This window comes from Podarcis muralis, chromosome 3 (genome assembly GCF_964188315.1).
Source record: "Podarcis muralis chromosome 3, rPodMur119.hap1.1, whole genome shotgun sequence".
In the NCBI taxonomy this organism is placed as follows: domain Eukaryota; kingdom Metazoa; phylum Chordata; class Lepidosauria; order Squamata; family Lacertidae; genus Podarcis; species Podarcis muralis.
This window is the reverse complement of record NC_135657.1, coordinates 36,057,240-36,345,597: the sequence shown is the minus strand read 5'-3', so window position 1 is coordinate 36,345,597 and position 288,358 is coordinate 36,057,240. Positions and strand designations below refer to the sequence as shown.

Here is a 288,358-nt window from a genome sequence, read left to right as displayed (position 1 = left end):
CCTGTCGCAGGGATTTGAACCGCCAACCTTCTGATCGGCATGCCCTAGGCTCTGTGGTTTAGACCACAGTGCCACCTGTGTACCATAATCTTACAGTTAATTGTAACTAAATTTATGATGTATGCTGCATTTCTATTGCACCCTGCTTAGAAACCATGGTATTAAGCAGTATATACATTATTTAAATGAATGACTGAATGAACGAACACACAAAATGTATTGTAACATTTAGTGCAATAATAAACTGTTAAAGACTGGAAGGTATACAGGTGTCAATCTTAGTGATGAGGCTGAACATCCTATTTTCAGTCAACGACCAACAGATGCTGTTCATCTTTTCTTTAACATGTCCAAGAAAAATGATTTCATATAGTGTACAAAGGATACAATTTCCATTCGAAGAAAACCTTCTGTGGAAGCACACAAAGAAGCTAGGTTCAAAAGCTGGGGTTATATATATAGATATATATGAATGAAAAATGGTTCCACTATTTCATTACACATAGTATTTTTCAGCTCATTTGAGTTGTGGTAATATATATTAGCGGCAAGATTTGATACCAAATACTCTCCTGCCATGAATCAGAAAATTAATTTCTTATGTTATCCTGTAACTGAAAATATAGTTTATTTCAATGTTTATTTATAGTACATATTTACTTAGCTATAAAAATATTTATATTACACTATTCTATCGTTAAAAAGATCCCCAAGGTGGTCAACAAATCTCAATAAAGCAGTAAAAGCAGGTCAGAATATACCTATACAATGAGCAAGTAACAAAGAACAGAGCCAGATAAAACTATCTGTGTTTTAATTGGTCATTATTCTGCAAGCCTTCTGCTGAACATTCTACAAAAGAGATAGACCTTTGTAATGTGGCAGAAGCCAAGCAGATCTTTCTTGGAAAGGTGTGTTCAACAAGTGTGGTGCCATAACTGATGAGACCATGAGTGCTGAAGTATTCTTTTCCTGCAATTAGTTGGAGGTGGAATTAAAATGAAGGTTCCATTAAAACATAGCGCTATATTAAGTATCACTCCCTTTCCCCTTCCTATCCTTTCAGAATTTCTATTTTCAGTGAAAGTTCCATTCAGCAAAGATCTCTGGCACTTCAAATAAATGTTACTGTATGCAAGTTCAGTTGTTTTATTGCTTCCTACTGATTCCAGCTGTGGAATTAGTGAATAATTTCTCCTTAAATAGACACTCTTGGAATTGCCGCATGTCAGCTATTTTCCCTATGTGGCGGGTGGAAGAATCATTCATTCATCTTTTAATTATTACGATCTAGAGTAGCAAACAGTATTATAAATCACTATAATCATTATAAAAATAAAAGGAAAAAAACAAGAGGAAAGCAGTAAGTAAACACTATCTCCCTATTACAGGGGGAAAAATGACACAGGGTGTTTTCCAGAAAGGCCTTTCAAGGGAAAACTATTCAGTCACATCCCAGCTGCTATCAACATGAAGCAATAAAACTGGCTGAACCTGCAAAGAGGAAGTGTTCCATTCAAAGGTATAAGGGGGAGGGGTGCAGAAAAGCTTGGGATTGACAGTTTAGAAAGAACTGCATAGAATTATAGAAGTGTAGAGCTGGAAGGGATCATGAGGATCATCTAGTCCAAACCCCTGCAAAGCAGGAATCCGGATGATCTCTAGAAAATGAGTACTCAAAAGATGTCAATTCCATAGAAAAAGCAATGTGTGGGAAATGTAGAGAAGGGCCTATAATTTGTATCCCTACTGTGGCCCTGGGATGGGTGGAGAGGCTTAACCCATAGGATAGCGATCAAAGAATTCATATAGGTATAAACAGGTTGTGAGAGTCCTTGAAATATCCAAATTGTAGACTATTTAGGACCTTATTGGTCAAAAAGCAAGCCATGAATTGGGGTAGAAATGAACTGGTAAGAAGTGAATCATAGAACTATAGAGCTGGAAGGTACCCTGAGGGTCATCTAGTCTAACTCCCTGCAATAATCTAGCATTGTGGTTAGAGTGCTAGACCAGATCCAGGTTCAAATCACCATTCAGGCATAAATCTCACTGGGTGACTTGCTGCCAGTCATTCTCTCTCAGTCTCATCTCTCTCAGGGTAAAATCTAGAAGGGGAAAAATCCTATATGCTGTCTTGAGCTCCTTGCAGGAAAAAAGGGTAAGATGTAAATTTGATATATAAAAGAAAGATAATGTTTAAATCAGTCTGCTATGTACCCTCCTAATCATATTTTCAGATACCATATTACCTACTAGGTTTACAGTCCAATGCTTGAAGCAGATGCATTGCTGTATGAATTTGTAGGACTATTTCTATTCTGTTTGACAATATAAAAGTAGTAAGGTAAAGATATTAATAAACTAAAGTCCTAAGCCAGCACTTGTAATCTGTGCCTTAAAGTGTTCCAACTGGCATGGATTCTGGAAGCGTGGGTGCTATGGAACACAGCAGTTTTGATTTGAAATCCTGACTTTCTGGGCAAAGTTAAGTTGCTAGTGAGCTCATCTGGCGGAAGAACTTATACCAACATTGTCCAAACAAAAAAAGGCCTCTCCCTTTACTTCTGGCATGCTCCTCATAAAATATAAAAAGGAGAAAGATTCCATTTAAATCCAGCGTTAAAAACCCTATAATACAGAAGCCTCTAAGTATACAGTACTATCTCCTTTAGAGAGAATGCATGTTGCTATTTAATCTACTTTTTTTTTTCAAATGTGCGCAGATGCTGGCAACTATTACTAAACAAGAAACACCAGTTTAAATGAACATTTATAGATCAGTTTCATATTAAGAAAGCCTGACAACAGCATCCAATGGCAGTAATTCAAAATCTGAAAGTTGTTGTTTAAACTCAATACAATAGATTTTCAAAATAAACAGCAGAAAAAATGCAATAAAAAATTTCTGGAAAAAATGCAATAAAAAATTTTCAAAAAACAACAACAAAACACAAAATAAACAGCAGTATTTTTGAAGTACACAAACTATATACCCAAGGTTGTAAGTATCTATATTTTCTTTAAACTTACTTTAAAGTAAATCCCATTGAAAAGTGGAACTTATTTACTAGGAAATATGCACAAGACTTAGCTGCAAAACTGAATACACTTAGCAGTCTATGCTACTTAATTCAGCACGGTGCACATAATATAATAATCAAAGCAGAAACTGAAGGTTAGATTTTTCCAAAGAAGTTGCAACTTTATTTACAAGACTGCTTATTTATGTTTTGTGCGTGAATCAATTCACTTAAAACAATCTGAACATTTGGTTTTCATTTCATTGCAAATGTCATGAAAGAAAAAAATAAACAGCTGGACTTAGTTGAATGGACATTGTCAGGGATAGGCGGGGTCTGAAGGGTGGGCAGAGGAGGTGGGGGTATGGGAGGATAATCTGGGGAAGGGGTCATTGATTTGTGGGGATCTGTACCACCCATGATGCAGGGAGAAGAGGAAGAGGCTGGGCAGTCAGAGACGGGAGAAGAGGAGGCAGGGGAAGAGTTGCAGGAAGGCGCAAAGGTGGAAAAAACAGTCCCAGATACAGTCTCTACCATCCCCTCCTCCAGGGACAAGGAAGGACTTAAAGCAACAGGAGCAGCTGGAGATGCTGTGCAAGACAAGTCATTGGTTGCTTGCACACACTATATCAGAAGAGGGGGTTAAAATGTGCTGAAGAAAGCATGATGTGCTGTTGCTCCAAATGTCTACCCAAGAAAGCTCATTGGTGCCAACATTATATAACTTTAGGTACCAAGCAAAAGCTTTCCTCTATAACCAGACTAAGCATTCAGCCTGCTAGGCAGAATGAACCCCACTCTCCTCCTGCTGCGTATTGTTCTGTGTTTTCTTCCAACTCCCCAGTCACTTGCAGGGGGGTATAGGAGGAGGAGGGGAGTCCCACTGCAGAAGTGGAAGTCCTTGCACACGGCTTTCGCTGATAGGACTCATTAGATTAAGGTTACCAGATTTTTTTCAATGAATCCGGGGACACTTTTCAACTTCAATGGATTTTGTATGGGGACTGGTTTGTAAATCCAGGGACTGTTCCCGGGAAACTGGGACGTCTGGTAACCTTACATTAGATGAACCCTGCCCTTTGTATCTCATTCTTTCTCAGGATGATATACACTGTGCTTATTCTATTCTATCTAGTCTTGTGCTGAGGGTTAGGCTTTGCAGTAGTGGCTGGCTTCATGTATGGCCACCTAGCAACTTTCACTGTTGACAAGGAAATGAACAGAGACCTCTTCAGTCTGACTATTCATCTGGGCCACTTACTATTCAAAACAAATTGTTCCCCTGGAAGCAATTATTGCTAGGTCCATTATTGTTTGAAATATATGCCTCTGATGTTTTGTGTGCACATCTGAAGCGTGAATCCAGCAATGTTTGCACACACAAGTACACTGGCTAATGTGGAAAACTGACTGACTGAGTGCACATTCATGGATTTGTTTCTCTGTAAGATGTGATGTGATCCCTAGGTATCCTTAATAAATAGGAACCATGCAAATTGCTATTACCCTGTATACAATGTGTCAGTTCTACATTATGCAATAAACATTTCCTTTTCTTGTAAAATTATATAGTCATCTGAATCAATTCAACATTAAAAAGACGAAAATCTGTTGTATGTCATTTTGCTGTCACCAATTATAAGTAAGTAGTTGAACAAAGCAAAACTATAGCTCTGTGGCTTTTCTGTGGGTTCCAGGTAAGTGCTTCTGATTCAGCTTCTCCTATCTGCTTGATTTGTTCCTATTTTTATTGGCTGTCTTCCACAGAGACTACCTGACCTCAACTCCTGCCTCATTCTTGCTGGTTTTCCAGATCAGCTTGTGCTTCCTTATTCAGCACTAAATTCCCAGCAACAGACTCAACTTGGCTCCTTGACCAGTAGACTGTTTGTACATGTCAGCCCCTAACAAGTTCCTGTTCTCCTGGATCATGTTCTGAGTATATTTAAATCTAAATTTAATTTAGCTCCTCAGTCTGAGACAAAAATGTGATACAGTTGCAATTTAGGCAAATGACGTTTGCATGAATAACACCAGTGTATGCAGCACCAAGGAAATAATTCTGCTGCTCTATTTACCACAGGTTACACCTGCTAACATACCATGTCCAGCTTAGATCACCACATAATAAACAGGATAACAGTAAGTTAGAATAATTCAGAGGAGACCAAGAATATAAAACTGGCATAGAAACTATGAACAATTGAGAAAGATAAGGGGCTTTCTCATACATCAGATCTGGATTGCCTTTGAACCTCTCTCACTCAGTTTATGATAACATCTGTTGTTTGTATATCAGAGGAGAACCACTGCCGGTCAATGCCAAAAAAGTGAATCATTTGAACCCATGGTTCAAGGTAGCTTCCTATGTTCCTAGGAGGAATGAAAGAGGCATTCGTAATGCAAATAAGCATTCTTGCCAATGTAGGCTTTATAGTCACATCACAAACTCAACTGAAACAACAGTTCCTTTATGACTCCTACATGATAATGCCCTAAGGGTACAAATACAGAGCTACAAATACCTAAAGGGATGACGAAAAGGTATGAAGCATTAAGAATTTTTTCCTAACTGCTGCTCAATGGAAGAGATTGTCCAGAAACATTATGAAATCTTATTTCCTGGAGGTTTTAATAAAAGACAGGGTAGTGTTCATCAGCCCTGTGCAGATATAATGCTCTGAATTCCTTAACCATGATTCAGCAGTTAGGAGCAGGTTGTGGGATCACACACAGACAATGGGTTTTATCCTGATATTTCTTCAGAGGGATCTGGAATCTGATATAAGTATATCAAGGCCAACCATGTTTCCCTCAGTCCCAACTGGGTAATGTATACCATGGTCTCTTTGAATCCAGTTGTGTGGTGGCTGGTATCTGAAGTGCTGGAACACCTACTGAATGATCCAGATGTCTTGCCTATGTCACAAGCGCATGAAACAAATTTGCCTGAAACTTTTATACTCCTATTTTTATATATAGATGCAAATTTAGACTGCCTTTCAGAGGGGAGAAAACAAAGAATGGCTCTTGCGTGTATGGCATGCTAACAGGATTTTCTGGACCCAGTGCACTGTAAGTGGATTGAGTCCTCCACCCCCAGTCAGTTGGCAAGAACTGCATCATATGTATGGATTGCAACTGAAGCAAGTCCTGTACAACATGACACTCCTCCTCTCCCCCCACCTCTTTCACCACCACCCCTTTGCCACCCTATCCAGCTGTTCTAGCTTAGGCAGTGGTTCAGGCCAGCGTCAAGGTTCTAGTGGTGTATGTGTGCTAAGCACAGAGTCCAGAGACACCCTATGACCTTATGCTAGTATCAATGAAGAATCCAGGAAGCAAAGTCAGATCAAGAAAAGTTAAGTGCCATCAAGGCATGGTCAGACAAAGCAGAGAGTAGGTTCCAATAAGTGAGATCAAGCAAAGCAGAGGTTATGATCTAAAGGAAAACAAGCAAGGTGGGTAGCACTCTGGATAGCTCCAAAGAGTGCCTAGGCTGGAAGTCATACAAAGTAGACTTGAATACTGCTCCAACAACCAGCAAACCCACACTGAGTCTCAAATAGGACTACAGCTTCCTCTAAGTAGCTAACCCCACCCATTATTAGTGAAGTGCCTTATTCTTAAATGGCCCAGCCTGTTGTAGAAGCTACTGACTCCAACAGTTTGGTGGAGGCTGGGCTTCCACCATGATTTCTGAGCTGGAGTCCTCAGAGTCTGAAGAAGGCAATATGACCTCTTCAGGCTGGAGAGACATTGGTATCAAGGGGCCTTTTGGTGCTGAGACCTCTGAGGAAGCAATGATATCAAAGGCTGGTTCAGAGGGCAAATCTTCCTCCTGGTCCAAGTTGTCCTCTGAATCCCCAGCAACTTCCCTCATCGATAGGGACTCAGAGCCCTGGGTTATGATACCAGCAATTATCTGGGCAAATTAAGATGGGGGGGGGTATCTGTTGTGGGTCTCATCGACACTATGCTTTGCAATGTGCTCAGCCACCCTTTAAGCACAGAGTTGTTTTAAAAAGAGGGGAGAGACAGGAGATCCAGGAACTGGTTTGCCACCCCCTAACAGCAGCCCTGCTGATTCCCCTGTAAGGACTAAGCCAGCTGTTCGCTTAAGAAAACCTTTGCAGCCTGCTATCATGGATCTACAGTTTTAGGTTTACTAATTCACGTGTTTCACAAACACAGCCAAGCACATTCTGCTTATATAAAGTAGAACCACAATACTAAACATCTGGGCATAGCATAATTTATACATTCAAGCTGACTTTGGGCCACAAGAAATTAGCTCTGTAGCACTTCTCAACACAAAGAGCATTTCTTGAACAATTGTTAAGATTTGAGCATTACAATACTCAATTACTCCTAAACCCCAACAGGAATCTCACGCCACCACCCACAGAAGAACTAAATTGCAGGAATTCACAGTTACAATTATTCACCCCTTTCCTTCCTCCTCGCAGAGAAAGGAGTACAGCTGTGTACCTTGCAAGATCATCCTTATCTCATCCCCTTTGCTTGCTCCTCTTCCCACCAGTCCAGGAGATGTGTATGCTGGGCATCCACTAGTTCTCCTTCCCCTGGCAACTAGATATCAAACCTGCAACCACCCAGAATTCCAGATGTGTGCCATGGAGGCTCTCAGGTGAGTTTACTTTAGGGTTCCCCCTAACGATTCGCCATAAGCAGCACAACATCCCCAATCTTCACATTCCCATAACTGCTTTCCATGACAAGCAATCTAATCTGACACTTTCTGTTGTTTATAACCCTAATTTGAAATATATTACTTGAAAATTAGGTCTATGGAAATCTGTGGCATATATTAGCATTTAAAATCAATGTGCTAAGAATTGAACTGATTCTTATTATTCCACTTACTAAAACATTTCAAAGTAAGAGGAGAAAAAAGAAGCAAGACCAAAATATTACTGTTGTAGCTCTTCCTCTGTCAATTCTTCTTGCCTTTGTTCCCCAGTCACCATGGCCAGTTCATTTCTTAGGTCCTGAACTTCCTTCTTTAGTCGTGCTATTATCTGCAACAATGAAACAGGTGCCACTTATTGGCTGAATTTAAAGTTATGATTAAGAACTTTGTTGGGAATCCTCTCTCATCTTGTATAATTTTTCATGATTTTATTTTGTCAAACATGAAGTGGATGACAGACTGAACCTTTCAAAACTGCACTGATTTCTTAAATTAATTTGAATTCCTGAAAAATGCTAGGTATAAATAACAACCAAAATTCCTTACCAGTCTGGGGTCAATTTCTTCATTTAGAATGGCTTCATTCTTAATAAGGGCAACTCGCTGAGCAAATCTACAAGTCGATATTGATTCCTAAATGTAAAAAAAATCTTCTTAACATGCAATTATGGACAAGTAAGTGTGCTATATAATTAATAAACTAAATCAGCAATCTTTAAAACCAGGCTTCCTCAAACTCGGCCCTCCAGATGTTTTTGGCCTTCAATTCCCTTGATCCCTAGCTAGCAGGACCAGTCATCAGGGATGATGGGAATTGTAGTCTCAAAACATCTGGAGAGCTGAGTTTGAGGACGCCTGTTTAAAATAGACAACAGTCTTCAAATTCAATGTTCACAGAATAGCAGCAAAATAAACACTTGAAGTTCTCCAGTCTCTGAAATCCAAACTGAAGATGGAAGTAAATAGTGTCAAACAGATTTGGCAAAATGCAGCAGAAGAAACCAATACAAGTGATTTCCAGCATCTGCATCTGCAAAGACGCGATTTCCGGTGCCGCGGAAGTGAGTAACCGCGCCACACTTCGCCAGTTTAGCGCAGTGCGTGGGGACTCGCCAAGCAGGCAGCTTGGTTCGGGGGTGGCTTGTGGGCCGGTTAAATGACCCCCGTGGGCTGCTTGTGGCCCATGGGCCTTAGGTTGCCTACCCCTGCCCTAAGCCATTGTATGGCTTAGTGTTGCATGAGAACCAGCTTAATATAGGGTTCAAAATATAGCGTTTACCAACTACTCTGGCAGTGTTGCATCACTTCGCAAACTAGGGTTTAGGGTAGAATTAAATCCATCAGCTTATAAAACATATCTGAATGAAATTAAATGGATAAATTTAAAATACTAACTCTTGGACAGCAAATTATAATAAAAACTGAGAGGACATACATCTATGTTCCTTTTGTCTATTGAGAGTGTCGCAATCATTGTGGTCATACAGTTCCCTCCTAGGCTGTCTCTTAGCACCGAGGTCATCATAGAATTCCTGTAGGGAATATGAGACCTATTCTTCTCCGACAGAGCAATGATTACCTGCAATAAGAACAGAAATGGAAACTCTTAGAACTCTGGTTTTGCTCTTGAATATTTGGACAAGTCACTCTAATACTGGAAACGCTTACTTTAAAACTGAGAATTTTACCGACTATAACAGTGGCATACATTAGCAAATGTCAGACACTTTGGCTCATGAAGACTCACTCTGGTAGTGGGTCAGCATAGACACTATTGCAGTGGTACCAACTGTGACACTATTAATTTATTAGTTTTTTTACCCTTCATTTTGGCACCAAAGGAGCAGCCCAGGCCTACAGATTAAACAATAGCATTAGTATACCAGCCAAAGAAAAACCCTGAACTTTCCTGCAGTGACTTTTTGTAAAGTCACAGAAATGGCACAGGATAGACCAGGAGCTGCCAGTGTGGTGCCTTCCATATGTTGCTGGCTTTCTATTCCAATAATTCCTGGTCATTGGTCACACTTGTTGGGGCTAATTGAAGATGAAGTCCAACAATATCTGGGGGGCATCATACTGGCTATCCCTTGGCTAGATCACGGAACTGCTAGAGCTTTGAAGCATTGCCCATTTCTTCCTTGCTTCGGCCAACATTTTTTGTTTCAATTGCCTCAGTGAATGAGCGGGATGAGTTCCCTCTGAATGGTGCATGAACCGATTTCTGATTTTATTTTTTTTCCTTTGTAGCCTCTGTGTAGTCCTACAGAAAGGACATGGTGCTGTTACCCAACAGTAGACTCTCCAGGACTGGGAAATATTTTGCACTACTGCCTTGCTCATATCAGATCCTTTCCCCACAACATGCACTGTATAATGTTTGACAAAGGTTAGTAGAGAGGACTACATAGAAACTGGTGGACATCTGGCATTAAGACCCTTTTATTTAATGCTACTGAAGATGCTTGAGCACATGGAATTGTAGAAAACACTTGGATTTGCAAATGACATTGTCACCTCATGGCTGGATAACAGAAACAGGCTGTAGTTATGATCCACCAAGAAACTGTCCAAGAAGAAGCAGGGAGTCCCTTGTTTTCCACTGCAAAGCAGTATTTAAGTAAGAGGTGTATTGTAAATCAAAATTAAGAGCACTTTTAATATTCAATAAGCACAAAATCCCCTTCATGGATCACTGCCTTGCCGTGGCGAAGTGGCTTGAAGAACTCAGAGAAGCTATGAACTACGCCGAGCAGGGCACCCAAGATGAACAGGTCATAGTGGAGAGTTTTGACCAAACGTGATCCACCTGGAGTAGGAACCGGCAAGCCACTCCAGTATCCTTGCCAAGAAAACTCCATGGACAGAGACAACAGGCATATAAAAGTTATGACGCTGGAAGATGAGCCCCTCAGGTCGGAAGGCGTCCAACATGCTACTGGGGAAGAGCGGAGGGCAAGTACAAGTAGATCCAGAGCTGATGAAGCGGCTGGGCCAAAGCCGAAAGGACGCTCAGTTGCGGATATGCCTGGAAGCGAAAGGAAAGTCCAATGCTGTAAAGAAAAATATTGCATAGGAACCTGGAATGTAAGAACCATGAACCTGGGTAAGTTGGAGGTGGTCAAAAATGAGATGGCAAGAATAAATATTGACATCCTGGGCATCAGTGAACTAAAATGGACGGGAATGGGCGAATTCAGTTCGGATGACCATCACATCTACTACTGTGGGCAAGAAACCCGTAAAAGAAATGGAGTGGCCCTCATAGTCAACAAAAGAGTGGCGAAAGCTGTACTGGGATGCAATTTCAAAAATGACAGAATGATCTCGATACGAATCCAAGGCAGACCTTTTAACATCACAGTAATCCAAGTTTATGCACCAACTACTGGTGCTGAAGAAACTGAAATTGATGAATTCTATGAAGACTTACAACACCTTATAGAAGTGACACCAAAGAAGGATGTTCTTCTCATTATAGGGGATTGGAATGCTAAAGTAGGGAGGCAAGAGATAAAAGGAACAACTGGCAAGTTTGGCCTTGGAGATCAAAATGAAGCAGGGCAAAGGCTAATAGAGTTCTGTCAAGAGAACAAGCTGGTCATCACAAACACGCTTTTCCAACAACACAAGAGACGACTCTACACATGGACATCACCAGATGGGCAGCATCGAAATCAGATTGATTATATTCTCTGCAGCCAAAGATGGAGAAGCTCTATACAGTCAGCAAAAACAAGACCCGGAGCTGACTGTGGCTCAGATCATCAGCTTCTTATAGCAAAATTCAAGCTTAAACTGAAGAAAGTAGGAAAAACCACTGGGCCGGTAAGATACAATCTAAGTCAAATCCCTTATGAATACACAGTGGAAGTGAGGAACAGGTTTAAGGATTTAGATTTGGTGGACAGAGTGCCTGAAGAACTATGGACGGAGGCTCGTAACATTGTACAGGAGGCAGCAACGAAAACCATCCCAATGAAAAGGAAATGCAAGAAAGCAAAGTGGCTGTCCAACGAGGCCTTACAAATAGCGGAGGAGAGAAGGCAAGCAAAATGCGAGGGAGATAGTGAAAGAAACAGGAAATTGAATGCAGATTTCCAAAGAATAGCAAGGAGAGACAAGAAGGCCTTCTTAAACGAGCAATGCAAACAAATAGAGGAAAACAACAGAATGGGAAGAACCAGAGATCTGTTCAAGAAAATTGGAGATATGAAAGGAACATTTCGTACAAAGATTACCATAATAAAGGACAAAAGTGGTAAGGACCTAACAGAAGCAGAAGACATCAAGAAGAGGTGGCAAGAATACACAGAGGAATTATACCAGAAGGATATAGATGTCTCGTACACCCCAGGTAGTGTGGTTGCTGACCTTGAGCCAGACATCCTGGAGAGTGAAGTCAAATGGGCCTTAGAAAGCACTGCAAATAACAAGGCCAGTGGAAGTGATGGTATTCCAGCTGAACTATTTAAAATTTTAAAAGATGATGCTGTTAAGGTGCTACACTCAATATGCCAGCAAATTTGGAAAACTCAGCAGTGGCCAGAAGATTGGAGAAGATCAGTCTACATCCCAATCCCAAAGAAGGGCAGTGCCAAAGAATGCTCCAACTACCGCACAATTGCACTCATTTCACACGCTAGCAAGGTTATGCTTAAAATTCTACAAGGAAGGCTCAAGCAGTATGTGGATCAAGAACTCCCAGAAGTGCAAGCTGGATTTAGAAGAGGCAGAGGAACTAGAGACCAAATTGCAAACATGCGCTGGATTATGGAGAAAGCTAGAGAGTTCCAGAAAGACCACAGCAAACTATGGCAAGTTCTTAAAGAAATGGGAGTGCCTGATCACCTCATCTGTCTCCTGAGAAATCTCTATGTGGGACAAGAAGCTACAGTTTGAACTGGATATGGAACAACTGATTGGTTCAAAATTGGGAAAGGAGTACGACAAGGCTGTATTTTGTCTGCCTGCTTATTTAATTTATATGCAGAATACATCATGCGAAAGGCTGGGCTGGATGAATCCCAAGCTGGAATTAAGATTGCCGGAAGAAATATCAACAACCTCAGATATGCAGATGACACAACCTTGATGGCAGAAAGTGGGGAGGAATTAAAGAACCTTTTAATGAGGGTGAAAGAGGAGAGCGCAAAATATGGTCTGAAGCTCAACATCAAAAAAACGAAATCATGGCCACTGGTCCCATCACCTCCTGGCAAATAGAAGGGGAAGAAATGGAGGCAGTGAGAGATTTTACTTTCTTGGGCTCCATGATCACTGCAGATGGTGACAGCAGCCACGAAATTAAAAGACGCCTGCTTCTTTTGAGAAGGGCAATGACAGGCCTAGACAGCATCTTGAGAAGTAGAGACGTCACCTTGCCAACAAAGGTCCGCATAGTTAAAGCCATGGTTTTCCCAGTAGTGATGTATGGAAGTGAGAGCTGGACCATAAAGAAGGCTGATCGCCAAAGAATTGATGCTTTTGAATTATGGTGCTGGAGAAGACTCTTGAGAGTCCCATGGACTGCAAGAAGATCAAACGCATCCATTCTTAAGGAAATCAGCCCTGAGTGCTCACTGGAAGGACAGATCGTGAAGCTGAGGCTCCAGTACTTTGGCCACCTCATGAGAAGAGAAGACTCCCTGGAGAAGACACTAATGTTGGGAAAGATGGAGGGCACAAGGAGAAGGGGGCGACAGAGAATGAGATGGTTGGATAGTGTTTTCGAGGTTACCAGCATGAGTTTGATCAAACTGCGGGAGGTAGTGGAGGACAGAGGTGCCTGGCATGCTCTGGTCCATGGGGTCACGAAGAGTCGGACAGGACTAAACGACTAAACAACAACAACAACAACAACAAGCACAAAATATGCTGTTTCAAGTTTACACTTAGTGATTTCAAAGTTCAGTTTTAAGCAGGTTATAGCATTTATTTTCAAGTCACTGTTAAGTGCCAAATCTTAACTCATCAATCAAAGGAGGTACTTAAAATGCGCTATAAACTGCAACCATCAACATCAGTTTTTTATCTGGTTTGATCTTCAGTTTCTTTGCCTTCACCTTGGTCCATCACACACTCCAGACACTACACTTATGTTGCAGCTGTCTAAAAATGAGATATGCTGGTAGAATCATTAGGCTTGGGGATGTTTATTCAACATGTGGTTAGTCCAAAAGCAACAATTTGGCTACAGAAGGCAAAGTAAACTTTTTGCAAAGATTTCTCAGTTATAGTTATAGTAAATCTAAATGTTCTACTTTAAATTCCCATATGCCGAAGGGGGGAAAGGTGTTAGGCACACAGTTAAACAAAGCACATTGTCCAATTCTTTCAGTTCTGACAACTTTTCTCCTTGAATGTCTGACATATACTCAGTTTCTGTGGCTTACAAATATGTTAAAGAAACTTTCAGGGAGAGAACACTGTGTTTATGAGCACTCCAAAATCAACAATAGCCTTCCATTGCTATTAGTATTCACAGGGCTATGAAACAATACTCCATAGTGAAATCTGTAAAAAAACAAAAAACTGTAGTCTGGCAGGTGTGATGCTTTTCTCTTTTAGCAGAACACTAGGGCTAATGGATAATGTTTTTGAAATTATTTTAATACAGTAGCAATAAAGTCACAGTAGTAATAATTTATCCACAGGTTATTAATACAACACTCATGTGCTTCTAGGTAGAGATCCTAGAGTTGAAGACCAAAGAAAAAGTGTAAAGAGTATCATAATGGGGAAGGATTAGTACAGTGGTACCTTGGTTTACAAACTTAATCCGTTCTGGAAGTCTGTTCTTAAACCAAGGTGTTCTTAAACCAAGGCATGCTTTCCCATAGCAGTGGGAGACTCAATTTACAAATGGAACACACTCAACATGTTCTGCTTCCAAGGCAAAGTTCACAAACCAAAACACCTACTTCCGGGTTTGCAGTGTTCTTAATCCAAGTTGTTCATAAACTAAGCTGTTCTTAAACCAAGGTACCACTGTAGTAAACACGTGAAAAGCTAAGGCAGAAAAGTGTATATATTGGTTGTATAATTCAATAGCTGGGATAAAATCCACAATGGCTTTGTTAGGCTTTCCATGAAATACACCTGCCTTTCTTTGGTCACGGAACACAAAACATTACTACATACTGCATTTCAACAGCTGCCATTGAAATTGTGTTTAAGAAGGAAGTTCTATTAAAAGGTACAGTGCAGTAAAATGGCATAAGGAAAATTATGTTCTCCATGCTATTACCTCAAATAAACTACACTGGGAGACATTATACTCCTTCTCTGAATCAAATGATTAGCCATAATGCCAAGTGAAATGGAACATGAACATTCTAAAAGCAAACTACTACAACAAACTAATAGCAAAATGAAGAACTGACGTCAACCATACCTGTTCCAAGTAATGTAATGACAGATTGATATATTTGGCTTCTGTCAGCAACTGGCCTCCAACTCCAGTCTTTGCAACACGCTCTGAACCAGCCAGATCCACTAAATGTAGTTTGGAGCGTCGAATGGTTGCAGAACCTGGCTCTTTGCTTGAGATGTGAATGGTGAAAATACAATGTGAACGAGTGGAGGCTTGATTCATTGGAGTCTGTGAGACAAAGAATTTAATAAAACTCAGCTGCAGCCAACTGAAATGCTTACAAAGTAAGGGGGAGAGATATCTCCTGATCATATATAAAATATAAATGTGACTAAGTTAAAAACACAGGTCAAGAAGACGCATTCAAACACATTATGAACACAGAAATCTGTTGGATCAGACCCAAGTTCCATCAAGTCTAGCTTTCCCACAGTGACTAGCTAGAGGTTCCCAAGAGACAAGATGGGCATGAATGCAATAACTCCCCCCAATGCTCTCATCCCCAGCACCTAGAATTCAGTCCATACTGTCTTTGTATATGGTGGTGAGGAGTCTGTTTATCTATCATGTTTAATACCTCTCTCTTGATAAAACCTGTCTTTCATGAATTTGCCTAATTCCCTTCTAAAACTGTATATGCTAGCAGCCATAGATCCAGTCTAAGTCCCACTCCCTTCTGTTAATGCTTACTTTAGCCCACAAAAAAATGTCTCTGCAGCACTTCTCAGAACTCCCTTCTGTTCTGCTCTCCCCTCCATAATGCCCCTTCTTCAGGACTTAGAGCAGTTTTAAATGCCCAGGGTTAGCTCAGCCAGCTGGGTCACACCGAGACAGAATGGGGAAGATGTGACAGCATAGCCTGACTGAACCAGGAACCAAGAGTGGAGGAAGGGGGATGTGGTGGGGGCGGTCCACCCCGGGTGTCACCACTGGGGGGGGTGTGACAAAATGCCTGGCAGCACTCACCGCGGGCCCTGCAGCGCGCCTGAGCCATGCGTCTCTCCTGGGAGTCATGTGGTGGCTTGGGCACCTGCAGGCTCCATGCTGCCCCAAACAGTCCGTCCGCCACCTCCCCCTCAGCTGTAGGGCGGCTGAGTGGGAGGAGGCAGGCAGACTCCTCGGAGGACCCACGGAGTGTCTTGCCCCGGCTCGCCCTGCCCTGTGGGAGGCTGGCTCCGTCCCTGGGAGCAGGGCATGCGCACCGCCCCAGGCACCCAATCTGCTTCCTCCACCACTGCCAGGAACTTCTTGACTCAGGCAGAGATCCACTGGATCCTTACCCCACTCATCCCAGCAGATCTTGCTATGTGGGAAATTTGCTTGTCTTCAGCCTTGCACAGTTTTGACACAATCTCATTGTTGGTGCATGAAATGTGCAAATAAATGCAAGCATGCAGATATTATTTATTTATTTATTTATTTATTTATTTATTTAATTTATATGCCACCCTTCTTCCGAAGATCACAAGGTGGTTTACGGTATTAAAAAATGAAGACTCAAAATACATACCAAGAACAAGAAAACCAATAACCCTCTCCCACAAACACCTTTAAAAGGCCAGAGATAGTTTAATCAGCCAAAGGCCTGGTTATAAATGGACATTTTTGCCTGGCGCCTGGTAAGCTATGGTGTTATAGATGTCTCAAACTTATACTGGCCAGTGGTAAATGAGTACTGCACACATTTCATGAGTGAAGTATTCTGGCTTACAGAATTTTTATTCCTAGTAGAATTACTTATGTCAGAAAGACTAGAACTCAGCTTCCTAAAATGCCTAGGCCACAAGTAGTTTTTTCCATCACCACACCCTTTCTACTATATGCCATAGAAATCACTGTAAGAAAGCAAGTTGGTTTTTAAAAAATTAACAATCCTTAAATTATATTAACAAGATTTAACTTGATGCTTTGCCTTATCATTTACTGTCTATTCCATGAGGCAGTTCCAGTAGACAGATTTCATCAAAAGAGAAAATTCCAAAATCGTATGTAAGCCAATAACATCATAAACTATTAATCAGATGCAATGATGGAACATTAACGTAACTGTAATGTACTGGTAGTTCTACACCTTTGGCTTTTTTTGCTAAAGCACACACATAGATAACTTGGCACAAAGTAACAGAAAGAGAAAATCATTTATCAAAATCGCCACTCAAGCAAGATTACTGTCCCATTTGTGCACCTTTGTTATGAAGCTCCACTGCATATCCACTAGGCAACTATTCAGACAACTTGAAATTAAAAAGAAAGACAATATTTAATAAGGAGTTAAGAGTCCACTACAAAGATTTTGCTGGTGATTTCAGAACTCTTTTGGTCTTGTTAAAAACATCCCAGACATATGTGTCTGAAGTCATGAAGATGAAAGGGGATTACAGAATGGGTCAATTTCAGAACAGATGGTTTCTATTGCAAATCTATATCTAGAAAAAATATATGGATTCCAGTGACTTGCAAATAACTTTTTCTATAACGGGATTCCATGACATCATAAGCTACAATGCTCCAATAGTTCTTGGCATCATGAGAGGAGCACAAAGGGCACATTTTTTTCAATTCAAACAGTTCCTGTGACAAACCCAGAGATTATGATGGCTGTTTTAAGTTTCTGCTTGGCTACAATTGTACTGTACTCCCTTCCCCCAAGTTGAGAGAGCAGCAGCAACTGCATAGCTCTCAGCTATTACATGGCAAAATAGGCTCATCTCTATCACATGCCATCTCAAAATACCCAATGCAGTTCATGCTAGGTCAACCCTTGTTGTTCACTAGTGGTATTTTAATGTCTGGATATAATAAGGTGCATCGGTTTGAACAATATTCAGTACGTCAGATTTTGGTTAGAAAACTGCTGAACAGCTATTTCACATTTTTATTCCCTTATATTTCTAGTATTGTGGTATTGTGAAATTGTGCAGCTTTGCCAAAATTAAAACAAAGATAGATACCAAATTCAAACATTTATGACGGCAGCTAATAAATTTCAGTAATGACACATTTACCACTGTGGTCACATGAAAGATTACCATCCACAGCTTTGTGAATCACCAGCAACGTAAAATCTTGAGGAATTGGTTGGCTTACTGCTCATGTTATTAAAACCATTTGGAGAAACATGGGTCACGTGAACTGAAGAGGCAAATTATTTGCAACATAGCAGATTTCTGCTAATGCAATGGAACTTTCCCCTCCTCTCCTCCTTTCCTGCAGCTCCCCAAAATCTGCTTTGGAGTGTTCTCCAGAAAAGATTCCAGGGTGAGAACAGTAAGACAAAGTCCCACTTTGCATGGAAGTCTGCTTGTACACTGAAATAATCAGATATCACTCACCATCAAATTTAATACACAAAGTTCAAATTATCCCTGCACATCTTAGAAAATACTTGCAAGGGCATTTTAATTTTTTTTTTTTAGATGAATGGGTGCACTGATTCCATCCTTTCCTTATCAACATACCACAGCATGTTCCAAACTCAATCTACTCTAGCTCCATATTCCTGGGATTACACAAACATTTTGGTTTTCTGTGGTCTAGCCCCAGCAACGCCACTTAGTATGATGCCTTCTTTATATATGAACCAAGTAGGATATACTGTACATGTAAAAATCATTCAAAAAATTCAAGCCGATTCTGACTTTTTCTGGCAGCAACAATAAACTGTCAGCATTTTACTAGTGAAAAATAGCAATTAATGAGATTTTTGAGAAGAAAAAGTCTCTTGACAATTTGGAATGGATGCAGAAAATGGATTATAAACCATCCTCCCCACCCCCCAAACAAAATTCCAGTTTGTCTCTAAGGAAGTCTCTTCTTTATTTTCAACTCAAAATGCTTCAAAACTCAAGAATGGTCCTTTAAAATGTGCAAGATTTAGAAGAATAAACTAGCAGATAATGATAATAATAGGAACTAAAAGAGAGGTAACGCCAATATGAAGGTCAGGAATAAGTGTCCATGGTCATCTTCAGATATTTAAAATCCTTACTTTTGATTGAAACATATGTGAACGCTGCCAAAACTCTTTGCTCTAGGCACTCCCAAACACAACTGATAGACAAAATACGGCACGTGCACTGCATCCCAAATTGATGCAATAGTAGAGCAGAGCAATAAATCGTACAGCAATAAAATCCTGTACTGAAACATTTCCATTCTCATTAAAATAGGCTACATTTGTATTAAGGAAAACTGAATACCAAGCTGGAGACTGAATTGCATGCCTTATTTGATCTAGCTTCTTAACAAAACAAGATTTGAGATTTCTGAAGCATCTGCATGCTATGAGTCATTATTTCAACCTTTTCTGTTGAATGATAAATAAAATCCTGCAAAGAACTACTCACACCGTAAAGCCTTTTTCAACTTGAAAGGCCTACGTTATTTTGAAAGTTCTGTAAATAGAAACTGCACTCTTTAGTTTAGATCTATTTCATTTGTGTTGGCTGAATGGCATAAAGAAAGTGAAATCCACTTGGAAATCCACCATTGGTCATTTCCCGGTCTCAAGAGATTGCCAAGTCTGAAGCAATAGCAGGAAGACATGCTACAGTCCTTCAAGGCAGCCTCAATTCTGTGAGCCAGAAGAATTAGCACAACTCCTTTCCTGATTATACTTCTTAGCAAAGAAAGTTGCAGCTTCATTATGTCTTGCTACTGTGGTAGCTTTGTTGAAATAGAATCATAGATTTGGAAGGTACACCAGAGGTCATCTATAATCAACCTTCTGACAATGCAGGAAATCATAGCTGTCATCTTACAGATTTGAAAATAAGGGGCCAGCAGCCGTGAAAATAAGGGACCAGCAGCCAAAATAAGGGACCTGCAGCCTCACCTGTTCCAGGCACTCCAGTCTTCCTGTCCTCCTGCAGTCTGGTCAAATTCATGCTGGTAGCTTCGAGAACACTTTGTAACCAGAGTTTCAACTGAATAGAATCTGAATCACATGCACCACAAGGCCTATGCAGCCTCAACTTAAGATGGCTCCCTGGCCTAGCTGTGCACTGCAAAGTTTGCAGCAGCACATGCAACAAAATGGCGTCCAGCATTTAAAAAACCCCTCAGCTTGCATTAACTAGCCACACACAAGGCATGCAAGCTCCACCCCCCAGTCGTTCTTAGACTTCTTATTGGGTGAGAAACACAGCCAAGCAACACAGTTGGAGCCTCCCTCCTCCCTGGCCGGCAGGGAGGGAGGGAGAGGAGCTGCTTCCATTGAAATTTAATGGACATCATTTAAGGGACATTTAAGGGACATCCATCAATAAGGGACAGCAGCGGGACATGGCGCTGGAATAAGGGACTGTCCCTTCAAATAAGGGACACTTGACAGCTATGCAGGAAATCCACTGCTGTAGCATCCCTGATAGGTGACCATCCAGCCATCTATTTAAAAAAAACCAAACCAATGCAACCTCTGTTTTGTTTAAAAAGAAAAAGAAACCAATTCAAGGGAGCCCATCACCTACCAAGGCAATCCATGCCATTGTCATTCCATTTTCCCAATGTGAAACTGTTAGTTTGCATTCTATGATCTGGAGCAAGAGAAAACTAATTTCTTCTGCCATTTATGTAGCAGACAGCCTTTCAAATATTTGACTATGGCTATTATCTCTTCTCCAAGCTAAACACACCCAACTCCTTCAACTGTTCTTCATAGGGCATGATCTTCAGACCCCTCACCATCTTTGTCACCCTTCTTGCGACATGTTCCAGTTTGTGTCTTTTTTTAACTGCAGTGCTCAGATCTTGATACAGTACTCCAGGAGAGGTCTGACCAAACCAGAATAGACTGGTACCATTATTTATTATGATCTGGATGTTATTTCTTGTGATTCTGTTGAACTGCATTCACGTTTCACTTGTGGTCATCCTGTACTGTTGTCAAGTTTTGTGCCACCCATTCTATGTTTGTGCATCTTATTTTGCCTAACTAGGTGCAAAACTTTACATTAAACTCTGGTTAGAGTGTGGTGCTGATAATACCAAGGTCGTAAGTTTGATCCCTGTATGGAAAGCTGCATATTCCTGCATTGCAGTGGGTTGGACTAGATGATCCTCAGGGTCCATTCCAACTCTATAATTCTATTATTCTAATATCATTTTTCAAATCTCTACAAATTAATTTGGGTCCGCCTGACCCACTCTAGTGATTTCTAGCTGCCTCATTTCAATCTGTGTTTGGCACAAATAGTTACAAATCGGCCTAATCCAGTTCATGATTTGGACAAATGTGTTGCACAGTACCATAAAACATGCATTTCCATGAAAAAAGATTTAGTAAAGGGTCATTTTACACATATACTCAAAAACCAAACATTACGAACAAATCTGGTTCTTTTACCTAGAATTTCAAGCTCAGAAGAATTAACTAATGTGCAATTCTTATTTAATAACTTTAAGAAACCTCTAAAGCTGGCTGAAGTTTTGAGATTGCTTCTAGTGTTCCGATTTTAAAAGCATGTAACTTTCTTAATAACTTTTCCTGCAAATGTTGGCTTTGCTGTAAGGACATGAAAATGAGCCATAAGAACTTGACTATGTACTTCAGGCCTAGAGACTATGTTTTGCAGATGTTTTCTGGTTGCCATAGTAGCTTCTGAATTTGTCTCTTTCAATATGAAGTTGGTAACCTCGTTTTAAAAAAATGACAGGAGTCAATCTTGTAGTATGCTGCTTCCTCAGAAAAAATACTGACCAGTTAAAAATAAAAAAGCTATTTTTATTTCTCTTTCGGATGATAACATAACCAGATATCCAGTGTTAGCATTAACATATACATAATCTTAAAAAGCCAGACCATGACATTTTACACAAGCCAAAATGAGTGCTTCAAATGTGCCAAAAATTCTTGCTTTCCAGGTGCCAGAAATCAAAAGCCTTTTTGCCTTGTGTTTGAAAATTTCCCACTGAAATTTTTTTTGCTGCTCTGAAGTTGTCTTATAGATTTAAGCAAAAGAGCTCTTTTCACTAGTGAACTGAAAGGTTTCATACCCTTGTTAATAATGCCCATTGTTGCCTTTAGAAGTCTTTTTCAGCTTTGTGGATATATACATCATGCCATGAAGATCTATCACAGTCATACTCATATACCATATGTGTAAACTTGATGTGGACGTGTTATCTCATTCCTTTTTCCTCACTTCCTGGCTTCACTCACAGCTCTTCTCATAACACAATGTAGTCTACTATCACCATATGGTAATGACCGTATCAAAATGGATTGAATGAAGAAGTCTAGTGTCTGCTCAAATCTCCTCAAGCCTCAAAATCATACTTGCCCAATTCACATTGGTCTATGATCCAAGCATGCACTCAATTTTCCATACAACACAGTTTGCATGGATCTCATGCAATATACCATCAATTCAGATTTATTATCATGTTGAGCTGGCTTCAGGCACCAGGCCCGTTGGCAGACCAACTCTGTGTTACAAAGATGTCTGATCAACCCCACTGTGTGAGAATCCTTTGCAGATAACCACAGTGCCTAGAGACAGACAGACATGTAATGTATCCATAGCAGTAACCAGAAGAGGAATGACCACTAGGAGGATCACAGAGAGAAGAAATGCCATGCTGCATCTGCAGCAGCATAATCAGACACCTACATCTGCCCCAGCTGCAACGAAACATGTCTCTCCCATATCGGTCTCTACAGCCACAGCAGGCACAGAAACTTTCCAGCAGTTTGGTTTCACCCCCAAAGGCACACTTCTCCATTGTTGACCATATAACACTAGTAATAACACAATTACACTGTCTGCCGATACATTTCGAGGCCCAATATAAGCTGCAGGTTTTAACATATAAACCCTTAAGCGGCTTGGAGCCACCAAAAATGACTGACTGCCTTTCCCAACAAGAATACATCCAGACTATGTTCATCCAGACCTTACAAATGTCTTCTGGGGCCCTTCCCCTGGAAGCCCTACCCCTGAGAGATGCTCAAGAGAAAGTGCCTTTTTGGTTGTGGCTGTCTGCCTATGAAATGCTTTCCCAAGTTAGGCTCACCTGGTGCCAACACTGACATCTTATCGGCACCAGGTGGAGATTTTCTTCTTCACCTGGGCATTTGATGGAATTTGAAAAGTTTCTAAAGTTGATTGTAAATTACTTGAAGTCTTGTGTTAAATGACTTACAAAAGAGAAGAAATAAAGATACTAAGTCTTTTGAGTTCAACAAGAGGATAATTGAACTGTTTACAGCCAAAGATTCTCACCTCTGCAATCATCCTGTTAGTGTCTCCTAAGAAAAGAAGGTTCAGTGCTTCCTCCTCATTGGTTGCTTGCTGCAAAGAGAGATGTTTCAGATGAATGTTCTGATCAGGATCTTCCATTATTGTCACCTTTCTAGAAGATGAAGAAGAAGAAGAAGAAGAGGAGGAGGAGTTTGGATTTGATATCCCGCTTTATCATTACCCTAAGGAGCCTCAAAGCGGCTGACAATCTCTTTTTCCTTCCTCCCCCACAACAAACACTCTGTGAGGAGAGTGAGGCGGAGAGACTCCACTGCTCTTAACCACTACACCACACTGGCTCTACAATACAATAAAATAAAAAAACCAAGATTTAAGTAAAGCTTAATGTCGGCATTTGGGGCACAAAATATATTGCAGCCCTTTTAAAGAATCCATAGTGTATTTTGTGAATAAATAAATGCACAGATATCCTGTATTTATGTTTTCCCCCCTGAACATAGAATCTTAGAGCTGGAAGGGACACAAGGGTCATCGAGTCCAACCCCCCGCAATGAAGGACTCTCAGTTAAAGCAACCCTCAGGTTGTGTCTCTCAGCGAAAAGAAATTTCCCAGGCGCTCATATCAGAACTACCAAAAAAACCCCAGTGCAACCCTGCAGTTAATATTTGCACCTTGAGACAGGCCCATGAAACATTTCATAGGCAATGTGGTGATGGTTTTCCCCACCCTCAGAATACATCCTTTCATTTCCCCCTTTATCTTTGATTTTATTTCCTTTCTTCCACTTAAAGACTGGCCCTAATTCAAGAATGACAGGCTACAGCATAAAACATGAACTAATAAGGAACGTGGCACAATTATAATGTACAAGCTAAAAAATTCTTGGGACAGTTCTAATAATAGAGCAGGCAATATCCTATTAGTAACTGGCCTCGCTACATCACTGCCCCCTGCAAAAAAAATAAAAAATGCTGATCAAAGAGGCATGCCTTCAGCTGACACCTAAAGCTAAACATGTACCTCAGTTGTCTGTACCTCAGAAGTGAGTTTGTACCTGAGTCAGAAGAGAGGGCAGTCCATTAATGGGATGCCACCATTGAGAAGGCTCTATCCCATTTTACATGACCAGGGGGAAAAGAAGGGCCTGCACCACACAGATGTTCCTTTCAGCATTTGGGCCCCAAGATGCTTAGGGTTTTATGTCAACTTAACAAAGAGAAAACTTGATGGTTGTGGAACTTGTAGACCTCATCTAGACCTGAGATTGCGCATGACTGTGTGTGTGCCTTACCAAAACAAGTCCTCATATGTTAGGTTTTCTTACTAGCTTGGCTGATGCAACCAAAGAATTTGTATAGTACAACTTGGCTAATTCTGTTTTATGCATATTCCACCCAGCTTTAAAGAAGTCTACAAATTCCATCTACTTAGCCAAATGAAAACATTCTTTGTTTATAGAAAAAACAAAAATCCTGCTTCTGCCTCCTCTCCATCATTATGGATAAGTTAGCAGTACTTTTCCATATCAAGGTCCAAGTTAGGACTAATTCTTATGGATTTTAAACATTTCTACCTGTATTGGAGGAATGGAGACAACTTTATATAGATATAAAGCTAGCAGCAGCAACTTGAATTATGAGAAACAATATACTGAACAGTATTAATAGTTTCCTCTATCACTTCTTTTCTTTTCTTTTTTCTTTTTTGAGAGGGACAGTTTGACACTGGAAACCATTGACATAACACTATCTAATCAAACTCATATATTTTTCTGCCACTATGGAAAAAGTTGTACCGGTACCTATTGGTTTAAAAAAAAAAAAAAGCCAGAATGAGACAGGGTGCAAAAATCCAAGTGTCCAGTAGGAATATTTGTCAGGTCTAATTTTCTTAACTGCCAATGGTGATCAGAAATCTCTATTTTTGCAGCCCTTTTCAAATCACAGATATTCTTTGTTTTAGATGTGTCTGTGAAAAAATGACATCTCTGTAAATTCAGAACTCTTTTCAGAATCCACAGCAACCCCTATTAAATACACATTTTAACTCAATTGTTCCCACTAAATGAATGCGATCCAACATGATGCTAAACTGACACATTTACTTTCTAAAAGGTATGGGAAAGGAAATACATTAAGAATAACCACACCTAAATCTGAAAGCACTTGTGGGTTTTAAAAAAGAAAAATGTAATTGTGCATCTAATGAAGGCTGATTTTTTGGGGGGAGGGGGGCGGGGATGAAAAGATTTGTGATTTTTAAAAATGTTTCACTCACGGCAAATCTTCTAGTTTGGAGGCTTCATGTCGCGGGTCCAGCAGATCATAACCACACTCATTATAAATTTCTAAGTAGGAAATATGTGTTGTGTATACTTTGCTGCTATCCTGAATTGGAAGAAAAATAAAAAGATGGGATCAATAGTTATCTAAAAACCTAGGATACACTGACAGTACATATTTGGTGTTATTTACATTCTTACAGTATGTCCTTCTTTGAAAGGTTTACACACATTATTAGAAGGTGGTTTTTCCCCATTTTTAATTATAATGTTCTATTATAAGCATTTTGGCATACTGAGAAAGACAGTAATAAAATTAAGAATAAAACATGGTAAGACTATAATAAAAGAGCAACAGCAGTACAATTGGTTACTTATTAACCTTCCTCAAAATATGTTATCACATTTATTTAATGGTTCCATACTTGTACAAATATACATGTTCCATGTTTCTGTGACCAGATCTGTCTGCATTCTCCTCTTTAATTGCTTTGTTGGCTCAGACAATCTGAAAACTGATGGGGAGCAGAAAATAATAGTCTGCTGAGAACCTACAATCTTTCATTTGGGAGAGAACCCAAGAAAGGAATCTTCCCCTTTGGACACCCGTGGGGAACAGCATCACTTCTCACTGCTTGAGGTAGGTATTGGTATCGGTGTGACATCAACGACCAGCCCCCCAATCTCCATATGCATCTCTGAACCTTCAGACTAAAGAAATGGCACAGAATTGCCATTGCTAATAGGTCTGAAAGCAAAGGGTCAAGAATTAATGTGAGCTTACAGAGATCAGCAACAAGCAGCACAGCATTACCAATGATGGACAAGGATCAATGAAAGACAGCTTGCTGTCCATTACCAATGCTTCTTTGCAATGTGCAGCCTCAAGCGAATACCGGTTGTGCTCTAAGTTGTGCCCATCAGTTCATGTAGGACAGTGGAGAGCCCAATAGGCCTGGCAGTGCCTCACAGACACTAATATACATCCTAGATTGCACCATACTTATTTGCAACTTGTAGAGGTTCCCTGGCAGAATGTCAATGTGGAAAGGGTTCTGTGAATGTACAAAGCCTGAAAACAACACATTTTGCCCCTTTCTTTGGGTATGGAATATGCTCCTATCAACCAAGGATGACTTACTGAGGTGGTGAGTTATTTTCTATTTTACTAGGCTGCCCATTGTAGGAAGACATGGAAGGCTATGGATATTACAAATATTTGGGCAGGACAACTCACTGTTACTGTTTCCCCCTTCCCCAAGGCCCACCATGGATTACGAATTACAAGGGGCAGCACCTCTCCAAAGCTACACATTTTCCACTCCCACCATGCCACCAAAATGCCATAGTTGGTGTTTCCACAAACATACACAAAAAACTGGGCTCGGAGGTGTAAGAGAGAAATGTGTATCAATCTCAGTGATTCCTTGAGTGTCTTTAGACTGAGCTTTGCATTCTGAGTACCTTGGATTTAACATAGTTCCTTCAAGATAATCCACATTTCAGTAAATTTACAGTAATAAGCTTTCCACTAGCTGTTTCTAACACAGCAAGGTAAAAGGGGGGAGCGGATGACGCTGTGATCTAAACCACTGAGGCTCTTGGGCTTGCCGATCAGAAGGTCGGCGGTTCGAATCCCCGCAATGCGGTGAACTCCCATTGCTCTGTCCCAGCTCCTGCCAACCTAGCAGTTTGAAAGCACACCAGTGCACATAGGTAGTGCTGTGGTGGGAACGTAAACGGCATTTCTGTGCACTCTGGTTTCCGTCACGGTGTTCCATTGTGCCAGTAGCGGTTTAGTCATGCTGGCCACATGACCCAGAAAGCTGTCTGCGGACAAATGCCGGCTCCCTCGGCCTGAAAGTGAGATGAGCGCCACAACCCCAGAGTCACCTTTGACTGGAATTAACCATTCAGGGGTCCTTTACCTTTTACCTTTACCTAACACAGCAGTTAGAAGAAAACTGAGCTGGAAGTTGCATGCAGCTCTAAAGGTATGCACATATGCTAGGACCTCCAACCAGGAAGAGATGGGAAAGTGCCAGCTCCCTGCCTAATGTGCAAGAATATACTGAATCTAGCTTTGCCTAGCTAGAGATCCCATATGTGGCACCACAGACCACGAAGACCCATTCCAGTACTAAACTGAGGCAATCCAGTAAGTGAATTTTTTCCTTTTTAAAAATTCTAACCTTTTAAACCCACTTATGTATATATTCAGACTAGTTCTATGCCACCTTTCTGCCAAACAGAGATACTGATCAAGGCTTATAAACCAAAAACTCTTAACTCAATTGCAACTTGGATGAACAAGCAGTAATAGTAAATAATATCCAAGAGTTGCAACTCAGAAGGACATAAATGTTCCACTTTGGCTTTGCCTCTATTGGTTAATGAGGTGATACAACTGATATTTCAACATATAAACAGAATTTCATTTTCTCTTTTGTGGAATATGGCAAAATACCAAGGTCCTTTCATTTCCTGTTGCAGAAGAATTATTCTCAGACTGTCACATCCTATTTGACAAGAATACTAACCTCTTCATTAACTTATCAGTTCTCAATCAGTTTAATAAAGTTTCCACAGTGCTTTGTTCCCTAGATCCGATTAACAAAATCCTTTACTTCAAGTTTCATCTTGTTTGAGGGAGTATAACACTAAGCTCAAACCTGTATTCCAACTATTACTAAGAAAAAATACTAAATGCAAAGCAGATTGCTACTCCGAATGATAGGGCCACTGCAGACGTACTCTCAGCCATGGTTAAGAGAGCATGAGGAAGCCACATAATTACATGCTCCTTTTAGCCATTTTAGGAAAAAAAACGGCAACTGAATTAGTCGAAGGATGCAGAAATATCTAAAATATACAAGGAATCCAAAGGAACAGGTGCAATAAACTAAAGTAAAATTGGGCATTTCACAGTAACTAACCTCTAATCCTAAATATATTCATATGGAAGTAAGGTCGCATTAATAATAACAGGATTTACTTCCATTTTAGAGGATTTAGGAACACAGAACACTGTATCTCATAATTCAGCCATGTCTGTAACCAGCATAGCAATGAACATTCACCAGCAGCGCCACCTGTGGAGCAGCTGTAAGCTGTGTCCTATGAATGGCATTCACCCTTCAAGGTCTTTGATGGGATCTTGTTAACTAGTCCTTTTGGTCCAGATAGCATTTTTAACAGATCTAAAAATGTTAAATTCAAAACAGATGGGAAAGAGTCTCTTGAGAAAAATACATTTCTGCACAAAATATTTTAATTGCATTTTTACTGTTCACAGACTTACCTGGTTCATGTGGTCTGCAGGTGCAGTTACACAAAGAAAGTTGCCTAATATTTATCCTTTCTTTGCTCAGACAGAATAAATGAAAAAACCTCTTGCATATCATTCATAAGTATTTCAAATCTTTATTGAACAATAAAAAAGGCCCACAAAAATCAGGGAGAATTTTGGACATTTCTGTCTCCAAATACTTACACTTCAGCAATAATGTTTTAATACATTTTTAAGACAGACTGCGTATCTGGTTCTGAACCAGTCTTCTACAGAATCTAAATCAGTTTATCGTGAATGGTTTGAAAATATATCTCCAAGGACTGATATCTCAGCCTTATTGAGGATTTAATGACTAAATGAACCCTGGCAGAAAAACCAAGAAGTTAAAAATGAAATAAAAACATATTTAACATCTTAAAACTAATTAAAAGTATCTAAAAATTAAGAACATTTAAAAACTTTTAATAACAATTGCATAACATCCCCACACAGATAATAATTTCAAGGCAACCAGATTTCATGATAAAATCAGTATTTCTTTCCTCAGCTATATCATTATATTTAGTTAATGAATCGTTTTAAAGAAAAATGATCAGAGAGAATGACCTGTACCTTCTGCAACTGCTGAAATATGTAAGATAGTGTCCGTGGAATTATGCCCCTATCACTGTAACGTTCTGCTCCTCCTGTTATGGTAAAGGTCTTGCCGCTGCCCGTCTGTCCGTAAGCAAATATGGTGCCATTATAGCCAGCTAGAGCACTGAAAGTGGAGGAATAAATATGTTATCTATGGAATATAAACATTGGTTTATAAATCTTCACTCTCTGATTAGTGTAGCCATGGAAATCTTTGCTGGCATGACTGGATATTCCTTACATCTTTTAAGATGAAAAATAATGTCAACCTTTTTCAAGCAATTTCCCTTAATTTAACACATTTTTGAATGCTTTCGTGAATATATGCATTTTTATACACACTTACCCCAATGTATGCAATTTTGTACGCGTTACTTGGCTGGAGAACTGCACAGCAAAATTCAATGAAGTGCAAATTTTGAAGGCGGGTTATGCTTTGATTCTCACATTGTCCTGCAAAGTGTGAATTTGGTAGCTTCACCTTTAAATGTGAACTGAAGCAAACCCCCCTCAAACCCCATACAGTGTCATTTTTAGCAGTAGCAAACTGTATGGGGGAAAAGATGGCTGCCCCCATCTTCTTGAAGCCATTTTTACATTTAAACAGGTTTTTAAAAGAAGAATGGAATAAGAAACTCTTTAGAGAACCTTGCAATTGATTCCTCCCTCCTAGGTAAAAAAACCCAAAAACCTTATTGCTACCTGGCAAACATCACTGATTAACCCCCTTCCAACTGTCAGTGGGGAAATTTCCAAAGAAGGAGAGGGATCCCTTTCCACAGTCCGTATTTTATACTAGCTTTTGAGTACACTGTTTTAGAAGAAACCAATCACCATTTCCAATTTCACAAAAATAAAGTTCTAAATGCAGAAGACTGAGATCAGTGCAAAATGTAGCCAGAGGTTGCAAAAAGGTATCCTACATACCTTCTCCAATAATTCACATATATAAAGATTTTTCTTGGGTAGCAATGCACATACAGAGTCACATTCAAAGTGAGACATTACTGTTGTAAGCAATATGTGGCTGGGGGAAAGAGAAGTGGGAAGTGGGAAGAGAGAGGGAAGATAGTAAAGTTTCATTATTTTACATAGTACAGTGGTACCTCGGGTTAAGTACTTAATTCGTTCTGGAGGTCCGTTCTTAACCTGAAACTGTTCTTAACCTGAAGCACCACTTTAGCTAATGGGGTCTCCCACTGCTGCCGCGCCGCTGCTGCGCGATTTCTGTTCTCACCCTGAAGCAAAGTTCTTAACCCGAGGTACTATTTCTGGGTTAGCGGAGTCTGGAGTCTGAAGCGTATGTAACCTGAGGTACCACTATATATGAAGGAAGCTTTTATCCCAGCATCAATTGAATCGCTACTTTTTGTTGGCAATGTGAGAGACCAGAGGGCCCAGGGAGTGGTTTGCAGAGTGTGTTGCTGGATGAGATAAACCAGGCATCCCCAACCTGCAGCCCTCCAGATGTTTTGGCCTACAACTCCCATGATCCCTAGCTAACAGGACCAGTGGTCAGGCATGATGGGAATTGTAGTCCAAAACATCTGGAAGGCCGAAGGTTGGGGGTGCCTGAGATAAACCATATCAACTGTATGCTGTCTCGGGGGTGGGGGGGTTTGATCCCTGTCTTGTTGACTTGCATATGTAATGATGAATTATGGCTTCTCCCATAATTATATCATATTCCTGACATCATATCAATGGAAACATTTCAGCTTGATGAAGTAATCATTCTCTTGATAAGACTTACTAGTTTTCAAAAGAAGATTGTATTTGGTTTGTTCAGCTCAAATACTCAACATATGTTATGTAAAAGAAGAGGGGGAAAGTATTTTTGTGCACTCTGTTTATGAGTAAAGTTATAAATAAGCCATGCTAAAAAAGAGAGAGCAAAACCTTCCTTTTCTTCCCTAGGAGGATGGGGCCATGTGTAGGTCAACAGTGAGTCTGGTGCCATAAGAGAGGCAAAAGGCCTCCAACTCATTTATCTGGAAGCCTAAGCATTTGCCAGATGGCTCAGCGTAATCTACAATAGCAAAATGTCAAAGAAAAGAACACAATAAGATGCCAAAGAAAGCCAGTATCTGCTGAAAACAAAAATACCAGAATTCTCATAAGTATTTGTTTTCTGCCTCTTTATTAGGCATATATCCCACCTTTGTTTCAAAAAGAAGTTATGGGGGGGGGTGTTCTATGTTATATCATGTTGTCAGAGTGAAACAGTTGTTTGTCCACTTTAGGATTAGCAGAATATTTTCGAACTTTGTAGCATTGCACTGAAACTGGGCAATTCTTGAGTGATCAGTTTTTTGGGCTTGGTCCTCACATTCTCACAACTTCTTACTCTGTCTTGCTGTAATTCAACGCTTCCACAGTTTACTAAACCAGATTTTCGTTTGTTTGTTTGTTACATCTAAAGTGCAAAACGATAATTTAATCTCAGTTTACAAAATGTGATATGAAAGCTGGCTCCGCTTAAACTAGGATACGACTCTGTAGCCACATTTTGAACTGTCAAAGTTTCTGGACTATCTTTGATATTTGCTCCAAGATGAACTACAATCATTCAAGATGGAACTGAGATTGAGGATAGGTACATATTCTCCAGGGAAGAGCATATGTGGCATACTAGTTGAAGCTAGTAAAGGGTTCTTGTGGGCACTACCACTACCTGAGTATCCAAGAGCAGGGATAGTTCCAGGAATACTCCCAAATTGTACATCAGCTGAGTCAATGAAAGTGTAACCCTGCACAGAACAGGTTGCACATCTATTCCAATGTCAGGTTTAAACTTGCCTGGATGGAGCTTCAGTTTATTCACCCTCATCATGTCCAAATTGCCCCAAATGAAAGTCATTCCCGCATGGTATGGAACAATACCAAGAAGCTGTTCTGAGACTGGAGGGTGAAGAGTTTCTGTTTTGTAAAAAATGATATTTGTCTAGTTAAGCTGGGCGGGGAATAATGGTGATGATGGTGGTGGTGATGATGATGATGCCAGCAAAACTTAAAAATCCAGCCAATTGCCATCACAAGAAGATATGGATTAGGACAGTGATGGCCAAACTTGGCCCTCCAGCTGTTTTGGGACTACAACTCCCATCATCCCTAGCTAAAAGGACCAGTGGTCAGGGATGATGGGAACTGTAGTCCCAATATAGCTGGAGGGCCATCACTGGATTAAGAGAAGAAAGAGTTGAGGAACTAGCAAAAGGAGAGCTAGGTAGTGAAAGAATGCTAGGCAACCACCTGCAGAATACTACTTGTTCTGCAGACGCCCTTTTTGGAAGTTACAATGTGACTAGAGACTGGAATGCTTTTCTCTTAGGTAGTTGAACTTTAAAATGGTTACAGAATTGCTTTATTTAGTTAATTATATCTGTATCTCAAACAGAAACACATCTAAGACATAATCTAAAAAAAGTAACCATGCTAAAATGGACTGTAGCAAGTTTTTGTCATGTGCTACAAAGTTTCATAGTAAGGCATTCATGAATTTGTGACAGGGTAGCATGTTGTACAGATATATAAAAGATTGTTACATTTCTCTCCCTAGATTCAGGAGAGGCATGTTACTTTGGCAATATAAAGCTAACTGAGTAATCCTTCATGGACCAAATCTGATTTCAACAGACTTAAAAGAAATGAGGGAATTCTGATTGGGGAACACAAAGACTTTGAAGTACTGAGTTAAAATAATCAAGTTAAAAATACAGTGGTACCTCGGGTTACATACGCTTCAGGTTATATACGGTTCAGGTTACAGACTCCGCTAACCCAGAAATAGTGCTTCAGGTTAAGAACTTTGCTTCAGGATGAGAACAGAAATCGGGCTCCAGCAGCACGGCAGCACGAGGAGGCCCCAATGGCTAAAGTGCTGCTTCAGGTTAAGAACAGTTTCAGGTTAAGTACGGACCTCTGGAACGAATTAAGTACTTAACCCGAGGTACCACTGTAAATGGTAAAAATTGCCACTTTATAAGAGAGGCCTTGAATGGGTAAATAGGGCCTTTGGACCAAAAGAATCTTAACTGCTCCTACATTATATACAGTCCTGCATTAGCCATTAAATGAGGTGGTCCTTCAATAACTATGGAACGAGATGAAACAGAGGAAAAGCACAAAGGTAGATACTGTGGAACCTTGGTTCTCGAACTTAATGAGTTCCGGGAGTTCATTTGACTCCCGAAATGGTTCGCAAACCAAGGCACAGCTTCCAATTGGCTGCAGGAGCTTCCTGCAGTCAAGTGGAAGCCTCACCGGACGTTCGGCTTCTGAAAAATTTTCACAAACCAGAACACTAACTTCTGGGTTTGCAGCATTCAGGAGCCAAACGTGCAAGTACCAAGGCGTTCGAGAACCAAGGTACAACTGTACATACAAACTTTATTTTTCACTCAAGAACTAATCAAGTCTTGAAGTGTTTCAAGCTTTTATTCAGGGAGCTTTTTTATTTTTGGCTAAAAATAAACTGGAGATCAAAGTATGTAAAATACATGCTGATGAAAGTTGTCAACTATTAATATTTCAGTCACACCCCTTCTCTAAACTATTTTTCTGGCATCTTTGTACTTCCATTCTATCCATCATAGACACCCTTTAGAACCAGAGTGAAATATGGCATAGTACTGACTAATTCAACCTTCAAGTAGTAATGCTTATGAGAAACATAAAGTTTACCGTCATTTTAAAGTTTTGAGACAGATGTTTTCAAGGAGATACATTTAAATATCCTTCCTCATTTGGAGATAAAAGTTATTTTCATTAAAATAAACAAAATATCTCATTATTACATCTTTTGTCTCCCTGCCAAATCTGTAGTATAAACCCTGTTTGGCAATGCTATTCATTTCATGGATATGTGCAATTCTTTATATATACACTTAGCAGCATGGATTTTTTTCAGTGCAAATACATACTGCATACATTTTTTCCACAAAAGCTGACAGAAATTGGCCTGAAAAAGATGTGCAGTGTTTATAATTTAAGCAGTTTACATTAATTTGAATGCTTGGGCAATCTGGATTTTGTGTCAAAATAAATCTTAAAAGATACTATGCCTTATAATAGCAGTTTGAGGGAAAACATAGTAATCCTTGATACAATTTCAGATCTGTGGCTCCATAGTTGAGTGTCTTTTTTAAAAAAAACACCACTTTAATCTTTATAGTTCTGACACTTCATTTTTCAGTGAGATTTAAAAAGGAGGAAAGAAAACAAACCCAAAACATGCTAAATAAAAACCCTATAATCATGTCAAAGTGGTATTCAAAAAGGGCATTATTTTCTTCCCCCACCATGCTGCAAATAGACTCTACCGACCTCGATGTCAAGCCACCTACACGAATAAGAAGAAGGATGTGATGCATGTTTGTCTATTGTATGGCTTCACCACTGCTTACTAAGGGATAGCAAAAAGATGGTAATGTCTTCCAGTATATCTTTGGTTCTCAACTGCTAAGCCATTGGCTAGAACTAACTATAGACCATCCTGCTAGTTCCAAAGAGGGTGGATTTTATACTTATTTACCAGTCCTAAGTACCTATTCCAGTTCTTCTTTCTCTGATATTTCATAGAAATAGAGACTGTGTACAATGAAATTAACCGAGCCTCCCTCCCCCCCTCAAGCACTCAATCCCATTGCACTCTGTGTGCTTGTCGCACAACACACCAACCCCGAAACTCAGTTGCACTATATTATTTTCCGTTCAGCAGCCTAACAGCCCACGGATAGAAACTGTATTGTAGCCTGTTGGTACGACTGATTATACTTCTATATCTCCTGCCCGAGGGTAGAAGATTAAAGAGGTGCTGGCCGGGGTGTGAATCGTCCCTGAGAATTTTTCTCGCTCTCCTAAGGCAACGATCCCTTGCGATGTCATCTAGCGGGCTCAGGGGACAGCCCATGATATCATGTGCTGTGTTCACCACCCTCTGTAAAGACTTTCTGTCCGTGGCTGTCAAGCCAACGTACCACACTGTGATACAATATGAGCGGACACTTTCTGTTGTGGACTGGTAGAAGGAGGTCATCAATTGTTGTTTAACATTGTTCTTTCACAAGACCCTGAGGAAATGGAGTCTCTGTTGGCACTGGCGGAGGAAGAGGGGGGCGGGGGGGAGCATGATCCCGGTGGGGTTCCATCGCGGCTGCCCCCCGCCAGTGCTGGGCACCCCCGCAGGTGGTGTGCCCCACCCCAGAACATGCGCCCCGCCCCCAGGATGCGTGCCAGCCCCGCCCCGCCTGTTCTCCGCCCCCGGTGCCAGAGCATGAAGCTCTGCCACTGTCTGTTGGGCCTGAGCTATTTGGCTGAGCTGTGGTTGTTGATGTGAAATGAAGTCCTTCAGAATATGACTGCACACACCCGCACCCTGAAAGAGGTGGGGTTCTTTTCACTAGTGAATAGCAAAGCAACCAGTTTGAAGACACCCCCTGCTCCCCTTTCTGTTTAGCCAGCCATTGAATCATGGAGCTGTTAGACAAGCAAGAGAGGGAAGTGTCAATGGCAATAACTGGGAAATGTAACAGTGGCATTGCAGAATCTGTCAGCACAAATATCAGAGCGCTACGATTCATCTCAGAGTATTTCCTCTGTGTGCAGTACTGTTATCAGAAGCTTTATTTCCTCTGACTACAGGCATTTTATAGTGAACTATTATTTGTTAATGTTTAATATTTCAGATTTCATGCTGCTGTATTCAGAGTCCAATGAAAATGACATCTTAAAATTAGAATATTTAGATAAGAGTTTTAGTCTGAAATCCTCAACATTTTGGAGAACAAACAAGGAAAGAAAAAGCTTCTAGCCAAAAAATCAGGGCCAATTCTGTGGTCAAATGCCAGTTGGCAAGAAAAGTGCAGAAGCAACTGGAGGCTGTGGCACCAGGACTTGCTGACTTGCCCACCAATCTCCACCCTCTCCTCAAAGTGGTTCTCCCATAAAATTAGTTGTTCTCCAGGATTCTAGGCAAACTTGTGTAATGCTTTTAAGGTACTGATCCCAGGACTCAAGTTAAGCAATATATCACTTAGATCTACATACACAAAAAAGATGTTTGGCACTTGCAGTTTAAGTTGCAATTTCAAAAGAAGACAAACTTGTGTTACAACAAGTTACTGTGGTTATGCATTCTTTAAAGTAAGCTACAATAACACAAAACTCTGCAAACTCCAGTAATAAATATTCTGGTCAGAATATACGAGACAGAGTGCACTTAGCCAGGTTAGGAACGTGCTGTTCCAGATGCTGTGTAAATATAAAACTAAATGACAACTCTTGTTCCAAAGAATTTATAGTCAAAAATACCAGAAGCAATAAATGATCTATAACTGGAAAACTGACAATATCTTTCTTTTCAGTATTTGGGTAGCATAAGTAAGTTTTAAAAACCTTTTATTCATGTAGCCACTGTGTTGGAAACTATTCTGTCTGCCAGTTAAATCGCCCAGCAACCTACTGTACCAGCAAAAATCACCTACATGTCCAGAATCAACATGCTACAGCTGCATTCAATCGAGCCACAAAACAAGTTCAAGAGGACGGAAAATGTGATATGCTACACCACAGCTGAATGGCTGGGACAATGAACAAAGAATAATGGGCAATAGCTGTTCTTTGTGGGAGAAGGCAACGAAGAGTGACACATACTCTCCTACACTACATGCAAAATAAAAGCCACCCTCTCCTTCATAGTTTGTTTTATGTGTGAATTAGCATTAGGCATGGTAAACCAGGGCTGCTATCATAAAACCAATAAGTGGGTTTTCATCCCTCATTGTCCTAGTTAGTGCTAATGCACATGTAAAACCTGATTGGCATTAAAGAAAGCCATGGAAGGGAGGGTAGAATTCACATGCAGAGAAGAGGATGGTGCACACACAAGCCCACAGCACACTCCCAGTCTCCTAACTGTATTTAGGAAACTGTGAACTTCTGCTGCATTCAGTCATAAAAGAGCCTTTCTTAACTTTGAGTTCTTTCCATTTTAATACAACATCCATTTAACATAATAGCTATAATATAATATAATATAATATAAAATATACAGTGGTACCTCGCAAGACGAATGCCTCGCAAGACGAAAAACTCGCAAGACGAAAGGGTTTTTGGTTTTTTGAGTTGCTTCGCAAGACGATTTTCCCTATGGGCTTGCTTCGCAAGACAAAAACGTCTTGCAAGTTTGTTTCCTTTTTCTTAAAACCGTTAATACAGTTGCGACTTGACTTCGAGGAGCAACTCATAGCACGCGGTGTGGTAGCCTTTTTTGAGGTTTTTGAAGACTTTGGTGATTTTTGAAGCTTTTCCAAAACTTTTCCGAAACCGTGCTTCGCAAGACGAAAAATTCGCAAGACGAAAAAACTCGCAGAACGAATTAATTTCATCTTGCGAGGCACCACTGTAATAGCTCTAACATAGCTGAGAGAACAGGCTGACTAGCCAACAATACCTGTGTAATAAATTCAAGACTGGGTCCTCATCCCCACAACTGGGTGTGCTGGTTATATTCCATGACCCTCCAACTTCCTGGTAATTCTATGGTCACCAGTCCTAATCACCATATGGGCATCTGACCATATGAGACAGACAATTTTGCCATTTGAATCTCACAGTATAGTCTCGTCTGAGCAGTCTCCAAGGTCCAGTAACTTACTAGCTAGTTAGCGCACATGGCTTCTGCTGTTGTGCATCTTGTTCTTGTAAGTGGTATCCCTTGATGGAATGCTGGAGCTCTCTAGGGGATTTTTTTTTACATATTTAAAGTAAGTCAAATAAGTTAAAGAACCATTAAATGGTTAAATTTATTCCATCATTGCACGACTTAAGCGTCACGAGATCAGTTGTTCTATATTCATAACGAGTTCAAAGTGCTAGAAACCAACACTGGAAACCATCATTTTTGTTCTGATTTGCACACAAGGACTTTTAAGTTGCACTCCTACTTTGGATGTCATGGGAAACTGATTCACCAAACCAGGTAGTCTATCTCAAGTAAAGAGTGCAGGAGGAGAAGAGAAAGGAAAAAGGAAATGCTCAAACTGGTAGCTTGTTCCTGCTCCATTAAACCATTGTTTGTTGGAGCAATAATGTTACCTATGAACCTGGTCAGAAAGCAATATTATATGTTAGGGGAAATGCTTAGAACAATGGTGGACAATGGGTAGGTTATCAGACACGTTCACTTCCTGAGGCAATTTAATCTGGCCCCTAACAGAGCTATTAAACGTTACTCAAGGCAACAAAATTGTCTACAGTTTCACTTATAAAAGAAAAAAAAATGTTTTAAAGTTGTAAATAAATTTTCAGGATCCTGGCAAGTCATGAGAAGTTCAGTTAATATGAGTAAATACAGTTCTGACCCTCTGACTACTATCTGGGGAATACAGGGATGTCAGAGAATACAGAAACTGCTTAAGGTAAAGGTAAAGGGACCCCTGACCATTAGGTCCAGTCATGACCGACTCTGGGGTTGTGGCACTCATCTCGCTTTATTGGCTGAGGGAGCCGGCGTACAGCTTCCGGGTCATGTGGCCAGCATGACTAAGCCGCTTCTGGCAAACCAGAGCAGCACACGGAAACGCCGTTTACCTTCCCGCCGGAGCGGTACCTATTTATCTACTTGCACTTTGACATGCTTTCGAACTGCTAGGTTGGCAGGAGCAGGGACCGAGCAACAGGAGCTCACCCCGTCATGGGGATTCGAACCGCCAACCTTCTGATCAGGCTCTGTGGTTTAACCCACAGTGTTTAAAATGTCTACTCTAGCAAAAGACTAGAGAACCAAGAAATGTATCAGTCACATCACTGAAACAAGAAAAACAATACAGTGTCTTAACATTACCCAACCTGGTGCCTTTCAGACGTTTTGAGCTATAACTTCCATCAGACCCAAGCTGAAAGGAGTTGTAGCCTAAAATATCAGGAGGACAACTAGTTGGGACAGGCTGCCTTAAGTAAAATAGCATTTCAAATGAACCTAAAGAAGTCCATGTAATCCAGAGCTTTCCAAACTATGTGTCGTGACACATTAGTGTGTCGGCTGCAATGTGTAGGTGTGTCACACAAACGCTCCCTACGCTCCTCCCAGGGCTGAAAGGGGGTTAGTTTAACCTCTGGTTTGCTAGTAAAACTGAATCATTATGTCATGAAAAGATGCATGTCTAAGAAGTGTATCACCAACATGAAAAGTCTGGAAAGCTCTGATGTAATCTAAGCAAATCAGAAGATTAAAAATCCAACCTCACAATGGGGCTTGTTGTCAAGTAACCATGAATGGAAGTGCAGTCTGAAACAGTTAAACAAATAGAATACTGCAAACAAGGGGGGAAGTTCAAAGAAAGACAAAAATAGGGAAAAAATGATTCAACTCTTCATCCTGCCAACAAGACACTGAAAACCTCTAATTAGCACCATGCATGTTCTCTCCTTTTATCATATTTTGACATTGTTCTGGATTTATCTGTTGTAATACTGAATTTAGCCTCCCTGTGATCATATGACAAACAGCCTTGGAATGCTACTGAAGAACTTCATTGATATTTCTGTTGTGTTACTTTCCTAGAAACACATCAGCAAAGCTGTTCCCTGACTTACTGGTATACTTTTATCTTCATAAACATGTTGGTCTGAGCCTCTAGAAAATGGATCTGACAAGCTGGCATACCAACCTTGTCTGCATATGTTTTTTAAAGATAATAAAACCAACGTTCATTATGAAGAACCACACAATAGCAAAATAGCAACAATTAATCTAATTGTAACAACCTGTAAGGAAATTTTGGCATACTCAATTATAGAATGAACAGCAACACCACGCAGTGAAGAACACCATAGAATATGAACACATCTGTAAATACATACTTCAAAAATAACATTGTGCATAACAGAATGTTTTTTTAACTGTGTTTAGAAAGCCCAGTTCAAATAATGAGCTATGTTGCAATAAAACTGCAATTACCAGCAAGTGATAACATCCTGCACTTTTATAAACCAAAACAGAACAAGTGTTACTCAACTATGGAAACAAACAGTTTAACAATGGGCTAAATTACAACATAGTTTAAAAAGAACACAAACATTGCAAGAAAATATTTTTCTGTCTGTTGACTGACAGTTTTAATTCACATATTTGTTATTTCTCCAAAAAGTATTTGAAGCCATATTTGGGGGGGGGAAACAGATGATAAATAATCCTTCAATTCCAAAATAAGAACACAGATTTAAAAAAAAAAAAAACTAAACAAAAACATGTGAAGGAGTGTCAGTTAAAAATTAAGGCGGGTTCAGCTTTTAATTATTACATGAGACTTTACCCATTCATAGGGCTCATTTGCATACAATGCTAAACTATGGTTTAACACCGTAAAGACAAGGCACACAGAGCTGGTGCTCTGCCACCTCTCCTTCTCCCATGTGGTCGGTAATTCAACCAAGTTTACATTCCATTTCAAAGGATCTTCGCTTAGCGTTATATGCAACCAGGACTCATAGCTTACAACAAGCAACAGGCATTTGCTAAACAAGCCACCTTCAAAACATGGATAAACCATGATGAAACATAGCTCCATAGTCATTGCAGGAAGTGATGGACTGGGAGGCAGGAGGCAGCCTGCCTGGTGCAAGTTCTCCTACACCTACTTAGTATGGGAGCAGCCTCTTTGTTTCCTCTCACACAAATTAAAATGTAGCTTCTAATAATGGTGACAGTAACCCACTTGCTCAAGTTAAGAGAAGGACTGAAGGATTGTGCAGCTGGACACTTTCATCAAAATGCCCATTTACAACTTTTAGCTCCCTAGGCTGTCCTTGATGGATATAAGATCTAACTACTTATGAGCCTATTAGTAATTGTTAAAGCAATTATTCCAATTCTTATAAAAAGTAACCAACTTTTATGTTGATTATTTTGCCCATTATGAATTTAAGTAAGAAAGGCTAGCTTAGAAATAGCAGCCAAGCAGTGAAAGAAGTTAGCTTTTAACAGCTACCTTGGAAATGTGGACTCCAGTGTAACCTGGCATAATATCATATGCCAGCAAACACGAGGTTAAAGAGGAGTAAAATTCAGATATAAGTCACTTGACTAAGGCCACATAATTAGACCTAGTCCACACAGAAAGCAAACAAGGTGACAGAATTCTGTGATAATAAAATGGAGTGTTTCACTTCCAGGTATAGGTGACAATGTACCATTTTGGATGCCTCTCCAAATAAATAAGTGCATTACTTTGCACTGACGCCCCTTGATGAACCACATTGGCCTATTGTTTTCAAATTACTTTTGGGAACAGCTAAAAACCATTCACAGAAGGCATAACCTCTAGGTGATTATTAGATGCTGATTTAATTAATTAAAGAAATTACACAGATTTTTTTTAAATAATCAAACTTACCACTCTGCAACCGGCTTGGCAATGGCTTCAAAAATTTCATCCTGTTTTGATTCCTGATCAAAAACTTTCTGAAATCTGCAAATTATGAACAATTGGTCATGCAAATCTTAAACACTACTTCTTTTTTTATTTTAAAAAATATGTTTGTAACTAAGTCAATGTTTACATCACTGAACTTACATAACCCAGTACAATGTTTTCCCTGTAGTCTTTACTACACTATGCTGTTGTGCTATTGTATCCACAAAAGACTGTAAACACTGCTGCTTTGACAAACACTCTACAATAAAATCCTCTGATAAAATTATACTGCTTAGAAAAAAGCAAACTGTATTTTACTACTGTCAAGGGGATCAGTGCTTCCAAATGGCCTCACACTGGACTTGTATAATTAACCCAAGAATCAAACAGATCATATAAACAGTACAAATTATTTTCAGTTTTCTTCTACAGAAGAAGAAAGGGAAGTCATTAAGGAAGTTATTTTAGTCGAAGATCCAATCCTTCAAAAGAATTGTGCCCAATTTGCAACACTTAATACAAATCTTTTAGCATCTTAATGTAGCATCATATTTACAGCAGGTTTTTTTTTAAAAAACGTGACAGCAGCAGCCTCTGCATAAGAATAGGAGAACCCTGCTCTGTGGAACATTTCTGTCAAATATGTGTTCCACCTACTTCTTTAATAGAAACTATTCTGAACTACTCCATTTTTTTCTACTACAAATGTTTTGGAAGCCTTCAGGTTTCTGGTTCTCATGTCCATTCACTTCAGTATAAAGCAGAGAGAAGTTAATGTTATGTAATGGCTTTGAAATCTAAAACAAAACAAAAGCTACTACTTCATCACTAAGCCTTAATACTTAATTTCAAAATAGTTAGCAAATTCATTCTTCATAGTTCTAGGCTGTTTTAGACTGCTTTCAGCATAATTATAGCATCCTTCAACAATATCAATAACCGTCATTCATTCCCAAGCAAGGAAATTGAAACATACAGAAATGGTACTTTACATTGCAATCTCAAACTCATTTACCCAGAAATAATTTCAACTGAATTCAATGGGATTTAGGTTTGGTGGGCCTTATCAGGCCCATGGGATGGAGGTTCCTCACCACTACCCTAGAACAGCAGTCCTTTTAATTCCATGCACATTTATTTGGGTGTAATCCCATTATTTCCAAATGAAGATGCATGCAATCAGGCAGTAAAGGTATCACTTCTAACTCTTTTCTCTCCCTACAGTACACAACAGAGTTGCCTTATGATCACATGGTATAATAGCACTACTACAAAACAACAAGCAAGGATAACCTATGAAAGCGCCACCCTATAACATTCTCTGTGAACACCCGCCCCTCCCTGCCTTTTAGCACAGGGTTCAGTGGGCGGGGGAAAGGATTACAAACTATAAAACAACATGATGGAACATTATCAGATGGCATTTTTGTGTTTTGCCATTGTGCCATTCACAATGTTCAAACACACAACATTCCTAAAATTAACTATGTACCAAGGGGACAAATTAACTTACTTAAATTTGTAGCTTTCTCGTTTGTTATTGACAAATCCATCTGCCAAATCACGTGGCACAATAATCTCCAAACTGAATGCTGATGCCTCATCTTCTTCAACTGAATATATCTACAAAATAAATATGGAGTCTTTTAATATGTTATTTGTATTGGTGAAATTCCAATTTATTTATTTTTTTCAGAATACAGCATAAATTACCCTTAGACCTAAAACTGTAGACTCTATGGACAACTTCCAATAGGCTTTTTAAAAAAGAGAATATATCTAATAGTAATACCAATAATGAAACCAGTAATATCAAGAAGGGTTTATATTCACATCAGTTACCAAATTATACACAAATAAGGAAAATGTATTTGTATGGAAAACATTGAAATCTTACACATGCAATGTATAGAGGAATATGGCAGGATAATAAGCCAGATCTTCACCACCTATTAAATACAGAACTGTGTGTGTCATATCAAATGTAAGTTCCAGTGCTATTTTTCTAGAAAAAGAGTTGTCGGAACTCATCATGAACACCTCCCTTGTTCTCTTAGAATGGCAGTGGTGCCCACCCGAGAGGTGCTGAAACAGCTCTGGTGAGCTCCAGCTGAAAAAAGACCTGTTAAGCCCTCCTCCAACTTCCAAACAAGTCTTGCAGGTAATTACCAGGGACTATGATTGCCATAGTGAGCCAATTAGGGCAGGGGCTTCATGGTGCAGATAGATACCATAGGTTGTTATTTTTTCTGGCAAGTTCTTTGCATTTTAAAAAAACTTGCATAATAGCAGGTAAACCATTTCCTATTAATCATAGTTGGCAGGGGGAATCGAGGAAAGAGTTTCAGTTGCAGAGTTATCTGCCATTCAACAGTTAAAGATACGCAAATACATAATTTAATTGATTCTACAGAACGTAATGTCATTTATTTATTTACTGTTCTGTACAGTCATACCTCGGGTTGAATGTGCTTCAGGTTGAGTGCTTTCAGGTTGCGCTCCGCGGCAACCCGGAAGTAACGGAGCGCGTTATTTCCGGGTTTCGCCACTCGCACATGCGCAGACGTTCAAAATGACATCACACGCATGTGCAGAAGTGGCAAAACAAGGCTGACGCGCTGACGCGTCTTACGTTCTATTCAGGATGCGAACAGGGCTCCAGAACAGATCCCATTTGCATCCCGAGGTACCACTGTATTTACAATTGATATATGGGGGAATGATCATTAAGAGATGTCCAACAGTGGAATGGACTTTGTCTGAAGGTGGTGGACTCTCCTACGTGGAAGGTTTTTAAGCTAAGGTTGACAAGCCATCTGTGATGTATGATCTGGTTGAGATTCCAGAATTGTAGGGGGTTGGACGAGATGACCCTCGGGATCCCTTCCAATTTTACAGTTCTAGGATTCTATCATCATCATTATCATCATTATAACTTTGCCAAAGCATTCAGAGTGTCACAATCAAAATCCCAACTCCCAGGTATCCAACAACCCATTCTAATGGTGATAGTATATATTGTTACACATCAATTTATATTCCGTTTAGGGCCAAAACAAGCTGCTATGACGAATATGGGTTAAATTCCCATGAAAACTTACAACCACAGGAGCCAAATCCTAGAGGCCAAGGGGCCAACCCTCAACAAATTGTTTGATTGGGCCAGCCCCCCCCCCCAAAAAAAGATGATGGGCGTTGCTGTTCAGTTTGCATGCACCATATCATTTGGTCAATTATGTGGGGCGGGGCTCACCTGCCCCCCCAAAAAAATTATTTTATTGAAGTTGGCACCCCTGTTTACAACTTCTACTTGTGTAGGATACAGAAAAAGAAAGGGGGGGGGGGAACCCAGCTGGAAATGAGTTCTTTGATGAGTGATTCAACAGACCATAACTTTATGGTGATTCTACTAATCACGTGAACAGAAAGATCGTCTGGATTCGCTCTCGATGCTCCTGCGACTGCCTAAGGCGGCGCATTCGCTTCTCCGGCATCAGCCACACCAAGCCACAACTTGCTCAGCGGGCCGCCCTCCTTGCCTTCCTCTTCCAGCTCGTCTCCACAGCAGGGTCCCCTCCATCCCTTCCCTACCAAAGGGCGCCCCTCACACGCAGCAGCAGCCACTCCCCCCCCCCGTGACGTCCTGTATATATTTATTTATTTATTCGTTCGTTCCGTCCCTCGGACGCAGCTGGTTCGTCCCCGCGCCACCTACCCCCGGCGGCTGCCTCCTGCCGAGGGGCTTGACCCGGGCATAGATCTGGATCGTTTGCTTCACCATCTTCGCAAATCAAAGCTTTGTCGGGGCGAGAGAGCGGCGAGGGGGCGCTAGGCCCTCCATAGCAACGGTAACCGGGCAACGCTACCCAGCGTGCCTTGCGCCGCAAGCGCGCGAGGTGTGGGGGGGGAGAAGCCTCGCATCGCACCGCGCATGCGGAAAATGAGAGCGCGTTGTTTGCTCTGTTATTGCCATAAGCTGCATTATACTGTATATGTATTATTTGTTGACTGACACTGATAGATCATGTGCGCTGCTTCAAACACAGGGAAAACAATGGGTTAACAATGGGTTGCTTCCAACGTTAGAACAGACTTAACTGCAATGACTTGGCAGGGCTGACTTAGGTCCATTGTTTTCAATGGGTCTGTTCTGGTTAAAATGTTTCTGGATATACAACAGCCCAATAATAGCGGCATTTGTCACACGCGCACACTGCCTCCTTTGTGCTTCGTCACTCTCGGGTGGGGATTTGCTCTTCCTGACAAGCAGGCAAAGTTTCCCAGGCGCCTGCTCCTTTCTGAAATTAAATCACAGCCGCCATGACGCAGCGTGCACGGAGCATGTGAGTTATGAATGTGCCGCTTGTGATGCAATCGTCGTGCTTTAAATAATAAATAAATAATAACTATTCTGCCTGCTACACCGGTGTCGGTGCCAGACTATGTTGCGCCCTAGGCTATTGCAACGCGCACCCCCCGCACCCCCACAAAATTGCCAACTTCAGTTTTCAAAAACAGATGTCTTGTAGCAAAAGTGAAAAGCATAAAAACTTGAAGCTGCTAATTTTATTTTAAATGGCAGGAATAAGTAACACAACAACCTTTGATTGTCTTTCTCAAATGCAAAAGAAAATGTTTTAGCACACAAATCATTTTGAATAAACTTGTGAATTGAGTCTCTTAAACGTTTCGATTTCAGGCACATCAAAATATCACCTTAGGTGCCTTTTCCTTTGCCCACTTTGTCACCGATTCCTTTAGTTTAAGTCAAGTGCTGATGCTCGGAAATCTCCAAAGTGATATATACTTGCCAAGCCAGCTATTCCCTTTTGCAACATTGTTGAGCGTAGGTACATTTTATAAGTCTGAGCTTTGAGAAACTGCATTCAAAATATAAAATAAAAGTAAAATATTATCAGAAATTTATAAGATGTAACAAAAACTACTCTGTATCAAACCATGTCCCTGAAACGTCAGTACTCTGATGTCTAACCCAATGATAGCACTGGCCCTGACCCCACCCACTTCCTAGGTGATATATTGAAAGGATAGGAGAGATCATAAATAGAGAAAATTAGTGGCAATACTGTATGGGACAGGCAGGAAACTGATATACTGTATAGAACTGCTTTAGCTGTGGTTGTGATTGACATTATTGCTCAAAATCAGGCACACCAGTAGTTTGTATGCGATGATTACACACAGGTGTGGTGTGATAATGCAGCTGATAATTGCTGAGAAATGCTACATAAGGGATTTAGCAAGCCTCAACCATAGTTGGTTTGTAAAGATTAAAGCCATCATCAGGGATCAGACATACGGTATATGTATTTGTAGCTGTGTTCAGAAATTAAAAATAAAGGGCAGATGGTATGAGAAATATTCCTCAGGTAAAGGGGGGAAATATTTTTTACATTCTCTTTACATTCCTACAGCTGTTTTGTTAGAGCAGGGCTCACCGAATTTATGCAAATTGTAGAAAGTGCTTCAACATTTAAATACAGCGGCAAATAGAATGTATGATTAAAATAATGACACATTCATGGGTATGAATAAAGTGTTATTACCTGCTGTTCGAGCTGTCATAAGGGTTATAAGGCTTATTTCGAACCAGAATTTGCTTCAAAGTGGTTCTTTTTTCTTGGTGTTATGAGTGGATTGGACATGTGTGGTTTATTACTGAAGCAGGCAGCATCTTTCTTGGCCCATAAAAATAATGCTTACCATACATCCACAGGAGACCTAGAGCACAGGTTGGCAAACTAAGGCCCAGGGGCTGGATCCGGCCCAATTGCCTTCTGGATCCGGCCCACAGATGGTCCAGGAATCATTGCGTGGATCAGTGTGAATCTGATTCTGATCGTCCAAGCTGTGCCATCCGCCCCCCCCCCAACACACACACTGTGGCGGCACCTCCTCCCTCCCACCTCCTGGCTTCTCCTTGCCCTGTGGAGGAAGGGAGCTGGGATTTGATTGGTACCAGCAACAGCATCGTGATCACGTGAGCGGCTGCATTTAAAGCAACCCCTCTCTAGAGCTCTTTTGCACACTGCTCATAATCCCTCTGCTGCCGCCATCTGGCCCCCCACAAGGTCTGAGGGATAGTGGACTGGCCCCCTGCTGAAAATTTTTGTTGACCCCTGACCTAGAGGAGTATTGGCACCATAGACACAAGAAGGTTAAGAATTGCTCTTGAAAACTGCTTAACAATGAAAAGTTTTTTAAAAAAATAATAATGAAAAGCGGTTTAAGTAACATCACACAGCTTGATGTGTCAAGTAAATTACGTTTTTTTAAAAGCAACAACTCTTTCCAACAACTCCCCATCCCAATGACTGGACATCAAGCTTTGTTACATAGCAGCTTCTGATTTCTTTTTTTTTGCTTAGAATCAAAAAAGACATTGAGATGCCAGGGTTGCTTATCCTGCACAAATACACAGGCATAACAGCTTTCATTGGGCATTCAAAACTGAGGTTTCTCTGGTTGAATCCAGACTATTGGGAGCTATGCAGGAGATGCTTATCTCATAAGGTGTGGTGCTCTGAAGCTCGGGGGGGGGGGGGCGGCAGTTTCACCTCCAGATTTCTAGATGGGCAGAGGTAGCCACTTGGAACCCCATCTAAAAATCTACCCACAAATTATCCTCTTCTAAAATTAATCCCACTGTTGCATGTTTGAATATAAGGATCCCATTCATATTTTTTTTACTATAACTTAGCAGCCACCAATAGATTTATGTACTATAAATTTGTCTGTCTCGACCCTTTTTTAAAGGGACCTTTTGACAGAAGCTATACCTTGTACCTGTTTGCTACTCCATGTGACAAGTCTGATGGTGTTGAGGGAAATTAATGTCTCTTGTTTCAGTCTCAGTTTTCAGTTTCCACAATTCCTTTTTTAAATGCTTTTATTTTCTGACTAAAAGCTTATTTCAAAACGGAAATGATCCAGCCTCTGATCATTTTAGCTGCCCTTTTATATATGTTCCCCTGTATCTCAGTATCATTTTTGAGATGGGGACCAGAACTGTAAAGAGTAATCTGAATGTGGTCACACCATAGATTTATGTGACTTTATATAATACTCCTGTTAACATCCATAAGTCTCCACGTGGCATATATTACACCATAATTCTTTCTCCAATGGATATAAAACTACTTAATGAAGACTGGCTTGAAGGCTTATTGTCTTTGTGTCCAATTCCCAATCCTACTTAACTTGCCTTTTCCTGGGCTTCTTGCCATATCCCCCTTTCCCTATCCTGATGTTATATGGAGTTGAAACATCTACAGTTCATAAATGAATCAAATAAACTGTTGTGTTCACTTGTTATTAATGGGCAGTAAATGCAAGAATGAGCGAGTTAAGCGGCAAAGGAATAAACACATCCAAGCCAGAAAAAAATTCCCAGGGAAATAATTTAGAGTTTTGTCAAACAACCTTTTCTTTGCAAAAGAATGATGATTTCCTAAAGCGGCATTGTATATTCTGGCACAGCAAGCTTTTTATATAATAGTTTTAAGTTTTAGTAACTTGTATCTAATGATCTGAAAGTGATATGGCAAAGATAATAAAATCAAGCTTAGAGCACCCCTATGAGGTCAAGAAACTGGATGAAACAATCTGTTTCCATTAGTGGGTCCTAGATTTGTTTCTCCCACTCATCCTAGTAGCATCCAACAACACTTTTGTAAGCACCAAGAAGTAACAAGTCTGGTAGAACAAGCCCCCTGCAAACGAGGACAAATTGAGACAGCTCAAGTTACGTTTTCTTCCTTCCTAACCTGCCTGTGTGGAGCAGCAGGATTATTGGATCACCTGGAAAGAAGCAAAACACATTTACTTCTAGTCTCCAATACTTGGAGCATTCAATCTTTTCCTATTTGTTGGCAAAGGTTTATGAACTATTGATAGCACGTAATCAATTATTTGATAGACTTCCCTACCAGTATAAAACAAAAGCTGGTACAATATTTCTATTAATGGGTTGGGTAACCTCATACTTACAAAAGGATTACTTCCTTGCAGGTAAAATTAGGGTTCTTATAGTTCTTCCTTTTATCAGGAAAAAAAATCTCATTGAGAATGGGATGTTGAACAAAACTGTGTCGTCTTCAGAAGTCACGCTGACCATAATTTTGCATGACATAAAAAATCTGCAGGGAGCTTTGGACTTCTGCCACTCGCCTCTGCTTCTCTAGGGCAGCTTGATTTAAAACAAAACATACTTAACATTAACCACAGCCCATCATTTCAAACAACACAGCAAACTGTAGTAAAGAAAAAAGAAAAAGCTGATGAACTCTTTGCAGCCATGCTGGGAGAGGAGTTCTCAAGCTCACCAATAATCTTGTTCACAAGTTGCTGTTTCTGGTTCTAAGAAAGTTTATTGCATTTGTACTTTGATGTAACTGATTGTTCACCATCCCAAAATCCCCCGAAGAGCCGCACACATGCTCCATTTAAAGGGCACACACGCTCTTTAAAGGGAGCGCTGAGCAGAGCCTCCCGCCTGCATTCACTCCATAAGACGCACACACATTTCCCCTTACTTTTTAGGAGGGGGAAAGTGCGTCTTATAGAGCGAAAAATACGGTAAACAAAGGAACAAAATAGAGTTGACAGTTCTGTTGACACATAGTGACACGCTAGATAAGCACTAAAATCTATTTCACCCCAAAAATATAGTTCCACTGTCATTATTGACACTGCAATAGTTCTTAATTCTGATTTACAGATCTGTGTACATCACCCAACAGCCTCATAATTTGGTTACTTGATATGCAGTAGCTTCCAACTGAGTTTGTACACTGGATCCACTGAGAAACATTGTAAGCTAGGTAATGTCCTATGATATAAAGTCTGTATCTGAGCCGATGTTTTGCACATTCAAGCCCACACTAGATGTTGTGGTCAAGTGATGGATAATCATGTGTGAACGTGCCTCTTGATGTTTCAGAGATGTCTAATACATCAACTGGGTATAAGCAATTCATCCATGAGTAGGTTGGCAGATTACATACATCCAAACTTTTATGGAAAACATACCGAATGTTACTAGTGAGTGACCTCTCCATGTGCCTTGGTCAGGTGGAATCCATCATCTTAGAAGGGCTAAATATTCTTTTAGTGCCTTCCATGCTGGGCTCTGTAGCACTGTTGAGGCATTATGTAAAGAGGTTCCACAGAGCACTTACATAGTACTGCATTATCCATCAATGTCCTTCTGGCTGATCAGCATCCTTCAATTATCTTTATCCAGAAGCAAATCCTAGTCAGCAGTGGTCTTCCCTTCTGACATTGATCAAAAGCTTCCTGTTGCAAGTTCTGTCCCTTTCATCCCCGCTTTTAAGTGTGCCCTGAGAATTACTGATGTACAACTTGTTAATTGTCCCTTGAACAGCCTCTGTTGATTTCTACTTAGTGTCAGTTCCTATTTGAATTAATTACATGTTCCCATTTAATTTAGTTACAGGCTTTAATTACATGTTTCCCTTCATTTTCTGCTTTTAAAATGTATTCAATAGAATTGTTTTCTTTTGTTATATAAAAACGAGAGGAAATAAGTAATTAACCCCTTACCCCATGAACTGTGCAAACATTGATGGACAGTTAAGAAAAGTGTTTCTGCTAACAATTAATATATTATTCCTCTGTTATCTCACTGCCGTGCTCAACAGGAAGCAATAAAAGGGGTAGAACCAGTGAACAGGAAGCTTTTAATTAAAGACACATGCACCCTGAAGTTTCAATAGTGTTGTCCATATTGAACTTCCTCACTAGCTTCCTTTCACATTCCACATCTGCTTCAAGCTTCAGATCCTCAATTTCTACTGTTCCACTCATTATCCAGCAGCAAACTCAGATTTGCCACTCACTGTGGTTTCATTTAGGGAGCTGCAGTCAGTCCCAACATCTAGACAGGTTTAGTACATAAAGAAGAGAGCACTTTAAAGCTATCCATTCCATTGACTTTCTGCTAGTCCTCCCTTTTAACACTTCTACATTTTTCTCTCCCTTTGCCCTTCAAAAGCTCATCTACTACTTCATTTTCTCATTCCTATTTCTTTGACATTACACCCTCCATACAGAAGGTATCTAGCCTCCCACTTTCCTCCAACTGTTTCACTCTCCTCCATAAGATCCAGTGTTTTAGGAAATAATTCTCCAAACCACCATGCATGCTTCTTCACAGCTATCTTGTTCTTTTCCACCTTAGTCCAAGAAATAATTTATCAGTCCCTGATTACTCTTCCTCCTATTCATCTGTCCAGCATACATTGTGGCCCTCCCTGCAAGGGAGTCTTTAATAAATGCTAAATAACGGTAGTATCCTCAGTACCCAAGCACAAAATGAAATGCTATTATAGGCTCCATAAACCTCCTGTTTGGTTTTTCAGATATTTGGGCTTTGAGTCAGTTTCTGAATTAGATTATGTACATCAGTAATTTATGCAGGTATTCTAGACAGACCAAGAATTCCAGCATTTGAGGCTTTACATTTAGGGTAGAAATTGACTAGCCAAGTGGATGAAGAAGGCGTTTTTCCCTACCCACCATCACACTCCATTTGTGAATGTTCCATCAAAAACTTGCCAGGTGCTTCATGTTTTCTGTTCTGTTTGCTTTGAATCACTGAGTATTTAACTACTGCTGGAGGCAGCATACCAGACAAGGGATATCTACAATGGTATGACTGTAGATTTTGTGGTTTCATTTCCTTTTTAGGAAGCGAAGGTAAGACAATAGATTCTTATGGTAGTTCCATCAGGACACACTTTCAACCTGTAAAACTCCCCACTTACAAAGTCTGTAAGACTCCTGGTTTACATAGCCAGCTCCAACAGTTTCAAGGCATTTTTTAATCTTAGTAGAAAGGGTGGTTTCTCCCCAATTAATGTATTGTTTTAAATGTTAATGTACATGGGAGTTACCTTGCTTATTTAGTGGACAGATTCTTCAATATTTACATGTGGAACAAGGAACTTGTAAGTCAAACTGTCATAGTTCTTTGGTTATTGGATTCAGACTTTAAAGAAAGCTGTGTTTTGGGTGTCATGCAATGAAGTATAAACTTGAGTCTAATTCAGAAGCTTTTTGTAGCATGTTTGCCTTCTCAGTGGCAGAGAGTTTTGGTGCAAAGGCCATGTGTGAAGCAGCACCAGTGTGATTTAGCTAATTTGAACTATGCCACTGAAATAACCTTTAAATGCATGTTCCCTAGTGAAGACAGACTTGACCCCAGTTACATGGGGTGGTTGGGTGTTTCTACAAAGTGATACTCAGCATTTTCAGCACCAAAACTATCTTCCTCCTCTGTAGCACCAAACTTGTGGATCAAGTCTTAATAGCCACACAGCTAGCCAAATAATGTTAGTTTCACACACAGCCTAGTAGTCTGTGCACCTTCAGGCAATTATATAGCTTTTAATGGAGTACTAACTAAGGAGCTTCTCAGACTGCAGTTCCTCTGGTAGTCAAAGTTTGCCCTAAAACAGCACAATGGCTGTGTGGATTTGTTGACTCTTATTGCGGGGGAAAAATAGATACCCCAGCAGGCAGCAATTGGTTCTGTCAAAATAACTTCGAAATAAGGAAGCAAAGTTTGTAAGCAAGGCCTGTGCAAAAATTGGCCACACGGATTAGTGCGTTCATTCCTTGTGATTCGACAGTTTCACCCCTCCTCCAGCTCCTAGGGACTGGGAACGGCATGTTTTACAAATTAATCTGAGGGAATTATGCATGAGTCATTGTGGACATTTCTCTTGTTTCCAGCTTTAAACAATGCTCTTTATTGTTTGTGTACTTATATTGAATATATGAGGAGCTGGTTCAAAAGGTAATATAAATAATTGCTCTGTTACCTAGCCATGCATGGATGTTCTCCTGAAGACAACATCTGAGATTTGTAGTCAAATCCATAGTTCTTTACATATAATCTGTGCATACCCTGTTGGATTATCAACAGACAACCTTTGGTGTGTCATACAAGCGTTTTGAAGCAGTGATCAACTTCTGATCTCCAAAGACAAAACTAGAGATGACAAATTGGGGTACAAAATAGAGCTGAAGCCCCAAGGAATTCACTCATATGGTAAAACTGCAAAATGTATAGTTATTTATAGCAAGCAGCTCTCTTAGCTGGAATTTGTAAGATAGTGCTTGTTTGTTTCCTTGAATATCTCTAAGGGGAACGGCTTTGGCAAAAGTTCCTTGTTGTAGAACCAGCTTGTAGATTCCATGTGCTCACTTGGCTTAACAACGTTTGAGAATTTTTCCATTCAGTGCTGCTGTCTTGAATGAAGAAAAGCCTCATTCAGAATATCAGTCTTTTGGGTACCACTGCAATGTTTTACTTTTATTATATTTATATCCTGCCTATATTACATGATGGAACTCAGGGTTCTCACATGATCCACCATACACTGACAACTCAGACCCAGTTATCCTTAGATTCCACAAAGTTTCTGTATGATGAATCACAGTTGCTTCTCTCAGACTATGCATACCCTTACTCACAATAAAGTTTTTTTACAGCCATTCCAGGAGACTTGTCCAGGACACAACAAGATGAATATAACCTCCATTGTTTTGGTGTCTGGTTCATATGTCAACAGGGTTGTGTAAGGTATTTTCACAAGGTCTGCTTTGCACTGATAATTTCTGTCAAGAGGAACCAGGCAGGTAGTGCAAATTAGGTGGGTCCTTCCTTCATCACTGTCACCAGGTGCCAAGAGCTCTGAGAAACACCCATACAATTTGTCCAATCTATGTGTGGCACAGGGTCAAATCATGCAAAATTATCTCCATTGGAACTGTTCTATATGAGTCAGGCTTGATAAATGTGTTGGAAGTTGAAACAACAGTTTTTCTAAGATATGCTAATTGACTTCTACAGTTCCATCCCTAATGGAACTCTGATAAAAGTGTATAAAAACATAGTCAAAGTATTTGTGGCCTCAAGATAGTGGCTAAAGAAAGGTTTTCCTCCCTCTCATATAAAACTTAGAACTTGTGGACATCCAGTTAAGCTGAATGTTGAAGGTTTCAGAGTATTTTTCCACACAGACATAGTTAAACTATGGAATTTGCTCCCCAATGAGGCAGTGATGGCCACCAGCTTCGATGGCTTGAAAAGAGAATTAGGCAAATTCATGGAGGGTGTGGCTGTCATGGACTACTAGCCTCAAAGGATATGCTCTGGCACCACAGTCAGGCAGCATGCTTCTGAATACCAGTTGCTGGAAACCAAAGGAGGGGAGAGTGTGCTTCTGCTTAGGGGCTTCCCATAGGCATCTGGTTGGCCACTGTGAGAACAGGATGACGGACTAGATGGGCAATTGGCTGCCCAGCAGGGTTCTTCTTGCGTTCCTAACCTTCAAGGCAATAAGCAACAATAATAAATAAGGTACCAGTGAACCATACAAACAATAAAGGCATAGACCAAATGAACAAGAGCAGCAATACTAAAGAGTCATCAAATCCCCAGAGAGTACTCTGTTGAAATGTTGGTCTGAACAATATTGTTTTTGTTTGGGCTCCCTCAGACGGTGGTGGACTCTCCTTCCTTGGAGGCTTGTAAATAGAGGTTGGATGGCCATCTGTTATGGATGCTTTGGTTGAAATTCCTGCATTTCAGGGGGTTGGACTAGATGACTCTTGGTGTCCTTTCCAACTCTACAATTCTGTGATTCAATATACTTTTTTAAGGTGAAGTATGGCGCTGCTAGGAGGTAAGGGTTTAGGGTCACATTACACTTGACATTTTTCTTACCTTCCTCCAGTACAAAAGTTCTTTTTAAAAACATGAAACTTTTGAGACATGGTAGGAATATTCCAAATGTGTAATCTGGCAACACATTAACACACAAATGCAGACTTTCAGGCCAGGGATAGTTGTTGTTCCATCTCGCAAATGCCAGAGTTCTGCTTTGTATCCAAAGACAGGTTTGCAACCAGCCAGCCAAAAATAAGTATTTACATTTATAACTATATTTTAAGTGTACAGTTTAGTACTGTTTGCTTTTTATAGGATTCCCCCCCCCCCCCCGGTACCGAAAGCAGCAAAAAACCTGGAGACCTTCCTGTTATTAAGCAGAGACAATTTATTGAGTTACCGAAACTCAGGAAGCATCCAGTTCAAAACTATATAACTTGTGCAGTGATGGCTATTTGGAAATATAGATTAGCTTAAGTTACAAATTGGTGCTATCAGGGGGCTGATCCTAATCCAAGGAATAGAAAGCATGGAGGAAGCAGAAGCCTGGCTGTGCATGATGAGTTCAAGACGAGGGGCCAATACATTCATTCTTACTTAAGCCTTATCAGATGTTTGGAGCAGTTCTGGGGTGTTCTAGCAGCACAGGGTATGGTGCGTGCTAAAGAGGCCCTCTTTTGTCAAAACCAGCAGACCCAACAGGAACACTGGTTGCATGTGGCGGAGGCACTTTACATGCACCCTCTGGAAGAAGTGGCTTTTGTTGCAGTCTGAAACACCTATGCTTACTGCGTTGCCCCAACCTCACTCCCTGTACAAAGACAGCAATCTCCCAGGGAAGGGGCGTGGCTCAGTGGCAGAGCATCTGCTCTGCATGCAGAAGGTCCCAGGTTCAATCCCTGGTTCCTCCAGTTGGTCTGGAAACAGCTCCTGGAGAACAGCTGCCAGTCAGTGTGGAAAATACTAAGCTAGATAGTCCAAGGCACTGACTGCACAAGGCAGCTTTCTGTATTGCTATATTGCATTTGGAAAAAGCTTCTCACATGAAAGCACAAAAGACGAAGATTCCCAAGGAGCTGCAATCCAAGCTTTTACCTAGTGAAACTTTAGCCCTTTTAAGCCATAAATATCTTGTAGAGGCTTCCTGACGTCACAGGCTCTTGCAGAGGGAGGCTGGTCTGAAAGTGAAAACGGCAGCAGTTCCACTCGGAGGACAGCATAGGCAGTGAAAGGAAATCAGGGCGAGCAGTGCTCAGTGTGTGGACTTACAGGACTGCAGGAAAAGGAGGAATGACACAGAGACAAGGGGGTTGCATCTTAAGAGTGGCTGGTGCAGCAGCTCTTCTGGTCCCTGGCTGGGAGGAAAAAGAGAGAGGGTAAGCTCTGTTTTCTTTTCTGAAGCAATCAAAGAGCAGTCAGAGGATTTAGGTTTGGAACGTAGGTTCTTAGTTTCTCTGAAATGCTACACACACACAAGCCGACAGCTAGTGGGAGCATGTTTGGGAGATTTGTGTGTGTATAAAACTAAAGCACAGATGCATAGATTGTATGCTTATCTTGAGTCCTCATCCAGTCTTGGGTGCAAGAGGGGGAAAAGATTATGGCAGTGTTGCTTGTTCTTTCTCTACAGCATGTGAACCATTACAAAATCCCTAAAGATTTGATTTGGCAAGTGCAGCCACATTCCTGAGCGCACAACTAGTAGCCCAACTGGATCCAAATTCTACAGATTTCTGAGCTATGTGTGGTTTATTTTTAAATCCCTTCATCTGACACCTCCTCTAAGTGAAACTGTGGTGGCATAGCAGTGCAGTTAGAAAGTTTCTTTTTGTCCTATCATGTGCATTAGGCTCAAAAGGGAGAGGGCTGTGCTAAAGGGCTCGTTGGAGAAAAGGGTTCACAACTCTCACTGTCATTCTCAACCCTTGTCGTGTTGCTGGTTCTCTGGAAGGACTGAGAATTACACAAGAGGAAGACACTCAGAACTGCTTTTGGGTTTTAAGAGTTGGGTGCTTAGCAGGACTTGTGGAAGGGAGGCAAGCCAGTAAGAATAGTCAGGATGTTTGTTTGCTTTGTTGTTGGGGTTGGTGTTTTTTTTTTTAAAGTGTGCACATCATTTGCAATAATGTAGAAGGGGACTAAGGATTTTCAACTCAGAAGGGCAAGATCAGCCCAATGAAGAAACATTATTTTCTGCTTCTGCAAATAAAATAATATAGTCTTTAACACCAAGGGCAGCCTTTGTCAACCTGATCCTCCCCAGCCCAGATGTTTTGAACTATGGCTCTCATCATCCTTGACTGCTGGCCATGTTGGCTGGGGCTGAAGAGTGTTGGGAGTCCCAACAACATCTGGAGGGCACCAGGTTGGTGGGAACTCATCTTGGGCTTCACAGATGAATTACTTCAGTTCAACCTCGTTTCCATCTTGGTCACGAGCCAGAACTGGAATGCAGTAATAACAGAACCTGTCTCCTTGCAGATGGCTACAATGGACAAGAAGCAGGTCATCCAAAATTAGTTGTCTCGCAACAAGCAAAGCAGCAGAGCACAGTTTAATTACGAGAGATGCAATAGCAGCACATGATTAAAAGGACTTTCAGTGTCAGAAATAATAAAATGGCATTAAAGATGGTTAAGAATGGAAGCAGGATCCTGCTGTTTGTCACGTCTCCCTCGCGCAGCAGGGGCCACTTAGTTCCGTCATAACCCTTTAAATTGGATTAATCTTGTCATTCATGTTACAAATCAGATTAAAAGGAAAACAATAGTGGAGGCACCGTTGTTAATTCCTTGGGAAAGGAAAAAAACAATTTGGCCATTAATTTTTTGCCGTAGCATGACTGAGAAACAACAAGAAGACGTGCACATTTCACATGGGAGGCTATGAATAACTCTTCCGAAGAGCAGGTCTGAAGTAGCTCTGTTTTATTATCTCCTTTCTTTTGGTTTACAGGCAGGGCTTCTGATCTCCTGCTCCCTCCGCCCTCCCCTCCCTCCTTCCCTTTTTCTCTCTGCATCTGAAAGCAATGCTTTTCTCTTTTCTTTTTTTGGCATGCTTCATGATCTTGGATTGCCTTAGCTGGCTAGGTCTTTTTTTATTTATTTGAAAAGCCTGTGTAAAATCGAAGGCAGTTTGGACACTACATCTGCTCCAGAAAAGCCAACACAACTTAATGAGTGGGCATAAAGGATAACTGAGCTGGAACAGGGGTGAAGAGCAGGGGTGAGCTGCTGGTCATAGTGCTTCATGCACTAGCAACCCCAAAAGAGGTATTTTCAAGGCTGTGTTTCTGCTTTTCTAATTCTACAAGGCTGCAGATATCATGTGTGTATGTATATAAGCTGTTGACAAGGGAGGAAAGAATTGGATGGAAGCGGAGTGATGTTATATTGAAATAACTGATTACAGAACTTAATCAAGTAGGCGAATGTAAGTTATTTATAGCTCTTGGAATCTCCTTCTGTATTGATGTGTGTAGTGTAATGTCCTCGCTGGCTGATGAAGCTGGCTAATGCTTTAATGGACAGATGTTCAATGGCTAATCTAAGACGACTTGCAATGCAAGCTTACATTGCTGAAGGAAAATAAGTTGCTGAAAAGGAGTGTGTGTGTGTGTGTGTGCACGCATGTGTGATTACCCTTGTGCACTTTGGTCCAAAAGTTTTGCCTGGCACTGCTATAATTGCATCTGGATTTGCAAAAGAGTAACACAGCAGTTATTATTCAGGGCTTCTTTCTCAGTGGGGTTTATTTCCAGTAAGTAGGCAGCAGCTTTTCCTAGAAGCACTGCTTCATAATAGACTAATTGAACAGGGCTGGCTAGTACCTCAAAGAGAAATATATTGTTAGGTACCAACCATATTTTCCATAATAAGAGGCTGAAATGCTAGATGATGTTTATTTACTGCATTTTTTTTTTGCCCCACTTTTCAGTGCCCTCAAGGTGTTTGGCATCATTACAGGAGCTCGGTAGGAGAATTTCAATTGAGCCATGGTGTGGGAGGAAGCAGCCTGGCACCATATTGGTCTTAGATCCCATTCACACCATGCTTTTAAAGCAGTATCCCACCACTTTAAACAGTCATGGTTTCCCCCCAAGAATCCCGGGAACGGTTGTTTGTTAAGGATGCTGAGAGTTTTTAGGAAGAAGAAGAAGAGGAGTTTGGATTTGATATCCCGCTTTATCACTACCCTAAGGAGTCTCAAAGCGGCTAACAATCTCACTTCCCTTCCTCCCCCACAACAAACGCTCTGTGAGGTGAGTGGGGCTAAGAGACTTCAGAGAAGTGTGACTAGCCCAAGGTCACGCAGCAGCTGCATGTGGAAGAGCAGGGAATCAAACCCAGTTCACCAGATTACGAGTCCACCGCTCTTAACCACTACACCACACTGGCTCCATTCGCCGTTCAGAGCTACTATTCCCAGAGTTCCTTGGGAAATGAGATTGACTCTCTGGGAAGCTCCTTATGAATTTTTAAAATCAATAAGGCAATTCCATATGATGTGCAAAGGGAGCATGATGTGAGTGAGCATGCATTTGAAGGCTCAATCCTGAAACCTCTGGCCTGAGCCTTGGGAATAAGCCAGGATCCAGAGGTGGAGCTGGCTTCAAATTAATGCATGAAGGATGACAGGTGCAAGGATAATATTTTTTCAGTTGAATTTCAGCACTCTCATAACTTCACCAGATCTGTTGGCTACTGCTATTTGCCAAATTTCTAAAATGAGCCCATTGAAAGGAGAAAGGAGCTGACAGCAAATACAATGCACAGAGACATTGTTTTGGCTCTTGCTAACTTCACTGACTTCACTTTGTTCATTATAAAATGAAAAATGGGCCACAGTTGGCAAAGTGGCTGTGCTGGCTGCAGTAGAAAGGTGTGCTGCTCCTGCTAGAAGCTTTCAGTACACAGTACATACACAGTCACTCCAACCCTGGTTTTGTAGGTTGGGGTGTGTGTTGCTTTTTAAAGGTGCTAGGCATTGTAGCTCTGTGCAGAGTAAACTACAGTTCCCAGGGTTCTTTGGAGGAAGTCATCTGTTTTAAATGTATGGGGTGTGCACAGGCACAGTGGGGAACTGCAAGCTGGCTGGTAACACACCTATGGCAATGTGACAGCTGTAATCATGATGCAAGTCCCATTGTTACTGTGCCCCCATGTTTTAGTTGTTTATGTGTGGGGTGGTAGTGCTAACTGTGTTCAACAGTAGAAGTTTCTTTTATCAGGAATCTTTCAATTTGGGGCTTTAAACCTACCCCTTTACCCCACCCCATTGTTAAAAAGGGGGTGGTAGGAATGATCATGAGAATTTGGATATGTTCCTGGTGAAAAAAGAGAGATTTGTGAATCTGATATTTACCTGCCCAGAATGGGTATGTGCTTTGGTTATAATCTCATGATCCCCTCCTGGATCAAAACTCTGCCAACAAGTAGCCAACCAGTGCTTATTTTCCTTTCGACATTGATCTTAAAGTGGAGAGAGAAAAGTTGGGTTGTATTATTTGCTGACAGTGTGGCATTGGTTGGTTTGGAGGGACAGTCTGTCCTTAAAGATGTGGTGTCAGTCTTGGAGTTTTAAAATAGCACCCTTGTATCTCACTTGTGAGCCAGTGTGGTAAAGTGTTGGGCTAGAACATGGGAGGCCAGAGTTCAAATCCCCACTCAAGCAAGTTCACTGGGTGACCTTGGGTCAGATACTGTATCTCACGGGGTTCTTGTAAAGATAAAGGTAAAGGCACTGTGTTCTAAACCACTGAGCCTCTTGGGCTTCCCAAGCAGAAGGTCAGCAGCTTGAATCCCTGCAGCGGGGTGAGCTCCCATTGCTCTCTCCCAGCTCCTGCCAACCTAGCAGTTTGAAAGCACACCAGTGCAAGTAGATAAATAGGTACTGCTGTGGTAAGAAGGTAAATGGCATTACCATGCACTCTGGTTTCCATCACGGTGCTCCATTGCACCAGAAGCAGTTTAGTCATGCTGGCCACATGACCCAGAAAGCTGTCTGTGGACAAACACTGGCTCCCTCGGCCTGAAAGCGAAATGAGTGCTGCACACCATAGTCACCTTTGACTGTACTTAACTGTCTAGGGGTCCTTTACTTTTACCTTTTCACCTGTAAGGATAAAATGGGAAGGGGAAGAACCATGTCCACCACCTTGAGCAGCTTGAAGGAAAAGTAGAGTGTAAAGATAATAAGAAATAAATAATAAAGCCAGTTAAATCACTGAATACATTTGTATGGCTTATGCTTACTGCTTATGCTTATCACAACCACAGGACCTTTTGACTTAATCATCTCTAAATCATGAGTAAATATACCCGCTTGGAATTAGGGGTCAAATATCCACCCCCCATCTCAGCTGATCAATACCAGAGGACAATAATTGCATTTGTAGTAGATTTCTCTTTACTCTACTTTTTATTGTTTAAGACAGCGAGATACCACTAGATTTGCACAGTCACACATAGACATCTTCCAGATGTGTCATGACTCTGCTGCTCTGCTGACCAGGATTGCTGGATAACTTCCAGAGGCTCCCAGGGAGTTCCAGAAGAATATAAAGTCATTTCAGGGCAATTTCGGATTGTTGAGAAATCGGAGGTTGCCATTTCCTGACACAAGGAACGAGAGGTTGAGTTGGAACTGTGGTTCCCAAACCTTACATAAATGCGAGTTCTCAAACCCTGGGTCAGAAGTATTAGGACATGACCCATCTGGACTAGAACAAAATGTCCCCAATCCCAGTAAATAAAAAACCATGAAGCCTCTCTATCAAATGAAATACTTTGCATGAACGCAAGAACATAAGAAGAGCCTGCTAGATCAGGACAACAACCTATCTAGTTGAGCATCCTGCTCACACTATGGCCAACCAGATGCAATAGGGAAACCCACTAACAGGACCTGCACCCAAGAGCTCGCTCTCCTCTTGTGGTTTCCATCAACTGGTATTCAGCTTGAGAGGGGAGGTTACTCTTGGATTTGAAATGGGCACCAGAAGCCCAGGCGGCTTCAGTGGTTTGGAATGCCTTTCCCAGCTGCAGCTAGTTAGCTGGCTGTTTCTGCTCCTTTGACTGAGATAGCTTGGCCATTCCCATTCATATCCTGGTAACCTCAGGTGTGGACTATTGCAATGCAATCTATGTAGGGTAAACCCTGAAGACTGTCCAGAAGCTGCATCCAGTGCAGACTATGGAAGTCAGATTGCTGTACAGGGAAATAATATGACTCCTGCACAGGCTGCCTATATGCAACTGGGCCCAATTTTAAGGTTTCAACATTAGAATATCAAGCCTTAAACAGCTCGGGACACAGATACTTGTTGGTGGTCCTGCCTATGATGAAGATACATAATAATAATAATAATAATAATAATAATAATAATAATAATAATAATAATTTATTATTTGTACCCCGCCCATCTGGCTGGGTTTCCCCAGCCACTCTGGGCGGCTTCCATAAAAACCAAAGATACAGTAAAATATTTGGGATAAGGCCCTTTTCCAGTTTGATGGGCTGTTCAATCATCCCCCTCACTGGTGACCTTTTGACATTAGTTGAAAACATTTTAATTTATTCATACTTTGGGGGACTTAATAAGGTGAACCATACTGGGCATCGGAATGCTATGGGGTTAGGATTTTGCTTGCTGTTTATATTGTGTTAATTTTAGATTTTGTTGTTGTTGACTAAAGTAGTATTTTATGAAAAGCTGTATTTGATTGATTTGTATTGTAATCTTCCCTGTGATCTGTTCTACAAAAGGCAGGGTAGAAACAAAAATAGACAAAGTATGTGAGGTTATCTTCTTTTCATCCTCACAACAACTTTGTTTGGTATGTTTGGGTGAGGGAGTATGACTGGCCTAATGTCACACAGAAACATTTATGGCTGTGCAGACCTTTGAAATTAGGTCTTCCAGGTCCACAGTGTATACCCAATTAATTATGGCACACTACTTACCTCCATTGTGACACCGCTGACTGATGCTGGGTTACATCTGGTTTTCAGTTTCTTTAACTTTGGAATGCTAAAATGAACTGCATGCTTCAAATATTATTGTGCCATGTTCTTAAGAACATAGGGAAAGTCTTGCTGGGTCAGACCAAAGGCCTATTTAGTCCAGAATCTGTTTTCCACAGTGGCTAGCCAAATATCTCTGGGAAGCCCAAAAGCAAGATATGAGGGCAATAGCCCTCGCCTGTTTTTGTTCTCCAGCTACTGGTACTCACTGACATAGTGCCTCTGAACCCAGAAATAAGGTACAGCCATCATAAGCAGTAGCCAGCGATAACTTTGTTTTCCATTTGTTTGTCTAATTTCCTTATAAAGGCCTCTAAATTAGTAGCTTTCACTAAGTCTTGTGGCAGCAAATTCCCAAAAAAATCTTGTGACAGGAAATTTCATAAATTTACTATGCATGTACTGTTAATTTCCTTGCAGTCCACCAGCTGAGTTGTCACTCTGTCATCTCCAGTTTTGAAAAATGGCACAAGAAACAGGGGCTCATAAAAACCTAACCACCTATAGGGTTCCTCTCCCAACATACCTGGAACTTACTGTAGGTTTACAGAAGCAGAATTTCCTCTGTCCCAGAATTTAAGGTCGGTTTTTTAACAGTGTCCTGCAGCTTACGTAGTTTTCCAAGTTGGGAAAACACATAATGGCTGCTGTACCAGTGTGGTATCATGACTGTACTGTAAGCCGGCACTGCATGGCATTATGAACTGCCCAGGATATCTTGACGATGCCTCACTGTGAGTCAGCATACATCAATAGCTGGCTTCCTTGCCAGATGTAGCATAGTGGTACTAACAGACAATGAAGAATGGAGCAGAGAAAGGGTGAGACAGGGCAGTGATTCACTTACAAAACTTCTTAACAGATCATCCAGGTGCCCCCCAGCCAGCCATTTAAGTGTTCACGCACTAATACCCAGCACAAAAGCTCTTACAATGCGAGTTCTACCAACAGGCAGCATAGAAGGCTGCACATGCCCATTGGCCAGGTCCTGGATGGAAGGCAAACTGCATTCTTAAAGTTACTCATATCTGCAGCCTTTGGGTATAAGGCAAATATGTAAGGTATGTTTGTGTGATACTTCTTTGGTATTTACTATGATGTGTTGTCATTAAAATGTATATGTGTAAGATCAGTGTTGTGTGATCTCCACAATCAGGACATAGCTGACTTCCTATTTCAAGCATAAGGTTGTTTCTCTATATTTTGTTTTATGCCATGTTCTCCATGATAGCCATTTTGTAGTATGCCCCATGACAGCCATATTGTGACTGGCACCCCTAGCCTTCTCCCCAAATTTGAAATGTGCCCTCTGGTCCCAAAAGGTAATGTCTGACATAGAGGAATGTGTCACCACCAGTGCTTTTTTTCAGGGGGTATTATATAATAATAATAATTTATTATTTATACCCCACCCATTTGACTGAGCTTCCCCAGCCACTGGGCGGCTCCCAATCAAGTGTTAAAAACAGTACAGCGTTACATATTAAAAACTTCCCTGAACAGGGCTGCCTTAAGATGTCTTCTGAATGTCAGGTAATTGTTTATCTCTTTGACATCTGTTCAAGGGTACACAGCACTGGCACCTCTTTTCGTTGTTGTTAAAATGTGTTACTGTAACAACTTCATGGTGATTACTGGCACCTATTTTTCTAGAAAAAAAGGACTGGTCACCAACAAATCGATAGGTCCCTGTAATTCTTCTGGATTCACTTGTTCTGATAAATTTACTTCCATATCATGAAATGGAGTTATAACCATGTCAAATCCTTCCTCTGCATATTAAAAGTGCTGCATCCATGGTGATATAATGAGAGTGACTATTTATAAATACAGGCAAAAGATACATGACTATATGACTTTCTAATCCCATTGTGGCACTTATTAAGACTACTTTCCATCCACTCATTCCCTACAGAATCATAACATGCCTAGTGCTACACCACCTCAGCAGCTGATAAAGAAACAATTGGCACACGCACCCTCACATAGTGAAGTCTAGTGCTCATAAATCAGAGCAAACTGTTGAAAACTAACTTTTTGCCCCATGTTGATAAATGCCATCTCTCCTTACTTGCATGCATACAAACAAAATATTCACTGTGCAAAACTGGCATGAGAAAATGGACCACAGTAGTGGAGGACTTTGGGCTCTCACATATCAGTGGCACCCTGTGTGACACTAAAATCGGTACCCTCTGCCTCCCATGCTCTGTTCTACATCGTTATTGTGATGTCCTCTGTGGCGCCAGCACCCAGTGTGGCTAAACCAGTTGCACTACCCTAAAGCTGCCTCTCACCACAGAGTAGTTTTGCCACAATGAAAAGTCACACAAGAATAAGGCCTTAATGCTGGAGGTCCCTATTGACTCCTTCAACTTAATAGTTAAAGAGACAAGGCACTCAGTGAACTTCCAATTCTGTGTTGGATAGTGGGGGTTTCCTAAAAGCACTTACCGGTAGAGGCCCAGTAGTCCCCCCCCCAAAAAAAACCCTCTGAAGCTTTTTAGGGATAAAAAGAAGGACCTAAAGGGACTTTCCCCCAGATGCCAGGAATGATCAAAGAGAGGGCATGACAGGGTTGCAAAGGAGGAGGGAAGTGGGTGTAAACACCGAATCAGTATCTGGGGGTCTCTCACATAGTAGCATCAAAGAAGGAATCTTTGCTTACTTCCCAAATTTGGAAACCTTAAAGCAATAACCCTGCCTCTAAGCCAACATTTCTGTTCATAGACTTTGAAGCTGACATTTGTTTTTGTTCAAGTTCTTTTTTCTTTTTTCTTCACTGTGTCCCAAGATGACTCAAAGGCAGACGACATATTCCTTAGTCACTGAAGCCTTTCCAAGACCATTTGAATCAGGTGCTGGTCACATTTTGAGCCCCACTGTTTCCAATATTATTTAACAGCCTTTTGTGGATTTTCTTTTCTTTCAATAGTAAACTCTTTCCCCTCAGTTATCATGCCTGTATCTCCTATTCCAACCCCCCCCCCCTTTTTCATTTTGCTTGGAAAGAAGGGAAAAAATGCTTTTAGTCGTGTGATGACTGCTTTTATAGCCCTCAAGCTCCTGACAGGGTAAAATTTACACAAAACCTAATGAGGGAAGCTATTAGCCTCTTTGAGGCCCATCGTCAGATACAATTTCTTTTTTAAGACTTGGGTTGAGGGCACATCCCCAACACATGTAATCAATTAAACAGATACACACACTTGCTGTTCACTTCACAGGCAATCTGCAGAAACAGAAGTGGGGCAGCAACCAAAGGTCTATATGAAGTATAAACAAAGAGGCAAGACTTAAATATTTAAGTTACAGAGCAGCAGGCAGAGGCCTGAGGCCCAAATTCATACCTCCTAAGAAAAACCGACGGTAATGCTCCAACGGTTGCCCTCATGGGCAAGGTTCCCAGGAGGCATAAGCTTCTCACTAAAGGACTCGCCAGGCTTGCTGGTGCAGTGCAATCCAAACAAGCCAAGCTCAAGCACAGGGAATCAGTCTAGGGCTAAATACGATCCAGACGCAATATGAGGAAACAGTCCGAGGTCGGCATCATAGGGAGTTCAGCAAACTACAGCACAGCCAGGAAGAGAAACCAAACAAGCAGGCAGAAACTTGTGATGTTGCCAGCAACCAGGAGGCTCATGAGGGAGATTTTATATAGGCCGGCCTCCTGGACCACACACTGACCATAGATCTTGGTTGTAAAGGGGATTCAGGAATTGTTTACTTGCAAGTAGACTCTCTGCTCCCAAACGGACTTTGGCACAACAACCCTGGATCTGTACACACAGGCTATGCAGCCACTCTGCAGGTCTCCTTCACTGGAGGTTTTGAAGTCCAAAGAGGTTTTTAAGCAGAAGTTGGATAGACACCTGTCACGGCTGCTGTAGCTGAGATACCTGCATTTCAGGGGCTTGGAGTAGATGACCCTTGCGATCCCTCCCAACTCTATGATTCTATCATTCTATGTGAGGTGGGGAGTTCTGCCTGCTTTGTTTGGTTGAAAGTTGCTTTCCGGTGGAGCGCGTCTCCGGAGCGAGAAGGGATTCGGCTGAGAGCACGAACCCAGTCCGACAAACAGGGGGGAAAAGGGGGTGCCATAGGGCGAGAGCACCCCAGAAACACGTCCGGAGGGTGTCCGGAGGTACAGGGAGCCAGCAGAGACCGGACGCAGTTCGCTACGTTGTCAGGTAGCCTTTTTAAGGTGAGGAGAACAGCGGCGCGGAACAGCAGGTCCTGGGCAGCCATTTCCTCCCCCGAAAGCGGACAGCCCAACCCTCGTCGGAGATTAGCGCTCCGCTTCCAAAAAATAGAAACCCGGGTACGAACTTAAAGGGAAGGCTTAACAACTCCAAAAATTCTGGAAACTCTGAAAACCAAAAACCTGGGGAAAGAAAGAGTGAACAATAAGGGGTTCAGCCGTTACCAGGGATCGGCGAACACGCAAGGTAACTACAGGGCGGATTTGAGTGTACGAAGTGTACGAAGCTGCCACCAGTGACTACTTTGTTTCCCTGAAAGATATTTATACCAAAATATTTGAACCTCGATAAAAAGAGGTGCCTAAACAGGGAACAGAACAAGAAGTTATTAACTTAAAACCATCTGTAAAGCGAAAGGGACGCCGGTAAATGCCATACTCAGGGCGCCACGCCCAGTGGAGAACGGGAGAGAAACACCAGCGACGCCATTAAGGGGACTAAGATCAAACCGCAATTCCGGTAATACGGACTAACCTGATCCGAGAGCTCAGCGGGCGCGTGCTTGTCTGTTTCCAGAAATTATAGGGACGTGCAGTCGTCTCTGCTTACTTTGATTTTTCAACCACTGTAAAGTGTTTGGGGAATAATCTGCTACTCTGTACTATCGGACCCTTCAGCTTTGTGAGTGGCGAGCTTCTCCCCAGAACCAAATAGTGACAGAGAGAGCCATCTAGTGGACAGAGGGTTTGCTGTGACTATTATATTTGGAACTTTTTACTACCAGCGTAATTTTCTTTGTATACCATTCCATATTTAAAGTTTGGCACCCTTCGGCCCCCCCTCTCCCTCCCTCCTCTGTTCCTCTCCCCTTCAAGGTAGAGTGGAGTGGGGCCTCTCAGACGGTGAGACCCTTTATCCACTACCGGTGGAACCAACTCTCCTGCTGCATCCTTTCCAACTTCTTTAAGAACTTATTGTGTCGACCCACTGCGTCCACGGCGTCGGAAACGTGGATATAAAACATCCAAACTATTCAACCTCTGATTTTGAGACTTTAGGATATCTACCTAAGACTGCAGGATATCCATGGGTACCTTCAAGGAAGTAACAAGGGGATAAGAAACAAGTTGGCTCTGTCATAATTTAGAGACCTCCAAAAGTAAGCCGACTTTGGCGCAGCTGAAAGACTGCAAAAATCTTGAAGGCCAGGATTAAGTAAGGCAAACAGGAACAGACTAAGAAGCGCGGCAACTGTATTGAGAACTATATTGATTGTTGTACTCAGTATTGCAGACTGTTTAAAATTAAGAATGTCAAACACGGGAAAAGACCCGAAGGGGGAACACCAGTGGATAGAAAAGGGTCAAAGCAAGAAGGTGAATTTAGAGCTGAGATATTGAGAATGTTTGCGGAGATAAAAGAGAGTGAGAAAAATGTTGAGCGCAAGCTAGAACAAGTAGACCATAGAATTGGGGAGGTAGATAAGAAGCTAGACGAAACAGTTAACGAATTGAAGATCCAAATGAAAGAGGTTTTTAGAAGGACACAGACAGTGGAGGAAGGTCTGAAAAAGACAAAAACAGAATTAAAGGATGTAAGACGTGAGGAAGAAAGAATCAAAGCTGATATTTTAGACTTGAGTAAAAGCCAAGAGGATATGAAAGACTGGATTGCTTTAAATGAACTAAGACAGAGGGAGGCTAACCTTAGATTTAGAGGCATACCTGAAGATCAGGGAGAAAATATAAAGGAAAAATTAATAATAGAATTAGCTCTCTGGCTGGAGATACCAACAGAAGAGGTAGATAAGGCAATACAATCGGCCTTCAGGCTAAAAGCCAAGCCTCCAAGAAACAAAAAATTTACAGAAGATTGCCTAATTATATTTAAAAACAGGGAAATAAGGAATAGGATTCTCTATAAGAATAGAGAGAAAAGGTTGAACGTTGGAGGAAACAACATAATTATTTTTAAAGATATACCAGTCAGGCTGCTAAAACGTAGGGACTCCTACAAAGAATTGGTACAGACACTTAGAAGAAATAATATTGAGTTCAAGTGGGAGTTTCCGGAAGGTGTCTCCTTCACATACAGGTGCAAGAGACAAAAAGTGACAAATCCAGGTGAAATAGAAAAATTTCTTAGGAAATATAAAGAACTAAGACCGCAAAAAGAAAGGGACAGGGGAGAGGAGGTGGGACCTGGGGGAGTTTTGGGGGGGGGAGCGGGGAGTGGGAGAGGGGAGGAGGGGGAGGAAGGAGGGACCGAGGAGGAAGTTTAAAAAGTCCAAAAGGTGACAACAGGTGTTATTTATCTTCTGTTTTCTTTTGTTTTTCTTGTTTTTTCTCTTCTACCGATGTAAATTATAATGACGTTAAAGGTGTACAGTTGGAATGTCAATGGGATGAACGATAAGGGAAAAAGGAACCGAATTGAGCATATTTTGAAGAAGGAAAGTTTGGACGTCATTTGTCTCCAAGAGACACATATAGCGAGGAAGCATAAAAGAATTCTGATCAATCAAAGACTAGGGAATGAATTCACATCCTCAGATCGGAGTAAAAAAAGGGGGGTGGTCATTTATATAAACAAACAAATTGAAGCGAAACATCTTTTTAAGGATGAAGAAGGAAGGATCTCAGCAGTACAAATAAAATGGCAGGGAGAAAAGATAATAATAGTGGGTATATACGCGCCAAATGAGAATAAGTCAGAATTCTACGGGAGGTTGGAAACAAAACTATTGGAGTACGCTGACCAGAAAATTATACTATTAGGAGATATGAATGGCGTGGTGTCGTTAGAAGCGGACAGATTGAGGGATTCAAAAGGTAAAGAAGGGAAGTTACCCAGAACCTTTTTCTCCCTGGTTCAAAACTGTAATTTAGTAGATATTTGGAGATTCAAACATCCCTTAGAAAAGCAATACACTTTCCATTCAGAACCTAACGATTCATCATCGAGACTAGATCAGATGTGGATTTCAAAAGAACTTGTCCCAAGATCTGCACGGGTGGAGATCCAGGTTAGAACAATCTCAGATCATAATTCAATTAAAATGGAATTGAAAGGGCAGGAGAGCAGATTAAATAGATGGAAACTGAAGGATTACCTGCTGGATGACCAAGAGATAATAGAAAAAGCCCAAAATAGATTAAAAGAGTACTTCGAAGATAATCTAGGCAGCAATATAAAACCAAGGGTTGTGTGGGACGCAGGTAAGGCGGTGATGCGGGGATTCTTCATTCAACAGAGCGCAATTAAAAACAAAAAAAGAGAAAAAGGGAAAAAAGAAATTATACAACAACTAGCAGAGAACGAACAGAAATTAACTCAAAACCCAAAAAACAAGAAAGTAAAAGAGAACATAAAAGTTCTACAATCCCAATATACAATGCTGATAAATAGAGAGATAGAATGGAAAATCAAAAGACTGAGACAGAGAAATTTTGAATACGCTAATAAAACTGGGAAACTATTAGCTTGGCAACTGAAGAAGAGAAAAGAACAGAATACTATAAATAGGATAGTGGTGGAAGGAGAAGAGATAAACAAACCTAAAGAAATAAGAAGAGCCTTCTTGGACTTTTATGGAGGCCTCTTCAGGAATACGGAAAAGAGTAAGACAAGGAAAATAGAGAGATATTTAACATCTAAGAACATCAATAAGATCCCCACAGCGGACAAAGAAAATTTAAACGCCCCAATTAAGACGGAGGAAATAAAAGCAATCATATCAGATCTAAAAAATGGGAAAGCCCCAGGCCCAGATGGGTTCACCAGCAGATACTATAAAGAGATGGAATCGGTCTTGTTGAACCCACTACAGGAAGTAATGAATAAAATTCTAAAGGAAAGAGAAACACCAGAGACGTGGAAGGAGGCACTGATCACATTAATCCCAAAGCAAGATTCAGACTTAGAACAAATTAAAAATTACAGGCCGATCTCCTTACTAAATGTAGATTACAAGATCTTTACGGGAGTCCTGGCAAGAAGACTTAAAACTATTTTGGTAAAAAACATACATAGAGACCAAGCTGGCTTCTTGCCGGGCAGGCAGATTAAAGACAATATAAGGAATATTATAAACATTATAGAATATCTAACAGAAAGATGCGACAAACAAGGTGCACTGTTATTCGTAGACGCTGAGAAAGCGTTTGATAACGTAAATTGGGAATTCCTGTTGAAGCACATGGATCACATGGAAGTAGGCACTGAATTTCTTAATGGGATAAAAGCTATTTATACGGAACAAAAAGCAAGACTGATAATAAACGGGGTGGAAACGGAAGAAATAACAGTATCCAAAGGAACAAGACAGGGATGCCCACTGTCCCCACTGGTATTTATAATGATACTAGAGGTTTTGCTAAATTCCATCAGAGATAATAAAGAAATTAAAGGAATCAGGGTTGGTCAGCATGAACACAAAATTAAAGCTTTCGCAGACGATCTGGTGGTAACAATGGAAGACCCACTGGGCTCAATAAAAGAGGTACTCAGAGAATTTGAACAATTTGGGGAAGTTGCGGGCTTTAAGTTAAACAAAAGGAAAACAAAAATACTAGCTAAGAATATGCAGGCAGATAAGATTGAGGAATTACAGAAAGAAACAGGAATAGATACGGCAAAGAAGGTGAAATATTTAGGGGTATGGGTAACGCCAAAAAACATAGACCTTTACAAAAACAACTACGAACCAGTATGGAAAGGAGTTAAAAAAGATATAGAAGTGTGGGGTCGGCTCAGATTATCTTTTTGGGGAAGGATAGACACAATCAAAATGTCGGTGCTACCAAGAATTTTATTTCTCTTCCAAAACATTCCAATTATAAAAGGCACAAAGATATTTAGAACCTGGCATAGAGAGATATCTAAATTCATCTGGCAGGGGAGGAAGCCGAGAGTTAAGTTTAAACTATTGACAGACACGAAAGAAAGGGGAGGCTTCGCCCTTCCCGATCTGAAACTTTACTATGAGGCATCGTGCCTATGCTGGGTCAAAACATGGATTAAATTGGAAGACAGGGAAGTGTTAGACTTGGAGGGGCACGACAACCGTTTTGGATGGCACGCCTATCTATGGCATGGACGAAAGAAGGGCCATAAGGGATTTGAAAATCATATATTTAGGGGTCCCCTGATGGAGGTATGGGAAAGATACAAGGACATGCTAGAACCTAAAACACCCCAATGGTTATCTCCATTAGAGGTTATGGCTGTTAAAAAGACTAATATGAGGGACAAATGGGCAACTTATGAACATCTGTTGATGAAGGAGGAAGGAAAGTGGAAAATGAGGCCATATGACCAGGTCAAATCCCAAGTATACGATTGGCTACACTACCACCAGATAAACGACATGTTTAGAAAAGACGTTAAAGACAAAGGATATGCCGACAAAAACTCCAGATTCCAAACTGAGATTCTGGGGGATAACACAAAAATCTTATCTAAAATGTATAAGCAATTACTGGATTGGAACTTAGTTGACGAGGAGGTCAAGGCGGTAATGACACACTGGGCCAGAGACATTGGCCGTAATATTTATTTTGAAGAGTGGGAAAAACTCTGGAAGCAACATCTTAAATTTACAGCTTGTGTGTTACTTAAAGAGAATCTAATGAAAATGTTTTACCGTTGGTATTTGACCCCGGTCAAATTAGCTAAAATGTACGGATCCTGCAACAAATGTTGGAAATGCAAGGACAGGGAGGGGACTTTTTACCACATGTGGTGGGAATGCCAAAAGATCAAAGGGTTCTGGGAGAGTGTATACAATGAAATGAAGAAAATGTTAAGATACACCTTTGTTAAAAAACCCGAGGCGTTCCTACTAGGTTTGGTAGGAACAGAGATAAAGAAAAAGGACTACAAACTATTTCAATATGCTACAACGGCAGCAAGGGTCCTGATAGCTAAGAATTGGAAACAAGAGAGTTTACCAACAATGGAGGAATGGAGATCAAAACTATTAGAATATGTGGAGATGGACAGGTTGACAGGTAAAATCAGATATATAAAAGATCAGAGGTTTGTTAAAAGTTGGGAAAACTTTACGAAATATCTGGAAAATCTAACGGACGAACAGATAACACTGGCGGGTTATAAAGGTGCTCTGTAAAAAGTAAGGGTAATGCCAAAGGAAAATAGAGGAACGAGAACAGCTTGTGGCATTACAAACAAGGAAATGCGGATGTATAGTTTAATATTACTTTGGAAGATTCGTGGAACGTCAGAAGGAAGTCTTATTTTTTGCTTTTTGTGAACAATATGAATACTGACTCATCTGTTTTGTGTTTTGTATTTTGAAATTCAATAAAAATTATGCAGAAAAAAAAAAGAAAGTTGCTTTGGGTTGCCCTGGGCAAGATAAAGCGACTAACAAATTTAATTAATAATAATGACACCCAACTGCGATGATAGGGTTTGCTGGCAGTTCACTTTGGGCAGAGAAAGTTGACGGGGCAGCCCTGCTATGAGGCAAAATGAGGCATCTGCCTTAGGTGGCAAACCCTGGGAGACAAGGAGTGGCAGCAGGGATTGATCTGTGTGTGCCACATGGCCCTGCCTTGCATGCCCTAGGCCACCCTACTAACCTGAGATGTAGTAAAGGGTGTTGTCCCACCACGGGTGTTGGGGGTAGAATTAAGCTCCAATCCAATCTCCAATCCAAGCTGCGGTCCAGGAATCAGCGTGTTTTTACATGAGTAGAATGTGTCCTTTTATTTAAAATGCATCTCTGGGTTATTTGTGGGGCCTGCCTGGTGTTTTTACATGAGTAGAATGTGTGCTTTTATTTAAAATGCATCTCTAGGTTATTTGTGGGGCATAGGAATTCGTTCAAACCCCCCCCCCCCCAAAATAGTCTGGCCCACTACATAGTCTGAGGGATAGTGGACCGGCCCACAGCTGAAAAAGGTTGCTGACCCCTGGCTGGGTTAAGGACATAAGAATAGCCCAAGGATCATTTAGTCTGGTGTTCTTTCTGCACCGTGGTCAGCCCGAGGCCTATGGGAAGCTCAGAAGGCTTGAGTGCAGTAACACAGCCCACTGAAACCAACAAAGTCAATATGTTGTCCCTTTAAACTCCTAAAGAAGTATAAAGCTTTTGGACATCCAGGGAAAGGCTTGGAAGGTGTTTCAGTTTTTTGTTTGTTTTGTCCACCCTGAACTTCTTCTGTAGAAATGAAACCAATAAGAAAACGTTATTACCTGACCCTCCCAAAGGCATTTGGTTCCACTTCAGGCTGAATTTTGCACTGTGCCTCTCATCTGTTTTTAGTTTATTCAAGCACCTTCCTCCATCTCAAAAAAGTTGTCCGTAACCGTTTGTGTCAACTTCTCTGTGGCCAAACACAGAGTGTGCAGGCCCTATCCTTTAAAATCCTTGGAATTTACATAACCCTCAATTGTAGCAATGTGAAATGTGGCTCTGGTTACAATAACAAGGGTTTAGGGAATGCGGAGAGAGATTTTTTAACTGCAAAAGCACAAAAGCAAAACAAAACAAAACCCCGCATACTGTTTTCATTTTCAATAGCCACGTGAGGACCGTCCTCTGGTCTTCAGCTATAAATAAACCACTGCTGTCATAGGAAGATGGAAAACAATTCACGTTACTCTTTATCCCATTTTTCTTAAAGGTTACCTTCGCCCCCTGCTTTCCTTCTTAAAATAAAAGTGAGAGCTCATAAAGCAAATGGTGCCCATGCAGAAAAGGGTAAGGAAATAATTGTGACATTGGTTATTCCTTCTCCAGACAAATGCTGTTAAGTGCAGCGTTTGCTGTGGTGTACAAACAATGCACTTCTAGAGTTTGTGTTAGAACAAGGAAGGAAAGCAGCTTCTAAAGTTTGGCTAATAAAGCAAATATTTGCAGTACTTTGCTGTAATTCTCTGCCCCTCCCCAGTTTAAAGTTGATCCAGACTAGCATTAGAGCCACTTTCTCCAACCTAGTGCCTCGCAGAGGTTTTAGAGTGCAATTGCCTTTAGCCCCAGGCACCTAGGCCAATGATGATGGGAATTTGAGTCCTAGACACCTGGAGGGCACCAGGTTGAGGAAGGCTGCACTGGAGCATCTAATCCAGGAGCAGGCAGATGTCAGGCTTGCAGGATCTACTTTCTGTTTAACTAAAACCCTGATCCGCTGGCCACAGACTGATGCAAAAGATATCCATTTAGGATTAAAGAATTCTAAGCCCATGGACTGCAAGAAGATTAAACCTATCCATTCTTAAGGAAATCAACCCTGAGTGCTCACTGGAAGGACAGATCCTGAAGCTGAGGCTCCAATACTTTGGCCACCTCATGAGAAGAGAAGACTCCCTGGAAAAGACCCTGATGTTGGGAAAGATGGAGGGCACAAGGAAAAGGGGACGACAAAGGACGAAATGGTTGGACAGTGTTCTCGAAGCTACTAACATGAGTTTGACCAAACTGGGAGAGGCAGTGGAAGACAGGAGTGCCTGGCATGCTCTGGTCCATGGGGTCATGAAGAGTCGGACACGACTAAACAACAACAACAAGCCCATCAATACCACTACTGAATGGAGTTTGTTGTCCTTCCACATAAAAATCCACTCCTGGTTATCCCAAAATTTTCTTCACTTCAGCGGTATAATTTGGGGAGGACAGACCTCACTGTGCTGTTTCTGCTGTTGAACAATTGGGAGTCATAAATCCTTGCCCATCAATGGCAAAACACTCTGGCCTCTGTCATAAGGGTTTATGCATCCCCTTTTTTTAGGCCCAGTACAAAGTTTCAATATGGCCTCCTTTCCTTATAGACACCGCAGTTGCATCCCATACATAGAATCTCATGAGTCACAAAAAAAAAGGTATCCATTTAAATTCTGAAATTACATTTTCTGCATGTCTGAAAAGAGATTGTGGCCAACATCCTTCTCCCTTTTGCTATTTTTGTTTAATATATCACCCAGCCTGAAGAACAACCCCATAAACCTAGCTAACTGTTTTGTAACTTTTCAGCTGGTTCTAATAAAGGTTTTATCCTGTCAGTATTTTGACAAGATAATAAAAAATGGGGCTATTTTAAAAACTCAAAATTATTGGTTCTTGTTTGTTATGTTTCATACAAGCAAATTGCTCTCATAATCTTTTTTAAAATCTGTCCCCCATGACCATAAAGAAAACAATAACAATCTTTATATATATAAAATCTTTTGATTGTTGTTGTTGTTCTTGTTCTAATGGATCAACATGACTTCAAACATTTTATAAATAGACCAGTTCACTTTAAAGCTTTGCATTTTTATGGTGTTTCTCATTGCAAATTCACAAATTGTTTCCCCGAAGCCAGTTTTTCTTTCAGGGTCACAATCAGCAAAATAGCTAGATAGTATAAGCATTCTTTGCTCTCTAGCAAAATGCATGCAGTTTTTGATGACTGTAGGCTGTAAATCCTACTAGCAGCACTACTGGCTCCCACTGTCCCTGAGATCAATGACCCTGATTGTTATGGTAACTTTGCCCCTCCTCCCAGCTGGCCTTCTTTTCTGTCCATGCATTTGGAACACTGGGACTGATAGGTCTTGGGAGAACCTGTCACATAAGGATGCTGGATTAGATGGGCCATTGACCTGATCCAGCAGACACTTATTATATACTTATCTCTGTCCTCTGCCATTCCCCCCGCTCCACTCCACATTTTCATTTTTTAAGTTTTCATAGAATCAGAGAAGTTTGGAAGTTTTTTTGTAAGCCCAATGGCAACCTCCCCGCCCCCCTCTCTATTGATGTGAGCCACTTTGGGAGAAAATCATTGTCTCAAGAGCGAGCTAAGATATGGTAAGCAAGTCTATACTGGCTACCTGGAGCTGCAGGGTAGAACATTTGCAATGCATGCAGAAGGTCCCAGATTCAGTCTCTGACAGACCATGGGAGACTGGAAAATCACTGCCAATCAGTGTGGACAGTACAGAGCTTGATGTCCAATGGTCTGACTCAATATAAGGCAGCTTTACTGTGATGTTACCCCTTCATTCTGTACCCTCCTTCTGTTGAAAGGCTCTAGACTAACTCAAAAGACGGTTGTTCTTAAAGTGTAATGTGAAGCCAATTGTTTTAAAAGGAATTACTCAGTCTATTTGAGTCTGAAAAGAAAAAAAGGAGGAGGACGAATGTGTAGGATGCAGTTCAGTTTTATTTAAAAGTATAAAAACCTTTTACAACAGTGTGAGGGTTAACAGCAAGTGTATTAAGGGCTATCCCATCTGACATTATGTTTGAGATGACCACAATGCTTGTAAGTGGACAAACTTGTCTGAGTTATGCAGATCATCACGGCTACACGTCAAAGTTCTTCCAGAGAACAATGCCTTGTCTTAGATGCTATTTAGTTTTGTTTGTCTTTTCATTCTGCTCACTTTACAAAGCTAACTGCTATGGGGGGGAAATACCACTAGAAAGAGTTACCACACATGTGCAGAGGGGATGATAAAGAGACTAATGCTGTTTTACACCCGTGGTTAAAAAGAGAAGAAAGCAGAGGGTTAGATTACTCAGATGTTCAAGTGCTGCTATCATCAGATGGCATAAAGGAACAGTGTTGGATTCTGATATCGCAACGTACACCAAGGAGGATCTGTAGAAATCAGTAGCTTTCCTTGAGAACCTAACGACATTGTATTATATTACATGTATATCCCACCTTTCTCCAAGGAGCTGAAGGTGGATGCATGGTTTTCTTGCCTCTCCCCATTTGTCCTCTGGGGTATTTTGTGCTAAGAGGCAGAGACTGGCCTCAAGGACACCCATTGAGCTTCAGGGCTCCATGGTGATAATGAACCCTGTTCTCCCAGCTCCTAGTCCAACATTCTAAATAGTATTCACACACTCAGGTCATTTTCCAAATTCAGGTATGCCTATGTAGGATTTCATATAGCCACTAGCAAGACTTCTCCCAAGCAATGATAGAAGACATGTCGCTCATTTTATAAAGCAGAAGAGAGAAGAATCAAATTCTATTGAGCAAAATTTTAAACAGAGCCCATGTATGAACAATTCTAGATATACGGAAAAACGGTGTTCACTAGATGATTTGGTAAATGCTTTTGCAAACATGATGCTTATTTTAGTACTTAAAGGGAAGTTGAACTATTGCGAAACACCAGCCTTTTGTTTTATGATAGCTTCATGAACATTTGATTAATTATGGAATATGTGAAGAAATGCACATGGGAACGGATTCCTATTGACTTTTCCCATGGTGAACTGAAAAGCCCTGGACCCAAGGAGGAGGTCACCGTGGGGAGTTTATTTCATGACAGCAATCCAGTTGGGGAATGTCTCCCAGGAGAGTTGTTTGGGTTTCTTTTCAAAATAGAAATAGTTCGTTAGAAGTAAATGATTTGTAGCAGTGATTCTGGAGGAACAGACGTTACACAATCTGTCCAAAATTTTACTGTGGTTAATTGCAAGGACAGAACCATAAAGCAAAAGAGCATTGCCAGTGGGTGTTTGGGAAGTGGTCAACAAGAGTATTTGCAGATCCGGATCTGAAGAAGTACCTAGATAAGACTTGGACAAGGAAGATGGCGGCTGGATTTTACTTTAAGCCAAGCAGTGGGATTGTGTCCTCCAACAGACCTATAGCATAGTTATAGTGGGTGGGCAGGCAAGGCCATGCGGCATACACAACTCTAACCTCCAACAGAAAGGTGTGGCAAGGAGGCTCAGGAGAAATTCCTTTGGTGAGGGCTGCCATCATTGCCACTCCAGCAACTGCTGTCAGAGACAATTGCCTCACTCTGCCTAATAATAGAGGAGGTAACCACTAACCATGATGTCCATGCTTTGTCTCTGCTGTCAGAGGAAGTATGTGGTGGGTCAAGAGCCAGTGTGGTGTAGTGGTTAAGAGCAGTAGTCTCGTAATCTGGGGAACCAGGTTCACATCTCTGCTCCTCCACATGCAGCTGCTGGGTGACCTTGGGCCAGTCACACTTCTTTGAAGTCTCTCAGCCCCACTCACCTCACAGAGTGTTTGTTGTGGGGGAGGAAGGGAAAGGAGAATGTTAGCCGCTTTGAGACTCCTTAAAGGGAGTGAAAGGCGGGATATCAAATCCAAACTCTTCTTCTTTTTCTTCTGTGTCTCTGAATACAAATTGCTGGGAATCACAGGTGGGTAGAATTCTGCTGCGCTCTGGTCCTGCTTTCAGGATTCCCACAGGCATCTGATTGGTCACTTTGAGATGAGGATGCTGCATTAGATGGGACATTAACCTGACCCAGCAGGCTTATCTCATATTCTTAAGTTCTTGTAAGTCACAAAACATATCAAACGCCAAACAGTTGTCTTAATTTGGGGCCTCATTTGAGCTTGAGGCTGAGGACAAATGACCCTTGATTGGCCTTCTTCATATCCACAAGCACACTGCATGAAAATGTACGAACAACCTTTGCACTGTTGTATACCATGTGTGTCAATTTCTCCAACAGATCATCTCAAGTGTCATAAAAGCTTCGGTCACTCGCTGATGGGCATTGCCCACCATCACACCTTCGATATCTGAATGCATAAGGACCTAACCAGAGGGAGAGAAGAGAAGGAAACAAGGTCTCTTCCCATCACACAGGTTAGTACTGAGAAGGATCCTGCAGACCTGAGTTGGGGAGCCTGTGGCCCTCCAGATATTGTTGGACTTTGTCTCTACCAATGGCACTACTGGCTGAGACTCATGGGAGTGGGAGGGCCTCACAGATTTCCCATCCTTGTTGAAGGCATTAATGGTGATGACAAGTTGTGTGAATACTTTTTAAAGTATTTATTTTCTTAAAACTGTTGTGTTTTTATCTGGGCTGGAGACCTGACTCACCACATAAGGAAAAATCATTACTGGTAGGCTTGACTCTGGATTTACAACATTTAAAAAAAACAAAAAAAGCAACCATACAGGATAAAGACAAGGTGTCAGAAATATGAGTCAATGTTATTTCCTTACCTCTTTGCACACTGCTGGGGATATGGGCTAAAAATAGATGGATATATAGTAATATCATAATTTCTTGCAAAAGGGGAAGGGACGACACCCAATCTGAGATGAATACAGAAATAAGCTGTGTCCAGGGAAGCAATCTGTTACATGTTCACATTCAGCGAACGTTTCAATCTGGGGAAAAGATTAGGAATACGAGATATGGAGGAAATTATCGGTTTATGAGAATTTCCACATATCATATGATGTGTTAATGACTATACATAACAGATGGAGAAGCTGCAGCCCTCCAGGTGCTATTGGACTACACCTCCCATCATCCCTGGTCATGCTGGCTGGGGCTGATGGGAGTTGGAGCCCAACACCATTGGGAACACTGCAGTGTCCTCACAGGACCACAGGAAGCTGCCTTGCACTCAGACCATTGGTCCATCTAACTTGGTATGGTCTACACTGACTGGCACCCCAGGGTTTCAGGCAAGAGTCTCTCCCAGCCCTACCTGGAGATGCCAGAGATTGAACCTGGGACCTTCTGCATGCAAGGCAGATGCTCCTGAGTTACAGCCCTTTCCTCATCCCTGTTATATATATTCCAAGAAAGAAATGTATAAAGAGAGTAGCTCCCTTTACACAAATGCTGTGTACTTTCATACAATGGCCATTCATTTCAGTGGAGAGTTTTCTGGATGGGTGAGCTCATGTTTAAGATCACCACCAGCCTCTTGCTCAGATCTGTGCTGCGTATATACCGTACTATTAAATGTTTGGGGGAGGGCAGGGGGAAGCAACCACTACCCCTCCTTCTTTGTCTTCCCACCTGTCCTGATACACATTATCCTGCTTGGGAAGAGTCCAGTGGAGGAAGGGGAAAGGACTTGTAGGTGCTGCCTTCTGTCTCAGTGCCTCAGATGCTGTTAAGTTAAAGGCAGTCCTTCTTAGCATAATAATAATAATAATAATAATAATAATAATAATAATAATAATAATAATATAATTTATTATTTATACCCCGCCCATCTGGCTGGGTTTCCCCAACCACTCTGGGTGGCTACCAATTCTTCTTTTTTCATCTATTATTCTGTGCAGGACAGGGTCTTGAACGATGGGGACAGCAAGAAGGGGAGAATGTTCCCACAGTACTTTGGATGTTATAGTCTACAAGTGGGACCCACAACAACAACAATTTTATTATTTATATGATGCCCCAGCCACTCTGAGCAGCTCCCAACAGAATATTAAAAACACGATAAAACATCAAACATTAAAAACTTCCCTAAACAGGGCTGCCTTCAGATGTTTTCTAAAAGTCAGATAGTTGTTTATTTCCTTGACATCTGATGGGAGGGCGTTCCACAGGGTGGGTGCCACCACCGAGAAGGGCCTCTGCCTGGTTCCCTGTAACCTCACTTCTCACAGTGAGAGAACCACCAGAAGGTCCCTGGCACTGGACCTCAGTGTCTGAGCTGAATGATGAGGGTGGAGATGCTTCTTTAGGTATACTGGGCCAAGGCCGTTCAACTATCACAATTTTGGAGGGGGTGCGCACGCAATTCAATAACATATCAGTAAATTTAGGTTGTGCAATTATAGTTGACCGGGGGACTACTAGTAACCTAAAGATCAGACCTTTTGCTATAAGGAAATTGATGGGAACATGCACAGGAAAGTGTTGGATCACACTTCTTTTGACATAGTGCCATCTAACTTTCCAACAAAGAAATCATAAAAATACTCATGGAGTTTTAGCTTTTTCTCTGTTGATGCTGGTTTTACTCTCTGTGTTATTTATTGCTGGTTGTAAGTTGTGAGTAATAAGTTTGATAAATAAAAAAAATTAATCAGGATGTGTGCTCATTAAATAGCCAGCATCATCTAATCTCCCTGCAAATAAATCAGGATGAATACAGGTCATCTGGCACTGCCCTAAGTTTATTTCATATGAGTTTAGGAAGCATATATGGTAAAGGGTCTAGAAACCAAGCCTTATGAGGAGCGCTTGAAGGAGTTGGGTATGCTTAGCCTGGAAAAGAGGTGAGTGAGAGGAGATATGATAGCCATCTTCATATATCCAAAGGGCTGTCATGTGGAAGATGGAGCAAGCTTGTTTCTGCTGCTCCAGAGAGTAGAACCCAAACCAATGGATTCAAACAAATTCAGATGACAATAGAGGAAATTCCAGCTCGATGTTAAGAATAACTTTCTGACAGTAAGAGCTTTTTCAGCAATGGAATGGATTCAGAAGGTGGTGGACTCTCCTTCAATGGAGGTTTTCGCAGAGGTTGGATGGGCATCTGTCAGGGATTCTTTAGCTGTGATTCCCGATTTGCAGGGTTTGCACTAGATGACTCACTCAACCCTACAATTCTGAAATTTTGATTCTATGAAAGGCAGGACTATATATTATCTCAGCTGCCCACATATATATATATGTGTGTGTGTGTGTGTGTGTGTGTGTGTGTGTGTGTGTGAATTATAACTAACTAATAAACAAGTAAGGGACGCGGGTGGCGCTGTGGGTAAAAGCCTCAGCGCCTAGGGCTTGCCGATCGAAAGGTCAGCGGTTCGAATCCCCGCGGTGGGGTGTGCTCCCGTTGCTCGGTCCCAGCGCCTGCCAACCTAGCAGTTCAAAAGCACCCCCAGGTGCAAGTAGATAAATAGGGACCGCTTACTGGCGGGAAGGTAAACAGCGTTTCCGTGTGCTGCACTGGCTCTCCAGATGCAGCTTTGTCACGCTGGCCATGTGACCTGGAAGTGTCTCCGGACAGCGCTGGCCCCTGGCCTCTTAAGTGAGATGGGTGCACAACCCCAGAGTCTGTCAAGACTGGCCCGTACGGGCAGGGGTACCTTTACCTTTACCTTAATAAACAAGTAATAGACATATTTCCTAAACATGTCTGCAGTTAACATTAACCACGCAGGGACTGTTTGTAGGGGAAACTGACAAGTATGTGTTTGGGGTATTAGTCCTTCCGGTGCTAGCTAATTGTTCCCTGAAAATGTTTCCCTGAACTGTTTTTCCTAACACCAGCTTCTTCTAAAGGAGAAAAATTGTTTTAAAAAAGAAAAAGAAAAACAGAATGAAGGAAGGCAAATAAGTGGGAGAAGCCCCCTCTACTAGCCTGCCTATTTCCCCTTTGAAATGTTCTCAGTACTTTCAGAGGGGAGCCACAGGAACTCACATTTCCCTACTAACAGGTAGTTCTGCTCTCTCTCTCCCCCCCCCCCCCAGCATTCCTTGTTTTAAAAGCAGGCCAACGTGTTTTCTTTAGACCTCTGTCAACTCCCTGGGAATCTTAACTGTAGAGGAATTCCTGTCAGTAAAGCCACATTGTGTGCCACACGCTAGCTAGGACCGTTTTCTCCACAATGGGAAGGCAGGTATTTTCCGGGAAAACCGGAGTGGGATACAAATGGTTTTGTAGCCAAAACAAAACAATGGGCTGTGAAGAACAAGGCATGAATCAGGGTTAGCAGCCCACAATCTGCTATATAAAGACTTTGGGTAACAAGATAATTTATAAGTAAAGGTAGCAGTGTTGGCCTATAGGGGGTGGGAAATGTTTCTTTTCCCATTCATGCCTTGTTGCATTTTGGAACTTTCATGGCACCTATCCAAAGCACATTTGAATGTCTGATACCTTCTCCCTCTCTTTGTCTCAAAAGTCAGTGTGGGAGATAGAGAGAGAGCCAGTGTGGTGCAGTGATTTTAGTATTGGATTAAGACCAGAGTGTTGGTATTGGATACCAGGCCACGTTACAGGGAACCAGGCAGAGGGCCTTCTCGGTAGTGGCACCCTCCCTGTGGAACGCCCTCCCACCAGATGTCAAACAGAACAACAACTACCAGACTTTTAGAAGACATCTGAAGGCAGCCCTGTTTAGGGAAGCTTTTAATGTTTGATGTATTACAGTATTTTAATATTTTTTTGGAAGCTGCCCAGAGTGACTGGGGAAGCCCAGCCAGATGGGCGGGGTATATTGTTGTTGTTGTTGTTCTTCAAATCACCACTCAGCCATGAAGCTCACTGGGTGACCCTGGGCCAGTCCCTGCTTCTTAGCCTAACCTACCTCACAGGGTTGTTGCGAGGATTAAATTGGGGCGGGGGGAGAAGCGTGCATGCCGCCTCAAGCTTCTTGCAGGGTCTTTGCTCCCGCCCTCTTTTCTACGGCTTTGTTTGCCACCTAGCCTGATGAAGAGTTCTGCAGAACATGAAAGCTTGCACACTATGAGAAGACCCTTGTTGGATCAGGTCAATGGCCCACTTAGCCGAACATCCTGTTCTCACAGTGGTCACTCAGACGCTTATGGGAAACCTGCAAGAGGGACCTGACGGCGGTCGCAATCTCCCCATTTGTGATTTCCGGCAATTGGCAATCACAGGATACCTGCCTTTGAGAGCTGAGGTGTAGAACACTGTTATTGACCTAATAATGGTATTATTTGGAGGGAAAATTAAATCTCCCTCCCTCCTGGTTTCCACATTTAGGGTTTCACTCTCCTCCACACCTCCTCTTCCATTGGGCCTGTATAAATGCTTTTTATAGTGGGAAAAAATAATTTAAAAAAGAATCACGTTACGAACGTGTAATTTATTTGCCTACATTACTGGGTACCCAAGATGACACACAAAGCGTATTTATGGCCCCAAAGGACAACGGTTCCTCCATCCTCATCAGCTTTTACTTTTGAGGTGGTTCCTTAGTCTTCCACTTTGGTTTCCACTGTCAACTTCAGAAATGTGGAGAGTTGAGAGAAGAAACTCGCTAAATGAAAACAGATCTACTGGAAATGAGCACAAACTGATTGGGAAAGAAGAAGTAGGACTGAGCCAGGATTGGAAGTGGAATTGCTCGCTGAATCCAGATTCCAGCAACATTGTGCAGTGATATTTTTTCTTCTTCTGCAATGTTCTGTGGTGTTGGGGGGAATTCTAGAATATGGAACATCCTTTGAAACAAAATGGGGGGGGGGGAGGCGGATGTCTGGTGTTTCTAAGTGGAGAACAAAGAAAGCAAAGAAACTGATCAGGTGTGATCAAGAGGGGGGAGCAAGCTAAGCACTTTAGAAAAGGGACATGATGTGCCTCCACAGAGGATTTACACCTCCCCCCCCCCCCATTTGTAGTGGTAGGGTTGGGTTTGAATGTGATTCAGATCCCTGCTCAGCCATGAAGCTCGCTGGGTGGCCCTGGCAAATTGCAATCCTGCAGCACTATTATGAGGATAAGATGTGAGTTACTGTAAGCTGCTTTGAGCACTTGCTGGTAACACTGGCTATCAGCTGATGGATCCCAGAAATCTGAGCACAAAGGTTGGCTCCAGATTCTCTAAGTGCCTAACATCCCATACAGTCAGTTCAAGTCCACCATCTTTGAAACAGTTTGTTCTTTGGATTGAAATTTGCAACTGCAGCTCATAACTGGGCATTGTAATGGAACTTTCTCTCAGGAAAAAAAAACACATTTTATTTTGAAACGGATTGCTCTAATTAATTATGCCTACTTTGGTGCTATCCTGTCTGATTTTTTAAACAGAGATTTTAAAAGACATAATAGTGTATTTTCAGCTCTTGATGAAGCATTTCTTAGTCATCCTGCCAGCACCTCCCGGACAATAGGGGATTATTGTCCCCATTTTGCAGATGAGGAAACTGAGACGAACAATAGTGACTCAACAGATTCACCAGGTGAACCAATGGCTGTTGTGGGACGTGATCCCAGGTCCACAGTGAACATGTTGTGTACCAGCTGACAGTGTTTGCCAGGCGTAGCTCTCAAGTCAAATTTCTTTGACATCAGAAGTCACCCCATCACTTCAGAGCAGGGATGCAGCCGCAGTGTGTCAGATGTAAGAGACACTTATGCCTTGTAATAACAATGTGTTGGCTATTGCTCACAGTTCAGTCCCCCCATCCACACAACATGGTGCTTAAGCCCTTTGTCAGAGGGAGCAGGCAGCCTGCCACAGAAACTCCATCTACAATAGTTACCTTTGTCCTCAGTTTAACAATACTCAGATTCCTTTGTTTTGACAACTGATCTAACAAACGATTTAGACCAAAGGCTGATACAGAAGCTTTTGCAGAAGACTTGGTGCAGAAAACAATTCCCTTTTATGGCATAATCTCGCTTTTGGAAATGTCCTGCTCTTGGGTTTTTGCACCCCTATTCTTCAAGCCAGATACATTTATATCCATCAGGTTCTTTGTGTGACCATTGCACTTCAAGGCATGCATGAGGGGATCGTTTCACTTCAAAGCATGAGTGAATATTTCTCTTTCTGAATCATGGAACCTGGCTTCCAAAGGAATCTTTGTAATGTTTTAAAAACTTGGTATTCTTTTGGACTGCAAAGGAACAGAACTATCACTAAATTATCTAAGAGACTATCATAGACTGCACATTTTCTTATCTTCAAGCTACACGTACAGTACAATGTAGGAAGTACATTGTGGGTTGTTGTTATTTTTAAATAAAAGATCATTCCTTAATTCTCTTAATTCGCCCAGTGCTTTAGATATACGTAAGTGCTTATTTCCACATACTGTCCTGAAACACAGAGTACAGTTAAGTATTTCCAAATCTGGACTTTGATAGCTGTGGTTTTTTTCTCTGTAGCTAAGGTCACAGCCACACCACACATTTAAGACATCCCTCAAAGAATCCTGGGAGCTGTAGTTTAGCCCTCAGAGAACTATACTTCCCAGAACCGTGAACAAACTTCCCTGATTCTTTGCTGGGGAAGCCATGTGCTTTAAATGTATGGCATGGATGTGATCTAAGTTTCTACATGTACCCAATATTGTCCTGATCAGCATTGTCCTGAGTGTCCTGAGTGTCAAAGTCCTACTCTTCCCATTCCAAATGGCAGCTGACAAGCTCTATTGCCACAGAAGCCTTTCTCTCCATCTCTCTTCTGCCTCTAACACTAACAAATGTTGTGTCAAATGTTTTATTTATTAATTTTTGTAAACTGCTTAGAGGGTCTATTTACAAGCAAGGGGCACATCCACTTTATATAAATAGACACGTCCTGGCAGCACCAGAATCAACGCCAAGTTACCATGGATGTTCAGAAGACTAGTAGAGTAGAGAAAACAGTGTTATATTGTGATTGGCCAGCATTGCCACTTATTTGGCCAATATGTACCTTTTCTGTGGTTAGTTGGGCATCTATTCTAGACCAGTGCCAGTCTGCCATCTGTTTCCTTTTGGTCTAGGGAGGCAATTTCTGCTGTTGGATGGGAAACTCTCTTTTTTTGTGCAAGAGTCAACAGAATATTGCCTGGTGGGTAGCAAGATTATATTTTCTCCTGTTTCTTCTGGGTGAGAGAGACTCTGAGAATGGCATCTTCCCCACAGCAGGAAGAGCAGGATTCCCACCCTTGCAGCTATTTGCCTATTGGTGTTGCAGAAAGTGAGAAGGAAATTATTTGGTCTCCTCTAGACTGTCAGTGGGGACGCGGGTGGCGCTGTGGGTAAAAGCCTCAGCGCCTAGGGCTTGCCGATCGAAAGGTCGGCGGTTCGAATCCCCGTGGCGGGGTGCGCTCCCGTTGCTCGGTCCCAGCGCCTGCCAACCTAGCAGTTTGAAAGCACCCCCGGGTGCAAGTAGATAAATAGGGACCGCTTACTGGCGGAAAGGTAAACGGCGTTTCCGTGTGCTGCGCTGGCTCGCCAGATGCAGCTTTGTCACGCTGGCCACATGACCCGGAAGTGTCTCCGGACAGCGCTGGCCCTCGGCCTCTTAAGTGAGATGGGCGCACAACCCTAGAGTTTGTCAAGACTGGCCCGTACGGGCAGGGGTACCTTTACCTTTACCTTTTTAGACTGTCGGTATTTTGCAAGAAGGATTCAATTACTTGCCGGAAATTAAATCACTCTGTAGAAACAAATCCACTTAAAAACAAAGCAAGGTTGTCAGTTGTTTTTCATTTTTTCATTTTTTATTTTTGCAACTAGGAAAGTGATGGGGAAATGCACTAAAAAGTGGAGAATAGATGATTGATTGATGGGGAGATGTGTAAACTCTGTGCAAGCAAATTGGGATGAATGCTCGTTGTCATATTACCTCCCTACAAGCAAAACTGGATGCACCCTATACCTTAAAAGCACATTCACAACTCTTTCTTTTTCTCAAGGAATTGTGGGCACTGTAGTTTGCTCCTCACAGAGTTACAATTCCTAGCAACCCTCAGCAAACTATAGTGCCCAGAATTCTTTGAGGGAAACAATGTGCTTCAAATGTGCTTTAAAGGTACAGGGTGTACACAGCCATATTCGAACCCCTGTGTAAGCATTGTGCAAGGAAATCAGGATGAATGCTCAGCAAACAGGAGGCTTTCAATCTTTAACTGGGCTCAGCTGGAGGCATGCATCCATGTGCTATTGAGTGCTTGTGGAGAATGAGCATTGAGGCCTTTCCCCTCCTGCAATGGCACAGTTGTGTCTCACAGTTGTGAGCTGAAGAACAGGGAAGTATGGAATCTTCCAGTGGCCCTCTTTGGGCTTCTGGTTGTGCGAGAACCTTCTGGGATGAATTGTTTCCATAGGATGGGAGAAGAAGAATCACAGCATCATAGAGTTGGAAGGGCTTCCATTTAGTCCAACCCCCTGCAATGCAGGAATCACAGCTATAGAATCCCTGACCATCCAACCTCTGTTTTGAAAACCTCCAGTGAAGGAGAGTCCACCACCTTCTGTTCCACTGTCAAACAGCTCTGTCAGAAAGTTCTTCCTAATGTTTAAGCCGAATCTCCTTTCTTGCAATTTGATTAAAATTATTATTCATCAGTCACTTTTTTCCAAAAATGAAACTCAAAGCAACTTACAAAAATGAACATCAGAAACAAATATAAAAAGAGGCTAGAACATCCTAAAATGCACAAATAATAGAAAAACAGATCTACACCACTAAAATTAAGATCCAAAGACGTGGGTGAATAAGAATGTTCTTGCCTAAAAATGCGACTGATGGTGCCAGGCAAGTCTCCCTGGGGAGAGCTTATCACAAAGTTGAGGAAGCTGTCTTACACTAATTCAGACTTCTGGTCCATCTGTGCTGGGGGTGGCTAATCTGTGGCTCTCCAGATGTGGGACTCCAGCTCCTACCAGCCTCAGTCAGGAGGGCCAATAGCCAGGAATGATGGATGTTGTTGTTGAGCAACATCCAGACAATTTCCCCATCCCTGATCTACAGAGTGGCTTTCCAGAGTTTCTGGCAGGAAGCTTTCCCAGCACTACCTGGAAATACTGGGGATTGAGCCTGGGAATATTTTGCAGGGAAAGCATGCCTGTACCACTAAGCTCTGGCCCTGCCCACTCTACCATTGTCACATATTTTGGAAGCAAATTCCATACCTGAGCTGTGCTCTGTGTGAAAAAAGCATTTCTGTCTGTCTTGCCCTTAATCTCCATTTAGCATAATGACTGTGAGATCTAGTATTGTGGGAGGGGGAGAAACTGCAAACTTGAGGATCACTTGATTGACAAGGGGACTATAAATCTGAAAACTAGCAAGCCAACCAAATAAATATAATATGAAGTAGGGTTAGAGTGGGGCATAGTCTTCTGATTCTTTCCTGTGCTTCTTGCTAATGAATTAGCAGCTGCACCGAGACAATCCTCAAAGCCCCATGGCTACCTCTACCAACATGACTCTAACTCAGGGCATACAGAATATTGTCAGTGGCCCATTTAGAGATCACAAACGTGCGATTTGCAATTTTTTTTAAAAATAAGCAATAAAAATAATAAAAATAAAATAAAATAAATCCAATGCTAAAGTCACTTGCAGATGACTTGCTTATTGGACATTAATCTTGATTTGTTTGAACAAAGTTTATGGCAGGTGAGAGAGAGAGAGAACGAACCTCTGGCTTGTGGGTCTCACTAGGCCTCACCATTTTGGCCCACAAGGTGCTTTCAGTCAAATCATGTTCACCTGCCCACATGTGATGTCATCTATGATGTCAGCTGTGGGGCAGTTAAAGGTGCCTGCTATGTCCCTTCCCCGGTGCTTCCTAAACCTATCAGTTGACCTATTGGTCTTTGGACACTTTACATAACATTCTGACTGGCTGCACAAAGTTTGTGGGGAGTTCATTCAACGCTATTTATCAAACAATCAGTTGGATTTGTTTTCTTGGGTCAGAGCCATTGATCTCCCACACTACCCAGTGCTTTTCCGCATCACTTTCCTTACTGCGAAAAGATCTCCCCCCCCAACCACACACTCCCGACGTAGCTTTGTTGCACAAAAGTGCCAAGTCCGTTTTGAGTGCCCCACCTGCGCTGACCTCTGCATCCCAGCAGCAAAATAGCAGCAGATCGGGAGGGCGTCCCTCAGATTAAGCACGCGCCGCCGCGTGAAGGAAGACAGGGCTTCTTTCCCGCGGGAGCGCCCGGGCGCTTCTTCCCCTGCGCGCCCCGTCGGGGCTGTGGCCCCTTTAAGAGCGCGTAGCGCAGGAGCGCCTAGCTGAGCTTGCGGCGCTCGTAAAGCGGCCGCTGGCTGGACGAGGAAGCGGCGCCTGCTCTTTAGGCGAAGGCGAAGACGCCGCTGCAGCGACAGCAGCAGCAGCAGCAGCCCGCAGGCTCCGCCGCCCCTTTCCCTTGCCTGGTGCACTTGGGCGTCCAGGGGGCTTGGCTGGCGGACACGGGATGGCCGCGCCGGAGCCCTGAGCTCAGCCGTTTGCGGTGAAAGCCAAGTCCGGAGCGCTGCTTGAGCTTCTGGGTAAGTCCAACCCAAGTGATCGTAGCTTTTTAGGGCGCTCTTTAATTTTTTAAAAAAACATTCTCCGCAGGCTACATTTATGGTCTCTCCTGAGCAGAGCAGCTGCAAAAACACAAGGGAGAGAGCCGAGATGGGAAAGGAGAGCCTCTCGAGCGTTTGCAGCCCTTTTCTAAAATCAAAACCCCCTTTCCCACGTTAGCTCTTGGGGCGAAGAAGGCAAGCCTGCCAGCCTGCTGGCAAAAAGCGGTGCGTTAGAGGACAGGCAGAAGTCTGTGAGAAGAAGCCTTTTTGTTTCTATTTTTGCACGGAATAGGGAGATTATTAACAGTGCAATGCTGTGCATGTCTATTCTGAACTCACTGGGTACATGCAACCTAAATATGACTTTCTTCCACGGGGTTTTCTTAAGGAGACTTGTCATTTATATTTTGCATGTCGAGCATTTTTTTTCTTTCTGGAGGCGGCCGGAAATTGTATCGGGAAGAGGTCAATTTCTAAAATGAAAGCGAAGGGGGGTTGTTTTGAAGTGCCTGCAGATTTCTGAGTCGCAATCGTCGCCTGTAATTGAAATGGGCAGAAGCGAAGGCGCTGGGCAGCGTCCCTGGGTACAGTTCCCGCGTGGGTCGGGTAGAGGGCGCTGCTGCGACGCCTGGCGATAATCCGCCGTAAAACAGCCAGGGAAGTTGGTAAAACTCAGTTAAGTGAATAATTCAGTGGTGATAAGCTGGTAGAAAGGGAGTGGTGATTCATCAGGGCAGCGAGCACCGCAGTGCAGCATCGGGGAAGCAAACCCATTCATGATTTTGAGTAGACGAGTAGAGTTAGTCACGTGACGTGTTTTAAGAATGAAGCTTTGGCCAATCGGAATTAAGAACATAGTATTAGGAATTCTTGACACACCTTCCTGAAGGTTCATCCCTCTGGTGCCCATAGGTACTACGGAGGGATATGCAGAGCAGCTTAAAACTTTGTGTACTGTTTTGTTGTTGGCAGTGCAGTGATGCATCTGGCTGGATCCTGGTTAAGGAACAGACTTGTGGATCTTCCTAAATACACATACATTGAAAGTAGCTGCGCTAATTTATTAACACAAAGTTAATAGTCATATTTTTATTAGGACCAGCTAAATGTCTTAAAGTTATGAGTAATCTGCCAGGTCCCCCAAACTCTTCTGTCTGAATGTTATGCAAAGAAAACAAAATGGGGAGGAGGGGAGAGAAACTCCCCCCCCAAAAAAAATAATGGTGCTTTTTGACCTGTTTTTGGGGTGGGTGTGTTAGCATCCAACCTTAAGAAGAGCTCAGAGGCAATTAAAAACACTTGCTTGTTACTTTGTGACATTTTACTTCTAGTAAAGAGATTGTCCTCCTGTTACTTTTGGACATTGGGATGGTTCGATAAATGTTTCCTCAAAGGGTGTTGAGCTATGTATTCTGAACAGGAAGAGAAGCATGACAAGATGTGGTGCTGTCAGACATATGGTCCATTTAGCCTGGCTTTGTCAAACTTGACAGCAGTGGCTCTTGAGCTGATTTCTAATGCAGATGTGTAAGATTTCTTAACACATGGACCTGTGTTCTTGCCCCGTAACTGTGTACCAACTATGGTCAAGTGCAGATGGCAGTGAACTTGAAGGGAAAGAAACCTCACATTCATTTTCTTTGCTTTTTTGCTCATGTTGTAATGTTCACTGCCCTTGCTTTTCCTCGCTTTTGCATTACGTATAGTCATGCTCATTATTTTGACCCTAGCTCCTAAAGATGTACTTACATGTGCATCCCATTGAAGACTCAGACAAAATGAACCTTTGAGATCTGTTCCTGTGGTGTTGATACTGTTGTTTTGTTGGCGGGACAGAAGGACAGCCTGAGTGTCAGATTTTTTTAAAAAAATACAAGGTCATCAGCAGTTGATTGTATCTTTAGGATATATCTGAGACTGGCTGAGCTAGGCCATTATAAATGTATTATTCCTCCCCCCTTTTTTGGGCTTAACCCTGTAAATTTAAAGTTACAAAGCTGGGGCACAATTGACTGATTTACTGCTGACAACATGAGCTGGTTGCGTCTAATTCTTGGAAAAGCTGATGAAAACATGTTATGAAATCTGCTCATTCAGATCCTTGACATTTACAATTCATTGAGATTCCCCACGCCCACCCTCAGCTCGCGCTTATGGGTACTGACTGGTTTATTTATGTACATAAGAGTTGTGCGTGGGAAATTTAAGAAGATGCATGTGTTTTCAGACGTACCCAGTCTTCTTAGAGGTATATCAGGGTCATGATTTTTCTTCATCTTTATTTCATACTTGTGTCTTAAAGACAGAGGAGGGAAAATATTGTTGAAAATTGAGAGAGCAGTTTTGGAATCCTAAGAAGTTGATTAGGCTTGTAGGGGAGAGAAGATGTACTCTCGCTTCTGTCAGGTTTTTCAATTGATCCATAGTGAATAACACTTTCCTCAAGCTGGGATTCTTCTTGTATAGATTGGTTGTATTCACTCTGGTATGGAAGCATCATTTTTGCGGGTCAAATTTTGTCATGTGGACCTGTAAAGGGGGAAAAAGTGCAGATAGATTTTAGGTTCTAGGAGGGTATAACTACTGTGGCCAAGGAAGTGACAATACTATCCCTTCCTTTCTGAAGGTCACCAAGTGTTCCTTCCAGGAATGAAGATGCCTTGGGCAGCTTTCATTTGCATGGGAAATGTAGTTTGTATCACAGGGCATAACATTACTTCACCAAATATCTTATTGACTGGGGTGTGAAGCAAGACCTTTTCTGTAGTGGCACCCTGGTGGTGGAATTCCTTTTCTCAAGGGGCCCAATCGACCCCTTTGCTATTTGGACAGGCTGTTAAGACATTCACCCCCCAAAAAAAATGTTTCTGTCCTATTTTGCAAAGTATTGTTTTTGCTCTCACTTTATTTTCTGTACGAGCGTACATTACCAATTGTTTCAGTTTATGCAGTGAGCCACAGAAAAAGGTTGGATAAAAATATTGTGAAATCAATAAAATAGGGGATGAATATTCCCCAGATACCTGCTCCCCCACCCTCTTCTGCTGCATGGCAGGGTGGGTGGGAGCAATGAGCACCTATCAAATCCCGACTAGGGAGAAGGCTTGTATCTCCCTTAACAGCTATTCCGTTTTGGAGATCTATGGCTTTTATTGAGTACACCAGACTTTTTCAACCTGATGCCCTTCTGATATTTGGAACTGCAGTTCACAACAGAAACTGCTGGGACTAGGTGGGTCTGCTGGGAGCTGTAGTGCAGAACATTTGGCAAGCCTTAGGTTGGCAAAGGCCAGGCTACAACAACCTCCTTTCAGGGACAACTGAAGGTGGCGTCAAAAGGGTGTGTGTGTACTTGTTTAGCATATTCACTAATATTTTTTAAAAAAAATCAATGAATGAGCAAGTGCTGGAAAACCTTGCTTGAACTGTTTAGTACAAACATGACACTGCTTTCTGTCTTGGATTGATTTAAAAAATATATAATTTCTTGGCTTCTGACTCCCCCCCCCCCCTGGGTGGTGCACTGCATTTCTGTGGACACATGACCCCAAAGTCTCCAAAGCCTTTGAGTGAATTTGCCTCCTGCTGACCGTGGTCTTAGCAACCTGACTGCCCCTCTGCTGCAGGGTATCCACAACAACTTGTTTCTTGACAGGATTCCCTGCTAAAATGACCTACTTTTTGCACCCTGCCACCTGTTTTCTGCACTTGCATGCTGCTCATTCTGGTATGTGTGCATAATTGCAATCCGGTCCTTTTAAATGCTGTTTTATGCTTAGCAAGTGCAGTGACTGAAATCTTCTGTTCATGGAATGGCTGCGTTCCGGGCAGAGCAATAGAGAGGGGAAGGGCAATAGCTCAGTGGCAGAGCGTCAGTGTTGCATGCAGAAGGTCACAGGTTCAATCCTCAGCTTCTCCAGGTAGGGGTGGGAGAAAACCTGACCTGGAAATCATGGAGAGCTGCTGCCAGTCAGTGTAGACAATACTGTGCCAAATGGATCAATGGTCTGACTCTGTATAAGGCAGCTTCCTCTGTTCCTATTTCAGCTCTTTTGTATTAGATTAGAGTATCCTGTATCTCCCCACCCTTCTTTTTTGCAATTTGCCTGTTGCTGCCACAATAACAGATACTTTAGTGCTTATTACTATAGTAACAAATGCTATCCAGCTTGTAGTCTGTAAGGGCAGAGCAATAGAAAGTTCCTGCTGGATACTCCTAGTAAGTACTCCTGAAGTACCATTTTAACAGACAATTTTATATGCCACCCTACAGTACCATGACTCCCAGGGCAGCATATAATTTAAAAAATGGAGACGTTAAAATCATAAAAACAAGACACCAGAAGAGTCACGGAAGCAAAACCACTAAAACCCAGCATGTCTAAAACCAGCTATAAAAGCACATTTGAATGTCTGGTCACATTTCTTTGCCTGGTGCTGTGAAAGGACATATTTGAGGTGCTGGGACTGGAAAGGCCCTCATTTCTCATGGTCACCACTTGCCTCATTTTGGAGGGTGGAGGGACGTGGTGGAGGCTTTGAATTTACTGAGTTTATTTAAACCATTTTTACCCTGCTCCTTCAGTCAAAAAATTTCCCAGAGTGACTTAAATAAGATCAATACATGGCATGTGTGTATTTGTGTGTGTGTGTGTGTGTGTTGGAATTCCTGTCTTCAGGTTTATAATCTATATGGTCCAATGCAAAAGGCGGGGGAAGGAATGAGGTGAGAAGAGGAAAACAAGCCAACTTGGGTATTAGGTCTTAAAGTCACATAGTACATCTATCAGGGATGGGAAACGTTTTTCAGCCAGAGGACACCTTCCAAAGGCTACACACAAGTAGTGGGCAGTGACAGAGGTGCCAGGAGGGTGGAAGATGTGACTTTTTACCTTCGTTCTGTAGGCTACAGCCTCTTGTGGGAGAATTCTGTCTGTTTTTTGTTGCTGGCATTTGACACTGGCGTTCTCAAAATGCTCCCTTCATGCTTGTACATCTCATGTGACCACAGCTGAACTCCTTTAATAATACTTCATTTTCATAGGATGGTTTAGACGATGCTCTCAACTTGGGCACTACTGGGAAGACCACCCTCTTCCTTGAAGTGTGTGTCTGCTGTTCAGTTAAAGCCAAAATGGCACGTTTAGCGGTATAATAATGTGCTCTGGGACTTTAGAGTGTATGTGAGGGATTACATCTTTAAACTAGCGCTGGGGCTTTTTTCACCCAAGGGCCACCTTCCATCATGAACAACCTTCTGGGGCTCTGAGTGAGTGGTGTTTGTATCCATGGGCAAAAGAGGGTGAAGCAATGGATGTGACTTTGTATAGTAGGCTACAAAGGCAGACAACCACTCCTACACTTGCCCTTGCATTCAGTCACAGTTCAAAAAGAAATTCCAGCCAGGCAACAGCACTCAAAAAGGATAAGGAGGAGGGATAGTGAGGGGTATGGCCAAGTGAGAGGGGTGTGGCCTGAGGGAGTCCCAAGGATCAGATAAAGAAGCCTTGAGAGCCACATTTGACTTCTGGGCCTGGGTTTCTCAGTCCTGCTGTAAATATTCCCCAGAAGCCAAAATCCCTTGCTCATGGAAAGCGGACAAGTCAGTGAGAAGTGTTCTGCAGAGATCATACCAGGGCGGTCATACCATATTCTAGCATGCCACTTTGCTGCTTGGAAGAAGAAGAAGAGTTTGGATTTGATATCCCACTTTATCACTACCCGAAGGAGTCTCAAAGCGGCTAACATTCTCCTTTCCCTTCCTCCCCCACAACAAAAACTCTGTGAGGTGAGTGGGGCTGAGAGACTTCAGAGTGACTAGCCCAAGGTCACCCAGCAGCTGCATGTGGAGGAGTGGGGAAGTGAACCCGGTTCACCAGATTACAAGTCTACTGCTCTTAACCACTACACCACACTGGCTCTAGTGTCTAGACCAGTGTTTCCCAACCTTGGGCCTCCAGCTGTTTTTGAACTACAACTCCCATCATCCCTAGCTAGCAAGACCAGTGGTCAGGGATGATGGGAATTGTAGTTCAAAAACAGCTGGAGGCCCAAGGTTGGGAAACACTGGTCTAGACACTAGCCCAGGACCTAGAAGTATGTTTTGTTCCCCAGCTGGTTTCACCAGCCCTCAATCAGTTGCTGGTGAGTTCTCTTAATTTCTTAAATATCTGTTTCTTCTTCAGGTTTCCCCCTTACTTCTTGGAACCGACTGTGTTAAGATCCTTGAGCCAGATGGTTGTTTCTAAAATAGCTTGGCATAGTCTTGAAACAGGTTTTATTTGCTGTGTCTGTTTTTATAGGATTGGCTCAACAGCCTTAATCTTTTGCTCAAAGAATATTTTAAGAATGCAAATGGGAGTTTGCGTTGCCAGGGTTTTTAACTGTTTCCTTTTTTTAAAAAAAACAACCCCACACTCCAAACACAACAAAGTGTTACAAATGACCATAATTTATTTATTTAGTTCTGCTGACGAAAAGATTGAAATGATGGTCTACTTCTTTTTCAAACCACATTTAGCTAACAAACCATCTTAGTGATAAATGTGAAGGTTGGTGTTGTGTCTCCTACAGTTCTACAATCCAGCATCCACCTCCGTTCCCACAGTATATGTCTCAATATCTTCCCAAGTCCCCAAATGAATGAGACTTGCAGCATGCGAGACATTTTTTAAAGCCATATATTTGTATGGTGGTAGTGCAGCTGCTGTGAACTGGTAATGGGTCCCAAGCCACTCATTGAAGGCCAGTGATCTGACTGACCCTGAAGATGGCGTTCATATCCTGAGCGTGGCCCAATTAAAAACAATAACAACAAACTTGTTCTTGACAAGTGCAGGCCATGTCTGTTCCAGAAGAAGTGTGAGATTCCCCCACCTCTGTCGTCTTACCCAACCCTACTCATCCTTCTAGGATTCTTGTACTCCATCAAGAGCAGCTCCATTCATGAACTTCAAAAAGATCCGAACTTCTTTGGCCGCTCATTAGGAGGAGCGGTTTTGACATTTTTTTTTAGCTCAGACATACCTTCCTGTCTTGATGGCCTGCATATTATTATTTAAGGTGGCTCTAGCAGAACTGCTGACTTGTAAAGAGGAGCTTATAGGAAATGAAATGGATGCCAGAGCCATTCTTCTTGAACACATCGTTTCCCCACTTCCTGGCCTTTCCCTCCAGGGTCTCGTATTTGGTCTTTGGCAGGTTTGAGATGTGTAGGTGGTTGAAAGGTTGTCCAATCGCAGGATGATCTTGCCTGCTATAATTGCTGTTGCCTAATGCAATATCCATGCAGAGGAAGGTGGGCTAAGGACAGGCTGGAAGAAACCACCTCTGGCTTTTATGGTTTTGTCTCATTGGTGTCGTTTGCATGGCTCAAACGTGGCATTTTGTGGCTTCACAAATATACAATGTGGGTGCCATGTAGCAAAATTTGGCGGGGCGTGTTGAAGACATCTGCAGCTCTGTTGCCAGTAATGTTACCTAGATTTGGCTACTATGCAGTGCGATTGTATGGCTGTGTTTATTTTGAAATCTGCTGAAATAACTGTAACTTCAGCTCTTGGAGCAGAATTTTTCCAGCAGTTGATGAAGCTGGAGGGCTCCCCAAATGGAAATGCTCTTGTGTTATCATTTTCAGTTAATTAAGAAAATAAACGGCTGAATCCTGATAGAGGTAGTTTTACAAATTCTGTGTATATTGCTTCAACTCTGTGCTGGCTGCCCTTTCCTTTGAGAGAATCGGTTGCCAGAGTCCTGAAGCAGAACTGAGGGAGGGAGAGAGAGAGAGAGAAAGAAAGAGAAATACTGTAACTCATTTCTCTTCTAGGTTTATTAAGCGTGTGTTTGACTAAAGCTTTAAAAAGTGCCCAGAGAGCATGAACTGGAAACTCTTAGCCTCTGAGTGAGTTTTTGATGGAAACATTTTAAAGGATCAATTTTATCTGCTGGTACGGAAGCAAAACATTTTTGTAGCAACCCGATAATGCCAGTAAAATGACTTTGGATTGGATTGGCTGTGCCAAATTTTCGTTACAAGTAGAAAATGATACAGTTCCCTCTGTAAAGGAAAGGCAAATAAGAAATGGGATCAGGGCATTTTTCTTGGTACTCAAACGTATGTATCTTTTGTGCTCAGTTTATCTGAAGCTGCCACCACCTTAAAAGGTTTTAGATGCATAACTGCTAATGAATTAAAATCCTAACTTGTTCCTGTTAGTATGTATTGGAAAGGTGGGGAAAATCTCTTGCTTCTGATTTGAAGTAGTGCTGTTCCTTATCTACATTGAACACACTCTGTCTCCAATTAACTGAACATACTTTTTAGTATGATGTTCTTTTAGGGAAGCTTCCCAAGTGCGCTTAAGATGTGTGCCAGCACTGGATTTTTGGTCCTAATATATCCTATCCCGTGGATGCCAGCCAATGCATAATTTCAAGCCAGCAACTATCTCCATGATTGTGTTTGTATTTCCTCCAGTGGCCGCAAATTCAGAGGTGTCTGCCAGGTTGCTGCGACCTATGACATGGTTTATACTGATCTTTATCCGTAAGGTACCCTGCCCTTGTGCCCCAGCCATTTGGAGCATTTACCATTGCAAAAGCCAGACCAAAAATGGTGATAGAACCTCCTTTTCCTCTTAAATCTCTACATTTCTGCACCTGTTTCATTTATAAATGGAGTTGTGAGACTCAGCAAATGGTCTTATCACTCCCATAATACTGTTTGATGCTGGCTGGACAAATAAGGCTGGGGCTAAAAAGGTGTTTGTGCAGTATTGGAGAGAAATTCGAAGCAGTGCCCAGGTGATCCCTTGTTTCAGCACAAGCATCTCTGCTTGCCTGATCAAACAATATCCCCATTCCTCCTCCTGTACTCTTCTGGGGGTTCTCCTGACTCTCCCCTTCAGAGCCAATGAGGGTGGGGAACGGAAGGGACACAAAGGGGAGGAGATAGGGTTATGCACTAGCAGAAGCACATGTGCCGTTGAATAGCTGTTGATCTGACCCTTGGCATGGACATATATGGATGTGATGGTGCATGGCACAGTGTTTTTTAGGACCATGGACAAATGATACATGTGGAAATTGACTGTACAGATGTGGTTCACTGACCATATTCATGGAATAAAAAAAATAAAAAAATTGTCCAGTAGCACCTTAGAGACCAACTAAGTTTGTTCTGGGTATAAACTTTCATGTGCACGCACACTTCTTCAGATACTGTAAGCTTATACCCAGAACAAACTTAGTTGGTCTCTAAGGTGCTACTGAACAATTTTAAATTTTTATTTATTTATTTCGACTGCAACAGACCAACACGGCTGCCTACCTGAATCCATATTCATGGAAGACAATCTTGCTCGGCTACGAGCGATTGCCAAAGAGAAGAAACTGAGCCCTTATCTGAGAATTGTGATTTGTTGTGCTGCAGCGTGATCTGGGGTAGATCTGTAGGTCAGTGTCGCTGGCTCTCTCAATCCCTTGCTGATGGTTGTGGAGATGTTGTGTGATGCGGTACAGATCACAGTCCTCTGTTTGAGATCACGGTGGACATGGGACTTAGATATGATGCACCGTACACAGTTTTGTGTTTTCATGTGTGTATGTTTAAAAGATAGCAACACACATTCCATCCCCCTCATTGTGCTTGATTCATTTCAACACACTGGGATTTCTCTGAACTATGCTTTATTATTTATTTATGGATTTAGATACTGCTTAATGCTGGAATAGGCCTCTGAACAGTTTACAAGTGTAAAAACCAATTACACAGACATTAAAATCGAAGCATCCACCATTAGAATATGCAATAAAACAATCTCAATAAAATAACACAATAATTAAAATAGGAAAATCTTGGTAAGAGATTTAGGAAATGCCTGTATGAAACAGCTGTGTCCTCAGAAGCCTCCGGAATGCCAATACTGATGGAGGTCTCTCATATTTCCGTGGGGAGTACGTTCCGTAACATGGTACCACCAATGAAGGTCTGTGTCAGTGCTGCCACAAGCTGATAAAATGGTACCTCGGGTTACAAACGCCTCGGGTTACAAACGCTTCGGGTTACAAACACTTCAGGTTACAAACTTTGTTAACCCGGAAGTAGTACCTTGGGTTGAGAACTTTGCCCCAGGATGAGAACGGAAATTGCACGCTGGCGGCATGGCGGCAGCAGGAGGCCCCATTAGCGAAAGCGCGCCTCAGGTTAAGAACGGACCTCCGGAACAAATTAAGTTTGTAACCCAAGGTACCACTGTACTCAGTAAGCCACGGCACAATTAACTGGATTCCGTTTCTTAATCTTAATGCCTTTACAGAATTGCATAGTTTAAAAATTCCCAGAAGTGTGTTGGTAGGCGAGCGCTTCTAATAATTCTTCAGGGGGTAATGTAAAACTTTTTGGAGGCTCACAGATCTATGTTTGGTGTTTTTCTGGTGATTTTTCCCGTAACACCAAGAAAGAACTTGCAGTCAAACCTAAGTAAGGAACCCTTTGCAATTTTAATTTCTTGAGTGGGAATGTGTCTAGCGAGGGTCTGAACGAATGACATCTCAATTGATTTCTTTTTGTGGATAGGAGTTACTCAGCAGTCTACCGACTGCCTTGTTTCTCTCAGCAGGCAGAGAAAAGCTTTGCCCAGAGTACTGCCAAGAATAGAAGTGCCTTCATTTAAAAGTGAATATGGCTGCCATGGGGGAAGAAAATTGCACAGTTCCTTTTCTTGGAGCTGGGAAATATGTAACTCTTTACAGTTTGTTTCTGTCTCATTGAGAGCTGATCAGATACGACACTTTTTCACCCTCTCGAAAGGCAAGAAAGTGAAGACAGATTCCTAGAGGATAAGGCTTATTGAGGGCTACTAACCACAGTGGCTATGTTCTATCTCCTCTGTCAGAAGCAATAAGCCTCTTACTACCACTTGCTGAGAACCAGAAGTGGGGAAAGCACTGTCGCACTCATGCCCTGCTTGCAGGCTTTCTATAGGCATCTGGTGGGTCATCCTTGTGACAGCAGGATGTTGGACTAGAGGGGTCTTTAGCCTGATCCAATGTGGTTCTTCTTACATTCTTATAAGGGGATTAGAAGAAATGTCTCTGCTTGAAGTTGGGAAGGGAAAGGTATGTCAAGCTGATTGAGCTGTGAGTTTCATGCCAACAGGCCGGGGTGACTTCCCAGTTCTGGGGAACCTACTTGTTTTCTGCTGGCATCTGTCCTGCCAAATGCTATAGGTTTTAGAGAAAAGATGGTAACAGTATGTTATGGTTTTGTACAGTATATATCTTTTTGCTATATCCTCCACCAGTGAGATGCTTTTGAATTATGGTGCTGGAGGAGACTCTTGAGAGTCCCATGGACTGCAAGAAGAACAAACCTATCCATTCTTAAGGAAATCAGCCCTGAGTGCTCACTGGAAGGACAGATCGTGAAGCTGAGGCTCCAATACTTTGGCCACTTCATGAGAAGAGAAGACTCCCTGGGAAAGACCCTGATGTTGGAGGGCACAAGGAGAAGGGGACGACAGAGGATGAGATGGTTGGACAGTGTTCTCAAAGCTACCAACATGAGTTTGACCAAACTGCGGGAGGCAGTGGAAGACAGGAGTGCCTGGCGTGCTCTGGTCCATGGGGTCACGAAGAGTCGGACACGACTAAACGACTAAACAACAACAACAACCACCACCAGTGAGATCGCGAAAGATGCAAGGGATACTCACCTTTGCAGCTGAGGCTGGATGAATGGTTCTGAATCCTTTTTGGAGTTTTCCCTTTGGCCCTGCAGCCTGAACTGCGCTGTCTCAGAGTCAAAAGCTGTCTATGGAGGGAATGTGGGATTTCGTACAAGGGTCAGGATCCAGGCAAAAGCAAGTCATGGCTTTTCTGGTATCTAGCATCCTAACTGCCAGTAAGGGCTGTAATATATCAAATATGACTGGACCAAATTATGCTCCCTGCCCAATATTTTCTATTTCTCATTGATCTTTAGAAATGCTGTCTGTCCTCTGGATGAATAGGCAACAAATGTATTTCAGGTACGAGGATGAATTTACCTCAGGTAAATCCCATGCAAAGCTTTCAAATTCACTAGAAATCTCCGAAAACACAAACCATTCAGAAGGAAGGGAACAGCCTGTTAAACTAGTCAGAGGCGGATGAACTTCTGTGCGTTCTCCTTCCTCTGTTTAATTTATATCTTTATTCCCATGTAGCTTTTGGCCTTTTGCCTTTTTTAAGGCTCAGGGCTTTCTGTGCTTCATGCTCTGAAACTGAAGGAGTAGGGTAAACTTGAACGCCAAAAAATTTAGTGAAGCTCTTCCCACCCCCAGCCCCGCTCCACCCTTTAAGCCTGACTTTGCCTGATATGATCCCTCCTTTCATTAAATTATGTGCTCACTCAGATCTGATTCTGCCAGAAGTAAAACAAAATGTCTTAATAGAATCCCTAGCAGGTGGAAACCTTTTGCCCCATAATTTCTGTCCCATTGGGTAATACAGCATACAACAAAAACTTGTAGGAGGAAGTTCTGTTTCTCAGTGAATTTGGATGAAGCTCAGCAAGGCTCACATTGAATCAAGCGGGGGTCAGCTCTAGAGCCCAGAGTTTGCAAACATGCTCCAAAATCCGAAAACATGTTGAAGGAATGGCAGTGACAACTTGCATGAACTACAAATTTATTTTGCCCTTCAGAGCAGCTACCAGCTGGGTATGTTCTTACGATTTGAACATAGTCATGGACAAATACAATGGTACCTCAGGTTATAAACACTTCGGGTTACAAACACTTCGGGTTACAAACTCCGTTAACCCGGAAGTAGTACCTTGGGTTGCAAACTTTGCCCCAGGATGAGAACGGAAATCACTCAGCATGGTGGCAGCAGGAGGCCCCATTAGCAAAAGTGTGCCTAAGGTTAAGAAGAAGAAGAAGAAGAAGAGTTTGGATTTGATATCCCGCCTTTCACTCCCCTTCAGGAGTCTCAAAGCGGCTAACAATCTCCTTTCCCTTCCTCCCCCACAACAAACACTCTGTGAGGTGAGTGGGGCTGAGAGACTTCAAAGAAGTGTGACTGGCCCAAGGTCACCCAGCAGCTGCATGTGGAGGAGCGGAGACGCGAACCCGGTTACCCAGGTTACGTGACTACCGCTCTTAACCACTACACCACACTGGCTTTGGTTTTGGGTTAAAAATGGACCTCCGGGATTTGGATGAAGAATCAGTTCAGGGGGATTGGAAAAAATTTAAAGACTATCTGCAAAAATATTATAAGTTGTATGAATTTTAAGATAGTGCATGTTATTGAAAATGTTATGCTTTAGCAAATATGATTAAGCAAATGGTAAAATAAGTCACAAATGAGAAAAGAAGATAAGTGAACCAAACATATTATGTTTATTTTAAAGGTATCAAAAGTGAGATACAACATATTGAATGTGGAGACATAATAATTGAAAGTTGTAATAAGGTTTGAAATAAGGTAACAAATTGCTGATATTGTTATTACAAAGAACGCAGCTTTGGAAGGTGTGGGGAAGTCCAATGTTAAAAAAATCAAAAAAAATGTTTCTTGCATTTGGGTTCTCTTGTATAATTTGAAATGTACAAAACTATGAAAAGAAACGCAATAAAAAATATTTTTTAAAAAAAATGGACCTCCGGAACAAATTAAGTTCGTAACCCAAGGTACCACTGTATGTCAATTTCAGTTACTCCATGTTTCTCATTTTTCCAGTCTTAATCTCTGTTCTTCACATTTCTACATCAGCTTGCATTAAAAAAAAGGTTCTCAAATTCATTTGCTTTAGTGAGGATTTCTCCTAACGTGCATATTTTAGTGTTCAATTTTGCCCAGTGTATGCATATTTGCAACCATTTCCCTTTTATATCATGCATTTTTATGTATACTTTTCCTAATATGTGCATTTTGGTATACATTTCTGGGTTGGTGAACTGCATTGGAAAATTAGGAGAAGGGTGAATTTTGAAGGATAGTATTGTTTTGGTTCATACGTTACTGGGAAATGTGTTAGAATGGTAGGCTTATATTAAAATGTGAACCAAACAGATTTCCTCAATCCCTAGTTATGGCCAACTGTGAGATCTGCATCTCAGTGGAACAGATGCAAGGTTTTTCTTCTTTTTTAGCCATGTCCTGAGGTTTAACACACACTTCTTTCTTTCTTACATTGCATTAATTCTGCGATTCAGACCATTATTTTCTCCCAAAGTGTGTAAAATCATTAAAAATAAATAAATAGAAACAGGCTCTGCATGAGGCTTATGCAGACAAGCTAAGAAGACACAGCACATGAGGAAAGGAAGAGTGGAGGCAAAGGGTTGAGGAAGAAGGTCAGTTCTTCATGGCCACAACGAAGCGGCGTACACAGTCTACAAGCATTTATATTTAGTCCAGGCCAGGTTGACTTTCTCTTGCTGATCGCATTGCTTGAAGAGTGCTTCGTGACTCTTGTTCCTTTGGCAAATGGTTGGGGCTAGCATGTCCTTTCCCTTAGTCTGGCAGTCACAGGGCCGAATTCTACCAACAGCAAATATTCCAGCCTATGTTTTCTTTGCCCATCTTCTCTCCTCCGCCATCACCCCATCTCCCAAAGCATCCCATTCCTCTTATTTGAGCTGAGCACAAGCCCATCTGTTCTTAACCACACGGCTGCTTTCAGCTGGGAGGGGGTTAGTTGTTCTGTCTAGACGTGATGATGGAAAAAAGCAGAGCTGATTTTCATTAGCATATTGATGTTTTCAAAATGTGTTGAAGGATACAGGATAATGATTCCCCGGGCTTCCGCTGTATGAAAAGTTTTTGAGCGGCAAAACATAATTTGCAGCCTTGCATTCTGTCGACACTCAGTAGGGAGTTGGGACTTGCTTGTGGATTGATGAGGCCAATGCTCGTCTGTGTAATGAAAGCCTTTTAAAAAAACTGGAGGACTCATTAGGAAGAAGCAACAGCAGCAGCAGCAGCAACAATAACAGAGAACTACATGCTCAGAATCGCTTACCGTCCCTTCAGTTCTCCAAACCTTTACATTATTGCAACATTCGCCCTCCAGGCAACATTATGCACAAACTTGATTTAACGGGGCAGTCCCGTGATCTTATGTCAGGAAGCTTCTATGCCGTGGTCACACTGGCAAAATGGTCTCAGTTGCGTGCATACTCCCATTTAAGCATTCCCAGCAATCGATAGGGGTTCACATAGAACTGTAAGCATGGTTGTGGGGTGTGTGTATATATAAAAAAAAGATTTAAAGATCTAGAAGAATTCTCAGTGGTTTCCCAAAACCCAACTCCTAGGAAGTCATGAAATTTGGTAGTACAAATATGTATCGACCAATATAAATATTATAACAAGAATTGGGGAAGGGCTGTTGATCAGTGGTAGAGTATCATATTTGAATGCAAAAGGCCCCAAATTCAATACAACAGGAATTGAGCGGCTGGGGAAACCCAGCCAGATGGGCAGGGTATAAATAAATTATTATTATTATTATTATTATTATTATTATTATTATTATTAAGGACCTACCCTGCCCCACACAAATAGAACCTCTTGGCTTTCAAACTTTAATCTCCATTTCTAAGTAAAACATGTAAAGATTGTTGCAGATATAACCACATAGAAAACTGCCTTCCATCTGTGCATCTTGATGTTCATATCAGTTCCATTGGCAGTCAGATATTGTGGCCTTTGTTTTCTAGTCCAGTTAGGGTTATTTTGGGAGCTCTCAGGGCACTAGCTGAATCCTGTTCATCACTGTGGGTCTTATTTATTATTGGTCTCTCTCCCCACCCCCCACCCCCAGTTTTATGTATAATTTCTCATGGGCCAGCTCTTTAAAGTGGTATAAACCCCCAGAGTTTTTCAGCCTGTTATTTTCCCTTAATTCCTACAGCGCTGACTATTAATCAGAACAACTTATGACAGTCGCTGTTACATCAGAAGACGAGCTAACATGGAATATGAGACTCTGTGGTCTTCATAAATTGAAAGAGGCAATTATCCACCCGTGTGGCTTTCCCCCAGACTAGTCCAGCATTTTCTATCTGCTGTAGAAAAGTTAACAGGACTGATGGGAAAAGCTGAGCTCAAAAATAGCGCTGCCTGTATAGTTCATTTCCCCCCTCCTTCCCCTTCTGCTCTCACACATTGCCCACATTCTTCACAGTCCTTGGGGTTCACAGAAATTGGAGAGCTGATTCTCCTATTGGAGCCCATATGAAAATTCAGCAAAGGGCCGCCTACTCAAGAGATGACCTGGAAGATGTGAGTGTTTCTGCTTTTGTTGTTATGTATTTATATCCCACTCTTCTGCCCTTAGAGCACTCAGAGCAGCTTACAATTTAACATGCAGTGCAATGAATACAAGATAGTTCCTGAAACATTTTATAACCATATAATAATAACCATAAGCACCATAAGAACTACAAATAATTAGTCTAGGAATCAATATCAGAGCAACAAGGAGTTAAACATTATAATGCCTGTTCAGTTTCTGTCTAAACAGGGCTGATTCTCTTTTCTGGTGGGGGGTATTTTTGAGCCATGGCAACACCACTGAGAAGGTCTTGCCTCTCATACTCACTTTCCCAGTGGTCTGAGGTGAAGGCATAGGAATAAACTTCTATAAAACCACACACAAGGGTAATGATGGTGATTGACTCTACCTCTGGTGAGTGAGTGAGGTTTCAAGTCCTACTGAAAGTTTTTTCCCCTCAGTGCAATGGATTAAATACCAATGAAGAAACGGAAATGAGAGAGGGTGAAGAAGAGAAGCAGAGGCACGATGCTTTGCATATCTTGTTTGTTTGATGAGGATGATTAGTAGTATTTGATGAGGGTGACTTGGTTTTGTTCTCCTGTAGTGCGATATGTGAAGAGGGGTATTCAACTAAGTCCTTGCATATGGAACAGCTTCTGCTTGTACAAAGGGATCTTGCTCACCCCCTGTCATCTCCACCACCCCATGCATGACCCACAACCTGGCCAGGACTTGATATAAATGCCTATAGACTCTGTAAGCCACTTGGTTTTGGCCTTGAAGAGCTGACTTCCTTCCTCTGCTGATTTTCCCTCCACTCTTCCTTCCCTTGAGTACCCTGTTTGTAAGTGTGATGGCCGCAGGACCTGCTTCTTATTTTCCTACATTAAATGGAGCCACTTTGGGAAAGAACAGTTACCTGAAAAGCAGGATAAAAATATAGTAAGCAGATAAATGCATTGTGCAGTCTTAATCAGGATCAGTATTTTCCTGCCCCAAAATCTACGTTCCAAGTTTTGTACCATGAAGAACAACAACAGTGTAAATGTTATTTATGCCTGTGTGTGAAAATATTTTCTTTTAACAGCTCCCCATTGTATCTGCTGAGACTGTTGGTATTGAGTTCTTTTAATGTATTTGCTGTTTTATTGTAGCTATTTAAAAGAAAGCTATACTACGTGCCATTAGAAATAAATCTTGAGGTGGTTTACTTCAGTGTTTCCCAACCTTGGGCCTCCAGCTGTTTTTGGACTACAACTCCCATCATCCCTACCTAGCAAGACCAGTGGTCAGGGATGATGGGAATTGTAGTTCAAAAACAGCTGGAGGCCCAAGGTTGGGAAACACTGGTTTACTTGATGACCCAGTTACCTGGTGGTCGGTAGGAACTAGAGTGATGGCACACTTATTTCTTGCTGAATGTATAGGAGAGACTGATTGATTAGTATCAAGAGATATTTCCTTCGATGGTGGTCTGGAGAGAGTTAGGATCCAGGACTGAAAGCTAAAGGATAACCCAGAGAACAAGAGAAGAATTGGGGCCAAGGAGCAAGGCACACTAGATTTCAGGTAAACCCTGCTATTTGGGAATGGTTTAGATGAAAAGAAAGTCCTTTACACTCTTCCAATGGCCAGCTGAGGAAGATGGAGTGAAGCCAGATGAGTGAAGCCAGATCTGGTTCATATCTGAGAGCCTGTCATTTTACATGACTCATCAGATGGGGCAGTAGTCAACAGTCCTTGACAGTTTGAAACAAGGCGTTCCCATCGTTATCACTTACTGTCTTAAGTCTGTGAGTTGTGGTGCTGAATGCCTTCTGAATTAGAGAGGGGAATAGCAATCTCATTTTCAGAAAAGTGTGTTGATGGCTGGTGATGAAGGCACTGCCCATCTCATTTCAAATTTATTTCAAGATGCTTGATAGGAAGTGGGCCTTTAACAAGCAGAGGCTTTGTGGCTGTGGAGTTTCCAATTCTTGATTTTAATAGATGGCCTCAATTTTATTAGAGGACTCCAAGATATAATTTATGCCAGTGCAGAAAGGAAGGAGTTATCACCAGGGGTAAGGGAGGCTGGTTTTGGTTCCAGCCTAGGCAGCCAGTAGCTTAAGAACACAGGGGAGCTATCCAAGACCCACAGCGTTGCTTCAAAGCTCCATTTAATACTGTCATATACGATGAAATGTGCATAATCCCCTTCTGTTTTTATCAGAAAATGACTGGCTTGCATTATGAATTTCAAAAGTCCCAGGTTATTAATGCAGCAGAGGCAAACTGGATGAAAGCCTGCCAAAGGCAGTCTTCTTCCACAGTTAACAAATGACCTCATTGTGGTTTTGATCTGTTGGAGTTCACGAGACCACCGATTTTCAAGATTTCTCTTGGAGGATGTTCACCCCATGATTAGGCATTTATATTCCTCTCTGTGTGCCTGGCTTTTATGGTATAAGCATATTTTGGTGCCTTTCCATTGAAGAAAGTGAATCAAGAGCTGTGTTCTGGAATGGGCTACGAATGCATGCCTGTGCAATGTGCCAATATTTGTGTGAAATGGAAGTAGCTGAAGGGAGGAAATGGCTTGCAGAACTCTGGAGCTGTTGGTCCTTGATGGGCTACTGAGCCTCCCTAGATCTCATTGCACCAGGTCCTCCCCTCTGTTGCTGGTGTTGGTTGTCAGCATCTTGGTCTTGACTGCTGTGGTTTCTTAAGATACTCTGTCTGTGTGTGTGGATTGTCTTTTTTAAATTTTAAACCAGGAAGTGGATACTTCCAATCTCCTCCATTCAAATACTGACAAATATTTTGTTGTGCCCAGAAACATTTTGGGATGCAGAGGTTGCACACTTAATATGCAGAGGCACTCCTTTTCTGACTGGGGATTTATGAACTCATGGCAAACACAGACCTGCATGTCATGTCGCAGCAGATCTAATGTGTTAAGTGTTAGAAAAAACTCTGATGATATGTTTCTTCTCCCTCTCGCTCCAGTCTCCCACATCACATTGAATCAGCCATTCCAATCTATTCTGAAATTTAGCTGTGCAGTGGTGTCCTGGCTTAGATGTGCCACTGTTCCCTTCAAAGCCGCCTTGAGATCTGGCTTTGCTTTGGATGCATACTGTACATGGCGTCAGTGTGAACTGGGGATGCAGAACAGAGTCTCCAGGAACTACATTCTTTCTTTTGGGCCATGTGGGGTAGCTGAGGTTTTTTGTTTCTCTGTGTGTTTTGGTTTCTTTAATACAGATAGGATGCTGTCAGCTCTGGTTCTTAAAAACATTGATTAGTGGGTTCTTCTGCATCAGAGGAGCAATCCAGGAGTTCTGATCCTGTGTGTGCTGGGGAACGTTCAGTCCATGTGATGCAGAAATATCTCTGTGTGTGCAGATCATTTCTTTCCTAGAAAAGAACAGGATGTCTGTGAGTGTTGGGGGCTTTGGATCATAACCCAGAAGTCCATATCTGTGATCACTGAGCTCTTAAGTTGGAGTGTTTCAGCAGGCCTGATCTAAACTTCTTGTGGCTTCTAGATAATGGACGCTTAATCCTCACCTACTTTATTTTATGGGAAATGAAATCTAGGGGCCTCAGCCTCTTACACTGGAGCTAAAGGATCTTCCATCCGGTTTAACCTTTGAGTGCTGAGTACGTAACTGTTTTTTATTCCCCCCAGTTTCTTGAGATGATTCTGTTCCATAATCCTGTCTCCCTAAGTGTCTCTTTTCCTCCTTAAGCGTTGTGGATGTAGCAATGCTACTACAATGCCCATCATCCCCCAGCCAACATGCCCGGTGAGCAGTGATGATGAGAGTTGAAGTCCTGTAGCATTTGGAGGGACATAGGTTTACCACCTTGGCCATAAAGTCACTAATGCACTAAGAGAAAGACGGTATGTGTCCTTCCTTTGGAATGATCAGCAGCTAAATGTGAACAAACCCCCAGCTCTCCCCAAAACTATGTTAAACTTGAAATAAGTCTGTTTAATCATTATCTATTAAACTTGCTCCTATTTAGCCAGGATCTTGGAGAAATCACCTGGAAATCAAGCCATCAAATTATCTGTGGTACCTGCTATTTCCCTTTTCTGTTTTGTTGTTGCATCTGGCTGATGGGCCAGATGGCCAACCAGCATTAATCCTCCCTCTCTCCATTTTCCACCTGCCACATCTCAGATGCCGCTGAGATATTTGGCTCAGCATTCATCTCAGATGGTACCTGGGGGGAATCCTTAATACAGGGATGGGGAACCCCACCCCTGGGGACCAAATGTGGTGCTGCTGGCCTCTCTATCAGGCCCTTGGGACTCTTCCTAGGCTACATCCTTTGCTGACTCTACCTCCACCTCCATGTGTTTTTGCTTGGCTGGAATGGGTCCTTGTACTTTGAAAATGTTACTTGCTTTCCGGGGTGGAGGGCAGAGAAAGTGTGTAGGAATTAGCTTGCTGTGCAAAAGTGTAAAATTTGCTTGTGTTGCTCTGTTCACTATTGCCACTGGCATTTGTCCCTGGGAAGATTTCCCAGAAGGGAATTTGGCCCTCAAGCTGAAGCTTCCCCACCCCTGCCTTAATGCATAGGCAGGTTGATAAGGGAACAGGTCCTTCTTTTGGCTAGGAGAAGTGAATGCCCAAGACCCAACTTGGAATCTTTGACCAGGTGTCTTAAATGGAGTGAGGTGTCTGGAGACACATATACATGCTCCTCAGGTGTGTACTCCACACACAGAAAGGAGAAGCCATGCAGGTGGTATACCAGAATACGCTGTGCACCCATCCTGCTGCCTTGCTGGTTCCAACTGTTCTGTTTTAATGCATCCCTCCCTTACACTTCACTTCATTCTGTTTTGTTGACACTCTTCAATTATTTTTTTGGCATGCCCTGTAAACAATAGTCCCCCCCCCAAAAAAAGAAAGAAAAAGAAAGAAAGAAAGTTGTTTGTAGCTCAAGCCCACAACCACACATTCTGAACTGGAGGCTCCAGTGTGATCCATACATGCCACAAAATATGGTGATAGAATCTGAGTGGACTGTACCAATTCATGTTGCTGGTTTTGGGATGCTCTCCAATGTACAAAAAATCCTGCGAGTTAAAAAATAGCCCCCTGGTGAGAAAAGGATCATGCTCAGCCTGCTCCCTGCTGTGCTACTTAGCAGGGATTTTTTCTTCCTATGCTATGTTTGTTTTCCTGTGCTTGAGGGCATTAAATGTTCCAAGGTGGCAAAATATAGTCTCCCATCCACATCCTGAAGCCATACAAATCCATTTTACTTCCTCTGGACTTCACTAAGTGTGTAGACCAGGCTTCTGCCCTCTTGACATGAAAGGTGTGTCTTTTATCCTGATGAGACCAAGCAGGTCAGAATGGAAGGGTGGGGAGGACAGAGGTCACTTAAGCCCGTTGGATGCTTTAAAGATGATGGGAGAAGGATCCTTAAGAAGCAAAATGCTTCTGAAGATACAGGCTGATCCAGTAGAATCCTAGCAGGGTTTGATGAAATCTACTGATTCCTTTTTATTAGGCCCGAATATGTGCTTAGATAAAAGCATGTACCTCTCCCAGCAACTGGTGGGGCCACTCCAGGGAGCCCAGCTGTAAACTTTGAGGACATCGCCTAGAGGTTTATTGGTCCTAGCCAACAGCTCAGATTCCTAAGTAGTTCTGTCATTCTTTTTTAAATGGTGGCTTAAGGGGGGGAAATGTTATTTCGCTTGCTGAAATGTCTACATTTCAGTCTGTCTGATTACTGTGAAATGTATCATTCTCTGTTGAGTCTTATGCTGTGGTTGGCACCTACATACAAGGTTGTTGCGTGGATGCCAGAGTCAAAGGTGAACATCCAAAAGCAGTGACCAGTCCTTCTCTGCTTTTACATTTCCTTTTGCTCCCTATGTCTTGTGAAAGGCTAAATAAATAAAAATTACACGCTAAACACGCACTGCATTGCATTAGTGACTTTTACATCATGTGAAAGCTCAAATACAATGCAGAAATTAATGGGTAGGGAAACATTGGGGGGAATGGAGTAAACTGCCATGTGAATGCAGCCTACGTCCCATAACATGAAAGTTAGCTGAGAAATGCATCCCATCTCTGAGCAGCAAAAGACTCTGGGGTTCCTGCATTTACCCAGGGCTAAGTTTCCTTTGAGTGGAGGTCAGCAGAGACTGTGGTGTCTTTAGGATATATGGTGTTATTTACACATATGTGCAACTTGAGCATAGGATGGAGGGGCTCACAGCATTGGCATTCCCATACATTTTGCTTTTCCTTGGGTTTCCAGGGGAGCCCCATAGTCCAGCACAGAGCAAAACATGTCTCTGTGTTTCCAGTTTGCAGCCTGCTTTCATCTCACTCACACATAACTCCAGCTAGCATTCTTCTCCCTGCGGAAGGCCCACCCATTGATTTCTATGGCAACCTCTATGGACTCATAAATTGTGGTACTTAACTAGCCAGCCAAAGCCATTACCTTGACAAAGGAATTGGTTTGGCAAGCTTTCCCTTGTTGTACTTTCTACCCTCACAGATACGGGATCACAGGTTCTGGAAGGGGACTCCATCCAGACTGACACCCTCCCCCAAGCTCATAGCCATATTTTCAGCAGATTGTTGCTTTCTCATGTTGTTTGTGCTATTTCTATTGCTATTTTTTAGTTATGCACCTCAGATGAAGACTGCTTGTTGTTCAATGGAGACTTGTGGCACACCTGGTCTCTGTGTGATAATGTGAAACACGCTATGCACGGGGGGAATTATAGCTGGGTCTGGTGCTATACAGCCATTGCTGGGGGTTTTGAATCCGTGTTGCTCCAACTCCGTAATAATAATAATAATAATAATAATAATAATAATAATAATAATATAATATTTGTACCCTGCCCATCTGGCTGGGGTTCCCCAGCCACTCTGGGTGGCTTCCAACAAAGATTAAAAATACATTAAAATATCAGACATTAAAAACTTTCCTAAACCGGGCTTCCCCAAACAATAGGTTTACATAGATCTGTGGATGGGGAGAGGGCAAAGCTGTTGCCTGCACATTCAAAACCGTGAAGTTTTCATTGTGACAATAATTTGATGCTCCAAACCAGAGTAGTTGTGTTGTTGTATCAGTACTATATGCTTTCTTCTTTAGTCAGTTTTTATAAAGTGAAGTCATGCAAATGCATATATTTAAATGCCTGGCTGGATGAGCAATTCAGTTTGACTTTATATGGTTACAAAGAACAGAGTTTGCCCTGCGTTTAATAATGGAGAAACTGTAAGCTCCCCATTCTCTAGCAGTGCCCTGTTTTCCTCATTGAGCAGCTTTATTACTCTGGGTAATCCAGAACATTTCTTGCGGGGCTGCATTTCCTTGTTATTTGTACCGCCAAGTACAGTGTTCTTACCTGTGGTTTCTTTAACCCCTCTCTGTTTTCCATTTGTATTTTCCTTCATTTCTTTCTGTGGTTAGACCTGGCATTGCTGCATGTCTGGGGGCAATTGAAACAGAGATCCTTGCAAAGCCAGTACCAGAGAGAGGAGCCAAGCTACAGAGGTATAGCTTGAGTAACGCAGGCACTGCCAGAGCCAGGAAAGGGCCAGTGGCTCCTTTTATTTCTTCAAAGAGCCCAGTACCAGAAATATTCTTTTATTTACCCAAGATAATACTGCTATCATACATAGGCTGCTTCCTAGTTGTGGGACCAGTGGACCTCATAAATGCCCTCCCTGATAGATCACATGCATTGCGTGCTGTGAGCTGCCTGCATGGGTGGAATATTTTCCAGTTATGGTGACCTTCTTGTAAACAGATGCTCTCCTGCCTCGTTGAATTCTCCCAATTCACTTGTTCCTTCATACTGCAACTGCAAGTAGCACCATGGTATTGTCGTGGATATATGTTGGGGTTTCTACGACCGTCAGAAATGTATTTGTTTTGGGTTTAGAAGCATAGAATTGTAGTCTTGGAAGGGGACTTTGAGAGTCAAATCCCCTGCAATGATCTCAACTAGATCATACATGACAGATGGCCATCTAACCTCTGCTAAAAAAAAACCCCAAGGAAGGAGAGTCCACCACTTCTCGTGGAAGTCTGTTTAGATGCTCCACTGTTGCAGCTGAAGTTACTGGGCTTTGCATCCACCTCCTTCTATACTTTGGGAGTTCCTTCAATAAGTCAACTTCTTCTTCTGGCTTGCTGATGCTGCAGCCTTGAGCTAGTAGTTCATGAGGCAACCTGAAAGCACAGAAGCTTCTCTGTGGCTTTGTTTCACATAGTCATAGTCCAATCACTTTAAGCAGCCCTAATGATTTCCCAGTTTCCTAGGCCAAAGAAAAGGGTGAGGCATTCAGTCAGCAAGACTGCAGAAGTTGACATGGGAAGCAGTGAGTGTAGCTTCTGATCTAAACTGCATCAATGTGGAAATGGACACTGTGTGACATACAGGTTTCACCTTTGAGAATAGTTCATGTGTTTGCAGCACAGACTGATTTAAAAATTAGTACTGTAAGGAAATCCTCCTTTAAAAAATCCTTGTGGGAAACCTTGTTGTTGTTAAATAATGCATAAATAGGAAGTCTTCATTTTTCTTTCTTAACTGTTATAATGCAAATACCCAGTTCTCAGGGGAAGGGAAGTGGCTCACAAGAGCACACACTCTTGTCTTTTGGGAACTAGTTTCAGCGGTAAATAGATATACCACATTTTCCTGAAGCTGGATGCCTTCCACTCCTTGTGTTTCAGAGCCAGATTCCTGGAGATGAGGGTTTCATTTGGTGCAAGTTGTGACCACGTTATTTTTAATGCTAATATTGCAACATACCACCATAGTGGTTGCGAACTGTTTTGGCTACTAATCTGCTCCTAGCCAACATGGATTTGCTTGCCTGTGTGTGTGTGTGTGTGTCTGGAACAAGTGGAATATGGCATCACCTTGGGTGGGTCATGTTTGGGGTGTTGCAGGAAAGTGTTGCTATGGTAATGTGATCACAATGGGCGAGGTTGGGTTCAAAGGCAAATTAATCCTTCAGAGCCAAGCAACTGCTGTAACTGAGCCCCACAGAGAGAGTACAAGAGAGTATATTTAGGGTCAATGTACATCTGATATGCTGCCCGAGCCTCGTTTCTGAGTAAGAGAAGAATGTGGTTGTGCAGAGGCACTTTTATTGTTGGTTATCAGGCTCTGACTAGTAGGGTGATTATTGGGATACAAAGGACGATCCAGTTGCTGCTGCTAGGCAAACCTTTGACAAGCATGTTCAATGGGGTGACCAATGGCTAGCCCACAGGCTGACTTTTCCACATATGGACAACTCCCAGCTCTGTCCCCAGCTATTAGGCATTCCTGTGAGCTGCAGAAGCCAAAGTCAAACGAAGCACGAATAGCATCAAACTGGAATGTGCAACTGCCCGTAGTATGGCATGCAGAGATGAGAATGGCTTCAGCCGTTGCAATGTGTCACTGTGCTTTGCGATGATGAGGCTCATGGTTTAGTGTTGATGTTTCGTTCTATCTCTCTGTTTATTAGGGAGGATTGAATTGCAGCAAAGACTCAAGACAAAAATACTTTGGATTAGAGTAAATAGTCCAAAATGTTGCTATTTGTGTGGTGTGTAAGTGCGCGCGCACACACAAACCCTTCCATGTCTTGAAAAAAATGTGTGGATAGGACTGCATGGGTTGCTCTGCCTACTGCTGTTGTTATTCATTGCTGTCGTGCTCTCCTGACACATGCCTGCCCAATCAGGGGCCTTCCTTGTGTGTGCAGATATTTCTTTCCAATGAGTGCCCAGCAGGTATTCGGAGGAAGGTGGTGGGCGGGTCTAGCCCACATGCCCTGTAACTCTCCAACCCTCTAGATAGACCTTCAACACAAAGATTCTTCTTGAGGTCCAGTCCCTTGGACATACCCTTTGCCTACCTTCTGGTGCTGTGTGTATCTCACAACAGAACTATATCCTATTTGTAATTTTAATGGCGTTCATTTAACTGTGATTATACTTCAGACTTCCTTTTTATCTGATTTTCTGTTAGGAGATTTCATTGAGAGGTAATGAAAATGACCAGAAGCAGAAAAGGGTTAAGTGCATCGTTTTCAAGAGCCATTGGGATTTCATCACACACCCTTGTATGTAAAGTGTGTCTTGGGCTGCTAGTAGTGGGGTCTGCATACAACGAGCAATTCAGTTCATTGGTTGGAAAGATTTCACCTGAGAACCAGGATCTTTAGTTTTGGAACCAATATTAAAAAGCGGACACATGAATAGGTTGCTACTCTATCTTGGCATTCAGCATTTTGCCCGAAGGCCTTTCTTATGCCCAGTTTCATTCCTCCTGTGTTTGTACAACATGCTGATTTGTGGCAGTAGAAATGCAATCAAATAGTGGCTGTTCCACCGGAATTGGTGAAGCTGGACTACTTTACGACCAGCTTCACCAATTCCAGTGGAACAGCCACTATTTGATTGCATTTCTACTGCCACAAATCAGTGCAGCTCTTCCAGAACAATGCAACATAAATGAGAAAAGCACCCTGTATTTGCTTGTGTTTAGCCATTACCTGTGCAAGAGCCATATTAATCCTGCTGTTAACCTGGGATTCTGCTGGTGATTTTCCTCTGCAGTTTATCCCGCAGTAAAACAAAGGAAAGAATGCTAACAACAGATGCCTATTTAGACAGCTGTGAAGCTTGCTTCTGTTCTGCACATGAGAATAAACCAGGGCTCTTCCAGAACTTGCTGAGACAAAATCCATGTGCTCTGTGTAGACAGTGAAGAATTACATTATGGCTTGTGTCTTCCTGACCAAAGGGGAATCTGAGGGCAGGATTTACGTCTCAGATTCATGTTATTTTGCCTTAAATGTTATGTTTCAATCCCAGTGGATTTATCTGTAATAACATCCAAACTTAGTACAATAGACATTTTGAAAAGCTATTCTGCCACCATCACTCATAGATAGCTTTAATTGCCCAGGTCAGAAATTGAAAGCTGTTTGAGCAGCACAGAGGGTGGCTATTTTTCCTACTTTACAGAAGAAAGCCATCTAATTGAAGGGCCGTCCAGTCCAAGATCGGTCCAAGATCTCTGGGCTTCCTTTTTATAGTTTTTAAAGTTGCCTGTTGACAGTGAGCAGCTGGGCAGCAGATCTGAGCAGGTTGAGTGGATTTGTTGACGTCTCTGATAGGAAGACGTGTACTGGCACATCTGCCAAGCCTTTCTGCCAATGGTTTGTGTGTGATGTTTGAGAGAGGGGCCTTCTTCTAAAGCCCTGACATTTCTGAGGTAGAATTGCTTGGTTGTGCTCTCATGGGGTGGAAGGGGGCTGTACAGGGCTTGTGTGCAGAGAAATTGCACATTTTCTCCAAATGAGCCTGCGGCCCCACCCACCTCTGGAGGCCTTGCATCATGATGACCTTTCCTGCTCTCTTTCTTTTAGAGTGGCACAAACAAAGCTAATGATGATTATTTTCGGTTATTACCCAGGCTCCGTTTGCAAAAACCGAGCCCTGTGCCCCATGAAAGAATGTTCCATCCCAAAATCTGTTTCGACTCTTAAATGGCAGACTGCTGCAAGCCAAATTTAAATGCAGATTGCTTTAATTATGGCAACTCCCAGGAGCTGGGAGGAAGCTCTGAGGTTACCAGTTCCAATTCTTCTTCACTCTGGCAGGAATAATTAAATGTAGAAAAATAAATTTATCTACACTTTCATCTCCTTCCTCAGAACAAAGGCTTCTGAGGGGGTCCTTTGAGTGACAGAACATCTGGGTGTTCTCAAGACCACCACCAGCTGGTGCCACGGCCATCTCCACTGTGCATGAGCCAGCAATGAGGTGATTTAGAAAGTGGAGGGGAGTTTCCCTGAAGATGTTGATGGTTTCCCTCAGTGCTGCACTATAATATTTGTTTATCTGTGGATGTTCTCAGAGGTCCTTCACCAATTATGGAAACTGTGAGGCTACCGGGAAGCTGCGCCCACTTTCCCAACTTGACCCTGTATCTCTGAGGGCCAAACTAGAGGTTAAGAAGATCCTTGCTGCATCAAACCAAAGCCTCACCTAACTCAACATCCTGTTGTCACAACCAGATGTCACTTAGAAGCCCACAAGCTGAACCTGAATGCAACAACCCCCTCCCCACTTTAGATCCCCAGCAGCTGGTATTCACTGCCTCTGACAGTGGAGGTGGAGCTTATGTTATCTTGCTGTCTGCAGGAGGTTTGGTGGGAAAGAGGGAAAGGTGCTTAACTCCACCCATGAATTCTCTGCAGATGCCTGCCCCATGGCACCCCGCCCCCAACCTGGGCTGGCTTCTGAGACTGAGGTCTTTCTGGAGGTAGGGCTTGGGGCAGCATCTGCAACCTTACAAAGAAAACCAGCCATTAGAGTAAGAGGCAAGTGTCTCCTACCACTAACTGATCCTTCCTGAAGTCCCCATTTTTCCGTGACATGGAAGACATGGGCTTGGATGCCACCTTTTCTTAAGTGGTGTGTGCCACAATTATGTGGTCCAAGGAGATGCACCGTGCCTAATTGTCACACTTTGAGTCTGTTGTCCAAGCTTGGGGCTTGGACCAGTTTCCCCACCACCATGCTTAACATTCTATTTTATTTCATGGACTAGTATTCAACACCCTCCCCTCAACATCTCAGCCATAGCTTCTGGATGTGTGTTATCTTTTGGTTCTGTTTATGAAAATACCTCCTAATCCGGGAAGGTCAAACATTTTAACATGGTTTTTTTATGCAGCCTTCTGCATAACAAAAGTCACAAGAAAAGTTATTCAAGTCTTGTTATTTCAACCTCATCTTATTAGGAACCTCCATCAATGTTTCTCTCCTTTGACAGCACAGAATCCTTCCCTGGCATTTGCTCCGGGCAGCTGGAATATGTTTGCTATTGTAGTATCTCCAAAGTTCTCGGCATGTGGGGACAAGGGATCTGCTGCAATGTCTTTTCTCCAAGTGTTCCAGAAAGCAGGCTGGTGTGTGTTTTGAGGTCTCAGTGCTGTGCATCTGCTGGATGAGTTTAGGCCCAGCTCTCTTCCCCACCCCAGGCTTCCATTAGGCAAGCTAGATGAAAACCAGAAGCCATTGGGTAAATAGGAAAAATGTGTAGCAGAGGAAACTCTTTGTGATTAGGGAGCCGTTAACCAGTTATTGCACGTCCGGTTTGCTGTGTATTTTTTAAAAATTGTGCTCTTTAGTTGCATGAATTACTATAAATGGTGTCTCCGCTTGCAGTTTTTCCACATAAAGATTCCCCCACCTTCATTTTGTGTGTGTTTAATTCGGGCCTTGTTATAGTAATTCATAGGAAATAATTTTGTGTTTGTAAAAATCAAGTGGTAGGCCAGATGGGATCTGTCTGGAGATTAGACAAGCCAATTTCCTAGATGACACCTTTTTCTGATTGGGGAAACCTGTGGCCCCCCAGGTGTTGCTGAACTACCAATCCCATTCTCCCTGACCATTGACTATTTTGGCTAGGGCTGATGGGAGTTAGAGTCCGGGAATGTCTATCCCCTGAAACACATTTACAGAGTCCCTGCTGTAAACCTGATGATTGAAGTTTTAACCTATATACTGACTTGCATGTCATGGTTTCTTCCTAGGAATCGTTTGTATTAGTAGCTTGTTCAGATGGCCAGGGATTTCCAACAGAATTCTCAGCCTGCCCCCAAGCTACATATCCCTGGGATTCCCTGGGTGGAAGGCATGAGTTTTAAGCATAGAGGAGAGGTTACCCTCATTTTATATTTTCGTTCTCTTCATGGCCATTCTTGTTAAAGCATCTGACAGATGCTGATTATTACCAGCTGTCGAGCGAATCACAGTAAGGATTGTGAGACCTGAAATGCAACATACATGCTTTGCATTAATCACAAACATCTGTGGCATGACAGCAGGCACTTATGAAGCATCCTTCTAGATACTGAAGTGTTGCACATGGTTTAGGTCAAGTGTAAGTGACATTTTCCCATAGACAGAGAGTGTTTGCATTGCAGTATCTTTTTTACTCTGAAGACAGCACGTGCTGTTTAAATGACAGACTGAGAAAACCCAGCCCCTGGGCAACACGGCAGAGATTCCTCTGCTGCAAACGCTTGGGCCCCAGCTACACAATATGTGTAAAACAGTATCATATCACTGCAGGCAGCAGTGGCTTCTCCAAAAGAATTCTGGGAACTGTAGTTTAAGGGTCTTGAGAGGAGAACCTCTCTCACAGAATCCTCCTCACAGAGCCACAAGTTGTTATTTTTCCCCCTTTTGTGTGTGCAGATCATGCAATATTATATATTTAAATGTATGCTATTTGTAGTCTGCCAGTTCCTGAAACCTCAGGTTGGGTAAGGTAGGTCCAGGTCCAGGTCCAGGTCCATTAGGTCCAGTTGTGGCCAACTCTGGGGTTGTGGCGCTCATCTCGCTTTACTGGCTGAGGGAGCCGGCGTGCAGCTTCTGGGTCATGTGGCCAGCATGACTAAGCCGCTTCTGGCAAACCAGAGCAGCACATGGAAACGCCGTTTACCTTCCCGCCAGAGCGGTACCTATTTATCTACTTGCACTGGCATGCTTTCAAACTGCTAGGTTGGCAGGAGCAGGGACCGAGCAACAGGAGCTCACCCCGTCGCGGGGATTCGAACCGCCAACCTTCTGATCGGCAAGTCCTAGGCTCTGTGGTTTAACCCACAGTGCCACCCATGCATTTAGTTAGCTCTGTATCCCCAGTTTCATCATAAGAACTATGAGATTTTCTGAAATTGTGTCTCCTCCCACATGTTTCCATTTCTTGCTTTTCTTGCTAGTATGGCACCCCCCTTAATCCTAGTAGTACACTAAGAGTGCAAAAAGCTTTGCAGTTTTGCCAAAACGGATCCTGGTGACATGATGCTGGCAGGGATGCAGCGCGAGGAATGAAAGTACTCTAGGCTGTGCTTTTCTACAAACGGCCTTCACATTTTACGTATGGATTGAGGGCAGTATTGAGGAAAGCCTAACTTTTTCAGGTTCAGCTGGAGAAAGTATAATGAAAACAGAATTGGGTTGCTATCCCCTGAACATATTTACTAGGGATTACGTTCCATTGAACACAGTGGGACTTACTTAAGTGAATAGGATTGTGCTGTGAGTATCCCTGGGTTGATCAGGGAGAAGTGATTGATATGGCAAGCGCCAGAAGCTTCACAACTGGCCCTCAGTATGAGTGAATTCACTGGCACTTAGCTTGGGTTGATTAAACCAGTTAAAATTGCTGCTTTCAAAAATCCAAAAAGAAACACCCCCCAAAAACCAAGACACAGAAGAAAACAATGGCATGGCCCTCCTTCCTTATATCAAGGGCACTACAGATAAAATTAGCAAAATCCTCCATAAACACAATATCAAAACAGCCTTTTGCGCCAACCAAAAAATAGCCAATATCCTCAGAAACCCCAAGGATAAAATCCAGTTGGAAAACCAAGGGGTCTATGAAATACCCTGCAAAGTCTGCCCAGCCACGTACATTGGACAAACAAACAGACGAATAAATGCACGTATCGCAGAACACAAGAATGCCGTCAAAAAAGAAGAAAAAACTTCCTCTCTTTTCCAACACATGAAAGAAACAGGACACGAAATTAATTTTGCAGATTCCAAATTGCTCTCTAACATGGAACATCACCACAAGAGAATAATCATGGAAGCCATCGAGATAGAGAAACACCCTCACAACATGAACAAGCGTGACGACACATCCCGCTTGCCAGACATCTGGAAATTAGCCCTCCCCACAAAAACTGACACCAGATCCAGAGGCACACAGAACGCCATCACCAATCAACCACACCAGACCCAAACCCAGACCCTCTCCACAGATAAATTACAGACACCATCCAGTAGCCAAACCATGGTGGCACCTCCGGATGCTGCACCCCCCTGCAATCCCTACACAGATCTGGCTGGCACAGACCACAAAACCACAGCTCGCCCCTATACACGAAGCCAAGCCAGAGCACAACTAAGAGGGGTTTCTTCTCAGAAAAACTCTTCACAAAGTTCAAGAGGTCAAGACACAAAGGCTTTAGCAACTAATCCACACCTAATGACCCACCTAAGTGGTACTCAGGATATCACTCAAGAAATCACTCAAGATATTCCTCAAGCAATTAAGGAACAAAAGAAGAAAAGGCACACTAGCCTGGGAACTTCCTCTCTGCCCAGAACATTGGAGGCTATACACCACACCTCCTCAACAGTATTTATAGGAACTCAAACACTGAGATCCTGCTCTGTTCCAGTAACAAGAAGCCGAAAGCACCAGCCTGAAGATGACGAGTGAGACCTCGTCGAAACGTCGCCTAGACACCCCAACTTTTACACGGGAAGACACCCGAGGACACCAAAACCTGCATATATATATATATATATATATATATATATATATATATATGCTACAGTGGTACCTCGGGTTAAGAACTTAATTTGTTCTGGAGCTCCGTTCTTAACCTGGAACTGTTTTTAACCTGAGGTACCACTTTAGCTAAAGGGGCCTCTTGCTGCCGCCGCACCGCTGCCACATGATTTCTGTTCTCATCCTGAAGCAAAGTTCTTAACCTGAGGTACTATTTCTGGGTTAGCGGAGTCTGTAACCTGAAGCGTCTGTTACCCGAGTTACCACTGTATTTTAAATTGCCATGAAAGGTAGATCATACTTGTGAAGAGCCACTGTACCCCGTTGGGCGATTCTCTCTGTTCCAGTGCAGATACATGAAAACATTTATGGCGATATGGAGAAAATAATCTCTACTGCGCAGTAAACTACTATATGTGTGTGGCATACCTTGTGATAAAACCTACCATTTGGAACAGTTTTAATTATGTTGCCTCATGGAAATTCTGACATACAGACTAGCCTATTTATTTTTCCATTACAAAGTATCCTCTAGGTTTTCATAGATACGGCTGATCCTGAAAGGTAGCAATCGGTAAAATTGCAAACCCCAAAGCAAATAATTCAACTCATTGCGAGGGGAAAGGGTGATTGTGCACAGCCAAGGGGTTTTTTTCACACTTGGAACTGGGGGAACAAAAAAGGAACATTAACCATTTTCTTCACGCAGAGTTTAAGCACAGGGTTATTGATCAAACTCTATTAAAAGGGTTGTAGAAGTGAAAATGTAAAGCAGAGGAGAGTAGGAAGGCAAAAAAATAAATAAGAGTTTGTTCAGTATTTTAGTCCTGCTGATGGAATATCCTGACTTCATAGTGTTTATTTCCACCATACCTCCAAAATATAAACAGGACATCTTTGGGATGCTAATCTTGAAACACAGGAAATAGTTAGGAATTCTGAACATTTGTACTGTTGGTGAGACACGAGATGTGAGGCTTAAAGAGGTCTGGCGACAGAGCCTGCTACACAGGTGTCAGAATATCTCTGAAGTGGAATATAGGAAGTCCTGCTCAGAACCATTGTGATCTAATGAACACTCGGCTACCAGCCTGGTTATGAGTGCTGTGGAAAGGCTCTGAGTACGACATCAGACACCAATACTGTACAGTGAATATATATTTAAATGCTCTGCACAGACTGGAATGCTCTGCCTTGAATTCCCCAAATTACTTTTGAACAGACAGTAGCTACTCAGTGGTGAGGGGGGGGGGGGAAGCATCTTGCGAATGCTTGGATCAAATGCATTATTTTGATTGGTCCTCTGTTCTAGTGGGAAGAGTACCGGGACTGAAAATAGCTTCTAGGGCTGAGCCCTCCAAAGCCCTGGTTCAAGTTAAGCTCTGCTAATTTAACTTGGTTACTAAACCAGAACAACATGGAAGTGGAAAGTGTGTGTTTAATCTGTCATTCGACTCCTCTAAAAAGACCCATAATAGTCTTCCTCTGGTCTGGATTGGAGCAGAATTTGCTGTGCAGTGGTGGTTGTAGACAGTCTTTAGGAGACAGCTTTAGATTCTTCCATTGTATAATGTAGAAAAGAGGAAGACACGAAAGCAGGGGAAGTGGCTCACTGGATCTTTGCAGCTTCTTTTTGCATACCGTTTCTGTTGAATCAATCTGCCTTGCTATATAAACTGTTAAATATTTGGGGAGGTAAGTGCCACTTAAGTGGAAAATCATTTCTATCCCTTGTCTTCCATTCAGCAGGCTCATTAAGGGCTCTGCCAAATGTACTGTTCTTGGACATCACAGCTGCGAAGGGTGGTACCCTCTTTGCTGCAGTCATTGGGTGTTCCACATCAGCGCTGGACACATCTGGTTTCCAAGTTCTGGACCTGAAAAAGTGTTCCGAGGTCACAGATTGGGAGACACATTATCAGCTTTTTTGAGGCATTCCAATGTCCCTTTCTTGTTTAGCTATTTTATACAGGGATGACTGAATTGAGGTGGGCCTGGAATAGATTTTGGGAAAACTGGAAATGGGCCTTATTTTGAAATTGGCTGTTATCTGTGATGCTCTACTAATTTCTTAGCAATGTGGAGTTCTTGGCTGCCTAGATGTGGAAAAGCCCTATGTGGCTAAAAAAGAAAAGAAAATCATAAATGTTTTGCCATCTCTGTTACACTGCAGCCAATACCAGCTGTGTAGACGCTTCTAAGTGATTCACTGGATTGCCATATGCAATGTCCATCACAACACTACTACTTTCCATTTTCTTTGTCAGTTATGTTTCCTAAATATGCCTAGTTAAAATGCACAAAAAGTAGTACCCACATATATCAGTAAGAAAGAAGGATGATGATTTTTCTGACCATCTCTTTTAATGAGCAGAAATAATTTGCCAAGGTCAGATTCTGAATGTTGATGTTTAGCATATTAAAGTCACCAAGAGCATCCTTATACCACCACCACCACCATCATCACCATCACCACCACAACCATCATCATCATCATGTGGCACACCTTTTTTGAGAGTTCACCTCCATTTGGTGATATTTGGCGTATTTGTTACATTCTAGTGGCAATACTACTGTATTATCATTATTTTTAATAACATACACACAACTTGTGTAAGAAAATATTCAGAAGAGCAGATTTCAACACCAGAACATTTTCCTTAAAAAATAAAGAGTTAGGCTCTAAAATCTTGTTGAAAGAAATGGAAGTGACTTCCATGTATGACCATCAGGAATTTTCATTGCAGTAAGTCTGGGGCTTCAAGAATACTGTACTGGGTTTGCCTCCCCATGGCCAAGGTCAATAGCTGCTCTTGCAGCAACATAGGGAATATAGGAAGCTGCCTTCTACTGAGTCAGACCAGCAGATTACCAGTTGATCCATCTATCACAGAATCATAGAACTGTAGAGTTAGAAGAGATCCAAGGGGTCATCTGGTTCAACTCCCTGTAATGCAGCTAAAAATCTTTGACAGGCAGACATCCAACCTCTGTTTAAAAAACTTCCAGCGAAGGAGAGTCCACTACCTTCCAAGGTAGTCCACTCCACAGCTGTACAGTTCTTCCTAATGTTTAGTCAGATTATTCTTTCTTGTAATTTGAATCCTGGTTTGGGTCCTACCTTCTGAAGCAGCAGAAAACAGGCCTTTTCCATCTTCCACATGACAGCCCTTCAGATATTTGAAGGTGACTATTGTATCACCGCTCTGTCGTTTCTTCTCCAGGCTGAACATAATTCTATAGCTTTCTCGCCCTAACAGGAGAAGCTGGGGATCAAACAATGGACCTCCTGTATTGCAAAACAGATGCCCCACTGCTGTGCTACAACCCTTCCCAACAACACCTTGTGCTTTGTAGGGATTGGTGTCTCCCTCTGTACCACTCATGGGCATGTGCTAACTAGGTTGAGTAACCAGAAGGCTTTTGCAAGGCTACTGCTTGCATCATGTTCTGCCTCCCCATCCTCTAGTGCTCTCCTTCTCCATGGTTGAGTGAGCTCCTGTTCAAAACTAAGAGCTCCAGGCAGCTAGGACACAAAAATATTTAGGTTCCAATAACCATTCCCCATTCTGCATGCTTATGCCCTACACATGAGTAATGGGTGATTAGGACTTGTGACAGCAACACAAACTATGGAGTATTTTTGATGCTGGTGGAAATGCCAGCACCATTGTGATAGCTGTTCATGCTATTTTAATACTATTCACTAGGCCTGGGCAATATATCAATATATCGCCCAGGACCAGTATGAGGAGCAGACTGCTATGTTGGTTTAACTCAGCAGTATATCGCTGGTGAAACCACCACCACGCCTGAGTGGTGGTATATTGCCAAACTATGATGTTTGGCTGGCGATACACCGCGATGTTGAAAAGCTGATATCACCCAGCCCTACTATTCACCTCCAAAGGGCACACGAGTATAAACAATTTGCTGTAGACTTGCCAAGCCTCTTTGACATAAAGCTTGGTTGCTATTAAGGAAAACCAGCAGCAGAAAGAGCTATATGTGTGGGGTATATGTGTGTGTACACACACATTACATTCTATCTGTGAACCCTAGAGATTTAGGGGGGAAATGTTTCCTCACTCAGCATTAATCTAAAGTTCTTTTGTTTACTGATAAGAAAATGGAGAGCATTCCCAGTGCGACCTCCTTAGCCTAAATATTTGAAGATCTGATTGCAAAGGCATGAGATCATTTCCTGATTTGTACTACAGGGTAGCTGACCCATTGGCTTTCCTTCCACACCAGGGAGGGACAACAAGAAGCCTGGCTGTAATATCCCCACAGAGCCCAGCAGTTCAGAAAACCGATCTTCCCTCATTGCCCTCTGCTCCAGTCCCCCATGATTAATGGTTTTGCTGTTCAAACAATTTAGTAAGTTGAGCTCAGCCTCATTCCTTTGAGACACTTGTCCTGATTTGGACAAATTGTTTGCTTTGGGCAGGAGCAATCATTTTAAAGCTTTGGAGAGATGTCATTGCCAAGTGTCGCCAAGGTTGGCTTCCCTGATATTAAATGGAAATGTCAGGGCTCCTTGACTAGGAAGGCCTTGCAGCAGCCGTAGGGCTCCTTTGTCCTGTTAATCATTTGCTCTGCCCCACATCCCTTTAACAAAACAGCTTCTTAGATTTAGAATGGGACTTCATATTCTGGCAAAACTCATAAAGGATCACACTCAAAAGCAAGTGTTCAGGAAATGCTTTGGGTTTTATTAAGTGGATATTGGATTGGAAACTGGTTAGATGATTTGGGCAGCGTACACACTATACATTTGAGGACATTTGAAACACATCCCACCCCAAAAGCATTCTGGGCACTGTAATTTGTTGTTATTAGAGATTTACTTATAGTCTGCCTTTTCCCCTGATGGGACTCAAGGCATCTTACAGATAAAGTTTGTTAGGGGTTGCTAGGAATTATAACTCTGAGGGGTAAACTATAGTGCCCAAAATTCTTTGTGAGAAAGAATGTGCTTTGAATATGCTTTAAAGGTCTAGTGTCTATGCACCCTTGCACATTCTGTATTATAGTCATATAAGAGACTGAGAGAGCTAGCAGAAGCCTTTGCTGTCAAAAGCAGACATTATGGAAGCTGCCTCATTAGTTAGTGGCCTTTTAGCTTGTTGCAGGCTATTCAACTATACTATAATGATTCCTTCAAAAAATAAGAATTAATGGGAACTTTCCATGCTAAACTGTTTATAAACAGTGAGCTCAAGGCTGTGTATTTCAGCACAGGTAAAATACTGTGGAAAAAACCCCATACCTGATTGAAAATAATCCCTTGAAGATTATCATGGATTAAAACTACACAGAAAAAGCTGTGGAAACCAATTTGTGTGGTAAAGAACTTCAGTTCAGGAAGAATGAATTGGCAGTTTCTTTTTGGAACCTCAGGGAGGAATTGTTGATCTAAGGTACCATTGTAGATATTAGAGAGCAAATCAGCAAAACCTGATGGAAAAGGGCAGAAGCCAAGGAGGGTACTTTATGGGGATACTGTAAATATAGCCTGTTATACCAGCAAGTCCTTTGCTAATCCAAAAGGGTGGAGGGCCAAAACCCTTATCTACATTTTCAGTCCAGTCTGGTAGACACACGGGAGCAAATTGAAGGATGCCAGTTGGCCTTAGAAAAAAGAGCTATGCAGCCTAATCCTGCACATGTTTACTTGGAAATGAGTCCACCAAATTCAATAGGGCTCACTCCCAAGTGAATGTGCTTGCAGCCATAATTTGCTGCCCAGCAAACTGACTTGCTCAGCAAAATCAGGCATTTTTGTTGGACGCTTCTTAAAAATATACACACAAAGCAAGCCGAAATCTATCAGGCGGGACTCCTGCCAGCCAGCAATTCTTCACCGACTATTTAGGTTAAAAGTTCAATGGTTACACCAAGTTTCTGGCTTAAAGTCCAAACTTGCTTGCGTAATATTGAGGTTTTAGGGTCACTGAACCCAGATTATCCCTTGTCCAAAATGCTGAATGAAAACAAAAACAGTGCAATGAAATACTGTGCTTAACCTTTTGTTAATAGTTTAATTTGCAACGGGAATGCAGAATTGGGCCCAGAGAGTTTGGCAGTTCTGGAAGCTGCCAAGTTTCCTAGTTTTAAAGAGTATATTTGTGCATGAATGCTTGGCATGTTGCTTTGCCCTTGATATAAACCCCATACCTTTCACTACAGTTCACAGGATTTTTTGGGGGGAGGAGAATGTCATTTAAATGTATGGTGTGTACCCCGTCATACAGAAACAATATCTGGTATTTTCTTGAGGAAATACCTCTAGATTAGCCACAACATTTAATCCTTGGTGTTTCTGCCTAAATCACTACAAACAAGTTTTTAAGCAATACCCTTCATGGTGATGAGTTTTGTAGATTCACTTTCAAATGGCTATTAGAAATGGCTAAGCTATAATAATAATAATTTATTATTACGGTCGGAGACCAGCTTGTGAAACACAAGTGAGACTACCATCCCAAAAGCAAAACCAACATTTAAAACAATATACAGCAATGGATTTAAAGTTTAAAAATGCAATAGGTGTATAAACCCATAAAAACTTTAAGATAAACTACCATAGAGAAATGACCGAGAGTCACCCGTGCATCCAAGTTTGGGAATTTTCTTAACAAACTAGTTTGAATCGGGGGGTGGTCTGCGCCTACAGATCTATGCGCAGATTCCGGCGACCGTCCAGGTCGTCTTGTGATCTTTGCCTAACAGGAGAAGATCGAAGTTTTGCTTTTCTGGGAGGTCAGCAAGCCTCACCAGCAGGGGGTCAATGGTATCTCTACGTGCCTCATCGTAAAAGGGACATCTAAAAAATATGTGTTCGGAGCTTCCTATATCCCCCAATGGGCAGGCGCAAAGTCTCTGGGCATATGGGACTTTTTAAAAGGATCCTTCCAAGACTGGCGAGGGCAGAGCCGAGCTTCTGACAAGTGTAAAAGCCCTTCTCGCATTTTTGGATACAAGAAAAAAGATATATGCTCCCGGTGCAGCTATATCTCTCTCGATTTCTACAGTTTTGTAGTCAGGACACCTTAAGCAGTCCTCTTGTCTCTTGGTGTCTATAATTCTTTGCCTAACCATAGCTTTTGCTTGGCCCAAGCCCAGACTTAGAAGGGCTTGAGGGGCAAAACCCAGTTTCTGAAGAGTGTTCAGGACTGCTGTCTGCCAGCCTGACTGGAACTGGTCACAAAGGATCAGTGGGACTATACCACGGGGGAGCAGTTTCAGTGTCAGTCATTTATAGATTGATGTTAGGCTGATATGAGCCTCCACTCTCATCATCCCTGTTTCCAGTCTGACCCATGTGTTTGATACGCATCTGGGCTTAGGAGGGCTCTAAGGAGTTTGAATTGAACTCTCTCGAGTGGGGAGAAAGCAGAGAATGGCGGGCCCAGAAAGGATCCATAAAGGAGCTGTGCCAATGTTTTGGCCTTGTATAATTTTAGGGCCGCGGGGACAAAAAAGCCCCCTTGGGTTCTAAAAAAATTGCGGATACAATTTGCTGTTTTTCCCTGAGAGCTCCCAATGGAATTTATGTGTGGTTTGTTGGATCCTGAGGCCTGGACCACCATTCCTAAATACTTATAGTTTGAGACTTGTTCTAGTTTATGGCCTTGGAGTTCCCAGCTTCTGAGCTTTGGTTTCCCCCAGAAAGCGAGAATCTTGGTCTAAATGGCTGAGCTATGCTGCAGCTTGCCTGTGTAAGCAAGGGAGCGTAAGGACACACATGCTTTTTTCCACCCAAACCCTGTAAGATATTAGTTGTCCCAAAATAGTATGTTCTCAGAAGGAAGCATAAACAAACAGAACCCATCCTTTGCTTTAAGTATTGGCTTGATTTTGTTGGTAACTACTGAAGTGAGTGGGACTGAGATCAGGAATTTTCTGGTCGCTGGTGGTGTGCCACTCCCAAATGCAGAACTGAGGGGGTCGGAAGAGTGTCTCCAACATGGCCACATCCCTAGGCAGCCTGTTTGGCTTCCCAGTGATGTGGCCTGCCTAGAAATACTTCCAGATTACACCCGACTCCTCTCTTAGACAACTGCTAAGGGGACAAGCTGCCTAGAAAAGGCCACCCTGCCACAGCCTGTATCTGCAGTCTTGTTTTAGAAAAAAAAAATGAAGCCTCATTTAGGAAGCTGTTCGGAGAGATTATTTTGCTATTGTACTTGTTGTCTTAACCTTGGAACTTAATCTGCTTGGTAACCTTGCTTATTATGGAACCAAGATATCTATTCACTTTTTTGGATTATTTGTTTTAGGCTGCAATCCTATAAACCCGCCTTCCTCACCCTGGTGCTCTTCAGTCAGCAAGGAATGATGGGAGTTGTAGCTTACACTATCTGTAGTGCACCAGGTTGGGGAAGGTCTGCTAAGAACCTGGGATCACCTTTCCTGTGAGTAAGTCTCACTGAAGTTGGTGAGACTTTACTTCTGAGTAGACATGCGTAGGGTTGCACTGTTAGCGTTAAGTTCATGGTCAAATCTTTAAATCAGGATGGGGAACTTAATGGCCATCCCATACGTTCTTGGGCTACAACGACCATCAACTTCGGGATGATCGGAATTGCTGTACAAAACATCAGGAGGACTGCAGCTCACCCTCTCTCCTTTTTCCAGTGTGAGGGATGTACAAGTCTCACAGATAAATGTTTTTCTGATCTAATGGTGGGCATCTGGGTTGGTAGTTGGTGATGGTGTCTTACCTTTATCCCTTTAGAATAGTGGTTCTCAACCGTTTTGGTATGGTGACTCTCAAGTCCAAATTTACCTATTATAGTGACCTGTTGATTTATTGTCACATACTGTATTTTTCCGTCTATAAGACGTCCCATGTATTTTGGGCGACTCAGATTTAAGAAAATGGCCTCGGCACTATCTGTGTATAAGATGCCCCCTAATTTTTGGCATACAGTAATTTATTAGGGGGGGAAACCTAGTCTTATACACGGAAAAATGCAGTATATTTTGGACCATTGGCCTTTGGCAGCTGTTGGCTTCTTGGTTTTTAACTGCAAGTTTGCTTATTCTGTTCAACACCCAAGCAAAAAATTACTTAATGTCTCTATCGGTATGGAATTGATGAAATATTTATAGTACTCACAAAGTTATTTACAGTTTTGTTTGTCTTGTGGATGCTTCTTTAGGAACACTTATCAGTCAAGGAGAGCAATTTAAAAAATACCAGCCCCTTCTCTAATAAAGTCAGTAAGATGAGATGCAAATATTTTATTCTGTTCAACAGTTTTGCCCAGTAGTGTTGCACCCCTTTTCTCTGATCCCAGTTATTCAGGGGCTGAATATTATTCCACAAGAGCAAGAGCAATGAAGCTGCACATGCTCAAAAACACTCTTTGTACACATTTCTAAGACTTGCCTTCTGCTTAAGAAAAGAAGTTCAGGGCCTGAACCTTAGCTCAGATTAAGCCCTGATTTTCAATACATGTTGGTTAGACATTGGCTAGCAGTCCGCTTTCTCAATTGCCCTTCTGCTTAGAACTGGAATGATGGAATGATCATACGGATTTCATTGGATGGTTACTAGGAACTGTAAAATAAGACCATGCCTTGAATCTGCCAGTTCATTTTCCAACATCCAGCTTGCCAAAAGTAGCTAATGTGGTTTGGTTCATTCACATCATAACTCCCGAGGCAGAAAAGGTTTTGTTCTATTTTGTCCTGCTTTGTCTGAGTGTGTGTTTTTTGTTTTTATATTTTGCTGGTAAAAGCTGATCTCTGTGCTCTGGAAGACAACTTCCTGGCAAAAGCTCTCTTTGCTATTCACACCACTGGTTCCAATGAGAAAGAGGGCTATACCCTGTGCCCAACTAACCTGCTATCAGAGAAAAATGAAGAGAAGGCCTTTGCGCTTGCCCTGCCATGCTGTTTAAGACTGTGATAATCTGAGCCAGCAACTCATTGCAAGTAATAACACTGAGGAATGGACCAAGTGGTGGTGATTTATACAAGAGCATTCAACAACCAGAACAGTTGCTCTGTTTGGATTCCCATACAGCAAGTTACACTGAATAAATGAGGAGTGATTTAATCCTTGGGAAATGCCGAAATGGTGCAATTCACTAATCACTTGCGCATAGGATTGCAGCCTTACAGCATAGTCTTATATATGTGTTCACTTAGAAAGAGTAACTCTCACTGTTTTCAATGGGATTTATTCCTTAGTAAGGCTGGAATCACAACCCCACTGGGAGTAAACCTTATTGGATTCAGTAGGGCCTATTTCTGAGCAGACATGGTTAGGGCTGCATTTTGGATGTGTTAGGTGTTTTTAGGGTGGCAGTTTTACTGTGCAATCCTACACTAATGTCTACTCAGTAAGTTTCATTGAGTTCAGTTGGAGACACTTGCAGGTAAGTGTATATAGGACCGCAGCACTAATAGACTGCAGTTTTAAACTGGATTATCATCACTTCCCCAAAGCCCCTGGCCCCTTTTCCTTCCTTCTTCATCTCTCCCATGCCAGCCCCTAGAAAGCTTTCTCTGATTTTATTTCCCAGAGCTGCTCTGGCAAGGAAAGAAAGGGGACATGAGACATGGCTGCCCTGTAGAGTTGTACTATCTTCTCCAGTTGGGTGAGGTAGAGTCATAATGTATAGTGGGTAATGGCGCTATGATTGCTTTTTGTGCCTGTGTGTGTAAGATCTGTAGTGGTTTGTGTCCGTTTGCCTCCAGATCGCTTGCCCTGAGTCAAATATTGTATATCTCTCTGGAGAGTGTCTGCGGTGACACGACTTCTCAAAGAGACTTGGATTATCCTGGGTTTGGATTGGCCATTGGGCAGCATTCATAGGATCTGCAGAGGTAGTGGTGGTCCTCTCCCTTGTTTGTTTTTTCCATCCTTGGTGCTCCCTCAATCATAGAGGCCCCTGCAGGGAGAACAGCATCCACGCGCAACGGGCGCCTGCTCTCCAAATTAATGGCTCTGCGTATGTGGCCATGAGAACCCGCACATAAATTCCTTTCCTTCACAAAGCATAAAACTATCCATTTCCAGCCATTATGTAAACTGACTTTACATTGAACTTGCGGAGGATGCAGTTAATCTGTGCCTCTCACAATCACGTCATTGTATGGGTGTGAGCCCCAATGGCCTGGCTGAGTTTCAGTCTGGGTGATTGTATTTGGATAACCTACTGTTGTGTAGTAGTGTTGGTGATGATGCAACATTAGGACTCTGCATGGCATTGTGGTCTAAATCTGAAAGCTACAAAAATATAGCAGAGATCCCTTATTTGATTGGCTTGTGACTTGAAAGCATATATACATTGATTGTGTGTGTGTGTGTGTGTGTGTTTAAAACAGTCAACCCAGATGATTTCAAACCATTTATTCCTCTTTTCTTCACCTTTGTATGACCAACACACACACACACACCGCCAACTGAGCATCAGGCTTCATGCACCTTTGCCCTAGCCTTTGCCCCTATATCTATTTGGACCCACTCTAGATGCCATTGTAATTTATTTAAAACTTTTTACAATACTGCACTTTATATTGCTGCCCCAGGATCTTCTGGTGAAGGCTGAGGAGGAGTAGTAGTAGAAATAATACTAATAGTAACAGCAATAATCTGAAGTGATCGCTCTAAGCCACAAAACCTTATGCTACAATGAATAGTCGTGTCAGTTTGTAAGGTGGCAAAGCCCTCCTTGTTGCTGTTTTACAGGCTATGATGCTGTCTTCACAAACAGACTCCATTAATGGGTGGAATTTAAGAATTATTTCTAAAAGGAAAGGAAGCAGTAGTCTTACAAGTGGCTTAAGATCCTAGTCCTAGGAATGGATGCAGAGAACTTTTCTGAGTAATTTAGCTTGTCTTTTCAAAATGATTTCTGCCTTCAATTTCTTGGATGTTGCTCCCAAGCAATAACCTCCTGCTGGGCTAGTCCAACTAGGTACTGAGCAGCAGTGTTCCTTCAGGATTTTCAAAAAAATGACTATAAGTTATATAAAAAAGAGTTCATTGGGTGCATGCTGTGCATTGATAATAATAATAAAAAACTTCTTAAAGAATGGGATCTCCATTCCCTTCCCCTCTGTGTATTTCTCACATGAGCAGTCAGGTTGATTTCAAAAGGGATAAACTTGGATTTTCCAGAAACTGAATGAAGAAGTTACATAGGTAACATTATCAGTATAAAAACGGTCACCTTCTGTTTTCTGCACTGTGCTAATGACACTGAATAGTGAGTGACAAATGTGCTTGACCCAAAACAGTTGGTAGTGTCACTTGAAATCATCTGAATGTTTGACTTTGGAAAGGTTCCAGTCCCTGGTTCTTTCTTTAACAATCAGCTAAATGTTCTTTTTGCTAGCTGGACTGGACCTGAATGTATTTCTCAGTGTTCTATGGGTTCATTTCTGTTTTGATAGTAAAGACCACTGCAGAATGAATGTAGCTTTTTTTAGAGGATTAAGAGGGTGATTTAAGCATCATCTTTCAAAAGTAGCCTCTTACAATCTTTCTACAGCTCTTCCTCACTTGTGAGCCAGCATTAGGAGGCATTACGAGGGTAATTTCAGTTATGCTGTTTGTTTCCGTGAAGAAAGGATTTTAGAAGGTTTTGTAGGAACTTAGGATGATGGAATTATCTTTTTTCCACAGCCAAGTCTTCTAGCACTCTGTGGTGTTTTTCCACCTTAAGAAGAGAAAATCCTATTTAGGCATTGATTCTGGAGAATAATGGTCAAATAAAGTACATTTGTGGTCTTATCTTTTGTAGTGCTTTAACTGCAATGCTTTCCTCCAGAGAATCTTGGTAATGGTATCTTGGTGACATGCCACACTGATAATTATCTATAAAAGAGACATAGTACTTTCCCCTTTAAAATGAATTTCCCCAAGATTTCCAGGGGAAATGGAATGGATGCGAAGCCAGTCTTAAGTTGAGTTGAACATGTCAAAACTTCACTTCTCAACCTTTTGGTGGGCAGTTGTGAAACTAACCTCTCTGAAAGATGGGGCGATTGCTGTGGGGTTGTTTTTTTTTGGGGGGGGGGGGAAGAGGGGTGTTTCTCCTTATCTTATTTACCCTTATGAGGTAGCTAAGGACTTTCCTCCCCCCCCCCACTTTCCTGTTTAAACTATATTGCTGTGGGTGGTACAAGGCTGTTCCACAACTTTCACCAGCTGCCCTTTGTGGAATGCCACTGGAGTGATGATGCCACATTACATTCTAGGATGCCCAAAGCATTCCAGGAAGTGTGATCATTAGGAAATAGTACAGGTCTTTCTCCACAACTTCCCACTTGCCACGGTTCCTGGAATGCCTTGGGAACTATGTAGTGTGATGTAAAGTGGTGTACCATTGATCTCAAGACACTCCCAGAGGTGTCTGGTCACTGCAGGAAGAAGGATGATGCACTAGATGAATCCTTCAGTTGATCCAACAGGACTTTTCTTAAGTCTTTCAGTGAGCTCTTGAATTCCAACCTTGTCACTGTTTTATATGTCACAATCCATGTCAATGGCTCTTCTATCTTGTTATTTAATGAAGGAAAGGAAGCTGAAGATCCATATAAATTTTGATATTGAGGGATATAGTATAGTATAGTATAGTATAGTATAGTATAGTATAGTATAGTATAGTATAGTATAGTATAGTACTAGTATAGTAAAGTATGGGGCTAGGGAAGAGTGTACATAGAAAATGTTGGATTAAATCTGTTACGAAACTGTGCATGAGGACTTGATCATATCTATAGTGCTGGGCATTTTGTGAATTTATGTATAATTCCTTTCTAGTCTAAAATCTGGGATTCTAACTGGTTGTAGTTAAAAGGTTTCCTGTTGGCCAACATCTACAAGGCTTTGCATTCATCAGTTGGTGTTTGCTGTTTGGTTTAGCCCTTTTCTGACCCCTTTTCTGACTGCTTATGCTGCTGATTTCTTCTAGTGTCTGCTATAGTTGCCTGTTAAGTCTTTGCAACCTCTGACTCTGCTTTCCAGCTGAAAACAGGTAGCTTCCTAGAGTGTTGTACCTGCAACTCATTTTCTGCTCCTTACTACTGAGACCTGTGGCCTTCAAGCATATGATGCATTATCCATTTATGAAATGTGGGAAACACATTATTCTGACTGTTCACTCAGCCTTTCCATTTTTTTTAAATTCATATCCACTTGGAGCAGCTTTGCAACATAAAAACAAGGAGTAAAGTGCATATTTAAAAAGCAATGATCTGTCATTAAGTTAATTGGCAAATAAAATCAATCTGAAGGGCATACAGGGTGTATCACAGAATGATCCCTAAAGGGAGCTTGTGAGGTTAAACTGTATTATTCATGTTGTTATGCCATGCTCCCAACTTGTAAGGTGAGACACACTGAGAGAGAGATGCCTAAAATCACCTACTTGTTAAGTGGAAGTCTGCATCCCAATTTTCAGCACCAAAAAACTTGGCTTCAAGCCCATGTGTTGTATGGAACTACACAGCAAAGATTCTGGGGAAAAAACCCCTAAAGGTTCAGTGTTTGATGCTCATCATATCCAGTTAAAGGAAAAAAGGTAGTAGTGGTTTCTGAATGAAACCCTGGTTGGAGCCTGGTCCGTTAGGGTAAGGGGAGCACCAATGTCATTCTGCCCTCAACCAGCCCCTACCTGCCCTACTTACAGTCTAGCAGCTGATACTGGGCAACAGCTTATTCCTCCTTTCTCTTAGTGTTGTCTTTGCAGAACTCAACAGGAAGGTGTGTGGGGGGGGGGGGAAACTGGACTCTCCTTGACTCTGGTTCTCCTTACTGTTGACCCCTCTCGCTTATGCTGTACCACTCCAGTGAGCATCAGCCACCACTGGAATAGACAACGCTTTGATAGATGAACAAATAGTCTGACCTCATATGAGGCAACTTCCTATGTTCCCAAGACTTGAGCTGTGATATTCACCATGGGACTGATACGGTTGCAGCTAGCCTTGTTCCAGGGACACTATCTTCTTTATATAAGATATTCCCTGATTGTTCGTTCATGTTCATTCATCCCTTCATTTTATCGGCAAGCCACTTTTCCATACACAACACACACACTGCTCAAAGTGACTTGCAACAAAGAAACAGGGATGCATTTCAAGCAAACAATATAAAAACAATTCCATAAAAACACAGCAAATCAAAAATATAATGACTGCTCCCCACATCAAATGGGGGGGCGCTTTTGCGTGGTCGCGCGCAGCCCCCCGGATCCTATGCAGCTTCTGGTAGTATGGGCTGGCTTTGCCCTCCCCAGCTTGGATACCTGGAGGTCTCCGTCTACCTTGGCCAATCACCCAATCCCGCCTGGGGAGGCGTTGCCAGGGGATCAGCCAGGTAAGGGGAGGGACTGCCCTGCCCACACAACAGAGGGTGAATCTTACCTGCAAAGCATCAGTTGGCTCCAGAGCTTCTCTCACCTTGCCCTCCCTCAGTTAAGCCTTTTTTTGCAGGTTAACCTCTTCTCCACAGGTACGCGGGCGCTGCTACATCATGGTCGCTGTTAAAGTGCTGGAAATGAATTTTCCTTCCCTGTAGCAAAATGTCACAACTTTGGCGGTTTCAGGCCTTGGGCGGAATCTTTTAGTCTATCTTCCCTAAATGGGGGGGAGGGGGGACGTGAAGCGGTGATCCCAGGGTTGCCTCCCTTGCAGCGGTGATCCCAGGGTTCCTTGTTAAAGGGGTCTTGAGGGGAGGCATTGGCCATATGCCGAGAAGTTGTCATAGCTCTCGCCTGCAACGGTGACGAAATGGGGGGCAGGCTCTCTGCTTGAATATATGTTCTCCAGAGCCAGCCCAATCCCCACACATTCTGGATAACCCTGATGTCCCCCAGATCCCTGGCTAGGGATTGGGAAGGATAAACGCCCAATGCCTGAGCCAAGGTCTCCCTACATCCGAAACTTAATAAAGTTGTGGCCAATTTTAATCCCATAGCACGTTTTCTTGAGTCATTATTCCACTCGGGAGTAACCTGGGGTTTGGGGGGGCTCCGTCTGTCCATGCAATAACATAAGAAACACATTTCAATGCTATAAATATAACAAGATTACATGTGGCATCCAATAGCAAAAATAGTAAGGGAACTACACAGTTTCACCTTAGCCCTAGAAACAACCTTCTCATGATGTTCTCAATGTTCTTCTCATGCGGCAGCAGCTTTTAAGGCTTCCAAGGGCAAAGGATGGGGTATCTGGGAACACCCCTCCCATGATGTTACTCATTTCAATCAAGGGAGACACTTTGCGCGTGCAAAGGAACACATATAAAAAGCTGTCGTGACATTGACCTCATTGCTTTTATTTATTTTTTGTTTTTGTTTTTTATAAATTTTTATTGGTTTTCCAAACACAAAAAATAAAAACAGACAATACACAATACACAGACATACAAACATATAAACATGTATAACTTCATAGTCTTATTTTCATACACCTTACTTCTCGGACTTCCCCATACCTCCCCTTTTCTGCATCCTTGTTTATGTTATGAATTGTTGGAACCTTTACTTCAGGACCTCTAGTTCAGGGCTAGCTAACATGGTAGCTTCCCAGGTTGTTGGAATACAACTCCCATCAGCCCCTGCTAGCTTGGCACTGATGTTGAACTTAGTGTGGACTCCTGATCAGCATAGCCCACAGTACACTGTAATTAAATAGAGTTGTACCTTGATGCCTGTGTCTGGCCTCCCTTTCTTGGGGATAAAGTGTCCATTCAAGGAAGAATTGGGGAGTTTTCTTTGATTTATCTAACAACACATGGTCAAGAATGATGGACATTGTCATCTAAAACATTTGTAGAGTACCGTGTTGACAGCCTGTGCATCAGTGTGTGGAATGGGAATTCTGAGAAATGAGTCCCCCCCCCCCCCCGGTTCAGCTTTCCTACCCTAGCCAATGAACAGAGAACGTAGAGACAGTGTGAGGGGAGGGGAGTTGCCCTGTTCTTATGAGCGTTTGGAGTAGATCTCCAGATATGTAGCAAAAGCATCTGATAACAGTCAGGGAAACGGCATTAAGCTAATTGTGTTTGGTTGCTGGGCCAAGTGGATTAGAAATGAACACGTACTCCCTGTCAGAGGAAGAGGACATTGTTATAATTAGATCTCCCGGCAGAGATCCAGGCCTCCGCGCCTGAGTTGCTCCAGCCCATAGCCCTGGCTGAGTGGGAAATATCAAACTAAGGAAGGGTGGAAACGCTGGTTCAAGTGGCAGGGAACTGCTGTGTTGTTTGTAGAAAACACCAAGAATACAGAGCCAAGAACAGCTCAGAAGAAGAACTGCGTATAAACAGACATCTCTGGAGGGAATTCCCATTGATTATCTTTGTACACAACTTCTAAGAAGTACAAAGTCTTCAGTGCTTTATGACCATATTGCTCCTGTGTCTCTGAATAAGTTTCTAAAATTATTCCTGGCATGGAGAAAGTGAATACAGAATTGTTTTTCTCCGTCTCTCATAATTCTAGAAATTGGGAGCATCCAATAAAGTTGAATGTTGGAAGATAAAAGGGAATACTTGCTCGTGCAGTGCAGAGTGAAACTACAGAATGGAGTGGTGGCCACCAGTTTAGATCGCTTTAAAAGAGAATTAGACAGATTCATGGAGGGGAGCTGAAGGCTACTAGCCATGATGGCTAGTACCACAACTGAGTGCAGAATTGCTTCTGCATACCAGTTGCTGGAAACCACAGGAGGGAAGAGTTCCCACAGGTCTCTGGTTGGCCATTGTGAGAACAGGATGCTGGACTAGATGGGCCATTGGCCTAATCTAGTGGGCTCTTTTTAGGTTATTATGAATGCAAGTTTACAATCCTATCCTAACAGACAACTATAAGCAGTAGGGTTTGGTGGGGGTGGGAATGCTGCCAGACTTTTAATTTGCTGGAATTATTATCCCCCCCCCCCAATTGCTTGCTTTATGTTATTGTAATATAAGCAATTTAAAATACTTCACATAACCAAATGCAGCAGTGTTTTGGTTCCAATATTATCCTGTCCTGAAATTTGTGCAAGTAGCCCACATAAATCATAAGACTAGAGTTGCCATCCTTTGGGGGCCAGTAAGCACATTTGGAATTTTGAGGCGGCGCTGTGGGTGTGTACCAGTCCTAAAATGGCTGCCATGGGGGGGCATAACATAAAATGGCTGCCATATCTGAAAGAGTGGTTGACAAAACAGGTTCACAAAATGGTGCAAGTAATGACCCCCCCATCAGCAACTTCATCAAAGGGATGCTGCACTTCCTCACAAAAAGAAGCTCTTTTCAGAACGTACATTTAGTTATTTTCTCACTCTTTAATTTTAAAGCTTTAGGACACAGCTATATTCAGACCTTGCTATCTCTGTTTTGTGTGTGGGTGCATATGTGTGTGGGGGTGTGTGGGGATGGGTGTATACAGTGCTTTGTTTCTGGGGTGACGCGGGAGTACACATACCCCTAAACATTTTGTGAATCTAAGTTTGGCCTCATTGAGGGGCAGTATTTCAATATGAGTAGGGAAATGAGAGTACCTCTAAACATTTCTTTTAAGGAAAAACACACACTGTGCGTTGTGCGTATATAAGCATGTTGATGCTTTCATGCTCCCCCCCGCAACTTCTCAAACTTTTATTTCTTTTTTTGGAACTGTGTATTATAAGCTCTGCAGCCCTACACAATCTGTCTCAGTTTATAAATTTCCAGTAATGCACTCCACCCTGTGATTCCTCCAGTGGTCTGTGTTTTTAAAACCTCCAGACACTCTTATGTGCCTACGCTTTACAACAGTCAAGAGGTTACCGTTTTCCCTTCATAGCGAGTGCTGACTCCATGTGTGGTGGTGGGCTGGGTGCTGGAAAATGTTAGTGCTTCTAAATATAGATTATGTAACAGAGAAGGATGCTGTAAAGCTTTTACTACCTTGCTTTTGGGGTAACTGTGCTACTTGTGTGAGCTCTATAATTCCCCCCCCCCCCCCCGCATCAGCCAGCCATGAAAACACAGAAGCTAAGCTAGATAGCTGCCTGATGTCTCTTTATTGTGTTTCCCACTGGGTCCCATGCCCACGTACTTCTATGTTTAGGCATGGCATCTACCAAGAAGCCCTGTATTGGGGAGCTTTGTGGAATATTCCGTAGCAATAGGGTCTAGAGTAGTGAAGGCTGGCTCATTAAGGTCTACCAGCTTTCATCTGCCCTCAGCCAGCACCCACCTGTCTGTCTTTTCACCTGAGATACCATCTTATCAGGAGGTCCGATCCACACATTGTATGAATCAGGCCTTTAGTGTTGTGGCACCTACTCTTTGGCACCTACTCTTTGAATATTAGACGGGTGCCATCTCTGTTGTCTTTTCAGCACCTACTGAGGGCCTTCCTCTTTCAACAAGCCTTTGAAGTTGAAATCTTTCCCATTTTGCATCTGTACTGGAATCATTTGAAATATTTATTGATTTACTACTTGTTGGTTGTTTGCCTCCCTGGGCTCCTTTGGGAGGAAGAGCGGGATGCAAATGTAAAAAATAAATATAATAATAAATACAACCATTCCAAGGCACTGGCTTTCAGCCTTCTTCTCTTTAGTCTCAGTGTTGCCCTTGTAGAGCTCAGCATGGAGGATGATGGAGACAAAACTAGAATGAGTTTGCTCTGCCTCACATTGGCTGTGGCTCTGCTTACTGTTGAGCTTCCTGCCTTCTGCCCCACCAGCCACCACTGGTCCATAGTTGTTAAGTCGAGGCCTGATCATTGACCCACCTTGAGCCATAGGGCATTGAATGGAATTGAGATCCCGGGACAGGCAAATTATCCAGGCTGGAGCTGCCTTGACCTCACCACTACCAGGTGGCCAAAAGGGAACCAGGCAGACATAGCTTCACTTTGGGGTGTTTTGAGTCAGTCAATACCTCTGTGGCCCAAATGAAGCTTTAGAACTCAACCAATCAGCAGAACCCTTGTATCATTTTTCATAGCTCAGGAAGCTGGCCAGATAGCAGTTTGATGGGTCACATCAACCAATGCACAGAACCAGTCTGTAATTTCATTTAAGTTGTGTTGAAGATATGATCCAGAAACTATACGGCTTGCTAATTCAGGGGAGGACCAGTTCATCTCTTCAACAAATCTGAAACCATACATTGTTATTTGCTGCCTACAATGCGTATGAGTATATGATAGGAATGTATGCTGCTCACCTGGGGTACTGACCATGGTACTGCTTGAGCATTTGATTAGCCAGAGCAGAAGAGAAAGGAGGGTATCAGCGTTAAAAAGGTTTCAACCTGCTTTCTTTCTAGTAGTCATCTAAGTATATTGGAGCTTTGAAGCAAGTGCAAAGATATTTGATACGTTATATGTCATTGGTGGGTGTAATTGCTGTGACCGCAGTAGAGTCGAGTCCTATTTACTTTGCAGTAGAGCAGCCTTCCCTAACCTGATGCCCTCCAGATGTTGTTGAACTACAATTCCCCATCCTTCCTGATCATTGGCAATGCTGGCTGGGGAGAGTGGGAGTTATTATCCAAAACATCTGGAGGGTGCCCAGCTGGTGAAGGCTTCAGCAGACAGCTTGAACACAGTTAGCGGGTGTTTGTCTTGAAGATAACCGTAATAATGTAAAAGAGTAACAAATGCAGTTTGGTGGGGGAAAGCCCCCTGAAGCTAGTTTTGGGTTCTCTTTTCAAGAAGGTCCACTGGCAACCTAGAAGGACACAAAGCTAGCTACTGGTTCTGGTCTGAAAGAAACAGTATTCTCTTTTGCTACTTGTTCTCCCAGCCGCACACGTACAGCATTGCATAATAATAACAGAGGCATTATGGCTTACTTCTGCGTGGGTGGCTTGGAGACGCCTGATCCCACACTAAACTGGCTTTTGACTTTTTGCACTGCAATTCCTACATTTGTAAGAATGTGCCTTGGAAGCCAGTGCTAAGGCTCTGAACGCCAGTCCTGCCTTGATGCTAGTATCCAGGAAAGCTGGGCTCCCTTTAGTTTGGGCTGCTTTCCTGCCATCTGCTAAATGGATTGGCAGATCATCATGGAGGAGTAAAGGAAGCACAAAACACCTTCAGTCTTGAGTTATGTAGTGAAGGGTCCTGAGGAGTTGAGACAAATGAGGACATGGTATGTTAGTTTTGCTGCTACCACTGCAAAGTTAATTTTTCAGCCCGTGTGCTTGGCCTCTGCAGGAGGACAAGGCAGCCTTGTTCAGGCAAATAAATAAGACAGTGTGTCCCAGGGCAGGTTAGGGTGAACCAATAGCGGCACCCTGCCCGACAAAACTCAGCTGTGTTGCTGTTGCTGTGAGTGACTCTGCTCACCTGCCATCTCCTGCCTTTCCTCCCTCGCGCCCAGAGGAGCCAGACGCTTGAAAGAGCACTTTTAATTATTTACTCTCAAAATAATGGTTTATTCTGCAGATTAAGTGAAAAGGATAGAGCTCTTTGGTGGTGGAGGAAATAACACAAGCCTCCAAGCTGTCAAACAACAAGGCCCTTAAAAGGGAAAAATATGCAGCTTTGTGTGGACTGCACAGATCCTTCCTTTCAAACTCCTGGCAGGAGACTTCCTGTTTGGATGTACAACTCACAGTTGACATTGTATGCTGAGATCCAAGGACTTCCTTCTCTTTGCCCCTCCTCGTCTCTGACAGCAACCCAAACTCTTCATGACCAGGTTCTTTCATGCATAGACTTTCCTCTAAAATGTAAATCAGAAACCATGTGTTTGAAGTGATGAAGGTCTCCGTCCAGCCTTCAAGGGCCGTCTCTTTGGCTTGCTTAATGGCCTCTTAAATTTTTGTGTGCATTCAGCAGTGCTGAAGAAACTCCTTTTGCTTGGAGGCCATCTGCTCAAATGCAGCTTGAGGAGAACCTTGCTTGGTGTCCTGTGTCTCTGAGGTTGCAGTTAGAGGCCCAGGATTACCTGTTGTGGGCTGTGATGACAGCATGGTCAGTCTGCATGATGAAGTGGGAAGTGCAGTATGATGCATGTCCCCCAGAACAGCATGAACTGAGGTGTGTTGCAAGTTTTATAGAAGTGTGGAGGCCACAAGATTTTCAACCACAAGCACTGGAATGCATGGGAGGGTAGGGAAAGTATTCTCATTTACCACTGTGATTGATGGTGACTGCAACATGGTGGATAAAGGGGTTGTGTCCACATAGTAGAGTTCAAAATCAATGTGCGGGGTCATCTTAGATAATGCTTACGCAGAAGTTAACTGCATTTAATTCCACGAGGCTTCCATGAGGTGTGTATAAAATTGCATCCTCACCAAAGAGTGTGTGCCATTTGTGTGAGTAAGCCTGCACAAGATTGAATTGCCCAAGTCTAATGTAGTGGGTATCTTGGCTAATATATTAGTTACATGCTTTTAAATGAATAAATGAAACGCCTGTGACTTTCTACTTCTACTGGTTTAATATTAATACGATGCTTTAATCGCCTGCTCCATTTTAACTTTTTCCACCTTGGGAGCACTTTTAATAAGTATGAAATGCATTTGATCACCATATTTCACTTAAAGATCTCTTCTGAAAGATCTAGGACAATTACTTTTTTTCAGCTGCGATACTTATTCATTCTCTCTCTCTCTCTCTCTCTCTCTCTCTCACACACACACACACACACACACACACACACATATATACCACCTCAAAAACAGTTCCAAGAAGGAATTGGAATTGAATCAACACCGCACTTGATTCTGAATGTGCATAAGTGTGTTATATAATCTTTATCGTAGCTGTGCTTTTTTTTTTGCAGCGAATATGTAAGTTAGCTATTGTCAGTATACAATAGCTGAGTGATTTTTGCAAGATCATATTGTGTTGTGATATGAAATCTTTGTCTGAGCCGAGTGTTGGAATCTACCCATTGACACTAGTGAGTGGTTACAGATGTCCAGCATGACCAGGAATATTAAGGACAACTGTCAAATGCATAAGCCTCATTCCGATGTAATGAAGATGGAGAAGGGCTGTGGTTCAGTGGTAGAGAATCTGCTTTGCATGTAGAAGGTCTCAAGTTCAATCCCCTAGGTAGCAGTGGGACTGTCCCTTGCCAGAAACCTCAAAAGCCACTGCCAATTAGGGGAGACAGTCCTGAGCTATATGCACCAGTAGTCTGACTCTGACAGCATCAGCTAGGAGGGGGTGTTGAGATTAGCCACAGTTTAGAGCTGGGATTCAGCAATGTATTTCCATTTGTTTTTAACCAGGTTATCTCTTCAGGACTACCTTGGTTGCCCCCTTCAATTTCTGTACCTGTTTTTAGACAAAAACATACGCAACAGAAAGGGAATAACATTAGTTAGAAACATCATTTCCCAATGAGCTGTTATCCTTCAGCTGTTACATAGCGATCCAGGGAGTTGCCCCACCACATATCGGTTAAATCTTAAGAAGTCGTACACACTTTTCTGTAATTGGAGTTCAAGCTCAACAGGTTTATTCCACATTCTCCTTGCATTATTGTTAGGACTGGATGGGACTTTTGGACTGGCCATATTTTGGGGGCTTCTGGGGTAAGGGGCCTGGGGAAGGGGAAATGCTTGGAAAGATTGGGGAACATTTCATAGGACTAACACACTGTGGTTAGGGATTGATTTCCTCCTCCTGTCTTTTTTTGTTTTTAATAAAAAACAAACAAACCTGGTCCATGCTGCTCCAAGTGGCAGCAATGTGTTATGTGCTGTCCCACTAGACCCATGGCTATTTCTGCCTTTCAAAACACACTTCAGCAGCAGCTGAAAGAGCCAGGTGTGCTTATCCACTGTTTGGAAAGAAGGGGGAAATAAACACCCTCACCCAAAAGGTTTTAGAATTTTGCTCTACTCCCAGAAGCCCATGATACCCCCCTATTAGGAAACCTTCACCCAGCAGTGATAAGTATATAGCAATGGTAGGGAACCTTGGGCCCAGGGGCCAAACCCAGCCATCCAGACGTCTCAGTTTGTCCCTTGAAACTCTCTCTAGGCTACCTTCATTCCCCTTTTCCCTCACTGGCCCTGCTCTACACCTTCCACAAGCGCTTTTGCCTGGTTGGAATGTGTCCAAATCATAGGAGCCAACTCCTAGGGGCTGAGGTCCCTTTGGCCCCCTAAGTAAAATATTTGAGGGAGTGTTCCCCAAAGTTGATAGGCATTGTCTTTCAAATGGTGTTCATGTGCCATATTTTGTGATTGATTACCTGCCCCCCCACCTTATTCTATTTAAGTTGGCACCCTGGTCCAAATGCTCCTTGCTTGCCTAGATGGAAAATGGAGAGTTGCCTGTCTAGAAACCTCTGGCTTTTGCATGGGTGGAATTTAAATAATTTTGATGTACAAAAATCACAACCATTGCTCCTTCCACTTTTGCCTCTGGCCCCGTCCATCACAGGCATGTGACACCCCACAACAGAAATTTGCCCATGGGTTGAAAATGGTCTCTGGCTCCTGGTGAATGAGACATTGAAATCCTTTGATATTCTGCTCCAGTGTCTATCTGCTGTTTTAGTTTAGGCTCTCCTGTAGGACCCAAGTTCTTGTATTTAAGACTTACCTATATGTGGTGGGCCTTTGGTGTATGTAGTGTTTCCATTTCCTCCAGCTGGGATTTAGTTTAAAACCTCTTATGATTGCAAAATGTCTTTAAAACCAACAAGATTGCCCAGTCATTATAAGAGCTTTGTAGTGTCCTGCCATTCTTACAGGTAAAGTATGGGAATCCGCTTTTTTGTTTTTTGGTTCGCTTGTTTTACTAAAACAATTTATTGAAGAAGAGATTATGCTCATTAACTAGAAGATCGATTTATTGAAAGATGGCCCCTTTTAATTAATTTCTGGAATGGAAAAATTGAAGAAAACACTCATCCATATAATTCATTCTGACATATTTAATCTATCATACTCCCAGATCAATGTGAGAAACCTTCAGGTTGTGGAAAATATTTAATTTGGAGGTGTGTGCATAAGCATTTAGCACCCTATTCTTGATTTTTGCTCAGTTTTTGTATGTAAAGAAGGGGAAATATCTCCTGGGATAAAAGTTAGTGGAAAAAAGGCTAATAGCTATGTGAAAGACTCTTGTCAATCTCATTTTGACCCTTATCTCTACATTTACTATTTTGTAATTGTCTTTATATAATATATTTTTCTCTCTGTATTTTCATTTTTATTTAAGAATAGAGTTTTGAGGTATTTATACTTCCAAATATGTATACACAAAGTAGCGGGGGGGGGGGGAGGAGGCAACATAGCTGTCAATTTACAGATTTGAAAATAAGGGACCAACAGCCTTGAAAATAAGGGACCAGCAGCCAAAATAAGGGACCTGCAGCCTCACCTGTTCCAGGCACTCCAGTCTTCCTGTCCTCCTGCAGTCTGGTCAAACTCATGCTGGTAGCTTCAAGAATACTGTCCAACCAGCTTTGTAACCAGAGGTTCAACTGAATAGAATCTGAATCACATGCACCACAAAGCCTATGCAGCCTCAACTTAAGATGCACTGCAAAGTTTGCAGCAGCACGTGCAACAAAATGGCGTCCAGCATTCAAAAAACCCCTCAGCTTGCATTAACTAGCCACACACAAGGCATGCAAGCTTCACCCCCCAGTCGTTCTTAGGCTTCTTATTGGGTGAGCAACACAGCCAAGCAACACAGTTGGAGCCTTCCTCCTCCCTGGCTGGCAAGGAGGGAGGGAGAGGAGCTGCTTCCTTTGAAATTTAAGGAACATCATTTAAGGGACATTTAAGGGACATCCATCAATAAGGGACAGCAGCGGGACATGGCGCTGGAATAAGGGACTGTCCTTTCAAATAAGGGACACTTGACAGCTATGGAATGCAATAAAGAAACTCAGCCATTTGGCATTCGGTCTGCCTCGACGTCATCCCCATTTCTTTTCAAAAGCTTGCTTATTAATTATCACAGAAGAAGCTAAGAAGGTTTGGGGTTCTTGGTTATATTTCTTTTCTTGCTTTCTCTGCAGATCATGATTGTTAGATAGCACCTCACATCACGATGACCATGGCTCCCCGAAAAAGGAATCGTCATGCCTTGGGGTTCCTTTGCTGCTTTGGGGGCAGCGACTTGCCTGAGATCAACCTCAAGGACAACACCCCCCTGCAATTCTTGGAGTTCTCTGTGCCAATCCCACCAGCAGAGGAGCTCAATGCAAGGTTCTCTGAGCTTGTGGTAAGTGTCACCCGCACCAGCCGCCAGTTGTGTTTTTGCAGTGATTTCTGACAAGGCATCCAAAGTGGTTTACAATTCTAAAAAACCCAATAACCAATTAAAAAAACCCACCCTATAAATCAGGGCAGTCCAACAGGTCGATTGCGATCTACTGGTTGATCACGGGGCGTTCCTGGTTGATTCTGGTCAATCATGTGATCACTTGAGATCTACTGGTTGATCACAGGGCGTTCCTGGTTGATTCTGGTGAATCACGTGATCCTGAGCGATCACCCATAAGCCAACAACTTTGGGTCTTGCTCCCCGCAGAAAGCTCAACAACTCTGATCAATTCTCCCCCAAAAAGTTCAACAATTTTGGTCAATCCAATGGGTAGATCACTTCCAGTTTTTTTATAGTGGGAGTAGATCGCAGTTTCTCGGGAGTTGGACATGTCTGTTATAAATGATACAAAATGTAAAGTTGGCTGTGGCCTGGGAAGAGGGGCAGTGAGGAAACAGAGCAATTGGCTCAGACCCTGCCTGCCTTACTCTCTTCTTCCTTATCATAGGGCAGCTGGTATACATTGACTCTGAGATGGGCAGGGGGCACACACACACACTGAGCCCTCTTAATTACTTCAGGCAAACTCCAGCTTTCAGCATTCCTAGGCTCAAACCTTTATGGGCATGCTGCTACTGAAGTAGATTCAAGTCAAGTTGTTGCAGACCCTTTGAACAGGCATGCGTGAGAACATTGATCTTTCTTTGTTCTGATACACCCAATGCTATATTTCTAGAAAGAGAGATGCCAGAACTCACAGTGAACACTTCCCTTGTTGAGAGCCAGTGTGGTGTAGTGGTTAAGAACGGTAGATTCGTAATCTGGGGAACCGGCTTCGCGTCTCCGCTCCTCCACCTGCAGCTGCTGGGTGACCTTGGGCTAGTCACACTTCTCTGAAGTCTCTCAGCCCCACTCACCTCACAGAGTGTTTGTTGTGGGGGAGGAAGGGACAGGAGAATGTTAGCCGCTTTGAGACTCCTTTGGGTAGTGATAAAGCGGGATATCAAATCCAAACTCTTCTTCCTCTTCTTCTTATAATGGGAATGGTGTCCACCTGAGAGTTGCCGGAACTGAGTTCCGGTGAGTTCCGGCTGAAAAAAAAGCCCTGGATACACCTGGGAGTGGTATGCACCTGCATTTTACTCAAAGTAGATCTATTGAAATTAATGGACCTAACCTGGGGCTTGTCCACACTTCCACTTTTCCCATGCTTAGAAAGCTTGTTCTGTGCTTTCTAGGTATGAGTTTGAGCGGTTTGGCGTTTGCCGTGCTTTCCCCCAGAAAATGTCAATACAGAGAAAACCTGTTTGATGTCTGATTCAGTGGTAAACAGTGGATTTTCCTGGAGAAAAGTAGCAGGACAAGTAGAAGTGGGCATGAGCCCCTAGTCATGTGCCTTAGTTTGGGCTGGTGTACTCTGAGTAAAGCGTAGGCAAATACTACCCTGACCCACATATCTCAGGCTAATCCACCAGCACTTACTGAATTTATCCCTGTATAGCACGCCCCAGTGTATAAGACACACCCTATTTTGGGAGGCTCCAACTTAAGAAAATGGGGGGAGATTGCCCAGAGTTGTTGAAAATGGGGGGGTGGGGGTGGACCAGCACACCACAAAAGCTGTTCCCTTGCCGGCAGAAGCCACCAATCACCCGCCCAGTTGCTGTAGCGACAGCAATTCACACCAGCCCTTCTTTCAGCCACCAATAACACGCACAAGGCTAGTGGAAGCAATCAATCCCACATCACCAATATGCAATGACCATGTGTAAGACGCCCACCCCCCATTTTTTAACATAAATTTTAAAGGAAAAATCCTTGTCTAATACACAAAAAAATATGGTATCCACCATATTTTGTGCTTCTCTAAACCTTGTTACACAGTTCCTAATATTTTAAGTGACCAAGATACAAATTTAAATATTAATTTGAAAGGGAATACATACCCATGTAAATACACATTCAAATTCATATGTTGAGAGGTGTGTTTTTTTTAAAAAAAATTTGAAAATGGAACAGAACTGTGGGTAAAAACATCAGATGTTACCCGATGGGAAGTAGACAGATTGATCCAACCCTAGTTTAATATCAGATGTGGTATGAATGTGACAATTGGCCATTCTGTCAAGCTGTGTACATACCATGCATTTTAAACATATTGGTTTCTGCCTGGGAGCCGTAGTTCACACCTCCTAGTGCCCTTTAGAAACTTCATTTCCCATGACTCTTGTATGGGGGGGTACATTTTAAATGCATGGTGTGTACACAGACTCAGATCCACACACCCCACTGTATAGGGTTAGGCTGCTCCAAGAAGGGTGTTTAATGTGGGATTGACAACTCCTTATGGCATGCAAGCCTTTTGCAGTATCCACAGGACATCGCTGGCATCAAAATGCCAGCCAGTATTCCCACTCCCCACTCTTTTATCCGGATTTACTGCTAAGTAATAAACAAAACCTTGTTGCCAGCAACCAGTTACCGATATCTCAGCGTCTCATTTGGAAATGCAGCCCGTGCCTGGAAGGGCCCACACTTTCGGACCCACACGTTTGTGGAAAAATACAATACTTTGGCCTCAGTTCTCAAGGGATGATGTGCTTCTGATTTTTTTTCCCCTATGCTGATATTATCTTTCTATTGGGGAAGAAAAAAAGCCATGTGTGAAGCACTCCCTGGATTGTATTGAAATCTGGACTGTGTCCAAGCTGGGGGGCAGGGAGCTATGAGTGTTTATGGCAGTGTTAGTTTGGAATGGAAACTAGGCTTGTAGGTTGCAGAATTTGCCTCCTGGGCCTCGCTTTGCCTGTAGCTGTGGCCTCTGCTCTGTATGCATTAAAGAAAGGCAGGCTGCATTTGTATTGATTGGCCGGGCTGAGGTTTTAATTGAATTAGAAAGGTTCGGTGTGTAAGGGGGCCAGTGTAAATCAACGACCTGGAAATGTTTGAAAAAGCTGTGTGTTGTATACTATTGTGCGAGTGCACATTACTAAATCATTATATATAGAGGAGCCTTTTCAGATGCAGACGGAGAATCTCTAGCAAGCCAAATATTTCTCTGGGCCCCTTGAAGTATGCCCAAAGGCTACAGTTTGGCCTTTGATATTTGCCATCTGCTTTGTAAAAAGTACAATAAAATGCTGCTGCATTTGACTGCATTTATATTTATAAAAGCCATGAGCGTATCATTGCGTTAAGCATTAAAATGTGAGTCAGTGGCCCTACCTTTCTTAAAAATATATATATGACGGCAGCAAAATCCAATCTTAACTGTACAAGGACAGGCAGATGTTCTTCTGATCAGCCCAGTAAATATTCATTACCCTTGGATGTTTTACCTGTGTTCCTGGAAAAAATCTGCTGTGGGCCAATTGAATATATTTCTTTCTCTCTCTGTTGATTTTATCATTTTAATTCTCTCCAAATTTTTGGCACGGGCTTCGAAAGCTCCACTGCATGTGAAGGAAGAGGGGAACATTGAGAGAGTTGTTCTTTTTCTGGGACCCGGAAAAAACCTTGTTGTTTAGTCGTTTAGTCGTGTCCGACTCTTTGTGACCCCATGGACCAGAGCACGCCAGGCACCCCTGTCTTTCACTGCCTCCCGCAGTTTGGTCAAACTCATGCTGGTAGCTTCAAGAACACTGTCCAACCATCTCGTCCTCTGCCGTCCCCTTCTCCTTGTGCCCTCCATCTTTCCCAGCATCAGTGTCTTCTCCAGGGAGTCTTCTCTTCTCATGAGGTGGCCAAAATACTGGAGCCTCAACTTCACGATCTGTCCTTCCAGTGAGCACTCAGGTCTGATTTCCTTAAGAATGGATGCGTTTGATCTTCTTGCAGTCCATGGGACTCTCAAGAGTCTCCTCCAGCACCATAATTCAAAAGCATCAATTCTTCGGCGATCAGCCTTCTTTATGGTCCAGCTCTCACTTCCATACATTACCTAGCCTTTCTTTATTATATTCTCATCCAGCAACAACGATGCCCTCCCTCTATTTAATTAAAGCACGAGGCTGACCTCCCACAGGAGAACTTACTATCTTCAAATGGGCATCTTTTCATCACAAGACGTACACTCTGACCTTCTGTACAACTGCTCATTTCTTTAGCCTTGTCATGCTCCCATCCCCAAACACAACGGCACTGGCTCTTACTTGGGAGTAAGGAAGATATTTTTATTCTGGCTATAAACGGTACAGAGATAGCAGCAAGCACAGGATCTGAAAGTCATGATTCCAATGTATATGAGCAAGGCAAGAGATGCAGAACTGAACAGGAGCAACAAAGATGTCCCAACACTTGTCAGCACCCTCCCCCCAAGCTTTTAAAGATGATGCAGGGTGAGCTCAATCACTCGCAAAACTGATGGGCCTTATGAGACAGCCATATTTGCAAATGTGTGTTCTATCTGAGCTGGTGCATCTGTTCCCACCTGCAAAGTTGGCACCTGGTTCTTGGTGACAAGACTGTGTCTTGCCCCTTTGACTCCACCTCCATCACCACTATCTTCTCCTGCTCAGCCCCTCCCACTGGCTGGTTGAAGTCCTCCCTCCTCAGTGAGGCCCTGCACTCCGCAGGAGGGGCAATGGGGTGGGCCGGGAGATCTGCTTCTCCTCTCTCCAGTATCTTGAGTTACAAGGGGAGAGCCACCATCCCTAGGTACCAGCCTTTAAGCCCATCTTCTTCCTCCTCCTCCTCTTCTGTCTGGGTTGCCTAGCCGTGCCAGATCCTGATGGAGCCAAGGGGCCTGTGACAAACCTTCTCTTAGATTAGAGAATGATATCCTGTATTTTCATCACACGTCTGCTTCTTATTGACAGTTCAGAGGCAGAAAATCATGTGTGTGCTGGCATGTTGGAAATTAAGTAACCAGAGGTGTGCTTAGCTGATTATTGACCTCTGTCTTGGTCTCTCTTGTTCTTTGTCATCTTGTTCTTTGGTTTACTCATTTCTCCTGCTATGCTAGGTTTCAACTCTCTTCCTGTGGACATTTTGCTTGAAGTGCCGTAATGACAGATGAACTATAGCATTTCCCTCACATGCCTGCCAGACATAGTGGGCTCCTAACTCCCATCAACTCCAGCCGGTATGGCCAGGGGTCAGGGAGCATGGCAACTAGTCAAGCAAGACCTGAAATGCGTTGGATTGGGGAAGCCTTGGCTAAAATATCTCCTGCTCCCCAGCACTGTCAAACATCTTTGCCTCGCTTCTGACATATCCATTTATGCCTAGCAAGATACTTTTGGTCTATTGTGCATATTGATTTCTGGGGTTTATGTTCTGAGCACCTTGCCTGAATCTGACCTTCTAACTTTTGCCACGAGCTGTGTGTGTGTCCTGTTCTCCACAAGTTTAAGTCTTTGTCAAAGGATATCAATAAAAAATGTAATCATTGAGAACTTTGAGAATCTCTGAATGCTCTGTAATTTAATGCTCTATCTCAGAAACCAGGCATAGCCTCTATTTCTGGACAAACTCTCAGATGGAAATGACTTTTTTGAGTTATTGTTTATCTCTTTTCTCTGCTGCTCCCACCCACCTCTGCCCTAACTCTGTGGAGCAAAGCATGAAGGCCTCCCTGTACTTCAGAGGATGCTGGTATGGCAGGTCTGCACCCCATCAGTGGTGAAGTTGGCCCAACGCCACCACTTCAGTCTGCCTTGGCTGGCTCCCTGTTTTTCTCTTCCCATCTGGCACCCTGCACACAGCTCATAATGAAGTGCTGCTGTAGTTGGTGGTCTACGCAACATGTGCCAAGCTGGTTGTGTGCCTGCTGGCAAAGGGGCTATTGTAAGAGCATATGTTTTTCTTTGTGCAGATTTATTGACTGAACAGGAAACAGAGGAGAATCTGGAAGAACTTTTTTATTTTATTTTTATATTAGCCACAAAACAGGGAGAATTGCTCTCCAAATCCCCAGCCCCTTTCCTCAAACGTTAAAGGTGCCTTAAGATGCCATAGCTGGATTGGGTCTTGGTGTTTTCTCTCCTGATATATGTTTGTGGCAACCCTGTGCCTTTTGACATTCACAGTTTTATAAGCTGAGTTGATTATTACCGGGGACGGAAGTGTAAAAGTTGCCTACAAATTGCGCAGATTTGAGCTGTTAAAGGGCTCACAGCATCAGCCAGTAGCCAACCTGGAAATGCAAGAGGAGGCTGCCATGAAGCAGGGTACTTGGAGTGGGGGTGTCAGGAGAGTAGCAGTTTTAAGCGTTTAAATTAATAGGGATTAAGAATTTTGTACACTGGGGTTATAGCTCTCTTCTGTTCACAACTTCTGGTCTTCCTTTTCATTGTTTGCACATCTCTGACCTTGCCACAACCCTGCTGTGGCCCAATCAAGGTGAGTGGCAGCAATGCCAGGGGTGGGAGAGTGCCTCTGTGACTCCACCCCACTGCTGTTGCCACAGCTTAGCTTATGGAAAGAGTATGCATTATGGATATTCAGTTGCTATTGCATGTATATGCCCAGTGGTGGACCTAGGCCGTGAAGCTTGAACCAGAAACAAAGTCTGCGTAACCACTGTTATATTCTTCAATGGGGTTGTTAACAACAACATTTACAACATCTGTGCTACTGACTCTCAAACTGTGGGATTGTTGAAATATATACAACAACAAAATGAATCAAATTGGGACTACTAGACCCTTTTTAAAAAAAAGAATATGGACTAATATCACTTCTGGATCCCCTCTGGGATTAGGGGCCCTGAAGCTTAAGCTTCAGTAGTTTCATAGTAAGGTAAAAAGTCAAGGCAAAGGACCCTTGAATGGTTAAATCCAGTCTAAGGTGATTATGGGGTGCGGCTCACATCTCGCTATTCAGGCTGAGGGAGCCGGCGTTTGCCCATAGACGGCTTTCCAGGTCATGTGGCCAGCACGACTAAATCACTACTGGCGTATGGAGGACTGCGATGAGTGCCAGAGCTCACGGAAATGCCGTTTACCTTCCCACCGCAGCTATTTATCTACTCACCTATTTATCTACTCACATTGAACTGCTTGGTTGGCAGAAGCTGGAACAGAGCAAGGGGAGCTCGCGGATTCGAACTGCTGGCCTTCCAATCGGCAAGCCCAAGAGACTCAGTGGTTTAAACCACAGTGCCACCCTGTATGTGGCACTTAAGTTGTAAATTCTGGAAGGTTGCAGTTGATAACTACAGAATTTGTGGGATTGTGACTGCTCTGTGACCCTGCCCAAGCCAGGTTTGTGAAAGCAGCATAAAAATGAAGCCAGTCTGCATTCTGACTTGTCTGCTCACCCAATTCCTTGCTGAGTTGCTCCCATAATCTTTGTGCTATTCAAGGGGGCACCCCCCCCCCCCCCGTGATGTGAGTGCCATGTAAATGCCTAAACAGTAAAACGAAAATGACGTTAAAGACACTAAACCTTAGAACACCAGTATTGCTTCACTCTCTTCAGATTTCCTCTGCCGCTTCCATTCTCTATGCTAATGCATTTCCTTGATTTACATAAGAAAGACAACAAACTTGAATCTTTTGTGGGGATGTCCCTGGGAAGTATTTTCTGTTAACCATGTATTAAATTAAATGGCACTTAACCATTACAGAACTATTATACCTCCCCTCCCCATGTCCAGTTCTCAGTCAAAACTTCATCCCTGCTTGCTATACCTATCACTAGACATGATTAGGATTGCAGGTTAAAGCAGCAAATGAAGTTAAAAGGGTTTAAAGAAGAGATGCCTGCATATTTACCCCGAGTCAAGTCTTGAAAAATAACTTGGATCTCCTCAAGCCTTCATCCAAAGAAAGGCTTCATTGACCTTCCAGTTTCTGCCTATTGAATGTAACATGAAATGCCTCTCCCTTTGCAGAGTTCGTGGTACCTTGCTCTCACTGTATCTGGGATCGCAGTGTTTAGTCCAGTCAAAGGTGACTGGGGTTGTGGCGCTCATTTCGCTTTCAGGCCGAGGGAGCCGGTGTTTGTCCACAGACTGCTTTCTGGGTCATGTGGCCAGCATGACTGAACCGCTTCTGGTGCAGCGGAACGCCATGACGGAAACCAGAGCGCACAGAAAGGCCGTTTACCTTCCATATAATTTTTTTTGGGGAAATTATGAAGTGAGTCCCCAGTCATATGTGTGAGCCAAAAATGGGTCCTTGGTTTGAAAAGACTGAAGGCTTAAACCTTTCATATCTCTGGACCTTCTTCTACTTAGGCTGTTGGCCAGAAACCTCTAGCAGATAAGTTTTGTACAGTAATAGGCTTGGGGAAGGAGGACAGGCAGGGAAAGATGCTGTCCAGGACGTTGTTGTGCATAGATAGTCCTATGAAGACGGAGATCAGCCAAACTGATCTGGAATTCAGTACTGCAGAAGAAAAACAGAGCAGCTCCCTTGTCTTTCAGTTTAGATTGTAGATGGGTGTTTTAAAAACTTTTCTATCTCCTCCTGTCTTCCTTGTATCCCATCTAGTGGCTTCCACATGTGGGGGATTTATTTCACGCTTCTGTAGCTCTTTTGCTAGAATATACGCAGTAGTAATGAGGTGTGTTTAATGACATGCAGAGAGCTTTCCCTTCCCCACTGAGTAAACAACACAGCCTTCCCCTCAAATGCAATGTTGGGAACAGAGGATCATAGGAAGCTGCTTTGTACTAAGTCCAACCATTGGTCCATCTAGTTTAGTATTGTCCACACTGACTGGCAGCAGCTCTTTGGGGTTTCAGGTGGGGGGTATTTACAGCCCTACCTGGGGATTGAACCTGGGACCTTCTGCATGCAAGGCAGATGCTCTGTCACCAAGCTGTGTCCCTTCCCCAATGGTATAATAGAATCGAACCTTTGCACCGTTGTTGTTTTATTTTTTTAAGGAAAGAAACACCATAAAGGCTCAGTGTGACTTTTTCCTTTCCTATTTTGAATCACATTGCTTCTGTATAGAATAAGATTAGCTGAAGCCTCTGAGAACGCAGCAGGAGCTGAATGCTGTGAAATGGCTGTTAATAGTGTTTAGTGTGCTAAATTGTACTCCAGGCAGGTCAGCTTAACTTAGGCTGAAGAAGGGGGTGGTATGTGAATGCACACTCAGTTCTTTCTTTCCGTTTGCCTCTTGTTGTGTATATATATATATGCGGTTCCACCTCCCTGTCCCCAAACTCGCATTAGGAAATACTTCAGCAAAATGTTTGGCCGTAGGAGTGTCTGTCAGTGCATAAAACAAGTGGAATGAAATTGTGTTCTTAGAGAGAGGCATTGTCAAGATAATGCGTACAAAATGATGTACTTTTATAATACCTTTAAACGATTATAAGAATATAAGAAGAGCCCTGTTGGATCAGGAATGCCCACTGTATATAGAACCAAGAGACCGATTTATAAAACCCCTGCTTATGAATGGAACACACTCAAACAGGGTGGAAAGGGTGAAATGGCTGCTGAGTGATACTGATGACTTCGTAACTTATAAAGTAGCACTATATGCGTTGGCAGGAGAAAAGAACTAGATAAAGTAGCGGTCAATTGCAAAGGTGATTTGGACATTGAAGCTGGCACATTTTACTTGAGAACCCCCTGCTATTCTATCGTATGCAACAAATAATTTCTAGGAGACGTGATTGTGGTTTACTGTATCTGCAGTGCCTGATGTTTTTATGGTTGTTATTGCTTTTCTTTTTGTTCCCTTTGTGAATGATGCCATGACCTTTGGCTAGTGCAATAAAGTTGTTGTTGTTGTTGTTGATGATGATGATGATGATGATGATGGATCAGGCCAATGGCCCATCTAAGCCCAGCATCATCTAACCACAGTGGCCAACCAGATGCCTGTGGGAAACCCGCAAGCAGGATCTGATCACAAGAGCCCTCTCCCCTCCTGTGATTTCCATCAGCTGGTATTCAGAGGCATAATGCCTTAGGCAGTGGAGGTAGAAAATAGCCATCATGCCTAGTAGCCATCAATAGCCTTCTTCCCCATGAATTTGTTCACTCATCTTTTAAAGCCATCTAAGTTGGCCATCGCTGCCTTCTGTGGGAGGGAGTTCTATAGTTTTTATCTATGCGCTATCCTGAATATTCTAGCACGCAGCTTCATTGGAACTCCTGTCATGTCACCACCGTTTCTCTAAACTGTTGTTGTTGTTGTTGTTGTTTAGTTGCTTAGTCGTGTCCGACTCTTCGTGACCCCATGGACCAGAGCACGCCAGGCACTCCTGTCTTCCACTGCCTCCCGCAGTTTGGTCAAATTCATGCTGGTAGCTTCAAGAACACTGTCCAACCATCTCGTCCTCTGTCGTCCCCTTCTCCTTGTTTTCTCAAAATAAGAAGTCCCAAATACTGCAACCTTTCTTCATAGGGGAGTCGATTGACCCACTTGATTCCCTTTTGGTTACCCTTGCCTAAACATCGATTGTGAAGAGATGTCCTTTCCTCACAAGTGGGAGCAACAGAAAGAGATCTGACACCTGTGAGAAAACACAAAGGGGGAGCACAGTAGCAGGCTGTGCATGAAAGTACTGCACTTTTCCATGTATAAGACATCCCCTATTTAGGGGAACTAAAAATTAAGAAAATGGGGGGAAATTGCCCAGAGTTGTTGAGCTTTTTCACTAACCTGCCTTGCCAACGCTAACACTCACGCGCTTCACAACAGCCTCCTAATGTCTGTCCCATTGCCGGCAAAAGCAGCCTATTGCCTGCCCAATTGTCGCAGCAACAACCAATCAGCACCACCCCTTGAGGCAGACACCAATAACGCGCTGCAGACCATCTCCGGCTCATGGCATCAACCAATCCCACGTCCCCCCCTAGGCACTACCCATGTATAAGATGACCTCCAATTTTAAACATCATTTTTCTGTAAAAACAAAAACAAAAAACTAGTCTTATACACAGAAAAGTATGGTAACTTTAATTCCCAAAGCCTTAATATGGCAAGAATCTGAGAAATAAGAATGGATCTATGAAGCAGTTTTCCAGAGAGAGAGAGAGAGAGAGAGAGAGAGAGAGAGAGAGAGATGTTTAGCACTTACTGCAAATGAAATAAACACTTTTGTCTACACTAGGGTTGGGGAAACCCAGGTCTGGGAGCCAAATGTGGCCCTTTAGGTCTCTAGCCATCCCTGCTTTGTACACACTTTGAATGCCTTTCTTTGCCTGACTGGAATGTGCTCTTCAGCTAGGATGGTTACTCTTGCTTACCTGGATAGTGAAATAAGCATTTGAATGTACAGAAACTTCTAGCTTTGTATATGGTTGGAATGTGATCTACTGTGCAAGTTAGAAATTGCAGCTGTTCCTCCACCCACTTTTGCTTCGCGCTCTGCCCATCGCCTTCATGTGGCTGCCAGAAGGACCCAGCCCTTGGGTTGAAAAAGGTTCCCCTCCCTGGTCTACACAGATAGCACCGATGTTCTTTTACATGTACATTCCACACTCATTTCAATGTACATGTTTTGGGGTTTTGAAGCACAGGATCTAATTGCACAATGAAGGGTGGGAAGGTGAATTTATCAGTAGCAGGATAGAAGCAATCGTGTTATTATGAATGGCACTACAAGGGGGTTTCCATGACCAGCTGTATTTAATTTATCAGTGAAAATTAAATTACTGGGGCCTGTGATCTCCTTTTCTAATGTGGTGTTTATTGATTAGAGTACCATGGATATGATTCCCTTAATACTGTTGTACGGAGGCTGTTCGACATTACATAACAGTTAACTAACAATAAGCCTCTCAGACTAAAATTGCCAAGGGATTTTTGCGTAGTCGGGGAAGAGCAATCTAATTTGGAGTTTAGCCAGTGGATTTTCCTGAGTCATAAAGTGCCAATGGGATTTAGTGGCTAATGGCTAGGTGTTGTGACTGCTTCAGAATGGCCCTGTGCACCAAGTGCAACTGCTGAATGAGCCTGCTGGTCCACAGGGAATTCTTGACCCATTTATTTAAGCAGGCTAGTGAGTGGAGGGACCTCAAATCATCATTGCAGATTACTGTAATGATTCATTGTTCATTATTGTAATATAAAACAGTTTGCTATTTCACATGTGATAAAAGCTTCACTGCTGGAAGACCTCACACAGAGATCTTGTCATGCCACATGTGCAATATCTTTCTATGACAGTGGTTCGAACATTCAGCTGCAAATTGCCAAGTAATGAGTTCTCAGCAGATGAGAATATGCATGTGCAAATCAGCCTTTATTGATCAGCTCTGTATTTCAAGTGCTTAATAAATACTGCATACAGCATACCATGGCTTCCCCCAAAGAATCACGGGAACTGTAGTTTTAAGAGTGCTGAGAATTGTAGCTCTGTGAAGGGTAAACTACGTCTCCCATGATTCTTTGGGGGAAGCTGTGTGCTTTAAATGTACGGTGTTTATACAGAAAAAGTTGCAAAGGATATTTCATATTTATTGAATTGATTGTAAATATTCATTGTATACAAAAAAGGTGGATCCAACCTGAGCCCTTCCCCCTTGATGGCTCATATTTTTACTCCATTAAAACATTTCTTGACTTATGCTGCAAAACCTGATGATCCATATGCCAGAATAATTAGAGCAATAAATGCATGAATGCAGCAGCAAATGCCGTATTTTATCCTTGGATGTTAAATGAAATTTTCAGTGTGTTGTGGCATCATCTTTATTGCAGCAGTGTATAGATGCTTCCTTGTGGAGTGGCCCCTTTAACCTAATGAAAAATAAATGTAAACAGATTTGTATGGGCCAGAATCCAAATCTGAAAAGGAAACAAACACTGGCCTGGTTATCATATGCCCTCTAAAAGTACCACCATTTAACCTATTGTCAGTTCCTTCAGCCAACATATTATTACATTAGGTATTGCAATAAAGGTAAAGGTACCCCTGCCCTGTACGGGCCAGTCGTGTCCGACTCTGGGGTTGCTCGCCCATCTCGCTTAAGAGGCCGGGGGCCAGCGCTGTCCGAAGACACTTCCGGGTCACGTGGCCAGCGTGACGAAGCTGCAGCTGGCGAGCCAGCACCAGCGCAGCACACGGAAATGCCATTTACCTTCCCGCTATAAAGCGGTACCTATTTATCTACTTGCACTTAAGAGTGCTTTCGAACTGCTAGGTGGGCAGCAGTGGCGTAGCGTGGGTTGTCAGCACCCGGGACAAGGCAAGTAATTTGCACCCCCTGACCCGTGGATTTGCGCCCCCTAACCCGTGGATTTGCGCCCCCTAACCCTAACCCCCAGATGTTGCGCCCGGTGCGGCCGGCCCCCCCTGCACCCCCCACGCTACGCCACTGGTGGGCAGGAGCTGGGACCGAACGACGGGAGCTCACCCCGCCGCGGGGATTCGAACTGCCGACCATACGATCGGCAAGTCCTAGGCACTGAGGTTTTACCCACAGCGCCACCCGCGTCCCTAGGTATTGCAATAGAAGCACCCAAATTCTTTATCAGTTCTTGCCATAACCCAGAATCCAGTGATATTCTCTCTCTAAACAGGAAGGATTAGGCGTTTAATTAACTGAAAGATATTCTTTCCCGTGAAAAAAGTGTTTTGTGAATAGTTGATGGGAGGGGGCGGAGATAATGGTGTTTTTGTTAGTTATCTCCATTTAATCAATTAATCACCCACGTTTGCTGCTGAACAATGAGCCTACTTCCTCTAATTGTTGAGCAAATTGTAATGTGAAAAGTACACAAATCTGTCATGGAGCCAGCAATTCACTACCTAAAGCAGAGCACAGTCATTGAAGAGCGTGAATTATTGTACCACCCAGTTGCATAGCTGCTCTGTGGTTATCTCCCAGGCAACCCTTTGTAAACGATTCCAGTGATGGGTGGATTTTTTTATTTTTTTTGTGATGGATAAGAGTCTACTTGAATGTCTGATTTTTGCTTGGCTGGGGTGCTACACTGGAAGTACTTTTCTACAAGTGATTCCTGCAGAGCCCAAGACTACATCTGAATGACTTGATCATATAACTGGGGTTGATGGCATGGATATTTCCCATGGAAGGGGTGTGTGTAAAACCCCATAGGATGAATCTAGCCTGTTTACTTGCACCATTTCCATGAATCTCTGTTCACTGCGGCTGCACTAATGTCTGTAGGACATTTTGCTTTGCGTTAAATGGCTCCACTTGAAGTCTTAAAACATCATAAACCGTGTTTTGTTTATAGGACTACCTGCTCTGACTTCTTTGCCCTGTCAGCTAGGAACTGAAGATAAATCACAGAGTTGCCCCAGCAGTCTATCCTTCTGTTCCCTAGTGATCTCTCACTTTGACAAGTTCACTGGTAATTTTGAGCCAGTGCTGAATCAGTAGGTACAACTTTGGTTTGCACCTCTTTGCCTTACAGGTGAAAAGGGTGGGCTTGTATGTTTCAATGCTTTTCCATTTTGGAAAGTTCTCTGAATGTTGGAAGCAAACACGTGTGTGGGTGTGTATGCGTGAGGACTAAGCTGTATATACTAATTTACTACATGCATCTAGCATATGCTCCAACGTTTCCTGAGAGGAATTTGGGACATATCCTGCTCACTCCCTACCTTTGCTGATGCTCTCTTTCCCCACTGCCACCTGTGGCCACAGGTGGAGGTCATGACATGGCAAAGGTAGCAGAGGCCGGGGCGTGCCAGAAGTGCATTGTTGGTGCACATTCGGAAAAGTCAACAATCTCTGCCTGGACTGCACTACCACCTGTGTGCTGGGCCATCCTACTGCTGTTGCCTGCAGACATTGCCTGCTGTGCAGCAGAGGCCATGACGCAGCCGAGGAGGTTGCAGCAGAGTTTGGATTTCGGATTTGATATCCTGCTTTATCACTACCCGAAGAAGCCTCAAAGCGGCTAACATTCTCCTTTCCCTTCCTCCCCCACAACAAACACTCTGTGAGGTGAGTGAGGCTGAGAGACTTCAAAGAAGTGTGACTGGCCCAAGGTCACCCAGCAGCTGCATGTGGAGGAGCAGGGAAGCGAACCCGGTTCACCAGATTACGAGTCCATTGCTCTTAACCACTACAGAAGAGCATTGTTGGCATGCTTCCAGAAAAGCCTGTGCTGCGCCACTGCCTGCGTCCTTGAGGAAAGAGAATAGAGGGCCAGAGAGGATGACAAAGGAGGGGTGGCAGTGCTAGTTCAAAGTAGGCCAGTTGAGGGAGCTGAACTGGGGCCACTTTGGTTTTTCAGGCAGGGGTGCTCACCGTTTTTGAATACCCTTGCTTTGAGCCATTTGTGGGGACTGGGAGCCAAATAATTTGAGCGAGTTTTGCAGTGGTGATTAATGAGCAGCAACTAATTAAATGGTAAACTGAATTTCCTCATCTCACTGGCTGTGGCGAGCTCCTGCAGTGTTTTGCATACAAAAAGGAGCCAAAAGGAGTGGAACAGCAAGGTAGCTTTCAGTATACTTCTAACCACATTCAATCAGAAATAAATCCTGTTGAATTTCAGTGAGTCTAAGCATTCCAGTCTATGATGCTTAGGAGGGTGGCACCCTTTAAACATTGCAGAAACACCACGGGAGGGTCAAGGATATTTATATCCTGTTTTTATTAAGGTTCTCTCTCTCTCTCTCTCTCTCTCTCTCTCTCTCTCTCTCTCTCTCTCTCTCTCGTGACTTCTGTGAAAGTATAGCACTACACAACAGAAACAAATTCTGAGCAAAAAAAACCCTGAGGATCTGGTATCAGGATTCCATGCTGACATTGGGGCAAAGTGTAGGTTGACACTCTCTCAGCTCCCTTTGAATGATTCTCATTACTAGGCCTCTCGCTCTTCCTCCGGCGCTTTTACATAACACTGTTAGAGAATTAAAGGTTAGCCAAGGCTGCGTCCTGCGGCCAGTGTTTTGCTCAACAAAGTCATTTGGTAAATAGGATGCCTGCGAGGAGATGGAGTTGCAGAGGAAGCCAGAGGGTGACACCAACGCCCTGCCCTGGAAATGCAGCCTGCTTTTGGCACAGGGCTCTTGCTCGGGTGCAGCGATTGTCTCCCCGCACCCTCCCTGAGCCTTTCCTGGACCACGTTCAGTGCCATGAGCCAGCAGACTTTTGTTTGAGCAGGAAACGATCAGAGAGGTGTGTGCCTGTGTGCTTTGGCTTGGGCTGAAGTGCAAATTGCCGGAGTCTTTTCTGAACTCATTAGTGTTAAGAGAGCTGAAGCAGAGGGAGGGGAGCGGGGACCATTGAAAAGGAAAGGGTATGGGCGGGGAAGCCGGAAAAGTAGCAGCTATTTCCTAATAACCTTTCCCACACCTAAGCTTCCCTGACAGTGAAGGGGCGAGAAATGGGAAGTGAAGTGAGGGGATGGGGGATTTCTGCTGAACTAGCAGTTGCTGAGGTGATGTTCTGTTAGATATATTATTGCCCAGAGGTTTGTATAGGGTCATTCTAGGTATTCTGCGTTCCTCAGATGCAGTGTCAAAAGGGACGCAGGTGGCGCTGTGAGTAAAAGCCTCAGCGCCTAGAACTTGCCGATCGCATGGTCGGCGGTTCGAATCCCCGCGGCGGGGTGTGCTCCTGTTGCTCGGTCCCAGCGCCTGCCAACCTAGCAGTTCGAAAGCACCCCCGGGTGCAAGTAGATAAATAGGGACCGCTTACTAGCGGGAAGGTAAACGGCGTTTCCGTGTGCGGCTCTGGCTCGCCAGAGCAGCTTCGTCACGCTGGCGACGTGACCTGGAAGTGTCTGCGGACAGCGCTGGCTCCCGGCCTCTAGAGTGAGATGAGCGCACAACCCTAGAGTCTGTCAAGACTGGCCCGTACGGGCAGGGCTACCTTTTACAGATGCAGTGTCAGATTCAGCAGTGCTGAGATGCTGAGTGGTACGCAGAAGGCAAGAAATGTTCTGTTGCTGTACATGTTGGGAAAATGATGTTGTGGCCCTGAGGCCTTGAATAGAGTGTGGCCTTGCAATAATTGGCAGTGATTCATGGTCATTAAAGTCAGAGTCTGCACATGTTTATTCTTGAACTGCTCTTAGTGAAATCGGACAAACCTTGAAGTTTTGTGTGTCTGCAAGGGATGGAGGCTGAAAAGATTTGGCTGTGGGAGTTACGCAGACATTTTTCTAGAGGGTCTGGATTTTGTTGAGCTCAGGGCTGGTTTGTATACTTTGGAGGTTGCGGCAGGGCTAGTCAATCCCCACAAGTTGCTCCCCATGCATTCTTGTAAGGAGAGGATTAGAAGGTGCCATGTGTTTCTCCAATGTTCTCTCACTCCATCCAGAGGAAGTGATTCCTGCAAATTTTATTATTTCTGTCTTTGGTTTTTTAGTTTGCAATTCAGCCAAAAAGCTCTCCCTCGTCAGCAATGCAGATAAGGCTTTTGATGGCTGCTAGTCATAATGGCTACATTATCACCACTACTTTCTTTTGTATGCTGCTTTTCCACAAAAAGAATTATGTGGCTTAACACAGTGGGGACAACAATAGCTCACAAAAGCAACAATTTGAGAACAATTTCACAACAACGGCAATAATAAAACATCAACATACAACAAATGCAGCAGCAGATTAAGTTGAACAAGTGAGCGAGGAGGCAGGGAGTGGGAGGAGAGCCTACAGATCGTTACATGTTGTGTAATCTAAAATCAATACATCTTTTTTTTTTTTTTAAATGCAACCGCGTATACAGAACAAGATTTCAGCACTATAAATGTAACAACATTACACCTCCTGGTGGCAGCAAAAATAATAAAGGATTTTGAACAGTTTCACCTTAGTCCTAGGCAAAGACTACGTTGATTCTCATAATCATCATTGTGATAATCCTTGTTATTGCAATTGATTTATTAATTGCCTTCTAAACCACTGTGTCAAGGCAATTTGCACATAGAATAATTATAAACAGTTAAACACACAAAGACAAATGATACATTTAAAACAAAACTGAAGCCCTAACAAATGGACATTCACGCAAAAGACTCATTTATTCAGCTAGAGAAACCTGTTCTAGTACTTCTGTATCCCCTAGAAATCAGTGAAGAACCAAGTTAGCGTGATCAAGTGTCTATGTTACTTTTAGTATCAGCAGCAGCTTCTGAGTACCAGTGGTTTGAGATCAACAATGAGTGGGCTATTCACTTCATGTCCTGATTGTGGGAAACAGGATGCTAGACTAAATAGGACTTTGGCCTCTCCTTATGTTTTTCTTTTGATCCAGCTCCTCTGTTTACAGGTGCCCCCCTTGCCAGCTTTTTGAGCAGGGTGCAGAAGATGTTCCCTGGCCCAAGCTGCTGGGATGAGAGGGGAGATGGCCAGGAGATGGAATATGGCCATGAAGCAAATTAGCTGGGAAGATTCTGCATACCCACCCACTCCTGGATGGCAGTTACTGATCAGTAACACTTAAGAGAGAGGGAAATCAATGCACAGGCAATAAAATTAAGCCCATAATTGAAACAAAATAAAAAAATTCCTTCCAGTAGCACCTTGGAGACCAACTAAGTTTGTTATTGGTATGAGCTTTTGTGTGCATGCACAATTCTTCAGATACACCAAAACAGACGTCACTAGACCCTTATATATAGTGATAGGGTGGGGAGGGGTATTACTCAGAAGGGTGGTGGGAATGGGTGATTGGCTGATAGGTGTGGTAAACCTGTTGACGACTGTTAACAACTTCAATTGGCCTTACATGAAAAACCAAGGGGTGAGATGGCTAAAAATAGCTATATCATGTATAATGAGATAAGAATCCAATGTCTCTATTCAGACCAGGTCTCTCCATGGTTTTAAGTTTGGTAATAAGTTGCAATTCAGCAACTACAACAGGTTGCTGAAGGTGCTACTGGAAGGAATTTTTTTATTTTGTTTCGACTACGGCAGACCAACACGGCTACCTACCTGTAATTAAGCCCATAGTTTGTGTGGAAACCTGGGAGGCATGTGCTCAGATGGAATCCGCTCCTTTACTCTCAGAGCATTCGCTCACAGGGTCACGGCTTCTCTAGAGTTGTTTTATGGCATGAGGCACATCCCAAAACTATGATTTCCTTTGCTGTGCATGGAGGAATGTGCCTGCCCAAGCACCGTGACTATGATGGCTATGTGAGTTAATGCACAGTCAGGTCACTTTCTGTATATGGGATAAGTATATGGAATCTGAAGGCGAAGACAGACAGGCGTTCTAAGTGCGGGGAAAGTGGTTTTGGTCACACGCTTGCTGTTTTTTTGTTGCAGGCATTTGTTTTCAGGGCAGAGAATATACACTCACTCAACCACTTCCACCGCACTTAGAATGCCTGTCTGTCTTCACCCATAGCTTTGCTGCAGTGAGGTATTCTCTTGGGTGCTGTTCCAGAGTGAACTCGTTGCTTCTAAGTGTGAAGTATTTAAAACAAAAAAACTGGCCTCCTAAACTTTGTGTTTCAGGTCAGTCTTAGCCACAGGGCCAGTTCCATCATTTATTGGGCAAGCATCTTGTACACTTTTTCCTCCCCTCTTCTCCTTCCATTCTGTGTAGACATGGAGCTGGTGTATGCTTTTTTATTTTCAAAAATGCTACAGTTTTTAATCTAGGGCTAATTCGAAATGACAATAGTCATTTCAAATCCCTTTCACTCTCATTGAAATGGGTTATTTAAATTCATTTATCCCTGCTCCGTGACAAAATGATCAAACATTTTCTTTTCTTTAAATCCTGTTACTTTCTCTAAATATCTTTCTCTGCTCTTATATATTCTTATTATTATTTCTTTTAAAAAAAAAAAATCTACAAAGGTTCTGGCCTAATTTCCATTACTGTCCTGAGTACTTCTGAGAGCGCTCAACTTTCTTGATTGATGAGAGTGATCCAGACTGTAGGAAACCAGCGTAATTAACCCCAGAGTAAATAAACCAGTGTAATTCGCCCCTATTCCAAACACTATTCAGGAGCAGGGCTACCACGGGTTGAGCTGGCCTGAGTCTTTCAGAGGGAAAACAAACCTTTAAAGTAGACTTTGACTTACGCCATCCTTTTCCCAGTGTAACTTCCACTGGGTTGTTAGGGGATGTGACCAGAATGCACCAGAATGGAATACTTATGCCAGTGTTCCTCTGGCTTAACTAGGATAAGGGACTTAAGCTGGCTGAGCTCAGAGTCAGCTGGAGACCTACTTATTCCAAACTCTGCTCATCCTGGCAGATCTGGGGTTTGGATGGCTCCCTAAATGGTCCTGTGCCTTGCTCACTTACACCAGATTTGCTGTGTCCTCTGCCACAGAATATAAACTCTCCAATCCACCCCTTGTAGACAGGGCTGGAATGGAGTATAAAGCACATTTTAAAAAAGTATTCCTTGGGCTGTTACCAATTCAAGAATGCGTCTGCGAGGCAAAATAAATCCTTTGCTTGCCATGTGGTCCTACTCAGTTCGCTTGTTAACACCGTAACAACTATGCTGGATTAGATCCTAGTTTGGAAAGGACCACAGATTGATAGCACTCCTTTAGTCTATTCCCTGCTTTCTGTCCTTTCCCCAAGCCCCAAGATGTCAGAGCTTGTTCAGCATACGTTCATACGTATCATACGTTCAGCATACGTTCTACAGCTGCCCATAAATGACAAAGCTGAGACCTTGTTCAAGTTTCCTTGAGCCTCCCCCCCCCCATAGTGGTGACAGAGTGAAAGGCTCTATTGGGGGGGGGGGAGGGCACTTCTGCCCTGGAAACTGCAGCTACACCTGTGGAAAGCTCAGCAGGCCTAGATCCAATCCTGGCAGTCTGCCCTGAGGTAGGGCAGAGGCAGACTAGGATCTGCTCAATCCAAAACTCCTCCATTTTCTTGAGGGGCCCAGGATTACACCTCTTGGTTACGTAGCTGGAACAGTTAATTCCATCCCTAGAAATGGAGAAAGAAAGAAAGAAAGAAAGAAAGAAAGAAAGAAAGAAAGAGGGAGGGAGGGTGTGGGAGAGACACCAATCTCCACCTGCTGCCTGGCAGGCATGAATCATCCACATTTTGGAAGTGACATATTGTCTGCCACTTCACTGTTCCACTTCTCCCCTCCTGTTAGGATTGCTCGGCCCAACCTCTAACAACTAGGTCAGAGCATTAGCTCATCTAGCCCAACACTGGGTGATCCTTATCCGCATACCTGGTAAATATGTTCAAAGAGCAGGGCACTTGTGAAATTATCCATGCATTTAACTGTGGTTCACTCCCAGGAGAAAGGTTATATGTGCTTATTTCATTGTAAAGTGTACAAAGGAACAGTGTCTGAATAAAAGGTAAATTAACGCTTGTTTGCAATGAAGGTGGAGTGGAGACAGTCATATAAATGGAGGGGGGGATATCCTTATGCAAAGAAATATTTAACCCTCTGTATACTTGACCAACATATCAGGTACCTGGTGCTCTTTCCTGCTCTCACAGCCTGGTGCTGTGCAAATGTTTTGGACTACAAAATAACTTGATGGGTATTGTAGTCCAAGTGTATAGAATGAAATACGTGAGCAGAATGACTTCCATTTGCACAGTGGGACTTTCACACCCCCCCCTCTCCTGCCCCTGTGCACTTACACCCGTCCCTCAACAGATTTAGTGGAGAGAGGGAGGGAGAGGGGAAAAGGTAAAATTCTATTGCGCAAGTGGATGTTGTTCTTCTAATGCAAAGCACTACTTAGTGCTACATTGAATAAAGGCATCTGGAGGATCCCAGGTTCGGAGCCAAATCATGTCAAGCCAAACCACGGCTTAGCTCCAAGTAGCAGAGCAGCAGAAGACCAGGAGGAAGAGCAGACTGGCATGATTTTTCCTGTATACCGACAGTGCTTGCACATTCATGCTTTGGCTTAGCTCAGGGGTGAGGAACCTCAGCCTTAGGCCCCAAATGTGACCCTCTCTGTCTGGCCCTTGGTACTGTCCCCAGTCTGCACCCCCTTCTTTCCCCAGATCACACCCCTCAGTTAGCCATACTTCTTGATCATTGTTGCCTAAGTGGAATATGTCCTTGAATTGTGGTATTGAGTCTTGCTTGTCTGAATGGAGGATAGAGAGGTGTGTATCACTGTGAAGAAACTAGCCTATTGTACAAAGGTAAAAAGTACAGTGGTACCTCGGGTTAAGAACTTAATTCGTTCTGGAGGTCCGTTCTTAACCTGAAACTGTTCTTAACCTGAGGTACCACTTTAGCTAATGGGACCTCCAGCTGCTGTCACGCCGCCGGAGTACGATTTCTGTTCTCATCCTGAAGCAAAGTTCTTAACCCGAGGTAATATTTCTGGGTTAGCGGAGTCTGTAACCTGAAGCATCTGTAACCTGAAGCGTATGTAACCCGAGGTACGACTGTACATTCATTTTCACTTCTGTCCCCACCCATTACTGACATGTGGCCCCTGGAAGGATACCTGGAAGAAAATTTGGCCTCGGGCTCAAAAAGTTTCCCATTTGTGATGTAGTCTTGTGTGCAAACTGGGCCAGTCTTGTTCAGTCACCCTCTGTGGGCTGATACGTATGTTCCTTCCTGGAGTGGCAAAATCATGGTCATTTTTTGCAGTGAATAAGAAGTCGTTTTGTTTGAGTACTCTTGCTTGGTGAAAGCTTGCGTTTGCCATGACGGCGTCCCTTGGAGGGTGGAGAAGACCCAAATGTAACAAAAAATGACACATTCCAGTGGAGCCTTCCCAGGACTGAAGAGCATTTTCCATCACAGACTAAATGGCAACAGTGGCCATGGTGAGAATCTTCTGGTTTTGAGGAAAACCATGGAGACGTGCAAGCTGAAACCAGTTGAGTCTGAAACAAACTATAAAAGTTCGGATGTTGGTACAGAAACTCCTGTGCAAAGCACCACCTAGGCTCCACTAAATGACCATGCAATTATAAAAACCATTCATTAGAAGTGGAATGACTGGTCCTGTGAGAAGCTTCTTATAGCAAGGGTTCTGTCAAAACTACCTATAAATAGTAAGAGCTAGGCTCAAGCAGGAACACCAGATTGACATAAATGCAACATGAGTTACTATTCCCAAAATGAAATGAAAACATTCCTGTGAGAAACACGTCCTCCAAACCCACACCCCTCGAGTTTTTAGGGGTTTGAAAAAGAATTGTAACGATGGATGGTGGGGGTGGGGGAAGGAATCCAAGAATCACAAAAATGTGGCTAAAATTAGAGTATTGGGTGTGTTGAGATTCTGAACAAAGCTTGTAGCATCCTTGGAAGCAGCAGGGGGTAAAAATATATGAAGCGCAATCCACACTGGAGGTTTTTTTTTTGCTTGTTTTGACTTAATAAAAAGCCACAGGCTATTCCCAATGAGAGAAGAATGGATATACAACAACTTTTGGAATATGCAGAAATGGCGTATTAAAAAAAGAATATACAATTAAGATAAATAAATAAAAGCATAAGTTAATTTAGAATATGCAGGAAATGATAAAATAAATTTAAGGAACCACAGAAAGAGGAGGCAGGAAGTCAAATTGTTTGAAATGTTATAATTTCTGTAAAAGTATTGCAATGTATGCAAATGAAAACTATAAATAAAATTATATTTTTTAAAAGCCACCGGCTACAAGCCTGTGGGTAATTCTCCTGCAGAAAAAATCCTTTGAAAGGAATGGGAATGAGCTGCTCAAGAACCCTACTCCTCAGCCGGGATGGGGGAGACATTTTGTTCAGTTTGCATTTAAAGCCAGGTTTATCGAATTTGGACTTTCTAAAACAATATGGGAACTGAAATTCAGCCATCCTTCAAAATCTGCATTTATCCAAATTTTGTGATGCTCTTCTTCAGCCAAATAATATTTTCAGAAATGAATATATTGGGGGGATGTGCCTAAAAATGAATATATTATTGAAAACAGCATACAAAAATGCCTTCTGATCAGGAAAAACTCTTAGCAAAAATGTGTGCGTTAGTAAAAAGAAACCGCATACAAAAAAGGGTTATCAGGAGAAATTTGCACTAAAATGCTTAAGAATTTTCATGAGGATTCTTTTTAAATAATAATAATGATAATAACAATTGTTGTTCTTTAGTCGTCTTAGTTGTGTTCGACTCTCCATGACCCCGTGAACCAGAGCATGCCTTGGAAACTCTCACTTTCTTCTCAAAGCTTCTCCTTTTTTATGTCCATGGAGTTTTCTTGGCAAAATACTGGAAGGGTTTGCCAGTTCCTTCTCCAGGTGGATCACATTTAGTCTAAACTCTCGGCTATGAACTGTCTGTCTTGGGGGGCCCTGCACAGCATAGCTCATAGCTTTTTGGCAGGGGTGTCTTACCCATAGAGGCTAGTGGCGTGGGGCACCCGGGCACCAAGTTCTAGAGGGTACCAGGGAAGAGGTGGAGGCTGGATGCAGCGCCTCCCAGCATCAGGTCACCGCCCTCACCTGCTGCCGCCATGCCGAATCAGCGCCGCACCCAGAGCCTCTGTTTGCTGTGGCTACTGCAGCATGAAATGGCCAGCTGAGCCGGGAGGTGCTGCGTCCAGCCTCCACCTCTTCCCCGCCGGAGGAGCCACCCTCCAGCTGCTGCCCGCCTCCTACAGCCCCGCCGGTCAACAACTCTGGGAAAATGGGGTGGGGCGCCGCCGGAGGGAGCTTTGCACCACGGCGCCGGATATGCTTAAGACGGCCCTGCTTCTTGGAGTTATTCAAGCCACTTCGCCACAACAAGACAGTGATCCATGAAGGGGAACAACAATAATAATCACCAATTGCTGCAGAAATGTAGAAAAGTGCATTTTGGATAGGCAAAGTGGGAAACGGAAAGAACCAAAATGGGCAGATTCTTCGATCCCTACTCCAGAGTTTCCCTTAAGTGCAAGGAGGCTTGTGTAGAAGGTTCAAGAACCTCAGGCCTAGGGGACCAAGTGCAGCCTAGCATTCCTCTCTGTCTGACTCTCCAGATTCTCCCTAGGTCTCATCCTGACCATATCTTCTCCACACCTTGCTTTATTCCTTTTGTCTGGCTGGAATGTGTCATTGAAGTGTGATAATGCCATTTGCTTCGATGGAGAGTTGTGCGTATGTATGTATGTATGTATGTATGTATGTATGTATAGAAACCTTTTATGTTTGAGTGGCTGGAATTTAGTCTGTTATACAAACCTAAGAGTCCCACCCATTGCCACACCCGCTTTTTTTGCCTTTGGCCACACCCACTACTCGCATGTAGCTGTTGGAAATTTGTCTATATGGGAATGCAGCCCTTGAGCTGGAAATGTTTTCCTACCCCTAGAGTATCAAATCCATCTTTTACGCTTAACGTCCCACAGAGCTGAAGGGCATAACACAACATACCCTCTTAGGTTCCCTCCTGCTCACTCTGTTTCTTCCTTTCATTTTCATGAGTTTTTCAGTCATTTCATAGAATCATAGAATCATAGAATCATAGAGTTGGAAGAGACCACAAGGGCCATCGAGTCCAACCCCCTGCCAAGCAGGAAACACCATCAGAGCACTCCTGACATATGGTTGTCAAGCCTCTGCTTAAAGACCTCCAAAGAAGGAGACTCCACCACACTCCTTGGCAGCAAATTCCACTGTCGAACAGCTCTTACTGTCAGGAAGTTCTTCCTAATGTTTAGGTGGAATCTTCTTTCTTGTAGTTTGGATCCATTGCTCCGTGTCCGCTTCTCTGGAGCAGCAGAAAACAGCCTTTCTCCCTCCTCTGTGTGACATCCTTTTATATATTTGAACATGGCTATCATATCACCCCTTAACCTCCTCTTCTCCAGGCTAAACATGCCCAGCTCCCTTAGCCGTTCCTCATAAGGCATCATTTCCAGGCCTTTGACCATTTTGGTTGCCCTCCTCTGGACACGTTCCAGTTTGTCAGTGTCCTTCTTGAACTGTGGTGCCCAGAACTGGACACAGTACTCCAGGTGAGGTCTGACCAGAGCAGAATACAGTGGCACTATTACTTCCCTTGATCTAGATGCTATACTCCTATTGATGAGGCCCAGAATTGCATTGGCTTTTTTAGCTGCCGCGTCACACTGTTGGCTCATGTCAAGTTTGTGGTCAACCAAGACTCCTAGATCCTTTTCACATGTACTGCTCTCAAGCCAGGTGTCACCCATCTTGTATTTGTGCCTCTCATTTTTTTTGCCCAAGTGCAATACTTTACATTTCTCCCTGTTAAAATTCATCTTGTTTGTTTTGGCCCAGTTCTCTAATCTGTCAAGGTCGTTTTGAAGTGTGATCCTGTCCTCTGGGGTGTTAGCCACCCCTCCCAGTTTGGTGTCATCTGCAAATTTGATCAGGATGCCCTTGAGTCCATCATCCAAGTCGTTGATAAAGATGTTGAATAAGACCGGGCCCAAGACAGAACCCTGTGGCACCCCACTAGTCACTCTTCTCCAGGATGAAGAGGAACCATTGATGAGCACCCTTTGGGTTCGGTCAGTCAGCCAGTTACAAATCCACTGAGTGGTAGCATAGTCAAGACCGCATTTTACCAGCTTCTTTACAAGAATATCATGGGGCACCTTGTCAAAAGCCTTGCTGAAATCAAGGTAGACTACATCCACTGCGTTCCCTTCATCTACCAGGCTTGTAATTCTGTCAAAAAACGAGATCAGGTTAGTCTGACATGACTTATTTTTCAGAAATCCATGCTGACTATTGGTGATCACAGCATTCCTTTCTAGGTGCTCACAGACTGTTTGCTTAATGATCTGCTCCAGAATCTTCCCTGGTATTGATGTCAGACTGACTGGGCGGTAATTATTTGGGTCCTCTCTTTTCCCCTTTTTGAAAATAGGGACAACATTTGCCCTCCTCCAGTCTGCCGGGACTTCGCCTGTTCTCCAGGAATTCTCAAAGATGACTGCCAGTGGTTCTGAAATCACATCTGCCAGTTCTTTTAATACTCTTGGATGCAGTTCATCTGGCCCTGGAGACTTGAATACATCTAGACTAGCCAAGTATTCTTGTACTATCTCCTTAGTTATTCTGGGCTGTGTTTCCTCTGCTGAATCATTTGCTCCAAATTCTTCAGGTCGGGCATTGTTTTCTTTATCGGAGAAGACTGAGGCAAAGAAGGCATTGAGGAGTTCAGCCCTTTCTGTGTCCCCTGTTTGCATTTCACCATCTTCTCCTCTGAGTGACCCCACGGTTTCTTTGTTCTTCCTTTTGCTACGAACATACCCATAAAAGCCTTTTTTGTTGCTTTTAACCTCTCTAGCAAGCCTGAGTTCATTTTGTGCTTTAGCTTTTCTGACTTTGTGTCTACACGTGCTGGCTATTTGTTTGAATTCCTCTTTGGTGGTTTCCCCCCTTTTCCATTTTTTGTACACATCCTTTTTTAATCTTAACTCAGTTAAAAGTTCTTTAGATAGCCACCCTGGCTTCTTTAGGCACCTTCCATGTTTCCGTCTCATTGGTATTGCCTGAAGTTGTGCTTTTACTATCTCCCTCTTAACAAACTCCCAGCCATCTTGAACTCCCTTTCCTTTTAGTATTACTGTCCATGGGATCTCACCCAGCACTTCCCTAAGCTTTATGAAGTCGGCTTTCTTAAAGTCAAAAAATTGAGTCCTAGTATGCTTGGCTGCTCCTTTCCGCTGTATAGTAAACTTCAGAAGAGCATGATCACTCGCGCCTAATGATCCTTCCACTTCTACCCCACTAACCAGGTCATCAACATTGGTTAGGACCAGATCTAAAATGGCTGTTCCTCTTGTTGCTTCTCCCACTTTCTGGACAATGAAGTTGTCTGCAAGGGCAGTGAGGAATCTGTTTGACCTTATGCTCTTGGCTGAGTTTGACATCCAACAAATATCTGGGTAATTGAAGTCCCCCATTACTACTATCTCCCTTCCTTTTGCATGCTTGGCCATCTGTTCCAGGAAGGCATCATCTATGTCCTCCGTTTGGCTTGGGGATCTATAGTAAACTCCCACAATGAGGTCACTGTTATTCTTCTCTCCCTTAATTTTGACCCAAATGCTCTCACTTTGGCTTTGAGGTTCTAAATCTTGGATCTCTTCACAGGTATACACATCCCTGACATATAACGCCACTCCTCCTCCTTTCTTGTCTGGTCTGTTTCTTTGAAATAGATTGTATCCCTCCATTATTACATTCCAATCGTGGGATTTATCCCACCAGGTTTCAGTGATTCCTATTATGTCATATTTAGTTTGCTGTACCAGGAGCTCAAGCTCATCTTGTTTATTTCCCATGCTTTGCGCATTAGTGTACAGACATTGAAGTCCATTAATCATTCCCCCGTGTCTCTTATTTAAGGATTTTCTCCTCCCACCACTAGGTCTGCATGCTCTTTGCTCCATTCGGTCTATGACATTTGGATGATCATCTTCATCAATTGATAGACTCCTACCTTCAGGAGCACTGTCTCCCTCCCCCACATTAGTCAGTTTAAAGCCCTCCTGATGAGGTTTCTGAGATTTTTTGCAAAAACATTCCTCCCAACCGTTGTGAGGTGCAGCCCATCGCTTGCCAGAAGTCCATCTTCAAGAAACTGCATTCCGTGATCTAAGAATCCAAACCGTTCCTGTTTGCACCATTTGCGAAGCCAGTTGTTCACTTCCACTATTTTTCCCTCTCTCCCTGGGCCACGTCGTTCAACTGGGAGGACAGATGAGATGACAATTTGTGCATTTAATTGCTTCAATTTCCTGCCCAGAGCCTCGTAATCTCTTTTGATCTTCTGGAGGCTATTGCTTGCAGTGTCATTGGTTCCCACATGAACCAAGAGGAAGGGGTATTTGTCAGTGGGTTTTATGATTCCTTGCAGTCGTTCAGTTACATCTTGGATCTTAGCCCCGGGGAGACAGCACACTTCCCGAGACATCTTGTCAGGCCCACAGATCACTGCTTCTGTTCCCCTCAGTAGGGAATCCCCTATCACCACTACACGCCTCCTCTTAGGTCTGGTCGGGGTTCTTCTGTGAGCTGTCGGTTCCAAGGTCGCCTGGACATTCCCAGAGGACTGCCTTTGCTCCTCGTCTTCATATACCTGATCGACTGTAATGAGGGAGAGATCCTCAAATGGAGTCTGCTCTTCGTCTTCCATGCTAGGGGAAAGGACCTCAAAGCGATTGCGTATTTCTAAACAATCAGAGCGAACCCTGGGCCTCCTACTTCTTTGAGTCACGTTTCTCCATATATCTGGCTCCTGTGTTGGTGAACTAGCCACCTTCTCAGGGGAGTCCCCTGTCTCTTCCTTGGTGGAGACGGTGTGCTCTGTTGCTTCCAAGAAGAGTTCCAGCTCTCTAATTCTTTGGAGCGTAGCTACACGTTCCTCCAGTTGCTGGACTTTGTCTTTTAAGAGGGCAATCAACATGCAATTGCTGCAGGTAAAGCTGCCTGCAACCTTTGGCAAGATGGCAAACATTGCGCAGGAACCACAGGCGACTGCAGCTGTTCCCTCACCCTCCATCTTGGGAACGTGTCGTTGGGGGTGACTACAGTGGTCCTCTATCATAAAAAGTGTGGAGACAGGACAAATAAATCCCTCCCAAAAAACCTAGGTCTCCCCCAACAAATGTTTGAGACTAGCTCCCCTAAATCTAAAATATGGATCAAACTGCGCGCGCCGCTAGGCGCGCGCCGCTGCCCTAAAGCTCTGATAAGCTCCTCCCACAGCTAATCACCTACCTCAACAGAAGCCCTGCCCCCTCTGACCTTTGCCCAGAGAGAGCAGCTAAACAGCCACAAGAAACTCACACAGGAAAACCCTTTTTGTTCCTTCTTCAGCTGCTGCCCTAAAGCTCTGATAAGCTCCTCCCACAGCTAATCACCTACCTCAACAGAAGCCCTGCCCCCTCTGACCTTTGCCCAGAGAGAGCAGCTAAACAGCCACAAGAAACTCACACAGGAAAACCCTTTTTGTTCCTTCTTCAGCTGCTGCCCTAAAGCTCTGATCAAGCTCTGATTTCAGATCTGGGCCATCTTCCCCTTCTGTTTCAGGAATCTGGTTTGGAAACATTTTCTGCTTTGGGTCCAACTCCCAAACATTTCATGTGTTTTATCATTGAAATTCTGTCTTGGCCATATTAAAAGTGAAATTAACTGACCATATCCTCCTCTCTGTAAATAACAAAAAATAAGGAAATTGAAAATGGAACAGATTGTTAAAATATTCATTGGACCTTTCTTTTTAAACTTCTCCCTGAGGCCATCGTGGCACATGTCTTCTTAATCATCACTCTACTGTGGTATCTGCAATCTTGGAAGTGCTAACTTGAGAGCCAAGTCACCGATTCCAGTGCGCAGGAGGCTAAGCGTTGGCAATTCGGCACAAAACTTTGGACTGAGGTCTTCTATCCAAGAAGTGGAAAAAGAGATAATGCATTCTTGCAAAACAGATGGAACAGTGGCTGTACTTTTTTTTTAAGGGTGTGTGTGTGTCGTTTGACGTATGAATAACAATTTTATTTTGAAACATTGAAAGGGCTGTTTTTGTTGGGCAGTCACATTTGCAGTGCCTTGTTTGTCTTTAGCCATCTTCAGAGCTCTCAATGAAGACTGACTGTTGTATTAATTCACCCTTAGCATCTCACTTGGATGTATCTTGCCCCATTTGAAGCATCTCAAACACAATCATATTGTGCACAGTATTACAAAATATCTTCTACCCCTTTCAGGATTTAATAGTATAAAAAGCAAGGTATGTTAACTCTTTCTGTAGGAATCATATACTGGGAGATGCAAGTGGTCTTCCAGGTCTAATTGTGCTTGAGTGCTTAGCCTTAAAAGAGAGAGGGAGGGAGAATGAGCTTACTGTTGCCTTGTTAGAGGCACAGTGATCTTCTGCAGTGGAATAAGACGGCGCAGTGAGCTTCATTGGAACGCGCTCTGCCCACAACTTAGGAAAGGAGTGGAGAACCTGTGGCTGATGAAAGCTGGAGTCCAACTGTTGTTGGGCTTCAACTGTTGTTGGGCTCCAGCTTTCCTCAGCCCCAGCAACATGGCCAATGGCCATGGATGATGCCAGTTGGAGTCCAGCGACATCTGGAGGGCTACAAGACTTCTGATTTATGGCTATGGACAATGGAAATGTTATACAGTGGTACCTCGGGTTACAAACACCTCAGGTTACAAACACTTTGGGTTACAGACTCTGCTGACCCAGAAGTAGTACCTCGGGTTAAGAACTTTACCTCAGGATGAGAACAGAAATCGCACGCCGGTGGCAGCAGGAGGCCCCATTAGCTAAAGTGGTATCTCAGGTTAAGAACCGTTTCAGGTTAAGAATGGACCTCTGGAACGAGTAAAGTTTGTAACCAGAGGTACCACTGTACTCCTTCACCATTACTTGCCTGAAGGAGCAAAGTGTGTTGAAAGAACCTGTGGAATTTACCTTTAGCTCTAACCCTATGGTATGTGGTTCCTCCTTCCCCCTCTGTTCATGCTACTGCATAGATGTCAGAGGTGTGGCCATTCACTTCCATGATCATCTGCTCGCATTTCTGCATTAGCGGTTTATCTGGTGTTTTGCCAGCAGAGCAGGTCTTCCACTGAACCCAGCTGGCAGATCTCAGGTATAGCACTATACCCTAAATAAATGTGATGGCACAGAGACTGTGTTCTTTGTTGAGGTTCTCCTGAGCTTTATAGCCTGTTCTTTATCAGGGATTACCAACCACTCAGAAAAGCAGCACCAACTGAATACCAAGTCCCTTATACTTGAGGCAATTGGCCTCCTATTTACCCAGGCATAGAAGAGTTTACTTTTTGGCTGCTTAGTGGAAATTACTGTCATTAATTATACTGATGTGAGGTGGAGGGCAATGGTGAAAGAGTGATTACTTGGTTTCATCTGGAGATTGTATTAGGTAAACCTTCAACAACCTGGTGCTCTGCAGGTGTTTCAGACAGCAGATGTTTGGTAAAAGCCAGGTTGGCAAAAGCCATATGGGGTGTTATGCCCATTATTTTAGAAACATTGTCCATTGTGTAGTGGACCATACCATATTTTTCTTACTTAAAAACAAACACTGGAAAGGAGGAAAGATGGAGATGCTTGCCCGTGCACCTTTTTAAAGTTTTGGTGTCCAGCCAAATGATCTCCATGCTTTTGCAGGAAACTCATTATTGTGCCTTCTAAATCTGCCGTATAATTACATGACCAAATGCTATTTTCCTTCAGAGGAATGAGCAAAGTGAATTTCATAGGCAACATCCGCTGAAGTCTTGGAAGCTGCTGGATGAATTTACAGTGTTAGCCTTCAGGTTTTATTCAGCCAGTGAAACAGCTTTTTAAATTTTGGGGTTGGTTTTTTTGGCATGGAAGTGGGGGCTAGATGTTCTGTCATTCAGATTCATTCCCTCCACATCCTGCAAAGGGCTGGACATTTGTAAAATCTCTCAGCTTGCTGTTTTGACAGTTGAACTGAGCCTCCTGACAAAAGTTCTTGTTTAAGTAGCAGCCCACCAGTTTCTTAGATGTGTTTCTATGATGTACGGAAAGGAATCGTGTTAGTGTCTTGACTTTTGCCAAGTAAGCGATAAATTGGCATTTCCCTTGAGTGGCGGAGCTTTCGTGAAAAATTTTGCTGAGATGACCCAGTTCATTGCTTATGTGAGCCCATGTAGGACTTCTCTTTCTCTATTTTGCCAGACGTAATATTGACAACATCAGAAGTATAAATGGCCTGACATCCTTTCCACAAACTTGCAGTGTTCTCTGTGTTCTTAAGACTTGACATGCAGTTTCTGTCTCTCTTTCTCCCCCTCTCCTCTTTCCATCCCTCTAAGAATGTGCTCCTGGCCCAAGTTAATTTTGTATAGCAAGGAGGATAAAACTTGCCTTGCCTTGCTTGGCTGCCCTCTTGCTTGGAAACTCGCTCTAAACATTTCCACATGGCTTGCACTCTTCACGCAAAGTTATAGACATTTTGAAAAACCCTTTCCCTCCCACTCCCCTGGCTTCTCCTACCTTGGGCTGTTGGCAATGACCTAGCCTTGTTACTGTTTGTGTTTCTTTTGTACCTTTCTGTGGCTGAAATCTCTGTGGGCCTTTAAATCTGTCAGCAGCCGCTACCAGGCTCAGTATGCAATTTTAGCTCACTGTTTTCACAAGTTTCTGGATCCAGAAAGTTTTCCAAATGAGCCATTGTGGAGCTGTCTTAAAGAGGTATTGTTCCTGCTTTAGGGTACAGCTTTATTTTTAATGGCTCAGAAGTCCTCACAATGTCACCTGTGGAAGGTGTCACATTGGGTAACCCCTGGTATGTATGTATGTATGTATTAATAATGATGATGATGATGATGATAACAATAATGAAATTTATATACCGCCCTATACCCACAGGTATATGGATGCAGCTACTGTATATATAAAAGGATTAGATGAGAAGTTTGGTAAAACTCTTTACTGAGGCATATGCCACTTTTTCTGTAGGTTCAGACAACCTTTTCCCCAACCAACAATTACTGTATTCCTGAAGCTGGATCATTGGAATCCAGGGAAACTAGGTTATCAGCAAAGGCCCAGTGTTCCCAGAATTTAGCTTCCTGAAACCCTCATAGCAGCAGAATCCATTGTGCATGGGACTCTTTGAAGAACCTAGTTTCCCTGACTGCAAAATTCTTTACAGTCTTTTCAAAATTCTGTTTGAAAGCAGAGTGTGCTTGTCTGAATCCTGTCTTGGTTTGAGATTGCCTGAATTGCTCACTACTGAGTAAAGTTGAATGTGAATCTATGTAATTATGTGCATAGTTTTACCTTTGTAAATACTAAATTTACCTCGGTAACTTAGTGGCAGAGCAGGATAAATAAATATAATCCGAAATCATAGACACAACAGACTGAAGAAGCCTGCTCACACCTATGCATAGGACTATAAGCCATGGAGTTTGGAGAGTATATTATCTGTTGAATTTTGTAATTTAGGATCCATAATGGTGCGTTATATATCATGCTCTCTGGCAGGGCTCTTAATAGGGACCTGCTGCAAGGTTTTTCCTAGGCCAAGGAAAGGGAGGAAAGTCCCTGTGTGCTTAAGAGTTCAGTGCATAGTTCCCAAATAAAACACTGAAGATGAGTTAGATATCCTGAAAGAGTCAACTTTTAAGTTTTAATTTAAAAGTTTCTTCAGCTGAAGGTAAGGAGATAAAGGTGGCCTTGGAAATCCTCTGCAAAAATATATTATTTATATGTTTCTTTTTTGTCCTCTCCAGGATGAATTGGATCTCACCGATAAGAACAGAGAGGCAATGTTTGCACTCCCACCAGAGAAGAAATGGCAGATTTACTGCAGCAAGAAGAAGGTACTAACTTTAGTTTAATTGAATCACATAGTAAACTCTGCATGTGTGGATGATTTGAACCATATGATTATGTGCATTTATCAGGGTTGGTCCATGACATTCGTTGCCTGAGGTGGACCAGCTAATGACACTCTCTGCAACATACCCAAGGCTGGCCAGGTTACTTTGGCACCTGAGGCAAAATGTCCCTCTTTGAGGCAGTCAAAATGCAGCAATAGTAAATAGCCAAAACTTTTCTACCTTTTCATGACACTCCAGACCAGCTGCTTCAGGCAATTGTCCCACTCTGCCTAGTGGCAAACCTGACCCTAGCATTTACCATTGACCATCTCCATTATGATCAATCATTTTTTAATTGAGAGCATGCCTCCCCACCTTTAGCCTGCATGGCTAAAACAAGCCGCAGTATTTCTGACTTGGTAAGACCCAATTTCTACTTTGAGCACTATCCATGGGATTCTTGCTAGTCTTCCTATTAATTCATAGGTCCTGTGGAAGGGAGGGAGGGAGGGAGGGAGGGAGGGAGGGAGGGAGGGAGGGAGGAAGGAAGGAAGGAAGGAAGGAAGGAAGGAATGTGCATTTATTTCATTGGAGCTGGTGGTGGCATTTTCTGGCCCTAGTAATGCTGTTTGTATTTAGCCCTCCCCTGAGGGGTGCAGTCCCTGGGGGCACAACAGCTTCTCTGATCACTCCCTCCTCCCCTGGAATAGGTTCACCTGCACAACCTTCTCTGTGGCCGTTTTTGTAGGCAGGCTAAGTGAGCTAGTGGCGAAGGATCTGTTTATAGCCATCTTGCAGAACAGTGCATTCCATCCATCCGCCAGCCAGGTTTGACAGGAAGCAGCAGCCTTTAACGTTATTTAATATGTCTCTTAGATTTACTGTATTGCTTCCCCTCCCCGTTTTAAGAGGAGGAGAAGCAAACTGGAGTTCTTTTATCTGAAGAGGGCAATGGACTGAAAATGCTCTTGACTTGCAGGCCTGCTAGTTTAATGAATTAATGAATCAAACCCGCTAGTTTAGGCATGGGAGTCCTCCTGCCCATTCACCCACCTGCAAGCAAATACCTGATCCTTCAAGGTGAGGAGGGAACTAAGGGTCAGATGCAATGCTTGCTGTATTCTGAAATTGGTGGTGGACAGCACCCAGTCCTAACTGAACTGGCTCACCTACTTCCATTTCTTGCTTAGTGTGAACAATCTTTCGAAGGATTCCACTAAGTATTTAAACCTCAGCTGGTACTGTACAACTTTCAAGGCAATTTAGCTGGTCTTGTACAACTTTCCCCAGGAAATTCAGGTCATCAGAATTCACATCTCTCTCCCTATGTGCATATTATTAGTAGTAAGTCACAGAAGAGGCTGTTCGGATAGGGGTAGTAATATGACGGTATTATTATTGTGTGGTTATTAGTCATAGTAGTGGTTGCAATAATAGTGATATTGTATTACAGTTTATTCAGTGACAAAGACTGCTAGGAACTTAACATCATTCTTGAGGTTCTTGTTTTGTTGGTATTGATGATTGCTATGTTTTTAACTCTGTATTTTTATTCTGTTTCTAAGTTGCTTAGAGACTTCCTTGTATTAAGTGACAAATACTGCTTTGGAGGCCTGTGGGCCAAAAAGTGGTGTATAAATAAAGCATAACATAGCATCAATTTACATTGACTCTCATGTGTGGGACTAGACTCATCAGATTGCTTACTGTAGCATGTACAATTTTGTGTAAAATGACTTTTTTTGAAGCTTAGGAAGCTATCTTTGCAATGCTCTACAAAAAACCACCGATCCATGCGGAGATTGGTAGATACTCTCAGGCCCCGACAACCACATTAGGGCATGACTCTCACATTGACACAAGTCAATACAGATGGATTAAAATATGCTTGGAGATGGGCACCACCATCAAAGGTATAAAAATTATGTCTATGTTTGAGCATTACTCTCTGTGATGCTGCATATAGGAAGGTACCATGGCCATCTAGTTTGGCATTCTGTTCTCACAGTGGCCAACCACCGGATGCCCATGGGAAGCCCACACAGCCCCCCCCAGCAGCTGGCTCTGATACTGGAGGCAGGAGCGGCTGGCACAGTGGGATTGTGCCACAGTGCTGCCCTACTGGGGGAAGTGTTGCTGTTGCTCACCTGGACAAGGTAGGGCAGTGACAAGTTTAGGACTTCATTGGAGCACAGGGGAGACAGTCCAGTGTCGCCACTAGTACACCACCCTGCACCACCCTGATCTCTCCATTATCCTGACCCCAACCCTGCCTTGTTCAGGTCAGCAGCAGCAGCACTGCCAGGGAGGCAGCTCCTGGGCACCACCATGCCAGCTGGCAGCTGCTTTTGCTTGGAGTGAATATCTAGCTGTAGCATTTAACAGGCTTCATCTCCATGAATTTGTTGTTTCAAACAGTGCAGATTGGTGGCCGGATCTACATCTTGCATGATAGCAAATTCCATAACTTTATTCTGTGTGAAGTGCTCCTCTCTGTCCACTATTCAGCTTTCTTAATAGGGAAGTTGCTGCAATTGCCTGCTGATTTTGGTTGTCCTTTTCCAGATCTACAATATCCTTTTTCTGGTACAGAGATCATAACTGTATACAGTATTCCAGGTGCGGTTGTTCCGTAGGTTCACAGAAAGGTGTGGTGATATTCTTTTCAGTCCCTTTCCTAATGATCCCTAAGATGGAATTTGCCTTTTTCACAGCTGTTACACTTGCTGGATTGTCATTCAGTTCAGGATTGTGGCCTGTCTATATTAAGCCTTGAGACCACCCTTTCCGTAGAGGTTGATTAATGTGTCCCGGTTTCTGGCAAGATACAAAGGCAGTGGGGGTGGGCTTTGTATATTGTGCCAAAAATCTGATTACATGAGAGGGCTCGTGGCTACATAGTGGTGGTATCTCTCTCGGATCTTTCTTTGCCTTGCTAACATTGGTACTATTGCTGGGACTCAAGACAAAAGTTGGGACCTTTGTTGATTTTGGTGCTTTAGGTATTAGCAATAGCTACATAACAGTTTCTACCAGGAGTAACCCAACACCCAGTGTTCACTCTCGTCAAATCCCTTCTTAAAACACCTCCCCTACGGAGATTTCCAAAGAAAACCTTCCATGAATGTTCATCTGGTCTCATTTAAAGACATAATGCACCAAATGAAGGTCACGTCATCTGTTCTCTCAGCATGTGTGTGGGGAAGTGGGGGGTGGATGGAAACTCCTGAATGTGTTTTCTGTTTTGCATTGTGTGTGCTCTTTGTGGTGGGAACCATGTTCACACAATGTCAAGCAAAATGTGGATATACAATAAATCAGGACAGTGTCGGAGTTAGGGATGTTGGAGAATTCCAATAGAAGCAGAAACGGATGAAGAAACTGCCACTGTTTGCACATTTGCTCAGTGCCAGGACCGGATTAATTTCATGCAAATGAAGATGACAATGGTTGAGACTGAATTTCAAAGCTATGAATATCTATCACTGTTCACAGTTATTTGGTTGCAACTTCTGACACTTAAAAAAGTTTTTTCACTGCACATGAAACAGTTTTTCTCTGTGACACGTTTGGGCTACATGTTCACAGCTAACTTGTTGAGGGATCACTATGTCTTGTGAGTGTTTGCTTTATAATCTATATTCTTATTCAGTACTTTATTGGCTACTTTTGTTTTGTAAATTTCTGCTGTATTTATGGGGATCTGTCTTGGTATGTGTTGTTGCTGAATGCCACAAAATGCAATGGCCAGCCTGATGTTGCTGAAATACAATACAGTATTCACATTTTCCTTGCTATCATCTATCCCCAAAGCACATACCTCCAAGCCCTCCGCAAGCCAGCTTAGTCGAAGATGTCTTGCAGAGAGACCTCTTTGCCATAAAGATGTTCATTTGGGCATCTCCTCAAGGTTAGTGGGCTTGCTGCAGTGGTAGTTCAGTTGGAAGCTGCCCAGAGTGGCTGGGGAAACCCCGCCAGATGGGTGATATATATATATATATATATATATAGAGAGAGAGAGAGAGAGAGAGAGAGAGAGAGAGAGATACACCTCTGAGCTGCTGCAAGGACAATTTGCAGGTAAATCAATGGATGCTACTACCTCCATTTTGATTGGGATGATATCTGCACACCAGAGTTTTAGCATATTAAAGTGTCACTGATTCTTACTATGCTGAAGTGTGTTTTTGCTGGCCTTTATCTGACAGTGTGGCGCTGTGGGTTAAACCACAGAGCCTAGGACTTGCTGATCAGAAGGTCGGTGGTTCAAATCCCCGTGATGGGGTGAGCTCCCATTGCTCGGTCCCTGCTCCTGCCAACCTAGCAGTTCGAAAGCACGTCAAAGTGCAAGTAGATAAATAGGTACCGCTCCGGCAGGAAGGTAAACGGCATTTCTGTGCGCTGCTCTGGTTCACCAGAAGCGGCTTAGTCATGCTGGCCACATGACCCGGAAGCTGTATGCTGGCTCCCTCGGCCAATAAAGCGAGATGAGCGCCACAACCCCAGAGTCGGCCACGACTGGACCTAATGGCCAGGGGTCCCTTTACCTTTACTTATCTGACAGTGTGAAAGCTGATCCTAAGAGCAAAGGTTTTCAGAGATGATTAGGGTGGAGACACATCTACAAAGATGGTGCTTTACAAACAACAAGTTTAGCAGGTCCTTACCTCAAGGGATTTTAAGGAAGGGCATCACAATGAGAAAGATGAGTCAATTATTTATTACACCTAATATTTTCCAGGCAAGGTACAAAATTTAAAAATGACAACAGAGCTCTTGTCTAGGAAACCAGAAATGGAAGTTCCTTGAGAACCATGTTGGCAATTCCAAGTCTACTGTTTTGTAAATTACACGTGTAATTATTAAACTTATGCACATGTCCTCCGATTGGTAAGCAACAACATCAACAAAGTTCTGTTCTCCTGGCCACTTATAGTACCTGAAAGGTGACAGATATTTTCTGGTAAAGCTTTCATTCGTGTTTCACTCTATACTTGCTGACATCAAGGAAAAAGCAATTTGAAGTCTTTCTCAGGAATCCATCTATGTGCTGACATTCCACTGAAGAATATCCATTCCTAGACAAAACTCTGAAAATGTCAGCTGTATTCTGGGGAACAGCAGAAGGGATGAGAGTTCTGTTTTTTCTCTTGCGCTCTCTAACTTTCTCAGCTTAACTCACAGTTTCCGTTATGCAATGCTGGCTCATTTGTTTATCTTAAGAATGGAGGTCGCTGAGGGTCAAGCCCTTGAAAATTATATATTTATTTTTTAAACCTGAAGAATTTCTTTTCTCTTACCATGGGAAAGGCAGAGAAGATTTGCAGCTTCTCCCCTTCTCCCCCCCCCCCCCCCATTTTTTAAAAGGCTTACAGATGTCTGAAAATCTGAGGTCCAGAATAACTTCTCTTAGCAATTTAGAACAAGCCTTCAAACTGTGAGGGTAGCTGGTCAGAATGACTTGATACGAGTGTAGCTAGTCAGAATGTTCCACGCAACCGGTTATTTCAGTCAAGCTGATGGCATTTTTGATATTATCAGAAGTTGCTTCTCCCATACCAATCTTGGTAATATTTGAAGGATGTGAGTCATGTAAGTAGGGCTGGAAAAAATGTTTACCTTCTGCATCCCATGGGGTGACTTTGGCATGGGAAGTAGCCATATTCTTGTCCCGCTTCCCGTGTTTCTGTTACTTCAGATGCTCTTGAGAGCAGTCATCCCTTGGCTGTCTCCCTTTGGAACAACTGCTAATATATAAATGGGCTCTAAGGTCCAAGTTACACAATCTTTTGAGGTTTTCAAGGATAAAATTTTCAGTGTTTCATATTACCAAGGTGTCACTTGACAAATGTAGTTATCTTGGCCAGGTGAGGTGATGTTTAAAATCCTTAGATTTTAGGTATAAAGAATCTTCTTGCTTAACCTAAGGGTGGTGACCACAGATGTCCCAGGAGGCAAGTGAGGGGAAACCTCCACTGCTACCTCCTTCAGAATGGCTGAGAGGGCTTTGGCTGGTTCCTAGAGCCTGATGCATCAAACCGATTGCCTGGTGCAAATGTATGGAAGAAGCTGGTATTTCGGTTTTCATCATTGAAATTATATGATATCAGTGTACAAACCCGCATTTTGACAACAGATGTGGAAGAGGAAAAGTACATGTTCCCAGGGGTATTGATGGGCTGTAAGCTCCACCGTAGGATTGAGTGATCAGTTGAACAATAATGTTAATAGCAAGAGACAGCAGAGAAGGGACAGGAAAAATTAGACACTGGTTTTGGATGCGATGAATTTGAGGTGTTGGCAAATCATCCAGAATGAAATGTTGGAGAGGCAAGTGGAGATGTGGGATTTGATTGAGGGGGAAATTTTGATGTCACTGGAGTAGAGGTTGCACTGTCAGAGGAGAGAGAATTGGCAAAGGCCAGGCAAACAGCCTTGAGGGGTTTTGGCAGAAAAGGGGATTAAAAGGAGAGAGGGTCTACCGCTTTCAGAGATGGCGAATAAAACAGAGCTTTGGTATGTATGAAATGTATAATTGTGGACTGCATTGGGCACCATCCAGACACATTCAGGCACTTTCAGTACTGAAACACATGATCAGCAAACACAAACACATGATCAGCAAACTCAAAGAATATTTGTGGTTAGAGTGTGCAAAGTGTGTGATCAAATGGTTTATTGATACTTCATAATGAGTTTTTAGAACAGTGGGGAGAAGGGTTTTAGGCTAGCTGCCTTAGCATGCTAGAAAGTAAACCTAGACTTCGATTATTCTCCACTATGCAAGTAGAAGTGGAAATAGTCTTTGTCAAAATTACAACAATGTAAGTTGCAAGTTCGGACGCGGGTGGCACTGTGGGTTAAACCTCAGCGCCTAGGACTTGCCGATCGAATGGTCGGCGGTTCGAATCCCCACGGCGGGGTGCGCTCCCGCTGCTCGGTCCCAGCGCCTGCCAACCTAGCAGTTCGAAAGCACCCCCGGGTGCAAGTAGATAAATAGGGACCGCTTACTAGCGGGAAGGTAAACGGCGTTTCCGTGTGCTGCGCTGGCTCGCCAGAGCAGCATGGTCACGCTGGCCACGTGACCCGAAAGTGTCTACGGACAGCGCTGGCTCCCGGCCTCTAGAGTGAGATGAGCGCACAACCCTAGAGTCTGTCAAGACTGGCCCGTACGGGCAGGGGTACCTTTACCTTTAAGGTTGCACATAAGAAAGGAATAAAAAAAAAAGATAGTAGTAGAAAATAAGTTGTAAAAATGAGAAGGATTATTATTAATTGCATTTCCAGCTAGTCTTTGCCCTCATGTTAAGGAAGAATTTCTAACTCTTAAAATATGATAAAATGGGTTGAAAGGGCAGGTTTTAAAAATGTGTGTGCTTAAATAAATTTTATAACCTTTGCAGAAAGCATGTGAAGTCTTCCTTTGTCAGATCTCCAAAGGGTCATTTCGTATTGAGCAGCTACCAGTATCTTCACAATTCTAACTTAATGGGTGAAGGGGACTGGTTAGCAGAGAATCCATAGCGGAGGAGGCAGTCTTTATAGGTGGTTCTATAGAACCCCTATTGGGGACGCGGGTGGCGCTGTGGGTAAAAGCCTCAGCGCCTAGGGCTTGCCGATCGAAAGGTCGGCGGTTCGAATCCCCGCGGCGGGGTGCGCTCCCGTTGTTCGGTCCCAGCGCCTGCCAACCTAGCAGTTCGAAAGCACTCCCGGGTGCAAGTAGATAAATAGGGACTGCTTACTAGCGGGAAGGTAAACGGCGTTTCCGTGTGCGGCTCTGGCTCGCCAGAGCAGCGATGTCAAGCTGGCCACGTGACCCGGAAGTGTCTCCGGACAGCACTGGCCCCCGGCCTCTTGAGTGAGATGGGCGCACAACCCTAGAGTCTGTCAAGACTGGCCCGTACGGGCAGGGGTACCTTTACCTTTTTATAGAACCCCTATTGACTGTTGCTCTATGGTGCTGGTTCTTGGAGCAAGCACATCAACTATAAATAACATACCCACATATTTAAACAGATGTATACCTATATCTGGTAGCTATGAATGGAACAGGGTTCTCAAAAGCATGTATGCTGTTGATGAGAGCCCTGCTGGATCAGACCAAATGCCTTTCGAACCATCTGTGTGTCATCCACACACAACCTATTTGGGGCAGAAAACAGCAATGTAATGCTTGTGTACCATGCTGTCTTACAGCCACTGCAGGTGCTGTCACCTTCCAACATTTTGACTTCACCCCCAAAGGCACACTTCTTCATTGTTTCCTGATACAGACGGATGCCAGCATATGCTGTCCTTTAAGCTATTCTTGCATTTGTATTGAGGGGATGGGTATCTACCTTTTGCTCGCAAATATGAGGGAGTTTTTTATTTTTATTTTAAAAAATGTAAGCAAGTCGCACAGCAGTTTAGAGTTTCCTAAAATGGTATTTTCCTCCCAAAACACCCATGGAAGGGTCTGTACCAGATACAGTTATTGTAAAGTTTAAGTCTGTTTTAAACATTGCAATTACACAGTTTATTTAAATCAGAGTCTGAGGTCTCTCGAAATGCTTGGGTTTTTAAAAAAATAAACCCCAGTCTTCAGATTTCACATAATGCACCCAGACATTAGCTCCATCCAGGTCTGGAATGCTGGACCATTTCGAATGCCTTGCTGACTGCTGGGTAGCCCTGATTGAAAAACAAAACAAAGGTTTTGGATTCTCTTCTTGTATACCTAAGCTACTTAGGACCAATTCATTTGAAACAGAAATAATTATTATTGTTTAAGTGAAGCATGAATTGAATTCTCTCTCTCTCTCTGTGTGTGTGTGTGTGTGTGTGCGCGCGCGCGTGTGTGTGAGAGAGAGAGCATGAGCATGTATGTGTATAATGTTAAAAGAATGCATAAACCTTTCATCCCACATGTTCTGGAAAATGTGACGAGAATAAGTTTGAGGAGCAATTGAGATAACTGTGGGTTACATTTAATATATTGCCACTGTATTTTGGAGTAGGAGGATCTCCTAGATAGTCTTTCAATCACTGTGCTGTCGGAAGGCTCCTTAACAGGGAAACACATACTGTATTTTTATATATATATAATCTCTTCTCCTCCTTTGCTCCACTTTTTGCATATAGAAATACTAATAGAATTATATAATTCTGAGGCTGGTGCTCAGTTGAGATAGGCTCATTGTCACCTTGTTTTTTGGCACCTGATAGGGATGGGGCCCATAGCCACCCTGTGACAATAGATGCTTGACTCTAATAAAACCCACTTCTTATGTGGATCTTCACTATTGCACTGTGAGTCTCTAATCCTGATTCTCTGTGTTTCCATTTACTACTGTGAGGGGCATGGAGACTTGGATGGAAGATAAGGCTATCAGTTTCTATTTGCCGTGATGGCTATGCTCTGCTTCCACACCCAGAAGACAGTTATGCTTCTGAATTCCAGTTGCTGGAAACCACAGAGAAGAGTGCTCTCGTGTTCAGGTTCTGCTTGTGGGTTTCCCACAGACATCTGGTTGGCTACTGTGAGAACAGAACTAGATGGACCATGAGTCTGATCCATCAGGCTCTTCTGATCTTCTGCTGAGACTCTCAGTTTGATAAGTCATAGTGCAGAGGAGTTAGCACTTGACTGTGTTAATGCTGGCCTTGATAGCCTTTCTGTTGTGGCTGTAATGTGTGCTCTGACCTTAGTATATACTCACTTATTGGGGCAGGGGGGAGGGGTACCAAATTTGTAACCACAGTAATAGGGAGATGAGCTATTATGCTAATATTAAAAAATGCACAATTGAGCATCACAGACATGTTTTGAGTTTTGAAAGATTAAATCACTGCTTCGAGCGGCTGCAGTTTTGCAGCTCCGGCTTACTTTGAGCAATTCAATCTCTACTTCAAGTCACAAGATTGCGCATAGTGTTTGATGCAGGCTTTTCTATCTACGCTATTAAATGCACATATGAAAACTCTTGCGTTCTGGCACAATCTGGTTAGCTAAAAAGCAGTTTATTCAAGCCTCCTTCTCCTTCCTGTTCAAATATATACATATGGAAAAGTGAGCCAGAAAAGGTTGACCACATTATAGAGGCCTGATTCTCCCTTCTATCAACAAAGAAGAACAAGCTATGCAATTCAACTGTTAACTTTTGTTGCTAGGCCTTACTGCTGACTATTAGAAATCAGTTATGCACACCTGTTCTTCACACTAGAAAGGTCTATTTTTCATAGTCCCTAAGCTGCTGTTTATCGATGAATATTCACAGTTTACTTCGCAGAAACTGAAAGGAAAGTTTGCACACATCTCTTGCCCATTTCTGGAAGGCACAATTATTTCCTTTTGCCTTCAGAACCCTTGGGGGAGATGTATCAGTAAGTGTCTAACAATTCTTTGTATGTGCTTAATTGTACCTTTTGGGAAAGAGTGCATTGCAATTGCATCTCCCCACTGATTAACTTGGACCATTTGGTCTGTCCTGCTTCAAAACCGAAGGCTCTTGTGACTTGTCTGCCTTAGGAGTTGTATATACTGTATGTGTGAGAGAGAAAAAGAGTAAGAAAGAAGTCTGGAAAATCTTGAATTTGTTTCAGGCTTCAGTTATAAATGTATATTGTGTCCTATAGCTTAGGGGGAAGAGGCTGTACATATTTTGCACATTAATCAGAGAACGCCAGCCAGTAGAAGTATAATTGATCACAGCCCAATGAGGCGAGCATCCCTTAGTTTGAAGAATGTTCCATATTTCATAAATTTGAGGGGGGTGGGGAGAGAGAAACTAAATCAGACCTTGCAGAACTGGGCCAAGCAGTGCAGCCGCTGATTAAAAGTTGTTTTCATTGTTGAATTCAGCCTAAAGAAATCTGGTTTTCAAACAAACACTAGCCTCAAATCCATCATCTGCCTCCCTCCCCCCCAAATAATAAAACAAAGCATGGTCTGGTCTGGTCTACTCTAACTAGACCAGTTAGCATCCATGACAGGTGGCCATCCAACCTCTGCTTAAAAACCTCCAAGGAAGGAGAGTCTACCATTATCAAACAGCTCTTACTGCCAGAAAGTTCTTCCTGGTGTTTAGATGGACTTAACGGAGAATCCATAAATACCCATTGAATAGACCGACTTCTTTTTGTTTGGTTTCTTGTTTCCAGTTCTGTTTTATTTTTGTAAAAATAAAAATGGGATGCTGGTACTCATATCTTGATAAAAGTTCTGTGGGTGCCACCACAACATGGTTGCCATGTGCAACAAAAAAGAGGTGATAGTACTCCATGCCAGTGAGTACCATCACAAATACAAAAAACCCCACTGCCTGCTTCTAAACACTGACTGAAGACTGTTGAATCTCCCAGGTTCCATGTTCCATGTTGGAAAGGGGCCTATTGAAGACAGTTAGCTTCTGTACTTAAAATATATGTTGACTGCATTGCAGTCATCTGGAATTGGAAAATGGTTCTCATATTGATTATCGTGTTGTTGCATTGGGAAGAATGAGACAGCTGCTTATGAAATACTCCAGATTGCCATCTGTTTTTAAATTTAATATTTACACTATTCAGTGGGAGTTTAAGGTAGGCTTTTCTATAATATATTCCATTCATGCCCTGCTCCTGTAGTTGGGTAATTGTTTCCATATATTCTAGGGTTGCCATATTTTAAAAAGTAAAAACCAGGACACCCCGAAAGTTGCTGAGTTTTAGAGAGTAGGGCCAATGTGTTCCTTCTGCATCTCCTGGTGCACGAAAGCTCTCCTCCCCACCACTCATACTAAGTCGTATTGCAGTCATCTGACACAAGAGTTTCCTTGCTGATCCAGGTTCCGAAAACTGGATTTAAAATACTCAGTTTTGTGTTTAAATGGAAACAGTGCCATTCCCCCAGAGAGCAGTGATTTGTGGGCCTCTCCAGACAAATTCTGATTCTTATCAATGTTCACCCAGCAGCTGGCTAAGAGGAGAGGTGAGATGAGCCATTATCAGACAGTATGAATAATTGAATCTCAAATACATCCCAAACTCTTGTGTCTGCAAGAATGGCTTTGGATTTGCTGTAGATAGAAGAGCTTATTTGAATAGTAGCTGGTCAATATTGTCTTAACCCATTTCTCACACACTTCGTAAGCTTACTAGAATAAAGATTGAAGTAGTAAAATGTTTTGACACTTAGAACAAAATCACCCTTGTGATTATTTCAGCTCCTTGTATTCAGTAAAAACTAAAGTCTGGAAGTGGATACAGGGAAATGGGTGTGTGAAATATCTACATCCAATTTGTATTCAGGACTGATATTTAGAAAAGCAACTTTTAACAACAACAATAATAATAATTCTCATGTTTCTCAGAGGAAAAAGGAAGACACAGATCTGCATAAAACTTGCATTTGATATGTATAGATTTGATTGCATTTGATATGTATAGATGCAAATTTAAAAATAGTAATTATCTCTAGGACTCAACACATTACACCATAGTGGGGAAGACAGAAGGCACTGCTAACTATGAATGGGCAACTTCAAGGTTCCTGTTCCCCCTTTGTGTTGTTCCTTATCCTTAAATCATACTTTGCCTCTAAAATAGAGAACTGTCCTTTGACAGCCCTTCCAAGTAGAGGACTGTAAAGTAGGACACAAGACCAACCTAGCTCCCCCTCCCCTGAAAACAGGGATAAAAAATAGTGGCAAATCCTTAGACTAGACTCACAATACGATTGATAGTTAATACATGAAAATTGGTGGAAAAGAAAAGAGAGGATAAATTTAAAAGCTTTCTCTACCTTGATCATTTATAAATGAGATTCCATGTAAGCATAGCCCTCTTTGGAATGACCTTTATTTAAGTAGGCATAGATTAGCTCTCTGTGTCTGTTCTTGTATTCGAGACATGATACGATTACAGTATTATCTAAAAGTAATGCACTGGTTATCAACTTTGTATTGTGTATTTTTGCTATGAACTGAAGATAGATATGCCTGATATGCACGAACAACAGTTTTCTGTAGTTATTCTTCCTAACGTGAGCCCCAGTACATAAGTTTGCCTCTGTAGGGAGGCATCACATGGGGGGAAGCACCCCAGTGACTAGAAATATTGCAGCTCCATGAAGCAGACACAAACTCCTCACCTAACCCTCTCCTCCCTTTAAGCAAAGAAAGGGCTGCCATTTACCCCTGGCACTGTGGTATCTTATTGTTACTTGCTAGTGGAAACAAGGAAATTGGAAGAGCTGTGTTTAGCCATTTGCTTGAACTTGCAATGTTTAAAAGTGGGGACAGGATCAGGAACATGCTTACAAGCCTTGCATCTCAGTAGGCATCAGCACCAACCTTCCTGTGTTAAATGGGGGAGGAGTGCAGGGTGCTTCTACTCAGGTTCACTTGAACACAAGTAAAACCCTGGAGACAAGTTGCAAATAATATTCATAAGGGAGAAGCAAACTACAGTATCTACCTCAGCATAACGTCTGACTTGGAGATCATGGTTTGTTAACATTAAAACGGCAAATGCAATTCAGTGTAAACAATTGTAAAGTGATGCAAATTTTGGGTAAAAAAATCCTAACATATGCTCTTACAGTGGTACCTCGGGTAAAGAACTTAATTCATTCTGGAGGTCTGTTCTTAACCTGAAACTGTTCTTAACCTGAGGTACCACTTTAGCTAATGAGGCCTCCTGCCGCACGATTTCTGTTCTCATTCTGAAGCAAAGTTCTTAACCCGAGGTACTATTTCTGGGAAAGCGGAGTCTGTAACCTGAAGCGTCTGTAACCCGAGGTACCACTGTATAGGGTTTGAGCTGCTGGCAGTGATGATGATCAGGAAACATATCTCAGATGAAGTCATGATGGTTACCTCAGTGAAAATGACAACCCATTGTGTGGCAGCTCTGAAAAAGACAAAATCCATGTTAGAAATCTTTAGGAAAGGGATTGAAAATAAAATTGCCAGTATCATAATGCCATTACACAAATCTGTGGTTGAGAACATTGTGTACAGTTCTAGTTACCACAGCTTGAAAGGGGTGCTGTATAGCTCTGAAAAGTTCAGAAAAATGCAACCAAATTTTTAAACAAGTTGGAGCAACTTGCCCTGTGAGGAAAAAGTGCAATGGTTGGGATAAGTAAGCTTAGCAGATGACATGACAGAGGTGTGTAAAATTAAGTATGGTTCAAAAAGAAGATAGCTTGGATTGTAATGATGATTGTGGCAATCTCTTATATATCTCATATAACTTTGATTTTCTCTTTTCAGGAGCAAGAAGACCCTAATAAGCTTGCTACAAGTTGGCCAGACTATTACATTGACCGCATCAACTCCATGGCTGCAGTAAGTACCTTGTGACATACTGTCGAAAAGTTGCTTTCTCTGAGAATATTGTTGCCTTGACCATTCTGACATAGGGGGTTAGCGGCACTGTCATATCAGTTTCCCCCACTCCCATATTGTGGTAGGGTCTGACTTCTCAGAGATATTCTAGACCCCTTTCCTGAATTTTCAGCCTTTGTGAACAGTAGAGTATGTCTCTATTTTCTTTAATTAATTTATGTTTAATTTACAATTATGGTAACATTCAACTAACTATTAGAGTAGATCCATTACAATATGGCTAAGTTAGGTCCATTCATTTCAGTAGGTCTACTCTGAGTCAATACCACCCTGAACCATCATAAACATTAAACCACTTGTGGAAATCAGGACTTTTTTCAGCAGGAACTCACTGAAACTCAGTTCTGACACTTCTCAGGTGGGCGCCATTGCCATTATAAGAGAACAAGGGAGGCATTCATAGTGAGTTCTGGCACCTCTTTTTCTAGAAAAATAGCACTGGTGGAGATAAGAAGGAAAAGTGTGCAGGCAATATTCTACCCAGTAGTTTACTAAGAAGTAAACTCGTTTCCACCTTGCAGTGTTCTTCCCAATGAGTGGATAGACAATGGAAAAACAATATTAGGCCTCCTTCTAAAATATATATATTTGATTGGAATGTAGGCAGCTGCCTTACACAAAGTCAGAGCAATGGTTCATTTTGTTCAGTACTTCCTCCACTGATTGGCAGGGACTCTCCAGCATTTCATGCAGGAGTCTCTTCCAGTCCTACCTGAAGATGCTGGAGACTGAATTTGGGACCTTTTGCATGCAGCACACATGCTCTACCACCCAGCTTATAGCCCTTCTGGCTGTTCTGGTATTATTCCCTCCTTGCCCTCTCACTGCAACATGGAGCCATGGTTGAAGTGGGCCCAGCCAACATGTGCCATCCACATGGTAATCCACTGGAATGGATCTTGGCGCCAATGGGTGCTTATATGGAAATGGTTGCGCTTTGCTTCCCTCATTTCTTTCCCTTTCTCCCAACAACATGAGCACGTGAACGCTTAGACATTCTGCTTTCTGTCTTCAATCGTCTAAGCTTAGCAACCCAAATAAACCCATTCCCTGCTTTCCTGTGGAACAGAAAAGTTACCTTTACACCCCCATGTTGCTTTTGGAAGCTTGTCAATATCGGCACTCATATATATATATATATATATATATATATATATATATATATATGCTTTCGTAGATTTTCACGGGTACAGGAATGCAGGTTTTGGTGTCCTCGGGTGTCTTCCCGTGTAAAAGTTGGGGTGTCTAGGCGACGTTTCGACGAGGTCTCACTCGTCATCTTCAGGCTGGTGCTTTCGGCTTCTTGTTACTGGAACAGAGCAGGATCTCAGTGTTTGAGTTCCTATAAATACTGTTGAGGAGGTGTGGCCTCTAATGTTCTTGGGCAGAGAGGAAGTTCCCAGGCTAGTGTGCCTTTTCTTCTTTTGTTTCTTAATTACTTGAGGGATATCTTGAGTGATTTCTTGAGTTGTATCCTGAGTACCACTTAGGTGGGTCATTACCCATTAGGTGGGTATCGCAGAACACAAGAATGCCGTCAAAAAAGAAGAAAAAACTTCCTCTCTTTTCCAACACATGAAAGAAACAGGACACGAAATTAATTTTGCAGATTCCAAATTGCTCTTTAACATGGAACATCACCACAAGAGAATAATCATGGAAGCCATCGAGATAGAGAAACACCCTCACAACATGAACAAGCGTGACGACACATCCCGCTTGCCAGACATCTGGAAATTAGCCCTCCCCACAAAAACTGACACCAGAGCCAGAGGCACACAGAACGCCATCACCAATCAACCACACCAGACCCAAACCCAGACCCTCTCCACAGATGAATTACAGATACCATCCAGTAGCCAAACCATGGTGGCACCTCCGGATGCTGCACCCCCCTGCAATCCCTACACAGATCTGGCTGGCACAGACCACAAAACCACAGCTCGCCCCTATACACGAAGCCAAGCCAGAGCACAACAAAATGCAGTACAACCATCTTCCCAGAAAAACTCTTCACAAAGTTCAAGAGGTCAAGACACAAAGGCTTTAGCAACTAATCCACACCTAATGACCCACCTAAGTGGTACTCAGGATACAACTCAAGAAATCACTCAAGATATCCCTCAAGTAATTAAGAAACAAAAGAAGAAAAGGCACACTAGCCTGGGAACTTCCTCTCTGCCCAAGAACATTAGAGGCCACACCTCCTCAACAGTATTTATAGGAACTCAAACACTGAGATCCTGCTCTGTTCCAGTAACAAGAAGCCGAAAGCACCAGCCTGAAGATGACGAGTGAGACCTCGTCGAAACGTCGCCTAGACACCCCAACTTTTACACGGGAAGACACCCGAGGACACCAAAACCTGCATATATATATATATATATATATATATATGGTTTGCAAATGAATGATAGCTTCAGAAGTAGCTCTTTAGAGCCACAGCTATCCTGAGCACATGACATTTAAAAGAGGGTGTGTGTGTGTGTGTCAGAGGTCATCAATACAGCTGTTACACATTTATTTTTCATGGTTTGGAAATGATTTGCTTGCAGCACAAGAGCTTTATAGAGCAGAAAAGAAAATACGTCTTTCAGCACATCTCAGAGATGGACGCTAAATCTACTCGGGTCATTTTCGTTTGCTTCTCTCTGCCCCACTATTAATGATAGGGAACGGGGTGGGGGGTGGGGGAGACAGAACAGTGTAATCCTATGTGTGCCTGCTCAGAAGCAAGTCTCATTGAGTTCAGTGAGATTTGCTCTCAGGTGAGGGTGTATAGAATTGCAGTTCAAATTAAGGTGCAGGCAGATTAAAAGGAATGAGGACATAGCAGGTCTAGATGGTGATGAGTCTGCAATGTGCTCTGAGATGTAGATGGGGTTACACTCCATCTGATGGGGCAGATATGTATCTTGGGGGTACTTCTGGATCCCTCGCTGTCCTTTGAGGCTGAAATGGGCTCAGTGATGTGGAGTGTCTTCCATCAGCTTTGACTTATACGCCAACCTCCCCTGTCTGGACAGGGTTGAGACACCTCTTAAAGACCCATCTTTTTAAGCAGGCATTCTCTGACTCGTAAGATTATTGATATTTAACTGCATGTTTTAGAGATGGCTTCTCTGTTTTTACGATGCATTTCTTTCCATTGTGGGTTTCAAATGTCGTATATACATCTCCCTTTTCCAATCTTACTGTGTTTTATGTAGATTGCTTAGGGATTTTGCATATTAAGCCGTATAGAAATATTATTGGTTATGACGATGGTGCTGCTCCTGCCCGCTAGTGCTAGCTGCAGAGGCTGTGTAGACCACCTACCTACCACATTCCATCTTTGATAGGGTCATTTTAGCAATCTCCATCGAAGTGGTGTCAGGTAAGCACCACCCCTAGAAAGCGAAGGTGACATATAAATTACCATGAAGTCATTTCATTGTGTGGTCACACGACTGTCATGACAGAGCAGTCATTTGACTACACAATGAAATGACTTCATGGTAATGAAGTGAAACAATTGTGGAGGCCAAGACTGGTGTGAGTAGAACTTTTTGCTGCCAGCAGCTTCTAATTGTCTATAATTATCCCAGAATGCTGGGATTATTTGGCTCTGTTTTGTTTTGTTTTGGATTCAGGAATCCTTCAATTTCAACCAAGCTCTAGTTGTATACTCATGGCACCCTAAATCATAGGGATGATAAAATTCAGTATATGAGTGTTTCAAAAGTGGGCACTGGTGGGTCAACCCCCTTCCCCGGTGCTGTAGAAAAAAGAGAGGGTGCTGATAAGCCACTGCAGAAAAGAATACAAGTTTAGCTCCAGATCACATTCTGAGGAACCTGTCATTGAGACTGCATCTTCCCCCCAAATAAGCATGATTCTCTAGGACAGGAATAGGGAACCTGTGGCCCACAGATATTGCTGGATTCCAACTCCCATCAGCCCCAGACACCATGGCTGTTGGACAAGGATGTAGGAAGCTGGAGGGCCACAGGTCACATGACATGCTAGAGCGCTTCAGTTTTGTTTTGTTTCTGGCTTTGTGGAAGGGATGCCGGCACAAACATTATTTCCTTGTTTTCTATCAGTTGCTCTCCCTTAGATGAAGAGGAGGCTTGCTCCGTTTAACTGAGCGAATTTGACTTTAGCGTGAATCAGTGTATGTATTTCCCTGGAGTTAAATCCAGTTCCCTGTGCCAGCTGCAGAGTGTATAAGAGTCACATTGCTTCATCAACTGACCACCCTGAAGATTTGACATGTGTTGGCATGGCATGAATTGCAAACACAAAGTGACACAGAAGGGCTTGTGGAGAAGCGGGGAGTGGGGCAAAGAGGCTCTCCAAGGAAAGTGAGATTTTATCTGATTTGTGCTGAACACTGCATGAAAGACTTCGCTGTTTGTAAGATGTTATTATAAGTGCCTTGGAAGGACGGAGCATGGCTGTTTCTTCAAGCTCGCCTTAGCTTTCATCACAGTATATTCATTCAAAATGGACCCAAAGTGAAAAACAAGATGTGCTAAGCAGATTTACTCAGAAATGAGTTGCATTGTATTCAACAGGGCTTCCATTCCTTTGTGATTTTCTTTTAACCTAATACAGTAACCACTCTTAGGATTGCAGCTTTAGTTAGGGCCAAACCAAATGATGCTCCTAAGCACATGGTTGTTCTTCTTCTTGTTGTTGTTTTAAAAAGTCAGCTTACCCTTTAAATGGTCAGGGGGTGATGCTGCCTGGCCCTGTCTTCTTCACAATCCAGCTCTTAGCATTGGTGCCGGGGTGAAAGGCCGGGCCAGCATGGCTTGGCCTGTGGAGTCGCACACTAGCCAGGACTCCAAATTGGCCAATCACAGGCAGGCTACTGTTCAGGCCCTCCCCAGAGGCGGAGCCAACTGCGCTGGTGGGCAACACTTGGGTCCACGCTTGGGGAATAAATTGAGGTCTGCCCAGGCCTCCTCACCCAATTCGTCACCAGATCTCCTTCCCTCAGATATTGACTGTTTGTGCATGCATGCCCTTGCTATAGACTTCATTGGCTGCCCTATTCTGAGCCGGGCAGTAATTTTCCCACTTGGCAAATTGGCTCTGGCCCTGTGATTTTTTCCTACCTCATTGCAAGCTAGGTGCCCGATCCAGTTTGGGATCCTAGTTATAGGAGGTTAGGGGATTTTCCCTACTGTGGTCCTAATCTGTGTTGGGGGTCCCCATACTGGTATTTGCAAAGGGGTGAAAGCTCCCAAGTAAAGTGCATGAGAGTTTCCCCCTTAACTAAATTGCTTATGCTGGAGGCACAAACTGAATCAGGACCTTGGGTGGTGAGGTAGAAGGAGATTAAAATTCCCACACTGGAATTCTGATCCATATCAGCCACCCCACAGTGTCCATTTGGTTAAAAGCAACAACTTTGCACTTAAAGACACAGACTTCTTTGGTCCTTAGGCAGAAGCTCATTTTTACCCAGCTTTGTTGCTGGAGAAGACTTTGCTTTCTTGGTGAGTTTCCCAGCAGCATCTCCAGTTTAGTTTGGCAAAAGCTCTTGTGGATGAATCCTGAGTTGCTCAGTAGCCTCAGATTTCTCTGAACTTTCGTCCAGTGCTGGATTTGTCACTGTTTCTTTGCTTCGTCCAAACAGATGCAGACTTTGTATGCATTTGATGAAGAAGAAACGGAAATGAGGAATAAAATAGTTGAAGACTTGAAGACAGCTCTGAGGACTCAGCCCATGAGGTAATTATCCATCCTCTCTCCCCACACCACACACTTCTTGGGCCATGAGCTGAGATCAGCTAACATGGAGAAGTATAGTGTTTTGACTGTTCTCTTAATTTGGTTCTCTAAAATCACAGAGGGAGTGTAGTTGTCATGACTGTGGAGAAAAGTTCTTTTCTCTCTGAGGTTAACCAGTATGGAACTGTTGAAGGGATGGGGGAAGCTCAGGGAATCTGCACGGCTGCATTCAAACCTGCCAACTTTCCTCTGGATCTAAAATACGGCAGTGATTCTTAAACCACATGTCGTCATCATAAGCTTCTTCCTTTTCGAACCTGCTGGATCTTCCATGTCAACCTTCCCTCCGAACCATCGGATGTGCAATTTGTGGCCCAAGGTCTGCATGTGGGTGTGTCCACCTGTCTAGTTTCAAGTGGGTAGCAAGGAGGGACAAAATTAGGGGAAAGGTAGGAAAAAGAGAGGGACGCGGGTGGCGCTGTGGGTAAAAGCCTCAGCGCCTAGGGCTTGCCGATCAAAAGGTCGGCGGTTCGAATCCCCGCGGCGGGGTGCGCTCCCGCTGCTCGGTCCCAGCGCCTGCCAACCTAGCAGTTCAAAAGCACCCCCGGGTGCAAGTAGATAAATAGGGACCGCTTACTGGCGGGAAGGTAAATGGCGTTCCGTGTGCTGCGCTGGCTCGCCAGATGCAGCTTTGTCACGCTGGCCACGTGACCCGGAAGTGTCTGCGGACAGCGCTGGCCCCCGGCCTCTTAAGTGAGATGGGCGCACAACCCCAGTGTCTGTCAAGACTGGCCCGTACGGGCAGGGGTACCTTTACCTTTACCTTTAGGAAAAAGAGAGAGAGAAAGGGCATGGCAGAAAAAAAGAAGTGCCCCATGCACATTTGGTTCTGGCTGTGCCCATTGCTGGATCCAGCTGCACTCCCCCCAGCCCCTGACAGATTGCCCCCAGGACAATGTGATGCACAGCAGAAGAAGTGTTCCCTGCCTCTGCACTCAACCCTATTAACTTTATCCACTTGGGTCCTACATCATATTGCAACTCTTTCCTCACCTGTCCATTTGTGCATGGAATTTTCTGAAAATTTTGAGGTTGAGCTTATTGATTTTTCCAGTTCCTGTCTTGATCTCGGCGGAAAGGAGTTCCACTAAAAAATGCAAGCAATTATCACATATTATATACATTATTCCAGTATAATATTATACACAGATAAATTCCATGTTTCCAAAAAACACCAGCACAGGTACAGATGAATAAAACAATGCACATGACTGTGTCAAAACACTTTGGTGTTTATACTCATAAAACGATGATAGACCTAATGAAATGAATGAACTCATGTTACTCATGCCTATTAATTTCAGTGGGTCTCCTTTGAGCATGACAAACATTGGATGCAGCCTTTTATATACATTTTTGGGTGTATAATTTTGCATCGTATTAGCTGGGATTGTTTTTTTATCCCAACAAATGCACGAGGGGCTTGGGTATAAATGAGCACTTGATGCAAGAGGCATTCTGATGTGAGCAAAACTTGATAATGTGGCAACTACCAAATTCCTTATATATTAAAAGGGTTTAATACTCCATCCAACCTTCGGATAACCTGCTCTACTGCTTCTCCCCTTACTTCATACATATTCCTTTTCTTCGTATTGCTTAATCTCCAATTCAAGGCACCTGGGCCAACAGCAGTCACGGACTAAGTTTCTCCCTGTCAATATTCTAGTAGTTTGCAAATCACACTTTGTGAAACTCTGTGCCTAGAATTACCAGCAAAACTTGGGGAATTATATTCTCTTCTTTACAGGCTTCTTCTCTCCAGACAGGGAAATATATTTATATAGGTATATTTGCAATCGTATTGCATTCTTGGCAGTTATTCTAAATGGTGAACATGCTCCCTTTTTGGGGGGCGATTAGTGGGTGGGCTCCCTGTCTTCCCTGATCAAGTGCAGACTTCATTCATATTTGATAGGATTGTAAAGTGATAAAGGAACAGGCTAATCCAAAGGTTTACTAAATTAATGGGCGTAAAATATAATACAATCTGTTTGCAATCTTGTTAGGCTGCAGTAACTAATGAAGTGCTGTTAAAATCAGCTTAGCAACAACCTGGAAGCTATCCCAATTGTCTGGTATAATAAAGGAAAAAATGGTAATTAGGGGTATAACCATGTTTGCTAAGATGGAAGGAGCATAATATTATTTATGTAAGCAAAACAGTTGTAAAAGAAAGGTGGACAGGCAGAAGCTACATCACAGGATAACAACAACAACAACAACAATTTACTTATATCCTGCCCATCTGACTGGGTTTCCCTAGCCACTCTGGGCAGCTCCCAACAAAAATTAAAAGCACAATAAAACGTCAAACATTAAAAACTTCCCTAAACAGGACTGCCTTCAAATATCTTTTAAAAGTAAGATAGTTGCTTATTTCCTTGACATCTGGTGGGACGGCGTTCCACAGGGCGGGCGCCATTACTGAGAAGGCCCTCTGCCTGGTTCCCTGTAACCTCACTTCTCGCAGGGAGGGAGCATAGAAAGAAGACATTGGTCTATCTAGCTCAGTATTCTCTCCCCTGATTGGCTGCAGCTCTCCAGGGCAGTGTTTCCCAAATGTTTTTGGGCAACGGCACACCTGTTTACTGAAAAAAAATCTCGCGGCACACCACCATTAAAGCCCCGCCCCGTGACGTCAGCGCGCAGCGTCACGCCGGGAGGGACGCACAAAAGTGAAAGTTTTTTCCCTCCCCCTTGCTGGGGAACCTCCAAGCTTTGGGGGTGGGAGGAGGCAGCAGAGCGAGGGACTGAGGGACGGCGGCAACTGAGGCGGCGGCGGCTGAGGCAGAGCTGGGAAGGGGGTTTCCAGGGGACACGGCAGCTCCTCGAAAGGCTTCTCTCAGCTGCGCTCAATCCGCCTCGGAGAGGATTTCCCCTCCGGTCCCATGCGTTCGTTTGGGGCATCGCTCCGGCTGCTCCCTCTCCCGCCGCGCAGGAGCGATGCCTCTCTCTGGCTTTCCCTCCGCGCAGGCTGAGGGAGGGAGGGAGGGGCGCGTGTGACCCGTCTCTGCTGGGAGACCAAACCCAGCGAGGCAGAGTCGCGCGGAGGCGCCCAGGCAGCGCTTCCGGATGCGAGGAGGAGCGCCAGGCAACAGCAGGAGGCGCGGCCTCTCCTCGCCGCCGCCGCCCCGCCTCTCGCCGCCCGACTCGCCCGCCTCCCTCCAGGCATCTCGCGGCACACGAGGCAACGTCTCACGGCACACTCGTGTGCCGCGGAACACCGGTTGGGAAACACTGCTCCAGGGTATCAAACAGGAGACGATTCCAGCCCTGCCTGAAGATGGTGGGGATTGAATTTGGGACCTTCAAGATGCTACAGCACTACCCTTGTTGCTTGTTATTATTTAATATTAATAAGATTTTTCATTTGTAACCAATGGTGCCTAATGGCTATTAGTCAGCTGCTGCTTTTCGCATCATGCTCAAAAGAGACGAAAAATGTTCCCGCTTGGTTGTTATAGTAAGCATAGGGTCATCTCACCTCCACAACCTCCATTCACCATGATACTCTATCACTCCCGGAAAGTCTATTTATTATTTATTTAATTTTTTAGAGACAGGCTCCTCTTTGTGAAATCTGTGGGAGTGGGGTATGGGAATTCTCCACTCAACTACAGCTCCCCCCCCCCCAGCATTATATTGGCTGGCTACTCCCGACAGCAGGCATTTATTTCCTCTGTTTATAACAGCCCTAATGAGTGTCAGCACCAGCACCCACAAACTGTCACATAAAGTCTTTGCTCTTAAATCGCTGGCTACAACCCGAAGTACTTCTCCCCCCGCTTCTCCTTCGTAGCTATAGCCAAGCTAAATTTTGAGTTAAGTCCCCACGTCTCAACTAATTTCCAGTGACTCAATGTGTAAGTTGCCAAGTGGGCTGTGTGCCAGTGACTGATGACTGAGCCAGTTCCCTCTTTAATGGGAAGGCTGCAATGGAGGGACCCGTGGCCGTATCAGATCCCATTCGTGAGCTGCTTCGTACAGAGGCCATCAAAATACTAGGCTTGGAATTGAAGAAGAAAGCTTGCTGTTTAGAGTCCCTTCAGTGCTTCCTTGATAGTAGCACTGTATACTTAGAAGCTGCAAAGTTACCCAGCTGATGGAATCTGGGGTACCAACAGCAGTGTCTGGATCAGGGTGGGGGGAGACTTGGGATCTTCCAGACATTGTCATCGGCCCCAGACAGCAATGGCTATTGGTCAGGAGTGATGGAAGCTGAGCCATCTGAAAGGTCACAGGTTTCCTATCCCTGACCCCAATGCTCATTTTCTAACCATGCCTGTTTCATTGGTGGCTAAGCTTTGCACATCATGTTCATCTAAATCCTTGCAATAATAATTGCCAACTTTGGGTAGCGTTTATATGGCCTGCTGACTTAATTAGAATTTGGATTGTGCATCTTCTGCCAAAGAAGGCCAACCTTTGTACTGAGGAAATCTGAATTGTGTGCTTGGAATAATTGCAGCAAATCAAGCACATCTGCAGAATCTATTCTGCTTCCAAGATCTTTTGGGATTGTGGGAGCAAAAGTTAAGATGACTGGAAAGAGCATGGGATGTGTGCATCAGTGGACATGTTGAGGTTCAAAGCTCTGGAGAAATTCTGGGGGGTGATGGGAACCCTGTGGAGTTTAGTATTTCATACAGGCTGAGGTTTAGTGACAAGGGAATAAATGGACCAGGCTGCATCATATTTATTTGATGGGCATGTTCCTTCCCCACCTACTGAAGCCCTTTATTCTTTTTAAGAAGCAGACCTGGCAGTTACAGAGATGCTATGTTCATGGTACATGGTACAGCCTGGTTCAGTTTGTTACTTTTTCTTTATACTGAGAATCATAGATCCATTCTGTACTAAGATTTCTCTCTGGACGGTGAATAGGCCCTTCGGGATGTAAGTGTCATAATAGAATCAACTTTTGAGAGCAGCAGCTGAATGCATCCCTCAATTAGGACAAAAACCTAGCATACAACATAAGACACTACTGTATGTGTGCTTCAGCTTTAAGGCACAGTAACAGATTGGCCCAATTACCACATTGCTTAGGGACAAACCCACAATAAAATGAAGGAAACGATTGGAAGGATGTGAAATTTTCCTTGTGAGTTGCCGCCATAAACAACGGGGGTTATAAAAAAAAAATTTCAGGCTAGAAGCATATGGGAAAGCTGTACTGTTGCTCCTGTTAGTCATCAATAGATCTTGGAGAGGCAGAGTAAAGCGAAAAAGAAAATTTTAAAAAGCTCTGCTTGGGAACAGGCAGGACCTTGAGGGATTGCAGCGGAGCTTTCGTAAAGAAAATGGAAAGGTGTCAAGAAAGCGAGTTTCCCCACCTGTTGCCAAGAAATATTTCCACCCTCTTTTTATTTTTAAGGACAGAGGAGTTCATCCTTTATTTTGGCCGAGTTTTGCCTTGTCACACTTCTGATAACCTCTGCTCTATCTGGTTGATTAAGCCTATTCTGTTGCCAAATTCAGGAAGGGCAGAGATCCAGGATTTGTTAGTGGTGTTCTTGCCTTCTCATGTAAAGGATCTTTGCTTCAGCTAGCTTGGGAAACTTTGCTTTGCCTGCGGGTAGGGCGGGAATATCCTGCCTTCCACACAGCCTCATCCTTTACTAGCAGTGCAACTTTTCATATGGAGGCCGTGGCAGGCTTTATGTACCACTTCCGCCAGCTAGTTTTGCAGTGTGTACAGGGAAGTGGTGGCCTGTCTTTTACCCAGAACATTTTAGATTTAAAACAATTCATCCTAGTGCAGCTTTAAGGAGCAGATTAACTAGTAAACCCTGCTTCTAGGTGGGGTCTCTTGTAACTTCATACAAAACAGTTCCATGTTCTGTGCATGTAGAAAGCCAGGATATTAGGGAGAAGGTAGAACTAGAACTCCTTTTTCTGGATTTCTAGTTTTTTATGTGTGGAGTTCATTGTTTCTATTATTGAGGAACATTCAGTTATGGAAGTCTCACCTATACTCTGAAGAGGTATAACCACCAAACCCTTTTATACCACCAATCCTATAGCAATATACAGTATGTGAGAGCTAGGCTTAAGCCTACTATGCAGTGGACCAGGTGGCAGAGCAAAACTGGAGAGCATAACTTTATTTATTTGGTTTTTCAGATTAAAATTTTACAGTCACATATCTAACATACAACATCGAAACAAGATTCCAAAGAATTTCCTGGACTTCCCTCCTCCCCTTTGTGGGTCCTATTGTTAATCCTTTCCTTCTGCATCTTTTATAATAATCCAAATCTTTTACCTCTCCATTGTGTCCAAACTTCACCATTAAACTACAAGTATTATTCCTGTCCTACTAACGATTTTAACTGTTTGCAATGGGTTTTTTAGGATAAATTATAATTTCCCCCTATTCCTTATTTAAATTTCGGTATTCTTGATTTCTGATTCTTCCGGTCATTTTAGCCATTTCAACATAATCCATCAACTTGGTCTGCCATTCTTTTCTGCAAAACTGGAGTGTCAGGCAGATGTATTGGCTTTGCTTTACACTAGCCTTCTGCAGTCATCCAGATATTTTGAATGACTAAACTCCTCTCATCCTCCAGCCAACACGGCCCAGAGGTCAGGAATTACGGGAGTTATAGTCCAAAATATCTGGAGAGTACTAGGTTGGAAAAGGCTGCTCTGTGCCACAGTTAGGTCCATGGCCCCTCTCTTCTTGCTCAGGCATGCTATAGACTCCTTGTGACACCCATGCCACAAATTGGCCACACCCTGTTTAGGTCATAGAGAAAGAACATGTAGAAAGGTTCATGCCACACGCTGCATATATTGAACCTTAAAAACCAGGGCAGAAGCACAAATTCATTTAGAGGCCCAGGTAATTACCAGCACTACAGTGCAAATGCAAAGATGCTCTTTAAATGAATGAACTGCGTATTGTACACCAAACAACTTCTGCCTTTTCTGGAGAAGAGAAATGCAAGACTAGGAATGTTCCGCTTGTTGCTTAAATCAGCTGAGGCTGGAAGTGAGTCCTGTTATTCTCAACAGATGATCACATCACTGCCATTTAACACATTTCTGTGTAACTATTTGTGGTATTTGTGTTTACTCTCAAGGCTTGCCTGCATGGACCAATTTTTAAAGGTCAGGCTTAAAGAGGCACCAGACCTCATACTGAACGTATTTTGGTTTTGCCTGGTTTCTGGACGAAACCAACTGGATGAAGTTACTAAAGGGGTAGATCATAAGACAGTCATCCAATCTGGCCCAAGTTCTACACAGACTCTCAAATGTCCTTGTTGGAGCGAAGAGAGCATACCCCAGATCCCATATTACTGGTGTATATATTGTTTATATATATTATGGGAGCAAAAGCAAAGCTTATAAATAGTGTATATGTAATATGTTAAGGAGGCAATCCAAAACAATAGGATGTTATGGAGTTGTGTGATCTGCTGCTGCCAAGTCTCAAAACTGCAAATATGTGAATTAGATACAGTGCAACCCTATACAAGATGCAACCACTGTGCCAGAAGCACTGAAAATGTGTCGGCTCCATCCTTGGCTTGAAAGGCTTCATACTGCTGATTTCCATTTCAAAGGCACTTATCAATGAGTTATAATCATTTCTCTCTCTCTCTCTCTCTCTCTCTCTCTCTCTCTCTCTCTCTCTCTCAGAATTGAACTATTTGTTTTATTCATTACATGGCTAAAGCTATAAAGCAGGGATTGGGAACCTGTGGCTTTCCAGATGTTGTTGGAAGTAGCCAGCATGGCCAGTGGTTGGGGTTGATGGGAATTGTACGCCAACCACATCTGGATATCTAGAGCTTCTCTGTTGCTTATCAAAAAATGTCCACCTCTCAATTCGTAAGGGGTTTGTCCTCACTTGTTGCCAAGCACAAAGTAGTTCTTAAGCCATTCAAACCTAACCATGGACATTTTGCTTGATTGCAATGTTTGTAGTAATGAATAACACATACATCTTGGAATCCTCTGCAGCAAGCCTAGAATTAGGCTATGCAAACAGCATGTGGTAAAATTCTTCCTGGACTGCACATCTTCTCAAACTGGAGATGGGAAAACACATGAATGAATGCTTTCCCAGATAAAACAATGTGCATAGAAATTAGATGGGAAGGAAAATATTCTAGCTTAATTATTCTTCTCTGAGTTTTTCCACAAGTAGCCCCCCCCCCCCCGCTGCATGCAGGGGAATGTCCAGATACAGGACTTTGCTCAGATGCTATCAAGACCCTAACATGGTGCAGTAAAGAGGCAATTTTACTATTTGATCAGATGCTGATGTGACCTGGCCCTAATGTGCAAATATTTTATTTCATTCTTTATACTGCTGATGAAAAGGTTGCGAGGATCCTCAGGTTACACTTGTATATGTGTGGGTTTTTTCAGAGTAACATGATAAATTAGTTGTTCAGTTCTCTATTCCTACACACAGGGCCTTGATATTATTTCCCTCTTCTTGCCTCCGTTCAGGTTTGTGACGAGATTTATTGAGTTGGATGGCCTGACCTGCTTGCTGAACTTCCTGAAGAGCATGGACTATGAGACGTCCGAGAGCCGCATACACACATCCGTTATAGGGTGCATCAAGGCTCTGATGAACAACTCCCAGGGTCGGGCACACGTCCTGGCCCATCCAGAAAGCATCAATATAATCTCTCAGAGTTTACGGACTGAGAACATCAAAACCAAGATTGCTGTGCTGGAGATCCTCGGGGCGGTTTGCTTAGTGCCTGGAGGTCACAAGAAGGTTCTGCAGGCCATGCTTCACTACCAGGTTTATGCAGCAGAGAGGACAAGATTCCAGGTAAATCAAGCATTTGGAGCAAACCATTGCAGATGCTATGTTACGTTTAGAGTGGGCTCTTGATTATTTTAATGTTTATAAAGCAGAATCAGACAGAATCGGAAGACAGAAAGCTCCACCGGGAGCTTCCCCACCACAACATCACTAATTGAAACAGATACCAAGGTACTTTAGCTGTACTCATGGCCTTTCTCTGTGTACTGTCCTCTTGATATATATTTTTTCACCTAGGATTAATGTTTTAAAATCCCACAATGTGGCTACAAGCCACACAATGAGTATAGCATATAGTTAAGCACTGAAAAAGGAAGTGCCAACATGGTTGCATTCATTGATTCAGGCTGCTAGTCACGATGGCTATGCCCAGATGGGTATTAAACATAGATCTCTATCTATGCGATGTGCATCAGCTGTTTTGCACATTTGGATTGTCCCTGAAGATTCTTCTCCAAGTGAGCCATGCAGGCAAGATTACAGCTTGACTCCTGACCTGACCATTGCAAAGATTTACTGGAACTTCAGTTCTATCACAGTGTGGAATCGTGAGGCTAAATCAAGTTAAGGAACATGCTTCATCTTCTTCCCTCCCCCTATTCTATGTAAACAGGGATGCTTATGTGGCAAATATACTGCAGCATTGCTATGTAAATAGATGTAGAAACAGGGGTGCAGTTTAGTCTAGTGATTGCTCTTTGTTTTTATAAATATATTTACCTGTGCACGCACACTTGGAATACCTCATAAATAAGGAGAGTTCAGTTTTGGCTATGGTTTATAAGCAGTACTCAAAACTTGTTTTAAGGATTGCTGTTTTGTGAGTTGGGCATTAGAAGCTTAGTGGCTAAATGCCTGTGATGTTTGGAATGCAGTTGTCTCTCTGTGTGTATTTGTGTGTGTGTGTGTGTGTGTGTGTGAGAGAGAGAGAGAGAGAGAGAGAGAGAGAGAGAGAGAAAATATAATTTATTGCCTGGTAACTAATCTGAGGAAGCCTTTCTGTAACTTGTCTTTGTTTACATTGGAGGTGGCTCAGGCTGACCTTGTGTGCTTGACAGGGATTTTTGGTCGTGCATGGCCCTGACAACATTCAATCAGAGTTTAATCCTTTGTCCCAACTTGACCGGGTTGCTATGCCAAATAAACCCATATGCTCTTGTGAGCCTAACCTCACTCACATCTCTTCTCTCCCTGTGTTGTTGTATTTTTAAGGAGACTAAAACCATCTGAAAGTAATGGGGAAGGAAAGCCATTTCTTACCCAGTACAGAGAGTAGCATGACTCTCTGTACAGAGTACAGCTGGTCCTTTGATAAGTTGATGTTAATAGCTTGCAGAAGTTTTTATGAGCCTCCAGAGAGCCAACTCACTATCTCATCCATGAATGTGTGGAATGCACAAATAATTACCCGTCAAATATTTTTGGATGGGGAAAAGAAATTAAAGATGAATGTTCTCCTCTTTGTTTTCTTAAGAGCAATGAGGACGTGCTCCTGTTTGTGTGTTTTTTTCCCCTTCCTCTGATGCTTGCGTCATGCCAAAATGGTCTTTTCTGCAATGTTCCTTCCTAGAGGCCAGAGTTAAACTCAGGCAAGGTAACTTTGAATGCCTTCAACTCATCTTTCTCCCTTTGAATATTGGCATCAGAAGAGCTGGTGTCAGCTATAATAGATGCAATAATTCGAATCTTGAATATTCAGTCAAGGGATGAATTCTATCACTTTGGACTGTTTCTATCATTTTGAATGCTCATGTAGGTCTAAAGCAAGGATGGTGAACCTGTGGCTCTCCAATTGTTGCTGGTCTACAGCTCCCATTATCCCTGACCATTGGCCAATGCTGACTGGTGCTGATGGGAGCTGGAGTCCCACCCCATCTAGAGAGCCACTGGTTCCCCATCCCTGATCTAAAGTCTAACAGTTGTAGCAAAGAGAACCTTTTATTACAAGCACAATGAGGGAATAATGTTATGTCCTCCTCTGCTCAGAATGTTTTTGAGGTAAGGATTTATCCGCTGTCCATGATTTCATTCTGTTTCCTGCTGACCATATCTGTTGACTCCGTGTGATCTTGATGCTCATATTAAAAGAAGTGAAGAACAGGAGATTGTCATGTAGCTTCATAGCATCTTAGGTTTGATGCTTTTACTGTTGTTGCTGTTCAAAAGTATCTGCTTCCCTGCTCCTGGTGCTGGGTGCAATAAACCAAAAGCCCCAGCTTGTCCTGTTTTCTAAACTTCAGCAGGTGGTTCATTTCTCTCCAAAAAACAACAACACCCCATGAATTGTAGCCAAACCCAGGTTTGGACAATATAACAAGGCAAGGCTTGTGGTTAGTTGCTTCCAGCACAGCATAACTAGAAGAAGAGAAGGAATGAAGGAGGAACTCTGCTCATTTGTGTTAAACCACAGCCCATGTTTAACTATGGTTTAACATGACATGTGAACGCAGCCACTGAGTAGAACATCACTAAAACAAGTTAAAGCATTTTAAACAGAAATGAAAAGAGCATAGGGACCTACCAGAGCAATTAAAACACCAGTTGGCGCTGTGGGTTAAACCACAGAGCCTAGGACTTGCCGATCGGAAGGTCGGCGGTTTGAATCCCCATGATGGGGTGAGCTCCCGTTGCTCGGTCCCTGCTCCTGCCAACCTAGCAGTTCGAAAGCACGTCAAAGTACAAGTAGATAAATAGGTACTGCTCCGGCAGGAAGGTAAACGGCGTTTCCGTGCGCTGCTCTGGTTCACCAGAAGTGGCTTAGTCATGCTGGCCACATGACCCAGAAGCTGTATGCCGGCTCCCTTGGCCAATAAAGCAAGATGAGCACCGCAACCCCAGAGTCAGCCACAACTGGACCTAATGGTCAGGGGTCCCTTTACCTTTACTTAACATAATTGAACATCGTTAAAGGCCAGAGAAATTAATGATTTATTTTTTTTACATTTTTAAAAGCCTAAAATGTGTAGGATGGGCCTAATTCAACTTCTTTTGGGAAGGAAAACCACAACTTGGAATATTAGTTAAGTCTCGGCCCTCTGTTTTTGCTCTCTACTTTTCCTGTCTCTCTGTGATTCTGCAAGCATTCACATTATGTTTGTTCAGAAGTTATTTTCATATTCCCACTTGTTCCTTCTACCTTCATCTTTTTTTTTTTTTAATGTTAATGTTGTAGTTATGAGTTAATGTAAGGCCTCATCTGTCTAGAAGGAGAGAAAAAAACTCAAGTCCTTCCAATAATGTCAGAGGTGCAAGAGAGAAGCTCTGAGCTCTCCTCTCCTCACTCACATAATTTTAGAGTGGCAGATGTCGTTTGCGTTTGCATATGCTGAAAACTTCTGCTGAGTCCAAAGGAATAGGACTGACAACCTCTCCCACCCCCTGCCCACTCCTGTCTGTTTCTGCAGCTTGCTGAATTAGTTGCTTTTATTTGACTTGCAGTGTTTGAAGTGCTTACTCCTTTTAAAATAAAATATAATAAATAAAAAAAGAATGATGACAACTTGAAGAAATGGTCCTAGCAAATGGGAAAATATTGAATTTGGTTGAAGACCAAAATAGCTTAGGTCAGAGACAGGTTCCGATGGCGGGGAACACAAAGCTGAGTCTTGTTCTTGATTTGCCCACCAAGGAATAGAGAAGTAGCATTCACAGTTTGTAGAACAGGCTTAGAGATGAAAACCTGGAGCAGGGTGGAGGTGAAATGGACTGTGTTTCAGCTGAAGCTAGTGCATTAATGTCCCAGAACAACTCAAATCTGTTTAATAATATTAAGTCTTAAAAGACACCAGTCCAACACTAAATTAACTTTCCCCCACTGGCTTTATATGGGGGCATCATCTATCATGCATGTCTCTACTGCTTCCAGTAGCCACTCTTAGGGATACTTCTAAAATCCACTGTCTCCAGGTCTCTCCCTGGATTTTTCGAATTTCAAATAGGGATTTGGGTGATGGTAGCATAATTAGTTTGGCTCACATTTTATTGCGATCCCACCTAATTATCACTTCCCAGACCAATGTGTGAATTGAAATGCAGTTATCCTTCGAAATTCACGCTTCTCAAAATTTTGCAATTGCAGGGCACCAACATTTGCAAAATATCTATATAAGGGGAAATTGTGTGCAATAGTGTGTGTGTTAGTAAAGATATGCAGACAAATACTTTGCTAGGTGATCCCCCGCCCCCGGAAAAATATGTGTGTAGAAGCAGAGTGCTAGATAGAGTCTCCAGAGGTAAAACATGCTCCTTTGAGGATCCCATTATGGAAGTATGTGGACTCAAATTTATTGTAGGCCCCTGGCTTTCTGCTGCCCACCCCCCTGCTCTCATAACCAGTGACTGCCTTGTCCCAACTTCCAAGTTTCAAGTGTGACAGAAAAGCAACTATGGATCAGTATCAATCCTGTCCAGTAGCAAGGGGTGAATGAACTTATTAAGCAGGAAGGAAGAATCCTTACTCAGCATATCTGGTCTTTGTTGTCAAATTAGCTGACTCTATGCTAAGAGCAATTTGATTTAGTGCTTCTGTGCAGCCGGTTGATCTTTGAAGGGTGCACACTGTGAATCTGTAACAGTCTTCTGAAAGTAATGAAGGGTGAAAGTGCATGTAGAGAGGAACGGGGCTGTACTTTAAGCATCTCCATGCATACACACCCAACCACATGTGAGAAGGACTTGCCCAGTGCACAGGTTCCAGTATGTGTATAGGGAATCCATGTGATTGAGACACCCACACAATCAAGTTTCCTGGTCACATGTAGCCCCCTACTCATGGGTAGGAGGTCATGTGTTGGGATTTCTTCTCATACAACCATGCATAAGGTGCAGGGGTGTGTGTGTGTGTGTGTGTGTGTGTTTGTGTATGTGTGTGTGTGTGTGTGTGTGTGTGAGAGAGAGAGAGAGAGAGAGAGAGAGAGAGAGATGTGATATTCTGCTGAGTTACAGCCCATATCCCATCAAACATCCTGCTTTAAAAAATATTGGAGTCTGTATCATTAATTACACATTAGCTATGAAGAACAACTCTAGAAAATGGTCAAGCAGACAAATCTATAATGTCAGCAACAAGACGTCTGCAATGGTTGCGGCATAGCCTCTTGGTCTCAACTGAAGAAGAAGAAGAAGAAGAAGAAGAGTTTGGATTTGATATCCCGCCTTTCACTCCCTTTAAGGAGTCTCAAAGCGGCTAACATTCTCCTTTCCCTTCCTCCCCCACAACAAACACTCTGTGAGGTGAGTGGGACTGAGAGACTTCAAAGAAGTGTGACTGGCCCAAGGTCACCCAGCAGCTGCATGTGGAGGAGCGGAGACGCGAACCCAGTTCCCCAGATTATGAGACTACCGCTCTTAACCACTACACCACACTGGGTTCACTGTTACTAAGCCACTCCCGTGAGGAGGAGGAGGAATTGGCCTAAAGAAGAGCATCTGCTTAAACCAGCACTAATCCAATAGAAAGCAGTGATTTCTGTAGGTATGGTACTCCACCACGAGGAGCAACAATAAAAACAGATAACTTTCACAATGCAAAATTTCACTGCACTTAAGACCTTATTTTCTTTGGTAGTTTTGCCTCATGTTTCTGTCTTTCATGAAGTGAGGCATGAAGATCATGTTCAGCTCCAATGTAATGCCGTGTATAAATATTAGTGCAATTAATGAACTGAATAATTTTAGTTACAGATAGGTAGCCGTGTTGGTCTGCCATAGTCAAAACAAAAAAATTTCCTTCCAGTAGCACCTTAAAGACCAACTAAGTTAGTTCTTGGTATGAGCTTTCGTGTGCATGCACACTTCTTCAGATACCTTTTATTTTATTTTATTTTATTTTATTTGTTTTGATTAATTTTAGTTGGTTTTATCTTTCTTGGCATTGATTTATAATATGTATAGTAATCCTAAGAGTGACCCAGGGCAGCTTTTCTTGCTGATCGCTATTTAGCTTTTTATTTCCCCACCCATTATCAACAGTTGGAAAAACCATTATGGCCCCATGTGTACTATGCATTTAAAAAAGTATCATACCACTTCAAACTATCATGGTTTCCCTCAAAGAATTCTGGGACCTGTATTTCATCAATTCTGCTGAGGAGATAATTCCCAGACTTCCTTGGGAAGAGGACCTAACTGTTTGAAAATTCTAGCTCTTTGAAGGGAATGGGGCATTGTGTCCTTGATCTGTTACATTTAAATGTAGTTCTATATTGATAATTTTATAAACAAAAAGTTAACACATTGTTAGAAGAGACCTGTGGCAGGTCAAATTTGTCCCACAGGGCAGACATTCCCCATCCCTTTTTTATATTGTGGTGTTTCAAAGTTCTTGTTTTCATGTTTTGTTATAATTTGGTTTGTTGTTTTATAAGCCATCATGGGAATCCAACTGATGGCTTTAATATTCCAAGCTTCAACAAGCAAATAATGTGAAGCAGAAAATACGTTTTTGAACCATTTTAGGTTATCAAGCAGAAATGTTTGTCTTGCATTCATAAGCTTTTCTCATAGTCTCTCTTCACTCTCTTCTAAGCATTTGAACAATAACTTGCGCTCTGTGTGTTTCTGGGCAGGAGCTATAATGAAATTCAGCATTACAGTGGTAGTGTGCATTACTTTCTCCCTGCTCTTCTTTGCAGTCATTACTCAATGAGCTCGACCGGAGCCTGGGGCGATATCGAGATGAAGTGAATCTCAAAACTGCCATCATGTCCTTTATTAATGCTGTTTTGAATGCAGGTACTGGTGAGGTAAGTCTTTAACAGAGTGTGTTGCATTATGTGGGTTTGGTTTTATTATATGTATATTTTATTACTTGTAAGCCACTTTGAGCATTTCTTTTTAAAAAGTAGGGTATCTATCCCGTAGCTCAGTGGTGAAGCACGGTGGGATAGCTGATAGGAACAACAGGAACTGATGAATAGCAATTATTGGAATCAGCCTGATCCCCTCCCCTCTGATGACTTGATCTATTTTTTTCCCTTTTCCTTTAGGACAATTTGGAATTTCGATTGCACCTACGATATGAGTTTTTAATGCTGGGCATTCAACCTGTTATTGACAAGCTCAGAGGACATGAAAATGCAACGCTGGATAGGTGAGCCATATATGCTGAGAAAATATGAGGCTGTTGTGTACTCAATATCCAGTGATGGACAAATTTCCCTTGGCTTGATGTTGATAATTCACACATACACATACCGAACAAATGTATTCAGAGAGATAGCCGTGTTGGTCTGATGCAGTTGAAATAAATAAAAAAATGTCTAGTAGACCCTTAGAGACCAACTAAGTTTGTTCTGGGTATAAGCTTTCGTGTGCATGCACACTTTTTCAGATAGTGAGCAAATGTATATTCCTGTACAGGTAATTTCTGGAGTTCGGGCAACATTACTATTGATAGCTACACCTTGGATTTCACAAGCAGCAGAGTCTACTCTGAGATGTTGTATCCATATGTCATACTGATGGGAGGGTCAATCAACATGGATTGAAGGCCCACAGACTCTGTAGTGCAAAGCTTGGAATCTTAAGTGACTGGATGTGATCCCAACAAACACATGTCCAATGCACATCTACTGTAAACTCTCTGCACATTCACTTTTAAATTATCTGTATGCACACCTTAGTTCATTTCAGGGATGTTGTTTCACTGTAAATGTTGTTTGACTACAATTACCATCATCCCAACTTGCCATGCTGGCTGAAGCTGATGGGAGTTGTCAATTGTTGTCTGTTCTAACAGCTTCTCGGTAGGTCCCACTCCCAATTCCCATTATGTATTTATCATTTATTTTGGATTTAAAGTTCAACAAGCATTGAAATACTTTATTCTGTGGGAAGCATAACATTGTGAAAGTCAAAACTTAATATAAGCTCATCAGACCAAGTTGAATTAAGGAAAAGGTAGCACCTTTCCCTTTTTATCCTTTCTTTCAGTGGAAAACAGTCTTTCCCCATTCACCCAGCTTGCACTATTGCAAGCAAGAGGTGGATTGTATGACTTTATTTTATTCTGTCTTCTAGGCACTTAGATTTCTTTGAGATGGTAAGAAATGAAGATGACTTGGAACTTGCAAAGAGGTTTGAAGTGGTGAGTGTTTCTCTGGAAAGGCTTTTTTATTTTTTAAAAAAGTCAGAAAAGCTTTCCTGTTTGCTTTGGCTGTTTAGTATAAATTTATATGATTTCCCCCCCATTTTTCCATGTGGTGAGGATCTGATTTTCTCACAACTGAAGAGATATGGGTTGCTCTGTTTCTTATTTACAGTGCAGACGAAAAAAAAGCAGCCAGCAATGTTGACTGGTGGCACTAGATGAATTTAGATGATGTCAGGATTCTGTCTCTCAACTTCATGGCACCAAATACTTAAAGCTCCTCTGTCTAGTTGTTGTTTGTTCACCTGATCGTAATGTGGTTGCCTGTTCCAAGTATTTAGCAAATGTACTGGAGAGCCATAACAGGCTTGGACTTGGATGTTGTGGAAGCTACTGGCTTGGCTCGTCAGATTGGTCCCCTTCCATCTGTTGCTGTTGCTTTTTTCCTGTCTTTTGGACCTATAGTCTGCCTGCATTCTGGAGTCTTGTTTTCTAGATTATCTTGGACTTTACTCACTTAGAGCTGGAAGATGCTCCTTTGTGGGATAAATTGAATGTCCCTACAAGCTAGATGTTTGGAGTGACACTGCTCCGGTCTCATACTCTCTTGACTCGATGATGTAAGCTTCTGTTATTTAACCATACATGGAGCTTCTAAATTCAGCACCATCAATTATAGAGTCCCAGTGGACAGCTCCCTGCTCTTTGAGCCAAGCACCTGCCCCAGATTAGCTCTTGAGTTTCCAGTGAAGCTCTTTTTTCTTTCTTTTTACAAGCAACAAATAGCACACCAAAACAACAACGTATGGTGCTTTCATGATTTCAGTCAACACTATAGCTATGGAATTATGGTGCTTTTATTGCTTGTCCCTTAGGTTTGGGGTGGGGTTTTTTTAATTGCAGAAGCAATATAATTTTTTTGATGCATATTAATCTTTCCTGTTGTTAGTTATAAAGCATTTATTCCATATAGAAAAAGAATGGTTGTAGAACCACACAGGGCAGTTCTCATGGGGTGTAACAGGATTTGTATCCCCCCCATCCTTCCAAAATTTATCTGCCGGGTAGGAGTAGCACCACTAAAAGTCAGGTTCCTCCTCTCTCAGGCAAGTGGAGTAGCATGACATATTGCAGTGAGGAACTAGCTCCTTCAATACTATGGACTGAGCTGAATTGACCTTCAAAATCTCAGTGTTCAGTGATACAAAAATGCTACCTCTTGTGTTCAGCATGCAGCTCATTCTCATATATACACACCACTTGGTGCTGCTGATAGCAAGGTGTTATTATGTACACTTGTACCATCCCCGTGTGGATGAGATGGTTGGGCAGTGTTATAGAAGCGACCAACATGAATTTGACAGATCTCTGGGAGGCAGTGGAAGACAGGAGTGCGTGGTGTGCTCTGGTCCATGGGGTCACGAAGAGTCGGACACGAACTAATCAACTAAACAACAACAACAACCATCCCCATGTCTTGCCTTGTAAACCATATTCTGTCCCTAATTGCCTTAGACTTAATTTGTCATCAAAGTAACCCATCACTGCGAAGCCTCCTTCCCCCTCTTTTTCAGTTTGAAGCATATCTTCACAAATGGTGGTGTGCATTTCAGTCCTTCTGAGATTTTAATACTAGATGCCTCATAGGATTTCAAAACTAGGAGATTTCTCTTGTTTTACTCTGCACCTTCCCATGTTTCCTTTTGCTATAGGCACATATTGACACAAAGAGCGCCTCGCAGATGTTTGAGATGATCAAGAAGAGGTTGAAGCACACAGATGCTTATCCATATTTACTATCTGTACTCCAGCACTGCTTGCAAATGCCTTGTGAGTATATTTCTTCTCCCTGTGGGTACTGCAGAATTCCCTGATTGGGAAGATTTTCTGAATGACAGAAGTATGGCTTGTTGAATCCTTACCTTTCTGGAGCTTTAGAGAATTGGGCTCCCCTATAGTGGAACTCTAGTCAATCCACTCTTTTTTCCCTGAGCCCTACTTTCCATTGTGTTGTTTAGTGAGAAACCTAGCCAAGTCCATTCATATGAAAGTCTCTAATATGACCATTGAAAATATTCTTGAAAGTATTTGAGGATTGGCTGGTGAAAGAAGCCAGATGAGTTATCCAGTATGAGTAGGTGCTTAGTGTACAGCAAGGGTGAGGAATCTCAAGCCTAGGGTCTGAATGAGACCCTCCAGGCCTCTCTATCCGGTCCTTGGGACTTTCCTAAAGCCACACCCCTCACTAGACTTGCACTGCACTCTTTTTGAGTGCTTTTGTTTGACTGGAGCATGTCCTTGTGATAATGCGTCTTGCATGCTTGCACGAGGGATTTCTCATATTTCTTCTTATTCTTCTTTGTTTCCACTTAAGGTCTCCAAACATGAAGCAGCCACTTCTTTAAAAAGTAGTAGATGGATGCTGTCCAACTGGAAACCAAATCCTTCTTGATTAAATTATTGTTTATTAAGAAAGGCAAGGACATTTGTGCTCAGGGTCTGAGAAACAGGTGCCACCTTTAATTGACACAGAATGAAGTTATTTTTTTTTTAAAAAAAGAGAATTAAGTGGGAATTTCACAGAAAAGGCTTGGTTTTTGCTTGGCACCGCATGGGAATGGATAAGTAGAAAGTTCCCATGCCTTAATTAGAAAATCAAATTAGTAATTTCTCTTTGAGGCATATGATACAAATATGGGGATTGAAAGCCATCTGATTGAATGGCCTAGTAACAGCAGATTAGTTGCTTCCAATCAGTACAGTTAGGCAAAGGCTTGGTGTAGGATTAATATCTGCCAGGAATATTTGGTCATCTTTTCCACTGAAGTAGAAATTTGATTTCAGTAGCAAATATGAGATTCCTTATCCACTATAGCTGGTTTCAGAAATTAGGTTTGAACACAAGATAAAGGAGCTGGTGCGCATCTCCACAAAGTTCTCTTTCAAAGTGAATTCATTGAAGCCGTGAACTAGATAGTATTGATTTTTGTGGAGATATGGTTAGGATTGCACTGTTGCTTCCTCTTCCTGCCTGATGATCACATCCAGTGTGGCTCTAAAGGGAACTCACTAAAATAATGAATGGCTGAAGTAACCACAATAGGAACCAAGTCATCAAGAAGGGCTCAGTCTTAGCATTCAATGAAAATTTACAGGGATTTTCATCAAAGCCATTTATCTAGATGCACCTCCTCACTGACATTTGTCGTTGCAGATAAACGAAATGGGGGGACGTTTCAACAATGGCAGCTGTTAGACAGGATACTGCAGCAAATTGTTCTTCAGGATGAGCGAGGGGATGATCCTGATATAGCTCCTTTGGAGAACTTCAATGTCAAGAACATCATTAAAATGTAAGAAGCATGCTAACTGCCAATAGCCGAATATTATGCAGCATGTTAAGGACAAGGCCTGCTTTTAGATGACATTTCATCAGCATGGAGATAACCGTTCTTTGTGGATAAATGTCGCCTTTTCATCTGGTACAATTTGCATTCACATTGAGAATGTTAATTTTACCTTAGTAGGTTAGTAATAGTATTGAGAATACTATACTATTGAGTAGCTAGTTTTTTCCTATTCTCCTAGGAATATTTGTATTTAATTACTTGGGTATAGATCTAAGCTGATCTGGCTTTATCTCCATTCAGGTTGGTAAATGAGAATGAAGTGAAACAGTGGAGAGATCAGGCAGAGAAATTCCGAAAAGGTATGTGGTTGTCTTATACTCTGGATAATAGAGAGGGAATCTGATTGAACCACAGATCTCCAAGCAGTGGAGTGAATGACAGGGTTCTAGGGATGCATGATTGTGTAGGCCACTATTGTTCCTGTTTTATAGATGTGAATTGTGGCTAAAGGATAGGTGACTTAACCCAGTTGCCTACTGGGTGAGCTAGCATTTGAATGTAAATCTGATTCTGACATTTTGATAAAGCTTCCAGTTTTTGGGATGTCTCCTCATTAGAAAACACCTGCTGATTCTCATCAAAAACTGTACCTGCATCTATATCATAGGTGGGTAACCTGTGGCCATCCAGATATTGTTCGACTCCAGCTCAACCCCAGCCAAAATAGCCAGTGGTCAGGGATGAGACAAACTGTGATCCAACACCTGGAGAGCTACAGGTTACCTTCTAGTTTTAATGCAACTCCACAAACCAAGCCGTTTATAATCATAGAATCATAGAATTGTAATGTTGGAAGGAACCCTCAGGATCATCTAATCCATGGGTAGGCAAACTAAGGACCGGGGGCCAGATCTGGCCCAATCGCCTTCTCAATCCGGCTCACAGATGGTCCTGGGATCAGAGTGTTTTTACATGAGTAGAATTTGTCCTTTTATTTAAAATTCATCTCTGGGTTATTTGTGGGACCTGCCTGGTGTTTTTACATGAGTAGAATGTGTGCTTTTATTTCAAATGCATCTCTGGGTTATTTTGGGGGGCATAGGAATCCATTCATTTTTTCCCTCTTCAAAATATAGTCTGGCCCCCCCACAAGGTCTGAGGCACAGTGGACCGGCCCCCTGCTGAAAAAGTTTGCTGCCCCTGATCTAATCCAACCACCTGCAATGCAGGAATACGCAGCTGCCCCATACAAGAATCAAATCTTGGTGTTATCAGCACCACACTGTAACCAACTGTGCTATCAAGAATCAGCCTTTAGAATGTTTGAAAGTTTACATTTATGTTTCTCACCCATTGTTCCCCTTTTTCATGGCTTTTGACTGAGTAGCTTGTCTGAAATCATTCATCGCACTTTGGTCTTCTTTCCACGGCAGAGCATGCTGAGCTGATGAGTAGGCTAGAGAAGAAAGAAAGGGAATGTGAGATAAAGACCCAGGAGAAAGATGAAATGATGAAGACGCTGAATAAAATGAAGGACAAACTGCAAAAGGAATCTCTGGAGCTACGTCAAACCCGGGACCAAATGACCGACCTTGTAACTCAACTCAATGAGTTCTCGGTAGGATACAGGGATTTTTCTTCTCCTTCCATAGCATGCACAAACACAAAAAGAAAAGAGATACAGTGAAGTTCTAATTTTGTACATCTGCCCTTTTCTAAAGAGAAAGAAAAGTTTGCAAGTAGTTATACCCTTGCTGAAAGGTTCATGAACCCTCTGATAAAGAAAATAGAATCAGTAGCCATACATCAAATGCTTTCCGTTATTTTATTTTGCTCATCGCTTCAGTTTTAGTTTATTCCTTGTGGGATTATGCATGTGTTATGCTGTACCAAACGTGGGTGGCACTGTGGGTTAAACCACAAAGCCTACGGCTTGCTGATCAGAAGGTTGGCGGTTCGAATTCCCACGACAGGGTGAGCTCCCATTGTTCGGTCCCTGCTCCTGCCAACCTAGCAGTTCGAAAGCATGCAGTGCAAGTAGATAAATAGGTACTGCTCTGGCGGGAAGGTAAACAACATTTCCATGCACTGCTCTGATTCGCCAGAAAGCGGCTTAGTCATGCTGGCCACATGACCTGGAAGCTGTATACCAGCTCCCTTGGCCAGTAAATTGAGATGAGTGCCGCAATGCCAAAGTCGTCCGCAACTGGACCTAATGGTCAGGGGTCCCTTTACCTATACATATGCTGTACCATAAGGTAAGTGCTGTGTTTAGTTGTAAGTAACCCCAACTCTCTCTGCCCATTGATCTGTCTTGGGGTGTCTCCTGGTGGCTAACCTGTGCCCCTGCACCCACAACAGCAGGATGGAACAGAACAGACTTTTCTAGGTGCCTGAATGATAACAGAGATGGTGCCAGAGAAACGGATATGAAGGGGGAATTCCATATTTGGACACTACCTTAAAAAGTCCCTCTCCCTAGCAGCCATTTGCCTGATGTAAGAATTCAGAATGTTCCTGCTGTTGTAGGATGGAGTAGAGCTCCCACATGAGGCTGACATCCTGTTATATTTGCTGTTAGTCTGTGTTAGCTTTAAAGCCTGACCAGAAGTTCTGCAGTGGACAATTTTTGAGGAACCTTGAGAAGTCGAAAGCACATCTTTGAGGATGGCAGCAGGGGAAATATAACAAAAACATTGCAGAGGTGAAGACCGTACCAGAAGAGTATCAGCAGAGGCTTCTGCCTTATGTTTTTTCAAAACTTGTTTTGCTGCATCCGTGTTCCCTCCCCTCCACTGATGCCTCCCTGAAGAGTCCTACATCTTGGGAGGCATTGTGGGGAGGATAAAGCCACTGAGCTGCTATGCTCTGCCTCCATGGTCCAAGGCAGCAATGTTCCTGAAAACCAAGGGAGGGAGAGTTCTCTTGTCCTCAGGTCCCACTTACAGGTTTCCCATGGGCATCTGGTTGGCCACTGTGATGGCAAGTTGTTGTACTAGGTGGGCCATCGGCATGACCCAGGACTGAGAAGCACTGACATTGTGGCAAACATAGATAGACAAAGGGAAAAGGATTTTGCCAAAATTCTTTCCTGCTGCCTTTCAAAATGCCAGAACTGCCCCTCTCACACGCAAAACATCTGGCCTGAGAATGGACCTGTTTTTGATGCAACACTAATCAGAATGTTCTCTTCTTATTTTCAGCAAGGGGGCAGCATTTCCTTCCCTCCCCCTCCTCAGCTACCTCCTGGTGGCCCATTTGCCTCTTCTCTACAAGCTCCGGAGGTTTTGCCGCCGCCTCCACCACCACTTCCATTCTCCAGCTGCCCCCCTCCGCCCGCTCCACCTCCTCCCCCAGGAGGACCTCCTCCACCTCCCGGAGCACCGCCTTTCTTCAACATGGGCATGCCTCCCCTTTCCTCCGCCACCACCTTCAGCGGCACTGGGCCCAGTCTGAAGAAGAAATCAACCCCACAGCCGTCTCATCCGCTGAAGTCCTTCAACTGGGCCAAGCTGAGTGAGGTAAGGGGAAGGAGAGCCATTCTGTGTAGATCTTGTGACTGTTGCTTAGGTTTACCGGATATTGTCTGGTTATTTCTATTAAATTGGTTGCCTGAGAAGGAATTTCTAGCTGAATAACCTTCAGGCACAAAATGTTGTGGGTGAGCGTACAGGTCCTCACTGAAAGACCTTGGCAATTGTATTAATTTTATATTTGGCATCTTTGGATTGCTCTATATTTTAAAAGAGGTGTTGATGGATTTTGGATTGAGTGACATTTGGACTCGACCTACACACACACACACACATGCACACACGCCAGTCTGGAAGGAGTAGTTCCATTATAAGTGGAGTCTCACATTCCAGCCTAGCTCATAATGGGCTTTGCGCCTGGCTCCACCCTTCCTTCTGGCAAGCATACCCTTCTGAAGGTGAGAGCATATTACTTAAAGCCTGGATGCATTTGAGCATGCCCAGGAACATCATTTCCTGACCAAGAGTTGATGAGATTTGAAGTTCTGCAAATCTCCCAGTCAAATTCATTACATTTGGTGGTTCTAGAAACTTAATCTTTCATACTCCTGACAAGAAAGAGAATATGCTCAAGTGCCCCAAGGTTTTAAAGATAAAGTGTAAAATGCTTCTCCTTCCTTCCTCATTATTCATGGCCCCTCTTTGAAAGGACCAGGTTGATTCAGATGTGTGAAACGCTGAATAGTTGCAGGGATGATTTCTAAGAAAAAATGCAATATTGATGACAGCTTATGCATTATGTAATCATGCTTGAATACAATTCCCCTATTCTCTCCCAACCCTGGTAAAACTCTTCATAGTACATCCTTCTGGAGGAGTCTCCAGACTAATTTTTGCATGGCACATTCATTCTGTCCAAGATCTGTAACCTCTCCCACCCCTATATTCCCTCCTACCCCTGTTTCTCTCTTGGCATTGTTGTTTTCTTTTTTTAAAAAAAGAAAAAAACACACACAGATTGAACAGTGTCTGTGTTGAATTTGGGTGACTGCCTAGAAATCCACACTCTTTTTTAGACTCCAAGTCACTCAGGACTCAACTCAGGCATTTGGAATGAGTGTCCTGGGACCTCTGGAATGCCACAAGAATTCTCTCTCTCTCTCTCTCTCTCTCTCTCTCTCTCTCTCTCTCTCTCTCCCTCCCCCTCCAATTTCTTTTAAAATAAGATGAAGTGAAGTATTTGCTGCTCCGCCTGTGCTTGTCTGTCAGAGCCACGTGGGGCTGTGGGAGAGAATGTAAGACAGGGATTTATTTTCATTTTCAGAACACAGGACTTAGTGCTTCGAAGGAAAGATGTAACAACTACACAAACACACATACTAGTGGGAGGGGAAAATAAAGTAGAGAGGGACACACAGGTGTTTCTCTTTAGCATGCAGCCACCACAGACTTATCCTCCCCTCTGGTTAAGAGTGGAGGCAGCTGTGCTAATAAATGGGGGCTTCAGAGGTGAATGCAAATGCTATTTTGGGGCCTGCAAGAATAGTATTGGGAGGATATGATAAGCGTTTGCCATGATTAATATTTCTGGTTAGTGAATGCTTTTCTGTTTCCAGAGGTGGTGGTTCTTTAGCTTTAACTAGAAAGCTATCACATTCTATTCATTGTGTTGTATTTGTACAGGGCATGTGCTGTGGGGTGTTTATTTTTAATGTTGTGGGAGGGAATTTATTTCATCTCCTCACTGTCTCATCTGAAGTGGCACAGGCCTACAGCATCACATGATGCTGCCCTTCAACTCACACAGCTTGTTTTCCCCTTTAAAGTGGTGGGCTGATTTTAGTTTCAAAACTTCAGGTTGTTTGATTGCTCTCTCGTCATGTTCTTATAAGAGGCCTTGAGACCCCACCATCACCACAGAGCAAAGAATGCCATGTGAAAAATTCATGATCAATTACTTTTTCTCTCTCCTTGTACCCCTTTCCTTTACCTAAATCGGAACATGCATAACACCCAGAGCTGTTGCTTTCCTGGGGAGGGAGGACAATACTGTTGTTTTTCCCATGAGGGGCAGTTTGAGGGGGGGGCAACTTAGATGGAGGAGAGAGTACTGAAGAAAGGGATAAGGTAACCCTTCTCCTACATCAGGGTTTCCCTAATGTGGGTCTCCAGCTGTTTTTAGACTACCATTCCTATCATCCCTGACCACTAGTTGTAGTCCAAAAACAATTGGAGACCCGAGTTTGGGAAACCTTTTCTTAGATCTTCAGCTGTGAGCAATGGAGGGAGGGGGGTTCTTTCTGCAGTTGCATTTCAGTCAAAGCAAAAATGTAGGAAGATCCAATCTCAGGGTTGTATTCTGTGTAGCACTATGGTGATCATTATATTAGCACAAGGGTTGCTCCTTGCACAACAGAGCATTCTCCCCTTCTCCTGCTCCTCACCCTGAACATCCTGTACATCTGATCTGGGCTTCCCCCCAACTCTTCAGAACAGATTTAGGGATGGCGGTAGGCCTGTTGTGCCATTGCTCACCCTTGCTCTAAGGCAACTATTTAGTTGCATACTGCCCACAGATCTGAAGCACAGCATGTAGTTTGGCCCTCACAAATATTAACTTAAACTCTGGTTCAGCCTTTGGTCCACCAGCCCATCTTCTATGACCAGTAAAAATAAGAGAGTAGTGTCACACCATATGGCATCTGGCAGATGTCTATTCCAGTTCCTACTGGCTATTCCAAGGAATTAATTGAGATTGTGCAGCCTAAAAGGAACAATAATAACTGATGAAGAAATCTGGATTTCGCAGTGGGAGGCCTACCTTTTTACAATGTAGGGTTGCAGGACTTTATTAGGGTCACTGTTTAACAAAGGAGGAAAATACAGCTGTATTGTTTATCTTAAAGATGTGGAAATGTTTTCCAGTTCTTGTTGTCAAGCTGTTCAATTTACATCACTCTTGGGCCGCAAGAGGAAGACTTCAAAAAGAGCTGGGGTGAAGGATGCTTTTGTTTCCAGGGAGAAAACTGCAACAACTCACTAATTTCCCTTGACACCCTTACTTTTGTTACATTAACTCAGTCAGAAACATTTGATACTGAACACATGGAAGCATTGCACTAACTTGCCTGTGGTTAACACCTTCTATGAAATGACTCTTTAGAAACCTTAATACCAGGAGCAGCCAACATGGAGCCTTGCAGACATTATTGAACACCAACTCACATTAGCCCCAGCCAATGTGACTGATGGTCAAGAATGAGGGGAATTTTGCGGCAACCCCATGTGGAAGGCACCACATTGGCTACCCGGCCGCTTAAGAAATAGAACTGAAATGCTTCGGCATTCTGGAATAAATGTTTTGCTTGCTTCCCAGAAGGAAATGTGAGGCATACATTTCACCTCATAGACTCTAAAATGACAAATAAAACCCCTAGGGTGCCCAAACTTTTTCCAAAGAAGGCCAGATTTGATGAAGTGAACATGCATGAGGGCCGACCAAAGTTGTTGAGCTTTTCTTAGGATTGAAGTTGAGCTTTTTTTACAATTTTACCCCAGGACATGTACTGCCACGGGGGCCTGATTAAGTCGACTAGCAGGCCGCATTAGGTCCCTGAAACAGACTTTTGACATGCCTGCCTGTGGCGATCACACAGGGTCCCCAGACGTTTGACGGTCTATTGATCCCTGTGCCACCACTATGATCACTTCCCCGCTGCCACCAACCCGTTTCTCTCGGGTACACCCTGAGTCCAGACAGTTGTTAACATTAAAACAAATAATCAAGTTTATTTTATAAGCATGAACAAGTTTATGGTTTCAGTTACTTTTTCTTGTCAGTTTCTTATCCTTAGTTTCCTAATAACTGCTAATTGATTATCTCAACTGTCTATCTGACTCCTCCTATCAGTTTCTCTCACTCTCTCACATCAAAACTCGACCAACCCACAGACTTATCCTCCCTCTTCCTTCTCCAACTCCCAACTGACTTCCACGCAACTCCAACTCTAACTCTAACTCCTCCCCTCGTGTTCCCACTGGCCAATCACTTCACACTCATTTAACCCTTTCCTTATGACCCACCTAGGAGGCAAACGCCACACTGCCCTAGATGGATGAAATTTTGGAGACAAAGACACTTGAAAGAAAGGGCCACGGTGAAGAAGAAGGAAATAATGAAATAAAGCAATGTTTGTGGATAGCTGTGGGGACTTTGTGCATAATGAATGTACCTGACGAATTCATAGTTTGCAAGGATGAGGAAGTGAACAATTCATGCTGAAACTTGTACTGCCTTTTCAGTGAAATAAGCACGTCCCATTTCCTAACAAGAACTCCCTTCAAAAGTTCACAGTAACCTGGAATATGTCATTTGCTTGGGTACAAGGGTATTCTGTTGAGGGAGGGGTCTCTGGCAGAGATGGTCAACCCTCCATATACCATTGGACTCTAGTTCCCATCAACCGCAGCCAGCATGGCCAGTGCTCGGAAATGATGGGAAGAGTAGTCTCAGCAACATCTGGAGAGCCACAGATTCCCAATTCCTTGTCTATGGTTTCGGCCAGGGAAATAGCCAGTTGCACTGTAAAAAAGTAAAGACTTGGCAATGAGTCTCTTCTGCTGTCTATAGCCAGGCCAAAAATGAATGATAAATCACAGTCCTCAGCATGTTCTTTTGATCATGAACAGGCCTTGCATCCCCATGTTCAAAATTCATTCCATTTTCCTTGATCCTCTTTTCATGGCAAAACAGAGATTAGTGCATTTAGGGCAGTTGACTGCATGCTTGGGTTTGGGTTTATGATGTAGTTTGCTAGCAAGAGGGCATAGAAACAAACCATTTTGTAGGGAGGCATCCTGCTATGACCATTCTCTGTGCTTCGCTTATCTCTAGTTTCTCTCCCAGAGGACTGTACTTTATTTCAAGTATGTCAGTGCACAGTGACATGAGGCAATGGGATTGTACAATGCATTTGAGAAACAAATCCTCTCTGCAGGGCCAGTTCCTTATAAAGATGTACTCTGGTTAATTGCGTGTGCTCCAAATACTTTTTGCTTTATGTCTTAGGCAATCTCTGGGGAGTCCTGGGAAATTTTGTTCACAGGTCTGATTTCTCATAATGGACTAAAACTTTTTGCATAGCAGAGAAGCCAGATAACTAATTCTCCAAGGTTCACATGGAATAAAAATATCTCATTAAGCGGGGAAATGGAATGATGCACAGATGAAGTAACTTTTTTAAAAAGAACCAAAAGAACAAGAATTTGTTGTATTTTTATATTGCTGATTAGCGACCATAACTATGTTTCTGGAGCTAAGGGAATAATTTGTCATTAGGTGAATCTTTTGTTTCACTCGCAATACTCAGTCATTTTGACTGATGAAAAGCGGCTACAAATTTCTTAATTCATAACTGAGCAATGAGAATGCAGTGTAAGGACGTTGTCTGTCCCAGCCGTCCATTTTCCCATGAGTAAAAAGGGTCAGCACGGGAATGGGAGGTTTCCCTCCACCAGGAAGTTTTACACAGGAAGGTCAAGCTAGGCAATAATAGAGAAATATAAATTTAGCCATTAATATCTGTTTATTTTTTCATTTGTACTACTCAAATGGCGAAAATAGTGGTTTTTTCCCTAAAATTGCTTCCCCAAAACTTGTTTAACTTGTTGCCTTACTAAAGTAAGGCATAATTTCTTAAGTAAAGGCATAATTTGATTTAGAATAATTTGGTCTGAGGCCTTGTCATTCAGTGACATGCTATTCTACCCAGTATTGAAAATAGGTTGGGCCAATTCTGGAAGGTTAAAGAGCTATTTAGTGGAGACAGCCAGAGAAAAAAATGAAGTTTTGGTGACAGCAGTGGACATAGCAAAAAGGATGGTTTGGTTTGTTGTCCTTAACTCTCATGGTGGAGCCTGTGCTGTCTCATGAATATAAGCATTGCTCCCATGGAAAATTTAGTTTTCCAAAGTTCAGCTTTTGAGCTTCTCGCTCCATGAAGAAAATATTTAGGATTCTCCCAGAAAAACTGATGCACCTCTAAGTAGCTCCAATAATCTAGGGGCACAAGTCAACTTTGGTCATCTCAGCTCCACACTTCGGATAAGGACCAACACTTTTGATGAGTGTGAGCACTCATATCTTGATAAGTGTTGTGGGTACCAGCATAAAATGACTGCCATGGGCTGCAAAAAAAGAGGTTATGGTATTTCATACCAGCTAAAAAAGCACTGATATGGGAGTACAGCTTTGCAGACCAACCAGCCACCTCAAGACAGTGCAAATGCACATTGCTATGCCTTTTTTTAACTTCTGTATTTCTTAAAAAAAAACCTTTTCCTTCCTTTAATCATCTTATTTCTTAAAAGGCTCTGCTCTTTTTGCTCTGACCATCAACTTGTTTCCTTTCTAGCATAACACATTTCTCTTGCTCTTTTTAATGACTGTGAGTGGGAAATGGAGGCTGTTCCTAATTAATTCAATAATGAAGTGTTAATGCACTTTGTTGTGTGAGTGCACTTCAGGAACTTTCAGGCCAGGAGCCTTTGAGAGGTCTCTTTGGTAATCTTTTCTTTGGGACCATAAGACACCACATGCTGTGAAAATCATCATTGTTGCCAATGTGATTTCCTTGAGTCCTCCCCCCCCCACGAACATTTCTGTGTTCTTTTTAAAGTCTCCAGTTCTTTAGCATAAAATTAACAATTTTACATTAACAGTGCCTTTGTTCATTGATGTTGGGGACACTTCACAGTTAAACAAAAAAACTGCAATGAAATTCTTTTGCAAGCAGATTTTAGAGTGCAGACCAAGAAGCAAGGCTCAGTGGCTTCCAAACAAACGTGGATTCATAAGGCATGTTTAAAAACATGGCTTCCATATCCTGTCTTGTTTTGAAGCCATTAACCATAGTTTCTAGCTCCACAAAGGGTGGGATTCAACGTTGCACTATTATAGATGTCCCATCTGTGCAAGAATGTCAGCTTCCGGGACAGAACATACCAGTCTCCTCCTCCTGTGCTGTTCTGGGGGGTTCTTCCGACATGGGGGACACAGGTATGGGGGAGGGAAGCCCCATGGTGCAAGTTGGAAGCACAGGGCGCTTGCTGATGGGGTTCAGTAGGTGAATCCTGCCCAGTGCAATGGGAAGCTATGGTTAAGTGATGGATCCTGGCTTGTTTTGCTACTTAGAGAATATAGCAGATGAAGAGAACTTGAGCATTAAGCCACCATTTCTGGTTTGGTGTTACATGTTACAGTGTTAACTGTAATTAAATGGATTGGGAGAAGACTACATAATGATACTCACTCATCTGATTCTTCTGAAGTGCACAATTTCCCTCTGCCTTTTTCCTGCTGACCTTAAGTGGGGTTTGACCTTAATAATTCTCCCTCTCCCCCCCTCTCTCTCACTCTCTCTCTCACACACACACTGCTTCAAGCCTTCATTGTTATTTGTTCCCTGAATGTTTCTGTATCTCTTTGGACTGTAGGAGAAGATACATGGCACAATCTGGCATGAAATTGATGATTTAAGGGCTTTCAAGATGCTGGATTTGGAGGATTTTGAAAAAATGTTCTCAGCTTATCAGAGACACCAGGTAAGGCGTTTTCCTTTCATTTCTTGTCACTCTAAACCCTGAGCTTCCTGGGCTTCTTTGCAGAAATAGTTTCCAGGACTGAGTGCACCAGTGGAGAGGAGCAAGCAGTGGGGACTGTTTTCTCATAGATTTCAAAGTAAGCAAGGCCAGCTGCAGGTAGGAAGGGGGCAGGACTGAGCAAAGTTCCCTCCAGTTGGCTCCCTCCTCCATCAGTGAGTTCTGTTGGGCACACCTAGTGTTGGTGGCAGCCATCAGTATGGTGCAGAGGCACTGGGGAATCATGGGAGATGGGCCCTCAACCAAGCCATCTGGTTTTGCTTGGAGCAGCAGGCTGAGAAATAGCATAAAGCAGAGCCCAGAAGTGACATTGGCAGTGGTCTACCTGACAGTGGCTCAGCAGCTTCCCAGGGATGCTAGATGTTGACCTCAGCCCCGAAGCTAAAGACAGGAGCACAATAAAGCAGCTGTGTTAACATTATCTTGGATTAAAGCAGGATGTGGAACCTGTGGCCTTTCGGATGTTGCTCAACTGCAGCTACTATCAATCCTGACCATTGGCTGGGGCTGATAGGAGTTGGAGTCAAACAGCATCTGGAGAGATCCAGGTTGACTACACCTGCTTTAAACTCTGCAGTTGCATCTAACCTTAGTGCGAAATAAAGGAAAAAGCAAGCAAGCAGTTATTTGAACTTGTAGCTTGTTTGGGGTTCTTATTGTTATCTCAGACTTGATCTTTGTATCCAGTGCTACTGATTTTGTGTTTTCTTCTTTTCTGTTATGCACTAGCTCTTGCAACCCTACTCCTCTTGAATAAAACTTTCTGAGCAATTAGAGTTTTCAGTAGTGAGATTGGATTAGTTTGGCTGGGGGGGGGGGTCGCTTCACTTATTTCCCCCTTTCTTTTTCTTTCCAACAAATGAGTTACAGATTATAACATTAGCAACATTATTTTAACAGCAGCTGTTTATTAGCATTTCTGTCTCCTTTTCTTGGAAAGCAAGTCACCTGCATTCTATCTGCCTCTGATGAATGAAATTCAGCTAGAACAGTACCATGGAGTTTTGCCCTCCCCCCATCCTGCCTGCTTCCCAAATTCTTTCCTAACTATTGGAATGTATTCCAAAAACATGGTCTCTTCCAAATGTCTTGAAACAGCCTGCTGTTGTTAAAATGACAGCCCAAAGGTGCTTTGTAACCTAAATCATTCCTATCCAATAATATAAAGTGGTGGACCCTATTATATAATTTCCCCCCTTTTAGTGTGGTATCACAAACAAAATACAAAAAGAGCTATTTCTAATTTTAAATCCTCTGACATTTTCTCCTGTTCCAGCTATTACGACATGGAACCAATGAAAGTTATTAGTGAATAAATCCATAAACCTCCCTGACTACAACACCTCTTAGCTCCCCCTGGATTGGGGCCATTTTATTTGTGTGAATCTCTGCAAAATGCACTTTTTGGAGGACAAGAAAGTTCTGAAGATTTGGCTGGCCATTTCTGAATTAACGTGGAAACTTCAGTTTCCATTCTGCCTTGGGTTTCCCTGTTTTCTAACTGGCACAGCTCCTGCCAGTCAGTACAACTTGCCACCGACAGCACACAGTCTGCTCTGTCTCTAGGCGCCACTTGAGATTAATCTCTAGCCGCCTTGGCCAGGAGTTCATGAGTGTCTTGCTGCTCAGTTCAGAAGGGGCCAGGCCTTTGTAAGCGTTCCAACTGGACATGTGCAAAGGCTCAATTTTTTTGCAGGCACTGGGTTTGAATGCTCACAAAAAAGCTCAAAGGATTCTTGCAAATGTGCCCTTTGTTATCTCACCTTTTCCTGCCCAGAAACCTACCTTTGGGCAGGATAGGGCAAGGCTGTAGAGGCAGTTGGGTGATCTGGCAGGGCATCTTATCTCACTGGGAGCTGGGGCTAAAAGTCCTAGAATCCTTGACAGAAATGTTGTGCAGACTTGTGGTTCCAATTACAGTCCTCTGTTAGGACCTGGAGAACATCTACTACCACCTCCTTTCCTTACCCAAAGATAGTTTTCTGGGCCTTTGGTAAAGGAAAGACAGCAGAGGCGTGCAAATGATCACAGCTTCTTAAGACTGCAGTTTAAGATCCTGGCTTGTTCCAAACCTGGAAACTTCCTGCTTTGAATGTAATTGGGTGGGTGGTTATGTGAAGACATCCTAGTTTATCATGGTGCACCAGGAAGGGGCATTGCAGGGGTGAAAAGCTTGTGGATATCTCTGCTTATAAAACTTAGCCCGAATTTGTGACTTTTAAACTTTAAACAAATGCATCCAGATTCAAACGTCAAAGCAAATCCTAGTTCTTTTGTTCTTGAGAGAGAGCATGAATGAAGCATTTCTTTCTTCAATGCAATTAATATGGTATTAATATGTCTCTTCTCGCTTTCCTTTATATCAAACTGTTCCTTCATCCTTTGAAAAGACAAAGGGTCTGTTCTCCCCTCCCTAGAAATGTATCTGCTGTTAGTTATAAAAGGATGAGACAATATTACTCAAATGCTTAGTTTTGAGTAGAATTTACTTTGAACTCCCTGACTAATCCTTGTTAGGCAATTCAGTGCATTCATTCCTTGCTTTAAAATAGTGGTTATATGGCTGTTGCAGAAAGGAGTTCAGAGGCTTAGACTGCAGTTCTTCAACTCCATAGGACCAGCTGTTCTGAGCAGATGTGCAAAGGATTGCACTGATAATTACTGTCTGCAGTATTTTTGCACAAAATATGCAAGCTCACTGCTTATGTACTTGCCGAGAGAAGAACAGACCTGGATGTATTTCCTCTTTGGTTCTTTTCATAAAAAAAAGTCATTTTGCTGGCATAGCGTTTTAATCACATAGGAAACCCAAATGCTGTTGCTTTGGTAAACTCTGTGCCTTTTATTGCTGTGGCTAACTGTTGGCATGTTTCCTTCTCTGTTCTCTTCGAATCCTGCCTGAGTAGGACCTGCTAACTAACCCTCCTTCTTCCTGTAAGCAGGTGAGTACTGTCTGTCCTCTGTCTGACTTTCAGAGTTCTATTCCACTGTTTACATTAGCAGACTCAGCAGAAGCAGATGCACGACCGACACTGTTTACTGCATGAGAAACCCTTCACTTTTATTTGCACTTTAGCAGGTGGAGAGGAGATAATAAGGATTTCCTTGCATGAATTTCAAGGGACGGAGGGAGCATGGAAAACCACTGTCCTTTTCACGTATCTTGCTCCATTCCAAAGAACCTGCCCGGTGTTTTCCTCTTTGGGCAGAAGTGGAGAGATTTTATTCAATGTTCACTATTTATTTGTAATCCACAACTGGTACCTGATTTAGCATTGCTTGGTTTTTGGGGGACACATTGTGTTTCTTGGGGTGCCAGGGCATGCACAGCACCATAATGCATGTGGTTTTTTCCTTAGTTCTTTTTATAATAATAATAATAATAATAATAATAATAATAATAATAATAATAATAATAATGTGGTGTAAAATTAATTGTGCTATAAAACTTTAATTCAACCTGCACATGCAATCCTGTTTACAGTGCTGGGAAAGAGAGGAGAAACAGACCTACTTTATACATCTAGACATATGCACACACACAACGCACACATAATCCTCAGTGTTTGTAAATGTACCATTATCTGCAAGTAAATGTTTCTGGTTTAGCTGGTGAACTAGGACAGAGAAATCTACCCTAGGCTTCCTTAATCTTCCCTTTCATTACAATCCTGCATCTCAGATGGATTTCCACACAAGTTCAACTCTTTGGGCTTAGAGCACTGGCTAGCTAGTGGCACTTCTGCACTGGCAGAAAAAAAAGGAGGAGGAGGAGGAAAAATAAATGGCACTGATTTTCATGGTTTTTTAAAAACTATTTATAGAAGGAAATGGGATCAACCGAAGATTTGTACCTGTCCACCCGAAAGGTCAAAGAGCTTTCTGTGATTGATGGCCGGAGAGCACAGAACTGTGTCATCCTCCTTTCCAAGTAAGTTTGCTTGACCCTGAACTTATTTGGGATTTGCTTTCTGGTTAGGGATATAAGACGGAATCATTTTTCAGTTCACCTTATATTTGTCACATGCAGTGCTGTTTCTGTTCCACTGCAGTTTATCTTATGCAAAAAATAATTATAATTACATTATTTGTCTTATTTTCCACTGTGGTGAAATTATGTAAGTTAAGTTTTCATTACATTATTCTACCCCGTTCATTTAAGTGCGAAGGAAACAGTCTGCAGATGACAGGAACACAATCAATTGCATCTCATTTGCAGACTGAAAGCAGCAGCAATAGCAAATGCCAATAATATTTGCTGGATTGATTTCTATTCTGGACATGGGACATACAAGTGAACACTAGTATTTTCTATTACCATTTTCATTTTCATTGGAATTCTTGACATCACTATTTCTGATTAAATTGTAACAATGCAAATCATGAAATGATGCAAATCATGTTTTTAAAGTGATTTTACTATTTATTTGATTTTGTATTGTAAGATGGCCAAGAATATATTTGAAGGGCAGGATATGAATTCCTATAATGACATAAACAAATAGGCTTGTTGGCTCATTAATTAGTTTATGCATTGCGGTCTAGCAGATTTTTTATTTTTATTTTACTTCCAGTGCTCATATTCCTCATTGCTGTATACCCCAAGATACTATAAGCTGCTTGTATTAAATCTCTTTTAATCAAATGCTTCCAGTCTAAAGTGTCATAGTCATTAAAAAAAGAGACAAAATGACAGTTTGGTATATTAAGTACAATAGTTTCTCAGTCATTTTTTCACGTCTTTATAAATAAGTGTTCCAACTGTTAACATTATTTTTAGCCCTTATTATTTTTGCAATATAATCACATTTGCAAGTCTAATAATATGCAAATGCTTTATTTGCACATGAACTAGTGTGCAAACAGATGGTGCATTGGAATTTTTGGCATGTGTTTGTAAGTAGCTGTCCCATTGTGCTTGGCGGCAGCAGCAGGGAAGCCAAGGACTGAATTGTTTGGTTGTGGAGATGAGACTGCCATTTCTATTTTTAGGAAGTTTCAGACTAATTAGTAGCGTTGTCATGACTGCGTGGGAACCTAGGTAGCTGCCTTTTGCTGGCGTCACGACTTTTGCCACATCTAGCCTTGTATTGTCAACACTGACTGGCAGCAGCAGGAAGGCAGAGAATCTTTCCCAGCCCTACCTGGAGATTCTAAGGATTGATCCTGGGGCCTTTTGCAGGCACCGAGCTCTAGCCCTCGCATCTGAAGCAAAGCAAAATCGTCGGTGCAAAAAATAACAAATTTATCTAACTTTAAGGGTTGCACCTAAGTTGCACTCAGAGCTAGACCTTGTGAAATCATAGGTAACTTAAGTTACCTCTGACTACCTTAACTCTCCAGGGAAGTTCACCTGGCATCTTCATTAAACACCTTTAGGCCCCAGGCAAAAACATTCCTTTCCAACCAGGCCTTTGGTTGATCCAGTTTACATCCTATGCCCTTTTAAAGTGTGTGTGTGTTCTTTTTGGGGGGGGGCGCTATTGGGTGTTTTGTGATTTTATGTCTTGATTTTATTCTGTGAACCACCCTGAGACCCCCAGGTACAGGGTGGTATATAAATTCAATAAATAATAATAATAATAATAACTCCATTTCTTTTAATGGGTCTCCTCTGAGCAGGTAGTCCATTATTTCCAGTTACTACTGCTTCTAGTTTTAGAGGCTGAGGAAAAGAGGCTGTTTGAGAGGGATTTCTCCTGTTAGACTGTGGCAAAGTTGGAATAAAGCAAAACAAACAAACAAACAAACAAACAAACAAACAAACAAACAAACAAACAAAAACAGCCCTGCCAGGAGGCTGGGACTCCTACTTCTCTGAATCACTGCCTGCCCAGCATGTTAGTAAGGACCATTTGGGTGACATTAACAACAGCATAGGTGCTTCAAAGATTACAAGAAGAGCACTTGGTCCCACAATATGAGACCTCTTGAAAGACCTACGTTGGCTCCCAGTACATTTCCAAGCACAATTCAAAATGTTGGTGCTGACCTTTAAAGCCCTAAACAGCCTCGGTCCATTATACTTGAAAGAGTGTCTCCACCCCCATCGTTCAGCCCGGACACTAAGGTCCTTCTGGCGGTTCCCTCATTGCGAGAAGCCAAGTTACAGGGAACCAGGCAGTGGGCCTTCTCGGTAGTGGCACCCACCCTGTGGAACGCCCTCCCACCAGATGTCAGAGAGAAAAACAACTACCAGACTTTTAGAAGACATCTGAAGGCAGCCCTGTTTAGGGAAGCTTTTAATGTTTAATATACTATTGTATTTTAATATTTTGTTGGAATCCGCCCAGAGTGGCTGCAGAAACCCAGCCAGATGGGTGGGGTATAAATAAATTATTATTATTATTATTATTATTATTATTATTATTATTATTATTATTAAATTCTGACAGAGGGGATACAACAGAGACTGCTAGATGGAATGGTGGCAAACTGGAAAAGAATGTTTCTGATTTCGGATTAGGAGAGGTGTTTTTAGGAGGGCTTTGGAGAAAGAAAGAGTTTTCATCCAACATATCTTCAGGGAGGTATTTGTCTTAGAGTGCAACTGTGTTGACTTTTAAATCCCCTCTCCTGAAGGCACTTGTTCCACATTATCATTTAATCCCCCTGGCAGAAGGCAGCTACACTGTTACTTGCAAGTTATTACTCAGAATCCAAATAATCACATTTGTTGAGCCTGTAGCATAACTGGAAGATATCTTGGTAAATCCTTCCACACTTGAACACAACTGATCCATAAACCATTATCTGGATTCATCTGGATTGTCATTTAATCTGAATTGGGAGCTCGTTTTTGGCAACGGGCATCTCTTGTGCCACTCCCTTAACCTCAGCATCTTGTTCCATGTTTCAGCTAAGGCCTGATTAAACATGTTTTAAAATGGGATGCAGGCAACAATGTAAAGGGATTTTGCCACTCAGCCTCTTGGCTCTTCTGGCTTCTTCCTTGTCTCCTTCTGTGGACTAGCAAGGCTTCAGAATGAGAGCCTGGTGGGAGGACGGTGTCCCTACCTGCTGTTCCCCCTGGCCTCCCATGGAGTGCTTGGCAGGACTGCACTTTTGAACATTGTGAAAATGCAAACGTGTAAATTGAGAGCACCACATTACATCCCGAGCACCGTCCCCTGCTTTCAGGTGCCCCCTCTCTCTTTCAACAGCTGCTTTCATTTGGCTGTAAATGTTGCGTAGATCTTTGCAGTTTATTCCCCTTCTGTTTACACGGTGCTGTCATGCCCTTTAAAGTGAAATGGCTGCACAGAGAGTTCCCCTGCATGCACACACACTACTTGAAATGTTTTCAGACTGTCTTCGAAAGGGTCAGGTGGGGCTTGTGTTTCATAGGACCTAAGAAAGCGAAAGCTGGCTGGTGTGGGAAATAATCACATCTCCTTTGTCCCCACCTTCCCTTTTAACAAGACTGGGGAAGAAGGTATCAATCAGAGCAGATGAAAATTGGATTATTTGCTGGCCCGTGGCAGTGCAGAGAGGAATTTGTAGCTCTCTTTCAGAGTCACTTTGCTCCTTCTCAACACTTTGCCTTTTCCAGTGCAGTGGTACCTCGGGTTACAGATGCTTCAGGTTACAGACTCCGCTAACCCAGAGATAGTACCTCAGGTTAAGAACGTTTCTTCAGGATGAGAACAGAAATTGTGTGGCGGCAGCGGGAGGCCCCATTAGCTAAAGTGGTACCTCAGGTTAAGAACAGTTTTAGGATAAGAAGGACCTCCAGAACGAATTAAGTTCTTAACCCGAGGTACCACTGTAGTTGAAAAGTAATGCAGCACTGCATGTCATGTATTTTGCTCTTAAATGTGTGTTTCTCTCATGCATATAGTGAAATTCTCTTTCATGGGTACGTATACAATATTCAATACATCTTTGCGTATGATGTTCATGTGCCAATTAATATAAAGATTGTGGGCTGTATCCAATCATATTTCTCTGCTGGCAAAAGCTTCCTTGACTGAGCAGGCTTCTTTTTCATTGATCTTCTTCCCTTTGTAACCTTGTGTGCCCCTTTGCCAGATCTGCTACAGAGGGGTAGCGGTCCCTTTGGAACCCAGGCCTGAGGTTCCCCTGAGCTAGAAGGATTGGTGACATGAATCAGTATAAGGCAGCTTTCTATGTCTGTGGGAATGGGAGAACTAGGGGAATGATAGACGAGATAAGTGTTTGCAGTTCCATGGGAGCAATAAGAGGTATACCAGCAGACAATGAGACTGATGGTGCAGTCTTTTGGACCTGGAATCTATTCAGCTTTATAGAATGAAGTCCTTGGTGTGACTGAGAAAGACTAGACCTCCTTAAATCTGGAGCAAGACAGATTTCAGCCATTTTCAGGAGCCATTTGTTGCCTTGCCTTTGGAGACAACCCCCCTCCCCCTTCTTCATTTTCTGCATCAGAATTTAGGCTATCATTCAAACCCCTCTTCCCGAGGGGAAGTGCAAAGGAAGATCGGCATTGCATGTATGGTGCACACTGCTTGTAAGGCTCAAAGCCATGAACCTCTCAGAAGGTTTTTCTTTCCTTCATTTTTTTAAGAAAGCTAACTTATTTGATGGATGACCTTACCTCCATTTCAGTGCCTAGTAAGCTCTCTAGTTAAATCAGGCAAGCCATGTGAAGCTATCCTGTCTTAAATCTCTATCAGCAGGCTATGTGCTCAGCTTAGCTCTCCATATATCACAGAGCCTTGTGTGGACTCATGCTTTCCCCACCCCCACCCCTTTCCCCTCTAGTTTAATATATTGTCCAAAGCCAGCCTTAACCCAACCTGATGCCTTTCAGATGTTTTGGACTCCCGGTTCCCATCATCTCCAGCCAGGTATGGCCAGAGTTTGCAGTCCAAAACATCTGGAGGGCACCAGGTTGGGGAAGGCTGATCAAAGCTGTGCAACCTGAGTCTTAAAATGCACTTTGTATTGATGTCAGTGGCAATGCGGGAAGTAAAGCGGATAAGAAGTATTTGTAATACTAATGAGCCTTCTGGCCAGTGTAAGCTTGATATTCACATTACAACTCCAATTGATGGAAGTACTTCTTTAAACTATAGGTCTGAAAAGCACCTTGCCTCCCTGGTGCTGAAGTACACAGATCCTCTTTAAAAACTGCCAGCAACCAATATATAACTCCTCACTTCCTAGCATCCTAGCAGTAGCTTCCTTGTAGTAAGGCTCCTCCATGGTGTGATTAACAGATGTTGCCTAGTTTCCTAGATGAGGCTGCTGCTGCTTTATGACTAATGTTAAGGCCCAGGATTTCTCTGTCATCTGGAAAGTCAAGCGCTGGGGCTTTCCCCCCTCTTATCAAACAAGCATAAATCCAGAGGGGCCAAAGACGCAGGTATTAAGCCTCAATGGCAGGCTTCCTCAACCTTGGCCCTCCAGATGTTTTGAGACTAGAATTCCCATCATCCCTGACCACTGGTCCTGCTAGCTAAGGGTCATGGGAGTTGTAGACCAAAAACATCTGGAGGGCCATGGTTGAGGAAGCGTCCTCAATGGCATATTGTCCTTTTTCTGAAACCTTGTATTCTTGTCTCTCTGACCCTCTGCTTAGTCATCCATAAGTGGTCTGAAACAAGGAAGTGTTTAACAGAAGGCGATAGTGAAGTTTTTTTGTTGAATAGCTATGATATGATTCATATAATACTTGCCCCGTGGACACTTCGGTCCCCTTTCTGCAATCTGTCAGGTTCTGGCTACGAGCCTGCTGTTTTCTGTAAGATGAGCTGAGCTATATCAAATTGGGAACTTTAAGAATGCGCTAAGCTGGCGGCTTGTTTCTTTACCCAGCTTTCCTTTGCAGTGCTGAGGGGTCCATCAGAATGGATGGAGATAGTGCTTGCTGCTCAATCCCTGCAGTCAGCGAACTGGCATTTGTCACATTGTCGAACTTTGCATGATTGTTGCAAACAAAGAAACTTGACTTCAGGTGTGGCGTGCAGGTGTGTAACAAGGTGAATAAAAATGATGGGAGAAGAATTAAGATGACTTTTCCCTTTGAAAAATTCCCTTATTTTTATCTACGTATTTCTTTTCACCTACTTCTGCCATCTATATGAGCTAGTATTCAACAAAGTTTTACTCAGATTGAAATCTGAGTAATTGAAATCAAACATTATTAATCTGAGACATTGAAATCAAACATTACTAATTTTGGTTCATGCATTTCAATGGGTATACTCTGAGTAAAATGTAGTTGAATGCCACCTCATGTTCTTTACTCTTCATCACTAAGATATCCCCTTCTCCTACCCATATAAAGAAAGAGGTGACCAATGAGCAAGGTGGACCAGGTCGTTACTGGTTTTGCCTATGTTTTGCCCAGATTTTAAGGGCTGGTTCTTAGTTCTACAGTGGTACCTCGGGTTAAGTACTTAATTCGTTCCGGAGGTCCATTCTTAACCTGAAACTGTTCTTAACCTGAAGCACCACTTTAGCTAACGGGGCCTCCGACTGCTGCCGTGCCGCCGGAGCACGATTTCTGTTCTCATCCTGAAGCAAAGTTCTTAACCTGAGGTACTATTTCTGGATTAGCAGAGTCTGTAACCTGAAGCGTATGTAACCCGAGGTACCACTGTACTTGAATGTAGATACCTAATAACAAAATGCCCATCAAACCTGAAGGTCATGTGCATGTAAAATTCAGGGTGTGCTCTTTAAAATACTTGGAACTGGGACTCCTATCCCCTCCCCCAGAAAAATAGTATGCCAAGAAGGAGTCTAACCTTTTCTCTGAGAAGCTGGTGTGTGTGTGTGTGTGTGTGTGTGTGTGTGTGTGTGTGTGTGTTTTGACATGCAAGGATGTTTCTGTAACTTGGAGCATTCAAACTTAAGAATCCCCCCCCCCCATGAAGTAGTACAGTCCCAGCAAAGTTGTACCAACTGATTTTCTTTGAATATTCAGATCAGCCCCAATACTGTTTTCTTTAAGAGAGGGAGTTGTTGGACTTCAACTCCCATCAGCCCCAGCTGCATGGCCAGTGGTCAGATTAGTTGGAATTTTAAGTCCAACATAATATGAAAGGCCACTAGTTGCTCATCCCTCTTTTAAGATGGGCTTCCATGGGCTCATGAAGGTGTCTTGTTGATAGTTATCACAGAGGGGAAAGGCTGAGTACATCGTGAAGATTTAAGTAGCCTTTCTTCCATCTTGGAAGTTATGGCCATGCAGCTTCACACATGTGGCTGCTCACAGACAGCTGGTGTGCTGATAGAGCTTCCCCATTTCTCTCCTCTACAAACAAGGGAATTCTCTTGTGTCCCTATAAGGAGGAAATGTGCATGCAGAAAAATAATCTTGTGGGGCGGGAAGGGAAGCCTGTTAATATGCATCTCTTAATATGCAAATCTATTAAAGGTAAAGGTAAAGGGACCCCTGACCATTAGGTCCAGTCGTGACCGACTCTGGGGTTGCGGCGCTCATCTCGCTTTATTGACCGAGGGAGCCGGCGTACTGCTTCCGGGTCATGTGGCCAGCGTGACTAAGCCGCTTCTGGCGAACCAGAGCAGCGCACAGAAACACCGTTTACCTTTCCGCTGGAGCGGTACCTATTTACTTGCACTTTGACGTGCTTTCGAACTGGTGGGTTGGCAGGAGCAGGGACCAAACAACGGGAGCTCACCCTGTTGTGGGAATTTGAACCTCCGACCTTCTGATCGGCAAGTCCTAGGCTCTGTGGTTTAACCCACAGCGCCACCCGTGTCCTTCCATCAAATCTCTTGCTCTCACCTAAAAGCTTTCTGACCCCTCCATTTGCTACGTCAAGTCTTGGTGAGCACCATTCGTGGAAGGCTGTGTGCATTGGTGCTTTGCATGGCTTCATTATTATCTATCTCGATTGTATGGTTTATACTGATAAGGCAAATGAATTGATTTTTAAAGGAGAAAATATCCTCCTTTCTCCCAAATATGAGCATAAGCGTATCCTGGTGGTTTTGAGGACAGGCGTGGCTCTAGAATAAATGGCCCTGCCTGTGTTAGTTGTAGCGCATCTTCCGTCAAAGTGAGCACAGCTTAAAGATGGAGCGGCAGCATAGCACCGCGCTCCTTCTCTCTGAGGAGAGATGGCTGATGAATGTGGAGTGTTTTCTGCGTGAGAGTTTTGGCAGTTAGCTTAAACCCAACCAGTGACCATCTTGAAGGAGAAAAACGAGACAGCCACATCTGTGAAGTGTGCTGTGATGTAAAAAAATAGAAGGCAAATCCAGCATGACTCCCAGGCATATTTGGAATAAGTCACTGTCTCTTTCCTCCCCTCTCCCCCTTCTCTGTGCAAGATGGCCAAACAATAAGCCACTTCATGTCTACTGACATTAAATCAGCTGAGGTGTCCTGAGGAGATTAGTGATGAATGAGGCTGTAGAGTCAATAGGGGTCATTCATGTGTCCTAAGGGGATCAAGGCAGCGGCAGGCTAAGTATCATTTTAGGAGCATTTTGATAATAGTGCAGCTTCAGCCTGACTTGGAGATTACTCAGACATTTGGGTCTCGCCAGCTCTGCGTGACTTAATGTGGTGGGAAAGAGGAATAAGCAGTGTTTTGTTTCCCCCGTAATCTTCAGAAACCTACCTGGCCAAGGTTAGAAGTCAGGAAAGCGGTGAATATAATTAGCAGTTTTAACTGTAAAAGCCCAATATGGGGTCTCAGGAAGCAGAAGAAAAAGGAGTCGTAGGTGCTGGAATGTGGCAGACAGGAGAGCAGGGTGATAGAAGAATAAGTCACAACAGAATGGGCCTCAGGCTAAGACAGATCTTGCAGGACAGCAAAGGAAGGTAGCAGACACTGTCAATGTAGAGCTTCTCACAATCTTACTCACTCTTTCTTCCTCTGTCAGTGAGTCACATACACACCACTGGTCCCCTTTTTACATAGCTGTCAGCTTTCAGATTTGAAAATAAGGGATCAGCAGCCTTGAAAATAAGGGATCAGCAGCCTCACCTGTCCCAGGGACAGTCTACAGGATATCTAACAATCCAGGATAGCAGCAGGAAGCAGTGGGAAACGGCGCTAGAATAAGGGAATTTCCTGCAAAAAAAGGGAAGGTTGACAGCTATGCCCTTTTACCAACTTACTGGCTTCAGCAGCTGCAAGCTTCTTCCTTAGTCTGTGCACGCAACATCGAAGCGCATTGGTTCCCCCAAAGAATCCTGGGAACTGTAGTTTATCCCTTGCAGAGGTACATTTCAAAGCACCCTTAATAGACTGCAGTTCCCAGGATTCTTTGGGGGAAGTTGTGTGTTTTAAAGGTATGGCGTGTACACAGCCTTACTCTGGCAGCCATCTTTCTTTTGGGATGAGTGCATCTGGCACTGAGTCCCTGTTGCAGTGTGACTTGCTCCTGACTTAAATGAGAATTTTAATGAAACCTCATATTTCTCATGAAGGTTTTTAACTAAATCTAGAAGGGTTACATCCCTACAATTTTTCTGGGATTTTTGAGAGTGTTAAGCTTGGCAAAAGTCAAATAAGTAAATGTATGTTATGGTTGTGCATAGACTAATTCAAGGGTTTGTTTGTTTTCCAATTAAAGCAGAAATATTAAGGTGCTGTATCTCAGTCATTTCTTGGTGGAATTTTTTGCTTTTAATGGGCAGCTTATAAGTGTTCACCATGTAATCTTGTTATGATCTGGACAAGTCACCCGGATTTTACAACGATTACAGGATGTAGGCCTCAGTATGCTAGAACATTCTTTGATGCTTCTGCCTTCCCTATACAAGTTCTCCTCCTCCCCCAACTTTCTAAAGAGTATACACGGATTAAAATATAATACACCCCCTGCCCACAGACTCATCACCTGATAAGATACAATATAATAAAAGGGAAATGGTTTGGGAGGGAAGAGGTAAGTGAGCAAGTTTGGGTACCAGTTCTTGGAAATCATGTAATTTCAGCAGTATCATTTGATTGGGACAGATGGGGTGTTTGTCTTCAAAAGTACCTTTGGGTTTTAAGAGCTTTTTTATTTTTATTTCTTGCCTTGCCAAAAAACCCCTGTATTTTTCACTTTAAAAATTCAAAGGTGTTGTTCAGTGTAGCCCTACCTTGTTCCATTCTGCTGCTTTTATGCGCCAGCAACTGCTTAACTTGGTTGTGATTCCATAGCCTTTGTTTTTTGGTAAACAAATAAGAAGCAGAGATGATGGTGCTTCAGTTATGCATACAGCCTGGGGTTTGTCAGTTGTTATGCCAGTGGGAGAAATCTATATTTGGCTCCCATAAAACCAGTAGGAAAATCACTGCTGATACATATCCAACAATGAGATATGACTTATTTAGTGTTTCTCCTCTGGCCGTGATCACACTTTAATGTGGTGTCTCCATTACAACCAGCACCCCTCTTCCCCCAAGTAGTCATCTTCGCTCAACCCTGAGTGGAAAGATTCTAGGGATCTGCTTTAGGTTTTTGTTCAAACCAGTTCACCTGTTTTTGCTTAAAAAGCAACACATCTGCTTTTTGTTACTGTTGGCTATTTTAAGATCCATTGCGTGGTTAGTCAGAAGTTTTGAAAAAAGACAACAATAATAATGAAAACACTTGATTAACAGCCCTTTGGCCCAATTGCTCATCCATTTCTAGGTGTGAGAGAGAGTAGCGCATTTGTGGTTGCGTGAGTTACAGCTGTGTGCTGGCTTAGTATAGTCTGAGGGCCAAACTAGACAATAAGTTATATAAATATGTGTCTCCCTAACTGTAGAACTTCTTTTTCTTTTTACAGGGCCCCTGATTTGATGGGGTATATGCCCTTTTTTAACCCTTTCCCCCCAGTTTGGCTTCCCCATGCCAGCAATTTGCATAGAGAAATAAAGCTCTCTTTGAGTCAAATGAATAATTTGTCAGTGCAAATTGCATGTACAGGCCCCCAAATCTAGATCTGGATTAAGCCCTCTAATCTCCACACTAGGGTACTGATACAGATCATCTAATATCTTGGCAACTGGTATATGCTTATATCCAACAATCGTACACTTATACTAGCTACATATCTCAGTTTAAGTGATATATTTGGCCCTGAGATTAATAGACTCTGCAGTGATCTTTGAGGCACACCTTAAGCTCCATGTATTCACCTGCAGACTTTCAGTAAGTCTTGTTGAATTGCATCTTAGAATGGGACCATGTAATTCTCTGTGATAGAAGGACAGGTTGCCTGAACCAAACATTTCCTTGTTAGTTGCTTGTTCCTTTCATATCTCCAATCTTCTTGAACAGATCTCTGGTTCTTCCCATTCTATTGTTTTCCTCTATTTCTTTGCATTGCTCGTTTAAGAAGGCCTTCTTGTCTCTCCTTGCTATTTTTTGGAAATCTGCATTCAATTTCCTGTATCTTTCACTATCTCCCTCGCATTTTGCTTGCCTTCTCTCCCCCGCTATTTGTAAGGCCTCGTTGGACAGCCACTTTGCTTTCTTGCATTTCCTTTTCATTGGGATGGTTTTAGTTGCTGCCTCTTGTATAATGTTACGAGCCTCCATCCATAGTTCTTCAGGCACTCTGTCCACCAAATCTAAATCCTTAAACCTGTTCCTCACTTCCACTGTGTATTCATAAGGGATTTGACTTAGATTGTATCTTACCGGCCCAGTGGTTTTTCCTACTTTCTTCAGTTTAAGCTTGAATTTTGCTATAAGAAGCTGATGATCTGAGCCACAGTCAGCTCCAGGTCTTGTTTTTGCTGACTGTATAGAGCTTCTCCATCTTTGGCTGCAGAGAATATAATCAATCTGATTTCGATGCTGCCCATCTGGTGATGTCCATGTGTAGAGTCGTCTCTTGTGTTGTTGGAAAAGCGTGTTTGTGATGACCAGCTTGTTCTCTTGACAGAACTCTATTAGCCTTTGCCCTGCTTCGTTTTGAACTCCAAGGCCAAACTTGCCCGTTGTTCCTTTTATCTCTTGATTCCCTACTTTAGCATTCCAATCCCCTATTATGAGCAGAACATCCTTCTTTGGTGTCATTTCTATAAGGTCTTGTAAGTCTTCATAGAATTGGTCAATTTCAGTTTCTTCAGCACCAGTAGTTGGTGCATAAACTTGGATTACTGTGATGTTAAAAGGTCTGCCTTGGATTCGTATCGAGATCATTCTATCATTTTTGAGATTGCATCCCAGTACAGCTTTCACCACTCTTTTGTTGACTATGAGGGCCACTCCATTTCTTTTACGGGTTTCTTGTCCACAGTAGTAGATATGATAGTCATCCGAACTGAATTCGCCCATTCCCGTCCATTTTAGTTCACTGATGCCCAAGATGTCAATATTTATTCTTGCCATCTCATTTTTGACCACATCCAACTTACCCAGGTTCATGGTTCTTACATTCCAGGTTCCTATGCAATATTTTTCTTTACAGCATTGGACTTTCCTTTCGCTTCCATGCATATCCGCAACTGAGCGTCCTTTCGGCTTTGGCCCAGCCGCTTCATCAGCTCTGGATCTACTTGTACTTGTCCTCCGCTCTTCCCCAGTAGCATGTTGGACACCTTCCGACCTGAGGGGCTCATCTTCCAGCGTCATAACTTTTATATGCCTGTTGTCTTTGTCCATGGAGTTTTCTTGGCAGGGATACTGGAGTGGCTTGCCAGTTCCTGCTCCAGGTGGATCACGTTTGGTCAAAACTCTCCACTATGACCTGTCCATCTTGGGTGGCCCTGCACGGCATAGCTCATAGCTTCTCTGAGTTATTCAAGCCCCTTCGCCACGGCAAGGCAGTGATCCATGAAGGAGAGTTGCTTAGTACAGTTGCACAAATGTTTCGGATTCTTAGATTTCACTGCTCGTGCTTTTAGCATTTTAAATCTTGAGATAACTGAGCACCTTGGGAAGGCATCAAACTGTCGGGTTTGGAAACTGAAAACATGGTGAGGACACAGTACCTATGACCATAGGCAGGAGCAGCACAGATTTCTCTGGAGTATCTGGCTTAATGGTTCTGAAATTCGAGTTGGAGGGGAACTTCTCTTGGGGATGTAGGAGGGTAATTCATTCTCCATGGCCTCTTCGGTTTTTGGCTTCCCTGCTGAAACTGATGCCAAGTGGAAGGATGAGTGTTATGATTTTCCATACACAAAGAGGACCCATTATCCATTCAATATGAATTGTGTGTATATATATTTAGATGAAGGGAAATGACAAAATAAGAGTAATAGTGGAGTCTCTCTGACAGCCTGTTCCTATGCTTCAGTGCATAGTTGCTGCAGAGCATAGTTTCCAGTTGCAGCTTCCCAGCTCAGATATAGGGATATGCCTTGTCTTCTGGGTCTACGCTATGCATTGGCTGAAGGGCATATGTTTGGCCTTACATTTTTGCATAGCTAGAAAGAGCACAGCTCAAATTTTAAAGGTTTTTATTTTTAACACAACCTTCCATGTTTTAATTACTAGCTGCTGATTATATTGGGCAGTGTTAAAATGTGTTAAATATCTCAGGCTTAGTACTGTTTCCTGTCTGGGAAGCATTGACATTTGTTTATTCACTATTCCAAGACTATGAAGGCAACAAAAAGTGTGGAATTTTTCAGTGTTTCTTTTCTTATTTTTCTGCAAGGTACTATAAATTAGACTTTGAAGGCTCCCGTCATGTGTATCTCCACTGATGTTTTCCTTATGCATGGAGGTTCTTCCACCAACTCCATTGGGAAGTTGGCCCTGTGTGAACAGTCCCCCCCCCCCCAATATATTGTATGTGCTTAAAGTTAATTGCTGTGGTAGCCATTTCCAATCACTCAAGAATGGGGGGGGATGTTTGCAAGGTTTAACTTTTGCTCACTCTTATAGATCTAAGGGAAGTTTTTACGACAGAATATTGGTTGAACTTTCAGATTCATCAAAATTAGCCATGCAAGCAAAATAATGGGGCAATATTGATGTTGTTAAAGGTTGAAGCTATCCAATGAGGAAATCCGACAAGCAATCTTGAAAATGGATGAAGAAGAAGATCTTGCTAAAGATATGCTGGAACAGGTAATATGCTACTAAACATGTTGATTTTAATGGGAATATTTCTCATCCTCTTTTCACTCATGTCATGCTACTTATTATCTAGAGCAAGGGTCAGCAACCTGTGGCTTCCAGATGTTGTTGGACTGCAACACCCATTATCCCTGACCATTGTCCATACTTCATGGTGCCTCATAAGAGTTGGATTCCCAACAGCCTCTGGAAGACCACAGGTTGCCCCACAATGGGCCATACTACAACCTGAAGGCAGCCTTTGCTTCTTGGAATAACTGAATTTGGCTTTGAAATGTAAAACAACACCAGCTCTCCAACCTAACACTCACATCATGTTAATATGGCAATTTTCTTCAGAGTTCCTTCATAGCTGTTGGTCTACTAAACTAATAATAATAATTTCAGATGACCCAGTATTAATTTACTATTGTGAGGGAGGACAGTGCTGGTCCTAAGACTTAAGAAAGAAAGAAAAACAGAAGGAAGAAAGGGTAGTGAAAAAAATATATTTAGAATTGGGGGTGAGTGAAGTAATCAATGTATCTTTTAAAAATGGTGTGCTGAGCTACTGTAGGGTAATGTATGAGAGTGTGGTAGCCTCACCTGATATTTAACCTCAGCCACAAACTTACTAATTGCCCTTAGAGAAGCCACTATACTTTATTTCAGTTGCAGGTGATGCTTTGGTATGGATCTCATCTGTGCCATTATTTTTGCTATGGTAGTTTTAGTCCCGTAAACCACCAGGTCTGCAATCCTATATACCAGGCATCTCCAGCCTTCGGCCCTCCAGATGTTTTGGACTACAATCCCCATCACCCCTGACCACTGGTCCTGTTAGCTAGGGTTCGTGGGAGTTGTAGGCCAAAACATCTGGAGGGCTGCAGGTTGGGGATGCCTGCTATATACACTTAACTGGGGAGTAAGTCCCATTGAAGGCCATAAGACTTACTTCTGAGTAGATAGGCACTATGAGTTCTTTTACATGCTAAAATGAGATTAGTATCTCTCTTTGGAAGGTCCTTTGACTTTCTGTTGAGCCAACCTGGGCATTATAAATATGATCAAAGAGTGGGATATAAATCTGCTTAAATGAATAAATATTCCAAAAGCTCTTGGTTTGTACATTAGCTTGGTGTTGAGAGTATCCACAAAGAACATTGCATTCCAGTTTTCAGTGTTCTTTGGCTATTATAGCTTCCTGCACTACCATTATCACATCTATGGATTGCTGGCATTTAAACTGCTCCTTAGTATAGAGGAGGGAATGATAAAAAGCAGAACCATTGTCTGATGTTTCTTGCAGGCTGTTTGTTTTAGTAACTAGGGAGCTTTTGTGCATGTGTGCGTGTGTGTGCACGCATGCGCAGGAGCACACACACACAAACATAGACACGCTTCGCCAGGCCAAAACATTACTCCCACTAGATATGTAAAAAATCTGTCAACGTATGAGCTTTTAAGTTCAACACATGAATAGGAGCCTCTATTGAGCATCTGCCCAGTCACACTGATATTGTTCATTGTCTCCCCAGGGCAAAACCATTTTTTAAAGTTTGGGGGGGGGGGAGGAATAGTCAAAGCCTTGTGTCTACTGGAGGATGAGTGGGCTCAACACTTTTAGGGCCAGATTGTACTTCATTTACACCCAGGAGTGACCATTAAGGGAGTTCTTTATTGGACATACACTGCCTGTAGCTGTTAGATATGGGAAATCCTATATGGAATTTGAAAGTATCTAATGAGGATCACAGAGGGGAGAATCCAAGTCAGAGAATCCAACCAGATGTTTCAGAAAGGTCACTTGTATGACCACAGCTGCCTTGCTTAGAAATTACGGTCACATGGGGAATTCCAAGCAGCATTTTCTTACAGTAGGCAACCCTATTAGTTCACTCTCCTGCTGTCTTCCCCTTGCCCTGGTTAGTTCCCTCATGCTGTCTTTTTTTCTCCTTCCCCACCTGTGGTTCCAGCTACTGAAGTTTGTCCCAGAGAAGAGTGACATTGATCTGCTGGAGGAACACAAGCATGAAATTGACCGCATGGCTCGGGCAGACCGTTTTCTTTATGAAATGAGCAGGTGTATATATACTACATATAAACGTCTCTGTCTCTCTGTGTGGTGTATCTGTAGGCATGGCAGGAGGAGGGAATAAGAGCAGGGGCGTAATTCAGAGTCTCCTATTTGCTTTTTCAAGCTGTTGTACTTGTCAGCTAAAATTGATCATAAGCCACTAAGAGAAATCCCTTTATCAAGATATTGCTGGGCCAGCACTGCATAAAACGTTGCAATTCGCAACAGAGTCTGAGGCCAAAGACTCATGTTGGTTTTGCCTATGAGTGCCCTTGATGGAAGGAAATATTGGAAGCTTGTTAGACTGAATAAATATATTTCTATGCATCTGGATTGTTTTTTTCTCTCTCTCTCCTTCCCTCCTTCCTTCCTTTTCACCATTTCAAGTGAAATGATGACTGTTAATGATGGCCCTTAGCACTCTGCTGTACTATACAGTGTCTTAGTGCCCAAAGCCAAATGGCAGATGATGTTTCTTAAACTCTGCCAGCCACCTTATTTATTCCACCCACCGAGGCTTTAAAGCATCCTCTAGTTCAGGGGTGGGGAACTTGTGGCCCTCTACCATGCCCTCTACCAGGGTCAGCCTTGGCCATGCTGCCTGGGGCTGATGGGAGTTGGCATCCAGCAACATCTGTTGGGCCACAGGTTCCTCATCCATACCCTAGTCATTTTAGGTTTTGTATAAATACAAACTGCACTCATAGTGGATTTGTTTTCTGGGGCTCCCTTGAAATATAACCCACACCTTTCACTACTTTAGGATCGACCACTACCAGCAGCGGCTTCAAGCATTGTTCTTTAAGAAGAAGTTCCCAGAGAGGCTTGCAGAAGCGAAACCCAAAGTAGAAGGTAAAGCGAAAGTTTTCAGAGACCATTGCAGAACTTGCAAATAGATGCTGGGCTGTAGGCAACTGAGTCGTACTCAGAGTAAACCCATTGAAATGAATGAACCTAAGTTAGTGGCGTTCATTAACTTCAATGGGTCTACTCTGAATAGGAATAGCATTGGCTGTCTTCCACTGGGTAGTGTTGCGGTCAGTGCAAGGTAACCACCGTGTGGTAGGTCCAATCACAATTCTGACAGCGTAGTTTATATTGCCTGGCTCCTCTCTGTCTCTTTTGTTAGCTAGACCACCATCCTATGTGAGACCCACTATGTGTGGGTACCTCTGCCTCACTTGACAGTATCTGTGTATCTGAAGAAGTGTGCATGCACACGAAAGCTCATACCAAGAACTAACTTAGTTGGTCTTTAAGGTGCTACTGGAAGGAATTTTTTTTGTTTTCACTTGACAGTAAATACCAAAAATTTTTTGCTTGCTGCAGCTTCTGGTTTTCACTTTGAATGGAAACCAGAAGTTGCTGTATATGCTCTTCACTGTAATGAAAAAGCTCTTTAGTGACATTCTTATACATTTTTGATTCTCGAGGGGAAATGACTGGGGCAGGGGCTGTTTGCCTTGGGACTTGGGATTTGGAAGAAGGATGATTGCCTCACATTTGCTGATTGAAATGGCACCACTCTGTTAACTTAAGGGAATTTCTTATCTCTCTCTTTCAGCTCTTCTCCTGGCCTCCAAGGAGCTCACACGTAGTAAGCGGCTGAAGCAACTCCTGGAAGTCGTTTTAGCCTTTGGCAACTACATGAACAAGGGCCAAAGAGGAAACGCCTATGGCTTTAAGGTCTCCAGCCTCAATAAAATAGCAGACACCAAATCTAGCATAGATAAGTAGGTTTATTTGCTTACTTGCTTGTTTATTCCTTATAAATATTTTTATGTTGTTCTTCATTAAACATTCTCTGTTGGATGGGTGGGTCCAAGTGAAATATTTTTTGTTGCTGTTATAAAGAGATATGTTTGTTTTTTGTTTACATGGCTTTTATTAAAGAAACATAAATGCTGATGCTTATCTAACCCTGAACTGGTGAGCCTGATTTCATGCCAGATATCTTGCATGGCATGTCAGTTATTCCCAATATCCTGTTTTTTGCCTCATTCATATCTGTTTTTCTTAGGAACATTACGCTGTTACACTACCTGATTATGATCTTTGAAAAGAACTACCTAGATATTCTAGACATGCAGTCTGAACTACAGCATCTTCCAGAAGCAGCAAAAGTCAAGTAAGTTTGGAAATGGGGCTGGCATTAAAAATTCAGGATGGGTACTAGATCATTGTGTTGACATTTGCTCATTATATATAAATCGGCAACCTGACTAGAGGCGACATATAATAATGTGTTGTAAAATAGGCTGTTAACCTGCAGTGAAAAATGGAATATGACCTGTACAGCATTAGTGGGTAGATGTTGTAGATTCACATGATGCTGCAGCAATAAATCTGCTAGCACATTTGCAAAGCTATGCAGGGTCCAGATTGGTTTCAAATTGGATGGGAGACCATGTGTTGAGATTGCTGCATTGCAGGAATTTAGGCTGCATGACCCTTGGGGCCCCATCCAATTCTACAATTCTACGTTTCTGCCACTTTTTATAGCCCAGTATACTATTGCATGAAAAGCCAACAGTTATCCCTCAACATTAGCAGTTTTCCATGGATCTTTATGGTCACTTTTTATTCAACTAATCAAAAGGGGTTATTTTACTCATGCCACAATCTACAATTCTTGCCTGGGAATAAGTCCCATTAAACTCAGTTTCATTTCATTTTCACTTTTTATTACATTTTAATCTCACCATTCCTCCAAATACTTCAAGGTGATGAACATGCTTCTCCCTCTCTACCCATTTTCTCCTTACAACAACCCTATGAGGTAGTTTAGGTTGAGAGGCATTGACTGGCCCAACGTCACCCTGGGAGCTTTGTGGTCTCCCAGGTCCTAGTCTAACACTCTTAATCACTACACCATGCTGGCATACATCAGAGTGGATGTGCATTGTATTCTGCTGTCAGTTTTTGGGAGGAGGGCATAATAATGTCAGTGGGGTGGAAGAAGCTGATCCTCTTTAGATGATTATTCTGGTGCTGGGTTCCTGCCTGTGAGTTAAGCAGGTTAATCAATTAATCAATTAATCAGTTAATTAATTAATTAATTAATCAATCAATCAGTTAATCAATGGAATTCCTGTCCTGCCTTTCTGCACTAGGTGCCCAAGGTGACTTAAGAACAGAAAATGATTAAATTTGTTAAAAGATACATACTAATAGAGGAGATAAGAACATAAGTCAAGATGTCAGGGACTGGGCAGAGGAGAAATGGTGGAGACTGCTTCCCCAGCCTGACCCTTCCAGAGAAGAACGAGACAGTTCAGAATTACAACAGGGGTTTGAGGAAGGTTACAGCTCAGAGGCAGATGAGCAGAAAAGCTGGGAAATGGGAGAGGAGAAGGAGGAGGAGGAGGAGGAAGCATCAGGGGAGAGACAGCTGAATGACTCAGTGTCTTTAGAAAGCATTCCAACCCCCCTCCCCCCCTTCTAGAACCCGGTGGGCATTGAAAGTAGGAGAGCAGAGACCTCAAAGGCAAAAGGTTCTTTCTAGCACCCATAGCGATGTCTCATGAGGAAGTGGGAGAGACGGAGGGGGTGGGGTTTCACTCAGAGCAACACCATTACTAAAAGAGGCTGCATTTCTAAGCCTATCTCTGTGAATATTGAATAAATAGCATTGGTAAGAACTTTCCTTGTTCTATCCATTCCTGGCAACCTACCATGGGGGTTTGGATCCTCTGATGCCTGACACAAGCAGAACGAAAAACTAGTCAATAGCAAACAAATAACCAGTCCATTAGTCCCCCAAAGGCCTCTATTGGAAGAAGAGAAGCAGAAGCTCTCTGCTTGATTTAAAGCTGGCCATGCCATGTCAAAATGTTGGGCGCTTCAGCCTGCCTCCCCCATTTCATTTATCCAGAGGCTGAAAGGCTTATTCTCTTCTGAATAGTGTGGGATCTTGCGTGTGAGTCTGAACCCTCCTATTAAAAGCTCATGCAACACAGAATGGACCTCTTCCTGCCACCTCTAAAGCATCTGGTGTAGGGCTGGGGCCGGAGGCAGGATACCAGACTGGATGGACCAGCGCTCTTTACTGCCTCACCAGTTCCTGCATTCCCATGTAACACTGCTCTTTTTGTTTTCAACTGCTGTATGTCTCTCTGTGTCTCCTTGCAGCCTGGTGGAGCTGGAGAAGGAAGTGAACAACATAAAGACTGGATTGAAAGCTGTTGAAGCTGTAAGTATTCCGTGCTTTCCAAATACTCACTCGGGAACTCGGGCACTGTGTTTTTGGTGAGAGAAGAACGAGCTTTTCTTCTTTTGTCAAGCGCCGCCTGTTTCCCTAAAACCGTCTCCCGTAGGGCTGGGCTGATGATATTACCAGATGTACCCCTTAAGAAACTTGTTTGATCTGCTACTGAGAGCTGGGGGAATGGGAGTTTGACAAATGACATGCCCTAAAAATGTTGGAACACTTGCTTTTGCTTCTTTCAGAGAGGTTTGGTCTCTGAGCAGGTGTTTGGTGTGGCCTCTGTGGACAGGTCTGAACGGGTGGGGTGTAGCCTATGTATCAAATCATTTAGTAGCGGCCAAAACATCTGCCAAGGAGGGAGAAAGGCAGGGAAGCAAGCAGGTATGGAACTGGTGGTCACACAGCTGTACGGTGCTGCAATACAACCAAGGATGGGGGAAAACACTGATTCAATTTGTACTTGGCAAACCTACCTGATTCACTTTTTCAGTACGTTAAATGAAGCTCAGCCATCCTTCAAAATTCGTACTTCTCAGAATTTTGCGATGCAGTTCTGCAGCCAACTAATTGAATAAAAATGCATATAATAAACATGCATTTAAATACATGCTTGTGAAAATAATATAAAAAATGTTCTTTATTAGGGGAAGCGGCTTTGCAAAAATGTGTATATTAACAGACATCCACACTAAAATGCTAAAGGGAAGTCCATTGCTAGATCTTTTGCCATCTGTGGCACTTGTAGCTCTCTGAATGAGATGTCCCTTGCTGAGAATCCCTGTAGGCCAATCTGCTGAGAGTTGACTATTTTATTTTATTTTTATTTTTATTTTATTTTAATTTTTATTTTATTTTATTTTTACTTTGCCTTTCCCTAATGTAGAAAAAGCAATTAAAAAAAAATAAGCATTAATATAAAGCTATATACAGTACATATATAACATCTGTTTAAAACATGAAAACAATTACAATAAAAATAGCAAGACACCAGCCCTTCCATTAAAGCTATCATTTCTCAAAAACCTATTGGAAGAAGAAGGTCTTCACCTGCCAGCAAAAGGACAAGGAGGGAGCTAGTCTAGTTTCTCCAGGGAGGGAGTTCCAGAGCCTGAGAGCAGCCACCAATGGGGCCCAAGATCCTTCAAGTAGCAGAGGACAGGTGGAGCATTGTCTCTCACACCAAACATGGCTGTCTGTTTCTTTTCCCTTTTGCCCACCCCCTGCACTACAGGGTACAGCCTGGCATGTAGCTGCCTTACACCAGCTTGTTCTGTCCATCAAACTCAATATTGTCTACTACTCTTGTCATGCCCAGGGATCTTTCCCATCCTATTCTGTATGCAAAACACTTGCTTTACCTGTGAGCTGTGGTTCCTGCCCTGACTTCCCTAGCACATTTCTAGTTCAGTGGATCTGTTGGGAGATCCACTGCCAGGGAGACAAAAGGCATCATGCCACCACGCTGTCTCCGGACGTCCATCCACCTCCCGTAGAAACGCAGTACAGTGGTACCCCGCAAGACGAATGCCTCGCAAGACGGAAAACCCGCAAGACGAAAGGGTTTTCTGTTTTGGAGGCGCTTCGCAAGACGAATTTCCCTATGGGCTTGCATCGCAAGACGAAAGCCCATAGGGAAATGCTGGCGGTCGGGAGCAAAGACTTTCGCCCACAGCCGGCCTTCAGAAGAGGACCTCTTCTGAAGGCCGGCGGGGGGCAAAAGTCTTTGCTCCCCCCCGCCTGCCTTCCCCCCGCCTGCCGGGGGCGATCTTAAAATGCTGGCGGGCGGGAGCGAAGCGTTCGCTGCCGACCCCCAGCATTTTAAAATCTCCAAGGGACAGCAGAGAAGTCTCTGTCCCGGGGAGGTTTTAAAATGCTGGGGGTCGGGAGCGAAGCGCTGCCGACCCCCTGCATTTTAAAATCTCCCCGTGTCCCGGGAAGGTTTTAAAATGCTGGGGGTCGGGAGCGAAGCGCTGCCGACCCCCTGCATTTTAAAATCTCCCCGTGTCCCGGGAAGGTTTTAAAATGCTGGGGGTCGGCAGCCCGACCCCCAGCATTTTAAAATCTTCCCGGGACACGGGGAGATTTTAAAATGCTGGGGGTCGGCAGCGCTTCGCTCCCGACCCCCAGCATTTTAAAACGCTGTTCCGAAGGGGGGGGTGGGGACACCTGCCCCAGCCGCCCCACTTCGGAAAGCTGTTCCGAAGCGGGGAGGGGGGGCGGGGACATCTGCCCCAGCCGCCCCACTTCGGAAAGCTGTTCCGAAGCGGGGAGGGGGGGCGGGGACACCTGCCCCAGCCGCCCCACTTCGGAAAGCTGTTCCGAAGTGGGGAGGGGGGGCGGGGACATCTGCCCCAGCCGCCCCACTTCGGAAAGCTGTTCCGAAGTGGGGAGGGGGGGCGGGGACATCTGCCCCAGCCGCCCCACTTCGGAAAGCTGTTCCGAAGCGGGGAGGGGGGGCGGGGACACCTGCCCCAGCCGCCCCACTTCGGAAAGCTGTTCCGAAGCGGGGAGGGGGGGCGGGGGCATCTGCCCCAGCCGCCCCACTTCGGAAAGCTGTTCCGAAGCGGGGAGGGGGGGCGGGGACATCTGCCCCAGCCGCCCCACTTCGGAAAGCTGTTCCGAAGCGGGGCGGGGGGGCGGGGACATCTGCCCCAGCCGCCCCACTTCGGAAAGCTGTTCCGAAGCGGGGAGGGGGGGCGGGGACATCTGCCCCAGCCGCCCCACTTCGGAAAGCTGTTCCGAAGCGGGGAGGGGGGGCGGGGACATCTGCCCCAGCCGCCCCACTTCGGAAAGCTGTTCCGAAGCGGGGAGGGGGGGCGGGGACATCTGCCCCAGCCGCCCCACTTCGGAAAGCTGTTCCGAAGCGGGGAGGGGGGGCGGGGACATCTGCCCCAGCCGCCCCACTTCGGAAAGCTGTTCCGAAGCGGGGAGGGGGGACGGGGACATCTGCCCCAGCCGCCCCACTTCGGAAAGCTGTTCCGAAGCGGGGAGGGGGGGCGGGGACACCTGCCCCAGCCGCCCCACTTCGGAAAGCTGTTCCGAAGTGGGGAGGGGGGGCGGGGACACCTGCCCCAGCCGCCCCACTTCGGAAAGCTGTTCCGAAGCGGGGAGGGGGGGCGGGGACACCTGCCCCAGCCGCCCCACTTCGGAAAGCTGTTCCGAAGCGGGGAGGGGGGGCGGGGACATCTGCCCCAGCCGCCCCACTTCGGAAAGCTGTTCCGAAGCGGGGAGGGGGGGCGGGGACATCTGCCCCAGCCGCCCCACTTCGGAAAGCTGTTCCGAAGTGGGGAGGGGGGACGGGGACATCTGCCCCAGCCGCCCCACTTCGGAAAGCTGTTCCGAAGTGGGGAGGGGGGGCGGGGACACCTGCCCCAGCCGCCCCACTTTGGAAAGCTGTTCCGAAGTGGGGAGGGGGGGCGGGGACACCTGCCCCAGCCGCCCCACTTCGGAAAGCTGTTCCGAAGCGGGGCGGGGGCGGGAACACCTTCTGAAGGCGGGCGGGGGGCGAAAGTCTTTGTCCCCCCTGCCTGCCTTCCCAGGGGCTTTTAAATCGCCTCGGAGAGCGGAGAAGTCCTCCGCTGTCCCGGGGTTTTTTAAAATGCTGGGGGTGGGAAGAAAAGCCCTTGTTCCCCCCCCCCCAGCCTTCAGAAGAGGTCCGGGGACAGACTGTCCCCGGACCTGGTCTGAAGGCGGTTTCCCTAGGAACGCATTAATTGATTTTCAATGCATTCCTATGGGAAACCGTGCATCGCAAGACGAAAAAACCGCAAGACGAAGAGACTTGCGGAACGAATTAATTTCGTCTTGCGAGGCACCACTGTATCAATCAATTAGCGACACAAAGCCTCAGAAATAGCTTTCCACATTCCAAGCCTTCTGCACGCTCTATCAGCAGAGTTCGTTCAGCGAAAGATGCACTAAGGAGAGCATATTTACAACTTTATTCAGCATTGGTCAGAACAAAGGGAAAAACATGACTGCCTGCTTGCGTGTTCAGGCACAGAGAGAGAACAAAGGCAATAGACAAACAGAAACTTCCTGTGAGCAGGAAATACGTAGGCTGTGACTCACAACAGCCTGTCCCTTTTTTAAGGTGGAACGGAAATATCCTAACAGGATCATGCATCCATAATGGAGCAGAGAAGGCACCTTGTAGTTGGTTGTTCAAAACAACCACAGAGAGAATTGCCTGCCTACTTTCTAGGGAGCAGCTTAGTCCTTTCATTTTCTAGGTAAAGGGTAAAGGGACCCCTGATCATTAGGTCCAGTCGTGACCGACTCTGGGGTTGCGGTGCTCATCTCGCTTTATTGGCCAAGGGAGCCGGCGTACAGCTTCCGGGTCATGTGGCCAGCATGACTAAGCCGCTTCTGGCGAACCAGAGCAGTGCACGGAAACGCCATTTTACCTTCCCACCAGAGCGGTACCTATTTATCTACTTGCACTTTGATGTGCTTTCGAACTGCTAGGTGGGCAGGAGCTGGGATCGAGCAACAGGCGCTCACCCCATCGCGGGGATTTGAACCGCTGACCTTCTGATCAGCAAGCCCTAGGCTCTGTGGTTTAACCCACAGTGCCACCCGCGTCCTTCATTTTCTACTCGATGTTATATACTTGGGGGTAATCACTGTAGAGCTCTGTTACTACAAGCCCTGTGAATAGAATCACACTGGACAAACAAGGAATGGAGCCAACGGGCTTTTGCAAAACAGAAAGACTCAGTCATACAGGGCCTTCTCTAGGGGATTGTGGTCTGGTGAACTGAATGTAGGACCTAGAGCCAAGAACACCTACTTTCTCCTCTTGGCTGTCCACTGGCTTTTCTGTGTGGCCTTCATAAAGTCATGCTACTTCTGCCTCCCACCTGTGATTTGGGATGACTCTTTATCATCATCGCTGTTGCAGCAAAAATACGTCAAGCAGCAAGAACCAAACATCATTGCAAGGCTATATTATTACATTGTAAAGTTTATCATCCAGTTCATTTTATCTTATTAAAAAGGTAAAGGAACCCCTGACCATTAGGTCCAGTCATGGCCGACTCTGGGGTTGTGGCGCTCATCTCGCTTTATTGGCTGAGGGAGCTGGTGTTTGTCCGCAGACAGCTTCCGGGTCATGTGGCCAGCATAACTAAGCCGCTTCTGGTGAACCAGAGCTGCGCACGGAAATGCCGTTTACCTTCCCGCCGGAGCGGTACCTATTTATCTACTTGCACTTTGACGTGCTTTCACTTGGAATTATTTGCGAACACTGGGGCTGCTTTGAATAATCTCCCCAACTGAAGATTCATCTATGTAGGATACTTTGGAGAGGAAAGAGTGTGATATTAATGCCAAAGTTTAATGTATGGATCTACTTCAGATGTTACAGATATAGCTGTAGTAACGTATTCAACATGGGTCTGTGAGATATACCCGCTAATCCTGCAGTGTGTGAAGTGACCCTTAGTGGTGTTAGTTGTGTGAGTGCAGCACTCGGTATGGACCGAACACAAAATTTTACATTCATTCTCCCTGGACTGGAGAACATTATTGCTCCTGCATGAATAGCTGGTGACATCAATAGTATCTCAATATGCTAGATAGCCAGGGAGTTAAGGTGCCCTCTCATTCTCACTCCTGACTGTGGGGAGTAGAGTGGTGGAACCAAGTATCCCCTGAATACCCGCCCCCGTTTACACTGTAAATGACTTCTCTCAGTCTGACTTCTCTCAGTTTGCAGGTTCAAGATCGCTGTCAGTTGACTTAAAACACAACGTTCATGGGTTTTTATTTTTTTAAAAAAGATATTTATTAAAGTTTCAAACAATAAAACAAGCTTCACAATACAAAATAGGAAAAAAGAAAAAACACCACTCAAAAAACAAAAAGAAAAACACAGTAAAAAAACCATCAAAAAAAGCAAAAGAAAAAATACATGAACAGACATAAAAAAGAAAAAAACAATTTCTTAGATATTATTCTCATAACCCTCTTTCCGGACTCCCTCGCATCTCCCTTTTCTGCGTTCCCTTTTACAGAATCTTATTCAGCAAAACCTCACCTTCTTTCAAATCTTATTTCATATTATACGTTTCCACTATTATGTCTCCAGTTTTCCCCCATTTTTTCATTTTGTTTAAGTTTGACATAATATTGTTCTGACTTCACCTTTGTTCTGTTGACCATTTTTGCATACACCTTTCAACTATATCACTAATACCATATTATCTTTGTATCCCGCATCATTCTAACATTCATACAATTTACAGTGCTTTTGCAAATAGTCTTTAAATTTCTTCCAGTCCTCTTCCACCAACTCTTCTCCCAGTTCTCGGATTCTGTCAGTCATTTCTGCCAATTCCATATAGTCTATCAGTTGCATCTGCCATTCTTCCAGGGTGGGTAAATCTTGAGTCTTCCAGTGCTTTGCAGTAAGTATTCTTGCTGCTGTTGCTGCATACATAAAGAAAGTTCTATCCTTCTTTGGCACCATTTGGCCAACAATGCCCAAAAGGAAGGCCTCTGGTTTCTTAGGGAAGGTATATTTAAATACCTTTTTCAATTCATTATAGATCATTTCCCAGAAAGCCTTAACCCTAGGGCATGTCCACCAAAGGTGGAAGAATGTTCCCTCAGTTTCTTTACATTTCCAACACTTATTATCTGGCAAATGGTATATTTTTGCAAGCTTGACTGGGGTCATGTACCACCTATATATCATTTTCATAATATTTTCTTTCAAGGCATTACATGCCGTGAACTTTACTCCAGTGGTCCATAACCGTTCCCAGTCAGCAAACATAATATTGTAACCAATGTCTTGAGCCCACTTTATCATAGCTGATTTGACCGTTTCATCTTGAGTGTTCCATTTTAACAGCAAGTTATACATTCTTGACAATACCTTAATTTTCGGTTCTAACAGTTCAGTTTCTAGTTTCGATTTTTCCACCTGGAAACCTGTTTTTTTGTCCTCATTAAAGACCTCCCTAATTTGACGATAATGTAACCAATCTCGCACTTTATCTTTTAGTTTCTCAAAACTCTGCAATCTCCAAGTGTCTAACGTTCATGGGTTTTTAAATAAAATGCTATTGGAGCTGGCCTTTTTAGTTACAGTCCAAACATAACATGATCTTGTAGGAACTTCTAGAGCATGCGATGCGAGGACTAGAACGATAGAGTTAGAAGGCATCTTGTCAGTCACCTGGTCCAACCTCCTGCGAATGCAGGAAACCTACTATTTCAGCATCCCTGAGAAGTGGCCATCCAGCCTCTGCTTAAAGTCCTCTAACGATGGAGGACTTCTTGATACAGTTTGTTCCACTGTATTCATCCTTTTTCTTGTAGTTTAAACCCATTGGCTCGGGTCCTGCTTCTGGCAAGAAATTTTTTTTTTGGTTCCATCGCTTCAGTGTATTAAGCCAACAGTTGGCTGAGTGTGGTGTGCAAGCCAGGCCATTGGAAATGCTGCTCAGCGCTCGCTTCCACGGAATGAAATACCGTTCAGTGTGCATTTTCAAATCTCAAGCTTCATGTGGATTCACAGTGGTTGTGGCAGAGCCAGTTTGCATGATAAATATTGAGGAGGTCGCTCTCAAGTTCTGATTTTGTTCCTTGACAAGCTCGCCCCACCCCTCTCCAGCAGGCATATTTCCCCTTGCATGCTAAGAAAGCTCTCTGTGCCCAGAGCTCCTCTGTGTTGGCTGTTTCAGGCACCCAAGAAATTACAGGATAGTTGCAGCTGTTGAGTGATAAACCATAGATTCGGTTTGGTTTCAGGCTTGTGAGTTGTTTGCCCAGTGTCCTTGCAGTACCTTCTCCTTCCCTTTCTCGGGCAACATCTTTTTCCCATTCATGCACCCGTCCCCCTCCCTCCCACCTCTGTTTAGCCTTGGCAGCCAGCACCTTCCCCTCTTGCTCATTCATTTCACTGCTCCCCCCACCCACTTTTGGCATGTAAAAATGCAGCACTATAGCAACAATGGAAGGCCCTTGTTGGGAGTGGACTTGATGGAGGGGGGAGGGAAGGTGCAACTCTTGACTGTGTTCCAGCGTGTTCTCGCCACAGTCCTGGCTCTGACAGTTGAGAGGGCTCTTCAAAGCCCCTTATTACAAACACAGGGCTAAAAATAGGTTCACAGTCAGCTGCTCAACAGAGGCACTTTGTAATCCTTCACTTCCCAGGGCTGGCAGCACCATTTTAAAAAATGAGACTTGAGTCCAGCTCTGAAAAACTTCACAGAGTGAAGCAGGCAATGCAAAGTATATCAAAATGCAAATTCATAAACACTCTCCATTCTCTGTGAGCCCTGCCAGGGCATCCAACTGCCTTGTTGCCAACTGTGTTTGTAGCTTTTACGGCGAATACTTGTTTTTAAACCTGCACTAACTCTGATAGTGTAGATTTTTGAGCACAGTGTCCTAACTTTCACTTCTGAATTTTGCAACTTCCGGTGAGAGTTGTTGTTCAGCAACACCTGGAGAGCCAGAGTCTCTCCCCCAAACTAAACTCTGTGCCATCTTAAAGAGAATATCTAATGCCCCAAACAATCCCAGCACAAGATAATGCTTCAGTTAAAACGGGGGGTATTAGTAAGCCATTATTGTAGCCAGCATGTTTCTTACAGAAGGAAAAGATTCCCTGCCCTGAGGATCTTGCAGTCTAAATGCTGATAGGAAGAGATTGGAGAAAGAGAGGGGTGGCATGGGTAGCTAGCTAAACCTGACAAAGCACAATTAAAGGTTTTTGGGGGCTCCCAGCTCTAAATACAAACAACCCCATAATATTTCCATGTGCTGTATAGTTGTCTTTCATATCTTCCGTCTGCATCCCACCAGATCCCAAGGAACTGAAGGTGACTAAATGGAGGTTACCTCTCTCCATCCTCTAGGGATGGGCAGATCACGTCATTTCTGGCCCTAGTCAGTTTTGCAGATGTTAACTCATACACCCATTCCATCCCATTTCTGTATTAATTTGTGATTTTTTTTTTAAATATGAAAATTTGAATACATGTTAAAACACATCAGTGAACATGTATTTTATCACAACTTGCAGTTGTCCTAATGGGAATCCAAGAAACTTCTCTTTGGTCCTCTTATCTTCACAACAACCTTGCGAGGCCGATTAGACTAAGAGTGTGTGATGGGCCCAAGACTTGCCATTGAGCTGCATGACGAAAGGGCGTTTGAGCCCAGGTCACCCTATTTCACAATCTCGAGCAGCTTCAGGTGTTCAAAAGTCAGTCTGTGCTCGCTCAGTTTTGAGATCCAGTTCTCAAGGCGCTCACTGCTGTTTCAGGCAAATAAGTCCATTTGGCAGATAACCTGAATATGGAAGTTCAAGGCAGCACCAAACTGCCCAAGCTGAGAACTGCAATCTCAAAAAAGAAAAGAAAAGAAAAGTGGAAGATAAACCACTATCTGATTAACGATTAGTTTCATTTGGTTTGGAGGAAATCCAGCGTGCTATAATGGTTGCACAACGGCAACAGAACACCCAGAGGTTAGAGCTTATGCCATGCCCATTATCAAGCCTTGTGGTGAATGGAGTTGCTTTGAAAGGAAGAGTAAGGAGCACTTGATACTGTCCTTGACTGACCTCCTGAGGTCATTCAAAGCACTGACAAGCTTGTTAAGAAAGAAACATGTCTTCCAAGTCACATTGGTGTAGGGTCTTTCACTTTTGTTGCAATGTGAAATAAAACTAAAAGTTGGGTACTTTAGACCCTGAATGTACTTCGTTGTTTTGATGTGCTGGGAAATACCCTGTGTGTGTTACCCTTAGCGCTTGCCAAGTGATTCAGGAATGTGCTGTTGTGGTTGTTTTAAAAAAGATCTTGTTTAATAGAAGGGGAAAGGATCTTTTCCTTGATAATGGTTAAATTTATGCTGTCACATATTGTCTTATGTTAGGCTTTACTTTGTCTGCAGTGTTTTGTTTCCTGTCTGCTTAATATTCCTCTTTGCTTCAGTCTATTCCCAGGCCTTCCATCTCTTGCCCCCCCCCCTTCATCACCACTACTCTGATTTCACTGTGTACCACTGGTAGCCAAGATGGTACCCTACAGTTGTTGTTGGACTCCAACTCCCATCAGCCCCAGGCATTATGGCCAATGGCTAGGGATTATGGGAGAGCACTGCATGCGCACGCACGCATGCACACACACACACATTAAGGGAACAGCTATGAGACAGCCAGGCCTTCCCAGACTCTCCTATGGCAATGAATCATAGAGTTGAAAGGGACCATGAGGATCATCTAATACAACTGCCTGCAGTGCAGGAAAATTTTGCCCAACATGGGGCTGAAACCCACAACCCTAATGGACCCTGGATATGCTAGGTGCAGAGCACTCGGGCAGAATATTTTTTGCATGTTTGCCTGTAAAGGTAAAGGTAAAGGTTCCCCTGCCCGTACGGGCCAGTCTTGACAGACTCTAGGGTTGTGCGCCCATCTCACTCAAGAGGCCGGGGGCCAGCGCTGTCTGGAGACACTTCCGGGTCACGTGGCCAGCGTGACATCGCTGCTCTGGCGAGCCAGAGCCGCACACGGAACGCCATTTACCTTCCCGCTAGTAAGCGGTCCCTATTTATCTACTTGCACCCGGGGGTGCTTTCGAACTGCTAGGTTGGCAGGCGCTGGGACCGAACAACGGGAGCGCACCCCACCGCGGGGATTCGAACCGCCAACCTTTCGATCGGCAAGCCCTAGGCGCTGAGGCTTTTACCCACAGCGCCACCCGCGTCCCTATGTTTGCCTGTATATCTCTGTAAATAAAGAGACTAGAAACTTGATTTCAAAAACAAAACAAAACAAACAGTTCCTGAAGATTAAGGGCCAGAACCAGGAGGACAGGTAAGCCACCACAGGGTCTCGGCCTGTGAACATAGGAATCAGTGGTAGAAATTTGATTTGAATTGCTATGTGCTCTGCCACCAGGATGTTTAAGAAGTGCCTTGTTTTGTATGTCTCAAGCCTTGCTGCTTCCAAAGCTGCCCAGCAGACACCTGGCTGCTTGGTCTGAACAGTGTGGCTGCACCTGTTTTAATAATTTCACCAGTCAGTTGCTCTGATCTTCTTCTTTTCTTAGGAGCTGGACTACCAGAAGAGACGTATGCGGGAAGCTGGCGATAGATTTGTCCCTGTCATGGGCGACTTTATCACTGTAGCCAGTTTTAGCTTTTCAGAGCTGGAAGACCTTCTGAACGATGCAAAGGATAAGGTAGGAAAATGCTTTTTAAATGTTTGTTCTTTGATACGGTCCTCCAACCCAAAACACATACGAGGCATGTAACTTTGTTTTCATTTTTAATGGGCTGTTGCACAGAGCCTTTCATTGAGAAAGGAACCTTGTCTGCAGAAATGAAGGCTGCTTCTTTTCCATGGGACAATGGGTGGCTCTTTAATAAAGGTCTGTAATTATTGTTTGAATGGCACGTTTGATTAGACAAAGGTTATTAAACAGAAATGCTGTGATAATGCAACTTACCTGCAACTTCCAAATCTAAATACATCCTCCAGTTACAGACTAATTTTTAATCTCCAGAACTAAGGTCCTTTCCAAATATCTAGCAGTGACCCTCTTTGCCAAGATGAGTTCAGTAGACCCAAATGTACCATTCGTAGGTTACTTCTGGAAAGACAGGAAAGCACTGAAGAACTAAAACTCTGATAGCTAGCAAGGGTGCATATCTTGGAAACTGGGGCTGGTATTAGCTTTCCAATGTATCACCTGGAGCAAAACAGACACTTCTTTTTCCACCTGATAACATTTGTGTTCAGAGAAAAGCATGTACATCATGTCCCAAGAGGCAAATTGTAAAGTGGCAGGAGAGTAGACCTTCAACTTATTTGCTCCTGACTAGAAGTTGGCACTAAGCCTTCAGTATCTAGGGTGGGGAAGAAACATAAGAAAACGTTATAAAGGCACAAGAATGTTTAAAGAAGAACAAGTCACAATGCAAACAAGGTGTAACAATAGCAAACGTGTCCTGCTTTGCTAGTGTGATAAAGGCAGCTAATAGCACCAAGAAAGTCTGTTACACCTTGGCCCATTTTTTCTCTTTTATGTAAGGAGCTTGAGAAAACACAGGCCCTTTTGGTGTTGTGGTTGAACCTTGCCTGAGTGGCGAGGTTTCCTGATTTTCAGCCACTTCACATTACCCCTGAAGTTGGTGCTTTCTGTTATAAGTTGATCCTATCACATCACCCCCCTGGATGCTTTGGGCAGTTATTGTCTCTGCAACATGTGAAATGCCCCTTCTTTCGTAGGCTACATCATGTAGGAATTCATATTTTGGGGAGCCACTGTTCTCTAACTCAGCCTTGTAGTACCGACTATGTTTTGTACTAGAACCCTGATACCTACCTACTGGAGTTTGGTGCAAAAGAATAAAAGAATTCTGAGCCCAGGAATTTGTTTTAAATAACAGATATGCATTGAGCTTACACATTTCTTCCATACAAAAGCCCCCTCCTGCAGGGGCGGTGGCGTTTTGTTAATAATGTTTATTAAAGATTTCCAAAAAAAGTTAACAACCCAACAAAGAAAACCACAAGAAAAACAACAGCAAACAAACATCAAAAAATCCCAATAGAAAAAACACCCCAGAAAAAGAAAAATACAACAAAAGAGTTTAGTACAAAAAGAACACTCTTTCATTTTGATAACTTTCAATACCTTATTCTCATTTACTTCCACCCACCTTCCCTTCTTGTATTCCAATTTAAAAATTAGTTCAGCAAGATCATTAACTATTCATCTTAAGCCTTTAAGTTTTGTTGTTGCCTTTCTTAAACAATTGAGAGCAAGAAATCCTTGCTGATCTACTTCAGATCACCCAGAGACCCACCAGCAGATCCCAGGCTACCTTCTGCTCAGCCCTGCTCTAACCCAGATGCTTTATGAGCCCTTCAGCCTTGTGCTGTCATCCATTGCATTTGCTGGGGTTGTGGAAAATATTTTCCTGTGCCATCTGATGTACATCTGTTATTCACCTCACTTTTAGTTTGCTAGTGAGTCTGTTTCAAATAGTGCACTGTGCACTATTAGGAACATGGCTGCTAGTGCCATTGTAGAGATGGGGAGGGCAGGATTTGGTTCAGTTCGCATTGTAATGTGAACTTACCAGACTTGAACTTCCTGATACAATATGAGGACCAAACGGCAGTTATCTTTTGAAATTCAAACTGCTCCGAATTTTGTGACGGAGTTAGCCAGCCAAGTAATGTGTACAAAAATGGATATGTTTAGGCAAAGTATGCATAAAAATCTTTGTGAAAATAACATGCAAAAATACACATATTAGGGGAGATTGCTTGCAAAAAAAAGTGCATTAAAATGTTGGATTTTCATGAGGACTTTAAAAAAAATCACAAACTGATGCAGAAATGTGGAGAAGGAAATTTAAGATTGAAAAAAAGAGAAAGAGAGAGAGAGAGAGAGAGAGAGAGAGAGAGAGAGACTGAAATTGACAGATTCTGCCATGAGGGGAAAGCCAAGCTGTTCTGATCTGCGGGGCAGCGCCACCCGGTGGTGCTCTCAGGTAATGGCGCTGCTGCCTGGGCCCCAGCTTGACCTTCCAAGTGCAGCGTGTTTAGCCAGCTGTTTAATCCAGCCCTGCTATCTTGTATCATGACACATGACAGGGCCTCACTCTCTACGTTATGTTGTTTCAAAATGTGCCACAGCCCAGCTCTGACCTTTTAAAGTTATAACTGTCTCTCTCCTCCGTGAGTGTGTCTGTTTTTCATGGCTAAGATGAGTTGCCTTGCAGCGTAAAAAACAAATGCAAAAGGGGGGAGGTTTTAATTTTAAAAAATGGGAAATGGAAATGTTATAAAAATGAAATACACAGAGTGTTTTATCTGGCTTTCCTCAAAATTAATGTCCTTTATCTTAAAGCAACAAGCCTGTTATTTCAAGCTGTCAGCTGTCTGTCTTTGAGCCCCAGGTTAATATAGGATTGGTTTGGATACTGTTCACATATAGCACTTTGCTTCCCAGACCCTTCACTTTTTGTTTGGTTTCTCTTCATTAACGGGACCTTTGTTTCTGGGTTGTTTTCTTGCTTCTATTTCTGTCTGGACCCAGTGGCCTGAGGGAATAAAATATATAATGAGCAAGCAAAAGGGAAGAATGAAGGAAAGTTAGCCAAAATTCACATTTCCCTGAAAAGGCCTGGTGTTAAGTGGGGATGTTAACCAAGCTCAGTTTCTAGGGTTATTTATTAGGGAAAGGGCACCTTACCCCTCATACAGAAATCTCCTTAGCCAGGGCAGGAGCTCAGTGGTGGAGCATCTGATTTGCATGCAGAAGATCCCAGGTTCAATTCTTGGCCTCTCTAGGCAGGACAGAGAGAGACTGCTGCCGGAAACCATTGAGAGCCACTGCCAGTGTAGACAGTGCTGAGATAGACGGACCAATTGTATGACTTGGTATATCACAGCTTTCTGTGTTTATATGTTCAGATTCTAAGAGCCTTGGGGTCAACCCGTGGCCTAAGGCCTTTCTCTTCCAAGCACATCACTGGTAAAACAGACTCTCTTTTAATCACAGCCGAAATCTTTATCGGTACAGTGTGGATGTTTGGCTCCTCATGCCTGATAGGGTCCTGCCATTTAATACTTTTCCATACTTGAGGACACAGCTACTGCTGCTGCTGCTGCTGCTGCTGCTGTTGTGAATTAATGCGGGGAAGGTTCCAAGATGGCGATGGCTTAGCAAGCAGGCTTTGGAGCTCCGCAGATAACAGGACTGTAATTAGCGTTGATTGCCACCCAGGGAAGTAATTTTTCCTTTTTTTACTTCTCTGCTTTTAAACTTACCAACCTACTGAGATTCTAACAGCTTCTTCTTCTTCTTCTTCTTCTTCTTCTTCTTCTTCTTCTTCTTCTTCTTCTTCTTCTTCTTTTCTTGTGAGGGGCACTCTATTTTTACACCAGTAGAGTGTCCCTAATTTCTGAGACATGTTGTGAGGAATTCTGAGGATTTTGTTGTTGTTGCTGATGCTGAGATCTACAGATGAAGGGTGGCATGCAAATTAAATGAATAATAATAATAAATAATGTTAAATGTGGGGCATAGTGAGGGGAGGATTACCTCTTTCTTTCCCTAGTCCCAGTCAGAACAGAAACCATCCAGCTTTGGGCTTTAGGTGTCCTGTTTCTAGGAACACCAGTAGCACCGGCTTGTGGCATATTCAAGGGAGGGCCAAAGAGCAAGGTTAGGTCACACTAACCTTGGGCCAAGTCTAGGACAACAAGGGGGAAAGTCTGTATTGGTGATTTCTGCTTAGATTGAAGCTGGGAGAGGAGAAGTAAGACTTTCCTTACTGCGTGCTATGTTTGCAGTAGGAAATGCACTAATCCCATGTGTGCACCATAATTAAACCAATTAAAATAAACCAAGTAGTTATGCAGTATAATGCGTTCTTGACTTCCAAAGACTACCTCTGAGTTGTGAGCTTTGGAGAATCATAACATAGCCTAGTGAAGAGAAACAGATCCTGCAAAACAATAGTCCCTCAACACAGCAGGGAATGCCCATATCATACCCCATGGCATGTGCTTTACAATGCCTGAGAACCTGAGCTGCAGGTTACCCCGCATAATGCTTAATCCAGCTCAGCAAATGAGAGCTTTCCGTCTATTTGTGCTAGCTATGTCAGTATCTTCCAGTCATGTATCCTTTCCATCACTTGCTGCAATTTGTTTCTGGTGTTCCGAGGATTAAGAATTCAGGGTTTATTTTCATCCCAAACCGGATTTAATCATACTGGGGAAGGAGAATCAGGTTCCTGGTTCTGCTAAGCTAATTGAAGTGTCTCCCCACAGCAAAGCCAATCATGTCTGGAAGTGGCTGCATGCACCTTTGCCAACATAATGTTCTCAACGAGAGATGCTTAATTCTAATTGCTATAACATGCCCCATCAATCTGTCACTCCGTACAATCATGTGCGCAGCTACTATTCTTGAACCAAGTTCCTTTTCAGCTTCTACTGGAGGAGCTCACAGCTTTCACTCCTCATCAAGCCCTGAGCTGCCTTTGGAGCCAGGAAGGGAATATTCTGTCCTTAACAAAACTGGAGCTATTTCTCATGCTCACTTTACTTTCTTACTTTCTTTCCCCACCCCCTGCTTTAAAAATAAAATAAAATTATATATGTATGTATGTATGTATGTATGTATGTGTGTGTGTGTATATATATATATATATCCCCAGATGTGTTTCCCAGGGCCTGAAATTGCTCCATTCTCAATGGTCTCTCTGTGTTTGTTGAATCAGGAGTGCTGTCTCCACCATGGAAACTTCTTGCAACTGGCCAGTACGGACGGAGGCCAGAATACTCAGAAATTCCACGATACTGTTACTTTTAGCAAGAAAACACTCATGAATGTGATTTTTATCAACACTAGAATGGGTCTAGCTTTAAAAGCTTTGGCCAATACACTGAAGAACAGTGCCAGTCATTGGAATTAAACACCTTTCTGTATATGGATCTGGCTTAATGAGCACCGAGGCCTAAATGGGAAGGAGCACAACATCTCACCCATCATGATGTAGAAATGCACTGCCTCATCCTTGTTCCCAATGATCTTCCCCCAACCTGCAGGTGAAGGACCCTTGGTCCCCTCTTCCAATCGAAGAGGAATGCAAATAATGTGATTCCCCCATCATTATCTGATTAGCTCCCTCTGTCTCTCTCCAGTGGGTGTTGGGAGCTACTGCTTTCCTGGCACACCATAAACAGGAAGCAACAACAAAACTACATTTACTTTGTGTATTACAAAGCAAAAAAGCAGTTCCATGTTTCTGTGCTCATAGACTGAGGGTGTAATGGCAGAATCAGGCTTTCTCCTGATTCATGGTGGGTTCTGGAGTCAAGGAATTTGGGAGGTGGGTATGCATAGTATCAGCAAGCAGCATTTACAGGATGGGGACAAAAAGCCATGAGTACAGAGAGAATTTGTTGCCAAGTGTTGAAACACGTCTGAGAAGCATTTCACAGCTGGGATCAACAGGATCCAATGAACAAGGAAGGGGGACCAGAATTCAGCAGGTTTTCTGAGCCAAGGCAGTACCAATACAAACCAGTAAGTCTTATCAACCAGGGTTGCCTATACTGTACAGCCTTAGAGTCAGACACAGGTCAAATTTCAAAATGCTTTTAAGATGTCCAGGTCTAATTTCTGTGTTATCTAGAGCAACCACTCATTTCTTAGTCCTCTTCCCAAAATCAAACTGCTGAATATGCGAATTACTGTGGAAGTAAATGATGCCTAGGTTGAGGTTTCATTAAATGATGTTTGAATGGCCAGATTTACAATAGTCACGAACCTCAGGCTTCCCTAAGAAAATATTAGAAATCCTAACCACCAAATACCTTTCCTCAACCTACTTTGGCCATTCAGTATGTGTAAAGTAGTCTATTTTTAGCCTGTCACTTAAAATCTTATAGGCATTAGTGGATGATATATTAATAGAATTGACTGACGTGTGCAGGAAAGCAGAACAAGACTGAGCAATCAAAGCCCTAGTCTCCGAATGGTGCTGTAGACCAGCGATCTGGCTGTGAAACAGACTGCAGTCTTCTCGCAATGAGAAGAATATGCCCCTAGCAGAGAGGCGCTTGAACACACAAAGTTGTTGGTCAGTCAGAACATCTACATTGGGTGGCACATAGTTTGGTTGTTACTTAGATTGATTTTACTTGTGGTATTGTTTTATTGGGAGAGCCAGTGTGGTGTAGTGGTTAAGAGCGGTAGTCTCGTAATCTGGGGAACCGAGTTCGCGTCTCCGCTCCTCCACATGCAGCTGCTGGATGACCTTGGGCCAGTCACACTTCTTTGAAGTCTCTCAGCCTCACTCACCTCACAGAGTGTTTGTTGTGGGGGAGGAAGGGAAAGGAGAATGTTAGCCGCTTTGAGACTCCTTAAAGGGAGTGAAAGGCGGGATATCAAATCCGAACTCCTCTTCTTCTTCTTCTTCTTCTTCTTCTGCTTTGAAATTCTTTTGTGTTTTGAGACGCTGCATATAAATTTAGCAAATGAAAATAAATATGGGAGTCAGTACAGTGGTACCTCGGGTTACATACGCTTCAGGTTAGACTTCGCTAACCCAGAAATATTACCTCGGGTTAAGAACTTTGCTTCAGGATGAGAACAGAAATCGTGCTCCGGCGGTGCGGCGGCAGCAGGAGGCCCCATTAGCTAAAGTGGTGCTTCAAGTTAAGAACAGTTTCAGGTTAAGAAAGGACCTCCGGAATGAATTAAGTACTTAACCCGAGGTACCACTGTACTTAAAAGGGGAGGATAAATATTCCCTAACATATTGAAATGGCTCAGATATTGGTAGAGTAAAGGTAAAGGTATTAGGTCCAGTCGTGGCCGACTCTGGGGTTGTGGCACTTATCTCGCTTTATTGGCCGAGGGAGCCGGCGTACAGCTTCCGGGTCATGTGGCCAGCATGACTAAGCAGCTTCTGGCGAACCAGAGCAACCACAGAAACGCTGTTTATCTTCCCGCTGGAGCGGTACCTATTTATCTACTTGCACTTTGACGTGCTTTTGAACTGCTAGGTTGGCAGGAGCAGGGACTGAGCAATGGGAGTTCACCCCGTCGCGGGGATTCAAACCGCCGGCCTTCTGATCGGCAAGTCCTAGGCTCTGTGGTTTAACCCACAGCACCACCCGCATATTGGTAGAGTAGGGGAAGGCAAATATACAGCTGTTCTTCTGAATGACAGCCTTGCATTTGTCACCATATCTAGTTTGGCCTAATAGAAGGATCTTTGGAGGGAAGAAGAAAGCAAGCAAGTTCAGAGTTTGGGTTTATTTGTTTTGAAAAATAATGGCTCAGCCAGTTTCGAGATGGAAAGGGAGCTGAGTGGCATGCAGTTCTTCTCAAGGTACACAGAGGGTGCCTTGCTGTGTTCCCCTTTGCATTTTGAGCATTTAACCATTTGCAGGAGCAATCATGCCCAGTCTTGATGGCATCTCACGGAAAAGAAATGCCCCCTGTGTTATCCTTGACCATGGCGTCTGCCATATGAAACTCTGCACTGCTCACTTACATAAAAGGAAGCATAAGCCCACAGGCATTGCTCCAGCTTCAGTAGCACTGCAGCATAATGTCAGTGTTTTGGGGATGAGCGAATGACAGGACACAAGAAACGAAGCAAAGCTGTCTGTGGTGGTAAAGATTTTGAAACCCCAGGGAGATCACCATTTGTGAACTCAGATGAGATTATTGTGTCATTTCTTTTAAGTCAGGCAGTTTCTGGAAAGAAATTGTGGCAAGCTGGGGAGTACACAAGCAAGCTCAGTTTGCAATGCACACAGGGTTGCAGGGTTAAGGGCCTGTTGTCAGGAGGATGCACTGGAAAGGGAGGTTTGTACATTTTGTGTCCAACAGAGAGGCTTATTGAGGTGGTGAAAGTCATGTGTCATGAATAAGCTTGTTCATTTCTTCAGCTGCTGTGAGGACAAAACTATCGTGTATCTCATGATGTGCATATCCATTGGGGTGTGGTGGTGAACCAGAATGCCAGGGTCCATGGAGTGTATTAAAAAATGGAATATTTAGCAGACCTAACAAAACAAAACAAAAACAGATGTAGGGGGTAAGGATTGGTGAGAAAAAATTCAATGATTGCTGTGATTTCACCAAATCTAAATCATGGCTGCCTTGTGACAGATGCATTATCAGTTGGCAGCTACCAAATGCTTCTTTTAGCCTCTGCATTCTCCTTATAAAAGAATGAGAGTAATGTCTCCACACTGTCCATTCTTATTTACTATGCTCTCCCCCCCCCCCACTCATCAACCACATGGTCTAGCCATTGTTTCATTTCTCCTAGGAAACAACCTTTTATATTGGGTGTGAGGTCTCTTAAAGTAATTGCCCAACAAAATCTCTGTATCAAAATGCTGTGTTGTTCCTGTAAGAGCCTCTTAATTCTGGCTTTGCAGGTAATCGGGAGGGAAAGAAGTTGGGCAGAACCTGGGTGCCGTTTAACCGTTGTCACCGCTGCCATCAGCATTTCTGCACTGGGGTTCAGAGTTGAATTTATACCTAAGGTGTTGACGTACCTGACCTGCTTTGTTGTTGTCGTATGAGTGTGTGTGTGTGTGTGTGAGAGAGAGAGAGAGAGAGAGAGTGCACAAACCACTGCTCAAGCCTCACAACTGACAGCCTCAGTATCAAATTCTTACAAGTCAAAGCTTATCTCAAACTCCTTCTGGCGCCCGTTTGCTTGTTCTAGGAGAAATGTTGCCACCAGTTCTGGCTCACTTGCTCATTACACCAAATAAGCAATGCAGCATGGTGCCTGGCAAATGTCGGCAGCCACTTTATTGTGTCTTAAGATGGCCTCATGATGAACGAGAGCTGAAGCCTTAGCTGCTTCATGCTTATTGTGTGGCCTGCCCTAGACTTGGCTAGCCCAGCTCTCCAGACTGGTGAGGCAAAGGGAAAATTAAAATGACAAACCCAATCCCTTGGTCTGCTGGGTATAGATGTGAATTTTCACTAGGAATAAAAGGGGGGGAACGACACATTTCACTTCATAACACACTTGTGCCTTTTCTTTCCCATTCTAATTGCTGTGTGTCTGTGTGTTTGTGGTTTGTTTGTTTTTTTTTTAAAAATCTTTCTTCCTTTCCCTGACAGTACGCCAAGGCACTGAAGCACTTTGGAGAGCATGAGGGTAGGATGCAGCCAGATGAGTTTTTTGGCATCTTTGACACCTTCCTGCAGTCCTTCACAGAAGCCAAACAAGATCTGGAGAATATGAGGAAGAAGAAAGAGGAGGAGGAGCGGAGGGCACGCATGGAAGCCATGGTGAGGAGGACTCGAGTGTGTTGGAGCAAAAAGAGAGCTTTCTCTGGGAAGTCGTTTGTCCCTGCATCTTGGGAAGTCTAAGGACAACGTGTGCAGAGGGACATGTCTTCCCTCTCTGCACTCCCACAAACAGTGCGGCCAGCTGTCCTGCACCATTGACCCATCTGAGCTCATATCCTGCCTGCCTGTTGGCCTCTCATTCATGTTCTTTGCCACAAACCTTCCTTGTCCCAAGTGCTCTGTGTGGTAAGAATCTGTCCTTCTCACCCACCTTTCAGCACCGCAATGTCTACATGCTAATAAGAGACAATGCACACTGTGCCATACAGACAAGAATGAAAATACAGTGGTACCTCGAGTTACAAACGCCTCAGGTTACAAACTCTGCTAATCTGGAAGAGTTACCTTGAGTTGAGAACTTTGCCCCAGGATGAGAACGGAAATTGTGTGCCGCCGCCGGCGCAGCAGCAAGAGGCCCCATCAGCAAAAGCATGCCTCTAGTTAAGAACAGTTTCAGATTAAGAATGGACCTCCAGAACGAATTAAGTTCTTAACTTGAGGTACCACTGTACTGGCTGTTTCCAATGAGGAACAGTGATAAATACCAAGGGAAGGTTCCACTGTTTGCCATAGGAAGCATGGAGAGTGACAAGATGCAAACAGAACAATTCATGATTTCCATTGAATTAGATTTTAATAATAGATTAATAACAGAATTATTATTATTATTATAGATGATGAAAGGTACTACATTCCATTATTTGAATTTAATGGCATGACATCCCCTTTGACCTCTCCTGAGTCCAGTGCTTCAGCCCTTGACACCAGATATAGAATCTGGCACAACAGCCCTGTGGTTCTAGCACTCAACCATTCCCCTCCCATTTCTGCTGGACAAAATGTAAAAATATGGGTAGTCCAATTACGGATCTCCATGCATACAGCTGGGGCAGACTGTTGTCTGTTACCTTATGCAAGAAGACACCTGCCATGCAAATGATTTCTTACTTGCTGTCTTCCAAGAGCTATTGCAAGCTGCCTTTTGGTTTGGTAGAGCCGATTCCTTCAGCTGTGTAATGCACCAATTCATTCCCTTTGCTGATTCTGCCTCCCCGGGGGTTCATGTGAACTGACCTCCCTCTCCTAACCTTACGGCTTTCCCAAGCCTGAGAACAGTTCCTCAGCATTCTTCTGCCTCGTTTCATGTTGCCAGCACTTTAACCCTAGCAGTGATGGTCACTCCAGCCTTGCTAAGAATGAGGGCTGCTTTTCCGAGTCCCCCATGAAAACACCCTTGTTTTCTCCAGCTTAAAATGAGCTGTGGGGTGATGTGGGGATGTAGGTCTATTTTGAAGAAACTCTTTCCCAGTGAATTAGTATGCAGCTGTGCGTGGTTTAAAATGTCATGAGCCCATAAGTGTGAAACAACAATAAGGAACAGTTTTAGAAGTGTTGAAAGGCAGACTGTCCAACACACAACTGGAATGGGAGGAGAGGGCAGACCCCTGATTTTCAGGAATGAGAGGCACTGGCAGGTCCTCTGTACTGGAATTTAGGAGGGGAACAGTGGGGGACAGAAGGACTGTGTGTGGCCAGGGCAAAAAAAGAAGCCCTGGGGTTTCTGGGTCACAACTTGGGATATATTCCTGACTCCAGTCAAATCAGTGGGGTGTTATCTACTGAGTTCAAGTATAGTCAGGGTCACATTTTGACACCCACTTCCTGTGTGGGTGGGAGAAGGAATGCATTTCTCTCCCTGTCTCTTCCTCCCAAACATTTAATCACACAGGGACGGCCTGGATTTGAGGCAAAAGGTCCTGCTTCACTGCTTATGTTTTCATCAGCAAGAGTCACATGACCCCCAAAGCGACTTTCACAATCACTGCTCCTTTATTCACGAGTTGTCACACTGGCTTTTATAAAATTGACTCATAAGTGGATTGTGGCTTCCAGCCAGAACATTCGCTTTCAAAGGGGTTTTCTCCACGTCCATGCTCACTTTCATTTTAGATTTGGCCTTAAAGGAATGCCCCCTTGCTTTCTGAACTCATGGGGAAGATACCCTGGGCTGCCACTTCATTTCCCCCCCTCCTTAATTATTTACTGAAGAATTTCTGCGCCTTCAGTTTTGTAAAAGCTGCCAGAGTGACCAACCAAGCAAAATAATAGTGATTACATTTTAAAAATCAGTTATGCAAAATCGTAAACATGGTTCATGGCAGTAGAATCCCTAAACCAAAGCCTTTGTTACTAGTAGGCACTGATAGCTTTATCTTCCCAGAATTCCTCTAAAGCTACCCCCCCCCTTTAAAGCTAAATTGATGTCTATCAGTATGTCTACTAGGAGTGAGTGCTATTGTCTAACTGTGCTTCTGTGTGAAGAAGTACTTCCTCTCATCTGTCCTTCATCTTCCCACATCCAGCTTCATTGGATGAACACGGTTTCTAGAGTTGGGAGAGAGTGGGAGGAGAACCTCTCCATCTCCACTTTCTCTTACTAGCATAAATAATCATATACACCTCTATGAGGTGCTTCCTTACTCACCTCCCGCCACAAAAAAGCCAGACCTTATACTTTTGAAGTTTTTAAAAATGTAATAGCATTTATAAACCACTTAATATCCTAAAATCTCCTAAATTGATATAGAAAACTGCAGCATAAGAACATGAAAAACAGATACAAAATAAAAACCAGTAGGATGCCCATAAAATCCGTAATGGCTATTATATTACGTCTGCATGTACATTATGTTGCTTGTTATGTTATAAACTCCCTTCTGATTTGAATAAGGGGCAGCATATAGATTTCCTAACTAAAACAGTATCATAAAATCAAGAATGAAAGAGTCCAATCGAATGGCAATGCCTAGCTCTCTCTCAAGGGACGCGGGTGGGTTAAACCACAGAGCCTAGGACTTACCAGTGGTTCAAATCCCTGCGACGGGGTGAGCTCCCATTGCTCAGTCCCTGCTCCTGCCAACCTAGCAGTTCGAAAGCACATCAAAGTGCAAGTAGATAAATAGGTACCGCTCCAGGCGGGAAGGTAAACGGCGTTTCCGTGCGCTGCTTTGGTTCGCCAGAAGCGGCTTAGTCATGCTGGCCACATGACCCAGAAGCTGTATGCTGGCTCCCTCGGCCAATAAAGCGAGATGAGCGCTGCAACCCGAGAGTCGGCCACGACTGGACCTAATGGTCAGGGGTCCCTTTACCTTTACCGCTCTCTCTCTCTGGTTTGGGGTTCAAGAAACAACTGATTCTATAGATCTTTTATACAAGGTGTAAATATCTCTGTTTATTGACTTCAGCAGTACATTTTTTTTATACATCTCCTGCCAAGTTTAAATCCATGTATGTGTGTCTGTTTCTCCCTCAACAGCTAAAGGAACAGAGAGAGAAGGAGCGGCGACAGAAGAAAGCCAAGGCTGGCAGCGTCTCTGAGGAGGGAGGGGGAGAGTTTGATGATCTTGTGTCTGCTCTGAGGTCCGGCGAGGTCTTTGACAAGGACTTATCAAAGCTCAAGCGCAACCGCAAGCGTTCAGGGAACCAAAGCTTGGAGACGAGCCGGGAACGGGCAGTGACAAAGCTCAATTATTAGAGGAGGAGGAGGAAGCACAAAGGAAAGGAAAGGACAAAACAAAACAAAGACTTATTGCCACAACAAAGAGTCAAACAAGATGGCGGAGGCTGGCCAATATCCTTCCCCGGGAGACTTGTCTATCTGGTGGCTTTGTTTACTGTTTCCAGGATGAACGGGCCTTCCCATCTTGCTCTCTTCCATAGCCATATAATCTGGAATGGTTATAAAAGTGCCTCTCTACAGCCCAAGGGATTTGTCACCAAGACGTTGCTGTTTGGTAGACGAGTTTGCTTCTTGACATTTCCCCTCACAAGTTCAGCCAGGTCCCAGTGGCGGAACACAAACCGTTGGGCCTTCTGTGCTGATTAGTTATGGGGAGAGAGACTATGGTTTACTCTGTGCCAAAGTGTACACTTTAATAAAAGTTCTCCATCTATCTGAGAAAATTAACAAGACATTTTCAGTTTGGTTTGCTGAACCCTCCTGCCCATCCTTCAGGCATCTGTTGTGGAGTGGTTCTACAGCGTTGCAGCTCCGCTCTTCCCTTGGATTTACAAAAGGCCATTGGTTGAAGCCTGAATGATGTTTTTCGATCTGGAGAAATGTTACTTAGTGGCCTATAACATATAAAGCAAAGCAAGTGATGCTGCGTCAGCGGAAGTAGATGGGACTGCTCAGCCGAAGAAGACAGACAGTCTGTTTGCGACACTCCTTGTTTTTTTTCAGGAATCATGGATATTGAATCTTCAGGGATGTGCCCAGCCATGAGAAAGAATGAGGGAAGGATGAACCACACTCGGAAGAGGGACCGCAATGGGTTTCCAGCCAGTTCAGTTGTCATTGCTGAGCAATGTGGTAGGGAAAGGGTGGCAAATAAGAATGTTCACAGGTGTAAATCTACATCATTTTGTTAGCACAATAAAAATGGTTATTGGGACTGGCAGAGGTAGGATATTTTTTTTCTTTTTTAAACCCAGACAAATGGAGTTTGTCTGGTGGTTGGAAATGGGAATCCTTTTTTGTGTCGGCAGCCATAACTCTACTGGGATGAACTGGAGCTTACACTTTAACAGGCTGGCCTTCTCGGAAGCCCCAGGTCTCCCAGAAAGGGCTGCACGATTTTAATAGTAGTAGTAGTAATAATAACACGCTGCATCGGTAGATAGCTGGGGTGTTTGAGGACTTTTCCATCTGGAAGGGAGTGATGGTAGACTCAAAGGTGGCTTACCCCAGTGGACTTTGATAAGAGCTCCAGAGAGCACAGGTAATTAATCCGAAAATAATTAGTTGTTCCACAGTGGAAACTATCTAACATGCACAGCCGGAACAGCGAGAGGGAGCATACTAATATCTTCCTGTTTCATTGTACCTATATGGCTGTATGGCAATAGAAGCATATAGTGTTAGAGTCCTTATTTATCATAAAGAGGTGAACAGACTGTTGCCTTCCTTCAAGTGAGCATAGGAAAAAGAGGCGAGAAAGATCTGGGTGTTAAGCGTAGCGACAGATGGTCATGCCCATTTCTGGAAATGAACATGTCATCTGTGAGTGAGAAGTCCTTGGGACTCTGAGGAATCCCAAAGAGGCTCAAATCGTCACTTTACAGAGCAATCCTATGACCTCTTTGTGGGTGGGAGAAGCTGTGGCAGAACCACCACATCTGGCACTCTGCAGGCTCACTGCAGCCGGGGTGGAAAGTGTGGGGCAGCTTTCCTCCCTGCCTTTTGATCTTCCCCACTTCCAAGCTGCAACCTCTCCCATAACGCCCTCCTCTTGTCCCCACTACCAGTGGGGAGCCATTATGCAATTTCTGTGGCCACACAGTAGACCTCCGTCTCTGCCAATCCGTGGGCCTCAGCCACCCTCCCAAGCAGCATAGGATTGCTCCCCCCTTATCACCTGCTTTTTGTTTGTATCAAAGTGTTATTTAATTTCAAGCTTAACCTTGAGTTTGTAGAGCAGAAGACATCTGCATCTTGAGCACTGCCTGATCAGTATTCTATGCAAACCACGTTAGAAAATTGTAGAGGGAGGTTGTTGGTCAGAACATCAGGAACACTAAATCAGGTATCTAGGAACATGCTGGAGGGAGAGAGAGAGAGAGAGAGAGAGAGAGAGAGAGAGAGAGAGAAGACAGAAGCTGCCTTATTTTAATGCAGTGGAGTCTGAGCCTCCCATTTCTGAATTTCTCTGTTCATGACATTCCAGAATCCAGCACTTCTGCTTTGACACAGACAGTGAAGAGCCGGTTACCTTACAAGGGCGGGATGCAATGTGCTCTCTCCTTTACTCCTCCTCCCTGTTTTGAAGGGCCTCTTTTTTTGAAACAAACCCACTGCAAATAGACCCAAGCACTTTTTTAAAAAGTTCTTTCTAAAAGCTTTTCTTGTGGGGTGGGGGAATTTTACAAACTCATACTTTTGGTGGCGGGGTATTCTCCCCACCTCCAAAGATGATGAACTAGACACTTTTAAAAGAAAATGTAATTGCTATCTCAAGCTTCTTGCTGAGCTCTGTAGTGGAGATGTAGTACTGTGATAATATGTATTGTGGACACAATGCGAGACTGAATCAATATGTGCCATAAAGGTAAAGGTACCCCTGACCATTAGGTCCAGTTGCGGACGACTCTGGGGTTGTGCGCTCATCTCGCTCTATAGGCCGAGGGAGCCGGCGTACAGCTTCCGGGTCATGTGGCCAGCATGACTAAGCCGCTTCTGGCAAACCAGAGCAGCGCACGGAAACGCCGTTTATGTGCCATAGGGGGAGACAAATGAGTTTAGTATGCAGAAAAGCCCGAGATAACATTTCCCCCCCAGAATATAAACATTTATTTTCTTTCAGCACCGTCTTTCCTAGTTTCTAAAGACTTAAGGCCTGCAGAGAGATTAATTACAAAGGACAGATCCCAGTTCACCAGCTTAGATTCATCTGTGACCCTCTTCCTGAATGTGAAAAAGAGAATAATCTGATCTATGTTTCTGTTAATGTGGTTTAGTCTTATGCTGATGCCATTACCATAACCCCCATTCTTTCTGGTTATGAATTGGAGGAGGGCCAGGCTGGAGCCTGCTGGTGGCTCTCCCTGTCAGTGTCCCATTTCAGAGGGGCACCCCCTCCATTTTGGGTGGCAAGGAAGCTTACTTGGTGACAAGCAGCAGCAGGTGCCATGCAGCAATCACTTAAAAATGAATAAAATAAAAGCAAAAGCATTAGATCTGAATCGGCTTAAATCCAAAGCATTTTTCCCTCTGGAAAATAAGTTGCAAATTCTTTAGTCGGGCTGCAGGACCAGTGCTCAGGGATGATGATAGTTGTAGTCCAACAGCACCTGGAGACTATAACTCCCTTTAGACTGTGATTCCCAGCAGCTACAGCCAGCGCTGGCTGGGTTTCCTGCACTGTTGTAATATAAAACAATGGGGAGGCACCAGTTTGGGGAAGTCTGATCAAGAGAATGCTTGAAAACACAAAATCCCGGAGTCTTTTAATGACTGCAGCCGGACTTCGTATCTTCTCAAATCTAGCTCTTCAACTTTTCCTAATACTTATGCATCATCACTATTGTTTGTGGTTGACAACAAATAGAAAATCTACAACAACATACC

At 43.0% G+C, this 288,358-nt stretch overlaps 2 protein-coding genes and 1 non-coding gene across 6 annotated transcripts in view; 2 read left to right on the top strand and 1 right to left on the bottom strand.

Moving 5' to 3' along the window:
- Positions 1–45,809, bottom strand: part of KIF6 (kinesin family member 6) — a 151,446-nt gene extending 105,637 nt beyond the window's left edge. Inside the window, exons 1-10 of the mRNA XM_028724406.2 lie at positions 45,655–45,809; positions 43,453–43,562; positions 41,919–41,993; positions 29,500–29,647; positions 25,592–25,701; positions 23,335–23,464; positions 15,134–15,340; positions 9,173–9,316; positions 8,284–8,370; positions 7,962–8,065 (exon numbers count right to left, since the gene is read on the bottom strand). Of these exons, the coding sequence (XP_028580239.2) occupies positions 7,962–8,065; positions 8,284–8,370; positions 9,173–9,316; positions 15,134–15,340; positions 23,335–23,464; positions 25,592–25,701; positions 29,500–29,647; positions 41,919–41,993; positions 43,453–43,562; positions 45,655–45,720 (1,181 nt within the window). The 5' untranslated portion in view covers positions 45,721–45,809. The remainder of the gene's footprint in view (positions 1–7,961; positions 8,066–8,283; positions 8,371–9,172; positions 9,317–15,133; positions 15,341–23,334; positions 23,465–25,591; positions 25,702–29,499; positions 29,648–41,918; positions 41,994–43,452; positions 43,563–45,654) is intronic.
- A 10,686-nt stretch (positions 45,810–56,495) lies between these two features.
- TRNAA-UGC (transfer RNA alanine (anticodon UGC)) lies at positions 56,496–56,570 on the top strand. The gene has a single exon. It is a non-coding gene; the product is annotated as a tRNA-Ala (tRNA).
- A 294-nt stretch (positions 56,571–56,864) lies between these two features.
- DAAM2 (dishevelled associated activator of morphogenesis 2) lies at positions 56,865–285,686 on the top strand. Of its 4 annotated transcripts, XM_077925642.1 has the most exons (27): positions 56,865–57,035; positions 80,353–80,489; positions 150,210–150,415; positions 184,480–184,569; positions 198,807–198,881; positions 204,571–204,665; positions 213,201–213,534; positions 220,161–220,271; positions 220,515–220,618; positions 221,548–221,614; positions 223,330–223,447; positions 224,832–224,970; positions 225,268–225,326; positions 226,401–226,585; positions 228,171–228,488; positions 235,935–236,042; positions 239,006–239,041; positions 239,924–240,030; positions 253,988–254,072; positions 256,037–256,143; positions 256,901–256,989; positions 257,702–257,870; positions 258,158–258,265; positions 260,269–260,329; positions 271,420–271,551; positions 281,002–281,172; positions 284,549–285,686. In XM_077925642.1, exons 3-27 carry the CDS (start codon positions 150,242–150,244, stop codon positions 284,765–284,767), a joined length of 3,261 nt encoding a protein of 1,086 aa, XP_077781768.1. In that variant the 5' UTR covers positions 56,865–57,035; positions 80,353–80,489; positions 150,210–150,241; the 3' UTR covers positions 284,768–285,686. The 4 variants fall into 4 exon arrangements, with proteins under 4 accessions (XP_077781768.1, XP_077781769.1, XP_028580243.1 ...); XM_077925643.1 differs by lacking the exon at positions 80,353–80,489; XM_028724410.2 differs by lacking the exons at positions 56,865–57,035; positions 80,353–80,489 and adding an exon at positions 91,239–91,577.
- The last annotated feature ends 2,672 nt before the right edge of the window (positions 285,687–288,358 follow it).

Coding starts and splice junctions, on each gene's coding strand:
- DAAM2 (XM_077925643.1), top strand. CDS start 150,242: ATGACCATGGCTCCCCGAAAAAGGAATCGTCATGCCTTGGGGTTCCTT. Junction 239,042..239,923: donor CTCCTTCTTCCTGTAAGCAG/GTGAGTACTGTC, acceptor AACTATTTATAG/AAGGAAATGGGATCAACCGA. Junction 257,871..258,157: donor ACCAAATCTAGCATAGATAA/GTAGGTTTATTT, acceptor TGTTTTTCTTAG/GAACATTACGCTGTTACACT.